The following is a 288358-nucleotide window of genomic DNA, read 5'->3' as shown; positions in this document are numbered from 1 at the left end:
TCAGTTACCTAATCTGTAAAATGAGGATTAACTGTGAGCCTCTCTTGGGACAACCTGATTACCCTGTATCTACCCCAGCGCTTAGAACAGTGCCCTGCACATAGTAAGCGCTTAACAAATACTAACATTATTACTCTCCCAAGTGCTCAGTACAGTGCTCTGCACATAGAAGGAGCTCAATCAATACGATTGATCGACTGCATGACAGAGGTGGCTGAGAGTTCTAGGAGTATTAGGATGGGGTACAGGCCATCAGATTTGGCAAAAAGAAGGTCACTGGTTACTCTACAGAGGGCTGTTTCTGTAGAGCGGAGGGGGCAGAAGCCAGATTTGAGGGGATCTGGCGGGGGGGACTGGGGGAGAGAAAGCGGAGACAGAGGGTGTAAACAACTCTCTCAAAAAGTTTGGAGAGAAATAGGAGGAGGGAGATGAGGCAATAACGGGAGGGAGTCCAGGGTCAAGAGAGGGTTTGTTTAGGATAAGCATGTTTGAAAGCAGTGGGGAAGAAGCTGTTGTAAAGTAAACAGTTTAAGAGAGCAATCGGGAAGGGAAGAAGGGAGGGGACAAGTGTTTTAAAAAGGCATGAAGGGATAGGATCAGAATTACAGGTGGAGTAAGTAGATTTAGAGAGAAGGTGAGAGATCTCAGCTTGAGTTATTGCAGGGAACATAGGGAGAGTCGAGAGGGAGGAGGAGGAGCTGGGGATTGGAGAGGAGCAGGGGAGATTTTAGGGTGATCACCTCTCACGGTTTCAATTTCGTTGATGAGGTACGCGTCCAGGTCATTAGGGGAAAGGGATAATAATAATGTTGGTATTTGTTAAGCACTTACTATGTGCAGAGCACTGTTCTAAGCACTGGGGTAGGTAGAGGGAAATCAGGTTGAGGCTCACAGTTAATCCCCATTTTACAGATGAGGTAACTGAGGCACAGAGAAGTTAAGTGACTTGAGTGGGGGTGGGAGGGGACAGGAGGTATGAAAAGGGAATTGTTTAGTGTTTGGAAGTTGTTGTTAAGTGCACGGGATGGGGCTAGGGATGGGGGGTGGGGGGGGGGGTCAGTGCAGCTGGAGGGGGAAGAGGGTAAGAGGTGATGCTGGGATGGAGACAGGGATGGGGGGGTTTGGATGGGAGTGAGCTCAAGAGGAGCAGCCTGTAGGGAGGGGGATAAGAGGGGTGTGGGGGACAGGGGAGGGGAAATCAGAGGGAGGGGACTGAAGCCACATGGTGGAAGCGAGGGCCTAGGACGGAAGAGAAAGAAATTCCTAAACTGCAGCAGCTGACCTGAAGACCTAGTGGGCTGGGGCAGGTTTCATTAGTAGGGGGCGACTCCGCAGGTCCCAGCTGAGGGGAATCCACAAATTCGGAGCAGCGATTAGAGAGTCATTAAAGCATCTGTCCGGAAGGAATGGGCAAACAGCACAAGCGAGATGTTGGTTGTTGTAGACACGTTATCTCTTTGGTGGTGTCCTGCTTCTTTGGCTGTCCCTTCCTCTGGATAGGGGTCACCCCTGGAAGTAGAGGGGTGGTGGAGACCCTCCCCTTGATTCAGTTTTCTGGCCCCTGGGTGGTTGTGACCCTTTTCCGTGGCCCTTTATTGCCATCAGGAAAGAGCAATCCAGATGCATCTTTAGGACACTGCGGTGGAGTTTCCCCTTTTTCATGGCATTTATTAAGCACTTATTACTTAGTCACTGTACTAAGCACCGGGGTAGATACCAGTTCATCGGGCTGGACGCAGTCCGTGCCCCCCCATGGGGCTCACCGCATTAGTCATCATTTTACAGATGAGCTAAGGCCCAGAGAAGTTAAGTGACTTGCCCAAGGTCACACAGCAGACAGCAGAGCTGAGATTAGAAGGTAGGTCCTTCCGACTCCCAGGTCTGTGTTCTATCTACTAGGCCACACTGCTTCTCCGTTTCCCTTCTCACCACACCCTAGGTCACACAACCTTCAAGCCCCAGGAAGTGGTCAGTGTATTTGGGGATAGTGTGGTCAATGAAAAGGACCCCATTTGGAAGGAAGGAGGCTTAAGGTCTACTCCCAACCCTACCATCTATGTGCTATGTGGGTTTGGGTGAGTCGTAAACATCTCCGTCGCTTCTATTTTCTCATCTGTACGAAGGGGATATTGGCATCCGTTTCACGGAGATGCTCTGAGGTGAAACAGATGTGATGCTAAAGCGCTGTGGAAAAATAGAAATAGTTACATTCAAGGGATAATAATAGTTATTACTGTCATTTAGTGATTATCTTCATGGAGTCGGCGCACATGGCATTGAATCACTCCTGGAAAAATGTCCAAATCTTTCTACTATAGCCTGAAACAAAGCCATTTCTTTTTCTCAAGGGATCTGAAACACAGGACTTTTTTTCTGTCATAAACCAAGAGAAACATCTCATTTTGCAGGGATATACAGTTTGTCAAGCTGCTTTCGAGAGATTGAATTTGTGGTGCCATATGATCCTTGTGGTAGTTTCCAGAAGGGCTTGGAGGCAGGGAAAAGCGAGATTGTATTGCATTTCCAGGGTGTTTGGTTTATGTGGCTTATTAGCCTGGATACTCCTAAAAGCAAGGCTCCATCAGCCTTGTGAAGTCTCCATCTCAGTGAATATGGTTTATGGAAATATAACTTTTTGCTTTAGCCGTGCAAAAAGTTGTTTTTCATCATCAGATAATGTGTTTTCGTGACTTCCCCTTCAGTGCAGTAATCCAGGCTTCTTCCCAGAGCCATTCCCCACCAACACACTGAAGCAGCATGGCGGAGTGGATAGAGCACAGGCCTGGAAGTCAGAATAATAATAATGGTATCTGTTATGCTGGGTGGAGACAAACGAATGGCGTTGGACACAGTCCCTGTCCCACATGGGGCTCACAGCCCCATTTTACAGATGAGATAACTGAGGCCCAGACGAGTGGCTTGCCCAAGGTCACCGAGCAGACATGTGGTGGAGCCAGGATTAGAACCCCTGCCCTGACGCCCAGCCCCATGCTTTATCCACTAGGCCATGCTGCTTCTCTAAGGTCATGGGTTCTAATCCCAGCTCTGCCACTTGTCTGCTGTGTGACCTTGGGCAAGTCACTTTACTTCTCTAGGCCTCAGTTACCTCATCTGTAAAACGGGGATTGAGACTGTGAGCCCCACGTGAGACAGTCTTCCGATGCGCTTGAATTCGCCCCAGGGCTTAGTACAGTGCCTGGCACATAGTAAGCTCTTAACAAATACTATAATTATTATCAATGATTGTTATTATTATGGAACGAGAGGAATCCCATCTTAAGATAGCCTCCAGGCAGACTTTATCCCAGAACGGCTCTCTTCTGGCTCCCCTTGCTGTCTCCTCACCCAGGCTTCGGAAATTACATATCACACTGCAGTCAGATATTTTAGTGTTTATCCTGGGGAGATGGGATCATTCACTTCTTTGGAAAACATTCTACATGAAGTTACAGGAACCACAGTGAAAAAACTTAAACACACAGTTTTATGGCAACAGATCACTTCTTGGTTAAAAAAGAAAAATCATGGGTTATTCTGGCTTTAGTGTGACTTTAAGCACACTTATCAATTCCCCCGCCTTCTCCCTACTTTCTCCTTTTCCGGTGTCCTTCACCGTGAATCTTCCACCGATGCGCTATTAGGCCGTGAACCCCATGTGAGACAGGGACTGCATTTGCCCCGATTAACTTGCCGCAGTACTTAGAACAGTGCTTGACATGTAGTAAACGCTTAGTACGTGAATAATAGAAATGATGATGCTAACAATAATAATAATAACGATCTCCTCTCCTCTCTCTCTCTCTCCTTGGAGATCACTCTGTAGTCAGCCAGCCTGCAACTCCAGGGCCCGTGAGGTGGCCAGGGAAGCAGCAGAGTAGAAGGGTGGCGAGGCAGGGAGGGTGAGGGAAGCCCAAAATACCACCCATGAATGGGGCAAGATTTACGGCATCAGATGAAACAGGTTTGGAAGATTGGCTCGTGGCTGCCCAAGTTAGGCCACCTCACCTACTTTACAGTGTTGTATGAATGTAAGTCAGCTCCAAGTATTTCTTACTGTCGCTTTCTTGTTCGAGCTCCTGTTTTTCTTCAAATACCATTCTAACTACTCCCAGCCTGTCTTTTAGGTTTCCTCCCTACAATCCGCTTGTCGTGGCACGATCCCGACTTGGCTCAAGGCTGGGCAGGAGATTCAGCGTGTCAGGCCAAAGAGCCCAAGACCTAGGAAAACTAGGGGAATCCCAGACACAGCAGCTCATCGAGCCAAGGAAATCCGAGCCCAAAGGCAGGCTGCAAGGCAGAGGCCAAGGGGTCCTTGACTAAGCTGGATACTTCGATCCTCTAGTGCTAACCTTCTCACTCTGTCCCCATCTCGCCTGTCTCGCTGCCAGCCCCTGGCCCTCCTCCTGCCTCTGTCCTGGAAGGCCCTCCCTCCTCAAATCCGACAGTTACTCTCCCCCACTTGAAAGCCTTATTGAAGGCGCGTCTCCTCCAAGAGGCCTTCCCAGACTGAGCCCCACTTTTCCTCATCTCCCACTCCCTCTGCGTCGCCCTGACTTGCTCCCTTTCATTCATTCAATAGTATTTATTGAGCGCTTACTATGTGCAGAGCACTGTACTAAGCGCTTGGGATGGACAAGTCGGCAACAGATAGAGACGGTCCCTACCGTTTGACGGGTTTACGGTCTAATCGGGGGAGACGGACAGACGAGAACGATGGCAATAAATAGAGTCGAGGAGAAGATCATCTCGTAAAAACAATGGCGACTAAATAGAATCGAGGCGATGTACAATCCATTAACAAAATAAATAGGGTAATGAAAATATATACAGTTGAGCGGACGAGTACAGTGCTGAGGGAATGGGAAGGGAGAGGAGGAGGAGCAGAGGGAAATGGGGGAAAAGAGGGTTAAGGGGCGGAGAGGTGAAGGGGGGTGGTAGAGGGAGTAGAGGGAGAAGGGGAGCTCAGTCTGGGAAGGCCTCTTGGAGGAGGTGAGTTTTAAGTAGGGTTTTGAAGAGGGGAAGAGAATCAGTTTGGCGGAGGTGAGGAGGGAGGGCGTTCCGGGACCGCGGGAGGACGCGGCCCGGGGGTCGACGGCGGGATGGGCGAGACCGAGGGACGGTGAGGAGGTGGGCGGCGGAGGAGCGAAGCGTGCGGGGTGGGCGGTGGAAAGAGAGAAGGGAGGAGAGGTAGGAAGGGGCAAGGTGACGTAGAGCCTCGAAGCCTAGAGTGAGGAGTTTTTGTTTGGAGCGGAGGTCGATAGGCAACCACTGGAGGTGTTTAAGAAGGGGAGTGACATGCCCAGATCGTTTCTGCAGGAAGATGACCCGGGCAGCGGAGTGAAGATGCCAAGCCCCACAGCACTGTGTATACATCTGTAATTTTATTTATTTGTATTGATGTCTGTCTCCCCGCCCCCTCTAGACTGTGAGCTCACTGTGGGCAGAGAATGTCACTATTTATTGTTGTATTGTACTTTCTCAAGCACTCGGTTCAGTGCTCTGCACACAGTAAGTGCTTAATAAATACGAATGAATGAATGAATGTTCGACGAGGGGAACAAAAGATTCCTGGAACACTACTCTTTCCCAGTGCTTAGTGCTTCTGCACACACTGAGCACTTAATAAATATTAGTCCTACTAGGAGGAAACCAGAGATGATTTCAGATCTCTTTGATGACCAAAGACGCTACTCAGAAACAGTAATAATTGCCGCTTCACACAGAACCGATGTAAGCAATCTTGTCGTCCATGTCAGCCCAGGAAGAGATCTTAGTTTATGGTAAACCAAAATTGCCAGTAGTTAGAGATGGCTTGTAGAAACAAATCCTGTCTTTTAATGGCCACCATATGATGAAAAGAGACACGTGTTCAGGTATGAGAATAGAGCATGGCTGCCTGGTCCTTCGGGAAAGAATCCCAAGGAATTTTGAGGGGGAAGGGGGAGAAATCTCCAACTGGGAAATAATAGTTGCTCCTCTTCACCTAAAACCAAGTGTGAGACCTAGATAAGTCCTCAGGGGGGTTCTGGCTAGGAATTTAAATTTAGAATCTATTTAGAATCTATTGCTTTACTTTGGGGTACAATTTAGGGGATACTGTAGCCAAAGGATGTGGATTGAATCTTGTCTTGTTGCCATCAAACAGGTTCTTCTTCTCACTGGAACAGTCCTCAGCTCCCTCAGAATATGACTGTCAGGGATGAGAGGCTGAAAGTGCCTCTATCACAAAAACCTCAAGCCTGAGAGAACCTCAGGGTAAGAATAGATTCTAATGCCACACCACTAGCACGATAACCTAATTCTTTCCTTTAGTTTCTCTCATTTCCAAATTTTTTGTGACAGGACCGCCGTTGCTCATTTTATAAAGGCAGATTCCATTCTAATAGTCTCTACAGTTTTCTTATTCTTCATTGTTATTTTCGCCCATCACAAATATAATTTGGAGTTACAAATATTTTATAAAAAGTGATTACTACATGAATCATTTTGGGGAATTTTTCTCAGGAATTATCCCAGGAACCCTGGCAAGAACAACAAGTGTGCTTTTTATTATTACCCCCATCCTAGAGGTATAGTCCGATGGTCTGGAATCTACTTATTCCTCCTAGATCCAACCCAAACTAGAACTTATGAATATACCTGTAATTTTTTTTAATGCCCGACTCCCACTCTAGACAGTAAACTTCTCGTGGGTAAGGAACTAGTCTACCAACTCTGTGATACTGAACTCTCCCAAATGCTTAGTCTGCACACATCATGTGTTCAATAAATATAATTGATTCATGGATTGAATCTTCACCAGCTCTTAGCTCAAAGTTAAATGCTTATAAATGACCATGATATTTTACATGGACGCGCCTGATAGTGAGCCCTGCCTTAACGATAATCAATCAGTGGAATTTATCGAGCACTTCATGTGTGCAGAATGCTTGGGAGAGTACAATACAACAGAGTCTGGTAGATATGTTCCCTGCCCACAGAAGTTTTTAGTATAGAGGTATCATGCAGCTAGGATGTGTTCTTCCAAAATGTGGATGTGTCATGGAAAGCTGTATCATAAGGTATATTTCCCCAAAGACTCTTCCATTTGATATGTTGTTTCATTATTATTAGTAATAATAATAACTGTGATATTTAAGAACTTACACTTAGGCAGTGTACTAAGTGCTGAGGTGGATACAGACAAATCGGGTTGAACACAGTCCCTGTCCCACATGGGGCTCACAGTCTCAATCCCCATTTTACAGATGAGGTCACTGAGTCACAGACAAGTGAAGTGACTTGCCCAAAGTCACACAGCTGACAGGTGGCAGAGCCAGGATTAGGACCCATGACCTTCTGATGCCCCGGCCCAGGCTTCATCCACAAGGCCATGATACTAGACTCAATAAGTCTAAATTACAACTGCTCCCCTCCCTGGTTTCTCTTCCATGTTCATATGGGATTTCCTGCTTCCCTGAACCCGGTACCCGTTCTTCACTTACCCTGTCTCCCTACCCTATACTCCGGGTGTTTTTTTTACTTTGGTTCCCGGTTCTAACCCCTGCCCCTGCCCAGAAAAGGTGGATGGCTGGCAGTGGAAGCTGGGGGAAGAGTCTGCCCCATCTAGTTTCGGATAATAATAATAATGTTGGTATTTGTTAAGCGCTTCCTATGTGCAGAGCACTGTTTTAAGCGCTGGGGTAGATACAGGGTAATCAGGTTGTCCCACGTGAGACTCACGGTTAATCCCCATTTTACAGATGAGGTAACTGAGGCCCAGAGAAGTTAAGTGACTTGCCCACAGTCACACAGCTAAGTGGCAGAGCCGGGAGTCGAACCCACGACCTCTGATTCCGAAGCCCAGGCTCTTTCCACTGAGCCACGCTGCTTCCCTTTCCAGGCAGCTTTCAGAGATACGCTTTTAATAACGTTTTGAAGGTGTGGAGAGTGATCGACTGGTGCATATGAAGGGGAAGGGTGTTCATTCAGTCGAATTTATTGAGCGCTTACTAAGAGCTTGGAAAGTACAGTTCGGTAACAGATAGAGACAATCCCATCCCAGCAACGGGCTCACAGTGTTCCAGGCCAGAGGCAGGGCGAGGGTGAGTGGTCAGCGGAGAGATAGATGAGATCAAGGTACTTTGAGTAGGTTGGCATTGGAGGAGTGAAGTGTGCAGGCTGGGTTAGAGTAGGAAAGCAGGGAGGTAAGATAAGAGGGGGCAAGATAAGTAAGTGCTTTAAAGCCTTTTGGTAAGGAGTCTGATGCAGAGATGGAGTTGCTTGAGGAGTGGGGAAACTTGTAGAGACATGATCCAGGCAGCAGAATAAAGTATGGACTGGAGTGGGCCAAGCAGGAGACAGGGAGGTCAGCAAGGAAGCTGATGCAGTAATGAAGGCGGGATAGGTCAAGTGCTCGGATTAACGTGATAGCTTTCTGGATGGAGAGGAAAGGGTGGATTTTAACGGTGTTGTGGAAGGTGGAGAGAAGCAGCATGGAGTAGTGGATAGAGCCCGGGCCTGGGTTCTGATCCCGGCTCTGCCACTTGCCTGCTGTGTGACCTTGGGCAAGTTATTTCACTTCTCTGTACCTCATCTGTAAAATGGGAATTGAAAATGTGAGTCCCACGTGGGACCAAGACTGAATCCGGACCCTACTTTCTTGTCTCTATCCCAGCACTTAATACAGTGCCTGGTACCTAGTAAGCATTTAACAAGTACCATAATTATCATTATTATTGAGCCGACAGGATTTGGTGACAGATTACGTGGGTGGAATGAGAGAGAGGATAATGCCCAGGTTATGGACTCGTGAGACGGGGAGAATGGTATTGTTGTCTACAGCCGGGGAGAATAGGGTTTGGGTAGAAAGATAAGGAGTTCTGTTTTGAACACGTTAAGCCTGATGTGCCCGGCAGGACATCCAAGCAGAGATGTCCTGAAGGCAGGAGGAAATACGAACCTGCGGAGAACGAGAGATGTAGATTTGGGAATCATCCACGTAGAGACGGTAGATGAAATCATAAGAGCGAATGAGTTCTTCTAGGGAGAGGATGGAGGTGGAGAATAGAAGGGGAACCGGAGCTGAGCCTTCAGGGTCTCCCTCAGTTAAGGGGGGGGGTCCTCTTCTGCATCCTATTCTATCCTTAACCTGTGCCCAGATCCGCACCACAGGAATCCAGAAATTCCTTTGGATAGCTCAAATTAATAATGTTGGTATTTGTTAAGCGCTTACTATGTGCCGAGCACTGTTCTAAGCGCTGGGGTAGATAAGGGGTAATCAGGTTGTCCCACGTTAATTCCCATTTTACAGATGAGGTAACTGAGGCACAGAGAAGTTAAGTGACTTGCCCACAGTAACACAGCTGACAAGTGGCAGAGCCGGGATTCTCTAATAATAATTATTATTTTATTATACTTTATACATATTATATTATACTATATAAATTATACTTGATAATAATTATTATTTGATATTAGATATTGTCACCCGCCTAGTTCCATTCTTTTCTCTCAAGATTGAAAAGGGAGGATGCAGTTCCGATTGAATTCTTACATCAGGCAAACAATGAAAATATTGGTATTAAGCGCTTACCGTGAGCCAAGCGCTGCCCAACATGGTGAGGTAATTATAAAATAACCAGATCGTACACTGTCCCCGTCCCACAAGAGGTTCACAGTCCAAGTAGGAGGGAGAACAGGCATTGAATCCCCACTTTACAGATGAGAAAACTGAGGAGCGGAGAAGTGAAGCGACTTACCCAGAGTCACACGGCCGACAAGTCTAAGTACTTAACGGGTACGGACTCAAAAATATAGATGTTACAGTAGGGAGGGAAAATAGGGTGCCTTCCATTTAAAAAGTGACTCTCATTTCCTTTAAATCAGATTATGCTTAGAACAGCATCCTTTCATATTGCTAATATTTTGCTACAGTCTTGGCCATGGGGCCCACGCCCTCTTTCCTGCGGCCTACATTTCTACCACAGCTGCACAACCGCACAACTACAGTATACAAACAAAACAGCTTCCAACTGGTAACATGCATTTAAACCTTAGGGTCCCCCAAAGCACAACAAGATGTCCCGGGACCGTGTCGGAGCGCCGAGCCGAACAATGCTCTCGTCTGGCCGGCTCCCCCCGCCCCGCATACCCAAATCTTGGCGGTTCTCCCCGGTCCCGGGCTGAGTCACTACTCGTGGGGTTCGGCAGATTTCCAGTCACCGTCCTCCCTGGGCGAGAAGACAAGGCAACTTGCCCACCGGTCCCCAGACGAAAACAATCCGCTGGAGTCAGAGAGTTGCTGGTGCCTGAGTTCACCCGCACGGAAGCACGGACGGGGAGGGCCTCCGGCTTTTCCAGGACATGTGCCGTTCGGGCAGAGCCACGCCGGAGGTGATAGAAACTAAACCCCGGTGTCAGTCGGCAAGGGAGAATGAAGCAAGCTTCCAGTAAGATCTGTGCAAGAAAAACGTGCACAAAATCCAAAGCCGAGGGTCTCCTCTTCCGTCCCCAATAATAATGGCTATGAAATTTGTTAAGCACTGAACAGGTGTCAGGCCCTGTACTAAGCGCTGGGGTAGACGACCAGATCATCAAGTCGAGATAATCTTTGCTCTTCCTCAGTGGCCATGGGAGATGGAGTCCTGAGTAGAGTGCTTCATCTCCCTCTCTCTCTTTCTCTCTTTTTCAGCCACCACTCCTCTGTGAACTGGGGAAGTCAGAGTTATTACTTTTCCACTGGAGTGGAGGGAATTATGACTGTTAGAATTAAAGCAAGTAGCTCAACCAGTTTCTCCATGCACTGTAGGGAAATGAAGTTGGATTCTAAGCATGCTGTGAACTTGTACATATGTTTATACACGTGACAGGAGAGTGACATAGAGAGAGAGAAAGTGATTATTCAGGCTAGTGACAGTGGAATTTTTATCAGTATAAGAAAAGGTACCCGACGGCGAACACATTACCGTCCACAGGACGGTATTTGCACTTTTTTATTTCCTTCCCAGAGTGTCATGGCGGGTGTGTAAAAGCTGTTCCCTGGCTCCACTCTCGCATTTGTTACCCACAGTGCTTGACGCAACTTTCTCCCTCCCTTTCATGATCTTCCAGAAATCTCTACTTCAAGGCATGGCTGATGTAGAGGAGCAGCATGGCCTAGTGGCAAGAACACGGGCTTGGGAGTCAGAGGTCATGGGTTCTAATCTGGATCTGTCACTCGTCTGCTGTATGACCTTGGGCAAGTCATTAACTTCTCGGTGGCTCGGTTTCCCCATCTGTAAAATGGGGATTGAAACTGTGAGCCCCACATACCTTGTATCTACCCCAGGGCTTAGAGCAATGCTTACTATATAGAAAGCATTTAAATACCATCATTATTATCATTATGATTCAGGGTAGACTGACCTATCTTCTCCAGCTGTCTCCCAATCGGGCACTGCTATATCCTGTCATTTGTTCTGTGGTGTCGCCATTTTCTAGTTGCCTCATTTCAGCACACTATAGGGTATCTGTTTGGATTTCTTTCTATCCATTATCCTCCCTTAGAACATTGCTGAGGGGTGATAGATCGCGCTTGGCTCTGATGTCAGTGGTCTGATTTGATCCCAGGACCTCCTTTCTTGGAGACCCATCTCGCCACTTTAGGTGACATTGGGCGACCTGATCCAAACTTTGGGTGCGGCATCTGTGACAGATCCAGGGCCCACAGACACATATCGTTCTAGAGACCTATCGTCTGGTTTGACTCTTGATGACATGTTGACGCCCAGATGCTCTCTACCTTCCGAAAGTCACACTAGCCGTCTTGATTTGGTTTCTAGCTCGTTTTCTGTCCTCGAACCATGGGATTATGATCCTTGGCTGCATGCCGGGTTTGCTAGTTCAAGGTTGATACCCTGAATTTGTTCTGGTCAACTGTCAGTCTGTACTGCCTTACTGAATCTGTGTAGTGCATGACTTCTACATTGTAATAATTAGAATTGTAATAAGAACTGTGGCATCTGTTAAGTGCTTATTATGTCCCAAGCACTGTAGAGAGAGGAAAATCAGGTTAGACACAGTCCCTGTCCCACATGAGGCTCACAGGTCTAATAATAATAATGTAGTATTTGTTAAGCGCTTACTATGTGCAAAGCACCGTTCTAAGCGCTGGGGGGATACAAGGTGATCAGGTTGTCCCACGTGGGGCTCGCAGTTTTTAATGCCCATTTTACAGATGAGGTAACTGAGGCCCAGAGAAGTTAAGTGACTTGCCCAAAGTCACCCAGCCGGCAAGCGGCGGAGCTGGGATTCGAACCCATAACGTCCGACTCCTAAGCCCGGGCTCTTTCCACTGAGCCGCGCTGCTTCTCTAAAGGGGAGAGAGAACAGGGATTGAAACCCCATTTTAAAGATGAGGAAACTGAGGTCCAGAGAAGCTAAATGAGTTGCTCAAGGACCAACAGTGAGCAAGTGGAGAATGCCGGATAAGAGCCCTGACTATAAGTGCTTCTAAAGTGCAATCATCAACACACTGGAGATCATGTATGAGTGAATCAAGCACTTTCCAGAGGATTCCGGGCCTGTTAAGATCAAGATTGTTCCCAAGTATCAGGCCCTTACTTAGACTTCACTTTCTAGATTTCATAATATATTTCCAGCAGCCCGGGATAAGCAGCTTGAACAAGAATTATTCATTCATTCATTCAATAGTATTTATTGAGCGCTTACAATTACAAGAATAGTATTTATTGAGCCCTTACAATGACAAGAATTGCAAGGACCTTGTCGAATCCCTTCCCTATCTACAGCACAAGGTGTGAGATCCAAATTTATTGGGCTTGGTAAGGAATTGCTACTGCAATTTGCTGAGGTAATTTGCAATTAGTATAGGGAACCAGTGTGACCTAGTAGAAAGAGTTCAGGCCTGGGAGTCAGAGGACCTGGGTTCTAAACCTGGCTCTGCCACTCGTCTGCTGTGTGACCTTGGGCAAGTAACTTAATTTCTGTGCCTCAGCTACCTCATCTGTAAAATGGGATTGAATCTTACTCCCTCCAATTTAGACTACGAGCCCCATGAGGATCAGGGAGTGAGTCCAACCTGTTTACCTTACCTTACCCCAGTGCTTAGTACCGTTTCTGAGACATACCAAGTGCTTAACAAGTACCATTAAAAAATTCGGTTTTCATAATAGAGGGGAAATTTAAAATACATAGGAGAGGTAAGATATCACCCTGAAATTGTTCTTATTTGTTGATTCAATTAGCATGAGGACTCTACATTTTCAAAGTTCCTAGCAAATACCTAATCTCTAAATGAGTGTATTTTGTGCTTTTTATTTCCCTTTTCCCTCCGACAGAGCTTTAAATGGCTGATTATGAGATAATTAACCACTCAAAATACAGTATCCTCAGGATTACTATAACTGCCAGGTGGCTAAAATTTGTAAAGCATCAAATTGCAAGAATTGTATGCATGGTAAACAAATGATAATGTCAGGTGACGATTCTGGATGCCGGGCAAATATTAATGTTTTAGGGGCAAACAAGAAATCATATTTAAACATTGTGGAGGATTTTTCTTTTGGTTCTTGAGGGGACTTGAAGTTTTAGCAATAAAAGGCTAGCACAAATAAGGTAAAGATACCTTTTTCAAGATGTCTCGATAATATTCTGGGATTTGGCTTGAATTCTCATTACCATTGTTGAAAAGGAAAAAATGCAACTAAATTATCCAAGTTTATCAAGAGGCAGATTACAACTCGGTTAATTATTTCACGATAAAAGTATACGGGGCGTACCATCAATGACATGAGATTTCATTCACTGACGTGAGCTAGTATTTGATGTGGTTATGTTTTAAAACTGTGATGAAGCCATTTTCAGTGACATGATTCATGTTGTTAACCTTTGGAAATGCTGAACATACATGAATAACCCCACATCCTAACCAGCTGCATGCTAAGTGCTGTAAATAAACATCCTCCTGAGCTTCTTGTCCTAATTTGAAGAAATTACGTGCAATGAAAATTTCCAATTGAATTTAGCTTGACTCCTTTGTATCTAAAGATGTACAACCAGCATTAATTCCGAGTTCACAACTGCCAGGGAGCTGAATCATGATGTTATTGGCCTCTGATAAGCAGAAATTGTTTCCTCTTAACTTCACATCACCATCACCTACCAGTTCCAGCACTCCCTTACCTTAATCTCCGCCAAGGTTTATCAGTATCGTAGAAGTTCATTTAATAGTATTTGAGTGCTTACTATGTGCACAGCACTAAACGCTTGGAATGTACAATTCGGCAACAGATAGAGACAATCCCTGCCCAATGGCGGACTCATAGTCCAAACGACGAGCTCGCAGTCTCAATGGAGTGGAGTAACAAGAAGAAATGTATAAGAATAACTTGATTTTCTTTTTGAACAAAACATGTACTCGTTTGTAGTTTGAAGATGGGTGTGTGGGGGCCCATATTTTCAAAAAGTGAAATAATAAGCTCAATCACAGTCAACAGATATTCCTCCTCTCAACTGTAAGCTCCCTGTGGACAGAGAACATGTCTACCAACTCTTATTATACTCACCCAAGCCTTAGTAGAGTGCTCTACACACTTTAAATGTTCAATAAATACCACTGATCCCTGTAGGAGATGGGAAACGTTATTTTTAGATAAATATTTGAGTTTTCATTTTCCAGCTGCTGTATTTTTTCCAGGAAGGCATTTATCAGTAGGTAATTCTCAACAAAATTCTGCTTATATACACAAATTTGGTACATATTAGAAATGAATGAAACTTCATCATGATTTTGAGAAAATTAAGCAGATACATCTTTCAGCTGAACATCAATTCAATATCAATTCGTTTTCTACCATCTATCCGTTATCATCATCATCATCAATAATGGTAATTGTGGTATTTAAGTGCTTACTATGTGCCAGGCACTGTTCTAAGCACTGGGGTGGAGACAAGCAAATCAGGTTGGACCCAGTCCCTGCCCCACGTGGGGCTCACAGTTTCAATTCCCCACTGTACAGGTGAGGTAACTGAGGCACAGAGAAGTAAAGTGACTTGCCCAATGTCACACAGCAGACGAGTGGCAGAGCGGGGATTAGAACCCATGACCTTCTAACTCCCAGGTCCGTGCTCTATCCACTAGGCCATGCTGCTTCTCTGAAGAAAAGACATCTGGCTTCTTAGAATGTCACGCCCAACAGTGCTCATTTTGGACAGGGAATGTATCTGTGGTTGTATAATACTCTCCCAAGCACTTAACACAGTGCTTTGCACACAGTAAGCACTCGATAAAACGATTGACTGAATGGATGGATGAATTTAAAGTGGAGGGGTCATTTTCTGTTTATCGGGAACTGCCTATTCATTTCCAAGGCTTCAATTACCCTCACTAAGTGAACGATTCCCGAATCTCTATCTCCAGCCCCGATCTCACTCCTTCTCTGCAGTCTCGTATTCCCTCCTGCTTTCAGGATATCTCTACGTGGATGTCCCACCAATACCTCAAACCTAACATGGCCAAAGCAGAAGTCATCATGTTCCCAACCCAAGTCCTGAACTCCCCCTGAGTTTCCCATCACCGTAGACAGTTTCCTCCCTGTCCCTCACGAGCCTCTAAACTGGGCTTTATCTTCGACTCATTTCTCTCATTCTACCCACATATTAAACGTCACCAAATGGAGGATTTTTCTTTTGGTACTTGAGGGGACTTGATGTTTTAGCAATAAAAGGCTAGCACAAATAAGGTAAAGATACCTTTTTCAAGATCTCTCGATAAAATTCTCGGATTTGGCTTGAATTCTCATTACCGTTATTGAAAAGGCAAAAATGCAACGAAATTATCCAAGTTTATCAAGAGGCAGATTACAACTCGGGTTAATTATTTCCGATAAAAGTATACGGGGCGCACCGTCAATGACATGAGATTTCATTCACTGACGTGAGCTAGTATTTGATGTGGTTATGTTGGTTCAACCTTCACAACATTGCTAAAATCCACCCTTCCCTCTCCCTTCAAACTACTACCATGCTGACCCAAGCACTTATCATATCCCATCTTTATTTTCACAGCAGCCTCCTCACTGACCTCCCTGTTCCTGCCTCTCCTCACTCCAGTCCATACTTCACTCTGCTGCTTGTATCGTTTTCCTTGAAAAAAATTCGGTTCACATCTCTCCACTCCTCAAGAACCTCCAGTGGTTGCCCATCTATGACCTCTGCATTAAACAGAAACTCCTCCCCATCAGCTTTAAAGCACTTAATCAGTTCCTCCCCTCCTTCTTTACCTCCCTGATTTCCTATCACAACCCAACCCATACAATCCTCTCCTCTAAAGCCAAATTCCTCACTGCACCATCATCTATCTCTCCGCCTACCCCTTGCCCACATCCTGTCCCTGGCCTGGATCTCCCTCCCTCTTTATATCCGACAATCCCTCTCCCCAGCTTCAAAGCCTTATTAAAATCACATCTCCTCCAAGGGGTTTTCCCCAAGTCCTCATTTCCTTTTCTCCCACTCCTTTCTGCATCTCCCTTGCACCCTTTATTCAGTCCTCCCTCAGCCCCTCAGTCCATATCCATAATTAATTCATTCATACTAACGTCCGTTTCCCCTGCCTAGTCTGAGCTCCTTGTGGGTAAGGAACGTGGCCACCTGCTCTGTTACGTTGTACTCTCCCAAGTGCTTAGACAGTGTTCTGCATGGGGTAAGCACTCAATAATTGCATTTGATTGATATTGCATTTTAGCCACAATGGGAGAAATTAAGCTAACAAGTCTGCTCTATGATGATTAATAATAAAATGGTATTTATATTATAATAGTGAAATTGGCACATAGCACGTATGCTATGTGCCAAGAACAGAGATATTTACAATCAGATTAGGTGCAGTTCCTGTCCCACGTGGACTAAGTAGGAGGGAAAACAGGTATTTCATCCCCATTTTACAGATGAAGAAACTGAGGCACGAAGTCAAGCGACTTGCCCGAGGTCGCGCAGCAGACCAGCGGCAGAGCAGGGCTAAGACTCCGGCCGTGCCGCTTCCGGCCACTTAGGGAGGAGTGAATTATTTGGCAGTTATTTAGCTGATTGTCAAGCACCTAAGAATAATTAGGATTATTATTAATTAAGGTCACAGGTGCTTGTGAGATGCAGGTGGAGACTGCTCAGTGAAAAGTAGCATTCAGTTGCCACGCTGCCAGTCAGCAGTAGCTCCAGGCCAGCTGCAGGGTAGCCCAGGGCCACAGTCCTTGGGGAGGTAATACACACATTTATTTGTTCAACTTGTGGGCAATGTGAACGAACTGCCACGAGTCCTTTCACAAGCCACTTATGCAATGGTCTCCTGCTTCCCGAAACCTGTACCACTCCTGCTTCCCAGAGAGATCTCTCGGGAAACTGCCTTCTTACTAACCAGTGAGTAATTCCTGTCAAGTCGTGAAGATACACACTTCCTTGGTTTTTTTAAAAAAAAAAAAGCAACGGTATTCATTAAGCCCTTACTATGTGCAAGTTGTTATATTAAGTGCTGAGGTAGCTGCAGGATTATCAACTGGGATGCAGTCCTTGTCCCACACTGGGCTCACAGTATTTCTTAATCCCCAGTTTACAGATGAGAAACCGAGGCACAGATAAATTAAGGGATTTACCCAAGGTAACACAGCAGACAAGCAGAGGAGTCGGGATTAAAATGCAGATCCTCTGCCTCCTGGGGTGGGATCTTTTTCTCTAGGCCACGCTGCTTCTCTTTCAGCTTCTGTTTCTTTTCCCTTGCTTCTCCCTCTTCTTTTGCCCCATTCATCTCAGAGTCGTCATTCATCCCTTAGACTCTGATTCTAGATGGCATAAAGGTGTCTGGAAAGACCTTCCCCAGGGTGTATCTATGTTATCTGATTTGTGTTCCCAGGTTTCTCCTCTGCCTTTGTCCCTGTCAAACTCTGTTGGAAACTCGCAGTTGCCCGGGGTCAAGGGAGAAACCTGCACCGGGAGGCCCCGAGGTGGACATGCAGGAGCTAAACTGGGGTTCAGGGATGACCCACCTCTGGTGTGGATGAGGGGGAGGGCAGCCCTGGCACCAATCAATCAATCGATCGTATTTACTGAGCGCTTACTAGGTGTAAAGCTGTACTAAGCTTTTGGGAGAGGTGGTAGACACATTCCCTGCTTAGAAGGAACCGACCGGGCCACGGAAACGCTGAGGACGCTTTGGGATCCGAGTTAAACTCATTTCTATCAGAATGACTTCTCTTAGAACACATTTAGGGTACAATGCCGTTAATATTAATGTTGATAATAGTGATATTTGTTCAGTGTCTACGGGCCAAGCATTGTGCTAAGCTCTGGGGTAGTTGAGGGATAATAAAATTGGTCGTGATCCCTGTCCCACATGGGGCTCGTTATTTAAGATGGAGGGAGAACATGTATTGAATTCCCATTTTACAGATGAGGAAACTGAGGCTCAATCACTCAATCAATTCTATTTATTGAGGGCTTACTAAGTGCTTGGGAAAGTACAATACATTACAACAGGCACATTCCCTACCCGCACCAAACTTCCAGTCTTGAGGCCCAGAGAAGTTAAGTGACCTGTCCAGGCAAGTGGAAGAATGGGATTTAAATTCAAGTCTCCTGCCTCTTTATCCCGTTCTCTTTCCGTTAGGCCACACTGTTAGCCACAGTGCTGTTGGGGAATTAGGGAACATCTGCCCAACAGCGTGGTCTATTTGGATAAGGAGCACGGCGACACTGGAAGAAAGAACCTATACCCACGGGGAGGACTACAACGCAAGTTTTCTTTAACATGGTGTTTTTTAAGACTGCAGTCAGATTGTGTGAGAACAGGTTCTCCAAAAGCGATAGCCAGTAAGAGAAAAAAACTCACAGCAAAGACCCTAAGCATCACCTCGTTCTTTTGTTACTGTACCCCCATTTCCCCCTTTAGTGTTTGACAAATCCAGAGATGTCTCTCTGTCATTGTTAAAATGAGGTAGTTAAAAGTCCAGAAGTTATAAACAAAACAGGACAAAGCTAAACTGGAAATGTTCACCACTGACCAAAGCTCATTCTGACAATTCCATACTTATCTCCTATTGTTAGAGGCTAGACATCAGAAAATATAGCCCCCAAGGCTAGAAAGATTAGAGTTCAACAAGATACTGGGGAGAAAAAATGATCAGGTACAGGACGTTAAACTGAACGGCAGCTAAAATATTTGCCGAATTTCTTGCAATTGATATTTCAGTCAGGTCTGAGGAGCTTGGCACATCTGGGGGAAGGAATAAATTGTCACTAAAACAAAAATTGTTGTGGCAGAATCCCACGGCTGTATTGCACAGACATAGGAAAAAAATAATAACCACAGGAAAGTGGCTTTAGCCAAAAGTACGAATGCCCTGTTCCTAGAATCAACATGGAAATTCCTCTTTCACTAGAATATGCTTGCTCACCCATTGTCCTAGCCAGTTGTTCCAGATGTTTAGCTCCCTCCTCAAACCTCCTATTCCCCTGCCTCCCCATCCCTTGACCCTAATTATTATTATTATTGTTATTTTGGTATTTGCTAAGCACTTACTATGGGACAGGCGGTGTTTTAAGCACCGTGGTGGACACAAGCAGATCGGGTTGGACACAGTCCCTGTCCCATATGGGACTCCCGGTCTCGAACCCCATTTTACGGATGAGGTAAACTAAGGCCCAGAGAAGTAAAGTGGCGTGCCCAAGGACACATAGTGGGAGAGCCAGAAAAACCCAACCCAAAAAAACTCTGCCTTGACCACACTGCTCCCTCCAGTTAACATCCCAGCTCCCTCCTACCGATCCTCTCCAAACTCCTCGAGCGAGTGGTCTACACCCGCCGTCTCAAGTTCCTCTCCTCTAATTCTCTTCTTGATCCCTCCAATCTCGCTTCCATACCCTCCACTCCCCAGAAACCCCCCTCTTAAAGGTCACCAGTGATCTCCCTCTTGCCAAATCCAACAACCTCTACTCCATCCTAATCTTCCTCGACCTCTCAGCTGCCTTCGACACTGTCGACCGTCCCCTTCTCTTGGAAACATTATCCAACCTCAGCTTCACGGAGACTTTCTTCTCCTGATTCTCCCTCTCTCTCTCTGGCTGCTCATTCCCAGTCTCTTTCGTGGGCCCCTCCTCTGCCTCCCACCCCCTAACTGTGGGGGGACCTCAAGATTCAGTTCTGGGTCCCCTTCTGTTGTCCTCTATCTACACCCACTCCCGTGGAGAACTGATTCGCTCCCACGGCTTCAGCTACCGCCTCTGTGCGAATGATTCCCAAATCTACATCTCCAGCCCTGATCGCTCTCCCTCTCTACAGTCTCACATTACCTCCTACCTTCAAGATATCTCTACCTGGATGTCCCATTGTCACCTCAAACTTAACAGATCAAAAACAAACTCCTTGTCTTTCCACCCAAATCCTGTCCTTCCCCTGACTTTCCCATTACTGTAGAAAGCACTACCATCCTTCCTGTCCCACAGGCCTGTAATCTGGGCATTACCCTTGATGTCTCTCTCTCATTCAATCTACATATTCAATCCATTACTAGATCCTCTCAGTTGGAGCTTTATAGTATCACTAAAATCTGCTCTTTCCTCTTCATTCAGACTATCACATTAATTTAAGCACTCATCCTATCTTTCCTTGATTACTCTATCAGCCTCCTTGCTGACCTCCTTGCCTCCTGACTCTCTCCCCACTCCAATCCATACTTCACTCTGCTGCCCAGACAATTTTTCTACAAAAATACACAGTCCATGTTTCCCCACTCCTCAAGAACTTCCAGTGTTTGCCCATCCACGTCCACACCAAAGAGAAACTCCTTACCATCGGCTTTAAGGCACTCAATCACCTTACCCTGTCCTTCCTCACTTTGCTACTCTCCTATTACAACTGAGCCTACTCACTTCACTCCTCTAACGTAAACCTTCTCGCTGAACCTTGATCTTGTCTGTTTCGCTGCTGGCCTCTCTCCCACATCCTCCTTCTGACCTGGAATGCCCTCACTCTTAATATCGACAGACAATTATTCTCCCCAACTTCAAAGCCTTATCGTAGACACATCTCATCCTAGAGGCCTTTCCCGACTATGCCACTCTGCACACGGTAAGCGCTCAATAAATACAATTGACTGACTGATAGTAACTTCCAGTACTTTAGAAATTTGGCTCCATGGGGAATCAAGAACAGCAGTAATTGTTTAGCTGTTCAAAATGAAGCACATGCCAATGTGAAGAAACAGGGTAAGAGAAAAGAATTGTCTGTTTTCTATGCTGTCTCTCTGCTCCGGGAGCTAAAGGGGTGGGGGGAAGAGTTGGGAGGCGCGTGAGTGATTCATTTCTCCAGTTCCGAAAAAGCAATAGACTACTGAAGGAAGCCTGGAGATATTTAATCCCCACTTTACAGGTGAAACAACTGAGGCACAGAGAAGTTAAGTGAACTGCCCAAGGTCTCCCAGCGAGTGGATGGCAGAGTTCAGATTAGAACCCAAGTCCTCTGACTTCCATGCCCTCGCTTTTTCCATTAGGTCACACAGCTTCTCTAAGGGACCCTATCTATTCTATTCAAATCCACTTTGACCTCTCTGCTGCCTTTGACGCTGGTCTCTCCGGACCAGGGTGAGAAGCTGTGGGCCTTGAGGTTCTTGCATTTCACCTTGATCTCCCGCTCCCCCCCGTGACTTAGGCTCACACCATTCCCGTCCTCCTTTCCCACCGCTTTCCTCTTTCTCACTCTCTCACTAAGCCTCATTCTCATCTCTCGCAATGCCAACCTCTCGCTCAAGCCCACTTCTCCTGGTAGCTCTTTCCCGTTTCACCTCCGGCAGACCTCTGCTCTCCCAGTCTTCAAAGCCCTTCTGAAATCAAGCATCACTCTAGAGGCTTTTCCTGATTAATCTCTCATTTCCCATCCATCAAATGTCACTTCAAAACTCCTGGGTCACCTAAGACTTGGATGCTTACCCCCTCCACTGTTCATAGATTTACATATTTATATACATATATTTACCTCCCTATAGCTTCCCCTATTTGTAATCTATTTTAGTGATTATTTCCTCCACTAGATTGTAACCTTCTTGCGGGCAAGTATCCTGCCTGCCCAATCTAGTGTACTCTCCCTGCACAGTCAGCACTCAATAAATAAGAATGACTGACTGCTTGAAAGAGGCGATGGGAAAATTGACTTCAGAAAGCAAGTAATGAATTCTCCTGTGCTTTTTTTCCCAGGTGACATTTATCAGTGAAGTAAAACAGTCAGGTACCATTCCCCTCAGTGGGCTTGCAGTCTGTTCACAGTTCACTGTGGCTCAGGGAGGATAATTTAAACCATATTTGGCCCGTGCTTACTGTCAAGATCCAGGCCCTTGAGACTTTCATACTTTGAGCCTAGAAAACCCCAAGTCTAACTAGATTCGTCTTCTCCTTCCTGTTTCTCCTCTAATAATAATTGTGGTGTTTGAAAGTGCTTAGTATGTGACAAATACCGTGTTAAGCGCTGGGTTAGTTTCAAAGCAATCACATCAGACACTGTCCTAGCCCCAGGTGGGACTCACAATGTAAGGAGGAAGCGGATTGGGATAAGAAGAAGAGAATTGTGGTATTTGTTAAGTGCTTAGTATGTGCCAGGTTGCGGTAGATACAAGGTAATCAACTTGGACACAGTCCCTGTCCCAGTTGGGCTCCCAGCCTTAATCTCCATTTTATAGATGAGGGAACTGAGGCCCAGAGAAGTTAAGTGATTTGTCCAAGGTCACACAGCAGACAAGTTGCAGAGTTGGAATTAGAACCCAGGTCCTTCGGACTGCGGGGCCCATGCTCTCTCCACTAAGCCTCGCTGCTTCTCTAAAATCCCCATTTCCCAACTGAGGAGACTGAGGCACAGAGAGATGAGATGATTTGCCAAAGATCACACAGCAGAGCCAGGATTAGAACCTGGGTCTCCTCACTCCCAGCCCTGGGTTCTTTCCACTTGGCCAAGCTGCTTCTTTTCTCCTACTCCGTAAAGCTTGTTGTAATTTTGACCCCCAAACGGCTCAAAAAAATGCCAGCTGGCTTATCAACATCCTATGACTGCTGACAATTCTGTCTCTGGGATGGAAGTCAGGCTGGCTTAGCACAGTACTGGTCAAACTTTCATTCATATTGTAATGTGGATTCATAAAGGCTTTTTTCCCCCCACAAGTTATTTTGGTCCTATTTTACATAAAAGTTTCAGTTCTCTAACCTCAAGCAGCTCTTGAAGGTTAAAAGGAAAAAAAAGCAACACGTATTGACTCACTTTGAAAGAGTCAACACTGAATAATGGATTCAAAATCAATCTAATAAAGAAAAGATGATAGTGAAAACGCACAAATGAGTTCGCACTTTCAGCATTTGCCCCCGCGAATGAGAAAGCAAGAAAACTCATATTTCTGAGTCATGGACTTGCTAGAAGATGCTATCAGTATCACCAACATCAGCTAGATTTCAAGCAAATCTCAACATCCACTCTCACAGAATAATGTCAACATGCTACTTTGGGCGATTATTTTTATCGATTATATTTCTGACATCTGTTAAATGTTTACAGTGTGTTGGGAACTCTACTTAGTGCTGAAGAGAGATAATAATTATAATAATAATAACGGTATTTGTTAAGCGCTTACTATGTGCCAGGCACTGTACGAAGCGCTGGGATGGATACAAGCAAATCAGAGTGGTTAGAGTCCATGTCCTACATGGGGCTCACAGTCTTAATCCCCATTTTACAGATGAGGTAACTGAGGCACAGGGAAGCTAAGTGACTTGCCAAGGCTCCACAGCAGATAAATGCAGAAGCGGAATTAGAACCCATGACCTCCTGACTCCCAGTCCCGTGTTCTATCCATTATGATGATGATGGCATTTGTTAAGCGCTTGCTATGTGCCGAGCACCGTTCTAAGCGCTGGAGCACGGGCCCGGGAGTCAGAGGGCTGGGCTCTCATTCTGGCTCCATCACTTGCCTCCTGTGTGACCTTGGGCACATCACTTCTCTGTGCCTCAATTTCCTCATCTATAAAATGGGGATTCAATCCTCCTCCCTCCTACTTAAACTGTGAGCCCCATGTGGTCCAGAGACTGTACCCAACCTGATTATCTGCTATCTACCCCAGTGCTCAGGACAATGCTCGGCACATAGTAAGAGCTTACTAAAGTACCATAATAATTATCATTATTATTATCATTACAGGGTCACAGAGATGGCAGAACTAGGGTTAGAACCCAGATCCTCTGACTCATAGGCCTGTGATGGGGTGCTGCTTTCCTCTCCAGCTCTGGTAGACAAGTAAGATTTTTTTGGGGGGGGGGAGGGGGGTGTATCTAGCTGAACCTTGTACTGTGAAAGATGGATACTTAACTGACAACTCATTTCCCATTATGAGCTCATATAGTTTTCTATGTATTAACAATACTAATATTAGTCTTATTTGTTAAGCTCTTTCTGTGCTAAGCATTGGAGTAATAATAATAATAATAATGTTGGTATTTGTTAAGTGCTTACTATGTGCAGAGCACTGTTCTAAGTGCTGGGGTAGATACAGGGGAATGAGGTTGTCCCACGTGAGGCTCACAGTCTTCACCCCCATTTTACAGATGAGGAAACTGAGGCACAGAGAAGTGAAGTGACTTACCCACAGTCACACAGCTGACAAAGGGCAGAGTCGGAATCCGAACCCATGACCTCTGACTCCCAAGCCCGGGCTCTTTCCACTGAGCTACGCAGATTCAGAGTCAACCTTTTCCTACGTGGGGTTCACAGTCAGAGGGAGAGAGGAAATAAGTCCTGAATGTCCATGGTAGGGGCTGAACTATGACACAATCTGGATCAGGCTCCCCTCTGATTGACATCTGTCAGGCACATGATGCAATCTGATGCTGGCTCAGTGTCCACCCACTGTGGACTTCCACGCAATAATAATAACGGTATTTGTTAAGCTCTTACTACGTGCCAAACACTCTTCTAAGCGCTGGGGTAGATACAAGGTAATCAGGTTGTCCCACGCTGGGCTCATAGTGAGGACCGCTGAAAACCTTTCATCGGATCGTCATGTCGAATTTGGCCTGATTAACGCGTCGTTGACTTAAAATACTCCTGTCTTGGAGCCCAGTCGGCCCAGCCGCAAGGGGACAACGGGTAGCCCCAGATGAGCTCCTGAAAACTGCCCAGTGGCAATACAGAGGACGCTACAAGCTTGGATGGGTCTTTCAGTTCTCTGATTCTGGCCTTGTGTGAAGGCTGCTTTGGATTGTCCTGGTTCTCCAATCAGAAGGTGACCATTCTAATAAAACAAAGGGGCTAGAAGACTCCCAGCCAGCATTAGTGACTGACTCTTCTGTGGATGACGACGTTTGTTTTTTGCCCTTGTTGGGTATTTAATGAATGAAAATAGCCCTAGCGAGTTTTGCTTTGCTCCCTCCTGGCTGCCAGGAAACTTTAATTAGCATATGCTTGTGGTTTCTGACCACTCTGTCACTAGAATCTGTATCCTCGCCAAGGTTTTTAAAGAGGCCCCTCACCCCGGGGAAAAGCTCCCCCAGTACCGTTGGCGAATAAAACCTGTTTACTGTGCCTGACCTTACTGCTAAAACATTAATGCCGTTATCATTTGTGTAGCACCATTGCCTAGGAGACTGACTGCATTTTCATCTTTCCCTTTATCTCTCCCTCCTCTCTCCTGAGGATGGAAGGAATAGGGAGGAGGAAGAAGGAGAAAGAAAGGTGGAGGAGGGCCAGGACGAAGGGAAGGAAGGGATGGGGGAAGACAGAAGGCCAGAATCAGGGGAAATGAGATCCTCCCCGCCGGAGTATCTGCATGAGGTCTGATTCTGAGTAGTGTTCAACTGTTGGGTGGGATATAGTTGTGGCAGAACCCCAGAGCCCCCTTAGAGAACGGGGAAGTTGGGGGAATCCCTCAGTCCCAAGCACTCCGTGACCCCTGAGATCCAGAGAGAATTATTCAATCCTTCCTGGCTGGAGAGAGCTCAGAGATCACACTGCAACTTCTCCGGGTTGTGGATCCAGGTGCCTCGGGGTCTATGAGGTAAATCCCAGGCGCAGATGTCACCTCACGGGATGTGGTCCTCCGCCCAAGGGCTCCTTGTAAGCTCGTTGTGGGCAGGGAATGTGTCTGCTGTTATACTTTACTCTCTCAAGTGCTTAGTACAGTGCTCTGCACATAGCCCTGGATAAATGTTTGGCTGACTGCAGTAGAAGTAAACCCCTCAGCACACTCAAATCTCTTGCTGGGGTTTCAGAAAAGAGTTGTCCCGGGCCTCAGCACCTGACCCAGGTCTCCTTAACCAGCTGACGGAAGGGCCTCGAGCCAGCCCCAAAGACTTTGGGACTGCAAACCTGTGGGAAGGAAATGGTTACAGTGCTGGTGGTTTGCTCATCGCCATTCACCGTCTCTTACCTCCACCAGACATGTTCCCGCCTGGGCAGTGGGTGAAGCAAACCAGTAGGCAGACATACCGGCAGTGGGTTGGGAGGACACACAAGAACTTTACGAATGATACCCATTTGAGGGCAGAATGATCCCAGGCTAAGGCCGATGCTGGGACGTAACACCAGGGACCCGCCGTAGTGGCCTCCGGAGCTTCCAAGGGTCCTCTAGGCCACATGAGCCAGAGTTTTTTCACGATTCCTGCCACGGTGGAGTCTCCCCGAGAGGTTCTTCGGTCAGAAACATAACCGACGACGTCACACCCCCAGCGGGCCTCGCTCACCCACCGCGGTGAGGTGCCGGGCAAGTGTGGAGGAGGAGGAACCGCTCAGGACAGTCACTGAATAAATGCCTTCATTACTTTCCTATTCGTATATGCAAAGACTAACCCACGGGAAAAATAAGACCAACAGGAAAGGCATCGGGAAGGGTTCTAATCACCGCTCTGCCACTTGCCTGCTGGGCAACTTAGGTCAAGTCACTAAACTGCTGAGGGCCTCAAGCGTCCTCACCTGCAAAATAGAAAAGTCAATACCTGTTCTCTCTCCTGTAAGTTTTTGGTGGGCTGGGAATGTCTCTGTGATATTGCACTCTCCTAAATGCTTAGTACAGTGCTCCTCACACAATAAGCGCTCAGTAAATACAATTGACTGCCTGACTCTCCTACTTAGACTGTGAGCCCCACGTGGGAGAAGGATCGTTCTATCCCAGCACGCACGTAACTAATGCCACAATTATTATTTCTGATACTCTAACCAACATTTGATTCCACAGTTTCTGGATTAAAGCCTTTATAGGATTACCCACTGTTCTACAACTCTAAATTGTGGAGAGGGTTGATTCGTTACCGCTTTTTATCTTGGTAGGATGTTTCCATTCTATAAGCTTGGGAGGGATTTAAACCTGCAGCCAAACAAATGAAAAGTAAGGCTAGTGTGCAAACAGTAACAGCACAGACTTCCCTATGTATTTCGTTATCATATTCACCCCTGCCACTGGATGCAGATTGTGAGGAAAACTTGAATCTATTAAGTGCTTAACAAATACCATTAAACATGAAATAGAGCAAGGAGACAGAAGAAGATGAAAAGCAGTGTTGCCTAATGGAAAGAGCCCGGGCCCGGGAGTCAGAGGACCTGGATTCTAATTCCCGCTCTGCCACTTGTCTAAGTCGTCTTGGGCAAATTACTTAACTTCTCTGTGCCTCAGTTATTTCATCCGTAAAACGGAGATTAAGACTGTGAGCTCCAAGTGGGACATGGACCGTTTCCAACCTGCTTAGCTTGTATCAACCCCAGGACTTAATGCGGTGCTTGATGTATAGTAAGCGGTTAACAAGTACCGCTTAAAAAAAAAAAAAGATGACAACAAAAGAGGAAGGTTTAGGCATTGCCCTGTGGCAGTTTTCGATCATTTTTCCTCTGTTAGCGCATAAATCGACTTGGAGAAAAGAATTCTCAACTTTTCACCCAAAGGCAGCTTAGGTTTTCTCGGGGTCCAGTGTCTGTCACCAGCCTTGCTTGTGGCCACCTTGAGAGCTTACAGTTTCAGATACCCGGCAATTATCCTAACCAAAGTGCTACTGAGTGCACTTTCCTCTTGCTCATCCGCAGAGCTCTTTCCCAACAATATTTTCCTTGTGCAAAGGCCCTCTGAGACAGTAAGGGGTCGTGCGTGGCTATGGAAACCTACAGGCAACACAATCGATCGGTGGTATTTGTTGAGTGCACTGTACCAAACGTTTGGGCTACAACAATATCACACAGTCGATAGGGGAAAGAGTAAAGAGTAGGGATAGGTACATAAGTGCTGGGGGGTGGGGTGAGTATCAAAAAGAGTTTAAAGCATAGAGGTCCAAGTACCCTTTAAACCAGAGGGAAAAACAGGTATGGGAAATAAGGGCTTAGGGAAGACCACTTGGAGGAGATGTGATTTTAGAAGGGCTTTGAAAATCGGGAGAGTGGTGGTCTGTCAGATATGAAGAAGAGAGGGGCTCCAGGCCAGTTGGAGGATGGGGGGGCGTAAGGGGTGGGTGAGAGGATGGATGAGATCGAGGAACAGAAAGAAGGTTGGTGTTAGTGGAGCAAAACGGGTGGATTGGGTTGTAATAGAAGATCAGGAAGGTGAGGTAGGAGGGAGAGAACTGATTGAGTGCCTTCAAGTCAGTGCTAGTTTCTGTTTGATGCAGAGGGGAGAGACAGGAGGCAGGGAGGCCAGTGCTGGTAGCAATTTGGATGGAGAGGAAAGGATGGATTCTAGAAATATTGTGAAAATCGAACTGATAAGATTTTGTGACAGTTTGTGTGGGTAAAATGAGAAAGATTACTCAAGGATTATGCCAAGGTTAAAGGTGAGACAGGAGGGTGCGGTGGACAGGGTTGGGGTGGGGAGATGAGTTCTGTTTTGGACGTGTTAAATTTGAGGTGTTAGCAGGACATCCCAAGTAGACGTGTTCTGAAGGCAATGGAAGATTGTCGGCTCTTTAAGGACAGGGATCTAGTCTATTGTTGAGCTCGCCCAAGCATTTAGTACAGTGCTCTGCAAACAGTAAGTGTTTGGTAAGTGTGATTGATTGACTGATGTTAGGATGGCAAGTAGGTGACACGGATGGAAATGCTCAAAAAAGCCTCAATTGCATGAAAGAGCTGTGAGAATTCAAACCATGCAATTAGACCGTGACAGCAGGCAATGGAACTGCCGAGAGGGAAAAGAAAAACTACATTTCCCGGGAAGTAAAGGGGCTGATTATCACCACGCAAAGGGGCTTTTCTTAGTGGAGCTGAGTCTCTGGATTTCTTTTGGCCTGGTGGAGACAGAATCTCTTTTTCTTTTCCTGGACTACCTATTAGGTGGCCTCTGACGGCATCGTGATAGTGGCCTTCCATGTGATGAGTTGCTTGTTACCACCCTATTGAGCTTTGTGTGTGAAGAAGAGCTTTGTGTGTGAAACAAGGGTTTGGACTTTTTGTCAGATAACTGTCTAGTTTTCTCTTTGAACTCTCCATTCTTTTCTGAATAATTTCTTATAACAATTGCATGGTGGGGGCCCACTTCAAATGTTTGTTGAAAGTGGTTTCCTGCTCACAGGGTCATTTTAATAGTAACGATAATAATAATTATGATGTTTGTCAAGCACTTTACAATGTGCAAAGCACTGTCATAGATACAAGATAGGTCAGACACACTGCCTGGCCCACCAGGGACTCAAAAGAGGAGGGGAAACAGGTATTTAATCCCCATTTTACAGCTGAAGAAACAGGTCCACAGCAGTTAAATGATTTGCCCAAGTCACAAAGGAGGCAGGTGGTAGAGTCAGAATTAAAATCCAGGTCCTCTGATTCCCAAGCCCAAGTTCTTTCCATTAGGCCACACCGCTTCTTGGTTTCCTGAGTCAGTGGAAGATTTATTAATATTCCAAACCCACAACTGGGATTCTGATACTGGCCCAAGATTATATTTACAAAATAGTCTGAATCTAACACTCCTCTGAATCTGGTTACGTGACAGTGTCTCTGAGAACCGCAACCTCTCCCTACTTAGCACCTTGTAATTTCCAGGGCGAACGGGGAAATCTTTGCAGAAAAAGCAGATTCTGCATCATCCTTTCCATATCGGAAAGCCAAGTGCCCACCGCCCACTTGTTCAAACTCTCCAGATTCTGCATCTTTATTTCAGAGCTGCAGCAAGCAAGTCCCTTTGCCGGGCCCACTTGGCTGCCTTACATTAGACAAGGAGTGACACTACTGACCCCATCAACACAGCAGCATCACAATGCTTGGCATATAGTAGGCGCTTAATAAATACAATTACCATAATCATCATCATCACTCCGAAGGGCAGAGACAGATGAGGAAGCTGCTCAGATCTGGATGCTAGTTCTACAAAAGTCCTAGTAGACCTGACTGAAATTATTTCCCAAACTGAATGAGGCCCAGAAATTAAGGTTTCATCAATATTACCACTGGAAAGAAATACAAAGAGATTCAAATATGTGCAAAGAAGATTTAAATACACACACAGACAAACACATACAAGGGGTAAATACGGCTGCTCGTGTCCAGGCCCCAAGCAGCAGTAATAACAATAATGATATTTGTTAAGCACTTACTATGTGCCAAGCACTGTTCTAAGCGCTGCCCGCAGAATAGCCCTGAGAAGGGAGAGGCAGCTACCAGAAAAAGTGAAAGTTGCAAATGGTTAGAGGTCTAGATAGCTAGATATAGCCAGAGAGAGAGAGAGAGAGAGAGAGAGAAAGAAAGAGCCATCCAAGGTATAAACAATCAATCAATGGTATTTATTAAGCGCTTGCTCTGTGCAGACCACTGTACTAAGTGCTAAAGGAGTTCACAGTCTAGAGATCCCCTGCCCACAATGAGTTTACAGCCTAGCGATCTTAATCCCGTAGCTAAATTCCACCCTTGGTCTATCCCAAGAGAGGGTGCCACTTTCCACGTTTGACAAAGCAGGTAAATTCCTCCCAGAATGTCCCAGTGGCCTCTGGAAAAGGTAGACAGTAGCCCCCTTGTTCCCTGAGTAACGGAGTTTCTTTTCCTAGCCAACTTTCTTTCGGGCTTTTATAGAGGGTTTGGAGGCACACCACTTTGGCTGTTAACCAGCCATCTTCAGATTGGAAACATCCTCATATAGATCAAAGTCGCCAAGGATTAGCGTAGGAGAGGAGAAGGAGAGTAGGAAAGTGGGGAAAGGTGTTAAAGATGTTCAGAAAAGTGGAGGAGGGAGCGGGGAGACGGAAGATGACCGCCACTAGAGTTTAGTAAAGGTGGATGATGTGGGCCGCAAAGGAGGAAAATAATTATGGTATTTGTTAAGCGCTCACTATGTGCCGAGCACTGTGGATGGGGGGGTGGGGGGAAAGCAGCAGGGTGGGGCAAATAGCCTGAATCCTTCTCCTTTCCCCCGGAGTTGGGGTCGAGGGGGAGAAGGTGAGCCATTTTGGAAGAGAGATTGATCAAGAGAAAGTTAAGACTTGGGGTTGTCAAGGAAGAAGGTAAGAGCGTAGGCCTGGGAGTCAAAATGACCTGAGTTCTAACCCTGGCTCTACCACGTGTCTGCTGTTTGACCTTGGCCAAGTCACTTAATTTCTCCATGCCTCAGTTACCTCATCTGTAAAATGGGGACTAATATTGTGAGCTCCATGTGGCAGAATGAAGATGAGAAGCAGTTCGACCTAGTGGAAAGAGCCCAGGCCTGGGAGTCAGGGGACCTGGGTTCTAATTCCCGCTCCGCCACTTGTCTAAGTCATCTTGGGCAAAATACTTACCTTCTCTGTGCCTCAGTTATCTCATCTGTAAAACAGAGATTAAGACCGTGAGCCCCAAGTGGGACAAGGCCTGTGTCCAACCTGATTAGCTTGTATCTACCCCAGGACTTAATACATTTCTTGACATATAGTAAGCGCTTAACAAATACCACTAAAAAAAAATGATAAAAAAAGGAAGGTTAAGGCATTGCACTGTGGCAGTTTTCAATCATTTTTCCTTTGTTAGTGCATAAATCAACTTGGAGAAAAGAATTCTCAATTTTTCACCCAAAGACAGCTTAGGTTTTCTCGGGGACCCCTCCCTCAGCCCCCAAGCACTTATGTACATATCTAGAATGTATTTGTATTAATGTCTGCCTCCCCCTCAAAACTGTAAGCTCTCCGTGGGCAGGGGATATACCTACCAACTCTGTTGTACTCTCTCAAGCGTACAAGGGTACGCTGGTCTGCACATAGAAAGCGTTAAATAAATACGATTGATTGATTGACTGGATGAAGGTGAATTTGCCCACTCTATTGGAGGAGTCTTCCACATTTAGGCCAGATTGTAGGGAGGGTGCAGGAAAGGGGAGGGTATATACCGAGGAGACAGGTTGTGAGGTGACAGGCTGCAATACTGGGGTCAGCTCGGGGGGAAAGGAAAGGGGAGGGTGTATGTGGGGGGAGACAGGCTGCAGTAGTCGGGGTGGGGAAGGAGAAGGGGTAAGGTGAGGAGACAGTTTATGAGATGATAGGGCCAAGGTAGGAGAGAACAGGGATGTGGTGAGCCATGGGTGGTGTGGGAGAGGGCATGGGGAGGGTCCTGGTCCCGAGTGACCGCAGCATCTAGGCCTGGCTCTGAATGACCACAGTTTCCAGTCCTGTGAGATGATAGGGCCAAGATAGGAGAGAAGAGGGATATGGCAAGCCATGGATGGTGTGGGAGAGGGCATGGGGAGGGTCCTGGGCCTGAGTGACCACAGCTTCTAGTCCTGGGCCTGAGTGACCACAGGTCCAGACTTGGTCTTGAGTGACCACAGCTTCCAATCCTGATCCTAAGTGACTAGAGCTTCCAACCCTGGTCCTGAGTGACCACAGCTTCCAATCCTGGCCCTGTGACCACAGCTTCCAGTCCTGGTCCTGACTGACAGCAGCTTCCAGGACTGGTCATTAGTGACGTCGGCTTCCAATCCTGGTCTTGAGTGACCGCAGCTTCCAACCCTGGTCTTGAGTGACCACGACTTCCAGCCCTGGTCCGGAGCGACCACAGCTTCCAGTCCTGGTCTTGAGTGACCACAGCTTCCAACCGAGGTCTTGAGTGACCACAGCTTCCAGTCCTGGTCATTAGCGATGTCAGCTTCCAGTCCCTGTCTCTGAGTAGCCATAGCTTCTAGTCCTGGTCCTGAGTAACTGCACCTTCCAGATCCTGGTCCTTGGCTGCTGCATATACAGTAATCTGGAATATCTCCGCATCCCCTATCCCACTCACAAATATCCCTACTTCTCAGAGGAAATTTCCTAGGACTCAATGGTTTCTGTGCCCCCAGACTCAATGTTCTGTCCCTCCATCTTTTCTAGGCTAAGCCTTGAGTATTAAGCTCCCTAGAAGCAAGATGGGCCACAATTGTCATGGGAAGCGTGGGAAGCCATAGCCAGCCAGGACAGGACCTGAGGCAGAGTCAAGGGTCTCCCCTCTTTCCCTTTCCTCCTCTCCTCCTCTCTTCCCTTTCACTTTTTCCCACTTTTCTTCCTCTTCATCCCTCTCTACCTTCCGCTCTTCCCCTCCTCTTCCTAGCCTCTGTTTTAACTTTCTCCTCCCTCTCCCCATTTTATCTCCCTCAACGTCCCTCCCCCAGTGCTCCACCTCAAAATCCTTTCCCTGACAACACTCTGCCTGAAGTCCCCAGGCTCAAAATCACACATTTCCCTCCGCCACCATGATCACCTCTTTCCCCAAAGCCACGATGCTGAACTGCTCAGCAAAAGCTTTTACAGGGGAGAAGGGCCATACGTCCTGAAGGGTAAATCCATGTCTTTTACCCCCTACAGTGAAACATGGAGTAAACAGATGCCAGGTCTACAAAATGTCTGTGCTGAGGTGGAAGGTCTGAACTTGCCAATCAAAACCATGGGGAGCAGGGTAGCCTAGTGGAAAGGGCATAAGCCTCGGACTCAGGAGCATGGGTTCTAATCCCAGCTTGGACACTTCCCTTCTATGTGACGTTGGGCAAGTCATTTGACTTTTCTGCACCTCAGTTTTCTCATCAGTAAAAGGAGAATTAAACATCGATTCTCCTCCCTCCCTTGGACTGTGGCCCCGTGTGGCACAGGGGCTGTGTCCAATCTAATCATCTCGCATCCACCATAGTGCTTAGCACATAGCAAGCACTTAAGCAACATGCCCAACCTGATTACCTTGTATCTACCCCAGCGCTTAGAACAGTGTTTGAGACATTGTAAGTGCTTAACAAATACCAGAGTTTTTATTTATTAATTACTGGCAAATGCCACAATTCCTCTAAAGCATTTTAATTTGGATTCAGAATAAATACTGCTGAAATAGAAGGAATTCAGAATTCTATTTTCTGGTACTCTTCTTGCATGTTCCATTTGCAAAATTATTTAAAAAACCATTTCAAGGTATTCTAAACCTTTTGGCCAGTCTGGTCTGCCAACAGCTCTTGGCGTGCCAGGCCAGCAAAAACCCAAGAAGCTGAAGGCCAATCCGGTCTCCTGCCCAAGGTGGAGACACAAAGCAACTTCCTCTGTTCGGTTGGTAGCTTCCCCTCAGGTAACCCCAAAAAGTCTGCTCTGTGGTAAAGCCTGGTACTAAATTGGAAGAGCAGCTGACTATAAACCACAAGGCCCCAGTCTGAGCTGAGAAGTGCCGAAGGAAGAACTCTGGATTTCTCTGCCCACAGGCAAGGCAACGCCAATCTACACCTGCCAGAGTTTGGATTCTTGGGCTAGCAGTTACCGCTTATACTCAGCGGGTCCTCGGAAGAGCCATCTGAGGAGAATACAGTAGAAATAGTCGATCCCGAGGCAGCCGGGTCTAATGTCGGCTGTACATCTCTCAGGAAGACAATCTTCACGTAGTAAGCCCTCAGTAAATACTATTGACCGATTCCCAAGCAATTAGTACTCTGCTCCGCACGGAGAAAATGCTGAATAAATATGACCGTTTGACTGACTGGCATCTCTGCAGCTACTTTCTACAGTCAGACACCATGGTTCCTGTGATTGTCTGGGGCATCCTGACCTCATTCTTGCCTCCACCCAGCACCTCTTTGGCCCCAGAACCCCTCAAGCGCACTATGTCAAGCACCTGGGGTTGAGCTGAGCCAGGAGGAAAGACTCGGGTCTCTCTGTGGCCGACTGAGCTGACGACGACCCTCATTAGATTTCCTTCGTTCCATTTCTCGTTTCTCACTTCTCCTATCTATTCACCCCAATGAACATTTTCTGTTTCCTATGCAAATACACTTCCCACCTCCCCTGCCATCCCTCCAGACCCAGGTTTTCATGGTCTCGTCATTGATGGCATTCAAGTGAGGGGCTCCTCTTTCCTGTTCTTTCCCTCCTTAATGATCTAGGGGGTCTTTAGTGCATGACTTGAGGGAAATCAAGTTAACGGGCCTTCTTTCCACACTGATTCAATCTTAGCTCCATTTCTTTCTTCGTGGGCACACACGCTTTCTTTGTGCTTAGCACACGGTTCAAGAAACAGCCTGATATTGCAATACCTCAGCAGGAGGCATGTTCTTACCGTGTGCAGGACACTGTGCTGAGCAGTTGGAAGAGTACGACAGAATTGGTAGGCATGATCTTTGTCCCCAAGGAGGTTGGATTCCAGGACAGAAGATAGACCCCAAAATAAATTAGATAGGAAGCAGCAGGGCATAGTGGATAGAGCATGGGCCTGGGAGTCAGAAGATCATGGGTTCTAATCCCGGTTCTACCACTTACCTGCTGTGTGACCTTAGGCAAGTCACTTCTCCTCTCTGTGCCTCAGTGACCTCATCTGAAAATGGAGAATAAGACTGGGAGCCCTACGTAGGACAGGGACTGTGTCCAACCCAATTTGCTTGTATCCATCCCAGTGCTTAGTACAGTGCCTGGCACCTAGTCAGCACTTAACAAGTACCATAATTATTATTATAAGAGGAAGGAAAAAGGTGGCAAGAATGTGAGCTAGTGCTTAGCTTCTTGACCTCTTTTCCTAACTCATACATACTGAGCAGAGAAACGTTTCATCTTAGGGTAATCAATGCCTACACTCTGCTATTTCCCCTGTGTGTAATTTATTTTAATGTCTGTCTCTCCTGCTCTAGACTGAAAGCTATCTGAGGGCAGGAATTGTGTCTACGAATCTATTGGCGAAGCAGCGTGGCTCAGTGGAAAGAGCACAGGCTTGGGAGTCGGAGGTCATGGGTTCGAATCCCAGCTCTGCCACTTGTCAGCTCTGTGACTATGGACAAATCACTTAACTTCTCTGTGACTCAGTTACCTCATCTGTAAAATGGGGATGAAGACCGTGAGCCTCACATGGGACGACCTGATTACCCCGTATCTACCCCAGGGCTTAGAACAGTGCTGTGCACACAGTAAGGGCTTAACAAATACCAACATTATTATTATTATTGTATTACACTGTCCCTAGAGCTTAGTACAGTCCACTGCTCACGGTAAGCGCTCAATAAATACCATTAATTGATGAGTTGATTGCTTGGCCGTTGGAAAGCTTTGACTGAAAGAGACGTGGACAAACATTCTCTTCCACACTGGTGCTACAGAGATTCATAGCCCATTGGCCCATCCTCTTTGCGGTCCTTGGGACCTGGCTCATTTCCAACGATTCTGTCTCCCACGCTGCCCTCTCGGCTCGTCTTCTCCTGCTCCTCTCTGACCCACGGGAAAGGGGAAGGAGTCGATCGGCTTCTTGTCCCCCACTCTGCAGCTCTCACAACACACCACATCCTCCTTCCCTCATCTCTTCCAACACTGACGCCCACATCATCTGTGTCTGTTGAGACCAGCGCCCCAGTAGTCGTTATTTATAGACATTGCCTAGTGGATAGAGCACGGGTCTGGGAGTCAGAAGGTCATGGGTTCTAACCCTGCCTCCGCCACTTGTCTGCAGTGTGGCCTCGGGCTAGGCCCTTAATTTCCTCTCTGCCTCAGTTCCCTCATCTGTAAAGTGGAGATCGAGACTGTGAGCCCCGCGTGGGACAGGGACTGCATCCAAACCGATTCGCTTGTATCCACCTCGGTGCTCAGTACAGTGCCTGGCACATAGTAAGCACTTAACAAATACCATAATTATTATTATCATTAGTGGACCCACTGACTGCAGGGCATATGGGAGAGTATTGCAGAAAAAAGAGACCCCTTCCCTGCCCACAAGCACAAAATCTAATGGAAAAGACCGATATAAAAAATACTCACACACGGTGGATTCAGATGAAATCATAGAATGTATAGTTCATTCAATTGGATTTGAACATATCCTTATGCAGAAGGGCTGAGAATGGTCACTAAAAAATTATGTGAGAACTAGAGATGATGTTTGAGGTTGAGATGACTTCAGGGTGTTGAGAATTAAGCAGGAAGGATTTTGGAAGAGGGGGGATTTTAGGAGAGCTTTGCACACGGGGGCAGCTGTGGTTTGTCAGATTTGGAAGCCACGGCCTCTGCAGAATCAGAAAGAGAAGGAAGCAAACACTGGCTTTGGAGGAAACTGCTCAACAACACGGGGCTGGCACTTTACTCCTTTGCTCTGTGATTTGAACTCCTTGTTTGGGCCACAAATCATGATTGTTATCGTTATTGTACTTGAGAAGCACTTTGCCGAGCACTAGGGTAGACACAAGATAATCAAATTGGACAGACACAATCCCTGCCCCACACAGGGCTCACAGTCTAAGTAGGAGTAGGATGTCACCTCCATCTTACAGTTAGAGTACCGAAGCACAGAGCAGTTAAGTGATTTACCCAAGGTCACACAGCAGATGGGTGGCGGAGCCAGGATTAGAACCCAGGTCCTCTGACTCCCAGGCGCCTGCTCTTTCTACTAGGCCATGGTGTCCAGAGGTTTCCAAACTGTTTATGGGAGCGGTGCCCATCATCAAGAGCCTGGTAGTTGGGGGTGGGGAAGGTTAAAATTACAGCTGGAAGGGGGAGGAAAAAGGCGGGAGGGAAATGGGTTTGTGTCTCCTTGGGATCTATCTTTGAGCCCCAAGAAGAGAAGGAGATTACTGGATCTCGAGCAGCAACAGCCTAGAAGACACCTTGACACAAATTTAGTAGCCACCGTGGCGGCTACTGAAACGCTGGGCTGTGACTGCCTATTCAAGAAGACTGTTTTCTAGGGTCCCTATCCCTTAAGAATAAGCAGTCCCCAAATATAAAAGATAATGCAGACTCTTTCCAGATGTCCAATTTGAGCATTTTCAGGAAACTGAGTTGAGCATCGGACGTCTCATCAGCTTCTGCGGCAGGAGGGCCGAGAGTGAAACCAACCTCTCTCCCTCAGATAAATGCAAAGGAAGCCCCGACTAGCTCAGATTTCGTTTCAAAAGGGCGGTTTTCATTTTCTCCACTTGGCTCCCTCATCTTATCCCAGATAACCTCTAATCGGACACCTTGTACTTCCAGAGACTCAGGATTCAGTCCAGCCAGGGTCAGTTTACAAACTGGAATATGAACTGGATGTAGCGGTTTAGGATTGGGGTTTCGGGCACCTTAGATGTGAAGCGCCGTGGCCTAATGGAAAGATCACAGGTCTGGGAGTCATTTGTAATTTATTTTCATGTCTGTCTTCCCCAGCTAGATTACTCACCATTCTTCTCCAGGGCCCAGCAGGAGAATAACTGGAAAGGGTGAGACAGCGCCAGTGACCCTGAGCAAACCACTATCACCTACAATAGTCAGCTTCTCCTCCCGAGTTCTTGGTCCTGAAATCTCATGACTGAGGCGTTTCTGTCACTTGCACTGGGAGACTCTGGGCATGTCTTCATCTCTAGCCTGAGCTTTCTTCCGTGGTAGAGCAGGATACCAACCCAAAAAACTTCCTTTATAATGTCCAACTGCAATTCAACCGAAGAAACCGAATGGTAATTTGTCCAAGATTATTTGGGAGGTGAGTTTTTAATAACTCCGACTTTGGGAGTGAACTGCCTCCAGTGCTCAGAGTCAGGCAGGAACAAACAGACAACTATAGAAACTCAGTGGTTTCTGCTGACTCGGAAGCGAAGGCCTCTATTGCCATTCTTTCACCCTTCGGTCCCTAATTAGTTTCAACCAAGCTTGAGTTATTTCTGATCTCCATCCTGATGGCAGTAAAATGGCCTGTTGGGAAAACATCTGTGGTTTCAGACCATTCCATGGGCCACTAACTACCCTGCTCACTGACAGTCTCGGTAGCGGAGCAGAAGGCTGAACCAGCTGTGTCCTCTGAGCTATGGCCTTGTTTCAAGCAGCCACCCTGGTAGGTGAGCTTGCGACCTATGGGAGATGGCGAGTTGTCTCCTGATGCCCCCACGTACCAGGCTGGACTTGGAGCTAAGATTTGGTTTCAAAATCTTCGTCGCTTTAATCTCCCCTAGATTGTAAACCCCTTGAGGGCGGATATCGCGAGCCACGAGGAGGTTGAAATTCTGCTCCTCTAGCCACAGGACCATCTTGGTTTATATCTTTATGTTATCTTAATGTCTTGTTGGATTTCTCTTTTTGTATCTGGATCCCTCTTTTCGCTTTTAGATTGGGAGCCCTCCAAAGGAGAGGGACCCTGTCTAATTTCCACCCGTGTATTCTTTCCCAGCATTTAGCACAGTGCTCTGCCCACTGTGATTGCTTAATAAATAATATTACTACAACCCCCGCCACTACCTACTCTAACAGGCTCTCCCAAGTGCCTAGTACGATGGTGATTGATTGGTTGGCCTCCTATAGACGGTGTTAGATTCAGCTAGAATTCTCACTTACCCTCTGCAGTTGGAAACTGTTACCTTCGGGGAAGGTTAAAGATCGTCAGCCCTCCCTAAGAACAATGCTTCACCCGGCCCAAGACTATTGGTTTCACTTGTATAGTAGTGACTGTGTTAGAATCACTTTCTGAGATAGTCGATGCAAAGTGAGCGTATTTCTGTCTCCAGACTGAACCAAACAAGGCGACACTTTCCATTTCTACTTTCTGAATTACTCACTCTGTGGTTTCTCCTCTCAGGTGGACCGAAGGTTTTAGTGAGGCTCAAAGCACTGTGCACTGTGATTGAACTCTTAGGGTTAGCTCGCAGCACCTGTTCTCTCAGGCCGTTAGGTACTGTCCCCCTCACCCCTGCAGTCTAAGAAAAGTGGTCCACACGGGCCAGTACTAAGACCACCCCCGCAAGACGAATGTGGTTTGCGGAGTTTTAGACCAAGTCCCAGAGCTTTCTGTCTCTTCTGCTAGTGGAGAAGATACCCACTCGGGCAGTTTCATTTTGGCCTCAGGGATCTGGGTTTCTAAACGCCGTGACAAGCTTGAGATCGAGAAAATCTTTGCGGGCACGATCCTGGACCGAGAGCTTCCAGCTTTTGCCCAGGCTCACTGATTCATTCTCACTCCTGCCTTCCGGCTAGATTGATCAGTGGCAGTTTCCTAACTTGATTTGTCTCCGGCACCTCCCCCCATCTCCGAAAATACCGTACTCTCTCCCAAAAGAGGCCTCCAATCTCTTGACCACCTCTGCTTACTTTCATAAAATAATTTTATGGCATTTGTAAAGCACTTACTATGTGTTAAAGCACTGTTCTGAGTGTTGAAGTTGATTCAGGTTAATCAGGACAGAGTCCCTGTCCCACATAGGACTCACAGTTTAAGTAGGTGGGAGAACCGGTACTGAATGTTAAATTATTTTTCCAAGGTCCACAGCAGGCAACTGTGGACTCCCAGGCCTGTGCTCTTTCCACTAGGGGACAATTTCCCATATATTTTTCATATCCAGATTTTACTACATCGGCCCCCTCAAAGACATCCTTGCCCCAGTCTCTTTCCTCTCCAGTCTGTATTTCACTCTGCTGCCCAGATCATTTTCCTGAAATTTATTCTCTGCACACCACCCCACTCCTCAAAAACAACAATCGTTGCCCGTTCTTCTTCACCTCAAATAAAAACAACCAGCTTTAAGACACTCAATCAGCTCTCTCCACCCTCCTTATCCTCACTTTTCTCTCACTACATTGTAGTTCCCGCATTTTCTTTCCCCCTAAAATGTAAGCTTCTTGAGGGTGGGAAATATGTCTGACAACTCTGTTGCATGCACTTTCCCCAGGTGCTAAGTACAGAGTTCTGCATACGGTAAGTACTCAATAAATAGCACTGATTGATAGATTGATTGATCAAGCCTCCCTTCTAATCTCATCAAGTGAAATGCATTCTGATCATGCCTTCCTTCTGACTGGAACTCCCTCCCCGTTCACAGCCAGCAGGCCACTGCTTAAAGAGCATTGCCCGCTGACACTGTCCTCTCTTGGTTTTCCTCCTATCTCTCTGGCCGCTCATTCCCAGCCCCTTTCAGAGGCTTCTACTTTCCCTCCCACCGCATAATGATAATTACTTGTTAAGCACTTACTACTTTCCAGGCACTGTAATAATGTTGGTATTTGTTAAGCGCTTACTATGTGCCGAGCACTGTTCTAAGCGCTGGGGTAGACACAGGGGAATCAGGTTGTGCCCCGTGGGGCTCACAGTCTTCATCCCCATTTTACAGATGAGGTAACTGAGGCACCGAGAAGTGAAGTGACTTGCCCAAAGTCACACAGCTGACAAGTGGCAGATCCGGGATTCGAACCCATGACCTCTGACTCCAAAGCCCGTGCTCTTTCCACTGAGCCATGCTGCTTCTCTGTATCCACTGTACTACTGGATACACCCACAACTACTGGGCTGCAAATTGGCCTTCAAACCACCAAGACAATTAAGTGTTAGACTTCTGGAGAACGGGGACACTGGCGAGGAACCCGGAAACAATACCACAGCAGCTCCATCGGCGCGGGAAACCCCGACCACAGTGTCCAACGCAACAACACTTGGGCATTTCTCCATGACACTGTCTCCCAGGCAACCATCAAGACCCGGGGCACGGCCGGGTGAAGCCCCCAAGGTTGATTGGATCCCAGTGGCTCGGGGACAAAATGCCTTTTGGAAGCCAAACACAGGTTCTGCACCAGAAATCCCTCTCGGCACTTCATGACTCTGACCTAGTAGAGGCTTCCAGATCTAACACTGCAGGGAAAGTGTCTACCAGCTTGGAGAAGCAGCTTGGCTCAGTGGAAAGAGCATGGGCTTTGGAGTCAGGGCTCATGAGTTCGAATCCCAGCTCTGCCACTTGTCAGCTGTGTGACTGTGGGCAAGTCACTTAACTTCTCTGTGCCTCAGTTCCCTCATCTGTAAAATGGGGATTAAGACTGTGAGCCCCACGTGGGACAACCTGATTCCCCTATGTCTACCCCAGCGCTTAGAACAGTGCTCGGCACGTAGTAAGCGCCTAACAAATACCAACATTATTACCAGCTATTTTGTATTATACAGGTGCTTAGTACAGTTCTCCGCTCACAGTAAGTGCTCAAAAAAGAAAATTGATTGATGGATTGATTGATCAACTGCCAGCAAGGTGATAAAGGAATGGAAAGTGGGTCCTTGAGGACAGGGTAGTAGAATTAATAATTAAAAATTGTGGCATTGGTTAAGTTCTTACTTTTATGGCCAGCACTTTGCTGAACACCGGGGTAGATACGATACAGTCAAATCAGACCCAGTCCCTGACCGGCATGAGGCTCACGATCTAAGGTGGCGGGAGAATAGGCATTTAATTCCCATTTTATAAATGATGATACTGAGGCCCAGAGAACTCACGTGACTTGCCCAAGATCACCCAGCAGACCACTGGTGGAGCTGGGATTGGAAGGCAGGTCTTCTGATTCCCAGTCCAGGGAGTTTTTCACTCTATCGCACTGTTTTAGCTTTCTAGGATCACGTGAGAAAGCTTCAGTCACCTCAAGGCTCTGATGGTCGGGATGTCGACTGAAGGCCAATAGAGAGGAAATGGGCTGAGATGAAAGCACAACAAATTGTGGTTGGGTACAAGAGTGCAGACACTGAGCACGATACCTCAAAGGACTTATTGAATCCCCATCTCTGCATCTCTAAGAAAAGAATTGACTAGTGTCTCTCCTGATGGGTGCCTTATTCTTGTCTACCGGTCGGTCGATCGTTTTTATTGAGCGCTTACTCTGTGCTCGGCACTGTACCAAGCACTTGGGCGAGTACAGCGCAGCATAGTTGGTAGACACTGTCCCTGCCCCCAGTGATCTTATGATCTAGAGGGGGAGACCGACATTACTGTAAATAAATGATAGATATGTACACAAGTGCTGTGGAGCTGGAAGCGGGGGATGAATAAACGGAGCAAGTCAGGGTGACACAGAAAGGAGTGGGAGAAGAGGAAAGGATCGGGGTCTGTGCTAAATGATTTCTCGAGGTCTCTCCCAGCTTTAAGACACTTTGATTTTGTGATTCATCTGCAGTAGTGAATCAAAAAGTCAGCTACACTTAAGGAAAAATGTCTTGATTAAGGAAAAATGTCATGATTTTTATCTGCTTAAAACAAAATCTACCGCATTTACACTCTCGGTTTCCTGACAACCCTCCACCTTTCTTTCATCACAGCTGCAAGTCTTTCATCTCGCAAGTCCCTTCCCAGAAACACCACAGTGTTAACCTACCACTGGAGGGAAGAAAGGAAACAACCCCATTTCACAGAAGAAAAAGCAGAGGAAAGAGCGGCAAATGGCAAAGTGGTGACAGTGAGGTGAGATTCATGTTGTAATTCTCTGGCCACAGCACCTACCTCCTTCTAATTCTGGGCCATATATAATAGCAACACTGGCATTTATTAATAGTAATAATGATAACAATGGCATTTATTAAGCACTTACTATGTGCCAAGCACTGTTCTAAGAGCTGGGGTAGATACAAGGTAATCAGGTTGTCCCAAGCGGGGCTCAGTCTTAATCCCCATTTTACAGATGAGGTAACTGAGGCACCGAGAAATGAAGTGACTTGTCCAGAGTCACACAGCTGATAAGTGGCAGAGCCGGGATTAGAACCCATGACTGCTGGTTCCCAAGCCCGGGCTCTTTCCACTAAGCCACGTTGCCTCGCACTGCTTAAGCTTCTACTATGTTCCAAGCACTGAGATAGACAAAAGCCTGGACAGAGACCTTATGCTACTTGGGGCTCACAGTCCAGGAGGGCAGGGGAACCAATATTTTCTTCCCATTTTATAGAGAAGTTGAGTGAAGTGTTCCCAAGGTCACTCAGTTATCTCATCTGTAAATTGGGAATTAAGACCGTGAGCCCTGTCTGGGACAAGAACTGTGTTCAACCAAATTACCTTGTAATTAATCCAGTGCTTAGAGCAGTGCCTTAACAAATGCCATTTTAAAAAAAAAAGCCTGCTCCACAGCAGGTAAGTAACAGAAATGGGACTAGGACCCAAGTCTTCTGATTCCCAAGATTCTCTCTCCAGTAGGCCATGCATTTCCCAGCTGAAAAACAGCCAAATAATTCTGATCAGGTAGGTGCCTCTCTGTCATATTGCTGAATCCAGTCCACGGAGATGCTAAATATTCCCTCAGAGGATCCTGACCTAGGTTGGACTTTCAGGTCTTTTTTGGTCACCCCTATCCTCCACCCGGTGACCAGCAGGCATTAATAAAAATGAAGAGTCTTCTTTTCCTCTTTAGGAGTTGTTACCAAAACCATAATGAGCCAACTTAAATAAGCCAAGCGGTGGAAAATAAACACTTACCCTCATATGATACATATTGGACCGGATGCCTTGCCAGAGAGTTTATGCCATTAATAACTCGTCTCCATTGTAAACATGAAATCAGGAAATCCACAGAGACCGAACTGACGTACTGATTCATTTCTGGCTAATAACTATTTCACCACACAAAAAAATAAACACACCATAATTTGGGGAGTTAAGTTACCGTGCACAGCTGCACATGGGCTATATGCAGAGAAACTGACCACGTCCGCTAATTTATAAAGTTACAGCAGTAAGCTTCGCTAATTTGTTCAATAAATCCCATTTGCAGTCAGTATCCTCTTCGCTTTGGCTCCATTAGTAGTCGCAGACTTCTCTTAGAGAGAGGGCTGCATCTGGGTATTTGGGGGTGAGTCTGCACACTCAAGACATCCCCGAGATAAAGGGGTTTATGCTCAAGAATCCAGATAGAGCCTGGTTTTTACAGATTGCTTCCGGTGGTATTCCTCGAGTGGCCAAAAGATCGGCTGGCAATCGAGTCAAACTACAGAAAGAGGATTATGATGCAGTTGCAGGGAGGGCAGCACATTATCCTGTCAGGAGAAGGAGTCCAGCCTGCAGCTCCATTCACAGAAAACTTTTTTTAAATGTATTCCTCTGTGTCCTCTGTGTCCTCTGTGTCCAACACGATTTTACTTCCGTGAGCCCTATGTGGGATAGGGACTGTGTCCAACCTGTTTATCTTGTATCTATCCCATCATTAGTACAGTGCCTGGCATATAGTAAGTGATTAACAAAGACCATCAAAAAAATAAAAGAGTAAAAATGCTTTCTTAAAATTATATGTGAATAGAGCAGACTTTTTTTTAAAATGGCATTTGTTAAGGCACTGTTCTAAGCACTGGAGTAATTACAAGGTAATTTGGTTGAACACAGTTCCTGTCCCAGATGGGGCACACGGTCTTAATCCCCATTTTACAGATGAGATAACTGAGGCCCGGAGAAGTGAAGTGACTTGCCCAAGGTCATACAGCAGACAAGTGGCAGAGGTGGGATTAGAACCCCTGATCTTCTGACTCTCGGCCCGTGCTCTATCCATGAGGCCCTGCTGCTTCTCTCAAGCTGCATCTACCCCAGCGCTTAATTCAGTGCCTGGCATTTAGTAAGCGCTTAAAAAATACATTTAAAAAAAGTTTTCTGTGAATGGGGCTGCAGGCTGGACTCCTTCTCCTGACAGGATAATGTGCTGCCCTCCCTGCAACTGCATCAGAGAGATCCGAGGGAAGGCTGGTGTGGATTACTTTGGTCGTCAGCATAGCTTGTGTGTGATTTCCACTCAGATCCGGTTTCTCGAGGTTCCCCAAGTAGCCGAGCGAGGCAGGGCCAGCCGCCGGGTGAGCCTATCCAAATGAGCTCTAGGCTGTCCAAAGCTGGAAACGACGACCTGGCTAATCTCTCCTTCAGTGTCCTGGGTGGCAAATTTTCTATTTGTGTGACTAATGAAATCCCCATTGTAATCTTGCGTGGGGGCAAAATGGGATGTGGGGAGGGGAGAAATGCGGAACAGTCATGGCTGCTGGAATCTATGCATTGGTTTCCAGGGCAAGTCCTCAGTTCCATTTTTATTCAAGGTGGTTTGAAATTTCAGCTCTAGTTCCACAGGACTCAACAAGGGGGAAGCATATTTCTGGAGCACAGGTGGATATTAATAATAATAATAATGATGGTATTTGTTGAGCACTTACTATGTGCAGAGCACTGTTCTAAGTGCTGGGGTAGATACAGGGTCATCGGTTTGTCCCACGTGAGCCCCACAGTCTTCATTCCCATTTTACAAATGAGGTAACTGAGCCACAGAGAAGTTAAGTGACTTGCCCACAGTCACACAGCTGACAAATGGCGATCCGGGATTCGAACCCATGATCTCTGACTCCCAAGCCCGGGCTCTTTCCAGTGAGCTACGCTGCTTCCCAATATTAGGGATGGGGGAGCAAGAAATGGGGACAGGAAAAGTTGGGAGGATCTGGTAAGAGGTTAGGGGGACTTGAGCGGATTCCTGACTCCAAACCCCTGATCATTCATGGATCATGGAAGCCCGAGAGGGGAGGATGAGAGGACAAACTCCACTGTTATTCAACCAATCGATGGTATTTATTGAGCGTTTAGTGTGTTCAGAGCACCGTACCTAAGAGCATGAGCGAATAAAGTGCAACAGAGTTGGTAGACATGTTCCTGCAGAACCCAGGACAGGGATGCTTGGTTTCAGGGATGGGGAAGGAGGTCTTTTATTTACTGAGCCTTGTATTCAAAGAGTATTCATTCCATCACCTGATTTTAGGCAATGAGCTGGCAGTCAGCGTTAAATGATAGGCTTAGTGCCTTCAGCCAACTGTTTTTCTTTATGGTATTTGTTTATTCATTCAGTCGTATTTATTGAACGCTTACTATGGGCAGAGCACTGTACTAAGTGCCTGAAATCCAGCAATAAAGAGAGATAATCCCTGCCCACACCGGGCTTACAGTTAAGCACTTACTATGTACCAGGCACGGTATGAAGCAACGGGTTTAGACGGAGTCCTTGTCTCACATCGGGCTGAATCTTAATCTCTGTTTTGTAGCTGAGGGAAGCGAGGCACGGAAAAGTGACTCACCCAAGGTCACTCAAGAGATAAGTGGCAGAGCCGGAATTAGAACTCAGGTCCTCTGACTCCAGGCCCGTGGTCTTTCCACAAAGCCACACTGCTTCCCGTGGATATTTTGAGGCTGCTGGACATCATACCATCCTTTTGGAATCGCTTTTCTCTGGGTCAGGCTACTGTACAACTGTTGGTTTGGTCCTTGGCCTTTTAACTCCGTGGCGACTGATGCCCTGGTCATTTCATGCCTATCGCATTGCTCAGTGAGGATGCTATTTATTTCCCCCAAAGTGGACTTTCCTCATAGTGTTCAGGTGGACAGTAAGTTCCACGCCATATCATTAGTCTTAACTTATGGACATTTTGGGAGCATCAGAAAAAACCCAGCTGTTTTTATTGTTTCCGTGTTTGACCGAACCCGTCGTAATGTCTGCATACAGGGACTAGAAATAAGATAATATGCCTTTTTGGTATTATAGTGGTTTTGTTAAGTAGTATGTGTCAAGCACTGGACTAACTTCTGAGGCAGATACAAGACGATCAAATCGGACACAGTCTCCGTCCCAGCTGGACTTCACAGTCTAAAGAAGAAGGGAGAAAGGTAAGCAGGAACCTCTGCTGTTCATCATTCGATATTCCCATCTGAAGCAGGAGCGACATTTGTGGAATGAAGATGCTCCGTGCTCTGTCATAGTATTTTGATTAGTGTCTCTCCTCTTGTTAAACAGAGCAAATGGTGACAGTCTCAGCCCACCCAACCATGGAGAAGGGATTCCAGCAATTCTCACTGGAGGCATCATTACTCTGAGAAGAGAACCGGGGGTCTGGAGGTGTTGGCTGTGAAAAAGTAGAAGGTGGAAAGAACCCATTTATAAGCTCCAGACCAAGTGGAGATTTCCAACCTCAAAGGATTATTTTGTTTTCTAGAAGGAAACTAAAGGAAAGGACAAGATAAAGGTCACTGCCCAGACCGCCCCACTACATGAATCATCCTGACCAAATAATCAGGAGATTTCCGTCCACAAGACCTCAAAACAGACTCGAATGGCATTGGAGTAAATTGGATTTCCCCATTTTTAATGGTAAGGAGTTCACTTGAGTTAAACAAATGACCTCATGGAGAAAAAATCTGCAGACTGTTCATCGCCCCTAACCACGGTGGGGGTTTGTTATTCTAGCACCGCTGGGGTGATTGCAGCAGACCCGCCATGGGGTGGCCACGGAGGCTCCACGGGGGCCCCAGACTCTCAGGCTGCGGGGAATCCCTCCCAACACTTGGAGACTCATAACTATCTACGCCCTACAACACTCGCCAAGGAGAAGCACAAGTATTCTCCCTCAGAGGGATGGAAATCCAGTGGGGCTAAATGATGTACAGCAGATCCCAGAAATAATAATAATAATAATGTTGGTACTTGTTAAGCGCTTACTATGTGCAGAGCACCGTTCTATGCGCTGGGGTAGATACAGGGTAATCAGGTTGTCCCACGTGGGGCTCACAGTCTTTACATATGAGGGAACTGAGGCACAGAGAAGTCAAGTCACTTGCCCACAGTCACACGGCTGACAAGTGGCAGAGCCGGGATTTGATCCCATGACCTCTGACTCCCAAGCCCGGGCTCTTTCCACTGAGCCACGCTGCTAAAAGCTGCCACTATGCCTCTTAGGATCCGCTTCACCTCCAGCGGAGCGAAACTGGTAATTGCCTCCGGGTACCCTCGCTTCCCTCCACCATGGCTGAGGAAATTTCTACCAGTCCCGGCATGTCCCCCTCCCCGGAAACTGACAGCAGCTCCTCTGTACACCATCAAGGAGACCCCGGGACGTCATGATTTCCACTTCCCCAGTGGGAAAGAGATAACACCTGCAGCGTGAGGCCTCCTTAAAACCTTGAGAAGGCTAGTGGTATCATCATCATCAGCTGCGGCTTCTAGTAAGTTCTGAATCACGAGGAGCTTGAAATTCTGCTCCTCCAGCCACCTACTGACTTTGGTTTTTATTTTGTGTACCATGGGTGAGACCTTGTATTTTTTTACTGTTTTAATATTTTATTGTTTCATTGCTTCCAATGTGTCTGTCTCCAGACCTCTTCCTAACCTATATTCATAATAATAATAATAATAATAATGGCACTTGTTAAGTGCTTACTATGGGCTAAGGACTGTTTTAAGCACTGGGGTAGATAATAATAATAATGAGGATGGCATTTAAGTGCTTACTATGTGCAAAGCACTGTTCTAAGCGCTGGGGAGGATACAAGGTTGGGCTCACAGTCTTAATCCCCATTTTACAGATGAGGGAACTGAGGCAAGGAGAAGTGAAGTGACTTGCCCCAAGTCACACAGCTGACAAGGGACAGATCGGGGATTTGAACCCATGACCTCTGACTCCCAACCCCGTGCTCTTTCCACTGAGCCACGCCGCTTCCCTCAAGTTACAAGTCAACCTCAAGATACGAGTTAACCAGGCCGGACACAGTCCCACTCCCACAGGGGCTCACACTCTTCAATCCCTCTTTACAGATGAGGTAAATAATAATAATGATGGTATGTGTAAAACACTTACTATGTGCATAGCACTATTCTAAGCGCTGGGGGGCTACAAGGTGATCAGGTTGTCCCGCGTGGGGCTCACAGTTTAATCCCCATTTTACAGATGAGGGAAATGAGGCCCAGAGAAGTGACTTGCTCAAAGTCACACAGCTGACGGGTGGCGGAGCGGGGATTCGAACCCATGACCTCTGCCTCTTAAGCCTGGGCTCTTTCCACTGAGCCACGCTGCTTCTCTCAATGAGGCCCAGAGAAGTCAAGTGACTTGCCCAAGGTCATACAGCAGGCCGGTGGTGGAGCCGTATCTTTCCCCTTGCCTGGAACACCCTCTCCCCTCTATGCCCCACCAAACCATAGCCCTCCAAGAACCCTTCCCTGATCAATCCCTTCCTTCTGCTCATGTCATCCCCAAGCCAGGACAAAACACCTCTATAAATCTCTCCAAACACCCTCCCTTTTGGATCCATCTCACCAATGGAAGTATTGGAAGTGAAGGACAGAATTGACTGATTCCACCACTTCTGGTCACTGATTGTTCTTTTTTCACGCTTGTAACTACTCTAGTGTAAATAAGCATTATTTAAACTTGTCCCATTTGGTCTCCCGACTCTGTTATGTTGTCCTGTCTGCTTAATACAGTGCTCTGCACACCGTAAGTGCTCAATAGTTACAATTGATTTGGGACTCACAGTCTAAAAATAATAATAAGGATGGTATTTGTTAAACGCTTACTACGTGCCAAATACCGTTCTAAGCGCTGGGGTAGATACAAGGTAATCAGGTTGTCCCACGTGGGGCTCACAGTCTTAGTTCCCATTTTACAGATGAGATAACTGAGGCACAGAAAAGTTAAATGGCTTGCCCAAGATCACGCAGCTGACAAGTGGCGGAGCGGGGATTAGAACCCACGTCCTCTGACTCCCAAGTCCGGGCTCTTTCCACTAAGCCTCGCTGCTTCTCTAAGGGAAGGAGGGAAAATGAGTACCGACTCCCCATTTTACCGTTGGGGAAATGGAGGTACTGAAGTTAAACGGCTTGCATTAGGTCACATAATAGTAATACGGATGGTATCGGTTAAGCGCTTACTATGTGCCAAGCACTGTTCTAAGCGGTGGAGTACCGTCACATGGAAGGCAAGTGGCTGAGCTGAGATTAGAGCCTGGTCTCCTACTCCCAGTCCTGTGCGCGTTCCATTGGACCACGCTAGTACTCAACTTCTATTTCTTCTGTACTTTCTCCAATTATCTGTTACCGTGTTCTGCTCCTGGAATTGTGCTTCAAACACAACAGGCATTGAGTTCTGTGTTTTACACACAAGAAGCAGCTTGGCCTAGAGGATAGAATAGAGGCCCGGAAGTCATTCATTCAATAGTATTTATTGAGCGCTTACTATGTGCAGAGCACTGTACTAAGCACGTGGAATGTACAATTTGATAATATATAGAGACGATCCCTGCCCGAAGCCCCGAGTTCTAATCCCAGCTGTACACTTGTCAGTCAATTGTATTTGAGTGCTTACTGTATGCAGAGCACTGAATTAAGCGCTTGGGAGGGTACAATGCAGCAATATAACAGACACACTTGTGTGCTGTGTGACCTTGGGGAAGTCACTTAACTTCTCGGTTACCTCATCTCTAAAGTGGGGATTGAGATGAGGAAAAGTGGGGTTTAGCCTAGGAAGGCCTCTTGGAGGAGGTGATTTATGGATTAATTATTAGGCATTCAGGACGGTGTTCTTCACACAATAGGTTGATACAGTGCTCTGCGCACGGTAAGCGCTCAGTAAATACGATTGAATGAATAGTTGCTCAGGGACAATACTGTCAATCTGGGATTGGCCATCTTTTGGCGCAGGAGAGTCAAACAAAATGAAGCCTTTGAGGAGGTAGGAAGGAATGAGCCAGATACGCAGTTGAAATTCACATTGATGTCGCTCACTTCATGGTGAATTTAATGGTTGGAAACGTCTGCCAGTCAGTCAATCTTATTTACTGAGTGCTTACCGTGTGCAGAGCCCTGCACTAAGCACTTGGGAGAGTACAGTGTAGCAATTTAACAGATACATTACCTATCTACAATGAATTTACAGTCTTCCACCCTACCTCTGTGCAAAGCCTACTTGGTGGTTACCCCGGAGCTCCAGGTGGGCCAGGGCTTCTAGGTTCTAGTGGGTACAGCTGTGACTTATCACCTCATTACACGGAGCACAATCTGCTGTCAGTTGATGGCAGCTGGAGAGGAGGGAGGGTTGCAAGGGAGGAAGGGAAGGGAGAAGAGGGAAAGGGGATGAAAAAAAGAGAGGAAAGGAGAGAGAAGGGAAGGGTAGGGAGGAGTAGTCGGAGGTGACTCTCTTTCCCCTGCTGTCTCCTGTGCTCATTTCATCCTGGAGCCAAGCAGCCAGGCCGCGCAGCCCCTCCTCACTGCCCGGACCCCCCTCCGCGATGAGATGGAGGCACAGCACGCTGGCTGGCACTGGAGGAAGGAGAGGGTGATCTGGCCCGCAGAAGGAAAGCAGCGACGTAAGGTAGGAGGCAAGGTGATGAAGTGCTTTAAAGTTGATGGTAAGCAGTTTCTGTTTGAGGCAGAGGTGGATGAACAACCGCTGGAGGTTTTTGAGAAGTGGGGGAAACATAGGATTGAATGGTTTTGTGGGAAAATGATCTGAGCAGCGGAGTGAAGGATGGATCAGGGTGGGGAGAGACAGGAGGCAGGGAGGTGAGCAAGGAGGCTGATACGGGAATCAAACCGGGCTAGGATTAATGTGTTGGCAGTTCGGATGGAGGGGAAGGGTGGATTTTAGCAAGGCTTTGAAGTTTGAGGTGATAGTATTGGGTGACACTGAACATGCGAGAAGCAGCGTGGCTCAGTGGAAAGAGCGGGGGCTTGGGAGTCAGAGGTCACGGCTTCTAATCCCCGCTCCACTGCCAGTCAGCTGTGTGACCTTGGACAAGTCCCTTAACTTCTCTGTGCCTCGGTTACCTCCTCTGCCAAATGGGGATTGAAACTGTGAGCCCCACGTGGGACGACCTGATCACCTTGTATCCTCCAGCGCTTAGAACAGTGAAAGCACATAGTGCTTAACAAATACTGCAATTTTAATGAGAGAGATGAGTTGAGGATAATGCCACAGTTATGGGCTTGGTGGTGCTGAAGGGGAAGGAAAGGGTTTGGGGGGGGGGGAGATAAGGAGCTCTGTTTTGGACATGTAAAGTTTGAGGTGTCGGCAGGACAGCCCCGTAGAGACGGCCAAAGGCTGAAGGAAATGTGAGCCGGCAGAGAGGGAGAGAGATCAGGACTGAAGAGGCAGAGAGAGCAGCTGTGGAGACAGCGTCATCTGGGGAGAGTTAGGTTTCAGCGATGATAATAATAATAATAACGGTATTTGCTAAGCTCTATGTGCTAGGCACTGTGCTAAGTGGATACAAGCAAATCGGGTTGGAAAGTCCCTGTTCTACATGGGGCTCACAAATGGGCTAAAATCCCCCCCTTTTAGAGTGAGGTAACTGAGACATAGAGAAGGGAGGTGACTTGCCCAAGACTACCCAGCAGACAAGTGGCAGAGCGGGGATTCGAACCCATGACCTTCTGACTCCCAGGGCCGTGCTCTATCCACTACACCGGGTGACAAGGAGAAGCAGCGACTGGGTCAGGAACAGATCGAAGATTAAGGGAAGCTTCCCCATGAGGGAGGGGGGTTGCAAAGACTGAAGGTGTGGGGGAAATCCGAGGGGGGGGGTTTGGCATGAGGGGTGAGGAGGGAGTGGATGGGAGTGAGCTGATGGGGCCCTTGTGGGGGAAGAGAAATGAGGGAAGGAGCTGAGATAAAACAAGGCGGTGGGTGGCACAAGGGGTGGTGAGGGGTTGGCTGGGGGGGCCGAAGGTGGGTGCCGAGTAGGGACAACAGGGGTGGGCAGAGTGGGAGGTGGTCTGAGGGGATACGGTGAGGTCAGAGAGGTTTAGGGGTTATAGTTGGGGTTGCCAAGCAGCAGTAACTGCTTAATCTGGTGGTTCTGTGATTTCATTTCTGAATCTAATGGGAGTCCTGGGGTTCTTGAGGCTAATGTGTGGGAGTAAACCAAGGGCGGTGAAGGCAGGCAGCTGTTGACTTGTAAAAAATCCGGGTCACTGTCACCAGGGTGTCAGATCCCAGCCCCTGTTGGCTTTTCTCCACCGGGGATTCAGGCCAGTTATGTGAGCATAAACTTTATGTGGGTTCTTTATATGAACACGTGAGGTTCATTCCACCTGTGCTTTGTTCTGCTTCCAAATCCTCTGACTGTGAATTGAACACCTGAATCTAATGTAATCAGTGATGGCAGTCTTGGCTCCCTGCTACACAAACAGATACAACACATATCTATGCAAACATAAATACGGGGTCCTTTGTCAGGCTCCTTTTTACTTTTTCTCTGTTCTTTGCCTCTGAATGGCAGTAACTGCCAGATGGCTTGATAGAGGTGAAACTGAGTTTCAAAAATGGAAAAAAGTGAAAAGGTTTAAAGAGTTGGGAAAACTGATTCAGAAACACAGAAAGAAAATTCCTCCAATTGTTCTTTCTATCATAACTTAGAAAATGAACCTGTATCTAAGCACTGAGTAGGACAAGGAAAAGAATATTCAAAACACACTTCAATTAAAGGAATAAGAAATGGGAGATGATAAATGGTTTTAATTTGCAATCTCAAATGTACTCAAAATGATTCTACCCACTGTTCAATAAGTACAACGTATTTGACTTGAGTTTTTTAATATTTTAACGGGGTGGACAGATATTTTAAAGCATATCTCGCCCTTCCACAATTCTCTCCTGTAAAAGAAAAATCTGCTTTCAATTTAATGGTTTAATGCATTTCTTGTAAATATATTTGAGTTTTTTTAAAAACTTCCTCTGGCTTTAAATCCAACTTTCATACTGACTTTTTTGAAGCTAGAGAATCAGCCTGGACTTCCTCAAGTTAGAAGTTAGAAGTTTCAGGCATCACAGACATGTATGTGGTCACGCAAGCCTACACCAAAATACAAACTGGTCCAGCGTATGTGTGCGCGAGCCCCGACCCACATTGTTCCCCATCTCCCCCTAACGCGGTTAGTTATATATAAAATAAGTATTTAACAAATTCCACTATTATTATTGTTCCTGCCCCGCATGACACCCAGTTGTACTTATTTTAGGATTTCTTTGAAATGAACTCTCCTGTCCTGTAATCCATTAGTCATATGACCCAAGGAGATGAGTCAATTTACAAAATAGAAGTGGAGATGGTCCTTGGTGCACCCAAACACACCAAAACAAGCTGTCTGACGTGCTACACTCGGCTCTATGTGCCTTCTGCCTTCCTCGCTCTCTCCTTCCCACTTCCTCTGCTTTCTCCACCCCCCGATCCTATAATGATTTATTTTTTAATCTTAGTGAAACTTTTCCATTATGGGTACAATCTGCTCACCATAGAGGAGTTTAGCATGTGCCTTTTAAATCATATCCTCATTCTTTTTACAGTACAACAACACATTCAATGATCACATGCTTATCCTATCTTATCAATTCTTGACTGACTGACTGAGGGCAGAGACTGTCTCTTATTCTTTTCAAAACTCTTCTGGGGGCCCAGGACAATGTTTACACCCAATAGATACTCAAATATCCTCTCTTAACCACCAGATCTATGCCCCTATCCTATCAAAACTTCCTTCTTGAGTCAAGAAAAGCACAAAGAAATCTAAAATCTAATACAGTTTACAGAAAGTTATGAGAAAATTAAAATGATGTGTGAAAAAGAAGCTGACCTACCTTCCAAAGTGAGGCTACTAAAAACTGTTGAATTCATTATCCCAACTAAAATACCAAGTCCAATTTGTTAGCCTTTTATCTCCTCCTACAAGGCTGTAAGTTGCTAGAGGGCAGAGATCATATTACCAACTCCAGAGAAGCAGCATGGCCTAATGGATAGAGCACCGGCCTGAGAGTCAGAAAGTCATGGGGTCTAATCCCAACTCTGCCACTTGCCTGCTGGGTGACCTTGGACAAATCACTTCACTTCTCTGAGCCTCATTACCTTCTCTCTGATCTCCCTTCCTCCTCTCTCGGCCCGCTCCAGTCTATTCTTCACTCCGCTGCCCGGCTCATCTTCCTGCAGAAACGCTCTGGGCCTGTCACTCCCCTTCTTAAACAACTCCAGTGGTTGCCTATCGACCTCCGCACAAAACAAAAACTTCTCACTCTAGGCTTCGAGGCTCTCCATCGCCTTGCCCCTTCCTACCTCTCCTCCCTTCTCTCTTTCCACCGCCCACCCCACACGCTCCGCTCCTCCGCCGTCCACCTCCTCACCGTCCCTCGGTCTCGCCTATCCCGCCGTCGACCCCTGGGCCACGTCCTCCCGCGGTCCCGGAACGCCCTCCCTCCTCACCTCTGCCAAACTCATTCTCTTCCCCTCTTCAAATCCCTACTTATAGCTCACCTCCTCCAAGAGGCCTTCCCAGACTGAGCTCCCCGCTTTTCCCCCTGCTCCCTCTACCCCCCCCTTCACCTCTCCGCAGCCAAACCCTCTTCTCCCCCCTTTCTCTCTGCTCCTGCCCCTCCCGTCCCACCCCTTCAGCACTGTACTCGTCTGCTCAACTGTATATATCTTCATCACTCTATTTATTTTGTTTAATGAGATGTACATCACCCTGATTCTATTTCTTTGGCATTGTTTTAATGAGATGTTCTTCCCCTCGACTCTATTTATTGCCATTGTTCTTGTCTGCCCGTCTCCCCCGATTAGACTGTAAGGCCGCCAAAGGACAGGGACTGTCTCTAACTGTCGCCGATTAGTCCATTCCAAGCGCATAGTACAGTGCTCTGCACATAGTAAGCGCTCGATAAATACTATTGAATGAAATGAAATTGTAAAATGGGGATGAAAACTCTTTGATTCAGAGGTGGATGGGAGTTTTTTGAGTAGCCCAGGACATACTGCATCTCCCTGTTGCTTTAAACTGGGTTTCTTCCCCTTACCTTTAATTTAATTTACTGTCGGGATTAAGACTGGGAGCCCCATGTGGGACAACCTGATTACCTTGTGTCTACTCCAATGCTTAGAAGAGTACTTGGCACATAGTAAGCGCTTAAATACCATCATCCTGATAGATTGTAAACTCCTCGAGGGGAGGGATCGTGTCTACCAATAATCATTATGGTACCAACACTACTGTTCTCTCCCAAGTGCTTAGTTCAGTGTTCTGCACACAGAAAGCATTCAATAAATCCCGCCGCTAATAGGTGTATGGCCTATTTCAGTTCAAAAATCCTTCAGCAACTATAGATTGTTAACTTGTAAACCTCTCCCTCCATATTCTGTGCTGTTTCTATTCATGTACTGAGTTAAATTTTGTCTGCCTGTGGGAGCAGCTCCATTTGGGACTAAACAGCTCGCCTCCTCACCGTCCCCCGTTCACGCCTAGCCCGCCGTCGACCCCTTGCCCACGTCCTCCCGCTGTCCTGGAATGCCCTCCCTCTTCACCTCCGCCAAACTAACTCTCTTCCCCTCTTCAAAGCCTTACTGAGAGCTCACTTCCTCCAAGAGGCCTTCCCAGACTGAGTTCCCCCCTTTCCCTCTGCTCCCCCTCTGCTCCTCTCCCTCCCCCTTCCCTCAGCACTGTGCTCATTGGTATATATATTTTTATTACCCAATTTATTTTGTTAATGAGGTGTACATCCCCTTGATTCTATTTATTGTGACAATGTTGTCCTGTTTTTGTTTCTTTCTATTTTGCTCTGCCGTCTGTCTCCCCCGCTTGGACTGTTAGCCCGTCATTGGGCAGGGATTGTCTCTATCTGTTGCTGAATTAGCGTTTAGTACAGTGTCTGCACATAGTAAGCGTTCAATAAATACTATTGAATGAATTTAGAGGTGGCTAGTGGGAAGATTTAACTCCTATCTGCCTTGGGCGGTGTCAGATTTGGAGGGGTTAATCCCCTTAGCCCTAGTTCGATGGGAGACCGCAGAACAGTCCCAAATTCAGGCTAGGGAGAAACTGTTTCCTTCTTTAGACCCTTACTAATTGGCCTTCACAAAGAGAGTTTGACATGGCTGCCATACTGAGGGTCGGGTGTTGTATCTAGAGATTTTTGACCAGGCACCTAATAGATTCCGTAATGAGTTCAGCAAAACATTTTCGATTTGGGAAATCCATGAGATTCAGGAGGATTAGATTAGAGGACAAAGGGTTTTAAGGCAGCAATGTTTCGGTCCTAGCTCAGACTGCAATCAATTGGAAACCCGGGGAGAGGTCCCGGGATCCGGGAGAAAAATTATTTCCCATTCAATTCCCAGGTGGATAACGAGGGAGACCCTAAAGGTGGGTTTACAAGGTGACAAGCTGCTAACATGAAATTTCTTCATGGTTTGCCTGGCTCACCTCAGCCGTGAGCTGGTGTGAATTTCTAACTGGCAACGTAGACTAGATCAGAGACTAGATAAACTGCCATTTGCTTTCGCAAAAGTCTTAACAGCTTGAAGATAGAACTGTTTTCTGAGAAAGGTAAAGGTCAGGCTGTTTAGCAAATCAGAGCCGCCATGTTCACCATGGTAAAAAGAAGAGTGAGACTATATGAAAAGCACTGTAGCCTTGTGGAAAGAGCACCAGCCTAAGAGAACTTGGGTTCAAATCCTGGCTCCACCCTTTGTGTGTTATATGACCTAGGACAAGTCATTTCACTTCTATGTGCCTCAGTTTCCTCACAAAAAAATGGGGATTCAATATCTGTTCTACCTCCTTAGACTGTGAGCCCAATGTGAGACATGGACTCTGGCTTAATTAACCTCTATCTACCCCAGTCAATCAATTTTATTGACTGCTTACTATGTGCAAAGCACAATACTGTTTGGGAGAGTACAGTAAAACAGAATTAGCAGAAATATTCCCTGCGAATAATAAGTTTACGGTCTAGAGGGACTATATCTCGGAGCTTAGAATAATGCTTGGCACTTGGCGCTTAACAAATACTATTATTGTGGTCATCATCATAAGCAACAGTTCAGATTCTGAACCCACCACTGATAGAAATAAGAAGTCCTCTACCTTCTTCCCAGGGTTTCATCAGGATAACCCCCATCCCAATTGAAAAGTGTCCAAGAGCAGGGATTCAGCAATTCACTACTGTTGTTGGGAAGATGGTTGAAAGAGAGCAGGGACAAGGAGAAGGGGAGGAAACACCATTAGGAAGGAAGTTGTCACCACGGCAATGCCCTTAAACTCTCAATAATTTGCATAAGCCTAACTAAGAAAGTGAGAACCGTCGTCTTGGAAAAGATGATCCGCTCAATCCCTCTATCATCCTAACTTTGGCACCTTTTGATTCACTCAGATGGACCAAACCTGCCTGCCTCTGGACCTCCTTTCAAGAGATCTCAGAAAGGAGGCAGTAGTCAAAGGAGAGAGACTGGTTTGGGGAAGTGAGCAGTTTTGAAAGGAAGTGGAGACGCCTTACGGTGGGAAAAATGAGACCCAAAGCCAGGTGAGTCTCCTCGAGCATTTGAGAATTTTCTGTGGATAAGCTGTTATTTATCTTGGACCTGCCCCAGTGTCCAGTGCTTAGTACACTGCCTGGCACATAGTAAGCACTTAACAAATAATAATGTTGGTATTTAAGCACTTACTGTGTGCAGAGCGCTGTTCTAAGCGCTGGGGTAGATACAGGGTAATCAGGTACATGGGAATTAAGACTGTGAGCCCCATGTGGGACAACCTGATTACCTTGTATCTACCCCAGTGCTTAGAACGGTGCTTGGCACATAGTAACCGCTTAGCAAATACCAGTATTATTATTATTCCTGGCCTGAATGGGGAAAATGAGCCCCTGCCCTTTCTAGAGCAATTGTTCTCGCCTATTCTAGACAAGTGCAGACCTCCCGTCATTCAACCCATCAGTGGCATATCTTGAGCGCTCACTATGTGCAGAGCACTAAATTAAGAGCTTGGGGGAATACAGTACGACAGAGTGGGCAGACACGTTCCCTGCCCACAGCAACCTTGGAGTCTAGAGTAAGCTGCCTAGCTGCGGTTGTCAGGGGGATAGTTGTTCCCAGCTAATAATAATTGTGGTATTTAAGCACTTACTATGTGCCAAGCGCTGGGGTGGATACAAGCAAATCGGGATGCTTAGTGGATCCTGAGGGTCCAAGTCTGTTTTTCCCAAGGAGCATTTGGAGAGAGCTCCCCATGGGGGGCGGAGATGAGAGGGAAATCCTGCAGGATGCAGATGGAGGGAAACTGCGGATGGAGGGAAACTGAGGCTGGGTCTCCCATCTCCAGTCCCTCTGAGCAGGCCGCTGGAGAGGTTAGCTCCGATTTTTTTTCCGGGTCTTCACCCAATCCTCAGCCCATTTCAAGTGCAGCCACATCGGAACCAGCCGGGGGTGACTGCGAATTTGGAGAACCTCCCGCTCGGGTGACAGTGGGACACGTTTGAATGTGGCCCGCGATAAACGATCTGTGCCGATGGAGGAATGCAGGACCCAAGCTTGGATGATTCAGGCTTAGGCCACGAAAGAGAAGTGGAAATCAGAGTACTCTGCCACAGATAATCAGGACCTCTTTACGTGGTCTAAGCATGACTGTGGAAGCAGGGACGTGATAGGGAGGAAGGTCCTAATCCTACACCTCGGAGACAATATCTTTACTCTCACAAGTCCATCCCGTCCTTCAGGCCACCATAAAGCCACTAGCAGCTCCTGGTGTAGACCGGGAGTTCCCTGTGGGAAGGGATAGTGTCTATTCCAACTCTATTGTGTTCTCTCTCCCAAGCCCTTACTACAGTGCTCTGCACTGAATAAGTACTAGATAAATGCCATTGATTAACTGATTGATAGGTTTATATATTGAGAAGCCGCCTAGCCTAGTGGAAAGAGCATGGACCTGGAGTCAAAGGACCTGGGTTTTAATCCCAGCACTGTGTGACCTTGGGCAAATCATTTAACTTCTCTGTGTCTGTTACCTCAACTGTAAAATGGGGGATTGACTACATATTATTCTATTTATTTTATTAATGATACGTAGGTCTAATTCTATTTATATTGATGCCTGCTTACTTGTTTGGATGTCTGTCTCCCCCCTTCTAGACTGCGAGCCCGTTGTCGGGTAGGGATTGTCTCTGTTGCTGAACTGTACTCTCCAAGCGCTTAGTACGGTGCTTTGCACACAGTAAGTGCTCAATAAATACTATTGAATGAATTCCCATGTGAGACATGGACTGTGTCCAACCTGATTAGCTCGAATCTATCCCGGCACTTATTACGGTTTCTGGAACACAGTAATCACTTAACAAATATCCTTAAAAAAAGTTGTTCTGTTAGCATAGGCATGTAACTTAAACTTGTACTCCCATAGTACCCTCTGGGGGGGGGGGGGGGGGGGGGGGGAACTTCACGGACTCAAATTAGGGTTCAGAAGGGTATGTCGGAGACAAGTTTATTTCCATTTATGTTTCTTCTTGCACAAGTAGGGAGTGGTGGTTGATGGGCAGGGTTTCCCGTGCTAATCAAGGCCAGCTCAACTTAAGCAATACAGAGTTTCTTTACACACAACTGGTAAAGCATCCACACATGGTCAGAAAAGCAGAATGGAGGATGCAGGCGACAATAATTCCCGCCCGGTGATTTCCCGTCCAGCTCCCGGGGCTTTCTTCTCCAAGTGATCATTTGCTGCTTCCCTGTTTTGAGTTTCCCCTGTTTATTTGTTTTGATGTATATAGATCTATCATTCTTTTTGTAGTGATGCCTGTTTACTTGTTTTGATGCCTCACTCGTTCTAGACTGTAAGGCCGGTGTGGGCAGGAATTGTCTCTTTATTGCTGAATCGTACTTTCCAAGCGCTTAGTACAGTGCTCTGCACACTAAGCGCTCAATATATACGATTGAATGAATTAGTTGATATGTGAATCTCCCTGATAAGACAGGTAAAATGGAACAAAGGGAAGAGGATACGTGACGTGCTTGTCTTGAGCAGGGAGGCTCAGCAGTACTTGGGCTCCTTGTTATGAGGTAACCGAGCAGGCCTAGAGTTAAAACAGGAAGGTCGGAGAGAGAGGAAAATACAAGGTCCTGACCATTGTGCTTCCACACCTCCCAAATGGAGGTATTGGCCAGCATAACCACTGGAGAGAGAGAATTTTCCCGCCTAGATATTATCAAGTGCTGTTATTTCCGATTCATGGATATTTTTTCTCCGGAAGGTCCTAATCCGTAACCTTTTTAATGGTTCCTCCGTTATCATTGTTATGGTCTCCATCCATCTAGATGCAGGTCTGCCTCTTCCACATTTTTCTTGGCTTTTCCTAGCATTAGTGTCTTCTCCAGAGGAGTGGTCAGCCTGATGCTGTGTACAAAATATGCTACTTTATCTAGTCAGCTGGCCCTCCAAAGACCACAGTGACTTAATTTGCTCCAAGACCCATTTGCTTTTCAGGCAGTCCACGACATTTGTATAAGCCTTCTCCAACACCACAATTCAAAAAAATTGATGCTTTTTCTATCCTGTTTTTTTCACTGTCCAGCTTCTGGATCTGGATCTTCCCCAAATGCAGCAGGCGAGATTTAGAAGCAGCGTGGCCTCGTGAGTAGAGCATGGCCCTGGGAGTCAGAAGTACCAGGGTTCTAGGCCTGCCTCTGCTACTTGGTTGCTGTGTGACCTTGGGCAAGTCACTTCACTTCTCTGGGCCTCAATTACCTCATCTGGAAAACGAGGTTTAGGACTGTGAGCCCCAAATGGGACATGTACTGTGTCCAACCTGATTATCTTTTATCAATACCAGAGCTTAGAACAGAGCCTGGCACATAGGTAAGCACTTAATACCATAAATCGTTTTTTTTTTTTTAAAAAAAAAAAGAGGGGCTAGCCCTCACCCCAGGAAGCCTCCGCAGGATCCTAACCCATTCCACTAAGGTGGTTTTTGGGGGTCATACCCCCTGCACCCCTATCGCTTCCACCAACCTGTGGCTGAAGCCCAAAAATCTCCCTAAAAATGAAGAGCTCACCAAGGACCAGCCTATCACACCCCTTCCAGGGTTGGCTACAGGAAGCTCACCGACCAACTGCTTCTCCCTGCACCGACTCTCCAGTCCCTGTGACTCCCCGGAACCGTGACCGCAGGCAGACACCGAGATCTGAGATCTCCACAATATTTATTTAACATGTTCTTAAAAAGGTAACAATCCAAGAAAATCCAACTCAAATGGTCTGTCCCTGGATCTAATACTATGCATGTGGATCACCTGGTCACTTAATAATAATAATGATATTTAAGTGCTTACTGTGTACCAAGAGCTAAGCACTGAGGTAAATGCAAGGTAGTCAGGCTGTCCCACACGGTGCTCACAGTCTTAATCTCCTTTTTACAGATAAGGTAACTGAGGCACAGAGCAGTTGTGACTTGCCCAAAGTCACACAGCTGACAAGTGGTGGAGTCCTGATTAGAACCCACAGCCTCTGACTCCCAGGCCCTGGCTCTTTCCGCTAAGCCACGTTGCTTCTCTGGAATTGCTTCACCTGCTTATGTCCACATCTGCAATTTATATTGATGTTTGTCTCCCTCTCAAGACTGTAAACTCCTTGGGGGCAGGGAAGATAATCTACCAACTCCGTTAAAGTGTTCTCTCCCGATCGCTTAGTACAGTGCTCTGCACACAGTAAGTGCTCAATAAATACCATTTATTATTTCCCCCCTCTCCCCAGGACCCTCTGACCTTCCCACTTGCTGCTCCAGGATGCATTTTCTTCTCTCCCCCAGGGTCAGGAGCTTTGCTAGCTCCTGGACTCTGAACCTCCAGGGATCTTCTCTGCAGTTCCTGTGTCCCTCAGGATCCACAGCACCAACTCTAATAGTAATATTGGTATTTGTTAAGCGCTTACTATGTGCAGAGCACTGTTTTAAGCGCTGGGGTAGATACAGGGTCATCAGGTTGTCCCTCGTGAGGCCCACAGTCTTCATCCTCACTTTACAGATGAGGTAACTGAGGCGCAGAGAAGTTAAAGTGACTTGCCCACAGTCACACTGCTGACAAGTGGCAGAGCTGGGATTCGAACCTGTGACCCCTGACTCCCAAGCCCGGGCTCTTTCCACTGAGCCACGGAACTCTGTTCGAGTCCTGCTCTCCCAGGCACTTAGCTAATAATAATTGTGGCATTTAAGTGCTTACTGTGTGCCAGGCACTGTCCTATGTGAGGGAGTGGATACAACAAATCGCACTGGACTCACGTGGGGCTCACAGTTTCAATCCCCCATTTTACAGATGAGGTTACCGAGGCACAGAGAAGTGAAACGCCTTGCCCAAGGTCATACAGCAGAAAAGTGGCAGAGCTGGGATTAGAACTCACAGCTTCTGACTCCCAGGCCAGTGCTCTATCCACCAGACCATACGGTTCTTATGTCCGAGTTGGCCAAGGGTCTCCTTCCCCTCTTCTCCCTGACACCAACCAAGCCCCTCTACCAGTCCTCTCTCTGGTTTGGCTAGGTCTCCTGGAGTGAGTTTCCTGGCTTCCTTCTCCCTCTCCTACATTCTGAAACATCCCAGATGTCTTCACCACAATAGGAATGACTTCATCTACCACCAGATTTGAAACAAGAGTCTTACGGTAACTAATGTCACCATCAACATTTGCCAGAAGGCAAGGAAAAATATATGTACTCCGATGGAAGTCAGTCTCAGCACCTCGGTCAACGGAATTTCTTCCCCTCCTGCTCCTAAGAAATATGCCATGGTATTTGATAACCTCACGAGAAAGGAACGTTTGTTATTTTCCATAAGAATGCAACTGAAGTTGGGCAGCTCTGCTCCAACTCCATTGAGTCAGCAAGAAAAAGCCCATCCAACCAGCAATCGAAGTCGATTTACAGTCTTTGTGAATTTCACGGCAAACTTCTCATTTACCTGGGAGGAAACTGCAGGTTAAAAAAAAAAAAAAAAGGTAAAATGGAAGAAGAGTTCACTATAAATTATTACAAGACCAAACTTTCTTTTAAATGTTTATTGAAACCACTGCTAAAACAAGGACAGGTTTAGTGCAACTTGAAATTCATAATTTGGTAACTGAACAGACCATTAAATTACCAAGATCACCTTATAGCAGTCACTCAGTACAGTTACATCAACTTTACGGTTATTTAAACTGCACTCGTATGCAACTGATTAAATGAGGATGTGAATCTTTTAACACTGCGTGAGTAAACAAAATTAGTAGCAGATACAGCTATATTAAAGTTTGATATTAAATACAATTCAAACATTACAATGGGTCAATGAACTCTAGAACTACAAGTCCACCTTTACAAGAGGAATGTATGTAGCCAGTAAAAATAAAGTGACCACAGTGGCTAACACTGTACCTGCTTCTTCAAAGCAGAAATACAGTAAATGCTTCACAGCGTTTTCTTGGTGAAAACATTTGTATGTCATTTAACAACAAAAAATTTAAAATTCTGTTTCTCCCCTTGGTATTGTAAATGCATTTTTAAAATATCCAAATACAAATTTCTGTGCTGGTGACAGGGCTCGGAACTCAAGTGCTATATCCACCTCAGGATAAACTGCTCCTTGCAGAAAAGGGAACTATCGGAGCTTAATTTTAGAAAAATGTCGAATGTACAAGTCTGCTAAATTTGCTAGGAGAGCATTTGGACATAGGACTGCGGGAGAGCGTGATCGGCTTCGAAATGGCACCAGAAACGGGGAGCTGTGACTGGCTGACCAAAGATGAGTGGATTGCTCACCCGGAGCTCGTTTCAAGGGGTAAGCAACTTCTTCTAGGACACAAATAAGCAATGCATTCCCTTCTCACGCTCAGAACCAGGCCCATTATTTAAGCTCGCTCTAAGAAACATGGATGGAGAATCTTGTGTTTGATATTTGAAAGAAAAGTTAGATATTTTTCAAAAACAAAATAATTTAATTTTACCTCAGAGATTCAACCAGGCTCTTCTCGAGTAACATTATAAAAGAGTATGCTTTTTCATGTCCTTAAATCTATTATAAAACCTTGCAATTTATACCATCACTTCTCTTTGTGATAGTTTTTCACTTCCAGCTCTAGAACTAGAAAACTAGAACTAGAAAATATTTAAAACTATCACAAATGATAATTTTTAAATATTAAAATGGGATTGAAATTTGGCTTGGGAAAGGCAACCCTCAGATCTGTATCCATCGGTCTGAAATTAAATCCCTTCCTTATTTTTCTGGAACTCTCGAGAGGGAGTTTATTGAAAAAGGATGCTGTTTGATAAGAACAATTTTTTTCTTAAAAAAAACTGAGCATATTAGGATTGAAATTTCCACGAAGTGGACACTTCATCCCAAGCTTTGAAAAGAAGCAGACACAAAGTGGAAATGTTGCTAAATTCCAGCACGTACAGTCATGAAATAGTCAATTATTCAAACCAGCCAGTTCGATTCAATAGCTCTTTAAAAAATGATTTACATAAAGAAAGTACCTCTAGAGAAAACCAATTTAAAACTGAATAAGAGGTGCTTGGCAGTTCTTCCAACTCCAGGGAGCTCAATGAATGGATATATTTATACATCTGTGTAACTGTCTTCTCTCTAATGATTTCTTAATTTGTTTGGAGTGTGGCGTTAAGTGTTGTCAATCACATCTAAATTTTTGAGCCTTTCTGAGATGACAGTTTTTCAGATAAATGTTTAACAGCAGCAGTCTACATGCTGGCTAGATGATGTTACTCTGAACTCAACACAGCTCTGCAGAGGTTTGGAAAAGGAGACACAAAACGAACTTTAAATCAAAACTGAGTTAAAATCTCTCAGCAAAACCAAGGCAAAACTGAAATTCAGAATTCTGTTCTGATGCTGATTAAACCTACAGACATCTATGATTTTGACCATAATTTTGTAGCTTTTAATATATTTCCACTAGAGTGCAACACAAATTTGATCACCAATACACTTACTTAACGATAATAAAGGAAGACTCTTCCTGACGCCTAGAGAGTCAGAGATGTTTCCATCCAAGCTTTGAAAAAGAGAGGCAATTCTGATAATACATTACATGCATTTCAGAGAAAACTGAATTTGAAAAAGATCATTCTACTACTTGCTTTCCAATAAAATACTCTCAAAGAGCTGAAATGAGACGGAGTTAAAAAAAAAAAAAAAACAAAACCAAATTAAATTAGGGTGAGTTCATTATAATACTGTCACTGTACAAACATTTTATTTACCTTAGGTTACCTGGGCAAGGGGTGTCTTAGTTATTCTATGCAACACCTAGAAGCCGAGTGCTCAGTAAAGGCAGAACCATAGGGGTCCTTATTTCTAATGAGTTGCCCAAGTCTTCTGTTGGTGGAGCACAGAAGAGGAAACGGTCACTCACGACTCAGTCCCCTACTTCAAAAAAATATCGACTAGCAACAGACAATAAAAAGCAGTAGAAAATGGGTAGTCTAAAAAGCTGGTGCCCGAGCACTCTTTTACACAGTCAGGTGTATTCACAAACTTCAAATGGTTCAAAAAACTTGCCAACTTTCACCTAGAAGAAGGATTTATAGAAAGCAATGGCGGTGATACAGAGGCTGGGCGAAGGAAAAGTGTCTCAAAACACGATCATCTGAGAATTTCACCAATACCTCTTTTCCTCCCAGATCTGGTCTCCCAAAATGAATGATTTAGAAAACAACTCTCAGCCACAGAACACGCAGCCACATGCGATCACGAGCATACATACATGCATACATACACAGACACACACTTTCACGTTCCTCCCTGCCAGCTCCATTCCCCAAATCTTCAGTCGAGATCCTGCTTTAGGCTTCCTTAGGTGCCAGAACCCTTGGGAGGGTTTGGGCAGGAAAGGAGAGGTCGAAAAGCCTCTCTACCAAACACACCCATACATCCCCACAAGCCTGTAGGTCCTCCACGACAAACATCAGAATGTAATCATTCTAGCAGATAAAATTCCACTTTAAAATACCTGTAATCTATGCGGTACACCTAAAATCCATAAACACTAGTGACCTTTGTGGAAGGAGCCAGGCTGTGGGGTAAATTTGGGAACTTAACATATTTGAACAGAAACCGTGCATAGAAATCTAAACTCCAATTCCAGAGATGTCTGGATTTGAAGAACTCCTTTAAAAGGGTCCTTAACCAGGAAGCAGCATTTGTAGAGCAAAATATTTACACATAAACACACACATCCTTCCATTCCAGAATGGGTTGGTTGTTCTTGCAAGTACTACTTGAAAAAAGACTTCTGTCAGGTATGTGGTTACTTTAAGGTTCTAACATTTCCATTTTGTAAAAATTATGCTTTTTGGATTCGAGCACTTAAAGAACGAAAAATCTTTATATATATAAACCATGAAAAAGGAAGAGGATGATAAAAACAGTGCTGGCTGATGAAGGGAAGATTTCCCTAAAGGAAAGAATGACCTTTCGTCCTTCGTAAAAGTAGTTGCCATCAGAAGATGAATTTAAGGGGCGATTTTAAAACGGAGTGTACATGACACCAGAAGTTGAAGCAGGCAAAAAGGTCAGCTGCTAGAATCTATGAACAGCTCCCTCCAGAACAGAACGGCTTATTCCAAACCGTAGAAACAGCCAGCAGCATTCCGGATACATTGGAAATCCTGTCAGATACCAGCACCTGCTCAGATTTCTCTCACCCAGTTTTCCTACAATCTGAATGCAACACGCATATAAACTGAGATTAAATAAACATATTATTCTGATACCGATTGCAAAGGGAAAAACTAAACATACTGCATACACACTCTGCATCACAAAGCATTTACAGCAAAGATAGATTGACTCCCCATCAGTCTCTCTGAATGCGAACGGGAACATTCACCATTTATGTTTTTTTTTCTTCAAAACCATGACCTATACTTTCCTCCTTCGATGAAAAAAAAAAAACCAAAGTAAAGAAGATTTTTCATCTTTGGATTTGTTTTAGGCGTTCTCCAAGAGCCAGCAAAATAATGGTTTACTCCTCTCCTCATCAGAAACCTTGTCCTGCATTTCACAGTATTTCAGCACAGCCTGCAGGACATCTCCGACTTTCCATTCTTTCTCCCGTAATCTTTTTGAAAACTAGAAAAGAGGAAAACATAGAAAGAATTAAACCCTATAGACTGTAAGCTCACTGGGGTTAGGGAATGTTTCTACCTTCTGGGATATAATGTACTCTTCCAAGCACTTTGGAGTGTGCTGTGCATCCAGTAAGCTCTCAATAAATACAATCGACTGAAAAAGAAAAAGCAACAACCTGGAGCACTTATAATTGTGTGGGCAGAGTGCCCCAAGGCTAGAGTAAAGTTCTCCAAAGGTCAAACCTTTTCCTTTAACCTGGTTTTATAAACAGTTCTCTTTCGCAGAATGACAGTTTCGGAGATCGGATGACAGAGATGCACAAACCTCACAGAGATTTTACTTGGTAAAGTGGTGTGCAAAGGCTGCAGAAGGCAGAAAATCCTCAACTTAAATAAACACAAGGGCCACACCCTCAATTAAGAACTTGCAATAATAAAGACGACGTCAAGCTTAATGAAAGGATGTGGATTTTTGCTTTTCACAATATAGAATGTGGTTTTCTTGGTGAATTCACACTAGCCTCAACGGAAATATGGGTTTTTCTGAGTTCGGAAATTTTAATGTTTCCAAAAGTATAGGTTTTAATTCATAATTTTAGTCACCCCCCCCCGCCGCCCCCACAAACAAAATAATCCTTACTATCATTTCTATTTAGTGAAGCTGAAGCTACAAGGCTTGGTGCCTTCTGTTATTTGAAATCAGAACCACTTGCTGTCCCTGCACTCGGGGCTCTGAGTTTCAGTTCCCTGAGATAAATAACAAATATCACCACATCAAGAGCTCTGAGGTGAATCTGTCAGAGAGGGCTGGAATGTAGGTCTTGGAGAGAGAGCCACCTCCCCTCCATCTCCCATTTTCTGCCCGGAGGAAGCTCTTCTCCTCTCTGCTTCTACCATCTTGCTCCCACATCTTCTCCCACACGTTCTCATTGCTCTGTCTCCCTGTCCTTCAACTTCCTCTAAAATTGAGTCCCCGTTTCTCCACAGAGCCCTTTCTCTTACCACCCGGTCTTCCCTCCGAATTAAACAGAATCGGAAAGATCCTCAAAAAAGGCTGGAGAAAATCAAAAAGAAAACGTTTTTGAATTTGAAAGGCCATGTCCCTTAATACCCTAGTCCTGTGCTTTCGCTTTCTACTATAAGGTCTCAGTAGTAGACAGGCATGCAGATTTAAATTTAAATTCATTTAAATTTGAGTTTAGCTCCTTGTGGGGCCGATGGCCCAGAGGGTACTCAAATACCTGATACCTTCCCATCCTTGGAGAAGCAGCGTGGCCTGGGAAGCAGCAGGACCTGGGTTCTAATGCCAGCTCCACCTCTTGTCTGCTGGGTGACCTCGGGCAAGTCACTTCACTTCTCTGGGTCTCAGATATCTCATGCATAAAATGGAGTAAACCCCACTGGGAAATGGACTGTGTTCAACCTGGTTAACTTGCATCTATCTCAGCCCCCCAAAATATGCACAACACAAGAGGAACTAGAAAAATGCATTTATCTTTCGATTTTGGAATTATGATTTATTACACTGTTCTACTTCCCACTATGACTCTGACCCAAATACCTAAAAATTAACGCGGGAACCCTTCCGATTCAAGAATGAGCCAAGATACCAACTGAGAGTCGTATTACTCGCCAATGGTAGAATGTCAGAATTTTTCCTATTGCTTAGGGGAAAAATGCTCTCCTACACTGGGTAATTTGTTAAACAGTAAAACTACATCTTCCTACTTTTGAAAATTACTTCATCTCAAATACTGATGAAATGAAATTTACAACTTCATACATCAATAAATCAATCAAATAACCCCTATTTCTTTCAAACTTAACACACAGATTACTAAATTGAAAGTTGTCAAACACTAGAGAGTTCTTCTTGCCACAGTAAAAAAAAAAAAATCAAAATACTAATTATCGGTTGACTGTTGACATTGGGGCTGGAACAGTATCAAGCCGAGAAAACACTATAAACCAAAGATCAAACATGCATGTTATGTGCCTGAGGATTGAAGAAATCAGGTGCAGACCCTAAAGCATTTAATTAGCTCTGCCTTCCCTTTCTATTTCTTTTGGGCTATGTCTCATGGGAACTTGTCTTTGTGAGTAAACTAAAATACACTTTAGAAATATTAAGTCGATGTAGACAATATTTTGTGTTTGCATAACCTTTACTTTTCCCCACACCCTTTTGCACGAAGATAGACACACAGTCCCTGTACCACATGGGGCTCACAGTCTAAGTGGGAGGGAGGAGAATTTAAATTCTCATTTTTACAGAGGTAACTGAGTAAAACAGAAGTTAAGTAACTTGATCAAGGTCACTATGTGTCACTGTTTTAATGCTGGGCAGATACAAGTTAATCAAGTTAGACACAATCACTGTCCCATTTGGGTTTCACAGTTCAAGTAGAAGGAACATATACAGAGCCACACATCCGGTACTCACATGTATGAAATCTTTCTTTGCCAGGTCACGAAAATGAAGCTGGGTCACCTCTGCTTCAGAGGCAACAAGCCACTGCAGAACTGTTCTCAGCTGGGCGTCCCCGGCACATGGGTCCAGATCAAAATTCGTGACTAACAACGTCTTCCCAGCGTGTCCCAGGCCTGCGTTTGGAAAACAAACAGAAGTGAAGTGAAGCACAATACAATCCAGAGCCCTCTAGGTGATGCATTAACATGTTGTTTCTATTTTTATTTCCTATGGTTCTAAATAAAAATTGAGCCACTCAGACTTTTTTTAAGCAAAACTATCGAAAAGAGAGGAACTACAAGCCTCATGAATAAGAATATTTCTAAACTGACAAGGCTACATAAACAAAGGAGTCTTTTATCATACATTTCTAGTTCAGGTAGCACATAAATTCTGACACATTGAATCAATCCATGTTTCCTGTTACGTTTCACTGTTTTGGAAGCTGGTAATAGATCTGGGATCAAGGGTTAAATGAGAGAAAATGTAATTAACACACCCAACTCCAAAGCAGAGAAAGAGCACTTCAAACCTGAACTGAAGGGATGTAACCGAACCCCTCAACCAAATCTCTTCATGAATATTAAAAGGGGAAGAATATGTTACCAAGGAACTGGTCCTAGATTGTTTGTATCCTAATTCAGAAAAATGTTTTATAGTTATCTGTTAAAACCCAATTTATTTTTTCCAATGTTCTGGACTAAGAAAACAACACCTTTTCACAAAGCGGATGGCACGTTACAGCTAACAGTCGAAGGAAAAAAAGTAAACACACACCACAACGTAAGGAAAGGCCGTTTAGAAACATCTCACCAATTTTTTTTAAAAAGGGCAGAAAAAATGAATTTCAGTTTGTTCGAATTGTTGGCTATCTTTAGTAATAGGTAAAAGGGGTCAGGTCTGCTGGTTCAGGCACTTCAATTTACTCCGTTGAATAAACCATTGTCAAGGAAGCCAGGTTGTACGATTCATTTTGCCACATCTTGCAAATCCCCAATTTTCTCATACAAATTCAAAGTATGCACTTTAAAAACCCAATGTGAACAGTTTGGCCTTGTGTAATTTCTTTGAGCTGGCTACCCCATGCAGCTTCTTTCTTTTCCACAACTCCCTTCACTAAGGCTTATCTTATCCCAGCTCTGTCACTTGTCAGCTATGTGACTGTGGGCAAGTCACTTCACTTCTCTGGGCCTCAGTGACCTCAACTGTAAAATGGGGATTAAGATTGTGAGCCTCACGTGGGACAACCTGATTACCCTGTATCTACTCCAGCGCTTAGAACAGTGCTCTGCACATAGTAAGCACTTAAATACCAACATTATTATTATTATTATGAACAGTGGATGCCCTCCATTGAAAGGGAGAGTTCGGGGGCCTGCCAGTAATTAATTGGGGAAGAAAACAATCATGACCAGTAAACAACCAAGGAGGGAGAAGAGGTTAATTCATGATGTAGCATTAAATGCAAGTGGAAATTCTGCTTTGGTCACAAAATGAAAGTCTGGATGATAACAGCTTCAGTTATATTATCAAGAGACGTAGTTTTCAACCCCTCCCTCCTTCCCTATTCCTCTGGAAGGCACTGTCTAATGATGGGTTCGTGACTAAAATGGAAAAGAACATATACATCAAGATACAAACCCTCCAAAGTTGATCAATTTGCAATAATTTCTGCAATGCATGGCTCACAACAGGAAAAAGATAAGCTTTCCTAAATAATCAATAGTAAACAAAGTGGATTTTCCACTTTCAACAAAAATGGAATGAATAAATCAATCAACTTCAGCATATACTGTGGTTGGAAAGTCAGAACGATAAAAGAGTCAGAAAAGGACAGAAAAAGAAAGAAGAGAAGGGAGTTAGAAAAAGAGGAATGGGGAAGAGTGGGATGGAGAGAGAAGGGGAGCTTCCACATAAAGGAGCAGCGAAGCCTAGTGGAAAAAGCCTAGGCCTGGGATCAGAGGACCTGGGCTCTAAACCCAGATCTAATAACAATAATAATAATAGCAGCATTTGTTAAGCACTTACTATGTGCCAAGCACTGTTCTAAGAGCTGGGGTAAACACAAAGTAATCTGGTTGTCCCACGTAGGGTTTACAGTCTTAATCCCCATTTTACAGAATAAGTAACTGAGGCACAGAGAAGTTAAGTGACTTGCCCAAAGTCACACAGCTGACAAGTGGCAGAGCAAGGATTAGAACCCAAGACCTCTGACTCCCTCTTTCCACTAAGCCATGCTGCTTCTCAAGATCTACAAGAATCGGCCACTTGCCTGCTGTGTGACCTTTGCCAAGTCACATAAACTCTCTGTGGTTAGTTTCCTCATCTGTAAAATGGGGATTTAGTACTTGTTTTCCTTCCTACTTAGACTGTGTGACTGACTGTGATCGGGGGGTCCTGCCAGTAATTAATTGGGGAAGAAAAAAATCATGACCAGTAAGTAAACCACCAAGGAGGGAGAAGAGGTAAATTCATAATGTAGCATTAAATGCAAGTGGAAATTCTGCTTTGGTCACCAAACAAGTCTGGATGATAGCTTCAGTTACATTATCAAAAGATGGAATCTTCAACCCCTCCCTCCTTCCCTATTCCTCTAGAAGGCACTATCTAATGATGGGCTCGTGACTAAAATGGAAAAGAACATATACATCAAGATACAAGCCCTCCCAAATTGATCAATTTGCAATGATTTCTGAGAAACATGGATCACAGCAGGAAAAAGATAAGCTTTCCTAAATAATCAGTAGTAAACAAAGTGGTTTTCCACTTTCAACAAAAATGGAATGAATAAATCAACTTCAGCATATACTGTGTGACTGATATATATATCTGTCATTTTATTTATTTGCATTGATGACTGTCTCTCTCCCGAGACTGTGAGCTCGCTGTGGACAGGGAATGTCACTGTTTATCTCTGGACTGTATTTTCCCATGAGCTTAGCACAGTGCTCTGCACACGGTAAGTGCTTAATAAATACGGTTGAATGAACGAACGAATGAATAGGAAGGGGTGGCAGTCGAGCCGGGGCACATTCCGGGCAAGGGGATAGGCCAGCCCAGAGAGTCGAATGCGAATCACTTACGGAACTCGGCTCAGTAGCCCCAACACCTGGGGGGATTCTCGGGGTAAACTTTTGGGTTTTATTTACTAACTGAGTTAGGTTTGATGTTGAAGACTCTACCTACAGTTATTTTCCATCCATTGTTCTCTTCTATTTTGGGCGGTCAACAAAAGGTAGGCCTTTTTGATGTTTGTCAGAATTCTTACATCATGATTCAAGCGCAGGGCACCTCATGCTTTCCACAGAATGACTGTAAACATCAAGAATTTGCACTTCAAACAACATCAAATAAACCTTTATTTACTGTGCAGGTCATTACTTTAGCAAATAAGTCATTTATAATGATTTCGACAGAGATCTTAGAATTGTATAAAGAGCATTAGATCCAGCGTCCTGTAACACCTGATCTGTTTAATACAAACTGTTTTAGTAGTATATGAGTAGTTTACTGTTTAATAGAAAATACAGAGGTGAAAATAGTGTCCATACTAAGGACAAAAGCCAATTTAAGAAATCTACAATAAAGCCATCATTACCTGGTCCTATGCCCTGCAGATCTTCATCTTTATCGTCTGCTCCATCACTACACAACAAAAGAGAATGTCAGAAGTGTTACTATAATCACTAGCAGACAATGGGCACAGGTTATCCTAAAATGTAGTAATGACTGTTAAAATAACAGGGTGCGATAGGATTTTTTTTAAATATCAAGAAATGATGATGAAAAGGAAGCTTTGCTTCTCACACTATTTCATGTTGGAATTTGAGTTGTAAATAGGCTCCTACGAATACATCATCAGCAACCAAGAAGTCCTACCTTTATAAAAATGAGTAAGGAAATTCAGAAAGGAAATTTCAATTTCAAAACAATTCCAGGTCTCTCAACAAGAAAATCGTATTTCTCTTTGGAACAAAATGTACAGAAAAGATCTGCAATCTGCTAGTCTTACAGTTCAGACAACAAATACAAAATATTTATGACTATAATAGAAAAAAATGAGAAATCCTGTAGGAAGCAAGCTTTTTTTTTTTTGGAAACACTGATAGATAGGGTAAGAACAGCAAGCAGTGCATGCAGAGGAATTTTTGTTTTGCATTGAAATGTTATCTATATCTTGTAGCGGAATTTTTCCATTTGCTCTAATTTGTTAGGGACAATTATGTCAAGATTAGAAGAAAAGCAGCTTGTTCCACTTCTACATTGGAGCCCCCATAATGAAATTCATGCATTAATGATGAGAAACTCATCTATTCTGGACTGGACCAACCTGTCTGATGGCGGAAAGGATAAATTCTCCTCATACATATCTCCTTCTAAACCAAGACTGCTCCAGCTACTGCTGATACCAATACTGCCAGAGGAAGAAGAGAACAGAGCTGAACTAGAAAACGAACAATCGCTCAAAACAAGAACTCTCAGCTCTTTCGGAGCTGTCTTTATCTGGTCAGCATCCACCGGACACTGCAGCTTTCAAAGAAGTCTTCCGTACCTGGGATGTAAGGGAACTGCTGGCAGGATTCAGAATCCCAAGCAATGAAGGAGTGCATGATTGGGGTTCTTTTTTTAAATAACAAATAGGGAAAACCATCCTGAGTTCATTTTCCAATACCAGTCATAGAATTAGTTTATACGAAAGGTTGTCTGCACTGTATATGGAAACTTGATGTCAAACGACCCGCTTTCTAGTGAAATGAACCTTCTAGTGAAGGGGAGAAACTTCATTAAAACGTTTAATTTTCTCTACCTTTTTTTTTAACAAGATATGAGTCACAACTCTCATGGTAACAACATGTGCGATACTTTTCAAGATTTTCCCAGCAATATCTTTCAAAAAATGATCTGAACCTATTAACTGTCACATCTGATAAAGATCCCCAGTTAAGGAACTCTAAATGTCTGCAGTCTTCAAAACAAGAAAATAAATTCCTCGCTGTTTTAGATGGCGAGGGCTGAGGGGAACAGATGAATATGGCCCAATTTTGTCAGAGCAGAAGGAAAAATGATTTTCTCTTCCTTAATTTTATAATTGAGATGCGGTCAATCACAAGAAGGCAAAGTGTAAACCCTCCTAGATTCAGTAGGTTGACCAAGATTGTAAATAAAAACCTTGGGAAACCTTGGGATGGCTGGCTAACGATGTAGCGGTTCCTGTGGCTAGGGGTGTGACTTGGACTGTGAGTCACAAGGAGCCTGAAACTCTGTCCCTCTCCCTACAGCCCCCTGTTGCTTTTTGCTTTTATTTTGTGTAATCATCCTTGTCTTTCGTTGCTTTAATCCTTTATTGTTTCACTGTTCCTCATGTGTTTGTCTCCAGTCTCCTCTCCTGGATTTATGTTCTTCGATTGCGAGCCCCACCAAAAAATAAATCAATAAAATTCCCACTTGTGAACTCTTTCCCAGGACTTAGTACAGTGCTCTGAACACAGTAAGCGCTTAATAAATACATTTGTTACTACTGTAAGGATACCTATGTGAGAGGAGCCGCTTAGTGGAAAGAGCACGGGCTTGGAAGTCAGAGGTCGTGGGTTCTAATCCCGGAACCGCCACTTGTCAGCTCTTTGACTCTGGGCAAGTCACTTGACATCTCTGTGCCTCAGTTCCCTAATCTGTACAATGGGGATTAAGACTGTGAACCCCATGAGGGACAACCTGATTACCTCGTATCTACCTCAGAGCTTAGAACAGTGCTTGGCACACAGTAAGCGCTTAACAAATACCAACATCATCATTATTATCTTTATTAATTATAATGGTAGTACTCTGGCTAGTCTTTAGAATAAAAAGTCTATTCACTAATCAAAATAATAAAATAAAGATAACAATACTTTTCCACAAAATATTCAGAGAAAAATTAAATTCTAAAATTCTAGCAACCATAAGCAAGCAAAATGTTAGCTGCCTTGAGAAACAATATATATGCTATTTTCCTAAAAAAAAAAATTCAGACAGGCAGTTTTAAAAGCTCAGGCCGTTAAAACAGACAGGGGCTACAAGAGTATGCAATACTTACCTTATTTACTTGCATAACTGCCCCACTTTCTTGCAGAATTTTTATAAGCCAAAGCAGGGGAGGATCTATGACCCGGGAATTATGTCTAACAATAAGGGGAAGAGGAGAAAAAAGAAGAAAAGGACGGGAGAAGGAAAAGGAAGGTAAGGGGGCACTTGAAACTCTGTCTCTTCTACTGCCCTCTCCCAAGTGCAGCATACAATAAGCGGTCAATGAATCAACTCCCCCCTCTGCTTTTCTCAAACTTCAGTTTCTCTCCCCCCACCTGCTTTCCCTCTTGTATCTTCCTCCTGCCAGCTGCTTATTTTTATGTGGAACAAAAAATGTCTTTTATTTCCATCTCAAAAATCGGGGTGAGGGGGCACTTGGGAATCAGTTTTTTCTGGTTGTTTTTTCCCTTTCCTGTTTTTGGTGTGAGCGGTGAAATACTGAAGCACGAACCAATCTGGCTCTTTTCCTCACTGTCCAAGCATTAACCAAGAGAAGCAGCATGGTATAGTGGATAGAGCATGGACCTGGGGGTCAGAAGGTCATAGGTTTTAATCCTGGCTACCCCACTTGTCTGCTGTGTGACCTTGGGCAAGACACTTAACCTCTCTGTGCCTGAGTTACCTCATCTGTAAAATGGGGATAAGAAAATGAACCCCATCTGTAAAATGGGGATAAGAATATGAACCACATGTGGGACGGGGACTGTGTCCGACCTAACTTGTTTCTACCCCAGCACTTAAAACAGTTTTTGGCACATAGAGCTTTACAAACACCATTATTATTATTACAATAATCATAATTTTATTATTATTACTACTAATGTTAAAAACACCACAGCTTATGACAATTGCTTTTCCTGAATTATTGGGTCAATAAGAAATAAGAGGTTTGATTCTGAATTTCTCAGGTCTTTTAAAGGATTTAAAAAAAAATACTTTGGGGCAAGTTTTATAACAGAACTTGAAATGTAGGTGAGAGAGGACAGCGTGGAAGCATTCCGGCTTCTCCTCCCCAGACTTTCCCTTACGCCCTTGTTCCCTTCTCCCTAAATACCACAAATGAAATTAGAGGAAGAACTAACCTAAATGGAGGCGGTTTCTTCACCAGAATGAGGAAAGGCTTTCTTTTTCATTATAAAGCAAAGACAATATCAAGCATGATAACTAAAATCAACCACGACTAGGACTTCACATTCTTAGGACAGGCTACTTTTAAACTGCAGTACACACTACAATTGAATCCGAAATTAAAGTTGAGCTACGGTCCCCTTTTTTTGCCAGATGGGCAGGAATGAATACAAGATAAATTGCAATGACTGTTCTCAACAATTTTATCTACATTCTTAATCCCCAAGCAATCAAGACCCTCTTTTGAGATTTCTGAGTTGGAAAAATACTCCATCCAATCCAGTACTCTGCCTCCCACAGAGGCCACAGGCTGCTTGATTGAACCGTGAAGGGATGTCAACCTCCTTGTTATCTCCTTTACTGAAACTCTGATATAACTGTGGCATTTATTAAGTGCTTACTTTATGCCAAACACTGCATTTAATCCTGAGGTAGAAACTAGATAATCAATCAGGTTCCACATGGGGCTCACAGTTTAGGTAGGAGGAAGAATAAGTATTTAATCTCCACTTTGCAGATGAGAGAACTGAGGCACAGAGAACAGAAGTGACTACCCCAAGGTCACACAGCAGATAAGTGGAGGAGCCATGATAGGAACCCAAAATATAAGAACTTTATTATTATTATAATTTCTAACTTCTCTTGGAGATTGCAAATAGATTTCCTCTATATACGGGTTTGTGTTTATGTTTCATCTCTTGAATAGGCCTATATCACTCAGATGAACTCTGATTAAATATTACACACACTTATTAAGGACCTACACATGAAATGGCAAATACTAGGCCTGTAAATGCTGAAAATTATAAAAATAGCATGTCATTGTTAGCAAGGACTGAACTGCATTTCATTGACATTGTGCTCATATTGGACAATGAAAACATTCTCTGACATTTACATATTCATTTATACTATTCTTCGGCTAGCACTTGGATATAAAATCAATCATCAATCGTGCAGTTTACTATTTATTCTAATTACTTGCAAATATTCCTATGTCTATCACCCTTCTTAGCATGTAAGCTCTCTGTGGATAGTGAACATGCCTTGGCTAAATACTTGCCCCAAGTACTTAGTGTACTGAATTGTCTCCAGTAGGTGCTCAATAAATTCTGCTACTACCTCTATTAAAAATTATACAATATCATAATTTTAAAACACAATTAAGAAACTGGCACAATGGGATTTAAATGAGACTCGTCCTGAAAATGACAAACCAATTCTAAAGTTGATTACATCCTGCAGTCACTCTAATAAAGCGGTATGACAACGTGGACAATTAAATCAGCAGAAAGGTACGAGGAGCTAAGAATTTATGAAATAAAAAGGGCAACAGGCAGAATATGCTTCACTCGAATTTGATATGAGAGCTGAAGGTGGAGGGGGAAGTGTTTCTAAGAGGGAGAAAAAAGAATGAAAGGGCATTTACTATCCCCCCCCCCTTTTTTTTTTTTTAAGAGAGTATGGTCATAGTTCAGAAAGCAAGGTCTAGGTGCTGAGCGGTAGATTAAATCAGGGAACGCACCTCAAATAAACTCAGGAGTAAGAGGAAAGGGAAAAAACAAAATCTTAAGATGCTTAGGACCATTTTTTAAGAACTTTGATGCCAGCACCCTCTGCTGCTCAAAACCACATTTTACAACAATTATAAAATGTCTGCAAATTTGTCAGTGCTTCACCGTAAAAAGTCAGAACACACTTTCTCGACTACAAGATAGTTTCACTTCTTAAAAGAGCCAATATTTTCAGGTGAACTCAAATAATACTACAGTGCTTTGTTCCCAAAACAAGTGAGAAACATACCAAAAAAAGGAAAAGTGGGTTTTCAATCTTATTAAAAGATTAGGAAAAATGGTTAAAGGAATTAAAAACAAATTTGGAAAATTTATTTTCCCACTCAATTCTGTTTCCAATCAAACTTACATTTGAAGTTAATTAATACATCAGTTTAAGAAATGAACTTACGATCGTCTCCTGGCTTCTCCAATGTATTTACTTTCCTTCCTTCCCAATGTATCCTTTTCTTTTACTAATACTAATTAAGATGTCAAAAGCTTAATCTGTTGCATGGTCGTATTTTAAAAACAATGACATACATATTACTAACCTTGATATCTACGTGATTCTGAGTTTTGATATTTCACTACTGAAGATTTTACATTTACTCCTCTTGTTTTAGAGAAAATGTAAAACTGTTTTTAACGTGTTAGTTGATGGAGCAGTATTTTTACACAATCACACGCGTTAGCAAATATCCAGCTTTAACACTTTTTTTTGCTAAAAGCATTAACTGCACTTGTTTAAATCACTATTGCTTATATGCATGGAATGAATTTTTATTAGCACACATTGTCTTTCAAGGTATACTTCCGGGGAAACCTAAATGCAGTATTGAGCCTACAATTCATTAGTCTTTGCGAGCGACTGTGATGGGAATTGACAGTTTTTCATTTGCTCACAAATGCACTGCCAAAGCCTATTGATTACTGCACAGTGCCCTTTCAAAAAAACCAAAAGAGGAATTATAACTGGCAATGCAAAGCATCACTGTGCAATTACTTCTAGTTGAAAAGGAAATGCTGAAAAGCAAATTGCTTCTCACTGAAAAATTACAGCTTACAGGAAGAGTAAGGCCTTAAAAACGGACTTCTCACTTTTAAGTAATACTGATTTAAACAAAGGTGCGCTGGGTGCCTTTGGCCAAATAGCGGGGCAACGGGGGGGAAAGGGAATGGAGTTCTGGCACAATATCTTTCAGGTTACCTATCGCTGAGATGAAGGAAACTGCTGCTCTCATCCTGATGTTCATCTTCGAAACTGAGATTGGACCAGCTGCCGGTGCTATCGTCCCCGATACTCAGACTCATCTGCTGATTCCCGACAGACTGAGCTGACTGAAGTAGTCCTTCTTTTCCTAGTGAACTAAGTAGAAATTGACATTAGTAGCATCAGTGATTCGATATCAGGCCACTATATAAGTTCTGTGAGAAGGTGACACTTTGGGACAGGTTACATTGAGAAGGCACTGAATAATAAATCAAGTGATCTGATTGCTTTAACCCACTTATGGAAGTGAAAAGATCAGCTGCATCATGACAGACATTTCATTTCAAAAAGACAGGCTTACCCTCCACACACAAAACGCCAAAGCCATCTCCCTGTCCCAGCGAACCCTCAAACCAGCTCCCTGTTTCCCTGCTCCTAGCCCTGGCCAAACTCCTGGAATGGGAGGCAAACTCCCACTGTCTCCACTTTTTCTACTCCGACTCTCTTCCCGATCCACTACGATCTAGTTTCCAGCCCCTCTGCCCTGCTGAGTTTGCCCTCTGCAGGGTCACCAGTGATTTCCTCCTCACCAAATCCCACGGTCATAACCACATCCAAATTTTACTTGGCCTCTCAGCTGCCTTGGGTTCGCTGGACCACTCCCTTCTTCTGGTCACACTAGCTAAATTTGGCTTCTTTCGTGGTTATTCTCCTTATCTCTCCTGCTCCTCTCTCAGTCTCTCTCACTACCTTCTCTTCTCACCTCTCACTGTTGGGGAGGGGGAGTGTCTCTCAAAGGTGCCCTTCTCTTCTCATTTTACACCCATTCTCTTGGAGAGCCATCTGCAACCATCTTTATTAATGATTAAAGTGAGGATAATAATAATGATAGTGGCATTTGTTAAGGGCTTACTTACTATGTGCCAAGCACTGTACTAAGTGCTGGGACAGATATAAGTTCATCGGGTTGGACACAGTCCCTGTTCCACATAAGGTTTACAGTCTAAGTGGGAGGGAGAATTGGTATTTAATTCCCATTTTACATCTGAGGTCACTGAGACCAGGAGAAGTGAAGAGACTTGCCCAAGGTCACACAGCCGACAAGCGGTGGAGCCGCTATTAGAACCCAGGTCCTTCTGACTCCAGGCCCGGACTCTATCCACTAGACCAGGCTGCTCCCCAACTGCAAGGGAATAATGGTCACCATCACCTCTGTGGAACTGGTGCTTTGGCCCATAAAGATGGAAACCCAGCTCCTCTGATTTGAAACACGGTATGGGATCTCTATATTATTATGATGACGATGATATAATTATTATTATAATATTCACTTGGTAAACCAATTACCATTACTAAAAATAATTAAGCAATCGATGCACTAAGAACCTTATATTACTTAGCATTACAGTGAAAAGAAAACTTAGCTTTATAATCATAACAATTATTATACCCGGTCACTATATACAATTATCACCCAAGTGATAAATATCTAATATAAGGAAAAAATATTGGTGGTGAAGAGATATATAAAACCTGAAAAGGTTTGCTTGAAGTCTTCCTAAACAATAATCTTTGAGATAACTTTCGAGAGGGAGCATAGCCTAGTGGAGAGACCAGGGGCTTGGGAGTTAGAAGGACCTGGGTTCTAAACCCAGCTCCGCCACTTGCCTGCTGCACGACAAGTCACTTAACTTCTCTGTGCCTCAGTTACCTCATCTGTAAAATGGGGATTAAGACTGTGTCTAACTTGTACCTACCTCAGGGCTTAGTACCGGCAACTAGTAAGCACTTAACGAATACCATTAAAAAAAAATCAACAATAGGAAAATGAAATGTTACTTACCAGTCATCAATGGGATACTTAATGCCAATATGGTTACCAGCATCTACCAGCAAGAAATATGAAGTCCACTGCTACTCTACATTTAGCTATAGCTTCCATTTTTGAAGCTGAAATGGCTTTAACTGGAGGAGGAAGTCAGTCTACGTTTCAGTGGAAATTTTCTCTCCCAATATGACTGGGACCTTTTCCATTTCTCTGGATGCCTCTTAGAATGCAAACTTCCCTAACTCTAAACAGGACTTTTCACTTTCAGTTTTTCTCTCCAGGAACGTGTGATCTATGAACTACTACAACAAAAATGAGTAAACAGAGAAAAACATGTGTATTTCTTGTTTTTAAATACTATAATCTATTTTGGTATATGAAATAACAGAATTCTATACGGTTTATCATTGTTCCTATTTCAACATTAAAATTATCTCCTGAAAAACTACCCCTTTTAACATCAACTGGCCAAGAATAAGATTTAATTCTACATTTAGATGCATAAACCTCAGAGCTTCTTGTTTATCGTGGGTTTCTAGAATGTACGTAAGCTGAAAATGGTGAAAGCACTTAAGAGCTCATGATCCTAACATCTTATCTGATGTATTACAATGTCCTAGTAAATCTTTAATCATTAATTAAATGAAACATTTTGGGCAAGCTCCCCCAAACACTTAGCAAACATTTGCTTATGCTGAAAATGAAGGGCCTAACTCACAGTCTAACTCTGAGGCCTGCTGCTTCCAAGACAGTTTATTGGAAAGCACTACATGGGTGAAAACGATATAAATATAAATTAAATGGAAAGGGTCACCATTCGGGTCACATTCTTTGACCACCGATCGACTGGGAGATAACGGCAGGTGTTGATCGGCTACGAGGACCGTTCCTGTCCCAATCCTGTCTCCTGGAAGTCTAGCCCTGTGGCTACAATCTTTGACAGGGGACCAATTCCTGGCTTTCTCTCTCACTCTCCTATTACTAACCTCAGCATCAGCCTCTAGAGAAGGGTGAAGAAGTCATGCGGGTTTCAGTCAGTATCAATGAGCCAGGAGTGGGAAGGAGCAACAGGAAAAGTTAAAGAGAAACTGAATCTGGAGTGTGCCATCACCACGGCTGTTGACTGGCCTGAAATCCTGGTGAGGAGTCTTAAGAGGGGAAAGATGGCACAGGGAAAACCGCCAGCAGCTAGGACGGGGGCTGGAGTCCAGCAGCTGAAAAGTCCAGTGATGCTGACTGTCCCCAAACCCAACTCCCCACTACTGCCTTGCCAATTTTTTGCACTGCATCAAACTCGCCATCAGCATCTCACCCCAGTCTACATATGCAGTGGAGAAAAGAACTCTATTTACTTTCTCTTGTTTCCTCTGCCCTGAGAATATCCCAACCAATCAAACCGATCGCCAGAATTTATTGAGCCCGTACTTCGTGCTGGGCACTTGGGGGAGCACAACACAATAGAATTGGTAGATGCAATCCCTGCCCTCGGGGAGCTTATGGTCTAGCAGTAAGCCTCCAGCACCCAATATGTCCAAGCTGTCTCCCCTTCAGGTACTAACCAGGTTTAGCTTCCGAGATCGGACGGGATCAGGTGCGTTCAGGGATGGTTGGGTAAATACACTGGTCTCTGGGTGTGTGAGTGGGCCTTTCTTCCCGTTAATCCTTTGTTCATATCCTTCCTCCTATCCCCGCCTCCCCCTACCCCAATATCCAACAGACCACCACTCTCCCCACTTCCAAAGCCCTATTGTAGAGATTTCTCCTCTAGGAAGCTGTCCCTACCAATCTCTCATCTCTCCTCTATAATATCCCTCCTTTTCACGTCATCATCATCACCTAAGCATTTGAGCTTGTACCCTCTTAAGTATTTTGGTACTCACCCCACTCCCATCACAACTATGTAAAATATCCTTATACTGTTTCCTTTACCTGTAATTTATTTTAATGACCGTCTCCCTCAAATAGATTGCAACCTTCTTAGAGGGTAGGGATATGCCTACCTACTTGATTGTATTGTACTCTCGTAAAGACTTGATACAGTGCTCTGCACACGGTAAGCACTCACTCAAATACCATTGATAACCCTCGGGCTCTACTGCTCTGCTCCAGACTGCTGGGTATTCCTCCGCTTCTCCGTTTCCACTTGCGATCACCTCCATCTCCTTACAAAAAATCATCTCTCTGCTTCCCACACACCTGTACTTTCCTGTTTTCTTAAAAATAGGCTCTTTCCTCCCTGAATGAATGTATAATGAATACACCACGTCTCCCGTCACTGATGACTGAACAGTTGCAAAGGAGAGTCAGACTTTCTTGACTGAACGAGTTAGAACTTTTTCCATTTAATTGTTAATACAAGTGAAAAGATAATGGGAAAGCATTTTCTACTCGGCTGCCTTACTGTAATTGTTGATGTCATTTTTTCATTGGCATAAGGCCAAAAGTTAAAATGCTTCCACCGCAGCCCTTTCATTTCTAGTGGATAGATCTCAAAAAGCCACTAAACAAAGGAAGCGGAGCTTTATTAAGTGACTTCATAAGAAAAAGGAAAATTTAATAGTTTACCTTATATTAACAGTGTGACCAATGTTTGTCATGGCTGAAGTCATTATTTCGGTAGTAAGGCTTTCAGCGAAACTAACACCATCCTGCCCAATTCCGCTATCAGCTGTCAGACTGGTATTACTCAGTTCTCGTTCTGCTTTCTCAATAGCGGCGGCAACTACCTTCTCGGCAAATTCTGTCTTCTGTTCAAGATTAATGTGGATCCTGGGAACGTCAAGATGAAGGATTCTCGATTTCTGACAGACTACGCCAAGTCTTGAATTAGACACCGCCTTGCTCCTAACAGTTGGCTCCGGTCCGGAAAGGGACTGCGATGACATTCCACTACAATACTGGTGTTCTTTTACACTACAGTATCTGCAGGCTGTTCCCGAAAGGGGCGACAACTTTGCCGCGTAAGTGAACCTATCTGTAGATTTTCTGTTTTCAGCGCTTTGGAGAACAGCAGATTCCAAACTCATTTCCATGGAGTCATCCACTACTTTCCTGGCATACCGTTCGATAGTTTGAAAGACACCGTCTCCCAATTCATATTCATCTAAACTGCCGGTGCTACGATAAAGTTTATGTCTCCCTGAAGAAGGCAGAAGAGGCTTAGAAAATGTTGTTCTGATGAGATCCGCAGGAACTTTATCACGTTTAGGTTTCTTGTAAAGGCAAGAATCAGTTAAGGATTTTGGCAGGCAAAAGGTGGCCATTTGCAGGCTCTTCTGGACATCGTGGGTTATGTTCTGAGCGAGACAATCTGAAAAATGTACCAGTTCTGCATTCTCAGTTCTCCGGGAGTCGTCGGTTACCTCCCGGGCTTGATGTGCGCAATTATGAACTACGTTTCTTTTGCTCTGCCTCTCTGCCTCTACACCTTGGTCCCGTTCCTTGCTTAAGAACTCCAACAGCTCATTTTTAGTGCTCACCTGTGAGCTCCGCCGAGACAGTATTCTTCTGTTACATTTCAGTTTCATTTTCTTCGAGGCTTGCTGCAGCCCTGACTTGACAGATCTGTAAGCAAGTCTACTGGCATACTGATCCATTAACAACTCCCGGCTGCCGCCTTCCCTTCGTAGAACTTGTATGATGTGGTCGGCGTATTCATCTGTCACACTCTCGCAACTGGGATACCTGGACGTCAGACCTGACATACAGGGATCTTGAGGCAAAGAAAGAACTGATGAATCGACTTCTCTCGGTCCCTGCTCGGAGAGTGCCTCCCTCTTCTGTTTTGACAGACATTCTTTCTCAGCTCTCTTTCCATAAAGGCCGCTCCAGGGGCAGTTCACTCTCTTCAGCCTGAGTTGTTTACAATGCCTCGATGTTACTGTCGTTTTAGCCTCGCTGATGACCTCCCGGGCCACATCCCCTGCATATTTCCACAGTGATCGTACAATTTCATCTGGGATACTTATAGAGGCAGTACTCCCACGTCTTTGGTTGCGAACATCGAAACGACAAGTTTTAGTAACGGGGGTTTGGATGGTTTTATCTTCTAAATGGGAAGCAGCCATTTCAGTTGCCAGAGAAATGATGTGTGTCGCTAAGTCATCTGCATACTGAACTGTTTTCCGTGAACGCTCTACCTCATCGAGAAACATTTTAGGATGCTCTTCATCTTCGCTGCTTTCTACTTCCTCTGAGAGCGATCTCATGAGTTTCAGCATGAATTCTTCTTTTTCGATGGTTCGGGGCTCAGCGTCGGACAAATTAGTAATGAACGGATTATGAGGTGTGGAGGGTGGGGTGGCGGGTGCAAATTCTTTTGCTAGCTCTCCCTTTAGTTTCTTGGTTAACTTCCGCAAATTCCATTCGGGATCAGTTTGGGGTGGTCCTAGAGGAGTTGGCGGGGGGGTGCCCGGTGTCACGACACTTTCATCTCTGCTCGGTTGCTTGTCTTCCTCAAACAGAACGTCCTCACCGGAAAGCAATTTCGGTAAGAAGGCTTGGGAGTGAGACACGCAACTTTCTTGCCCGGAAGGGAAAGCAGCTTGAGCTGTCTTACTCTGTTCCTGTCTTTTCAATAATTTACCGAAAGGTTTAAGCGAGCAGACTGCTGCGTCAGTAGTAATCTCACCTGAACTGCTCGTCTGGGGAGTCCCAGGTGGAAACGGTGGTGGGGTAGTTGATGAAAACCTGTGAGTTACTGACCCTTTACGTTCTTGACCACAGTCCCTTTCTGCTGAAAACAAGCACTGGGTTGAGTGAACTGGGGCAGTGAGAAACTTGGAGGGCTTCGTTTCTGGCAATTTATCTTCCCCAGGCACGACTGAGAACTGCTGTGTTTCGGGTTCGTGTTTCTTCATCCATCTTTTACTACACACATCCTTGTGAACACTGCTCGGGCTTGCTGGTACCCCTGTATCACACCCCGCATTCTTACTTGCATTTGATCCCAATGATTTGGTTTCGCCTACGGAATGTTGTACAGTATATCTGGATAAATGATCGGCAAAGAACACCTTGGAGCTCTTTTCACCCACGCGTCGTGGAGAACTTTTCTTCCCCCCTGGGATTTTTCTTGTTAAAAAATCTGAATATTCTTCCACTGTTTTTGCAACCTTAGGTGAAGTTATCGTTTCGTAAGTTTCATTTACTATCATATCCACCATTGTTCCAGAAAAATGGTCGATATCGATCGTCCCGTTTGCTAGCTCTGAATTGCTACTCATTCCACTATCGGTGGTTAGTTGCAGATCATGCGGATTACAGGGAGACTGAGGGTGATTTTCACTACTTCGATTATGTTCCGGCGTTAGATAAATATTTCTAAGGCAAGACAGCTCTTCTTTCTTTTCTAAACCTGTAAAGCGTGCTTTGGGGGAGTCTCTACACGTGTTGGCTGAAGTCAGATACTGGCAAAGAGTACTTCCTGCCGAGGGCACTGGTACAGAAGTAACTAACCCAGTAGTACAAAATAAAGCTTGTCGTACTGTAAATTCTTTTCCAGATTCCTGCACTGGCCTCGGCGGTACCATCATTCTGCTGGGAAAAGAAGGCAACGAAGCGGATGTCTGTGTGGACCGAAAGACATTTTCTGCACTTACATACTTTATATTGTTCACTGAAACACTAATTGCTGCTTGAGTTGTAAAGGTCACATCAACTTGCGAGAGTTCAATGAATGCTTCCTGAATGACAGAATCAGACAAATCTCTAGCATACGACATCACCGCCTTGTCATCGTTCCCAAAGGACCTGCGGTGTGTACCTGTGTGCGGTGGTGGATGAGAAAACTGGCAGACTTCCATAATTCCTTCAAAGACAAGTTCTTCAGCCAGGTCTGCGGCGAATCTCGCTACTGTGCTCGTGAATATCTGCTTTTTTACGTACTGCAAGTCTTTCAGAGCAGTTGTCAGAGCTTCGCTCACCAAAAAAATTAGCCAGGCTATTGACGGCACGTTCTTTGAGGGAAAACGCTCTCCGTCTTCCAAGCTCATAAAATGCCATTTGAAAGACCGAAGAAGTTAATTTGATAGCTAAATGACACAGTGCACTGGTACAAGATGAGACTCCTTTTCGTAAGTCTTTAAATGCACTACCGAAACTTTTCTCCACAAGGTCTGCTGCAAATTTCTGAAGGCTATCTTTGAGCGTTAAAGATCTGCTTTGGTATTTCACCTTCCAGTTAAGCTCCTCTCCCAAACTTTTGCGTTTGGGCTCCTCTGTTTGATTTTTTCCCTCCTCTGATGCAAAACGATCAACGAAAGACGCATTCTCTGGACGTTCGGGGGCTGTCGTAGACCGAGAATGAAAAGCTGAACTAAGTATGTCACGTGAAACGCTGTTCGCGTAATCCGAATAAGCACGATGAAGCGTATCGTGGTTTTCATTATCTCCGCTGTCTTCTATCTGACAGAAACATTCACTGGTGTTACAGCCTCCGGGAGGGCTGAAAGCGGAGGATCGAATGGGACTAAACAAACTGCCATCGTCTCCACACGTTTTCACCGGGCGAGGAGAGTCTGGAGCGTCGTACAGGCTACTGAAGGGGGATTCCGGTTTCCGAGGAGTTGGCTTTCTTACATTAGCTGGGAGAGTGGGGCGATCAAACTTGAATTTTGGAGGGTTCATAGTAGGTACGGAAGAAGCCTTCTCCTGCTTGTGTAGTCTCTTCTGGGATGGATCGCTCTGGACCTGGTCTCTCGCCCCTTGGACGGCACTCTCCAAAGCCTGCTCCAGTTCATCAAAGCGATCGAAGCTATCAAAAAATTCACTCACTTCTGAGTCCGAGTCCTCTACGCCATCTTTCAGTCCGGGGATTTGGGGCAGCTCCAGCTTTGCCTTCAGACTTTTTTGATAACCCTCTTCATCCAAGAAAAGAACGGGACTTGGGCTTGAGCAGGCTGAATCGGATGAGTCAGCGGGAGAGGAGGAGAGAAAAGTTTTCTGTAAAACAGTACCTTTATCTGCAGGATTACCTGACCTATACAAACTCCTTTGTATCCAAGGATCTGAAATAGATGTCGTGACTGAATTTTTCGAAGAAGGTAGTTCTTTCAGTCTCAGTACGTTCATCAGAGAAGCAGAAGAATTAGCAGATGATTTCCATCGCCCGGCACTCGTAAGACTCTTTGAATTACTAGCTTCCGAGCCCTGAGCAGGATGGGTCTGGGAAGCAGCATCTTGCTGGCTCCTTGGCATAGCACTGCTTATCCCTGGAGTGAAACATGTAAAATTGTCCTTTAATGGTGAGTGGGGATTGCTTTTCACAGTATAAATTATTAATACGCAATGGAAATGTTCTCTAAACTGTTGTTTCTAAGGCTTTCAACAGAGAGCGTACTGACCAGAAACAGACCACCCCAAAACAATGACATTTCCTTTCCTTTTAAAAAATTCTCTAGTCACTCTATATTTGAAATTCACTGTTCTCCCCATTGCGTCTTAACCAGTTTCCTATGTATTAGGATCCCCGCTAATATTCATTTCCTCAGATCCTCCACTTCCTAAAATTTGCAAAAAGGGTATGATCCTGATATCTGTGACATCAACAACGATCCCACTGCCTCAAAAAGGGTGGTTTGAACAAAAATTCAAAAGACTTCCCTGTCTGTCTGCAATTGCAGGAAAATGACCGTCCCCGGCAATCAGCAAAAACCATCCAAAGTAACTATAAACAAGCGACCAACCATTTGACGTACTTTCAAGAAGAAAATCTCCCTTCCGCAAATCTCCCAAAAGGCTACGTATTTCAACGTCTCAGTGCAAAGGAACAGAAAGCTCACCAGCCCTGGGCGGCTTTGACGGCTCCTCTTCATCTAAATGCTCAAAAGCTGTGACAAAATCATCCTCGATAGATGACACTGACTGATTGGTGTCATCATCTCCAGATGACTCCAGGTGGTGCTTTTCAGGTGAATAGGTCTCCAAGGTGTATCTTATGCCGGTAGCATATTTGCTCAGCAGATTAAACACAAAATCAACTCTTACTCCTGGGAATGTTACCGGCGATACTCTCATCACACAAAGCACTCCAGGAACATGATTCTTGGAAGAAGTAACAGCCAGAAATAAAAATAAGTTCAGTTTTCAAAAAACCAAGAAACCAGGAAATGATGAATTTAGAAAAAAGGGAGGTTTCTCTGAAGACCAAGCGTGCCTCTTATTTTCCCTTTCACTCCTTCTTCGTTCCTTCTTCTGTTCTATCTCCTGTTGCTCCATCTCCCCTTTTCCCTGTCACTTCTTCATCTTTCTCTAAACTATTTATTCCTCATTCTCCTACTCTTCTTCTTTTCCTCTGATCTCCATAATTTATATTTAACTTATTTCTGGCTGGCTGTTGTACAGTATTCTCCCAAATGCTTAGTACGGTAGTGCTCTGTCCATAGTAAGCACTCAATGAAGAACATTGATTGATAATTGCTTTACGTTGTGTCCTCACTGGAAATGGGAAACAACAGAATGCCACCATAAAAACCCATTAGTTCGATCCTACGGACTATAAATTCTACACCCAGATCAGGATTCCCTAGAGGCTACGAAGCCTACATGGTTAAGATTAGTATCTAACGTTCCCAAGCCTTGAAAGGGTAGAGGTGAAATCCAGATCTACTTTTCTATACCCCTGAAAGTCTCTTCCCTGTGCTTTCACTCCCAGTATTTCAGGGATTGTGATAAATCCAGTTTTCCCCAAACATATAGGAGAGCCCACTAGGAAACTGTGGGGATGAGGTTAAAGAGAAGGCAAAGGCTTCCATTTCTCATTTGTGGAATTCCTATGTAAACACAATGATTACTAAGCAAATCTTCTAGTGCAAAAGTTTTAGTTGCACATTCCCTTGGCTCCAATTCTTGGAATTTGTTCATTGCATCTTTAATATGCTTTGGTTAAAAAAGGCAGATGATCTGCTACAATGCAAAATCTTTCTCAAATATACATCATTACTAGCCACCACATTTACTAAACACAATATTACTCTCAGTCCTGTCAAGCATATCTACTGACACCACAAATTTGCAAATTATTTCAAAAAATATAAAAAGCCCTTTCAATTTTGGGTCCCCAGCTGAATGCTGTATAAAAAATATCCTTTTGCAATAAAATGTACTGGAGCTAAAACACTTAAATATGCAAAAATAATTAGTATAAAGATCAAAGTATAAAGAAGCCAGGAGCATAAATGTGGGGTTAAAATACAAGACATTAAAAAATACAATGAATTTTGAAAGTAAATGGTCTGTCTCTCCATATATATATGTGTATATCTATATATTATATATGTAAATATACATGGTTAAACAACCTCTATTCAGTTTCAGACAAAATATTAAACTAAAGCTTCTAAAATGACAGCACATCAAAAGTTAGTCAAATGCCTCTAGTCATCTCATCAGCATAAAATATTCCATATATATATATATGCACACGAAGTGTCAATTGATTCTTTGAAAAACATTTTAGAAATGGTCTAGAAGGATTTTTTTTACCTGTTTTAGAGAGCCATCATCTGCTTCCAAGGTCTTATTTATGTCCTTCAGAAAAATGATTTCATTTTCATTTAGACTGCAGAGGTGGAGAGATTTCAGAAGATCTGGGAGATCCAGAGACATGGCAGCTAATTCCTAATGGAAACATACACACTTTAGTATAATGTTTCTGTTACATGCAGAAGACAGGGCACGAATCACCTGAAAAGATGGCCAATCCTCATAGGTGACCTCAGAGTCGTCACAGTACACCTCCTTGCAATCCGCAATATCCAATTTTAGGGAACGGGGCACAAGAAGCTTTCCTAAGGAGTCCTCCTTGCCTCCGCAATGTCCTTCCACTCTGGATCCAAAAGAAAGCCAGCTTTTTTGGACCCTCCTAATTGTAAAACCCAGCTCACCTCTCTCATCTTCTTTGAATGCTAATAGGCATCTACTTGATATTTTCTTCATTTTGCCCCTTAATCAGAACTTTACTAGCTGTACCTTGACTGTACAAAGCCTTGTCACAATATTACCTCATGTGTCCTCCCAACACTGTGGTGAGGATGGGAAGAACTGGAAATGTTATCCCAAGTTTACAGGAGTACCGCGTTTAATTCTGAGCAAAGGGGCAAACTTGGGAGTGTGCCCTGAGGGTGGAAGCTTCCTCCCATTCGTGTGAGAGCTCAAAAAGCCCTTAGGCAACCCTGGTGTTGGTGGAGGTGAGAAAAGGCCTTTACCTAGCTCTGGGAGCGCGCCCCCCCCCCCCCCCCCCCAACCCAAAAACGCCCTGCCAGAGACAGAGGACAGAGAGGGGCAGGGAGACCAGGGGAACGACGTCATCTTATTGAGGGACAGCATCTGACAGAGGCCGTTTGCACCGCGTGTCCACGAAAACACAGTAGGTCTCTTCATCTGGCCCCTTGACGACACTCAGGTCAGCAGGGCTCAGGCACCCAAGGTTAAGAGGGGAAAGGTATCTTCTACTGCCAAAAGGGCACGTGCTTGAGAGGTTTTTGCCACAGGAGTTATAGTTGGCATGGCAACCTCCACACTCTCACCTGGTCCCCATGCCCAGCTGCATGAAACGCAGGGCAAGTGATCCAGTTTGTGGTCGTGGAACAGGATATCGCAAAAGCTTCGCCGACGGCACACAATACTGGGCCCTCGTCTATCTGATAAGCCATCCCGAGTCATGGTACTCAGGGTGGCTTTGTAAGGAAGGGTCAGGGGTCTTTCCCACTTCCATGAGAAAACCCGGGGGAGAGCAAAGCACAACAAACAAAAAAACACAACAAAGAACGACAGAAACAAGAAAATCCACACTTTTCTACACAAGACTGCAGGAGCACCAGAACAGCCAACAACAAAGGAGGCCAGCCAAAGACTCCTACCTTGGACTTTATCCCAGAAATTGTCTGTAGTAAACCACCCCTTTCCCCCTAGTGTCACTCACTAAGGAAAGTCGTGCCCGGCTCTGCCACGTTTCCGCTGTGTGACCTTGGACAAGTCACTTAACTTCTCCGGGCTTCAGTTCCCTCATCCGGAAAATGGGGATTGAGACTGTGAGCCCCATATAGGACAGGGACTATGTCCAACCCAATCTGCTTGTATCTACCCCAGTGCTTAGTAAAGTGCTTCGCACATAGCACTTAACAAATATCAGAATTATAAGTATTATTACTATTATTATTCCGACAGGTCTACTTATAACTGGGTGGAACAGACCGCCCCAAAACCAGTGGGAACAAAATAGTGGTTTTGCCCCGATCATTCAAGCTCTATGGAGAAAATGATTCCCAGGGCCCACCACCCGCCTCCCCACCTCACTAGAGTTGGCATTCCCGAAGGGTACTCGACATGTTACTAGGCCAGTTCTTCATGGAGTCCAGGCGCGTAACACTGACTTTACCTGCACTTGAGCTTCATCGGCCGCCTCGGAAAAACCTAAGAAGGTGACCTGCAACAAAAAGAAGAAAATTACTATACAGTTAAAGAAGACAGCTTAAGCGTTTTAGAGTTGTTTGCCTTACTCTCCTTTCAATTGGGCTGACAGTGAAATGAGAGGCAAGAGAGCAGCAACAAGGCGCAAGGGGAAGCAGTGTGGCCTACTGGAAGGGGTATGGGACTTGGTGTCTGAGGAACTGAGTTCGAATCCCAGCTTTGTCACTTGTCTGCTGGGTGACCTTGGTCAAGTCATTTTACTTCTGTGGGCCCTGTGTGGGATAAGAGACTGTGTCCAACCTGCTTATCTTGTATCTATCCCATCATTAGTACAGTGCCTGGCACATAGGAAGTGATTAACAAATACCATCAAAAAAATCAGAGAGAATAAAAATGTTTTCTTCAAATTATATAGGAATAAAGCAGACTTTCCTTTTTTTTTTTTAAATGGCATTTGTTAAGTGTTTACTATGTGTCAGGCACTGTTCTAAGCATTGGGGTAGTTACAAGGTAAAACGGTTGAACACAGTTCCTGTCCCTCACGGGGCTCACCGTCTCAATCCCCATTTCATGGATGAGGTAACTGAGGCACAGAGAAGTAAAGTGACTTTCCCAGGGTAACACAGTACACAAGAGGCAGAGGAGATTTGCAATGGACTGTAACCATGGCCATTTTATTTTGCATAAGGAGATGATTAAAGGGACAATTCACGTTTATTTAAAATCAGCAGAAGATTCTTTAGAATTATGAATTATCCTGCTTTATGGATTTATTAAGAGAAAGGTCATCCACTTTGGCTCTGAATACAGAGCAGTTTCCAAATGCAGTAGACTCCCCTAAAAAATGGAACTGTACCCCTGAAGAAGCCCCAGCATTAAGGATAATTGATAATTTTAGACTCATCTCATATTTGCTCACATCAAGTGTAGGAGGACAACCCTGTCTTCCAAACCAACTTGCATTTTATTCAGACAGGCATATTTTCAGAAGCCCGTTCCCTAATTCTGTCATTGTGATCTATCCAAAAAGCACAGTGAAAAATATGCATTTCCGCAGCACCGATTTCACAATTAAAGCTGAATGGATGTGAGATGAGTTACACATTCAAGCCCTATCAAAAATTGTTATTTTGAAAACTAGGCACTCTGCTCAAGTAAAGCAAGCTTTCTGTCTTTCCTCTGACCAGCAAAGACAAAAAAGCAAGATAGCCATGGCTCAGAATGCTTTAGGGTATTTGTTAAGCACTTCCTATGTGCCAGGCACTGTACTAAGCACTGGGATAGATACAAGGTAATCAGGTTGCCCACCTGGGGCTCACAATCTTAATCTCCATTTTTACAACTGTGGTTACTGAGGCCCAGAGAAGTTAAGTGGCTTGCCCAAGGTCACTCAGCAGGCAAGTGGTGGAGCCAGGATTAGAACTCATGACCTCTGACTCCCAAGCCTGGGCTCTTGCCACTACGCTATGCTGCTTCTCTTTGAAGAAGGTTATAATCTACAATGGAGTATTATTTCCTTTTTCTACCCCTCTGCTAAACTCCCCTTCCCTCTTTTCCTCCATTATCCCAGAAAATAGAGATGAGCAGGGTGCCTCAACTGACTATGAAAAGGTCAAAGGGGTTTCACATTCAGGGACGCCTCTGCTGAAGACCCTGAAAAACAGGACATAAGCGGCTTGGCATATTTATGACAGGGTTTTTACAAGGTCATATGAGAATGGAAGGTGGGTTAAAACTGGAAATGCGATGAACAGGTGAAGAAGGGATTATTGCAAAGATTGCATGACTGGAACAAAGTGTAGTGGAATGTGAGAAAGGAAAATTAATGGAGAAGCCCTGTGATAATATTTTACCTGCTTTAGATCAACAAAGATAAACAGGCCAAAATATTTTGCTGAAGGACCCAGTAACATTTGTCCATTTCTTCATGCACAGAGTTCAAATTCACAGCTCCTTTAGGATGCTATATCATTCCACAACGGTTCAAGGAAAGATGTAAAGTATATTGAAGAGGGCTAATTTACATTTTTTTATTTTTACGAAAACTTGCCCAATTACCTAAAGTGCCTCAGCTACTTTAAACTGATTTGCCTTCTGACAAGGATTCCTTCTTCGAGCAGATATCCTTTGGAATGCTATTTATGGGATATGCTCGGCAGGGAAAATACTTATTTTAAAAGACAGTTGTAATCATCCCCCAAATGATGAAAATCAGGTACAGAAAGGATCGATGACATGAGCATGACAAGTCCTCATCCATATGATCTTTAGGCAGTGGATTAATATGAGGACATATTTGTTCAAGACAATTGCATTACTACTTTCTACATTTCAGTACTGCTCAAAATAATCTAAACGAACAACGGATGTCAAAATTAATCAAAAGTAGTTTGGAGTAGGAAAATAAGTGGCTTTAGGATTAAAAAGAAAATAGCACATATTACCCTTGTAAATAACTAAGAAGAACTACTCCAAGATCCCTCCTAAGTAATAAGAGTATTTATTACGCGCTTATTATGCACTAAGCACACGGTGAGCCCCGGGGTAGCTACAAGACAATCAGCTCAGACACACGGAGCACACTCCTTATCCTATACAGGGCTCAAAGTCTAATAGGGAGGTAGAATAAATACTTCATCCCCACTCTGCATATGAGAAAACTGTGGTAAAGAGAAGTTAAGTGACTCGCCCATGGTCAGAAAGCAGGCAAGTGGGGATTCTGGAGTAGAACTCAGGTCTCCTGGCTCCCAGTTCCAGGCTCTTTTTTGTAAGTCTCGTTGCCCCTGATGGGGTCGATTCCTCTCATGGAACACGGTGAGACGAAAAGGTCGTGGAAGTTTTCTCCCTGGCCTTTCAGGTTAGATGTCAATTGTCCAGAAATTCCCAACACATTAGCAGGAGTCTATTGCTGTTCTGATATAGTACATTCAATGAATTGAAAAGGCAACTTGGCATATTTGCTCCTTCATTTTTATGGTACTTGTTAAGCGCTTACTATGTGCCAGGCACTGTACTAAACACTGGGGTAAGTACAGTTTGGATGCAGTCCCCCACACAGGGCTCACCCCTCAAGAAAGAGGGAGAACAGATACTGAACCCCCATTTTACAAAAGAGGTAACTGGGGCACAGGGAAGCGAAGTGACTTGCCCAAAGTCAAATAGTAGACAAGTGACAGAGCGGGATTAGAACCCAACTCTTCTGATTCCCAGGCCCGTGCTTCTGATACATATTTGGGATTATGTGAAGTCTTGAGAGTTTTTTGTTTTTTTATATTTACTAAGCTCTTACGCTGCTCTCTTAGTTTTTTTACTGTCCGGTTCTTAATAATCTTCTAATAAATCCAGTGTATTCTGGAAAATATTTATAAAATAGGTCATACCTCAATCAAATTGCTGGCTTCATCTTGTTTTAAGTATTCCCCCGCTGACACGCTGCATAATTCTTTTTGGCTCTGTAGCAAAGACTTCACAGACTGCTGCACGCCTTCACTGAAGCCCTGAAAGGAAACCAGATGCTAAATTTTCAAGCAAATTAAATGGCCCCTGAAAATGTACTTTATTTATTAAGGACCTGATTTATTTAGGTCCCCGGTTCTATCTTGTTTAAACTATAAATGCCCTACCCAGGGCCTGTGTCCACAACACTCGGTATTCTAACCACAGATACGCGTAAACCACATAAACAAATAGGACACGAACTGGGAAAATTACTTTCTGGTCAGAAAACCGGCATTGCCAGGGCAAATAAGCTTCCCTGTTGTCTGATTCTTCACTCATGAGTTACATCGGAATGCTCCAGGGGTTTCAATTTCTCCCGCCATCTCTCCACCGGTCGGCCGGGAACCTGCAGCCTTCTGCCCGCGACTTCTGGGACAAGTGTTCCCAGCACAACTAGCGCGTGCTGGGCGGTGGAGATTATACTGCTCCCCCAGCCCCGGCCTCTCCATCCGGGCAGGGCGAATCCACCGGGAACCCCGGCTCCTTCGGATCGCGACCCCCGTGAGGCTCACCTACCGCTCCCCTCCTCTGGGCTAGCTGGTCCGACTTGGGAAGAATCTGAAATCCGGCTGCTGCTGCTCTCATGTTTGTCGTCGGCTTTGCCTTCCGTGTCTTTGTTCTCCTTTACCGTTACCACCTCTCTACGTTCCCCTCCTCCTCACTCTCACACTGTGACCTGCTTGGTGGTCAGAGACCAACCGGGCCTAACCCACCTCCACGTCAACAGTGCTTTGCCGTAGTAAGCGCCTAGATAGTGTTACAGCTACTTTCAATTTGCATCCCTAATTTCACCCATACCTACATAACGGGAACAATCAGGTCGTCAGCTCTACGCTAGGACCTTTTTTTCCCCTGTCAAGCCCCAAACTAGAGCTAAGGTCATGGGGCAGAGCTCCCTGCTAAACGGCTGATGGCCCAAGGGCTGAACAAATGGAATTTAGCACCCTAGAAGGAGCAAGTGCTATAAAGGCCAGACAGGAAGAGAGGATCCCGTTCAGAAAAGTGGCTGTCAGGTGCAACTCAGCAAAGGATTGACTTAGGGCAGGAAGGAAAAAGAGGATTCAAATGTTGGCACAGGTGTGTGGGTATGAAAATAACACACACATCAATATAGTTCAGTCCAAACTGGCAAACGCTTAAGAACACAAGCAATTCCATTCGGGCAGATCAATGATACATTTAACTCAGTACTCGGTGTCCAAAAAAGGCCCCAAAGGAGGGTGATCGACGCCCCCGCCCCACCCCCCCAGCATCCAATCCTTCTAAATTAAAGAATGTGTCTTCTAAGACCCCTAAATTTTTCTTCTAAATAACCTATCCCCTACGACTCAGCTTATCACCACCCAGAACAGCTATCTGTGCACCTCCTTTTCTATATCATTAGTTAAAATTTTAATAAAATGAATTCTAACATCAGTTTCAGGGGGACCCAGCTTTATATCCACAGCCCAACTTTTCTGCAAGTGTCATTATCAATCAGGGCACATAAAAGCTTCGGTGTGGAACTTTTGTAGACTGCAAGTTCACTGTGGACAGAGAACATTTCTACTAACTCCATTACACTATACTCCCCCAAGGACTTAGTACAGAACAGTAAAGTGCTCAGTACATAGCCAAAATCCACCCTCTCCTCTCCATCCAAACTATCACGTTAATACAATCACTCACCCTATCCCGACCTCCCAGCCTCCTGTACCTCCCCACTCCTGTACACCCTTCGCTCTGCTGCCCGGATCCTTTTTGTACAAAAACGTTCAGGGCACCTCATCCCGCTCCTCAAAAAAACTCCAGTGGTCACCCATCCACCTCCGCATCAAACAAAAACTCCTCACCATTGGCTTTAAAGCCCCCTCCTACTTCACCTCACTTCTTCTACAACCCAGCCCGCGCACTTCGCTCCTCTAGTGCTAACCTTCTCACTTTGCCTCCATCTCGCCTGTTTCGCCGCCAACTCCTAGCCCATGCCCTGCCTCTGGCCTGGAACGCCCTCCCTCTTCAAATCCGACAATGACTCTCCCCACCCCTCAAAGCCTTGTTGAAGGTCCATCTCCTCCAAGAGGCCCTCCCGGACTAAGCCCCACTTTTCCTCATCTCCCACTCCCTTCTGCGTCGCCCTGACTTGCTCTTTTTGCTCTTCCCCTCTCCCAACCCCACAGCACTTATGTACAGATCTGGCATTTTATGTACTTGTATTGATGTCTGTCTTCCTCACTCTAGACTGTAAACCCATCGTGGGCAGGGAATGGGACTGTTTATTGCTGAATTGTACTTCCCCAAATGCTCTGTACACAGTAAGCATTCAATAAAAACAACTGGCCAAATGAATGAATACTCTGCATACAGTAAGCTCTCAATAAATACCATTGACTGGAACTCGTCCAACACTTCACCAGTTCTCTTTTATTCCCATTCTGTGGACCCTCTAGACTGTAAGCTCACGGTGGGCAGGGAATGATACTGTTTATTGTTGTATTGTACTTTCCCAAGCACTTAGTACAGTGTTCTGCACCCGGTAAGTGCTAAATAAATAAGACTGACTGAATGAATGAATGACCACTTCAAAGACCTCCAACAGGTAATTACGGCATGATTTTTTTTTTAAAGAAACTTTGTGGCCAATCATTTGTTGAGTTCCTATTGTGTGCAGCGTACTGTATTAAGCACTTGGGAGAGTACAATATAACAGAGTTGGTAGACATGTTCCCTGGTCATAAGGAGCTTACAGTCTAGAGAGACAGACATTAATATAAGTAAATATATTATGAATATGCACTTAATCAACCCAATCAATAGTATTTATGGAGTTTCTACTATGTGCAGCACGAGAGTGTACGACACAACAGAATTAATGGGCGCACTCCCTGCCCAGAACGAGCTTACATTCTAGCGGGGGGAAAACTGCTGTGGGGCTGAGGGTGGGGTGAATAAAGGGTAGAAATCCAAGTGTAAGGGAGATGTGGAAGGGAGTGCAAGTAGAGAAAATGAAGTGGAAGAAAAGGAATGGATGGCTTAGTTGGGGAAGGCCTGGAATGCCTTTCTCCTTTATGTCTGACAGACGGTCGCTCTCCCATCTCTTCCAAGGCACATCTCTTCCAACAGACCTTCCCCAACTAAGCCCTCATTCCCTCTTCTCCCACTCCCTTCTGTGTTGCCCTTGAATTTATTCACCCCTCCTTCAGCCCCAAAGCACTTATGTACCCATCCGTATACTCATTTCCATCTTCCCCTCTAGACTCTAAACTTGTTGTGGGCAGGGAACGTGTCTACCGACTGTGTTAAGTGGTTAATACAGCGCTCGGCACACAGTAAGCATCCAATAGATATGACTGATTGACTGATGGGAGATATGTTTTTAATAAGGTTTTGAAGTAAGTTTTGAAGGTGAGGAGAGTGATTTTCTGTTAGAAATGAAGGGGGGAGGGTGTTCCAGGTCAGAGGTAGGACATGGGCGAGAGGTCAAAGGCAAGCTAGACGAGATGAGGGCCAGTGGTGGCATTAATGGAGCGAAGTGGAGCAGTTGGGTGGTAGTACGAAGGCAGCAAAGATAAGAGGGGGCAAGGTGACAGAGAGCTCTAAAGCTGATGGTGAGGAGTTTCTGTTTGAAGCGGAGATAGATGGAGGTTTCTGAGCAGCGGGGAAACACAGACTGAACGTTTTGGTCGAGAAATGATCCGAGTCATCAATTGAAGTATGGAGCGACGGGGGAGAGACGAGAGGCAGGGAGGTTCAACAAGGAAGCTAATGCAGTAATCAAGGCAGGATAGGATAAGCGCTGGTCTTTTCCCAGCCAGCTGTGGTGGGTGTAAAAACTCACTGACCCTAACTTTAATTAGGGATTTCAGGTTTAGGAGTGAGATTTACCAAACTATAACTCCCAGAGTCACTTCAGTTCTAGCAGCATGGCCTGGTGGATAGAGCGTGGTCCGGGGAGTCAGAAGGAGCTGGGTTCTAATCTCGGCTCCACCACTCATCTACTGTATGACCTATTACTATGCACTTCAAGTCACTTTACTTCTCTGTGCCTCAGTTCCTTCATCTGTAAAATGGGGATTAGGACCGTGAGCCCCACGTGGGACAGGGACTGTGTCCGACCTGATTATCTTGTGCCTACCCCAGCGCTTAGAACAGTGCTTGACACATAGTAAGCGCTTAAATGCCATCATTATTATTATCAGTAGTAATAATAAAAGGGGTAAGAATATGAACAGTATGAGTGTCCACGGGGTATAATGCATCGTACTTAATGCTTGGGAAGTTCAAAACAGAAAAGCAACATGTTCCCTCATACAGAAAAACTATAAATATCCTAAGAAGATTTACAAGATACAATGGGAGTTTCACTGGCAATCTGTGAGTACTCCAGTATTCAGGCCAGTTGAATCAACAGAATGTATGCTCTCCTTAGCAGATTCCCACACTTTTCCTCCAAGCCCCTTTAGGACACTCTCATGACTCCCGACCTGCCCTGGGGAGTTACTGCCACTCACAACATAAATTTATCTAAAACATTCTGTGTGCTTCTCTCAACTTGAGCCACGAACTCTGACTGGTCTGTGGGAACCTCCCCGCCTCTTCCTCAGCAACGACCGAGCTAAAGAATCAATCGAATCCATTTACTCTTTTCTAGGCATCTCTGAATGCACCTGTTACACCACCACCATCAAATTGACACCACCCTATCCCGGGCCCTGACCTACTGAATGAGGAATTGCTTATTATTAGACTTGGCATCCATTCCAAGTAGCTCATCATTCTCTCATCTGGCCCGCCTGATTTCCTGTTTGCACCTGGCCTGTCGCTCTTTTCGGGTTTCTTGTTCTCGTCACTGGATACAAATATTTTAAAGGATACATTCTTTCCCCCTAATATATCCTTTCCAATTTCACCCCAAGAGCCTTACTAAAAGTCCACTTAATGATCGGTTTCTTAGTTATGAACGCGCCGTTTAAAAGGAGGGCTAGAAGCGTGTAGTGAGTACCCATTTGGTGTGGTGTACTAGATAAGTCTCCCAGAAAGAACAGAATAAAGAAGTGACATGTTCCCTCACACGAGTAACACTCTAATGGACAAGACAAACATGAAAACATTTTCAACTGGAGTTGTCAAAATGAATAATTAGAAACAGCATGGCCTAGTGGATAAAGCACAGGCCTAGGAGTCACAAGGACCCAGGTTCTAGTCCTGGCTCTGCCATTTGTGAATCCTCCGCCACTATGTGGCTTCGGGCAAGTCACTTCACTTCTCTGTGTCTCAATTCCCCTATTTGTAGAATAGGGATTAGGCCCGTGAGCACCTTGTGGGACTGGGACTGTGTCCAACCTGATTATCTTGTATCTACCCCAGTGCTTAGAAGAGTGTCTGAAACAGTAAGCACTGAACAAATATTATTTTCTATTATTATTATTGAGTGCACATATTCACATGAGTGCTGAGGACAGTATAAACAAGTTCATAACTGCTAGAGTTGGCTGAAAGCACGAGATGGAAGTTAATTGCGGGCAGGGAACTTGTCTACCACCTCTGTTATACTGTTAATTTTGTACTCTCATAAGCACTTAGTACAGTGCTCTGCACATAGTAAGCACCCAAAAAATATGACTGATTGGTGGCGCAGGGTGCTGGAAGAGATGGAGGAGGTGGGATTTTAAGATGGGTTCGAATGTGGGGCAGCTAAGGCGTGGTTTTATAACAGCCTCTAAACTTCTTAATCTATTTCTGACTCCTTTCAGGCAGTTCTCCAAGTGGCTCACATCTTACCATTGCCCTCTTTTTGAAGACGTAATATTGTTGCGTTGGAATCTGTTTTACCACCCTTGAAAGAGTATTCCAATTAACTGGGGTATAATCTCCATTACAATCACAGCTTTGAAGACAAATCCTGTCCACTTCCCAGAACTAAATGAAGTTTTCTCTAGACCCTAAGCTCGCTGCAGGCAGGGAATATGTCTATCAACTCAGTTGTACTGCCATCCCCAAAGTAATTCCCAGAGCACTTCGTAAAGTGCTCTGCAACAATAGGCACTCAATAACAATAATAATAGTCATAATGGTACTTAAGCGCATACTATGTGCCAAGCACTGTTCTAAGTGCTGACTGATTCTTTCCTATGGGTTCTAATATTAGCTGTACCAAGAGACAGTCGTTTCATCTTCTGGAGATCCACCTCCTCCAGGAAGTATTCCCCCAATGGGTCTGGGGGCATGTATTTTTCATTCTGAGTGTGTATGGGGAACTCGGGAGTAGTGTCAAAAGGGAGCAGGGAGAAGGAAAGGAGAGGGTCAGGGCAGAGAGGAAAAGCGGAAGGGAAGGAAAGAGAAAAGAAGAGAGAAAAAGCCAGAGACCCACACTTATACCATCACTTCTCTTCTTCCTTTCTAGCCTGACCAGGCACTGTGGGTGGTGCGGCTCCTGACCCGAAGGCCCGTGAGGAGTAGCAGTCCACCGGCGCCTCACCTCTGCCCGTGCTGGCCAGGGAATCTGGAGGAATCCAATGGGAATGGGATGGGGGTCACAGGCCTGGCGCCGTTCCAGTGGCACCCACCACCCTACCCAAGTGTCAAGACATTTAGGGTCCTGGCATGGCTGTCCTGCAGACAATCTGGGGCAGCTCTGACCCCTCCCAAACCTTGTCCTGTCTGCAGGGTGCTAACCCAGGTGGCCCGGTAATTGCGCACACCCAGTTCCAGGGAAGATAAGAAAGGTAACGGTGCCACCGTCATCATCCTCCTCCTCCTGGTGGCAAGGAGCAACCATCTCCACCCTCTCCATCTCTGCCCTCCTGCCCAACCTATTCCAGCAAACCAGGGAGGGAAAATAATGGCTTAATTGCCCCCTGTAGTGCCAATTCCGTGGGGGCAATCTTTCCCTCCCACCCAGCTGCAGAGTCAGGACCACGTCCAGATCTCATCCGTCCAAAATCCCACCTCAGGACCTATTTGCTAATAATCCCTTGCAACATTTGTGTCCATACTGATTTATGTATTCTCCTCTTCACTTTCATTCATTCATTCATATTTATTGAGCACTTACTGGGTGCAGAACACTGTTCTAAGCGCTTGGGAGAGTAGACCACAACAATAAACAGACACATTCCCTGCCCACAACAAGCTTACAGTCTGGACAGGGAGAGACAGACATCAATACAAATAAATAAAATTAAAGATACGTACATAAGTGCTGTGAGGGGGGACGAGCAAAGGGAGCAAGTCAGGGCGACACATAGGGAGTGGGAGATGAGGAAGGGGTGGGGGGCTTAGTTAGGGAAGGTCTCTTGGAGCAGATGTGCCTTCAGTAAGGCTTTGAAAGTGGGGGAGAGTCATTATCTGTCAGATTTGAACAAGGAGGGCGTTCCAGCCCAGAGGCAGGATGTGGGCTAGGGATGGGGGCGAGATCTAGGCACAGAGAGAAGATTAGCACTAGAGGAGCAAAGTGTGCAGGATGGGTTGGAGAAGGAGAGAAGTGAGGTGAGGAAGGAGGGGGCAAGGTGGACTTCTTTAAAGCCAAAGGTGAGGAGTTTTTGTTTGATGTGGGGGTGGATAGGCAACCACTGGAGTTTTTTTTGAGGAGGAGGGGTGACATGTCCTGAACATTTTTGTAGAAGAATGATCCGGGCAGCAGAGTGAAGTGTGTACTGGTGTGGGGAAGTAATCCAAGGGGGAGAGGAGGAGTGATTGTATTTACGTGGTAGCAATCTGGATGGAGAGGAAAGGGCAGATTTTAGCAATGTTGTCAAGGTGGGCCGACAGGATTTAGTGACGGATTGAATACGTGGGTTGAATGAGAGAGAGGAGTGGAGAATAACACCAATGTTAGGGGCTTGTGAGACAGGAAGGATGGTGGTGCCCTCTTCAGTGATTGGAAAGTCTCAGGGGAGGGCAGGGTCTGGGTGGGAAGATAAAGAGCTCTTTTTTTGACAGAACATACATCTTTATCATTCAATCCTATTTATTGAGCGCCTACTGTGTGCAAAGAAAGCTAATCAGTTACCCCGGGCAAGTCACTTAACTTCTCAATGCTTCGGTTGATTCATCTGCTAAATTCCTGGGCAAATTGCCCTATGCACAATCTCATTAGCTTGCATCTACCCCAGCGCTTAGTACAGTGTGTGGCTCAGAGGAGGTGTTTAGCAAACACCATAAAAAACAGTGAATTGCCCAAGGTCACCCAGCAGGCAAGTGGCAGAGCCGGAACTGGAAGCCACATCCTCTGATTCCCAGGTCCATGCTTTTTCTGCTAGGCCAAATATCTTCCCTTAATGAGAAACAGGGCTAGAAAATGAGCTCTACCTTATTTTGGGGATGTACGGATTGTCTTTTAGCATTTCTCACTGAAAGTGGCACTTTCTTCAAATATGAATGACATGTCAGTCTCCCTCTTGATCCCTCTCACCACACAGCTACCTGTTGTAGCAATATTTTTAGCTTTGGCTTTCTTTTGGGGCAATCCTCACAGCTGATAGGCAAGCTAATTTGGTTTCTTTTGAAATTCCACGGCCTATAAGATTCTTTACGGCCCTCTTTCCCAACCCAATCACCTTTCTCCCAAGTTGCACCAGTCCAGGTCTCTTGCTTTTCTCCCAGTTTTTAGTTTCTAAACTGCTCTCTAAACACTTTTGTCAATTTTTAGTGTCAGCAGCTCAATGGTATATTTTTATGGTATTTGTCAAGTGCTTATTATGTGCCAGACACTGTACTAGGTGCTGGGGTAGATACAAGCTAATCAGTTTGGACACAGTCCCTGTCCCACGGGGGCCTCACAATCTCAATCCCCATTTTAGAGACTAGTCACTGAGTCCCAGAGAAGTGAAGTGACTTACCTAAGGTCACACAGTAGACAGGGAGCCAGGATTAGAATCCAGGTCCTTCTGGCTCCCGGACTTGTGCTCTAGATATTCTCAGTTTTGGTTCAGGTTGAGCCAGTCCCATGTGAACAAGGTCTCCCAGCACCCAACAGTCCCCTCGTCCCTCTGGAAGTCCAGAGTTTTGCCTGTCTCCTATTCCCACATATGGGACATTTTGGAGAACTCTGACTGAAATCCTGGACTTCTAACCTGGATTTGATCTCGTGCACCTGCTTTTTACCTCTTCGTACATCACGGGTACCAGTTTACACATTTTCTCCATGAGTGGATCTATCGATCGCCCTTAAAAATCAGGAACCAGATGGTTGATGGTGAGTAGGATTACCAAGCAAAATGAGGTATTTTAACTACCTGAACTAACAGTTCAGCCTACAGAAAGACCTGAAATCTAGAAAACAAAGAGGGAAGGCTCTTTTGTCAACACAGACCATTTAAAATATTAAACATGCATTTCCTTTAAAAGGCCACTGCCAAAAAAAAAAATGAATAATTTAGCATGCTCTCTTATGGGAGAAACAAAGTTTTAAAGGTGAAAAGTTCGTGTAAAGAAAAATGTACATTGAAAAATGCCTTAGGTCATGTAAAAGACTTTTAATTTGAAAATTTGGCTGATTTTCTTATATAAATGTAATTCTATTAAGCCATACTTCTACATATTTGAGAATTTTTAAAAGCATGAAGCTATATGCAGATTCTTTCTGTCCTCTCCTTATACTATGTGATACTTTCTGTAACTACTGCAAAAAACTTGGTTTACTGATTTGATATTAAACCGTGATTAAAACGGATTCAAAATGTAATCCACTGTGCATCAAAACAAAAACCCCCTAAATAATGACTATATAATCACAGTTCCCAAAGTGTCCATTAAATCACCTTTTACTTACTCTTTTGACTGATATTCTAGACTTCACTTGACTTTTTCCAACTCTACTGTAGGAATCCATGGTTATGCAGCTGTTTGCATTCGAGGAGAGTTATTCCAAAAACCCCTAGAGGGAAAAAAAATGTTAAAAATCAACTGATCTACTGATGTTGATGAAATAACTATTTCACAGTCTGTAAAATGGAGATTTAATACCTGTTCTCCCTCCCCATGTGGGACAGGAACTATGTTCAGCCTGATTATCCTATATCGGCCCAGGGCTTGGCACTGAACAAATACAATTATCATCATCATCATCATCAATTTTTTAAAGGCAAAATCCACAGAATTCTTTAAATCATGGTGATGGTTTATAAAAGGAATTCTTTATGACACTAATCTGTTAGATGGCAATTTTTGCCAGTTAGTTTCTAACTATTAAACAATACTCTTTATAGTACAGTAGAACTACTAATTTAGAGAGAGAATTTGTGTATGCATTTGTATGTGTGTGTCGGGGGTAGGAGGAAAAGACTTTCAATTAGTGAAAAACCATAACTTTAGAAATGTATTTGTTTTAAATGCAATTTTATCAGAAAGCTGTGGGTGAGTTGGAGGGAGAGGAGGAGGGGAGTTTGAGGGCCTTGACTTCCTTTCTTTCGATTGATCTTTCTCAGATTTCTCTGCCTAGGGTAACCGGAGATCAAGTGCTCATGCCTTTCTCATTTACTCCCTTCCTGTTTCCACATATCAGCTGCTCCCTTACAGCTTATCTAACAGACTGTAAACCACAGTAAAGATCAAAACACCTCTTTAGCTCAAAGCTTTATCTTATATGGAAATAGAAAAAGGCAGAGGGTAAAGTTTTCATGAAGTCTACTAATGGGGTAATCAAATACAATGAAAATTTCTTGAACTGCACAACATTAGGAAAGGAAATACAGTCGCTGAACCACTTTACTAGTCTGAAAAAGGGAAATTTCACAATAAAATCCCAACGCTTATGTTCTAAGAGATTCCCCTTTAAGCCCTACTCCATATGGAATGGTAAGAATGGTAAGATGAGATCACCGGAAAGATCACAGTCAGTTGGCCAGCTCTGAAGCAATGTTAAGTTAGGCGGAGAGAGTTGAGAGGGTGAATGTGTGCATCAGGAGAGGTTTGGACAGGACAGAGTCCAAACGGGGGCATGACCACCTGGAGTTAGGGGAAAGGGTTGAAAGATTAGAAGTCTGGAAGGGGGTGGTGCAGGAATAATCACGATAATGATGATAATAACTATAATAACTTGGGCATTTAAGGGCTTACTATGTGCCAACCATTGCATTAAGCATTGGGGAAGATATAATTCTGCATCTACACTGTATTATGCACCTAGGAGATAGAATAGATTAAGTAGACACAACTCCTGACACAAGAGGCGGACTGACTTAGAAGCACCATGGCATAGTGGATAGAGCTTGGGGCTGGGAGTCAGAAGAATCTGGGTTCTATTCCTGGCTCCGCCACTTGTCTGCTGTTTTACCCTGTGCAAGTCATTTGATTTCTCTGTGCCTCAATTACCTCATCTGTAAAATGGAGATTAAGACTGTGAGTCCAAGCGGGACAGGGACTGTGTCCAACTCAATTACCTTGAATCTACCCCAGCGCTTGGAATAGTGCATGGCAAACAGTAAGTGCTGAACAAATACCATTAAAAAAAACCCCAAACTCAGAGGAATATACAAGATAATCAAGCCAGGCACATTCCTGTCCCACATGGGCTGACAGTCTAATGGAGAGGGAGGGCAGATATTTAATCCCCATTTTATAGTTGAGAAAACTGAGGCACAGAGATATTAAGTGCCTAAGGTCACCCAGCAGGCAAGAAATCCTATCCCGGCTTGACTATTGCACCTATCTCCTCGCTGACTTCCCGGCCTCCTGTCTCTCCCCACTTCGATTCATACTTTACTCTTTATCCACAAAAATGTTCAGTGCAAGTCTCCCCACTCCTCAAGAACCTCCAACGGTTACCCAACCAGCTCCATACCAAACAGAAACTCCTTACTATTGATTTTAAAGTACTCAACCAGCTCACCCCACCCTACCTCACCAATTTACTACGGACACTCCGCTCCTCTACCGCCAGCTCACTCACTGTGCCCGAATCTCATCTATCTTGCTGCCAACCCCTTGCCCACTTCCTTCCCCTAGCCTGCAACTCCTTCCCCCTCCATACCTACCAGATCACTCTCTCCACCTTCAAAGCATTATTAAGGTTACATTTTCTCCAAGAGGCCTTCCCCGACTAAGCTGTCTTTCCCCGACTCGCTCTCCCTTCCGCATCTTCTACTTGGGTGGGACCTTTGGACATTGGATAGTCACCCCATCCCCAACCCCACGGTACTTATGTACAAATCTTTAAATGATATATTACGAAGTACTAATGCTTGCCTCCCCCTCTTGATTGCTAATTCTGTTATACTGTACTCGCCCAAGTGCTTAGCACGGTGCTGTGCATATAGTAAGCACTCAACAAATACCATTGGTTGATTGATTGTAATCGCTTCACCAAATCAGTCAGGAGTTTTAGACTAATCTATCTTAAACAAAAACAACAACAAGGAAATCTATCTGCCGGCACCACGGAAGCTAAACACACAACCAAACATCCAAAGCAGCATGGCATAGTGGTTAGAGCACGGGCCTCGGGGTCAGAAGATCATGGGTTCTACTCCCAACTCCACCACTTGTCTGCTGTGTGACCTTAGGGAAGTCACTTCGCTTCTCTCTACCTCGGTGACCTCATCTGTAAAATGGGGAATAAGGAAATAAGGACTGCCCCTAAGTGGGACAGGAACAGGGACAACGCTTAGTCCTGTACTTTGAGCACAGTGAGTGCTCAATCAATACCAATGATTGACTGGTCGTGACTCACTGCAATCAAGAAAGAGGCGGCTCTTTTCGAGCAGGAGCTTCGAAAGATTCACGAGACAAGGAAACAAAAGTGAAAACAGCAGAGAGCAATCAGACGGGGTTCAGTGGGACAGAGGATGTGGGTCTCACACTTAGTCTTTCATTCCCGCACAAGCACCAAAAGGCAAATTTCTTCACAGAGTGGTGGCATCTTCTAGTGGAAAGGATATACTTGTGGGTGTGAACGCATGACGCATATACGTGGGGGAGAAAACTGTGGGAGCTCATGAAACCAATGAAGAGGCACGTTAGAGAGAAAACCGCCCTTTCCTCTCCATTCCCAACTCTACCATGTAAATAGAATCGCTCATCCTAACCCACTTGGATTATTCCATCGGCCTCCTTGCTGACCTCCCAACCTCCTGCCTCTTCCCTCTCCAGTCCAAACTTCACTCCGCTGTCCACTCATTTTACTACAGTACCATTCAGGGCGTCATCCTACTCCTCAAAAAACTCCAGTGGGTGCCCATCCACCTCTACATCAAACAAAAACTCCTCACCACTGGTTTTAAAGCACTCCATTACCTTACCCTCTACTACCTCACCTCCCTATTACAACCCAGCCCACACACTTCACTCTATCGCTAACCTCACTGTGCTTCCATCTTGCCTATCTCGCCGCCGACCCCTCGCCTACGTCCTGCCCCTGGCCTGGAAGACCCTCCCTTCTCAAATCCTACAATGACTTCCCCCCTTCAAAGCCTTATTGAAGGCCCATCTCCTCCAAGAGGCCCTCCCTGACTATGCCCGTTTCCCCTTCCTCCATTCCTTTCTGTGTCGCCATGATTCCTTTCTGTTCACCATGATTTGCTCCCTCTGACCAGCCCCCAGCACTTATGTACACATCTGTCTTTTTTTTTTGATACTAATCTCTGCCTCCCCCTCTCTAGACTGTAAATTCATTGTGGATGGGCAATGTGTCTGTTTATCATTGTATTGTACTCTCCCAAGCGCTTAGTACAGTGCTCGGCACACACTAAGTGTCCCATAAATACAACTGAATGAAGATGCCTCTAAGAGTTAAGTAGCTTCAAATTAGTTGTCATATTCTATTATCAGTCCATCAGAAATAGCAATATCATGATTGAATAAGTGCAAAGAACTTTAAAAATGAGGTGTACTTTTCCTATAGAAAACTCTTTTCCCTTGCAGAAGTTGTCCAATTTAAAGAAATAATCTTAAATTTCAGGTCTGGGTTCTTGTCTTAAGGTTTGCACGGCATTCAAGAGCTGGGGCCAATTAATACATTGCTCCAAAACTAGGCAACCCAGTACTTAATGTAATTTCTCTAAAATGGACAACTTCTGCAAGGGTAAACAATTTTCTGACAAAATATTCTAATTCAAAATCACTTTAAATTTCAGGTCAGCTCTTTAGGTTGCCATGGCATTCAAGAGCTGGGGCTTAAATGAGAGGTCAATTAATCTGCTCCTCCAGCATGTTGGCAACCTATCATTTCCTCTTAAGCTAGCTGTGGGCAGGAAATGCGTCTATCAACTCTGTTACTCTGTGTTTCCCCCAAACTCTTGCTTCAGTGCTCTGCACACAGTATGTGCTCGATAAATACAACTGACTGACTCTCCCATTCTTCAGAACTCTGGCTCTAACCCCATCATCTGTCATTAGATAGTCACAATCACTTGCATTCAATCGTATTTATTGAGCACTTACTGTGTGCAGAGCACTGTGCTGAGCGCTTGGGAAGGTACAATACAACAATCAACAGTCACATCCCTGCCCACAACAAGCTTACAGTCTGGGGAGGTAGACAGACATCAATATAGACAGACATCAATACAAATAAATACAATTACAGATTTGTACATAAGTGCTGAGAGGCTGGGAAGGGGGAAAGAGCAAAGGGAGGAAGTCAGGGCGATGCAGAAGGGAGTGGGAGATGAGGAAAAGTGGGGCTTAATCTGGGAAGGCCTCTTATATCCCTTGGCCTTTGGACATGCAGTATATAGTTTCTTCATCGGGAAATAGAAGTCACAGGGAGGGAAGGGCAAGACACACTTTACGCCATTAAAATAGCACTTGAAGAAGTCTTATTAGGTGCAAGGTACCCTACTATGTGATTGGGATTGGGCAATAAAAGGAAGCCCTCAAAGAGCTAACAATTTAATTGGAGGGTGGAAAAAACATTATTTACCAACAGTGTGATTTACCTACAGTACATCTGGTAAGAGAAGCATTCATTCAATTGTATCTACTTGAGCCCTAACTGTGTGCAAAGCACTGTTCTAAGCACTTGAAGCATGAGGAAAGATAAGTGAAAAAATAATTTTGTACCTTGATATACATTTATGTGCTAAAGATGGTTGTAAGCGTGGCTCTTGGGATGACACGGGGTGTTTAAAATCAATCCTGGAGGAGGTGGAACTCCTGAAGGGATTCAGGAATTTTTACTTGGATTTCCCACCACCTCCTCAAACTTTGCAAGTTCAAAACAGAACGCCTCATCTTCCCACCCAAACCCTGTCTTTCCATCTCTGTAGACACCACCACTACCAACCGGGCTCACAGGTCTCTCATTCTGGCATTATCCTCAACCCATCTCTCAATCGACCCACATATTCAATCTGTCACCAAATCCTGTCAACTCAACCTTCACCACATTGCTAAAATCCGCTCTTCCCCTTCCAGCTCAACTGCTGCTATGCTTCTGCAGGCACTTATCACATCCCGCCTTCATTATTTCATCGGCCTCCTTGCTGACTTCTCTGCCTCCCGTCTCTCCCTACTCCAGTCCATACATCACTCTACTGCCTAGATCGCTTTCTTTAATGGTATCTGTGAAGCGCTCACTATGTGCCAGGCACCGTACTAAGCACTGGGGAAGATACAAGTGCTAGACAACCGTCAAGACCGCTTCACCACTCCTCATGAGCCTCCGATGATTGTTCATCCACCTGGTGCATCAAACAGAAACAGCTTTAAAGCACTCAGTCAGCTCATCCCCTCCTACCTTACCTCACTGATTTCCCACTATAACCCTTCGCTCCTCCATCGCTAACCTACTCACGTACTTGGATCTTGTTTATTTCGCTGTCGCCCCTTGCCCACATCTTCCCTCTGGCCTGTAATTCCCTCCTCCATATACACCAGACGACCAGTCTCCTCACCTTCAGAGCATTATTCAAATCCCCTCTCCTCCAAGAGGTCTTTTCCTCATTTCCCCTTCTCCCTCTCCCTTTTGCATTGGCTTGGATCCACACTATCTCTTGGGGAAGCAGTGTGGCCTAATGGAAAGACCACAGGCCTGGGAAACAGAGGCCGGGTTCCAATTCCGATTCTGCCACTTCCCAGCTGTGTGACGTTCTCTCATCTGCAGAAGGGGGATACGTTACCTTTTCTCCCCACCTAGACTGTGAGCCCCGGCAATCTATCCCAGTGCTTGGCATATAGTAAGCACTTGACAAATACCACTAAATCATTAGAATCACTTGACATTAGCCCCATGGCATTTATGTACATAGGTGTAATCTATTTTAATGTCCCTCTCCCCTTCTAGATGGAAAGGTCCTGGTAGACAGGGAACATGACTACCAACTTGTTTATACACACTTTCCCAAGTGCTTAGTACAGTGTTCTGCACACAATGAACACTCAAAAAACACCACTGTTTAAGATGCAGGGCTGCCAGAAGACCATTCTACATAGAATGGGAAATACTCTCACTTTGTCTGAAGACCTCCCAAGCACTAAGCACAGTCTTAATCCATCTGCTCTTTATCTCCTCAGTTATTTCTAAGTACCGGGAGCAGGGAACTGGAGTAGGGCCATTTTAGCAAAGCTACAGCTCCATATTATCCCTCCCTTGTTATTCAGGCTAACTCGGACCAACCATCAAACCCGAATTGCTGCTACTTCAGAACAGCACCAAGCAATATTCTGTCATTGAGCCAGATTTTTAAAACTATAAGGCAAAGTTCTTGTCCCAATCTAGCTCTGTAAATGCATTTCTGAGTCCGTGCCTCCAACCATCTACAACTTGTGTATTGCCGTGACCGGATTTCTCTTTCTCCAAATAGCTACGTGTCTGTGCCACTTTGCAAATGAAGCGTGGCACAGCTCGCTTTTTTTCACTGAGCTGTTTTTGTGTATGTTTGTTTACTTTCATCTCTGTGAATTTTAGAAAGCTTTCGATTCTGTCTGAGTGGCTAGTCTCCCAGCCTAGATCTGCCTCTGTGGATGTTTTGGTTTCTGTGTTTGAGTTCCTGGCTAGGCTTGGATGTGAATGTGTCTCTGTCGAAACGACGGGTCTTGTCTTTGTTTCTCCGGGTGTAAACTCCTTGTTCTCACCATGGACTAAGTACAGGGCAGGGCCCAAATTAGGTGCTCAATAAATGCCATCACTCTTCCTCCTCCTCTCTTTGTGGCTATTTTAAGTCAATGCCCGTTAAAATGGTCATTGTTCTTTACTGTTTGCGTCACATAATTAAAGCATTTGGCTTCTGGGAAACAAAGGTGGTTTTTTTTCATTTTTCATTAGTGATTTATCAGAGGAAAGATCCTTTAATAAAATTTTAAGTTGTACATATAAAAATCCCATTAGTACAAAATGAGTCCAAGGTTTATTATTTGGTTTATGTGAATATCAGTTTGCTCTAGGCTGTAAGTGCCTTGTGGGCAGGGAATGTGTCTACCAACTGTTACAGTCTTTCTACTGTTACAGCTTGTGTCTCCTAACTGTTATATTGTGCTATACTGTATTATACTGACGGGTGGATGAATCTGAAAGCTGGACAGTGAAAAAACGGGATAGAAAGAACATCGATTATTTTGAAATGTGGCGTTGGAGAAGGCTTTTGTGAATATCGTCACAATAATATTTGTGAATATGCTCAAGAAATGACAAATGGATTTTGGAGCAAATTAAACCAAAGTGGTCTTTAGAAGACTAAATGACTCGACACAGATTAGCGTATTTTGGACACATAATCAGGAGGGCTGATTCTCTGGAAAAGACATTAAATGCTAGGAAGTCCAGGGAAAACGTGGAAGAGGCAGACCGGCAGCTAGATGGATCGAGACCAAAACAATAACAACGGAAGAACCGTTAGAAAGGTTGCAGATTAGGGCGGAGGTCAGGACGTTCTGGAGAAAGTATATTCCATCGAGTCACTATGAATCGGAAACGACTCGACGGCACTTAATTAAACTCCTAGACTCTAAGTTCCTTGTGGGCAGGAAATGTGTCTGTTTATTGTTGTATCGTACTCTCCCAAGCGCTCAGTACAATGCTCTGCACACGGTAAGCGCTCAATAAATACACGACTGTTATATTATACTTGACCATGGCATAGTGGATAGAGCATGGGCCTGGTAGTCAGAAGGTCATGGGTTCTACTCCCAGCTCTGCCATTTGTCTGCTGTGTGACCCTGGGCAAGTCTCTTCACTTCTCTGTGCCTCAATTACCTCATCTGTAAAATGGGGGAGTGAGACTGTGAGCCCTGCACGGGACAGGAACTGTGTCCAACTTGATTTGCTCATATACACCCTGGTACTTAGTATGGTGCCTGGCACATAGTAAACGCTTAACAAGTACCATAATCATTATTATTAAAGTGCCTGGCACAGTGAGCGCTTAACAAATACCATCATCATCCCCTCAGTTACTCCATCTGTAAAATGGGGGTTAAGACTGTGAACCCCACGTGGGACAACCTGATGACCTTCCCAGAGCTTAGAACAGTGCTTGGCCCATACCATCAGCATTATTATTACTATTTTATCATCAGCAGCACACAGTATGGGCCCAACAAATACGATCTGACAGATCTGCGACCCAGGTCTTACTATTATTAGGTCTCATTATTATTCCTCCCTTGCCTATTCAAGCTAATTTGGACCAAGCTCGGACCCCGAGTTGCTGCTGAGACTTCGGAACAGCATCAGGCCATAATTTGGCATTGAGCCAGATTTTTTAAAACTCTGAATTCACACAAAGTTCTTGTCCCAATCGAGGTCAGTAACCGCATTTCACTTCCAAATATCTGCTGTGACCTTGGGTGCGTCCCTTAATTTAATAATAATGATGATGATGGTATTTGTTAAGCACTTACTATTTGCGAAGCACTTTTCTAGGCGCTGGAGATACAAGATGATCAGGTTGTCCCACACAGGGTTCACAGAGAAGCAGTGTGGCTCAGTGGAAAGAGCAGGGGCTTAGGAGTCAGAGATCATGGGTTCTAATCCTGCCTCCACCACCTGTCTGCTGGGTGATTTTGGGCAAGTCACTTAACATCTCGGTGCCTCTGTTACCTCATCTGTAAAAATGGGGATTAAGACTGTGAGCCCCATGTGGGACAACATGATTACCCTGTATCTACCCCAGTGCTTAGAACAGTGCTTGGCACATAGTAAGCACTTAACAAATATCAACAGTATTATTATTACTACTACATCCCAGTCTTAATCCCCACTGTCTTAATCCCCATCTCCCATTATGTGCTTTGCACATAGTAGGTGCTTAACAAATGCCAACATTATTATTAATCCCCATTTTTCAGATGAGGGAACTGAGGCCCAGAGAAGTGACTTGCCCGAGGTCACCCAGCAGCCAAGTGCAGACTTAACAAATGCCATCATTATTATTATTATTATTATTATTAATCCCCATTTTCCAGATGAGGGAACTGAGGCCCAGAGAAGTGACTTGCCCGAAGTCACCCAGCAGCCAAGTGCAGACTTAACAAATGCCATCATCATTATTATTATTATTGATCCCCATTTTCCAGATGAGGGAACTGAGGCCCAGATAAATGAACTGCCCGAGGTCACACACTAGCCAACTGCAGACTTAACAAATGCCATCATTTTTATTATTAATCCCCATTTTCCCGATGAGGAAACTGAGGCCCAGAGAAGTGACCAGCTCGAGGTCACCCAGCAGCCAAGTGCAGATTTAACAAATGCCATCATCATTATTATTGAACCCCATTTTCCAGATGAGGGAACTGAGGCCCAGAGCACTGAAGTGACCTGCCCGAGGTCGCACGGGGCAGTGAAGTGCCGACTTAAATGCCATCATTATTATTTCTATTGATCCCCATTTTCCAGATGAGGGACCTGAGGCCCAGAGAAGTGAGGTGACTTGCCCGAGGTCCCCCAGCAGCCCAGTGCCGCCTTAACAAAGGCCACCATTACTCCGCGGGGGCGGCGGCGGGATTAGAACCCACGACGCGGGGCCTCGTCGTGGGTCCCCGTGTCCACACCTGCAAAAGGGGAGTTTGGGGTCTCTTTCCCCCCGCGCGCGCGGCCGGGCTGGGCCTGAGGCGACAGGACCGCCCCGCGCCGCCCCCCCCCACCCAACGACCATCCGGAGGCGCGCGACGCCGGCGCGAGCCCAGGCGCGAGCCCAGGCGCGAGCCCAGGCGCGAGCCCAGGCGCGAGCCCAGGCGCGAGCCCAGGCGCGAGCCCAGGCGCGAGCCCAGGCGCGAGCCCGGACGGCCTCCCCCCCCCGCCCCGCGCCCCGCCGCCCCTCCCTCCGGTCTCCCCCGGCCGCCCCTCGCCTGCGGGGCAGCGGCGGGACTCACCCGGCGTCCGCGTCCCCCTCGCCGCCCCGACATGTCCCCGCTGCGGCCGCCCGGCGCGGCGCGACCCGGCCCGCCCCTCGGCCGCGCTCCCGCCGCCGCCGCCGCCGCCGCCCGACCCCCACATCTCGCGAGAGGAAGGGCCGCTCTCGCGGGAAGCCCGAGGCGCGCGCCCGCTGGAGGGGGCGGGGCCTCCGTCGCCATGGTTTCTCCCCTCAGCGCCTCAGCCGGGGCCCTCCTCGGCCCGGCCGCTGCCCACCGGCAAAAACCCCTAGAAAGAGCCGCGATTCCACGGCCTGCCCCCCAAACACCCAATGAATAATAATAATGTGTGGTATTGGTTAAGCGCTTACTCTGTGCAGAGCACTATTCTAAGCGCTGGGGGCTCAGTGGGAAGAGCCCGGGCTTGGGGGGTCAGAGGTCATGGGTTCGAATCCCAGCTCCGCCACTTGTCAGCTGGGTGACGGTGGGCAAGCCCCTTCACTTCTCTGGGCCTCAGTTACCTCATCTGGAAAATGGGGATTAACTGGGAGCCTCACGTGGGACAACTTGATTACCCTGTATCTACCCCAGCGCTTAGAACAGTGCTCTGCACATAGTAAGCCCTTAACAAATACCAGTATTATTATCAGCTTGTCCCATGTGAGGCTCACAGTCTTCATCGCCATTTTACAGATGAGGTCACTGAGGCCCAGAGAAGTGAAGTGACTTAATAATAATAATAATAGTAATAATGTTGGTATTTGTTCAGCACTTACCATGTGCAGAGCACTGTTCTAAGCGCTGGGGTAGATACAGGGTGATCAGGTGGTCCCTCATGGGGCTCACAGTCTTCATCCCCATTTTACAGATGAGGTAACTGAGGCCCAGAGAAGTGAAGTGACTTGCCCACAGTCACACAGCTGACAAGTGGCAGAGCTGGCATTCGAACCCATGACCTCTGACTTCCAAGCCCAGGCTCTTTCCACTGGGCCACACTGCTTCTCTGAAGCCACTGTGGTCTCTGGGAGGCCAAGTGACCCGACCTAGATTAGTGTAATTTGTACCCATCATCAGGAGGATTCATTCCCTAGAAAAGGCACTAATAACAATAATGATGATGGTATTGGTAAAGCACCTATTATGTGCCAAGCACTGGTCTAAAATAATCAAGTTGGACACAGTCCCTGTCCCACATGGGGCTCACCCTCTCAATCCCCATTTTACAGATGAGGTCACAGAGAAATTAGAGGACTTGCCCAAGGTCAAACAGCAGACCAGCGCTGGAGTTGGGATTAGAACCCAGGTCCTCTGACTCCCAGGCCCGGGCTTTATCCGCTAGGCCGTGCTGCTTCTCTCTCTGGCCTGATTGATTATCTTGTATCTATCCCGATACCTACTAACATAGAGTATTAACCAACACTATTATTATATTATTATAAAACACTTGCCCCCTTCCTGCCCACCCTCTTCAACCATTCACCTTCCAAACCTTCCCCTCTGCCTGACCTGATTGATTAGCTTGTATCTATCCCAGTACTTACTAACATAGAGTATTAACAAACACTATTATTATATTATGATCAAAACACTTGCCCCCTTCCTGCCCACCCTCTTCAACCATTCACTTTTCATCTGGTCCATCGGGAGTTTGACATTCACCTCTCTGAGTGACTTGGGTGATGTGGAGGCAGCGTGGCTTAGTGGAAAGAGCCCGGGCTTGGGAGTCACGGGTCATGGGTTCTAATCCCGGCCCCGCCACCCGTCTGCTGTGTGACCTCGGGTAAGTCACTTAACTTCTCTGCGCCTCAGTTCCCTCATCTGGAAAAAGGAGATGAAGACTGTGAGCTCCATGTGGGACAACCTGATTACCTTGTATCTATCCCAGTGCTTAGAACAGTGCTTGGCACATAGTAAGCGCTTAACAAATGCCATTATTATTATTATTATTATCCATACTCTGGTTTCATTGTTAATGACAGCATCACATCATTAGACTGTAACCTGCTCCTTTAGCCTGGAAACTCGCTGTGGGCAGGGAATGTGTTATATTACCCTCTTCCAAGCGCTTACTTAGTATGGTGCTCTGCCCGCAGTAAGGGCTCAATAAATACGATTGACCGATTGGCCTACTGACGTGGATCAGTCCAGCACTCAGCACCACACGACCAAGGGAAAATGAACACCTTTCAGGACTCGCTGCCGAGAGATGAGGCACAGAGCCGTTCTTGGCATGCTGAGTTACTCTGCACTGTTGTCCTGCTTTGGCCCGAAGAAATGGGAGACTGTTTTGAAAATGGAAACAGGATGTGAAAACCAGATTGGTTCCTTTTCTCCCAATTTGCTTCCTGCCATAATTAAAATGTAATTTACCCATCTAAGGTAGTTGACTAGGTCTGGAAAAGACATATAGCAAACAGGAGTAAAGAATCTGAGCGTCTACTATCTGACCCCAGTACCGAGAAATCTACTCTGTGATGGTCTTTCTGGAAGGTTCTTATCCTTCGGGTTATTTCTCAAAACTTTGGAGATAGGGTTTGTTTATTTATTTGTTGGGGGTTTTGACATCTGTTAAGCTCTTTTGATATGTGAAGGACTGTGCTGAGCTCTGGGAGAAGGTCCAGAAAAATGAAGTCAGGCATAGATTCTGGCCCCCAGGGAACTCCCAGCTAAAAAGAGGGAACCGATGACATACCCGGGGGAAAGAGATGACAGGAGACGTCCAGCAAAAACAACAATCTCCAGGAGCAATAACAAGAAATGCTGCTGTGCGTGACAGTCAGGAGGAAACCATCCTCAGGCTCCACCCGGCCGACGGTGGGCACCTTAGCCTCCCTGGTTCCGACAGGGCAAAGGCCGGCTTCAGCCCGTCCTACCCAGTTCTCGGCTCCCTGGCTGGGCCAGAGCTGCTTCCGGTCTTGTCTTAGGCCGTCGAGTCGTTTCTGACCCACAGCGATACCACGGACACATCTCTCGCAGAACGACCCGCTCTCCATCTGCCGTCGTTCCGGAGTGGACCCGTACGGTTTTCTTGGTAAAAATCCAGAAGCGGTTTACCGTTGCCTCCTTCCGTGCAGTAAACTCGAGTCCGCACTTTACAGATGGGGTAACTGAGGCCCAGAGAAGTTAAGTGACTTGCCCAAAGTCACACAGCGGAGTAGCAGAGGTGGGATTAGAACTCACCTCCTCTGACTCCCAAGCTCGGCCCTTTCCACTAAGCCCCGCTGCTTCTTTACTGACCACTCACTCTGTGCAGAGCACAGCAGTAAGCACTTAAAAGGGTAGGTACAACAGAGTCGGTAGACGTTTCCTGCCCAATAGGAGCTTACCGTCTAGTTCCCCGGGGTCCAGGCTCTAGGAATTCCTCCAGGGTCTCAACCCCCGCCATGGCCCCGGTGGATTCCGGCCTCGGTCCCGATGTGGAAGCTCAGTGAAGAGGAGCTAGTGCAGTAGGGAGGTTGGAAACTTTTCCTTTCTCCTCCTTCCCCACTCCCACCGAGTTCTGTCTCCTACAACCCGGTCCCTCATTCGCCCAAATGCTCGACGTCAAAACCAGGCGTTCCTCCGATACTTCACTTCTGAGTCTGGCCTTCATTTTTAGCATTCACTTTTGGGGTTCTGTCACCGTGGATGGGGGCAAATGTCCCTTCGCCCCTAAATGTCCCCCTCAATCCATCAACGGTATTTACTGCCTGCTTACCGTGTGCCGAGCACTGTATTCTGCTCTTGGGGGAGGACAAAGTAATAGATTGGGTTGACATGATTCCCGTCCTTAAGAAGCCTATCTAGTGGAGGAGATAAAATAAATTCCAGAGAGGCGTTCGTGGCACAGTTTAAGGATGTGTGTGTAAGTGCAGTGGGGCTGAGGGAGGGATGAGTATCAACTCCTTAAGGGGTCCGGAACTGATTGCACAGCTGATACAGGGATGTGATTTTAGGAGCATTTTGAAGATGGGAAAAGTGGTATACTTTAGGAATTGATGGTGGAGAATTCCAGGCCAGAGGGAGGATGTGGGCGAGCGGTCAGCGGTGACACAGAAAAGATTGAGGCACAGCGAGTAGGTAGGCCTTGGACGACTCGAGCACGTGGGCTGAGTTATAGTAGGAGGGGGCAAGTTGACGTGAGCGCCTTAAGTGAGGAGTATCTGTTTGATGCAGAGTTGGATGGGCCACCACGGGAGGTTTTCGGGGAGCGGAGAAGTCATGGACAGAAGAGTTTTTAAGAAAAATGATCTGCGCAGCAGAGTGGAGTATGAAACCGAGTGCGGTGAGACAGGAGGCCGGGAGGTCAGCGAGGAGACCGGGGCAGTACTCAAGGCGGGACAGAAGATGTGCTTGGACCAGAGCGGATAGAGAGGAAGGGGAAGATTCCAGAGATGTTCTGGAGGTTTGATGATTGACTGGCTATGCGGGTTGAATTGGAGAGAAGTGTCGTAGTCGAGGTGGCACTGTCGATGGTGAAAGAAAAGTCTGGGACAGGACGGGGTTTGGGTGGGAAGATGAGGAGTTCCGTTTTGCTTAGGCTGATGGACTGGTTGCCCCAGAAGAAACTGTACTTCTCCCTCGTGGCTTTAAGGACCCTTAGCAACTTGAGAGAAAGCGATGCCTCAAATTCCAGGTCTACAATTTTGGCATTTGAGGGTCTCTGCCCAGCCGCCGCAGAAATAACGTACAGGCGTTGACTGCATTCTGTTTATTTGAGAAGGAAGATCTCAGGTGAGTGCCACCAGAAGAGGCATCTCTTATCATGTACAACAAAATCAACCCTTTCTTCCATCAGAATACAAAAATACACATCTCAGTGACTTCCATACAATAATAAATATAGAATCATGCATCCGACAAGAAAAGGCACGGAAACTGGTCACTTAGTAGTCATAAAAAGCTACATTAACAAAGCTACCCAAATCATCTGTACAAGGAAATGTAACAATATATTCCAAAGGTGAAAACACATAAAACATCTCTAAAATAGTAAGCAATAAATACCTCCATTCTTTGAATATATTAAAAATAAAACTGTGCCATTGTAAACAGTATGTAAACAAACAAAAACTCACTCGTCCTTACAATTATTAAAGGTAAATAAAGCCCAAAGTCCAACCGCTGTTCTGTTAGATACGTATTTCAATTAGCAGGTTTGCCAGGCAGCTTAAAGTGACACTCTTTTCTGCAGCAGAGCCCAACGTGTTATGGGTAGATGGATTTTTCTCTCAAAAATAAATATAAGCATTAAGCTTCACAATGAAGAAGCCCAAGGTCCTAAGTCTTCAAATATTTTCCAGTGATCAAGGCCGAAATAAACTAGTTTTGGCAGTGGAAGGCCAAAAGAAAACTCACTGCTTAGGTCAAGAGGGAAGCACGCTTAATTCCTGGTTACTTGCAGAGAGGACAGGCAGAGTATACAAGTCGCATCTGTATTGGGGAAAAAAAGAACTCCTAATGCAAGCTCACTCATTTTCATTTTTAAGGAAGGTAGACGTGGCCGACACTGTGACTTGCGGTGGTAATTTTCCAGCACTTAGAGGCAATAATGCTACATGTGGTGTGAGTTTTGGGTTTTTTTACATAAAGATAAATCCAGAATTTATCTTCTGGAGTTCATCTTTTAGAACCCAAAAGTGATCATCTGCTCTAGATGTCCGTAGGTCAGTTCCCTGTGGCATGTCGATCTGAAAGTACTATTTTTTTACTGTACGCCTCGATGAGGATTGTTAGAAGCCTTTATCGGGTACACTGCCTTACTACTTGTTTCATAAGTGTACGTGAGGTTGAAATATAAGCCCACAGTATGTACAGCTCGATAATTTGGCTTGCGAAGGGGTTCGGGAAGCATCTGTGTTTGCGGACTAATATTACATATGATATTTTTACATCTATTTTGCTTCGTAAGTGCCAAAGAAATAAAAGTCATCCTCTAGAAATGAACAGTCAATTCATGATAGCCTCAGGATTCCCCACTGCTATTACTCCAACTGCACTTGACAGCTTCCCTGTAATCACAGAACAAAAGAAAATACGCTCGGCTCTCCTGGGTCACGTAAGGCTATGTTTCTGACAGATCCTATGTTTAGGAAAACATGCATTACGGTGCATTCGCCTTGTCTGGTGCTTACCTACGTTGGGCAGGGCCGTTTCTTCCAAAACGGCACTGGATTCTATCCAAACAAATGGCAGTTGTCCAAAAAAATATTCCCTGACAGAATTCTATTCTAAACACATGGTGAAAATGTGTATTAGGTCGACGTCAATAGTATTTGTTAGGCACTGGGTGCCAAGCACTGGGGTAGATGCAAAAAACTCAGATTAGACACAGTCTCATGGGGCTCACAGTCTAAAGGGGAGGGACAACAGGTATTGAATCCCCTTTGTAAAAATGAGGAAACTGAGGCACAATGAAGTAAAGGGACTTCATGAGCTCAGAGAGCTGGTTAGTGGCAGAACCAGGAAGAATTTAGGGAACTTGCCTACCGTCAGATTAATGAAGATTTTAAATTCACCAAATACATTTGACAGTCAACTCAAAGCTATGAAGATACGCAATCTTAAAAATGGATGAGTTGCCTGAAATATGGAATTTTAAACTGACTGTTCCTCATGAAGTGCCCTAGCTATAGTTCAAAGTAAAATAAGTCTAAAATGTTGCCATACCCCCAAATGAATCTCCTTTCCTTATGTACTGTAAAATGAAAGAAAAGGGCGGCACAGCATATTTGAAAGCTTGCATAAACTCATAAATTCAATGGGACAATCTGCGGAAAAGAAATTATTCTTAGGATCTTCTGGTGTCAAACATGGGCAAGGGGGAAAAAAAAACTGTAGAATTCGCAGTGGAAAACGTGTCTACGACTATCAGATTCTTAGATGGCAATCACTATTCGGACCCGGGCACCTTGGCATAGTTTAAAGTGATCACACGCAACTGAAAAGGTACAACTCCATAGTCTGAACTTCTATTTTCAGTCATTTGGAAATATTCCACATCACACTAGACTGTAATGTTCTTGAGGGTAGGGGCTGTGTCATACTCACTCTATGGTACGCTCCCAAGTGCTTAGAGCACACAATAAACCTTGTGACTGAATGTGTTTAATGTTCTTTCTCACTTTGTGAGAATATGAAAAAGGGCATCAGTTTGAAATAGCTCTTCTTTTTTCCCCACTTCTTACATGTGTATATGCATATATATATATATATATATATATATATATGGTAAATATGTGCACACTACTAGGGAAATTTTGAGATCCTTCTATCCTAAAAGTTTTCTGGGGCAAGATAAAGGATGTCTAGAGTTTCCATTGCATTTTTACTTTACTGTCTTTAAATGACAATCAGTGTAAAATGCCCTTTAAGATGATCAGCCAATGAAAATACTTGGTGGAATGGTTTTAGCAAATTTCTCCTACCTAAAAATCTACACCTCAGGGACGCATGATCCAAAAACCAAAATTAGCACAATGCCTGGTCCACATTACAATCACTGTTTTTCTTGGCATGAGAGGGTAAAAGAAAGATTTTATTACTCAAAATTATAACAGAAATATTTCAATGGAAGCCCTGGGGTTTTACTAGCTTGAACACCCCTGGAAATCGCTGTCTTGGCTAAACTTGCTGCTTAGCAGAGCAAGAGAATGTTCATCTTTCCTATAATAGAGCTATTCTAATTTTTACATTTTCTTCCTTAAATTTGCTTTCATTTCCTTTTCTTATAATTGTGTTAATACACAGAAAGCCAGAGAAATGAACAACAATATATATCAAACTCTCACCAAGTTAACAATTTGTCATTGAATCTCAAAAGTGTTTTGCAGACGCACAAAGTCTGAGAATTATCATCCCCGTTAGAGGTTCACAGAGATACAGTGAAGGACAATTTTGCAATCTCCATTACTGAGAGGTACAACCAATTCATGATTCAAATCTGATTTGGGCCCTGGAAAGCCTGAGAAATGGGCCCAGTGAGAGTAAGATGCTTATGCCTTGAAATTCTTGGAGATATTTCCAAGGAGTTACCCCCAATTAGTGACTCACAACTGCTGGCTTTTCATAAGCGAAGATGAGGCTATGGATGGTGAGATCTTATCTTGAGATCTGGTCAGAGCCTACAGTCCCCTTCACATTCCTAATTAATTAGGATGGATTCCTAATCCTCACCTGCCCCTGAAGCTTCTTCACAAAACGGATGACGGATATTTAGAATCTGTTCCCTCGGGAAGTTGTGCAGGCTGAAAATTTCAACGGATTCAAAGCGGGAGAGGGCGGTGGTTGTCATTTAATATCAGGCCACCGATCAACTATGCTGAGGTTGTTAAGAGAATGTTAAGGATGGAGAGGGAAAAATGAGTGATATTGGGTAGTTCACCCCTAACCATAAGGGTGGATCCCCAGGAAGCCAGCATCACCCGATTCCTGGACTGTGGTTAGTCTGATTTTTTTTTTTTAATGGCATTTCTTAAGCACTTACTATGTTCCAGGCAATGGGCTGGGATAAATACAAGCTAATCAGGTTGGACCCAGTCCACGGCCCCCAATGGGGCTCAAAGTCCTAATCGCCATTTTACAGATGAGGTCACTGAGACACAGAGAGGTGAAGTGACTTGCCCCAGGTCACCCAGCAGACAAACTTTGGAGCCGGGATCAGAACCCAGGTCCTTCTGCCTCCCAGGCTCACGCTCTATCCCCGAGTAGGCCCCGCTGCTGCGGCCTAACGGTCAGTAACGGTCTTGCTTTGGCTCTGGCCTTACGGTCGTGAGAAACCCCGCTGGTCTTCCTAGCCCAGAGCTGGCTACCGCCCACCCTCCCCGTCTCACACGACCCCTGCTGCCTCGGCCAGTTCCCTTCCTCTCTGACGCCGCCGCCGGCATCTGTAGCTCGGGGCAAGCCACGGCAGAGGTAGGAGTAGAGCCTGAGAGGAAACAGGGGTTTGGGATGGCTTTGCCTGGTCCTCACTGAGTGGTGGTCAGTCGATCAGTAGCATTTACTGAGTGCACACTGTTTGCAGAGCACTGTACTAAACACTTGGGAGAGTTCCATACAACAGAGTTGGTAGAGGCGGGGGGACCTGGGGCGGTCGTCTCTTTCGGCCAGTGATAAAAGGATCCCTGAGTGTGCAAGCCTCCACTTGAAAAAACCCCACTCTGTTTACATCACAATCTTGGGAACTGCTTTTCAGAGGTTTCCTGGTAAATCACTACTCTTCTAGGGGATTCCTTGTAAGATATGTGTCTCTGCCCTTGGCACTGGAGGACTGTGCCACTGATGGCAAGATCCTATTCATGCCTAGGTATTAATAATAATTATTATAGTAATAGTGTTATTCTAATAATATATAATAATAATATGGTACTTGTTAAGTACTTACTCTGGCCAAGCACTGTTCTAAGTGCTGGAGTAGTTACACGTTAATCAGGTTGGACACAGTCCCCGTCCCACACGGGGTTCACTCTCTCAATGCCCATTTTACAGATGAGGTAACTGAAGGCCCAGAGAAGTTTAGTGACTTGCCCAAGGTCACACAGCAGACATGGGGCAGAGTCGGGATTAGAACCCAGGTCCTTCTGACTCGCAGGGCTGTGCTCTATCCACAAGGCCACGCTTAGTGGGTATTAGAGAAGCAGCGTGGCTCACTGGAAAGAGCACGGGCTTTGGAGTCAGAGGTCATGGGTTCGAACCCCGGCTCTACCACTTGTCAGCTGTGTGACTTTGGGCAAGTCACTTAACTTCTCGGTGCCTCAGTTACCTCATCTGTAAAATGGGGATTAAGACTGTGAGCCCCACGTGGGACAACCTGATTCCCCTGTGTCTACCCCAGCGCTTAGAACAGTGCTCGGCACATAGTAAGCGCTTAACAAATACCACCATTAATTATTAGAAGCAGCGTGGCTCAGTGGAAAGAGCCCGGGCTTGGGAGTCAGAGGTCATGGGTTCGAATACCGGCTCTGCCACCTGTCAGCTGTGTGACTGTGGGCAAGTCACTTCACTTCTCTGTGCCTCAGTTACCTCATCTGTAAAATGGGGATGAAGACTGTGAGCCTCACGTGGGACAACCTCATTACCCTGCATCATCCCCTAGTGCTTAGAACAGTGCTCGGCACATAGTAAGCGCTTAACAAATACCAATATCATTATTATTATTATTATTATTATTATTATTGCTGAGAAGCTCCCTTTCCGGTGGACACTGTCATCTTGTGACATTCCTCCTCCTTCCTCCCCCCTTCATTCATTCATTCATTCAATAGTATTTATTGAGCGCTTACTATGTGCAGAGCACTGTACTAAGCGCTTGGGATGAACAAGTCGGCAACAGATAGAGACAGTCCCCGCCGTTTGACGGGCTTACAGTCTAATCGGGGGAGGCTTCAGAAAAGCCTATGTCAGAATGTGAAAGGGGTTTCCTAATTATACTGAAATTAACTATACTCTAAAAAGCAAGAGTAATTGGAATTAAGAAACTTTGCTTAGAGTTAGAGAATTCTTTAAAGCAAAAATAACTATTGTATGTGGTAGGCACTTACTATGTGCCAAACACTACACTAAGCAGTGGGGTAGGTACAAGATAGTCAGGTTGGACAGAGTCCCTTTCCCTCGTGGGGCTCACAGTCTAATGGGAACATATTAAATCCCCATTTTACAGATGAAGAAATGGAGGCACAGAGCAGTTAAGCAGTTAAGCCTAAGGTCACAGCAGGCAGGTGACAGAGCTGGGATTAGAACCCACATCCTCTGACTCACAGGCCCAAGGTCTTCTCATTAAGACCGTGCTGCTTCTCAATAACCCAGACTATAAGGCAACTTTGAGAAAAGAGACTGTTCCGTTTAAAGTTAAAAATGGTTCCGATGCTGGCCGACATGAAATTCTGTTCAATCTCAAGAAGGGAAAATGCAATTACCATTCGATTTAAATTGTAACGTTAAGCTTTCCAATCTATTTATTTATATTGACGCTACTGATGCCTGGCTACTTATTTTGCTTTGATTTCTTGTCTGTCTCCCCCCTTCTAGACTGTAAGCCCGTTGCTGGGTAGGGATCGTCTCCGCTGCCGAATTGTACTTCCCAAGCGCTTAGGAAGGTGCTCTGCACACGGTAAGCGCTCAATAAATAAGTCTGAATGAATTTCCAAAGGTCATGTTGGAATGTTAGGTCTTGGCTAAATTTCTTTATGCCTGATTTATAAGTGGGCAAGCAATTCAACAGATTTTAGAATGTTTGGCCTTTCTCATTTATCAAATAAGGAGATTAACTAATGGAGGGTAGGACTACAGTTTCCTACTGTGAGGGTGATTTGGGAAGGCCTGCTTGAAGACAAGGAGAATGTATAGTGGCGTCCCCTCGGGCTCTCCACGTAAAGGGCGAATAGCTGCGTGTCCACAGGGAGTTGTGACACGGACTGTTGGCGGAGAGGTGGGGAAATGCAGTCCCTCGCTGCATCCATTTTCCACATTTTAAAATATTTGCAGTGAATCCTTTTTGCCATCAGAAATCACCGAAGTCCAGAAAATTTCGTTCCGCTTGAAGTATCTCAGGTAGGGTAGTAAAAAGAACCAAAGGAGGGCACTTCAGAAATAAAGCGAGCTTCTGTCTGACAGAAAGGAGTGCTTCAAGTACATAAGCAAATAAATCATTAACGGCTAGTAAACTGCAAGCGAGATCGCAGTAGAAAAGAACTAGAAAATGCATTTTTTCATATAAAAAGGTCAAGTTCTGCAATATATTCTCTATATAAATATGACGATTTATATAATTGCTCAAGACCCCTTATTGACGCTTATCAAGTAACACTGTCCGAGATCAACTCTGTTGATATCAACCTTCTCTATCTCAGAGACAGAAGGCAATAGGAATTTTTAATTCCTGCCCTGGGGAACCAAATATACAAAGCTGGTTTACTACTCAAAGAATTAAAATTCCTGCAATTGGAATAAGTCTTTGCAGTCTGAGAGCAGCATGATATTCTTTAGATATAAAAATGACGGCAAAGTATTTATTATGAAAAATAGAAAAAAATCAGTTGGAGGAGTCTGTTGTATAACAGATAGGATAATGTAACATTGACGTGCGTATCCCCTTTGTGAGAAAGGAAGAATATCCAACACAATTGAGTCGTAAGTTTGTTACTCACGTATTACCGGGCATTTTTTTTTTCCAGCCGTACTGATAGATATATTTATCCAACTTAATTATAGTCAACATACAATCTATATCTCACATAATTGCAACTGTTACAAATATCAAAACCCTTTACATCACTAATTGCCAGTTACCAGAACCGTTAAAAAACCAACATCAGCTTAATACTAGAGGTATAGATATGAATAAACAGTGGTAAACATTAGTGCAATCAAATCTTAAAGATCATAAACAAAATAGATTCTCAATCTTCATAGCTTGTAGGTGTAATGTGGCATTATCAGAGGGTCAAACCCAGTGATTTTAATGCGTATTTTAAAAGGAATACTATTTTCCTTTACATTTTAATTAACTTATTCTGCAAAAGGTTTTTTTCCTAAACAGTCTGACCAAAAACCTGCCTTAGACACTCTCCGCAAAAAAACTGGAATATTTTGTCCTTACACAAACTATATATAAAAGGAGACTTTTATAGTTCTTGAGACATTGAATTAACTTTCATTTCTTTGCAATTGAAATGTGTAGGGATATAAAAATCTGAGTGAATATAAATCCATATAAACCGACGATCGACTCGTGGAAGGAGTGATCCGCTTTAAACGAGACACAGTTTAAACAGTTGCAGTTGATATGGAGCATCATCGTAGTGGATTCTTAGTTTCTGTGTTGGAATTCCTTTCAAAGAATAGAATGGTTCTCAAATAGGTACAGTCCAGCTGTCTTTAACGTGTATCTCTTACCCCTTAAATGGAAAGCTTAATATCAGGGCTCCCGTTTACTTCAATTTTCTCCATTTTAGTGGCACAAAACGGTTTACGGGACATTCGTTGCATTCACGGATACTCAAGTATTCTGTTTTGTGCTCCTAAAATGTGCAAAACGGAAGAAAATCCAGTAGTTTTCACAATCAGATCCGTGGCAGATGGGCCTCATCAGATCCTCATCAGATCCTCATCAGCTGGGCCTTCTCCTTCCTGGCTCTGGCCATCTCCAAGTAGCGGAGGGGTGTTCTAGGCCTGGGCCAAAAACACTTCTCTCCTTATTATATGAGGGTGGAGGGGATTGCCCGTCTCCTTTAAAGCCAATCTGCCAGTTTATGACCTGCCTCTTGCGGTATCCGGGTAGGTGCGCAGTGTTTGGGGTGGAGGTGGCTTTGTAGCTAGAGTACAACTTGTTGCTGTGCTTTTTTTTTTTTTTAAGAGTTTATCAAAGACCAAAGCTTGGATGAAAAGGGGTTTCCTCCAAGCTTTGGTCTTTGATAAAGAAAGGCATGCACGCAAGTGCACACACTCCTTCCCCAAACACACCCCTCCCCATCCCTGGCTTCCATCTTTACATTCTACAAAAAAAACCAAAACAAAACCCAAACTGCTTGAAAGAGGCAAAAGAGGAAACAAGCAGAAATGTAGTATCAAGTTGATTTTACACAATTAAAAATGGGGAATCTTCACATTTCTTTACCACCACACTGTCTCTTGAAAAAGAATTCCAGATTGCAAAGGCAGCATATGTACCATCTGATACCTAGAATTTCAAATCCGGTTTCACATACAAGTTTGCTCTCCTGGGTCCCTAGGGAAAATATCCTTTACAAAATTGACAGTGCGCTTCTATTCAGACTTTCAAAGTGCTCAGGTATTTGAAACAGAGCTTCTGGCAGTTAGGTTACGATTAATCTGACTGTAATGGCAGTTTCCCAAAACAAATTTAGCAAAGGTTCCAGTGAATTTGTTTGCTGAAATAATGATCGGGGAGGTTCCTGCCCGACACGTGACAAAATATTCTCTCAGTGGACGGGGGACGGGAGGGGGAGAGTGAGGAGAGGGGCATACACTAACTTCCAGACCATCACCAACATTCAATGCACTAGATCAATAATTTACAGATGGCCTGAATAGTGCACCCCCCTACTATTTATCCAATCCTTTCACCAGGAAGAATCTGACAATCTCTTTCTGACTGAATGCGCGATGTACAACTAAGTCACGATGCTATCACACGCCGGTGTGCAAAGCATTGGGAAAACAAAACAAAACAAAAAGAACAACACACGGTTGAGAATTAGACCGGGTCCTTGGCCCCGAAAAGGCTCACGATTTTGAAATCTTGAAAACAAGGCAAGGGTGACGATTCACCCAAGAGCAGTACGACATTATGGGTGGAGAAACGGTTTTAGGCTCCTCCCTGCTCAGTCCAAGTGTTCAAACAGTGTCAGCCACGGACAGAGCTATGGCTACAGCTTTCCCAATGATTCATTCAATCATATTTACTGAGCGCAGAACACTGTATTAAGCGCTTGGGAGAGGACAATACAAATGATGTGAAAACCGAAAAAGCTTCACGCTGCAGGAACGCCCGCTCCCTTCCGTACAAGTATATCAACCCTCAGAATGGTGAAAGCAAATATAATCCCTCCGCGGAGCTGCTTCGGGATCCTCAGATGAAGATTAATTCTACTTGGAGGCCAGCCATTTACCAATGAGGTCGCTTTCTTTATGAAGCTGCAAATTTTGAAGATGGATAAGAGGGCAAAAATCCCTAAAATTTCCAGTACAACAGAGGTCACCTGAAGGAAGTTAAAGGGATCGACGTTGAGTAGTTTTTCAATAGTTTTGTTTGTTAATTCTGCTCTACACATTTCCAATGGCTTAAAAATAAAATAACTTTTTCAATGCGGCATAAAGTTTCACTTAGACACGGCTGGTAAATGCCAAATGTCTCGTTTTTAAACATTTTCTATTTGAGATTTTAGAAATGAGTTTTCCCTGCTTTTCTAAGCTCCCGGAAACAAGATCACAGCCCCGAGGGAGTGCGGGTTGGGGGGAAATTGTAAACGATAGAATGGTGGCCATTTAGGGATAAGGGGAAAATAGTAGTTATGGAAACAAGCTCCTTTTAACATTGAGTAATTTCGGTGACCCTTATTTTAAACTATTTGGCCCCTGTTCTCTGGCAGTAACATGACAAACATGCTTTGAGATAAATTAGCATCTGCTCACAGATCTGACTCGTTACGAAATAAACTCGTAACACCATTTATCCATCTGCCACCTGGGAACCAGCAGCTTCATTTCTGGCTCCGCGCCCATCCAAACAGATTTGAAAAGTACCGGCTTTAGGCAAATCATGTAAAATTAAGTGTCACAAATTTAAATTTCACTTCTGTCTATATTTTATGGTAATTTTAATTTCCCTTTCTATAAATGCTTTGATTTGAACACAATTGACAAATAATTATCTGGGAAATCAATGGTTACTCAATGTCAAACTTGCCTCCTGTCCAAATTGTTCTTCGGTGTTAACTGAGCATCCTCAGTGAACTAGAAGCCGTACGGAAATGTTCATTCTTGGGTCAGAACTCTACTTATTTTTATCACAGTGGTCAGCTGTACACACACAACTAAATGTGTGGAGCACACAATGTTTGTGATAGCATTATGCTTTACAAAAAACTGTATGAACTGTTCAGTGTGCTGTATGTAGAGCAAATATCTACATGGAATAGGATAATGGTTCCCATGTTGGCAAGAACCATGACGAAACTCATGGAATTTTTGGCTTAGGAAAGCAGAGTAAAGGGTTTTGTGAAGGAACGGGGCTTATCAAAATCCACAAAGAAGTTCCTTAACCGACCTATGTAACGTCATGGATGGAAAAACAGCAAGCTTAAGTAAAATGCACATCATTTTCTGAATATGGCACAAACACAACATGTTCACATCTAAGTTCTTCGCCAAAGAATGTTGATGCAAAGTACAGCCTTAAGAATAGAAAAATGCCTCTCACCGCGACACTCGGCTAATAATAAATTAAAACTGAATTCTTCAAGTTTTAAAGTATCTGATATGTCATGCAACCAAAAAAAAAAAAAAAAGACAATTCAGGCAGGAACACCATGCATTAGAGCTTGCGTTCAGAGTACACAAGGTTTCTTAACCATATTCCTTGACCAGTGAACGTTAGGTACCTGAGGCGACGACAGTCTCACATGCAAAACCGCACTGGCGGAATCTCAATCTTCTGATGTGATATCCTTAGGAAGAAGCTGTGCCTCAGAATAGGCCACCCTGAAAACCCTTTCCCGTAGAGTGATATGTTGTTGCACTGAAAGAGGTTGATATCAGACCAGGTGGAGGGGAAATTCATCATTTCGTAGTTGCCTTCTCCAGCGAATGCAGGCTGCCATCCTCCTAATATTTTACCAATACAATATAAGCATATTTGAACGTATCGGGCTAGCACAACAAGAAACGGCTTCACGGAATGTACTTTGTTTGGCACAAAACCTATTCCTGTATCTCAAATCAAGCGTTTTACCCTGCTGACTTTATCCACATAGTAAACTTCAAGGCCTGCCGGGGCCTGAGCGTTTTGCATAAACTTGCAGATCTCCCTCGATAGCACCAGAATGATCACACCTCAGCCAATGGAGTGCCCTTTCCAAGCTCTTTAATTCCCTGGAGAATTCGCTTCATATGACCCACTTTCGTTATCCCCAGGTCCTGCGAACAACAACAACAGAAAAAGACAAGGAAGTTGATTGACTGGAAGAAATTGGTTGGTTCGATCTTTTCCCGGGGAGTAAAATAAGCAGCGCTCAATGACTTTGTCTCTGTTTCATTAGGAATTTCGGTTGTGGAATTAGCAAGATTTAAGTGAGGAAAAGGTATGAGACGGATGTCTGATCTGATGGCCTGTGTGGTCTGTCAGCATTCCTTGCCATTCCCCAAGTTTATCCATCCTCCTAAACCCGGGCCCCGGGAGAGGAGAGAAATAGCCCATATGGATGACTTCCAACCGTTAGCTTTGAGGCACCCGAAGTTACCGAGAGCCTACACTCAAACGACAGAAGCCAAACCACCTGAAAATAAGCATCAGAATCTTTCACTCCACTCAGACTAGCTAGCTTAAGCATGGTGGTTTAAGATCCCCTCAGTGGGTTCTTCGCTTCCACACAGAAACCATTTCCACTGGAAGCTGACGGGCGTATGGTCAACCGGGTGCCAAATCACTGGACGCGGGCACCCAGATCCCTCAGCTTTTTGGACCTTTGAGAGCCAGGTGATGCCAGTGCCCATTTTCCATCCAGGAGAGGAGGGCCACCAGAAACAAGCCTAGGGCCCGAATCTGGGATCCCCTATTTGCCACAGCCTGAACTCCAAACAAGGTTGGGCTAACACAGAACGGGTTAAAAATCCGCTCAGGAGCTGGGGCGGCAGCTGAGACGGGAAATCCCCGGGCCCCGGCAGTTTCCGAGTCCAAGCACCAACCCCCTTCTTTCTTCTGGCTTTACATTCTGGCAGGAGGTGGCTGAGATCAGCCCGTCTCTACAGGGAGCCCTGGGTTGTGAGAAAAGGAGGGGACAGAGAAGACCTTTGCAAAACTAAAAGCATCCCGGAGAGCTGAAAAATCTTCTACTGGGCATTCAGAGATGCAAAAACTTACTGTACGAGTATCCCTCGCCTTCGGAGTTTTCTAACCACAGGTTTGAATACACATGCACACTGTTCTGGAGGCCGGTGGCACTAACTCAGTAACACTTTCGAGTAGCCAAGGTTTTCTGTTGCCATTTCATCTCTCTAACCTGTCATTTCCCCCCATCTCCACCCTCCGTCACGACTCTAGCCACTCTCGTCACGATTTGCTTCCAACCCCGTGGGATTTCCTGTTCACCTGTAACACTGAAGAGATGCTTCACGGCCAACTTTCAGCAGTTATCTTAGCATACAACAGCGAAGTCATGGTGCTTTTTTCTTATAAATTGCTTACGTTATTTTAGCAAACTTCCAGTTCAGTAGAGGAAGTGAAGGTGATCCTCACACGACACGTTCCTTTTTTTGTAGCCGACCAGTTCCCGCATAGCAGCAGGCGGTCGTAGGCCTATCAAGCCAGTTCCCAGTGGGAGAAGAGGGCGTGATAACGGAAATGAGGTGAAACTTACGGCAGGCATTTTGCTAATTGTCAGAATTTCTAGTACCTGATTAGTGGGAAAGATAACTGATGCTACTCTATGAACTAAAAGAGGTTTCTGGTTCTAATCCCAGCCCTGCCAATTGCCTGCTGAGTGACCTTGGGCAAATCACTTAAATTCTCTGGGCCTCATCTTCCTCATGCATAAAATCATCATCAACAGTATTTATTAGGCACTTAACTTATATGTACAGAGTACTCTATGCTTGGGAGAGTACCATAAAACAGAGTTGGCAAACCCATTCCCTGCTCCCAACAAGTTTACAAGTCTAGAGGGATTAAAGGTCACATCTCCTCCAAGAGGCCTTCCCCGATTAAGCCCTCTTCTCCCCGGCTCACTCTCCCTTCTGCATCGTCCATGCGCTAGGATCTGTGACCTTTGGGCATCCTATAGGCAGCATGGCCGGGGGCAAGATTCCGGGCTTGGGAGAAAGAGGTCATGGGTTCAAGTCCCGGCTCCACGTGTCTGCTGTGTGACTTTGGGCAAGTGACGTAACTTCTCTGGGCCTCAGTTACCTCACCTGTAAAATGGATATTAAGACTGTGAGCCCACGTGGGACAACCTGATTACTTTGTATCTACCCCAGCGCTTAGAACAGTGCTTGGCACATAGTAAGCACTTAATAAATGGCATAATTATTATTATTGATTCACGAACCTCCCACTGTGAGGGTCCGGATGGGTCCTCGTGGGCTGGGACTGTGATCCCCCTGCAGCCGGGGCCCGTGTCCGAATCATCCCGGTCCTTATGTGGGCCCTGCATGGAATCAGTACCATGGAAAATACTACCAAAGGAAGGACCCCTGGAAATGTAAGCTAACTATTCCTGCGATTTAGGCTTCGAACACCTCAAACGTCCCCACGTCCCAGTCATTTGATTGCTGTGGACCAATTTATATTCCTTGTTTAATCAGAAAACTAAAATTAATTTCCATTCCATCTTCAAAATGTACACTTTCAAATAAGTCATAGTTTAAAGATGTTAATATATGGTAAATTATATACATGTGAAAGACAAGCAAACATAATTAAGCATTTTTAAACTAGCAGTGGAGAAAGTAGGAGCCCTTTTATCTAGTATTTACCATGAATACTCATAGAGAGAAGATGTTAAATGCCAGCTTTAAAAAGTGAAAGCGACTGCTGCTATTTGCTCCTTGCCTCTCTAGTGGCCAAGTGGATAGTAAAAAGGACCTGGCCTCTAATCCTGGCTCTGCCACTTGCCTGCTGTGTGACCTTGAGCAAGTCACTTTACTTCTCTGGGCTTTAGTTCCCTCATCTGTAAAATGGGGATTAAGACTGTGAGCTCCTTGTGGGACAGGGACTGTGTCCAACCTGATTATCCTATATCTGGCCCAGAGTTTAAAACAGCGCTAAATCATTATTCCACCCTGGGCAATCCCCACTCTTCTTTTAGTTTCCCTCACTGTGTCTTCCCCCAGCACCTTCCTCAGAGGCTAAGCCAGAAGGAGCATTCATTGGTTCAATGGTATTTACTGAGCGCTTACTGTGTGCAAAGCACTGTACTAAGCACTTGTGAGAGCACAAAATAACAACAAACGGACCCCATTCCTGCCCTCAGTGAGCTCAGAGGAGGAAACGGCAGAAAGAGAAAGTCCGTAGCGGCATTAGGGCTACAATTCAGGGCCTCTGGCTTTCTCTCTCTTCCCACCTGTGGGCAAATCCCAGCTGCAACCAGTTCCTGCTACCAGCTCTTGGTCTCTGCCTCTGTGGTTTTGGGGCACACACCCTTTCTGGGATCTCCTGGGCCAGGGAATCATAAACCACAAAGTAAGCACCCAATAAATAGCATTAAGTGAAACAAAAACCCCATTAAACTCACGTTGGTTTGTTTTTTTTAAATTGGTATTTGTTAAGCACTTACTGGGTGTCAACCGCTGTTCTAAGGGCTGGGGGCAGATATGAGTTTGTTTGGACATAGTCCCTGTCCTACATAGGCCTCGCCGTCTAAACTGGAGGGAGAAGGATTTAATCCTCATTTTACATCTGAGATAAATGTGGCACAGAGACATTAAATTACTCGCTGAAGACCGCACGGCCAGCAACTGGCCTCTGCCACAAAAGTATCGGTGTTTAGACGATGAGTTCTAATATAAAGCGATAGCGGCATCGGAACCGATCCTTGAACTTTGGAAGCAGTAAACACACTGTGAAACAAAAATCTTAGGCTAATAATGGTGATATTTGTTATGCGCTCAGGACAGTGCTCGGGACTGTAGTTAACACTGGGGTAGAAACGGTATTACTAATATGATTATGGTATCTCTTAAGTGCTCATAATTCTATTATAATGGACGACGGCCAGCGGGAGGACACAGGAAAATGCGAGCGGATCCCCGCCGGTATCCTGAAGCCAAGTTACCCGGGTCCTGGTCCCAAACAGCCCAGAGCTGGATGGTAGGACCGCCTACCTCCTCCTCTTGCCCTTAGCACCAAGATCCTCCCTGCAGGTCCCTCTGTCCCTACCCTGGCCGGCTACCTGTTTATGTTGCCACGGAGGTCAGGTGTCCAGCGGCAGAGGCGAGCCAGGAGCTGAGCCCGGAGCGGAGAGGGGGCTGTAGGAGGAAGGGTCGGCGAACCCCTCCCAATCTACCCGCTCCGAAGGCAACATGGAGTCTGGGGGGCACAAGGGATAGCCTGGCTAGGGTAAGTAAACGAGAAGCAGGCTTCAGGGGAGAGGGTGGAGGGTAGCACAGGAAAGAAGGGGTGGCCCAAGTCAGTCAGTGGCATTTATTGAACGCTTAGGTGTGCAGAGCACCGTACTAAGCGCTTGGGAGACTACAATATAACAGAGTTGGTAGGCGCGTTGAAGATCTCCGCTCCTTCGATTCCCGCCCCCTCGGTGCCGTCTCCCACCCGAGTCCCCTCCGAAGCAGGAGATCCCGTCTGCAAGTCGTTGACGGGAGCAGCAGAGCGGAGGCTGGGAGAGGGGAGGTGGGATGGGGAGGAATCGACCTCCCGACCGGACGTACCGCTGGGAGGGGTTTACACATCCTGGGCTGCGGGAGCAAACGAGTGTCGTATCGTACTCTCCCAAACGCTTAGTACAGTGCTCCGAGTACAGTAAGTGCTCGATAAATACGATTAAATGAAGGAACGGATGAATGAGGCAGCGCCTTGCGCGGCTCCAGATTCTACTTATTTTGGTCGTCTGGGACCAGGAGTATTCCTGAAGCTAGAAATAGTGGAGGAGCTGGCCGTGGAGCAAAAGGAATTTTTAAGAGAAATCAATATCAGGTAAAAGTAGCAAAGATATGTACTAAGCACCCACTCGGCGCCGTACGCTGCACCGAGCCAAGAAGACGTGACCTGTACCGTCCCGACAAGCTACCGTTCTTATGGGGGAGATGATATAAAGTCCTTTTTAACAGAGCCGTCAACATAAACAATCGAACGTACAACTGAATAAATACCACGCCTGCATGTGCTGATGTTGGGGAAAAAAAATACATAATTTATACGTAATCTGTACACCTCCAATAATAAAGGTGGCCAACGGGTAGGGGAAGGGATTACTTACCCTAGAACGATGTCTACCGCAGGAAACCCTTTAGGCTACCCAGGTATTTCATCCGGCCTACCCGTTCTGATGATCTTTATTACTTGCCTATTTTCCAAGCATGGGATCGAAACAGCTCTTCTTGTGATGAGGAAGTACCAACCTGTACTTTGCCCAGACTGTACATTCCCTTCGAGCCCCAGTACGCTGATCGTACGCTGCCGGGGCGCACACCCAGGTCAGAGGGGGATCCCGGAAACGGTAAGGTCAGTATGGGCCTTCATTGTGTCTCATATCCCAGTACTGACTTTCTCACTGCAAACTACAGGCACGGATTTTATCTGGTCGAAAAAGGACAAAACAGTGAACCAACCCGGAACTGATCGATATCGAACTAATCTGTAAGGAGAGTTTTTTCGAAAGATCAATCTGGAGACTACAGAAAATCTCGAGGCTATTAATGGCCATAGCTACAAGTCTTCCCCACAGTTCTTCTTAAGTGTGTCTTAACAGGATTTGACCTTGCCTTGGGAAAAATTGCCGTGCCCTTTTCACCAGTGAAATTACGATCCTTCCACGCCGATCCTGTTACATCAGATGGGGCGAAATGGAGAATTTTCTTTTTCCAAGATGACACAATAAAAAGCACCCCTTGCAGAAAAGACAAAGAAATGCCTTCCTAAGCCGGCTGAGGCGTACTGACTATCGCTCAAGGGAAGCGGAGGAGAAGGAAATGCTGTTGACATCTTTGGCTTGCAAGGATCGTAGGGCATTGGAAAAGCTCGGGCCGTGGGACGGTGCATCTTACTCTCCATCTGCCCGATAGTAGCCAAGCTAGAAGCACAAAACGGAAAGGAAACAGGAGAAAAGGACTCTTTGGTGAAAGGACAGCGGTCCCCAGAGCAGAAAAGAAGCACAAAGGAAATACCTTAAGATCACGCCTTTCCAGGTGCAAAAGCTCAGCCCCTCGGATGTCATGGCGGATGAAGGTTTCTTTGTACTCTCCCAAACTGAGCAGATCCAGCCAAGCAGCAACTTCATCTGTGCCCCACTTTTGAACTACCAAAGTTAAGAGCAAAACCCCCTTAATTTCTACATGCTCAATGCATTACAAGCAAAGACTGGCCAAAGAGAGTGGAAAACAAAGTAGGATTGCAGGGCTAGCCAAGGGACACGTCCCTGTGTCTTTCCCCCCATGCAGTTAAGATCTACAAGGAAGCAGGGTTCACTGCTTTATAGCCATGCTTCCAGCTTTAGCCCGATTTCCCCACGAAAGCTACCCGAGCTCCATATTTTCAACCGAAAAAAATTTCCTTTGAGCTGTTAAGGATCAGCGGCGCAAGGTGGGAGCTCCGATTATTTCCTAACGTCCATTTAGAAGCTCCAATGTAGATGGAAAATTAGACGCTAATTACCAAGTAACTGGCTTTCGAGGTTCACGAACTCCGCTCTGATTATCGGCTTGTTAAAAGGCAAGTCCAGCCTGTACTGATTTCTCTAGTACCCTTAATTGAAGCTGCAAGAGCTATGTTAAATCAATTCAATGGGCCATTAAAAGGCTTTGTTAGCAATGTTCTCCAAGGCTAATTTGAGTGATATTATTGTTTAATACCGTAGGATCATTTTCTTGTCCATTTTATCCAACAATGATTAACTTCAAATTAAGTTGGGTTGGAAAATTAATTTTTAGATGGCAGCTTTATGAACTTGATTCAAATAAGCGGTTAATTTGTTTATTCTCCGAAGGCAGCAGAGTTAGTTGTTTTCCCAGCCAACACAGCCAGCTGCAGGATATACTTCAGCCCTGCTGAGTCAGTAGGTTCAATCCTCAAGCACGGACAGAAAGTGAATGGCAAAGAAACAGCAGACAGGACCGTTAACTGAGAGTGGGCAATAAAAAGAACTTTGTGGGCCTGAGTTTTTTGAGAGAGGAAAGGGAAACCTAGGCCTCGGAAGGCAAATATAGGTTAAAGAAGCAGGTGAGAGCTTTTACAGTCCATTTAAGAGCAAACTAGCAAACTGAGTCCTCACCTGGACTATACAAGACACTCAACAATCAGTCATCTGTTACCTTGGTCGGCTGTTGAAGAGGATAAAGTAGCATCCAAGCACAGAAACTTTGCTCTACCATCACACTGAAGGATTCTGGATATAACATTAATGAGGCTTTTCTCAAGACACCGTGGATTTTTCTCGACAGTGTGAAACACCTACCAGGTTGAGGGCTGGACTTATGCTTCTGAACTTTTTCCTTTTTAAACTTTGGCACTATGCGAAACACTGTACTTCGGTTGTTTCTTTTAACATATTCCAGAGGAGGATCCTGTTTGAAACAAAGTTTAAGAAGAGCTAACTTGAAATTCTAGAGAGAACAAAGGAAAGGTCAGCTCTGTGGTAAATGAGAGCATGAGCACATTTCAACGGCATATTTATTGAGCACTTACTGTGTGCGGAGCACTGTATTAAGGTCTTGGGTGTGTACGGTGCGACGGAGTTGGCAGACGGGTTCCCTGCCCACGAGGAACCTACAGTGTGGAGTCCCTTAAGTTTCAATTTATGCCCTGAAACTAAACTCTCCCAAATGTCCACTTGGTAGTAAAGGCCTTCTCTAGGACATACATGTGACACGTTCCTGAAAAGTCATTCATTCATTCAGTCATATTTATTGAGCGCTTACTGTGTGCAGAGCGCCGTCCTGAGCGCTTGGAAAGTACAATTTGGCAGCAGATAGAGGCAATCCCTACCCAACAAGGGGCTCACAGTCTAGAAGGGGGAGAATGGCAACAAAACAAAACAAGTAGCCAGGCATCAATGTGGGTGGGTGTGAAAATGTGGGTGTGAAGTGAGCTGTCGTAAGGTGGAGAATGTTCTCCTTGACTTGGATGTAATTTCTTAGTTTCCGGTTCCACAGCCAGGTCTGAACCGTGACGGAATCCTTAAAGTTACAATGGTGGATTACTCCGTCTGTCCCCTTTCCTCCCCCTAGATACTTTCTTAAGGAAGCAGCATGGCCTAGTGGGTAGAGCGCGGGCCTGCGAGTCAGAAGGTCATGGGTTCTAATCCTGGCTCCGCCACTTGTCTGCTGTGTGACCTTGGGCAAGTCACTTTACTTCCTCTGTGCCTCTGTTCCCTCATTTGTAAAATGGGTATTGAGACTGGGAGCCCTATGCGGAAGAGGGACTGTGTCCATCCCAATTATCTTGTATCTTCTCCAGCGCTTAGAACAGTGCCTGGCACACAGTAAGCAGTTAACAAATACCATAATTATTATTACCCCAGGTATCCTAAATTAAACCCCATCCACCCAATTCCCCAGCCCTGCCCCTGCCCAGTATTTTCATTTAAATCAGGGACTCTCATGGCTCCTGCTCACATGGCTACCATGGCTTCCAGCAAGGGGGGAGGGCGGAAAACGTTAGGGGGGCCCAACTGGGTCCCCACTGGCCAGTTCCATGAGCACTTCCGTCCCCACATGGGAGCTGTCAGCTCTCAATCCCATGGAGACTAGGCTTCCCTTTAGCGCAGAGGCATTTCCGGCTGACACAGAGAGAGTAATTCCCTACCACTCTATAAGTCCGCCAGTCAATCACATTTATTGAGCGCTTACTGCGTGCAGAATACTGTACGAAGTGCTTGGGAAAGTACAATGTGATAACAGGCACATTCCCTGCCCACAACGAGCTTACAGTCGAGAGTCTACAGTTCACAGTCTAGAGCCTTCCCATCTCTTCTGCTCCCATCAGATACAGCCAAGAAGTGGGGTGGGAAAAAACAGGTAGCCCGGCTGCGGTTAGTGAATGGGAAGCAAGAGATGGGGAGAGTGGCTGGAGAGATTTCTCCAAGGCTCAGGGTGGTATAGAAAAGATCTCCATCCCATCCCTTCCCATCGGGGCTGCCTCCCTCGTGAGCTCCTGGCAAAGGGAAGAACTCAGCCTGAACAAGTCACCGATTTAACCCTCTCCCTCCTCGTATTAGACAGATAATTGCTCTCCCCCACTTCAAAGTCTTATTGAAGGCGCATCTCCTCCAGGAAGCCTTCCCTGAGTGAGCCCTCCTCTCCTCTGCGCCGCTCACACTTACTCCTTCATTCATCTTCCCTCCCTTCCCTCAGCTCATATGTCTAGATCTGCAATTTATGTATTTATCGATTTATATTAACGTGGGTCTCCCCCTCTAGACTGTGAGCTCACTGTGGACAGGGAATGTGTCTGATGTTATACTGTACTCTCCCAAGCACTTAGTCGAGTGCTTTGCACACAGTAAGTGCTCAGAAATATGACTGAATTTACCTGGGGAGTGGCAGAGGCAGGGAGAGGTGAGGAGGAGGCCATGAATGGCCCCTGGGTTACGTTTGCAATCAGTGCAAGACAAATCTACAGATTTGACGTATTGTGGCCGGTCTTTCTGAAGGGGGGGGGATGCAGCTGTACTTTCCCAAGCGACTAGCACAAAGCGTTGCAACGGGTAACCAATAAATACCATTATCACTATTACTATAGAGGATGCCGACGACCAGGAAGTGCTGTTCTCACTCAACCGCTCTTTCACTACCATTTAAACGCAGGGCAGCGGGAAGTAGAATAATCTAGAAGTTTGCCAAGGAGAAGACTGTGAAGAAATCTGGAAGGCCCACTTTCCTGAAGGGGGATTTTATTGGTCTTCAACTCACAGAACAAAGTTCACATTTTAAAAAAAAAAGTTCAATTAGAAATACCTCATCGTCATTTGGCTGAAGAACATAATAAAGCCACGGAATCTCCGTTAGTTTCTGCAGTTCCACCTCCACGCTGTGTAAGGCAGTAGATACCAGCTCTTCATGGGGAGATTCCAACTGCTGTTTAGCAAAAAAATTCTGTTATCAACAATATTTCGACAAAGAAATGAGTGCAATCACAGTTGAAAATTCTTTGCTCCACCTTCCTTTGCCTGGTTAGCGGTGAAGAAGAGAATAGTTTTTAAAAAGCCTGATCTTTTAGGGATTTCCTAGAAATATGCAGAGTGTTTTTTTTAACTACAAACCACTTTCCTTTCATTCCTGCCTCTCGATGATGTTGACATTAGTTTCCTCAATTGGAAAATGGGGATTAAATATTCGTTCTCCCTCCTACTTAAAATATGAGCTCCTTGTGGGGCTGAGATTAACTTGCACCTACCTACCTCAGCTCTTAAGGCAGTGATTGACACATAGTAAGTGCCTAAGAAATGCAATAACAATGATAATAATAATTAATATCAGACCTCTGGTATTACCTCTGGTACAGCTGTTTAGGCCATTTTAGCTAGCTCATGCCTTCAGGCAGATAAAGACCTGTAATTGATTTATTTATATTAATGTCCGTCTCCCCCTCTAGACTGTAAGCTCGTCGTAGGCAGGGAATGTGTCTGTTGTTATACTGTACTCTCCCAAGCCCTTAGTACAGTGTTCTGCACACAGTAAGCGCTCAATAAATACGACTGACTAAAGAAATTCAGAAGAACCTGGGAAAAGAAGTCATCCACTGTCTGGAGGGACAATTTTAAGCCCTGACATATAATAATAATTGTAATGATAATTGTGGTATTTGTTAAGCGCTTCAGCCAGGCACTGAACTGAGCACTGGGGTAGATACAAGCAAATCGGGCTGGACACAGTCCCTGTCCCACGTGGGGCTCACAGTCTCAATCCCCATTTTACAGAGGAGGTCACTGAGGCCCAGAGAAGTGAAGTGACTTGCCCAAGGTCACACAGCACACAAGTGGAGAAGCAGCGTGGCTCAGTGGAAGGAGCACGGGCTTTGGAGTCAGAGGTCATGGGTTTGAATCCCAGCTCTGCCACTTAGCTGTGTGACTGTGGGCAAGTCACTTAACTTCTCTGTGCCTCAGTTACCTCATCTGTAAAATGGGGATTAAGACTGTGAGCCCCACGTGGGACAACCTGATTCCCGTGTCTACCCCAGCGCTTAGAACAGTGCTCTGCACATAGTAAGCGCTTAACAAATACCAACATTATTAAGTGGTGGATCCGGATTAGAACCCATGACCTTCTGACTCCCAAGCGCATGCTCTAGCCACTACGCCACGCTGCTTCTCCAAATACAGTAGGCACCAATCGTACAGGAGAAGCAGCGTGGCTCAGTGGAAAAAGCCCGGGCTTTGGAGTCAGAGGTCATGGGTTCGAATCCCGACTCTGCCACTTGTCAGCTGTGTGACTGTGGGCAAGTCACTTAACTTCTCTGTGCCTCAGTTACCTCATCTGTAAAATGGGGATTAAGACTGTGAGCCCCACGTGGGACAACCTGATTCCCCGGTGTCTACCCCAGCGCTTAGAACAGCGCTCGGCACATAGTAAGCACTTAACAAATACCAACATTATCATTATTATTATTATTATAATTGGGATGACAATCTTAGGTCAACTCCAACAGCAAATAAAGAGTCTGGGAGTTTGCAAAATTAAGTATATATCTGTTTGCCTCTCTCTCCCAAAGGAAAACTCATCAACACAGAAACCCAGATACTATCTCTGGGGATTAGCTGGAGGAAACCTATCCGCACGAAGCGTCCATCACGACCCACCTGGCCCCTCCTGGACCAGGGACAATTAGCAGGGGGATCAAGGAAAAGGGAATGACAAGAAGAAGGAGTTCTGTGACTAATAACTCTTCTTGAAACAAGGATGGGTTGCCTGGAACCTGAATGATCTCCTTGAAGTTTGTGGTACTTATTTAAAGAGCCATGTGGAAATACTTTCGACATTAATTCTCTCACCCCCCCAACCAATACGAAAAATGACTTTCCCTCTACTTACCAAAGGAACCCTTCCGACTAGTAAAGACTCTGTTTCATTGTGGAGTGCCTTCACATTGACAGCTATTTCAATGGCAGTGTTTCTGGTAAGACTCTGGAAAAAAAGTGTAAACGCTGAGGTAATATATTAAACCACGATTTACTTTGGGATGACCACCCAGAATTTTAGTGTCTGGAATGGAACCAGTCTCGAGAATGGTCTGTTTCACCCGCAAGAATTCCATTTTCATCATTCACATATAACGGGCTCATCTTTCCGCACCTTGAGTACATCCCTTTCTTATTTCCCCATGCCAGCTGCAAAACCCAGTGCTCCCTTATAGAGCAACTGGCCAAAAAAATAAAATGGAGAGGGAAAAGTGGGTCAGATTGCAATTAGACAATATCTGAGCCATTCCAAACTCTGGGAATGTGGTCTGGTCTTTAGTTGCACGGTGATTGAAAATCCCTTCTTGGTGCATACCTTTTTAGGCCCCCAACCGGCATATGTACAGAGTATTGGAGACCAAAGGGGAGTGGATATGGAACTGCCTGTTATGGAAAAGAAGAGAAGAGCTGCACATTCTACTCCAAATAAGCCAGGAGACTAAGGAAGGAGCCCCTCTTTCCTAGCCAAGCTAATGAAGGGACATCGACACTGGAGCAAAAACACAAACAAAGAGACGTGTAGTAATAGAGAAGCAGCGTAGTCTAGTGGAAAGAGCTCAGGCTTGGGAGTCAGAGGACCTGGATTCTAATCCCAGCTCTGCCACTTATCTACTGTGACCTTGGTCAAGTCACTTAACCTCTCTGGGCCCCAAGGTACCCCATCTGCAAAATGGGGGGAAAGCTGCCTGGCACAGAGTAAGTGCTTCACAAATACCACAGTTATTCGTAGCTCCCCTTACTTCCCGCCCTCCTGCTTCTACCTGTGTCTGGAGTGCCTGACACCGAGTGAACGCTTAACAAACACCACAGTGATTATTAGAAACCACACCTGGTTTCCCACTGGAGACCTCAAACAATTAGTCCAGCAGATGTGCGTGTCACACTCAACAGTGGTGTACAAACTTGATGAGGGCAAGGTTGGGTTTGCTACTGAGCCGCCGCCACAGATATAAGCCTGCACCCGATTCCCAACTAACTCGCAACAACTGTGTTGTTGGCCAAAGGAGACTGGGCAAGACAGTGGAGGTGGCTCGGTGTAAACAATCACCACTACTGGAAAAAAAAAGTCAGTCGATCGAATTTATTGAGGGTTTACTCTGCACAGAGCACCGTATTAAGCGCTTGGGCGAGTATGATATAACAATACAACAGACACTTCCTTTGCCCACAGCGAGCTCACTGTCTAGCCAGGGGGAGACAGACATTAATAGAAATAAATGAATGACAGATATATACACAAGTGCTGTGGGGCTGGGAGGGGGGATGAATGAAGGGAGCAAGTCGGGGAGAGAAAGAGGAGGAAAGGAAGGCTTAGTCAGGAATCAAGCGCTCAGTACAGAGCTCTGCACCCAGTAAGCGCTCAAAATCTGCAACTGAATGAATGAAAGGTCTCTTGGAAGATGTGCCTTCAATAAGGCTTTGAAGGTGGCATTGGGGATATGGGGATGACTGTCAGATTTGAGGTGAGAGGGTGTTCCAGGTCAGAGGCGGGATGCGGGCGAGAGGTCGGAGGCGAGATAGACGAGACGGAGGGACAGTGAGAAGGTTAGCGTTAGAAGGGCGAAGTGTGCGGGCCAGGTTATAGGGGAGTAGCGAGGTAAGGTAGAAGGGGGCAAGGGGATTGAGTACTTTAAAGCTAATGGTGAGGAGTTTCTGTCTGCACAAATCAAATGCCCGTTTTACGTTGGAGGGACGCCTCAAGTCTTTTCTCTCAAGCGTCCTAAGTAGGCAGTTCAGGATGGGTTATCACAGGGCAGCAGGGGGAACCCAAGGAGTACAGGGCTTTGCGCACAATAAGCGCTCCATAAATACGACGAACGGATGAATGAACGAACGATGTATACTAAGATTAAGACTGTGAGCCTACGTGGGACAGAAACTCCGTCCAACCCGATTACCTTGTACAATCAGCCTGGCACAAGTACAAATATCATAAAGGGAAAACAAAGAAAAAGCACTGCCTAGTGGAAAGAGCCTGCGCCTGGCAGTCAGAGCATCTGTGTTCTAATGCCAGGTCTGCCAGTTGCCTGCTGTGGGACCTTGGGCAAATCACTTCACTTCTCTGTGCCGGGCGTGGGGGTCAGAGGTCATGGGTTCGAACCCCGGCCCTGCCACTTGTCAGCTGTTTGACTGTGGGCAAGTCACTTCACTTCTCGGTGCCTCAGTGACCTCATCTGTAAAATATCTGTATATAAAATATAAAATATCTGTAAAATAGGGATTAACTGTGAGCCTCACGTGGGACAACCTGATTACCCTGTATCTACCCCAGCGCTTAGAACAGTGCTCTGCACATAGTAAGCGCTTAACAAATACCAACATTATTATTATTATTATTGTTATTAAAAAAAATGGCCAGGCAAAATCACCAAATTGGTTCAATTAACTCGTAGATGGCACAGTCAACTCCCTGAGTGATTCTATCAATGTCACTTACGGATTAATAACCACCTCATCAAAGGGCAGGACAAGAACCCAAACCACAAAGTCTTCGGATGAAGCCGGTCTTCCGGCGCTGACGCTCTGCTCACCTCAACTTCCCTGCTCTGCGTGGAATGTGGGAGGGCACCCGTCAAACGGCAGGGACTGTCTCTATCTGTTGCCGACTTGTTCATCCCAAGCGCTTAGTACAGTGCTCTGCACATAGTAAGCGCTCAATAAATACTATTGAATGAATGAATGAAAGGGCAATAGACCACGGCAGAATACCCAAGCCGCTGCTGCATGGCTGAACTGAAACCGGGGAACCAAAAGCAAGGTGGGTAGAGGACACGATTTAAGGTTACAGTAAAACCAAGCCTTAGTGGATTCTGCCTCTTTGCTGGAAGTTGGAGCGAAACGCCAGAGACAGATTGGCACGGCATGCTGCATTCCAGAAAGGAGAGACCCTTATGGAGCAGAAGCTCTGCAAGGATCATGAGATGAGGAAGCAGGAGTGAAACAGGATCTGGGCAGCAAACATGACAAGACAATCTTGCTGTTCTCATAATATGGGTGGGTCTGGGTTCTGCATTGTCTTTCTCAGCTGAACACACACACACACACCCCCAGTAAGTAAATTTCAGTCAGTGATATTCTTAAAACACAAAGGACGCTTTCTCTGACTCTCTTCCTCTCTCTCCCATTGATTCTGGGCAGAAAATAAATTCCTAAAAATTCACTCTTCCTCAGTTTCCCCCTTTATGAAACACAGCATCACTCTTCTGAAGACATACCTAGATGACCAGTCATACTGATTATCAATTCCATATCCTGGAAAAATACTCTAAGTGAAAAGTAATCTCAATTTCATATTCCAATTATAATAATAAGCTAATTTAAAACTACACATCTGAATAGTATTCTGAGCTTCATATTGAAATGCTCAATCGATTAAGCCTAAGGTTTTATAAAGGAAGGGATAAAAAAGTAAAGAGAAAGGAAAGGAATACTGTTCTAAGCTTCATATTGAAACGCTCAGTTGCTCGAGCCTAGGGTTTTATAAAAGAAGGGATAAAAAAGTGAGAAAGGAAATAATAATAATTGTGGTACTTGTTAAGCACTTACTTTGTGCCAGGCACTGTACTAAGTGCTGGGGTGGATACAACCAAATCAGGTTGGACACAGTCCCTGCCCCACGTAGGGCTCAACAGTCTCAATCTCCATTTTACAGATGAGGTAACTGAGGCACAGAGAAGTGAAATGACTTGCTCAAGGTCACACAGCAGACACGTGGCGGATCCGGGATTGGAACCCACGACCTTCTGCCTCCCAGGCCCGTGCTCTGACCGTTACTCACGGGAGGAGAGAAGGAAGTAGGAGCGAGAAGAGGAAGGGAGAGACGAGGAGGAGAGGCGAAACGAGGCAGGAAGAGTGGAAGAACCGTGGAGGACGTGGAGTTGGGCAGGGGAAGGCCACGTAGGAAGGCAGAAGAAATGAAAGACCCAAGAACACAGAACGGAAACCTGACCTGAGAAAATGGAGGTGGTGGAGGTGGGAAAGGATGGAAACGGTCTGCATTTAATAAGAAAACCCGTCTCCATTATCTGTTGCGTATTCCTCCTTCGGGCCACACCGAAACGGCATTTCGTTTCACACTACTGAAGTCAGACACTCAGGTACGCCTCTAATGAACCGAAATGATATATTAATTTTTTTTTTAACATGAAGATCAGTTGTGACTTACTTCGGGAAATCTTGGATTGGCCTTGTTCATTGCATGAGAACAGGCATTGACAGCATGAGCGAGCTCCTGTTCCAACAAGCTGTGGATCTTTGCCGCTTCACAGATCCTGAAAAATAAAAAAATGTGTGGTTTGGGTTGAGTTAGAAAGAAAAGAAGTATTAACTTATTTTGAAAGTCAGAATTTCCCAATAGTACTGGCAGCCTGCAAAGAGCTATTCCCTGACAAGCATTTTAGTATCTCTCGGCTTTCCACACCGTCACTCGTCTAGATCGCCAAAGCAGTTAATCAAATACTTAGAAGTCCAAATGATGGCCGGGATTCAAAATGCCTAATCAAGCACACTTGTAGCCGTCCTCTTTCTGTCGGCAGGGCTGTTGGATTTATGACATTCATTACATTCTATTTTCATTTTAATACATTCTGATACCCGGTTTGGATTTATTCACTGCATATCAAACGGTTGATGGTGGAGGATGTGATTGATCAGATGGCCACCATCCTCCCCAAAATGACCGTTCCGACTCTTCATCCAAAACGCACAACCACGTGTGACTCTGGGGAGACGGCGCAAGCCCGGCGAGTCTACTCTACCTGGTGATGAGTTCTTCTGCCGCCTGTGAACACAGCTGCATCTGTGACACCTCTTCTTCCGTTGCCAAATCAACGGCCTGTTGTGGGTACAGATGAGGTCGGAGGGCAGGCTTGCAAGTATCGTACTTCTGTTTATCTTCCCAAGACTTCAGGGTGTTCTCAAACGCCTGTAAGAAATTAATATAGAGTGAGTGGTTACCTGTAGTTCTCTCCCCAAAGATCCAATCAATCCATCAGTCTTTCAATGGCATTTATTTAGGATTTACTTTTTGCGGAGGAATGCACGAAGCATTTGAGAAAGTACAATCTGATAAGAGTTGGTAGACCTGATCCCTGTCCCGAGGTGTTTACGGTCTACAGGAGGAGACAGACGTTAAACGAAATTACAGGGGAAATAATAGAATATAAAGATATGTACAAAGGTGTTGTGGGGCTGGGGTGAATATACAAGTGGCTAAGGGCTACATGAAATCCAGATTTTAATATCATTCATTAATCCTACAGTAGGTGGAGAGATGATTTTCTTCCCCAAAATAATTGTGTGAGAGTCGACGGATATCCAGGAAATGAATATAATGATTATTTTCCCCCATTCTACTGAAGAATCAAATATGATTTAATGTCTCTGGGATCACTCTTGAAGCACTAAACGTAGAATACGAAAATTTTAAAAATCAGCCAAAGGTTAAATTCCTTAATGTCACACATAACATGAGCTGTGATAAAGTACCAAACCGAACAGTTGGTTCTAACAGAGACGCAACATGCCCTAGTGGATGGAGCCCGGGCCTGGGAGTCACAAGGACCTGGGTTCTAATCCCAACTCTGCCACTTGACTGCTATGTGACCTGGGGCAAGTCACTTCCCTTCTCGGGGCCTCAGTTCTTCATCTGCAAAATGGGGATTAAGACGGTGAGTACTCCTAACCTTCTGGCTCAATTTTTCCCCTAACTGAAGTTTTTTTGTTTTATCAGACAAAACTGCTGCATTTCAAACCAAACATAGATGGCAAGTGGTGCCTGCTACATACATACCCTGTCTCTCGTTAGCATCTGGGCTCGGTTTTTGTGTACGATTTTAATGATCCCCGGGGGCTGGATCCAGGCCTCTCCGTCAACTTGTACCGGAACCCCTTCGTCTCCAAGAATGGTGATCTTTACTGACCGACACTGAAATACAACAAACGATGTCTTTCCCAGCACGCCAGATCTATGAAATTGACAGTCCACCTGCACCGTGCTGCCTCACGGAGACAATGACTTTTAGCCAGAGGGGTCTGGAAGAAAACGCTGTTGCGGTTCGGTCAGCATTGACCATGCCTTGCTAGAAGCTGACAATTCAAAGTCAATATTTCATTAATTAATCTATTACAAAGTCCAGAGGTCGGGAATTATTTTTTAAGCAGGAGCCAAACTAAATGAAAGCTTTGAGCAGTTGGTGGAAAAAAAAAAGAGAGAGATATACTATTTATGCTCTTCACCCCTCCACGCTCTATGTGACACAGGATGTCAGTACTTCAGGAAAGGGGGAAGGGGGGGAAGAAGAAGGAGAGAAGAGGGAAGGGGAAGAGAGAGAAGGGGAAGGAAGAAAGGGGAAGGAACAAAGGGAAAGAAGAAAGAGAAGAGGACAGAGAAGGGGAAAGAATAGATAATAGGAGAAGAGGTGTATGGGGGCTCTCAATATGCATTCTTGGTGACTGGCAAGGTTACTGAATCGTATTTATTGAACACTCACTTTGTGCAGAGCACTATAGTAAATAGCTTGGGAGAGTACAATATAACACTAAACAGACTCATTCCCTGCCCACAAGGAGCTTACAGTGTAGAGGGAGAGACAGACATTCATATCAGTAAATAAATTACAGATACGTGCAGAAGTGTTGTGGGGCTGGGATGGGGATGAGCTCAGCCAAACCCTGGTGCTTAGCCTGCCCAGAGCTGTCAGTGCAGGTAGGACCCAATACAGGAGCAGTATTGCCTAGTGGGTAGAGCACGGGCCTGGGAGTCAGAAGAATCTATGTTCTAATCCCCAGCTCTGGCGCTTTTTTAACGGTATTTGGTATTTACTATGTGCCGAGCACTGTATTAAGATCTGGGGTAGATATAGGCTAATCAAAGTGTACCCAGTCCCTGTCCCACATAGGGGTCTTGAACCCCATTTTCCAGATGAGGTCACTGAGCCCCAGAGAAGTGATGTGACTTGCCCAAGTCACACAGCGGACAAGTGGCGGGTCGGAATTAGAACCCAGATCCTTCTGACTCCCAGGCCTGTGCTCTTTTCACTAGGCTGCGCTGCCGCTTGTCAGATGCGGGACCTTGGGCGAGTTGCGTCACTTCTCTGAGCCTCAGTTAGCTCGTGTGCGAAATGGGGAATAAGACTGTGAGCCCCATGTGGGACGTGGACTGTGTTTAACGTGATTAGCCTGCATCTACCCCAGATCTTAATATAGTGCCCGGCACATAGTATATGCTTAACAAATACCATTTTTAAAAAAGATTGGGGGGAGCATGTGTCTGTGTCCACCCCTGCGGTATTTGTCTGGCCCACCTCAGAGCTTGCTGCGAGCGGGGAGGGAGGGGGGAAAATGAGAACAGCTTGAGCTCGGCATACCATGAGGCAAGGCTGAGCAGCCCTACTAACAAGATGGCCATCGTGGTGATCCGTCCATAGGTGGACGCCCGTGCTCCAAGCAGCTCAATCAGTCAATCAATGACTCAATTGTATTTGATGAGCGTCTACTGTGTGCAGTGCACATAACTGGCTTGACAGGTTCCCTGCCCACAGTGAGCTAACAGTCTAGAGGGGGAGACAGACATTACTATACTTAAATAAGTTATGGATATGTATCTAACCGCTGTGGGGCTAAGGGTGGGTGTGATGAATACAGGTAGCAAGTCGGGGTGACGCAGAAGGGAGTGGGAGAAGGGGAAAAGGAGACTTAAATAAGGGAGGTCTCTTGGAGGAGATGGGCCTTCAATAAAGCTTTAAATGCGGGGAGGGAGTACTTTTCTGTCGGAGAGAAGGAGGGAGGGTGTTCCAGGCCAGAGGCAGGACGTTGGCGGGAGGTCGGCGGTGAGGCAAAGTACAGTGACTAGGCTGGTTTTAGAGGAGCGAAGTGTGAGGGCTGGGTTGAAGCAGGAGAGAAGCGAGGTATGGTAGAAGAGGGCAAGGTGATAGATTTCCCCATCCCTGCCTGACAACTGACTTTTCTCCAGAGCTGAACAGGAAGGAGTGCAGATTGTAGGACGACCCCGCCGAGGGGGACATACTTGAGCTATTCGGTGATGCTGTAGTTTAATGACTCTTGAAACTGCCATCTGCATGCTCCCAAAAACCGCCACGACCTCCAAAATCTTGTCATCAAATGATGGGGCACCAAATATCTGAAGAGAAAAGACACGTACGAGATTCAGACGAAGCATCAGACTTCAAACCTCCCACACAATTCACTTTCGTTGGAGCAGAATGCTTGTAACGGAACATTCTGCTAATTACAGGATAAGGGAAAAAGAGGATGAACATGAGAAAAAGTAAAATAGCAGGAACCAAAGCCCTTGTTAATCATAAAATAATTGTAGAATTTAGAAAAAACCCCAGTCACCTAATGAAAAAAAAAACAAGTTTGAAATTCAAATACGGTCTAGGGAAAATGATCCAAACTCAAGTGAAACTTACACCTGCCCCCAAAAAACCTGCTTACAAATTATTTGGCAGATATCCAGTTTATTTTAAAATGTTTCACTCTGGTATAAAATAGCCCTCAAAACATTTCTTATTTTCATTAAGGTTGTACTGGAACGACAAAATGACATCCTGGGGCATTCCGAAAATCCCACAAGCACATAAATGTTTCATTAATTAAAGGCCAATAAAGTTGGCCATAATTTCTGCGTTCATTTCAAGTATTCCAAAAGGCTGGGTTCTTTCAGTAACAATTCATGTAGTGAGGAAAAATGTGTAACTGTATTTGACTGAGTGCAGCAGTACTTAGAGAAGACAGAAAATAATTACATACTGACAAATAATATGATTTTTACCAAGCAGTGGTATTTTATTGAGTTCAGAGCACTGTATTAAACGCTTGGGAAAATACAATAGAGTTGGTGGACATGATCCCTGCCCATAGGGAGCTTATGTCACTTAGAGATTAAATGAATGTTAATAAAAAATACTCATCATCCACTTCAGACTTCAAATTTAGGGGGGCATACATTTTCACCTCCTTTCTAAATTACACGTCTAATACTCATATGGTAGACAAATCACATATATTCAATCCTCCTTTTGGCCTGAAATTATCTCTCCATTCATATACGACGGATCAGCATTCTCCCCACGGTTAAAGTCCTAAGAAAATCACATCTCCAAGAAGCCTCCCCGACTGAGCCCTCATTTCCCCTGCTCCCTTCTCTCTTCTATGTCACCTGTATGCTTGAGAAGCACTTGATATTCACCACAGCCTCAGCCCCACTGCACTTCCGAACATATCCATAATTGATTTCACCGACCGTCTCTCCCGATCTAGACTATAAGCTCCTCGTACGCAGGAAATATGTCTACCAACTTGGTTGAATTGTACTTTCTCAAGTGCTTAGGGCAGTGCTCTGTACACTGAAAGTGCTCAGTAAATACCACTGACCGTGTATACAAACCCAGACAAATTTCCAGCACTTACGCACTTATCTATACCCATATTTTAATGCCTGTCTCCTTCCCATTAAGCAGTGTGGTCCAGTGGATAGCGAATGGGCCTGGAAGTCTCGTGACCCATTCGTTCATTCAATCGTATCTATTGAGCGCTGACTGTGTGCGAAGCACTGAACTAAGCACTTAACCCGGGTTCAAGTCCCGTTTCTGCCAGTGGATTGCTGTGTGACCCTGGGTAAGTCGATTCATCCCTCTGGATCTCAATTTCTTCATCTGTAAAATGGGGATAATACAGATTGCGAGCCCTGGGTGGGACTATATCTGCTTTCTTCACCTTGTATCTACCTTGTGCTTAGCACAGAGCAAGTGCTTAATACCTGCCATGATAATAATAATAATAAGATCCCTACGGGCAAGTATCAGGCCACTTCTGTTTTGTACTTTCCAATAGCTTAACGCAATTAGTGTGGATGCAGTAAAAATGACCATGAATGCTGCTGCTGGTACGATGACCATTCATTCAATCATTTAATGTATTTACTGAGCGCTTACACAGCACTGTACTAAGCGCTTGGGGAGTACAATTCAGCAACAGAGAGAGACAATCCCTGCCCACCATAGGCTCACAGTCTAGAAGGGGGGAGACGAACATCGAAACAAGTAAACGGGCATCGGTGGCCTAATAATAAATAGAATTATTGATCGATACACATCATTAATAAAAAGATTTAGAATTATAAATCTGTACATATATACACAAGTGCTGTGGGGCGGGGGGGTGGGTAGAGGAAAGGGAGCGGGTTGGGGTGATGGGGCAGAGGAAAAGGGGGGCTTAATCTGGGAAGGCCTCCTGGAGGAGTTGAGCCTTCAGGACAGCCACTACTGCTATTATTACTACGCCTCTTGAGTACAGGCTATTCCAAAATCAGAATGCCAAGAGGCAGGTTCAAACAGAGGGACTGGTCCTTTATGGGTCAAAACCAAGGACCCATCCTTTTTGATTTTTTAAATGGCATTTGTTAAGCGCTTATTATGTGCCAGCCACTGCTCTAAGCGATGGGGCAGACAGAAGGCGGTCAGGTTGGATACAGTTCGTACCAGAGTCCCATTGTACAGATGAGGGAATGGAGGCACAGAGAAGTGAAGCGACTTGCCCCAGGTCACAGAGCAGACAAGTGGCGGGGCCGGGATTAGAGCCCAGGTCCTTCTGACTCCTAGGCCCGTGCTTTAACCACTGGGCAACACTGCTTCTCAAGCTGACGCAGCGCACCTGGGCATAGTAGCCAGGCAACGATCGGGAGGAGCGTTCAGTCTAGAGGGGAGGTGAAAGAGAAGCGGAAAAGAAGGCCTTCAAACAAGGTAGTCTTAGCAAGTTGTCTAGACGGAGACAGCATTCTAAGTGACTTCTGGCGTCAAAATTCAACGGCACGAACGTGAAAGAACGTTAAAAATAGAATGTCTCAGTGAAGGGCGGGGTTGTATTCAAATTCACCGAACAGCACCACGATGAGAGCGTGTCAAATGTTCACGAACGCTACTTACATCGTCTTCTTTAGTTCCACCCCAGAAATTAGTTCCGCCAGCGTAACTTGGGATGTTTAGTACAGCTATGCCTTGTAGGCTTGGGAGGGGAATATACTGTCCATCACACTGAAATATAAAAAAGTCAGAGATAATGGGTAAGACTGTTTCTAAGATAATTCCAAATATGGACGAGGACTGAGAATGCTGCACCACTACTGCCAGCCATCTTGTGAGGCTTTTCTTAAAGAGTCATCCCTGTTAAAATGTTCCAAGTTAAAAAAAAAACACAAACAAATGGCAAATAAATAGGGGTTTGAGCAGGGAGTTAAATGTCAACCTCTTGCTTGGAATTGCCTCCCCATTCCTAGTCAGCAAACCATGACTAGAGAAGCAGCGTGGCTCAGTGGAAAGAGCACGGGCTTGGGAGTCAGAGGTCATGAGTTCGAATCCCGGCTCTGCCACTTGGCAGCTGTGTGACTGTGGGCGAGTCACTTAACTTCTCTGGGCCTCGGTTCCCTCATCTGAAAAATGGGGATTAACTGTGAGCCTCACGTGGGGCAACCTGATTACTCTGTATCTACCCCAGCGCTTAGAACAGTGCGTGGCACATAGTAAGCGCTTAACAAATACCAACATTATCATTATTATTATTATGACTATCCCCATCTTCAAAGCCCTCCTAAAAATCACATCTTCTCCAGAATGCCTTCCCTGGCTAATCTCTCATCTCCCCACCCTATTACTTCCCCTACCGCCAATTTTTGCATTTGAGGCCTAAGCAACCAGGCCCTCAACCCACCCATTTATTTGCATATTGTTAAACTCTGTTGTCTATCTTGGTGTCTATCTCCCCTTTTAGACTGTAAGCAAGAATTGTTTCTTCAAATGGCTGTGCACTCTCTGATAGTCTCTATCAACTCTGAGGCAAGGAATGTGTTGGTACTAAATGAAATGTTTTTACCCATTCTAAAAGCCCAGTACATTGTGGAGAGAATGGAGACAAAAGGACTGATTTCTATAATGAAATTAATTAGAAAGGACCAGCCTTTTCGATCCTCTGGCTGGCTCCACTAAGCTCTTGGGCTGGGTCCAGCCTGGTATGGGGGTCAGGCGATGACTGGATGTCATCTCCTCCAAGCTGCCCTAAGCCCTCCTCTCCTCTTCCCCCACTCCCTTCTGCATCGCCCTGACTTGCTCCCTTCATTCATCCTCCCTCCCATCTCCACAGTACCTATGTATATATCTGTAATTTATTTATGTATATTAATGTCTGTCTCCCCCTCTAGACTGTGAGCTCGTAATGGGTAGGGAATGTGACTGCTTTTGTATTGAACTCTCCCAAGCACTTAGTACAGAAGTAGAGAAGAGTAGAGAAGCAGTGTGGCTCAGTGGAAAGAGCATGGGCTTTGGAGTCAGAGATCATGAGTTCAAATCCCGGCTCTGCCACTTGTCAGCTGTGTGACTGTGGGCAAGTCACTTAACTTCTCTGTGCCTCAGTTACCTCATCTGTAAAATGGGGATTAAGACTGTGAGCCCCACGTGGGATAACCTGATTCCCTTGTGTCTACCCCAGCGCTTAGAACAGTGCTCTGCACATAGTAAGCGCTTAACAAATACCAACATTATAAGTGCTGTGCACCTAGTAAGCGCTCAATAAATACGATTGAATGAACAAATGACAATGGATTGAACATTTTTTAAAAAAATAATCCACGCAGCAGAGTGAAGTACGCAATGGAGTGAGGACAGACAGGAGTTCGGGGGGTCAGCGAGGAGGCGGACACAGTAACGATAATAATAATGATTGCATTTGTTAAGCGCTTACTATGGGCCACAGGTCTAAGTGCTGGGGTAGAGACGAGGTAATCAGGTTGTCTCACGTGGGGCTCACAGTCCCCATTTTACAGATGAGGCAACTGAGGCACAGAGAAGTTAAGTGGCTTGTCCAAGGTCACGCAGCAGACAAGCGGTGGAGCCGGGATTAGAACCCGCGTCCTCTCACTCCCAAGCCCGGGCTCTTGCCACTAAGCCATGCTGCAGAAATCAAGGTGGCATAGCATAAGTGCTTGGATCAGCATGGCAGCAGTTTGGACGGAGGGGAACGGGTGGATTTTAGCAATGTTGTGAAGATAGAACTGACCAGACTTGGTGACAGACTGAAATGCGCATTGAATGAGAGCTCAGTTGAGGCCATCTCCATGGTTATGGGCTTGCGAGAAGGGAGGATAGTGCTATCCTCTGGGTTAGAGGATAAGGAGTTCTGTTTCGGGCATGTTAAGTTTGAGGTGTCGATGAGACATCCAAGTAGAAATGTCCCGAGAGCAGGAGGAAATAAGAAACACCAGAAAAAGAGAGGGGTCAGGGCTGGAGATTTAGATTTAGGAATCAATCGATCAATCAATCATGATGATAATCATGATTGAGGGTTCCACTATCCAGACACTTTCTAAGGAATTCAGAAACAGGTTGAAATCTTCAAAATTGTTACGTTTTTCTTATATCTGGAACCGTGAATATTCTTTAATGAATTAATGCACATATGGTTCTCAGATTCTCAGATTCCAAATCTCAGAATCTCAGATTCCTTATGCTGAAAGCTGAACCAACCCAGGAACCAACCCAACGCTGGATGCCAGGGAATCCCTCTCTGATGCATAACTCAACCTTACGCACAAAAAATTCCCTAGGTGTGGGGGCATTTCCAGGCTGCTGAAAAGCAGTAACTCACTCATTCATTCATTCAATTGTATTTATTGAGAGCTTACTGTGTGCAAAGCACTGTTCTAAGCACTAGGGAGAGTACAATATAACAACACACAGATACTTTCCCTGCCCACAGTTAACCGATGGCAATGATTTACTGTTGTTTCACCAAGGAGAGAATATTAATGATGGTGATAGAAGAAGGCAAGCAGACAAAGAGGGCAACGTGGTCTTGTGGATAGAGCTCGGGCCTGGGAGTCAGAAGGACCTGGGTTCTAATCCCAGTTCTGCCACCTGTCTGCTGTGTGACCTTAGGCAAGTCACCTCTCTGTGCCTTAGTTCCCTCATCTGTAAAATGGGGTCCCACTGAGTTCCAAGTGGGACAGGGACTGTGTCCAACTAGAATTTGCTGGTATCCACCCCAGCACTTAGTACAGTCCCTGGGACATAGTAACTGCTTAACAAATACCACTATTATTATTATTACTGTTAGAAGAGAAGTATGTAATGACTATGAAAAGAGGAACAGAGTGAGGATAGTTTTTAGGGAGGAGGTTGAGGAGGTGGTTGTTGACTGTTGGGGCTGCTGGTAAACAGCTGGGAACTGCCCAAATCTAATCTCAACAGCACTTTTCCTAAATGAGCTCCATAAAAACCCAAAAAGCAAAACTCGTTGAAATAAACGATTCTACCTCGAGCTGAACTTTTTGTTCCAAATTCTTATAAGTCCTCTGCAATAACTCCTTGGTTCCAAGCACGCCATACCACATCATGTTTTTAGTCCGACTTCTGAAAATGAATAAAATGAATTAATGAAGTAAAACGCGCAGCTCTTCTTCCTTAGAAGAAAAGAATTAAAAGTAAAAACAATATTACAACAAAGAGTAATGAAAAGGAAGAAAAAATACATCTTAGATAAGAACATTATTAGAGTTGGAAATACCTGCATTTCTCTGGATGCTCCTCTCGCTTATTGTTAAATTCTAATGAAATTTTGGCATCTAATCCAATTCCAAAGTAATTGTTCATGACACATTTTTCTGAATATCCTTCTCTACATTAAAAAAATAAAGGTAAAATATTTATTTATACTTAGGAAAAAATGGGCCTGGGAGTCAGAGGATCTGGGTTCTAATTCCGGCTCCACCAACTGCCAGCTGTGTGACCTCGGGCAAGCCATTCAACTTCTCAGCGCCTCAGTTTCCTCATCTGTAAAATGAGGATTGTCTGTTCTCCCTCCTACTTGGACTGTAAGCCCCATATGGGACAGAGACTGTGTCCCACCTGATTGATTTGTATCTACCCCGGCACTTGGAACAGCTCGACACATAGTAAGTGCTTAACAAATACCATAATCAACCGCCCCAATCATGTCGATAAATACAATTATCGCAAACAAATCAGCATTTTAAACTTGGGGATTCTCTTATATTGTTTCAGTGTTCATCGTCAAAAGCTACCAAGTACTAGGAGAAAACAGTTTTAAAAGTACCATTCAAAGAAAGATTTGCACTGAGGGAAAGTTCAAATTCCAATACATTTCTAAAAACCAAAAGCGTATTTTCTTACAGTGAATCTGGGTCTGGGTCAATAAATGGCGTAGCCCCAAATGGATCGATGTTTGCGAGTAACATCTTGCTGATAATTGAACTCCCGGCAATTGAGGCAGCTAATCCCGCTCTTAAACCTGCTCGGAAGGAAAAAAGAAAACACAATCAATCAATCACACATTACAGAATTCCAAATATGGAAGAAATGACGTGCCATTCTGGATCAGAACTGTACTTGCCTAGGGCCACACAGCAGGCAAGTTAACAGGGCTGGGTCTAGGTCTTCTGAACCCCAATCTGTGTTCTTTCCACTAGACTATACTGCTTCTAAGGGAGGAATGGCTTCAAAACAGGGGAACCAGGTTGGATGGGGAGAGGAAGAGGGGAATATAAGACTGTAAGCTCATTGTGGACAGGGAATGTGACTGTTTCTGATTATACTGTACTCGCCCAAGTGATTAATACAGTACTTTGCATACAGTAATCGCTCAATAATGAATAAGGAGGTAACCAGAGGGGAGGAGACCATAAAGGGAAAAGTGGGAATGAGGAGACAAGGGGGTCTGATGCCTGTCTCTCCAAATCCATTGTCCCCTGGTGCTCCTCCTTAGAGTTATCAAGGTGGCCACGAGGGCCTAAAACAGAATCTCGGAGGGCTGACGGTGACGGCAGCGTCTTCGGGTCCTCCTCCTCCTCCTCCAAAAGCCACTGCCTGACGAGTGGTGGAGGGACGACCCCAAACCCCAGCTCGCCTCGACATTATCGACCTGAGAGTCAATTGGTGATATTTATTGAAGGCTTACTGTGGGCAGAACAGTGTGCTAAATTCTTGGGAACAGCCTGTGCCTCAAGTTTCCTTACCTGTAAAATGGGGATCAAATATCTGTTGTCCCTCCCCATAAGCCCATAAGCCTTGTGTTGGGGCGGGGCTGTAACCAATCTGCATATCTTATGTCTACCCCACACTTAGTACAGTGTTTGCCTTATAATAAGCACATACCAAATATCATTATTATTATTATCATTATTATTACTACCTGGGCAGATTATCCTGGTGTTAAGCACAGGGAGATTTTCTTTGTTGGCTGCCGTGACTGGGCCAGAGACAGAACTAGGCTGGGAAAACACTCCACTTGTACGCCTATCAGGTGATCGAGGTGCAGTTTTAGCTGTAGGAGAAAAAAACCTCTAAATTACAAGAAAGTGATAGTTAGTGAATAGGAATCACCGCAAGGAGGAGGGGGTGGTTGGAGGGTGAGGAGGTACCATCAGTGGGTATCTGCAGAATCGAAGCATGTTTTGCAGGTTGAAGAAAATTTTTGAGGCTTCGGTTCTTTCAGAACTATCTAATAATGTCAGATTGTAGGTTGTTGTTGACTGTCTATTTGGACGAAACGGACGGATTCTCAAAGGAACATTTTCATATGAAACTAAAGTGGTACACTAATTCCTAGGTATTACCATCATCATTAAATATTTACTGAGCACCGCACAGTTCACAGCAGGGTATTACTTCTGAGAAGCAGCGTTGTAGTAGTTAGAGTCAGTCAGTCTATCAATTCTATTTACTGAGCGCTTACTGTGTGCAGGGCACGGCCCTAAGAGCTTGGGAGAAAACAATATAACAATATCACAGACACATTCCCTGCCCGCAACAACCTTACAGCCTAGAGGGAGAGACTGATATTAATGTAAATAAATAAAATTTCATATATATTCGTAAGTGTCGTGGGGCTGGGAGGAGGGATGAATAAAGGGAGCAAGTCACGATGACAGGGAGTGAGAGAAGAGGAAAGGAGGGTTTAGAGAGGGAAGGCGTCTTGGAGGAGATGTGCCTTCATAAGGCTTTGAAGGAGGGGAGAATAACTGTCTGTCACATATGAAGAAGGAGGGCGTTCCAGGTTAGAGGCAGGATGTTGGGGGAAGGTCGGTGGTGAGGTGGACGAGATTGAGGTTGATGAAGAGCTCAGGCCTGGGAGTCAGAAGGACCTGGGATCTAATCTTGGCTCTGCCACTTGTCTGCTATGTGATCTTGGGCAAGTCACTTCACTTCTTTGTGCCTCAGTTACCTCAACTGTAAAATGGGGATTTAGACTGTGAGTCCCACAGTAGGACTGGGTCCAGCTTGATTAGCTTGTATCTATCCCAGCACTTAGTACAATGCCTAGAACATAGTAGGCACTTAAATACATTTAAAAAAATACCAAAAAAAGACCACTTCAAAGACCAGACAAGTCTGCAGGTATCACAATGCCTCCAATCTCATGGATAAACAAGGAGACAAGGTAATCAACATAAAACCATCCTACATTCAGATTCACAGAGCCTCTCGTGTGGTAATTACAGAAATGGGTAGAGAAGGCAGCGTGGATCTTCAGAATGACTTAGCCCACGCCATTAGCCATGACCCTCTTCAGACCTCTTTGCTTGGGTATCCAGGTGGCACGGAGGGTAGGACAGTTTCGGTAAAGGCTCCGAGAGGCCCTCCGGTTCTGGGCATCACCCAGAGCGGAGGAAGGAGGGAAGGAAGGAACACTCAGGTCTCCGGCTCCTCCCGGATCCCCCCACCTCCTGCTGCCCCACAGAATGGCTGTTCTCTGGGGCTCCCCTCTAGACTGAAAACTCACTGTAGGCAGGGAATGTGTCTGCTTATTGTTGCGTGCTACTCTCCCAAGTGCTTAGAACAGTGCTCCACACACAGTAAGCGCTCAATAAATACGATTGACTGGAATGGCGTCCCCTAGGGCAGGGTGCTGCTGGGAGGGACAAAGAGGCATCAGGGAGTCACCCCAGAGTGAGGAGGAGGAGAGTCAAGGACAGACTTCTACTCTTTTAACTCACCCCGAACCAAGACGACCCTCGGCACTGCCCTTCCCTCAATTCAATTCAATTGTATTTATTGAGCGCTTACCGTGTGCTAAACACTTGGTGAAATACAGTACAACAATAAGCAGATACATTCCCTGCCTACCATGAGCTTGCAGTCAGAGGAGGGGAGACAGACATCAGTACAAATAAAAATTACTGATAAAATAACAACTTGGCTCCCAGCGGCACTGGGTGCTACCCTCTAACAATAATAATAATAATAATAATAATAATGAGAGCATTTGTTAAGTGCTTCCAATGTACCAGGGACTGTACTAAGGGCTAGGGTGGATACTTACAAGCCACAAATAACATTAAATGATTCAACTCTTAAAAAAAAAAATCCCAAACTATCATCTCACTCTCCTCAATGTCACGGAGAAACACTCAATGCTATTTTCACAATCTCTGGAAAAATGCCATCTATGTAATCTGGGTTCAAGAACGGGCTAGTTCCACTGAACGGAAGATTCAGAATGGTTGCTTTTTATTGTGATAGGTGGGACTCCGGGGGATAAACTGTAATAAAAGTAACGTGCTGAAAGTAACGTGTTGTTGCTCATTCTCTGAACAAAATCAGCCTAGTTCTGAAGCCTAAAAACTGATGTCTCTCTGCAGGCAACTGAATTCGTGTTTCACGGTTTCTTATTCAACAGAGCTTCCCGCTGACAGCACGGGAACGAACTCTAATTCACACGTATCAGATTTACGAATCGTATAGTTTAGCAACAACAAAAGACAGGGATTAATCTAAGAATCAGTGATTGCCTGCAAGTCAAACCCACCCGGATCACGGATGCTTCTCCTTGGTTCTGAATGTTTCCTGCCTAGGAACTGAGCAAATCTAAACGAGGAGACAATGTGTTTAAGATTTTCCCTCTATTCTATTTATACACTAAAATTTGAAGTAATCAATCAAAATCTCCCTGCGATGGTTCAGAATGTCCATCAAAGATTTATGTCCTCAACATCTTCTAGGAGGTTTACATATTGCCAGGCAACACTCTAAAAATAGCTTCATTTAATGACTCCTCTTGGAAATTCATAACTACTTAGATTGAAAACAAACAGCACTTTTTCTGATTAATTGTGCTAGACTTGTCCCCTCAGTTTCTTGATTGCCTTACTTTTTTCTCCTCCCAGGATAAGCCTATGCCACTTTTTCTGGTACATCTATTAAATTAATAACCCAGGACCAAACACAACTTAGAAATATTTGCCAACTGTAAAAGCAGCGAATAATTAGATCAGATGAGTATTTTCAAACTGAAAGCTGACTTCTCTGGTGGGAAGAATTTCTTGGCTTTCGTTACTGTCTCTCAATTCCAGGTCATTCTATAGGTTCCATTTGGACCTAAAAGGCCATTCAAGCGACTTTTTTGTTTCTATTCAGGAGGGTTCAGATGGAGAGTCTCCCCAAAGTCTATTTTTATAAACTTTTACATTTGCTCCTCAAGATTCCACAATACAATTTTTACTGCCTTGTTTTACAATAAGTCTACATAAAGTTCTTGCCAGGAACTCTGTTAGCACAGTCATGGAATTAGCCTTTTTCATAATCATCAGTTCTTTTGGCTCAGAAAAAGAGCTGTTTTTGGGAAAATAAATTCCAAGTCACAGTTTACCATAGTCTACCAGAGAATTAAAGGCATCTCACCAGATAGACACTCTTTTGCATCATCATCTTTATCATCTTCTTTAAATTCATCTGCTTCTTTACTATCATCTATGGGAGGAGATTGGATCCCTTGATCTTCCGTGTGACTGTTCTGCTCATCCACAACTAAAAAAGAGGAGAAAGGTAAGTCCAGAATTCCCAGTGGTATTTAAGCACTAACCATGTGCAGAGCACTCTACTAAGCGCTTGATTTCCCTCAGTGAGATTCCCATGTTCAGACCTTGTTAGAATAATAACGTTAATAATAATAATAATGTTGGTATTTGTTAAGCGCTTACTATGTGCCAAGCACTGTTCTAAGCGCTGGGGTAGACACAGGGGAATCAGGTTGTTCCACATGGGGCTCACAGTTTTAATTCCCATTTTACAGATGAGGTAACCGAGGCACCGAGAAGTTAAGTGACTTGCTCAAAGTCACACAGCTGACAAGCGGCCGAGCCGGCATTCGAACCCATGACCTCTGACTCCAAAGCCCGTGCTCTTTCCACTGAGCCACGAGTAAATATTCTCCATGATGGCAATGAATCACAATCGAAACCTCACTAAAAATTAGAACTAAAAAATAATTCTTGACCCTCATGGAGTTCACAGTCAAAGGTGAACTAATCTTATCGCCATTTTTACAGATGAGAAAACTAAGGCACACAAAAGTTAAGCGACTTGCCCAATGTCTCACAGCAGGCAAGTAGCAGAGTCAGAAGTAGAACCTATGTCTCAAGACTCCCAGATCCACACTTTTCCCAACAGGCTATGCTGTTCGTAAATTTGGCAAAGCATGACCTATTTTTTTTTTGAACTTTAAAAATCAATTGACTAATTAGCTAATCAATTTGAATTAACACTAATGTTTGACGCATTTGTTGCTTTCATTCCTTAGAGCTAGACAATGTTTGGGCTTTTTCTTTCAAATTTTACAACATTATTTAATGTTTGATAGTACTGAAGTGCACCAATAAATTATGAAAATATATAAAATGCTCAAATTTAAGAGAGAGACAGTAGTAGAATAAAGCTGTCAGATTTCACAAGCAAACCATTATTGTGAATAAAAAAGCCAGCTCTCACCATGTGAGCAAACTAGATCACCGTCTCAGAGATACAATGTAAATATCACTTCGAAAGTGCATGTCTCAACACTAAAATATTGCAGTTTTTCAAATATTACAGCTTCCAAAAATAGTGTGGAGAAGAAATTCACTTTTAGGACCCTATCTTCCACTTTCTGCATCTGAAAGAATACCCTGCACCATTCCCAAATGATGTCATTTTCGTTTTTAAGAGGGAAACTGTTATACTCTTTACCCAAACACTGCACCTTTTTCAGCTTGTTCAATGATCTGCCTCACTGCTTTCTTTAAACTGTTTGCTCGCAACATCAACTCCCTTGGTTTGAAGATTTTCTGCGTGGAAGATTTTGTGATGCCCTCCAAAGGCTGTTCTTTACTGTCTGTCAGGGAGGAGTCTTCACTTGAAAAGTCCCCGGGTTCTTCCTCTACAATGGGGGGGCTGATGGTCGGGGGAGCTGGTGAGGCTTGGGCTTCGGCATGGAGCGCCTGGAGCAGCTGGTCAAGTTTCTCATTCAGTACTGAGCACTACAAATGCAGAAGCAAGTGGGGGTGGGAGAGAGATGGGGGAGGGAGAAGGGATGGAAGGGAGAAAAGGAGAGGGTAGGATTGAAAACAGGAAAGCAGGAAAGGAGAAGAGGGAAGACAGAGAGAAGAGAGAGATAAAAACATGAAAATAATTCAAAATTCAGCCAAAGAGGTTTGCCCTCCCCATCTTCAAAGTCCTACTAAAATTACATCTCCTCCAGGAAGCCTTCTCCAACTAAGCTCCTTTCTCCCCACTCTATTTTCCCTCCCTATCGCACCATCTATGCACTTACTCATCCTGCCCTCGCAGCATTTAAGGTGCAAATCCTTATAGTCCATTGCTTTTTCCACCTGAAATTTATTTGAATGTCTGTTTCTCCACTGATTGGTAAGATCCGCTCTCCCAAGCACTAATACAGTGCAATTCACCCAGTAGGTGCTCAATAAATACCACTGATTGATAAACTGGTTATTTGGGAAATTAACCACAGAGAAGGAGTGTGAAAGAGCATTTGTCTACAAGATGCAGGGCAATATCAATTTGTGTAAGGAGCCATTCACTCATTCATTTAATTGTATTTATTGAGTGCTTACTCTGTGCAGAGTACTGTATTAAGCATTTGGAAAGTACACTATAGCAAAAAAAAGACACAATCCCTGCCCACTACGGGCTCACAGTCTAGAATAGGGGAGAGAGACATAACAATAATAATAATAATAATGTTGGTATTTGTTAAGTGCTTACTATGTGCCAAGCACTGTTTTAAGCACTGGGGTAGATATAAGGTAATCAGGTTGTCCTATGTAGGGCTCACGGTCTTCTTCCCCAATTTACAGATGAGGTAACTGAGGCACAGAGAAGTTAAGTGACTTGCTCAAGGTCACACAGCTGACAACGGCGGAGCCGGGATTAGAACCCATGACCTCTGACTCCCAAGCCTGGGCTCTTTCCACTAAGCCACGCTGCTACCTGAAGCACTTTTGTAAACATTATATACTCTATCACTTGGGCATTAATTCATGTTTTTCATTCTCTTCAACTTACTTTAGTGTCTGTCTCCCCCTCTAGAATATAAACTCTTTGAGGGCAGGGAACGTATCTACTGATTCTATTGTATTGTCCTAGTTGTTTAGTAGAACACAATAAATACTCAATAAATACTGATTGATTGAGAAATGGGTGGGGGAAGAAGCATCAGAGAAAGACTGGATTGTGAAGACAATTTAAGCAGGAATGGGAACTAACAGGAACTGGAAGGAAGGGGAAAAGATGCAGTTAATAAGAATAATAATGTTGGTATTTGTTAAGCGCTTACTATGTGCCGAGCACCATTCTAAGTGCTGGGGTAGATACAGGGTAATCAGGTTGTCCCACGTGAGGCTCACAGCTAATCCCAATTTTACAGATGAGGTAACTGAGGCACAGAGAAGTTAAGTGACTTGCCCACAGTCACACAGCTGACAAGTGGCAGAGCCCGGGATTCGAACTCATGACCTCTGACTCCCAGGCCCGGGCTCTTTCCACTGAGCCACGCTAGCAGGACAGAGCATATTTCATTTCAAAGTATTATCACTCACGACATCATAGGCACTTGGAAGGAAAATATTTTATCACGGAACTTTTAGACGTGATTTGATTTGAAGGTAGCTGCCGTGTTGGGTAAAGTCGTCTCTTACTTTAACGGACATGGCGTCTGCTTCGTCTGTGTTCTCCACTGGTTTTTCATATGTCTTCCCGATTTTGGCTACAAAGTCCTTTACGGTTTCGCATAATACCCTTTGATGAAAGAAAAAAAGGATAAAGAACAGTACAATGAACTTACAGTGCAATTATTTTCAGTGGGCTTTTCCATTCATATTTAAAATAGAGAGAGAGAGAGAGAGAGAGAGAGAGAGAGAGAGAGAGAGAGAGAGAGAGAGAGAGAGAGAGAGAAATGATGTTGTGACAGTTTATCTGTTTGGAGTTGGATATTTTAAGAAACTGCATTTCTGAAAAGTATAAAATCTGGGAAGGAAATAATATTTCTATCCCTGGGGAATATTACCAAGTCATTTTCTCTCCGTCCTCAAGGGAACGATGGAATGAACAGACAAAAAACATTTAAAGTATTAACTTCTTAAATTCAAACAAAGCCTACACGGAATGTGGCTACCTAGAAGAATTAAAACTAAGTGAGCCTATCTATCTTCATTTTCCAGAGTTTATACAACTTGTGAAGTCACTACTGCACACAGTAAGCACTCAATAAATACCACTGGTAGATTGATTTATTGATTTATGGATCAAAGAACTGAACCCAAAGCCGAGCAGGCCTCCGCTAATGTGCAATATTAAATAGCAAGATTTAATGGCCGACTTCAAAAGTTATGCTAACAGCCATTTGGACTTTCCCACTTCCCACCTCTGACGTATATCTAAATCAAAGATGCCACTGAGAGTTAGAAAATCTGCTCTTTTTCCAAAAGGATACACAGCCCAGTCACAGTCATCCACTGCTAAGGTGAGGGATAACAGCACTATGTATGCTGAACGGATATCCAAAAAACTTAAGTTCAGTCTCCCTCCTCAAATCTTTGTCAACATTCTAGCTAACAGAAAAATGGATGGAAATAAAGATGCACATACACAAATTTAAATAAGCATTTTGGAGTTATATCGGCTTTAAGATGCTAGATGATAAATTCTCCCATTATACTGTAAACTCCACCACTAAATTGCTAGCTCCATCATGTATTTTTACTATGACTCATCATCATTTTCATAATTATCATCACCAATATTTGAGTGCTTACTAGGTGAGGAGCACTGTTCTAAGCACTTGGAGAGCACAATACAATAGAGTTGGAAGATATTTCCCTGCCCACAATGAACTTACAGTCTAGAAGGGGAGACAGACATTAATATAAATACATAATCTATAATATGGAGGAGATGTGACCTTATCGTACTCTCCCAAACGCTTAATTCAGTGCTCTGCACACAGTAACCACTTACAACCACAGACTGACTGATCGACTCATCTTTAAAATGGGGATTAACTGTGAGCCTCACGTGGGACAACCTGATGACCCTGTATCTATCCCAGCGCTTACAACAGAGCTCTGCACATAGTAAGCACTTAACAAATACCAACATTATTATAGAGAAGCAGCGTGGCTCAACGGAAAGAGCCCAGGCTTGGGAGTCAGCGGTCATGGGTTCGATTGCCAGCTCTGCCACTTATCAGCTGTGTGACTGAGGGCAAGTCACTTCACTTCTCTGTGCCTCAGTTACCTCATCTGTAAAATGGGGATCAAAACTGTGAGCTCCACGTGGGACAACCTGATCACCCTATATCTACCCCAGCACTTAGAACAGTGCTCTGTACATAGTAAGCGCTTAACAAATACCAACATTATTAATGATAAAACCTCATTACAACCCAACGATTACAACCCAGAGGGTTTACTTTTAAGTGGGCATTGGATGATACAATTACAGAGACCTTTACTTCATTCAAAAGAACCAGAGAAAATGAGGAAAACTATTTCTCACTGCCAATATTGAAGCTTTTCAGGCATTTTATAGACATTTAATTTTCTAAAGCACATCATGACATACTCATCAAAACAAGCATACTGATTAAAAATATTGCAATCGACTCACTTGGCAGATGATATGACTACTGAATGCTGATCAGAATTTAGTATTTTTGCAAGATGGGCAGCAACTGAGTCCTCATAAGATGACATCTGGAAAACGGACAAAAAAAATAACACTGTTTAACTTGAAGGCATTCAGAGTGACACAGAGATTATATCTACAAAGGGAATCAATCATTAACACCTGATAGGCCAAGTATTTAAATACCATAGGACAGCTATTGCTCACATCTAGCTTCAGCTTTTTGGTGAGAATTAATTCGAAATTACAGTTCATTTATTGCATACTTATAGAATGGTATCAATGAAAAATGACCAAAAATATGTTTGCTTTTTTTAAAAAAAACTTGATATAAACCCAGTTTCTTCTGAAATTGTGGAAATAAAAATTGGAAGAGATAAACCCAGAAGATTTCTACTTCAACTAGTCCCAAATTTTGGCATTTTTTTGGGAAAACAAATACCTATTCCCAGAAGATACATGATTTGCTATAGAAGAAGGAGCCAAGAATCTGTTCTGTTGTTTCTCTAGATTGCCTTTAAATTCAGAAAACTTCAAAACACAGCTTCAGGAACTTTAAAAAAGTTCATCCTCTCAAACGTTCATCCTGTTTAAAACTTAAAGGAATTGCTTTGTGTTGGCTTTATGATTCCATGCTACCAGTTTCCATATTAACACGGCGGAAGTTCAATTCTTGGTTTGCCACTGAACAAACAAACATTTAAGAGTCTTGTAAAAATGTATGAGAATGATAGCTATGACCAAAGGTTCTAGAGAACTGAAGACTTCTAATTCCAGAAGGGAAGCAACTAACATCAGAAGCTGACCAACAGTTACAAAGCAAAGTAACAAGAAAATTGATAGACAAGGAGCTTACCTTGCCCATAGGGAGATTACAGTCTAGATGGGGAGACAGACTTTTTATGGTATCTGTTTAGTGCTTCCTATGTGTCAAATACTGTTCTAAGCGCTGGGGTGGGTATAAGTTAATTAGGTCAGATACAGTCCCTGTCCCATATAGACCTCACAATCTAAGTAGGAGGGAGAACAGATATTTAATCCCCAATTTACAGTTGAGGAAACTGAGGCACAGAGAATGTAAGTGACTTGCTCAGGGTCACACAGCAAGCAATTGGCAGAGCTGTGATTAGAACCCAGGTCCTTCTGATTCCCAGGCCCATGCTCTTTCTAGTAGGCTACGCTGCACATAAGTTACAGATCTGTACATAATTCTGTTGTACTCTCCCAAGTTCTTAAGACAGTAGTTTGCCACAGTAAGCATTCAATAAATACAGTTGAATGAATGAATGGGGAGGACAGGGTAGATTTTAGCAGTGTGGTGAAGGTCAGGCTGACGGGGTTTGGTGAGAGAAATGAATATTTGGATTGAATGAGAGAGCTGAGTCCAGGATAACGTTAAAGTTATGAGGTTATCAGGTTGGACACAGTCCCTGTCCCACATGGGGCTCACAGTCTTAAACCCCATATTCCAGATGAGGTAACTGAGGCCCAGAGAGGTGAAGTGATTGCCTAACGTCACACAGCAGACAAGTGGCAGAGCTGGGATTAGAATCCAGGTCCTTCTGACTCCCAGTCCCCTGTTCTACCCACTATGCCCCACTGCGTTACCAAGTTTCAGCCGTGACGCTGACGGCCAACTACCTGATTCCCGGCCCCAAATGGCAAAGAGCTGGTTCGGTTTGAGTTTCTCACATCTCCTCCTCCAAGTTTCTTCCTACAATCACCTCTGTCCCCGCTCTAGCTGCCTATCAGTTTTCATCGCCAGGGAGACCAGACATCGCTTCAGCCCACAGGCATTTCCAGCTCTGGAGAAAAGCCAGGGAGTTATCAGAGGAAGGGACAGTGAGATCTCCTGCCTGGCTGCAGTTAATGAATGGGAAGTCGGGGAGTGGGAAGCAGCTGAACCGGAATTTTGGTGCTTCCTGCACACACTCGAAGCCCAAGTTTGTCCGCGTTGCCTGGGGATCAGGAGAAAGGAAGCACTGAATCAGGGTGACGTAGAAGACGCAGCCTTAGGTCTGAGACTATGCCGAGAAATTGTGCCCTTACGGAGGAAGAGTCTGGAATATCAAACTTCCAATGATGTCCATTGCTCTGAGGGGGATTCTTAATTTAGGAAAACTGGTGACCTCCCCCAGGAGCTTGTGACTGAATGGGCATGGAAGATACCAGAGATCTGCAGCTGAGGAGAGAGGGTGGGGCTAGGAATCACACAACCATGTAAAAGGAGCATCGTTGAGTATAGGGGAGCGGATGAGTTCTCCCAGGGAGGGAGTGATAAAGGCAGGGCACCCAGAACAGAGGGAAAAATGAAACAGATGAATAATTAAGTGGAAAAACAGCACTGCGTGTAGATTTTTTTTTACATAAATGCTGAGGAAGGATATGACTACATAAGGCCTGAGCTGGACCAATTTGGGCTTTGGAAATTAATCAGGGGGAGGTTTTTGGAACAGGTAAAGTTTTAGGAGGGCTCAGGAAATAGGGAGAACTACAGTCTGGCAGATTGAAATGGGAGGGAGTTCTGGGCTGGGGAAGAGGACGAGCAGAAGAGAAAGCAGGTGGGAGAGTTGACAGCCTGTCTCCCCAGCCTGTAACCTTGGCATTATCTTTGACAACGCATATTCAATCTGTCACCAAATCACGTCAGTTCTACCTTCGCAACATTGCTAAGAACTGTCCTTTTCTCTCTAACCAAACTGTTACTACATTGATCAATCGATCAATTATATTTATTAAGCACTTACTGTGTGAGGGGAACTGTACTAAGTGCTAGGGAGAGCACCACACAACAATATAACAGACATATTCCCTGCCTGCAACGAGTGTATAGCCTGGGGGGAGGCACAGACATCAATATAAATAAGTATGGATATGTACATAAATGCTGTGGGACTGGGGGTGGGTGTGATGAATAAAGGTAACAAGTCAGGGTGACGCAGAAGGGGAGTGGGAAGGGGAAACGGAGGCTTAGTCAGGGAAGGCCTCTTGGAAGGGATGTGTCTTCAATAAGGCTTTGAAGGTGGGGAGAGTAATGGTCTGTCGGATATGAAAGGGGAAGGCATTCAAGCATTTATTTCCCTCTTCGACTATTGCATCATCCTCATCGGTGAGCCCTCCTACCTCTCCCTAGTCCAATCCACATTTTCCTCTGCTTCCCAGATTTTTCTATAAAACCATTCAGCCCACGTTTCCCTCCTCCTCAAGAACCTCCAGTGGTTGCCCATCCACTTCTGCATCAAACAGAAACTCCTTACCTTAGCGTTTAAGGCACTCAATCACCTTGCCCCTCCGATTTCCTACTGCAACCCAGACCACACATTTCGCTTCTCTAATGCCAACCTATTCACTGCACCTCGACCTCACATCTCACTGTCGACCGTGTCTCCTAATTCGGTCTCCCAAGTGTTTAGTACAGTGTTCTGCACCTAGTAAGCACTCAATAAATATGATCGATTGACTGACCTCTCGCCCAAGTCCTGCTCCTGGCCTGAAATTTGCTCCCCCTTCAAATCCGACAGACCATCACCCGTCCCATCTTCAAGGTCTAATTAAAAGCACATCTTTGCCAATAGGCCTTCCCCAGCTAAGCCCTCATTTCCTCTTCTCCCACTCCCTTCTGCTTCATCCTGTTACTTAGATTTGACCCTTTTTTCAGGAGTTGCTGAGGGAGGTAAAGTACTGTTGCTAATCTAGTGAAGGCCAGAGTTTAGCAAGCGGGATTTAGAGCAGGTAAAATTACTTTCCTAACATCAAATATCCCAACCATCACAATGGCTATGAAGACAGAAAGAACAATTCTATTTACATCTTGGTTAAACTCATTATAGCGGCTCCAAAATCCAACCAGTTAATCATCACGGAGATTTCAATGCAGAAATGAGAGTTATACTGAAACATGGAAACGTGGTAAACACATTCCCTGTCTACAATGAGTTTACAGTCTAGAGGGTGAGACAGACGTTGATATAAACTGCAGATATGTGCATGAGTGGTGTGGGGCTGAGGAAGGGGTGAATAAAAGGTGCAAATTCAACTGCGAGGGTGAGGCAGAAGGGAATTGGAGGACAGGAAATGAGGACTTAGGGAAGGCCTCTTGGAGGAGATGTGGTTTTAATAAGGTTTTGAAGGTAGGGAGAGGGATCGCCTGTCGGATATGAAGAGAGAAAGGGGTTCCAAGCCAGAGGCAGGAGAAAAGCCACGTGAGAAGCCAAGTGCTGGATGGACACTGGCTCACACTCTCCCAACTGGAACTCTCCATTAGATCAATGCTGTGAAAGGCAGCATTGAAGTAGTGACAACCTCTCGACTCTAAGCTCCTTGTGGTCAGGGAATGTGACTATCAACTCCGTTGTATCCTCACAAACACTTAGTACAGTGCTCTGCACACGGTAAGCACTCGATAAATACCACTGATTGATGAAAAAGGCTAAATGCCAAGCTGCAAAGTACTCTGATAAAATGCCAGAAGAAGAAAGCCAATGAAATGTGGGGCTACCAGGTTATAATCTCTATGCACAGATTGAAGTGTGGCATGAGACAACATATCAATCCATCAGTGGCATTTACTGAGCACTTACCATGGACAGACCACTGTACTAAGCACTTACAAAAGGATGATGTGATACAAGAAGCTTACAAACTAGGCGGGGAAGCAGCGTGGCTCAGTGGAAAGAGCATGGGCTTTGGAGTCAGGGCTCATGAGTTCAAATCCCAGCTCTGCTACTTGTCGGCTGGGTGACTGTGGGCAAGTCACTTAACTTCTCTGTGCCTCAGTTCCCTCATCTGTAAAATGGGGATTAAGACTGTGAGCCCCATGTGGGACAACCTGATTCCCCTACGTCTATCCCAGCGCTTAGAACAGTGCTCGGCACATAGTAAGCGCTTAACAAATACCAACATTAAAGACATAAAAATAAATTACAGATTGGGGAAGCACCGGAGTAGGGAAGGGGAGCCCCATGTAAGTGTTGTGGAACTGGAGGTGGGGTGACTATCAAAATGCCTAAAGGGTACAGACCCAAGTACATAGGCGATATAGAAGGGAGGGCAAATAAGATGGGGAGATGAAAGGAGAGTCAAGGAAATCTTGGAGATGTGATTTTAGTATTGTAAATACTAATGAATATGGGAAGAGCAAGGGAAGAATGAGGGTCTGTAGGATATTAAGGAGGCAGGATTCCAGGTAGGAAGGAAGATGTGAGCAAGGGGTTGATGGTGAGAGGGATGGGATCGAGGAAAAGTAAGTAGAATGGTGTTAAAGGAGTGAAGTGTACAGGCTGGGGCCTAGTGGGAAATAAGTGACGCTAAGTAGGAGGGGGAGAGCTGACTGAGTGCCTTAAACCCAAAGGTACAAAGTTTCTGTTTAACGCTAAAGTTTGATGCTGAAGCTTAATAACGTACAAAGCCTACTGGCTAGGAAAAAAGCACAGCACCTCTTTGCTTAGAAATTTAAATTAAGAGAAATATTGGTGAAGTATCAGGACGAGGAGAGTGAGCAGGAAATGTTAGTTGAGACTAGAGAAGGTGTAAAATTAGGGTGGGTAGTAATTGTGAGAGAATTCAATTATTCTCTTGACAAACTGACTAACTCGTCAGGATGAGAAATAGAGGTGTGGTTTTTGAGAGGATAAATGCCTGTTCTCTGGAACAGCTAGTCCTAGATAGAACCCAGGAGGAAAAATAATATACTGAATTGAATTCTGAGTAGCGGATAGGACTTTTAGCAGGGAAAATGTACGTGGGAGAGCCACTTGTCGGTAGTGATCACGTTACAAATAAATCTGGCGTTTTTGCTGGGGAGAGAAAGCCAAAAAAAAAAAACAAGAGTACTAAAATGATGGAAAAGAGAATCATGACAGAATGCAGAACTTCATGGGAAAAAGCTGAAAAGGGGACCTTTAAAAAACCTCCAAGAAACTCACGGGCTATTGCAAAACACCATATAGGAGGGCTAGGTTATGTGCCAAGGAACTCAAAACCCTGGAAAAAAGTCTGAACTTCAGCCTGGATACTTGGCAAAGTAGAAGGTTGCCAGAAGGACCGCCACCCTTTCAGAGAAGAAGAATCACTACACTAAGGAAAACTGGAAACTCCATAAAGCGTGGCAGGGCGGCACAAATGGGAAATTACTTGTGATAATAAGGAGCTCCAATAATAATTACTTGCAAGAGGAACCAAATTTAATAATAAAAGATTCTTTTAAAGCGGCACTTTCAAAATGAGAATTTGGTGTCTAGGACACGGGGCGCAATAATCAATGAATCCATCAATCCACGGTATTTACTGAGCACTTACTTTGGGCAGAGCACTGGGTGTGCTTGGGAGGGTCCAATACAACCAAGTTGGTAGACATGTTCCCTGCCCACCTCGAGCAGTAATTTAAAAAGAATTCTATACTGTACAGAAGTATCTGTAAATGGGAATTCCATATTTGTTAACCCTCCTACTTAGCCCCAAATGGGAACTGATTATCTCGTAGCTAACCCAGCGTTTAGTATAGTGCTTGGCACATAGAAAGGACTTAAAAATACCACAAGTATTATTATTATCATTATTTGGCTGTGAGAGGAGGTTCCAGGCTTTGGGAAGCAGCATCGACAGGGGTTGGAGGCAGGAGAGAGTTAAGATTGTGGTACAATTCGAAGGTGAGCTCAGGAGAAACAACTGGGTGAGGATGGGGAATCGAGGGGTGAAGAGAGCCAATATATAAGTTCAAAAAAGCTGGTAAAGAGACGAAGTCAATAACAAGGTTTCTCTGTTCCATACAGAAAGAGAGAGGGCTAGCTATTTTCTGGACCATTTTTGCAATTTATTCTGATATATAACAATTTGACTTATGCCTGTAAAATGTCAGATAATTCTCTAGCCGTTAAAATCATGATGGGTAAAAACTTACTTGACATTCCTCAGATTCCTCTTCTGGAGTGGCCGGAAGAATAGAGGCCTTCGTTGGCAATTTGAGCTCATAAGACATAATACTCCACCTGAAGGGGGAAAAGTTTGTAGTCAAAGGTTATTAAAGAGTTGCAAAAACTATTTTCTTCTTAAAGAATTATGAATCTGTCAATTCAAAGATAATTGATAGGGCTGCCTTAAAATGGACATTCTTGGAGGGGGGAGAGAAAATTCATAAAGCTCATGGATATATTGAGGCTTGCCATACTATCAGACATGAAACCTAAATTAGTCTCTTTGTAACTGGTTCTCTAATCAAAGGGTCTGGAAAATAGAAGGCAAAGTAGATAAACAAGAAATAAAGTAATCGATCAATCATATTTACTGAGTGCTTACTGTGAGCATGGCACCGTACTATATACTATACTATATAACAGACTTGGCAGTCATGTTTGTTCCCTGCCCACGAGGGGCTTGCAGTCTAGACTATTCAGATTTTTGAGCAGAAATAATACTTGGGACAGAATTATCTGTACTGTCTTCTTAAACAGGAATATGCTTTGATATTGCTTGTAAGGAGAGTAAAAGCAAATTGTAAAAGAGAGAGATCAGGTTCTTTAAAAACAGTTTATGTGCAGAATAATTTTAATTTTAACCTATCTCTCATCAAGGGAAAAATACACGCTGTCGATTATGCGGTCTATGTAACGAGAGGCCCCTCTGATTTTAACAAGCCACAAAAAGCAGTGGAACACATTCACACTTCACCTACCAACAAGGAAAGGCACAAACACAGGAGCTGAAGTGGAGGAAACATGATACCACAGTTCATCTTAAAACAGATTAGTTGGTCCTGCAATGCCAAATAATTAACTTCAAGTCTAAAAGTCCCCGGTGTACAATCAACTCAGGTTGGGTTAATGAGAGAACTGGACGGCCTAGATGGTTGAAATCTCCAAGTCAGCCTAAATCTGTCGTTTACATTTTCTTCAACTTCAAACTTTTTTTTTTAATCTCCGCTGCTAACACCCAGCAAATCTGTCTGATGTGAGTTTCATCTCTTTTCCCTTATATTTTCTCTGAAAGTGATGCTGAAGAGAAATCTGTTGCCCAAAAGGCAGGAAGCATCAAGGAAAAGGGGATTCAAGTCCAAGGAAGAGGGATGAATCTCAAATGGGAAAATTAGCCACGGTGTAAACACGTTAACTGTAATGGGATCGGGGTACCCAGAAGAAGTCACTTCTCTCCCCATCTCTACCTTAATCACTCCATATCATTTGGGGCATCATAGTTACAGATATACTCACCTCATTCCCCTCGGAATTGTATAAGGACGCTTTTTAGGAGTTCAAACTTTTCAAACAGATTATGTATCCTCACAACTTCCACTAGGCTAGGATTATTCTCCTATTATATAACTAGGAAAATTGAGAAATAGGGAAATTAAATGGTTGATTCAAAGACACCCTGAGAAACAGTGGCGGAGGTACTAATTTCTAGAATGAGGTTCAAGGAATTTTATACATGGGTAATTTCCAACAACGTCTTTCTTAAAATCTGACTGAACAGCAAAAATCACTATCCCTTTATTGCTGAAGGGGATCTTACCCGAGATCCCAGATCAACTCCTCGGAACAAAATGAATTGAGGTCTCCTGGCTGTGAAGGGGAAGTGGAGAGGTTTGGCACCCTAAGGTTATATCAGTGAGATCAGGGGGTTAGTTTCCTCAGCACTTTTCTTTTTGGGCTCTTGCTTGGGGACGAAGAAGTTGGAGACTGGAGGATTAAAAGTACCAAAGAAATGTGATATTTCTAAGTGGCTTTTTCAGCCTGATGAAGGTAAAACCTTCCCTTTTACCTGTCTAGCATTTTTGTACTGGCCCGTTCCAACTTCTCCAAGATCTGTGGAAGCTGGGTGTCGTCGTCACAAGACCCACCCCAGCCGAGAACTCGGGCCAGGTCATTTCCGGTACCAAGAGGCAAGACTCCCAGCTGACACTGAAATACAGCGGAGGAATGACAAGTTTATAATGAACAGTGCTTGGGAATGGAACAGAAAATGATCACTCTAAGATGGTGGTAAATTGCAATTGAGAAACTCATTAACTAAGGAACATATCAACGGTTAAATAAAGAACTTGCAAAGGATAGGCGCACACACTTGCCTGTTTGTGCAAGCTGAGTTTATCGATTTCAGACAAAACCCAACCAACGCTTCCATCTCCTCCACACACAAGAATCCGGAAATTGTCAAACTTCTGAAATAAACGTAAGCTGAAGGGGTAAAGTGGGTTTTTATTTTTAGTATTTGGACCAACTGATGATAGTGAATAGTTATACATTTCCAAAAATGCCCTACGTCTTGACTGGTATTGACAGGTAAATCACACCAAAGTTCATATACATTGTATTGTATATTCTGGGTAATGACATGCAGAATTGTAATGAATATTGTCCAGAAGAAACTATGTTTTTTTATGTTTTAAATTTTTTTTTAAAAATATCACTCATACAGATGCAGTGTGGGCAGTTTTCCCGTTTGTGATCCAGCGTTCTCAGTATTTGGGGCTTCAGAAAGTGGAAGGATTATATATTGTCCATGGAAAAATGGGGGTGTATGAAAAGGTAAAATTCTCTTCATGCCAGATAGTACGTACCAGTTTTTCCACCCCAAACGGTTCTATCCATTTATCCATGTTCTTATCAGGGTAAAGGTACCTTACACTGTCCTTAGACTGATATGGTGGAAAATGGGGAAAAATAGGAATAAAATTGGACATGAAACTAAGAGCAAAAACTGAAAACTGAAGAAAATGAAGTAAAAAGAAAAAGAAAACTAGAACAAAGAAGTGAGAAAAAAGATGTAAGACCATTTTTATATCTAGGCAACAAAAATAATGTTCACTGCTGTGAATATTAAAGTCTTGAAAATATTGTATCATTTTGCACTACTGAAAGAAAAGGGACAAACCCATTCAGAAATCTGCATTGCCCTATTTTAAATAGCTTTAATATTTTTCAAATTAAAATTTTATATCTTTGCAATGCAGTTTTGAATTGAAGCACTGAGATTTTTGGGGTATTTGACAAGCAAATCTTTGTCATCCAAAATGTAATAATTCTACATTTGGACTGTGTGGATATATTAAACCAGATATACTTATTGTTAATACCAAGAAGGCATTTTAAAAAAAACTGGAGGCATTCCAAAAGCAAGTCCACTTTTGTTCAACCAACGAATGATAAAAATGATGACAGCATTCACGATTCTCAAAAGTTACAAAATATAATGGCTTGGTTCCTAAAAATCTGAATTGTGTTATAGTTTCCTTGCAATGAGAGTTTATAAATATTATTAAGTTCTTAATTACTAGGGGTTCAATAGGTGTTCAAAAATGTCCCTTCCAATATCTTGTAACTTCATTTGTGAAAGAAATGTCTTGAACCGTATTAATACATTTCCCTCGATGGAAAACTAACTACTCTGTAATTAGGTATTTCAAAAAGTGACTTATATTGTACCCAAAGAAAGTCCATTCTGGAAAGAGGTGTTATAACTACTTTTATAATTACACACAACCACTTGCTGTACCTGCAGCACTGTTTTGTTATATATTTGTGCTTGTGCAGAATAAGATGTTTTCCCTGAATATGAGATAATGTGAAAACGAATGAAGGGATGAAAACGAGAGTTGGAAGGCAGTATAATTTCTGTTTTCTTCACAAGACTTTAAAGAGTCGTCTAACAAAGAATACACCTTTTAAAGTGCTTGGAGCAAAAACAAGGCTATTTGTGCATAAATACGATGTTATTTAAACTGACTGAAAATAGGCTTCTAATAGCAAAGAGAATGATGAAACAGTATACACTTCTTAGAAGTTAGTGGTTAAGTGAACTTCTTAAAAACACATATCTGTTCAGCAAGTACACTGGTCCTTTCTTTTAGAAAATCAGAGTAAACTTATTTCCTTAAAACACTTTTATAGTTCATATTTTTCAAAAGACAACTGCTTAAATTCCAAAGATTACTGGGAATTCATTAAAAGCTATTTGGGGACATGGTTAAGGAATTTTATTACTACAATATAACTGTATTTGAGCTCATGAGAAGCAAAGGACACAAATATTTGTGAATTAAGTCACTGCTCAAGAAAGTGAAGCAAAAAGCAGTTATTTAAAGAAACTATTGAACAGTTCCAAGAGGCACTATGCCAATTTCCCTAGAGAGTTTTGTCAATACAACTCAATGTTCGCTAAATTATTTTTCCAACCCAGTGGTCGCTAGGGTACAGAGGGCCAATAACGCCAGAGAAAATGTGGTTCTCATTGAGAAGGGGTTATATTTAGAAATGATGAGTTCATCCTATCTGTGGATCCTTTAAAAATAAATCATTCCTCTCATTTAGGACTCTGGAAGTAAAAGACTAACACATTAATCAACCACACCATGCTCTCCAGCTCTTAACAGTCCTAATTGATAGCGGTTGCTAAAGTTTGTGATACTCACAGAACTATCTCCATAACTTGCGGGCTGCTTTACCAAGTTCTCCAGTCCCGCTAAAAATGATGTAGAGCAAGGGACTGGGCAGCGGTTCCAGGGCGGAGCAGTGAGATGGCAAAGTTGCTGCTATTATCAGGTTCAAAACAACCTGCCTCTGTTTCATAGTGCATCCAACAACCATGTCTATGGGCCATAAATAAATACATAAATATGTATATATGTGTGTGTGTGTGTGTGTGTGTGTGTGTATATATAAATATATATACACCCAACAATACTAAACATGACTAGCCTCTGATGCAGATTACATTCAAATAGTTAAAGATTCTCCCCTAGAGTTCAATCACAGCGATAGACTGTTACAGGAGAAATTTTACAGTCGATCTTTTATGAAGAAAAGTCAAACAATCTAGAGTAGAAGTCTCAAGACATACCACAACTCTGTAAAATACTAGGAGCTGGGGAGCCTAATTCAACTAAACATTTGATGTCAGACACTGTTTAAGTAGGATGTAGGAATAATGTAGAACGTATTACCCTAAATGAGGTCCTCCATTCATTAAATCAAACACCTGAGCTGGATTTAGCAATTGTTTGAATCGCCGAAGAAACTTTACTCCCTGATTGTCTCCACTCTTAGAATTGACGAAAACTAACAGAGGGCTTGCACAAGATGGTGGGCACGTTGCTTTCCAAAACCCTGAAAAAGAAGCAAGGCACAAATAAACAGGACTTTCTTTTCCTAGTCATCAAAACAGGAATCTGAAGAAAGTTTAGATATAAAAATGCATTAAAGGAGAAACGCATTCCTTAGGAACCAACTGAATATTTGAAGTAATTTGGCTTCATCAAAACTGGCGCTCATCCACTTCGACCACATGATTTTTTTCTCGTCCTCTGTTTACTATCGATTTTCCTGTAAGTGGCTCCCACAAGCCTATTAACACACTCCCCAAAACTGTCCAGAATACCAAGGCCTTCCTCACTGATTCTCTGATGGCAGCAAGCAGCCAGGAGTGCTCTGTGCTCTCCGGGCCCTGAAGCAAAGTAGCAGACCCCGGACTCGTGCAGGGGAAGGAAGCTTCCAGGGAGACGGGGTCCTGAGGCAACTTAGGGTTCCCTGGGTTGGCTAGGGGTTTGAAGTCATCTTTTGGGGTGATCTGACCCACGCCAGGAAGGTTTCCGGGTCAGAGACTCCCAAGAGGCATAAAAATGATTGTCTGGATCCACCCCATCATGGAATCACATAGGCGTCCCTGAATCGAGGGGTCCCCTAAATTAGGATCCTCAGAGCTCAGATCCTCCCGTGGGCACCAGGATCTGTGGGGAGGCCCAAAGCTCCTGGAAAAACCCAGCTCCCCTTAGAGTGTCTGAATCCTCACGAGAATCATGAATCCGAGTCAATGCCCTTCAATATGGCCGAATTTATTTTGAATGGCCACAGCCGGCCTGCCCCAGCAGCCCCCTCATTGCTCTGGCCTAATATAGCTGTGAGTGCCACTGAAAATGGGGTGCAATTCACACTGTGTAGGGTCTGAACACCTGGTACAAATGAGAACAGATGATTTACCTCGCCCTCCCCAACCCCACCACCACGCTCAAGATATCCGTGACCGAGATCTTCCAGATCAACACTGAATTGATCTCTCACTTTACAGAACAAAGCTAGTAATAGCCAAAGATTGGGTGGAATGGAGATCGTAATAGCCACTATAAAACTAGGTCACTCCCCAAATTGATGCTACAGGGAACAGAGCTTATCCAACACATTTTCTCCACCGACAGACTTAGTTGTGACGGTTCTTAAATAAAAGAATTCACAATCTGCAGTTCAAATTCAGTCCTGAATTAAAGAACGCGCATTTCTGTTGAAATGTTTTTTAAACTGCTCCCAGATGAGGTCTGTCTGCCCATTTTTAGCCCCAAATAGACTTTATACTGCCACTTTATAACCTCTGAAAATAGTGTAATAATAATAATAATAATGATGATGATGATGGTATTTGTTAAGCGCTTCCTATGTGCCAAGCACTGTTCTAAGTGCTGGGGTAGATACAAGGTAACTTGTAATAATAATAATAATGATGATGATGATGGTATTTGTTAAGCGCTTACTATGTGCCAAGCACTGTTCTAGGCGCTGGGGTAGATACAAGGTAATCAGGTTGTCCCACGTGGGGCTCACAGTCTTAATCCCCATTTCACAGATGAGGTAAGTGAGGCCCAGAGAAGTGAAGTAACTTGCCCAAAGTCACACAGCTGACAAGTGGCGGAGCCGGGATTAGAACCCAAGTCCTCTGACTCCTAAGCCCGTGCTCTTTCCACTAAGCCACACTGCTTCTCTAAAGCCACACTCCTCTGTTAATGTATTAATGGGCAGGGTAGAGTAATGGGCTTCAGGAATAACATGAGAAATACAAAAGCCAAAAAAAATAGTCAAAGGAAGAGCAAATTTCTTGACAAGAAAATGATCTCACTTGAATTGTATGAAATAACGCAACACTTAATAGGCCCATATATCATTTCTCTTTTGGACAACGTACTTTTCATCAATGTGACATCTGCAGAATATTTTCTGCCATGCCAGTTACAAACACAAAGAAGCTGATCTTGTTCTGATTAGTGTTTTAAAGTAAACAAATCTCAATCGATCTATCGATGGTATTTACTGAGGACTTACTGCGTGCCAAGAACTTTACCAAGAGACAAGAGTTGGTAGACGTGTTCCCAGCCCACATGAACAGTAAATGCCCAGAGCATCAATCGTCATTTACACTAATTATACTCATTTGACATACCATCAGAGTCTATGCTGTTAAGTGCAGTTGGAGGTATGATTGATACCTTACACTGGCCAAGCGGACACTTGCGAGGATACAGATCTTTGCAGGCAGTGTGCACCTAATAAAACAAGAACAGGTCCTTATCGACAACATCGGATCATAATCGAGGAATCATGAATTTTGAAAAATCTAGAGCAGAAAGGCTGAGCGGCCTAATGCTGGGAATTTCTTCTCTTGGCACTGTATCTGCCGTTTGATAATTCAGTCTTTTGGGTCAAACTCGTTGCTTCAGCAAAGGAAATCCATGCTGAGGGAAAGGTAGCTTTAAACACCACAAAACAAGCAGAGGTGGCCTTTCTCATACTTGATCTATGTCGTTGGCGATATGATTTATGGCTCAACCCCTACGTGCATCTTGTCAGGCACCAAAAGGGACGGGCTGAGGCTCAGTTGCCATTTTTGACAGGAGGCTCCCTCAAAGTGCTCAATACAGAGGCAACATAAATAGCAGTGAACCAGTAACCAGGGTGTGAAAATCCTAATTCACGATCTGTCAGCTCATTCATTCATTCATTCATTCATGAGGGAAGTCATTAGAGACCTCGTGATCTATAAACTAGGTATACACACACCCAACATCCTGTGAGGGATGGTAGTAAAATCTGGGAACCTACTTCTAACCAATGGTTCACTTTTGTGAATAAATCAATCAGTGGTATTTATTGATGGCTTACTGTGTGCTGAGCACTTACACTAAGTGATCGGGGGAGTACAATCCACTAGACTTGGTAGACAAGATCTTTCCTCAAACAGATCTTACAGACCAGAGCAGAACACAGATTTGTCTAACCCAACTTTAAGATACCACCAGTACCATTAAGAACACCTTTCTTAATACAGTTCTTTATAATATCGATATACACAAACACATGAACTTTTATGAAAACAGTAACATATTTCTACTTAAATACAATTTTGGATGGAAATCACTAACAAATATTTCGTCCGCGGTCGATTCAGGCTAGTTTAATAAATGATCAAATCTAGTGGGGAAAGACCAAAAGGGATTTAGAAGATGCTAATAACAGGGAGTATGGGAAACCTATACACCTAGAAGCCAGAACTGGGGAGATTTTAAAGATCCAAACCCAAAGTGCGAATGATGAAAACTGAGTGGATTTCCAAAACATCATTCTTGTATATCTTGATCTTAATTTATTTTGAGAAGTTTTGAGGGAGTAGGTGGGAAAAGAAAAAAGAAGAAATGTGACAAACAGTACTGTCAGTAGCTAGGGTCAGGACACTCGTTCAACTAGATTAGAAAACAGTCTCTGAAAAAGAAACTAAAGGAAATGAAATGGAATAATTATAAAAGGAAAATGACAACAAAACTGCTATAAAATTAAAGAAAAAATTAGGTTCAAATTTAGAAGTCAGAAAGGTATTAAAGGCAGCAATTTGCTTCTCCACTTGACTTTTTAAGAAAAAAGGTGCTAAGTCAAGACTAGATATAAAGACAACAGAGGCAACCGACAATGATTATCAGAGGATAACACATCTAGAGAACATAATATGAGAGGACTTAGCGATATGCTGTCAGGAGTCTTATTTTCCAAAACAAAGGGGAGCTGTGCTTGAACACTATGAAGTTTAGAGAAAAGAATGGGACAAAAAAACACCAAGTGGGAAGGAAAAGACTAAAATGAGTAGGTACCATTAGCTGGACCTTAAATCACTTGCTCCGACTCTAAACCTTAGGCGGTTACCACATGGTTTTCCCTTTTCATTCAGAAATACGCGTTCCCATTTCCCATTCGCAAACTCCCCTGGGAGGCTCCTTACCATAGCTTTACACCAAAGGCACTTCCAATCTTGCAAGCGCAGAACGCTTCCGCAGGTCTTGTCACAGACTGCACATTTAGCACTGACGGGCAAGTTGCCCTCTAGCCACTGGTGGGGCATAGCTATCTGCGGAGAGAGGCATTCAAAGGTGAAATTACAGACTGGAAAAGCAAAGAATTCCAGTGAGCAGAATATGAAATTGCAGCCTCTTTTGATTTTTTTTTTCCCCTCACCCTTTTGTATCATTGTCAGAAGTAATTGATGTGAATTTGAAGAGCAAGGGTCCCGGCAGTTTGAGGGGAGAGGAATCGAAGCTACAAACCTCAAGCTCCGCAAACAGTGACCTTGGCTGAAAACCTAAGGACAGTCGCATGTGTTCAGTGAGGAAAGAAGCCTAACCGTAACCCACATTTGAAAATGAATACCGTCACTGTCATTGCTAATGCGAACCTGAAGCCTGAATTTTTCTGAAATTCTTATCATCCTTCAATAAAAAAAACAAACCTTCACTTCAATGCCTAAACTGCTGTAAAATTAACACCTTTATCGTCCCAATTCAAGGGAAGCTAGCAAAGCCTAGTGGAAAGAGCACTGGCCTGCAAGTGAGAGGACCTGGATTCCAGCCCCACTCCGCCACTCGTCTGCTGTGTGACCTCAGACAAGTTACTTAACTTCTCTGTGCCTCAGTTATCTCATCTGTAAAATGGAATTAATGCTGTGAGTCCTGTGTGGCACATGGACCGTGTCCAACCTGAACAATTTGTATCTCTCCCAGCACTTAGTAAAGGACGTGGCACATAAGTGCTTAACAAAAAATTTACAAATATTAGAATTATTAAAGGTACTGAAGAGCTTCAGGGTATTCAGTTTTACTGGAGTTTTCCTTTAAGTGACCCAGATCATCAAAAATGACACATTTGCCTAGAATACTTTCGTTTCTTCCCAAGTCATTTCTTCCCAAGTCGGAGATGGGACAAAATCTACATTGTCATTCCAGTGCACCATCCAAGCATAGCTACAGCAACAATCCTCAATGCCAAGATCCCAATTTGCTCCTGAGGGCTGCTAATACAATCACTGTCATCACCATCATTATCAATAGCATTTATTGAGCACCCACTTTGTGCAGGGCACTGTTCTAAGCAATCGGGAGAGTGCAAAACACTTAGAAGTAATGATCCCTGCTCTCAAAGAACTTACAGTATAATTGGGGAGGCATTATTACTTAAATTAGAAATAGGGGGAGCAATGAGGTATATAAGGAATGTGTATATATGTGCGCCTTCTCCCAGGGCTGTGGTAATTTAAGTGCTCAGCTGATGTGGAAGGACCAAGGTGGCAGTTGGGAATACATGGTAGAAGATCAGCGATTGCTCGCAGGTGAAGCCTCTTGGAGAAAATATGATCTCCAAAGGGCTTTGAAAATGGGGCAAGTTGTGGTCGGTCAGCTTCAAGCACGGAAGGTACAGTGCTCTGCGTCACGTAGATGCTGGGGTCTCATCAAGTAAGAAAGAGTAGGGGATTCAAAAAATCCATCGGTCAATCAATCAATTTTATGTAGTTAGTGCTTACTGTGTACAGAGTAAGCACCTGCAGAGCACTGTACTAAGCAGTTGGAAGAGTGCAATATAACAGAGTTAGTAGACACGCTCACAGTCTGGAGGGGAAGACAAACATTAAAATAAATTATGGAAGTGTCCATAAGCGCTGGAGGGCTGAAGGTGGAAGCTCCAATTAAATATTTCTTATGGGAATTCTGACCTGCCTATACAAACCCTTATTGTTTTTACTCTTTCCTCTCCACTTTTCTCCACTGTGACCGCTTCTTTCTCCCTTAAGGAGTGTGTGTTGGATTGTAGAGAATCTAGCTAAATTTCCAGGACCCTTCATTTGTTAAGAATACAAGTAACCTTGAGGGACTCGTAGAACGGAGCAAAGTGCAACACTATAGGAAAGCAAGGGACCGGAGCTCACTGAGCGTGGACCCTTACCAAGAGACAGAATCCCCACAAATCAGTTCTCATTCATCATTTCCTGAATTTACCCCTCCCCACTATGGTTTCCCAGGGATGATAAAAACTTACACCATCTTCATCTTCAATGATATCCTTCCCAATGGAAGCTAAGGTGGTCCATTTGCAATTATTTGTTGCTCTGACAGCACATCTTTTGTGTGCTTTGAATTTACACACTGAAAAGAAAAAGAAAAAAAACATTTCTGTACATCAGTCATTCCTTAACAAAATCACAGAGACTGGCCAATTCCTGATTATACAAATTAAAAAATCCCTTTTGCGGGCCCAAAAAATCCTAATGAAAGGAGCACGGGTCTGGGAATATGAGGACCTGGGTTCTCTTCCCGGCTCCACCACTTTCCTGCTGGGTGACCTTGGACAAGTCACCTAACTTCTCTGTGCCTCAGTTCCCTCATCTGCAAAATGGGGATTCAATACCTGTTCTCCCTCCTATTTAGACTGTGAGCCTCATGTGGGACCTGATTACCTTGTATCTACCCACGTGTTTAGTACAGTACGTGGCCCATATGAAGTGCTTAACAAATACCACAATCATTATTATTGTTGTAATTATGAATTTAAAACTCCACAGCAAGGCATTTATATGGCAGCTAATGACATGGAAAACACTAGGATGTTATTCATATCAAGAAACACAGTAGAGCTGATCGATGAATTCCTGGTAGCAAAAGAAGGGATGGCAATGCATATTTCCCAAAGCAGAAAGACAAAGCAAGTAGAGAAGAGAACATAGGAGCAGTGGGGAAAGACTGTAAGCCCGTCAAAGGGCAGGGACTGTCTCTGTTACCGATTTGTACATTCCAAGCGCTTAGAGCAGTGCTCTGCACATAGTAAGCGCTCAATAAATACTATTGAATGAATGAATGAAAAAAGTATAAATGTAAGATCCATCAGTGGGAGGCTGTTAGATGGCACTAATCTGATTTCATCAGAAAACACCTTCTGGATGAGATGATTTTTCACTGGGCTTTGAATCAATCAATCAGACCTCAATCAGTATTTATAGAGCACCAAATGAGTGCTTTAAAAGCACTGGTCAAGAGTTTCTGCTCGTTGTGGAAAGGAATGGGTAAACATGAAAGGTTTTTCAAGAAGAGAAATACGTACAGGATTGTGCTTTTGAAAATGAATCCATCAACAAGAGTGACATATGGGGAAGTGAGGGTCTGGAGATCGGGAGATCAGTGAGTACAGTTGTCAGATGGGGCCATAACAAACAGCTTGGACCAGTGGGGTGACTTTTTGATTGTGAAAGACTGAGGATGGTGGTTGAAAGAGAGGGAAGAGACAAAGATAACAACAAGGTTGTGGGCTAGGGATGGAGAAGATGATGATGGTGTCAACTGTAGGGAAAAAAGGTAGGTGGAAGAGAGGATTTGGGAGAGAAAATGAGGAACTCGGTTTTAGAGCTGAGCTGGAGGTGCCGATGGGATATTCATGTTGAGATGCCCTGGAGGCAAGAGGAAATGAGGCTTTGCAGAGGAGGTTGAGAGGTCGTGGCAAGCGAAGTGGATTTGGGAGTTGAAAGCAATCAGAGCAAATGAGCCCCCTAAAATGGTAAGTGTAAAATGAGATGAGAAAAGGGGCCAGGCAGAGCCTTGAGGAACAAACACAGGTAGAGGCTGAGAGGCGGAAGAAGAGGCAACAAGAGATTGAGAAAAGCAGCCGGAAAGGTGAGAGGAGGATCAAGCAAGGTTTCCAGGAGGAGGGAGTAGTTTTCAGTAACAAAAGCAGTCAAGAGGTTGGAGAGCATCTTTGAAAATGAGGAGAACTGGGATCTGGCAGTTTTGAAGAGGAAGGGACTTTCAGACAGACCCTTTGGAGAAGGTCCAGTGCAGTGTCCAATTGAAATAAGGAACTGGAAAGAAAAACCTAGGAGGGAAGCTTAAAAGGAACTAGGATTATTCAGCTTAATCACCCAATCGATCGAGTAATTTGTTGAGCATCTATTGAATGCAGAGAGTATTGACTTGGGAGAATACAGCAGTCCTAAAAGTCACACCCCCTGTCTTCAGGGAGTTGACAGTCACATGATTTGCTTGAAGAGAAGGTTGAAGGGGAATTTAGTTGGCCAGCCTCCAACTATTCTAGCTTTCTTCTCTTTGACTGGCTCTTTCCGATTCCACATTTTTCAAGAAGCTTTATAGTCAGGTGGGAAAATTTTCTCAAACTCAGGGTTGTTCCCACGAGGAGAAGGGGGGAAGGTAATTAGGGGGAACCCTAAGATGAGAGCTATGGAGCTCCAGACAGCTGTGTGGAGGTGGTAGTGGTGATCGGGGTCGCCTAACCCTCACCCCCCGAACACACTCACTGCCTTCCTGTCTCCCCAGTCCCACTCTCAGCTCCCTCTCCTATACCTTCCTCCGGCCACTCTGTTTCTCCATCTCCTAAATTTCATTTTATTATTATCACACATCCCCCGCGAAAAGACCCTCCCATCACAATAGAGCAGGCTGTTTACCCCTTAGAGAGTCCATAAATAATCTCGAGCTTCTAAGGTCCCTTTGGCTCAATAATTTCTTCAGGCGATTGCACTGATAATTTGACTTATTTTTGAACAACAAATGAAAAAGGAGTATACTGCACCAAAATTAAATTTTGCGAAAAGGGGAAAAAGCAATGATGCCCAGTAAATCACTATCAAATAATCTACAAAACAGCGTATTTTGCCCATACAAACCCAAGACAAGTAATTCATCATCAGCCTGGTCTAAATCCAACGAGAAAAGGAAATGGAAAGGACAGCAGGTAGGGGCACTTCAGAGAAAAATGGACAATGGAATCATGGAATTTCTCCACTTATCTCCCCCTCCGCCCCCCCCCCCCCAGGCTTTTGACCCCTTGAAAGTTCCCTTGTTATTTTAGGGGGTGGGGAGGGGAGTCTCACACACACTCTTTATTTTCACCAACCACTCTTTCCGTGTTCTCCAACACGTCCAAAATGATCTCATTTTTCTCTCGAAAGGAACTGACTCAGACAAGCACCTACCTCCGAAAAATACACGTCGATAGAGAATACGATTTTACACTCACTTTAGCCGTTGATGGGATTGCCATAAAAGATCGCTTTTTCCACCTTCTCTTCGAGCCATGAAAATATTTTCCTCTGATCAATTAACCTCCGCTCTTTTCGAGAGGTACAGAAAAAGACTTCGTGGAAGGATGAGGAGAACAGCATTGGCTGCGTACATTACCTTCGCAAGACAGGCCATGGGAGGTGACTCCAGAGAGGCTCTCTCTGCACACGTTGCAAAAAGTAGGTCGGGCATGGGAGCACGCATACCAGTTATGCATCCCTGAGAAATGTTCCACATTAAACTGTGCCGTCTAGTAAAGGAGAAGTTAACACAAATTTGCAAGTACAGAATATGGCTACGACAGCTCAATTACTTAGGGGGGTTAGAGGCCGGAACATCGGAAACGAAAGAACAGCACATTCAAACGCCAAAACCATTATTAGAATAGCTACATTTAAATATGATTTTCAAAATAATGCTGAAACAAAGAATGTAAGGCGCTTACACACAACGTAAGCTGTTTCTGTGCCATTGGAGGATGTTATGGCCAATATATATTCTGGAAGAAGCAGCAGCAGCCAGGAAGGGGCTATTATCTTACTTCATAATGTTCTCTGGATTGTACAGACTTAAGTGAGCTGATCCAATCCTCCATCTCCTTTCGGTTCTCGGCACACAATATCAGTCTTCTGAATGGGGTTATTATCTGAAAGGGATTTCTCAATTTAGTGATTCAAGAAGATAACCGACAGGAGCAACTGATAATAAAACCCAGCATCTGACAAGGCGAATTGGCTTTTTCTCTTCCCATCTACCTCTGGTAAGATAAATGTAACGCATCTTGCAAATATAGATACTCCTTAAAATTCTGAGTATCATACGATCTTTAAAATAAAAAGTTGCTGCTGAAGGAAAAAAACCCACTTCAATCACTAATGATCCAAATTGGCTATCGACTCATGCTTACTTATCTGTCTTTTCATTGGTCTTTACTAATGACGGTAACAAACTTGAAAAACACAAACCTTAATTCGTCAAGTATTTTTGAAAAAAGGAAGCCATATCTATTTCAAAACACTATCTTGGCAACTGCCTACCATGATAATGAAAATATTCAAGAAAAATTTTCAAAAACTGAAAGCAAGAAGGGATATGAAAACTGTAAAGTAGATGTAGGTTATACTATTTACTTGAGTACCAAGTTATGAGATTAAAAAAAGACATCTTTCAAAGAATTTCCACTATTCTAAGATTTAAAAGAATGGTTTACATTGGATGAGGACTCAGATTCTTCTACTGCATTTTGGGGCCCAGGAAGGAGGGGCTCAACCCTCCAAAGAAGTTCTATCATCTGGTTTGGGGGAAGAGGATCTTGGATTCCTTTTTTTTTTTTTAGGAAAAAAAGGAAATTCAAGTTTTCATAAGAACAAATAGGCCAAATTTAAATTCTCAGAAGAACTAAAGAATGAAAGGAAACAACTCAAAATCTACAGTTGCGTCACTATCGAATTTCAAGTGCAGCGTCGTACTGGGTATTCACCCAGATGTAAATATAAACATTGCATTCTTCTTAGAATCTCAAAATCCCCAGACCTCATGCATTCTATTCAAAGACTGATAATCCCCTCAGGGAACCAGAGCAATGAAAACAAAACAGAGTACCACGCCATTTATAAAAAAAATTTCGACTTCCTCACAACACAGACTGTCAGAGCCAGGTGGAAAGAGATTCAAAATTGCATAACAAATTAAATGCACAATGCTTTCTTCCTCAGGCTAAAAACTTTTAGGTCAGGCTAGAAATGTATCCCATATTTCATATTGCATTCATTAACAGATTTCCTTAGTGGAGGAAAAATAGTGCGCATTGAAAAATGCTCTCAAGAAATAAACTTGAAATGTTAAGCTAGCATTACTTATCATAAAAACAAACTTTTTGTTTAAAAATTAAAAATGAAGATCGGGTCAACCTTTCGCTGAATGACTCACCTTGCCTCTGCAGGATTTTTTCCAGCCTGGGTTTGGGGTTTTCAGGACCTCATTAAACCTAGAGGCCCTTCGCTCTGACAGGCAGCGCGCGCTACAAGTCACAGGGAGGAGTAGCGCAATCCTGTCTGCTTTGGGCTGGTTGATGACTGCGTTTTGGGGAGGGGAGGAGAGTGGAGGGCGGGGGAGTATTACCATGTGAAATTGAAGAACCTCTCACTTGGGCCTTTCCTCCAGTTTTCCACTGCCCTTTTTGAATAAAGCTTATTAACAGCTGGACACTTCTCTTCCTGAATAAATAGTTAATGCAAAGAGCAAAGTCTCTCTCATTACTTAGGAGCCAAATGGATGCTTTATTACTTCAAAATGTTTTCTCTAGGACAGCTCATCAAATGAAGCAGAGAGAAGCCATTAAATCATAATATAATCCTGGCTCCACAAACCTCTTCAGTGCTCCAGAAAACTCCAGGCTTCACTAAACTTACTCATATTATCTGAGCAATAATTGCCCCCCAGCATTTATTTCCTCAGTAAGTCAGTGTGACATCACTGTAAGGATTTCCTCCGTTGAATCATGGGCCTATAGTAAAGTCAGGCGTCAGCCACGCAAAGCAAGTAGGGTAGATCGGTTGATGTCACATTCTAGCCTTTGCTCCATATCTGCTGCTTTCAGGTTTGGACGAATGTACTTCAAAAGGTTTTGCCTCCAGTGGAATCTCTAAGAAGAATACCCTCTGCAAGCCCCCCTGAGGTCAGCTAGTTTAAAACAAGAAAAATGAATGGGGACTAAAACAATCCGTCACTATCGGTCACCTTTGTGAGTAATCAGTCAGTGTGGCCTAGTGGAAAGAGCTTGGAAGTCAGAGGATCTGGGTTCTAATCCGAGCTCTGCCACTTGGCTGCTGTGTGACCTTGGGCAAGTCAGTTAACTTCTCTGGGCCTCAGTATCCTCAACTGCAAATGTAGATTCAAAATCTATTATTCCTCTTAGACTGTTAGCTCCGTGTGGGACCTGATAATCTTATATCTCTCCCAGTTCTAAGTACAGTATGTGGCAAAAACTAAGCACTTATTAAATACCACTATTATTATTATTATTATTAATACCTCTGAACTGAAAGACTTATTGACAATGCCTTTGAATCCTGACTGTTCTTTCTTTAGAAGATGAAGCTGTGGAGCATGGGGTCCTAAGCAGTTTTACAACTTTGGCAAAACAGATTGGTACAGGATTTATTTACAGTTTTCCTAATAGGTTTGTCCAACAATGGGACTGTCTATTTCAACTCAACCTCCTTATATAATAATGTTGGTATTTGTTAAGCGCTTACTATGTGCAGAGCACCATTCTAAGCACTGGGGTAGATACAGGGTAATCAGGTTGTCCCACGTGAGGCTCGCAGTTAATCCCCATTTTACAGATGAGGTAACTGAGGCACAGAGAAGTTAGGTGACTTGCCCACAGTCACACAGCTGACAAGAGACAGAGCCGGGATTCAAACCCATGACCTCTGACTCCCAAGCCCGGGCTCTTTCCACTGAGACACGCTGCTTCTCTAATCCCGATTGCCACCAGGCCTTTGCCCTAGAAATCTGGCATTATCCATGACTCACATTCAACTCACATATTCAATCTGTCCCCAAATACTTTTGGTTCAATCTTCACGATGTTGCTAAAATTATTATTATTCGAGTACCTGTTAAGCACTTACTGTGTGCCAGGCACTGTACTAAGCGCTGAGATGGATACAAGCAAATCGGGTTGGATACAGTCCACCTTCTCCTCTCCACCCAAACTACTACAAAGTAAATCCAAGCACTTATCCTATCAATCCATCGTATTTACTGAACCCTGTCTACACTAAGCCTTTGGGAGAGTACAACAGAATTAGCAGATACGTTCCCTGCCCATAAAGAGCTGACGTTCTAGAGGACTATCCCGCCTTGATCAGGCTCCTTGCTGACCTCCCTGCCTCCTGTCTCCGCCCAATCCATCCAAACCCCACTCTGCCTCCTGGATCATTTTTCTATAAAAACGTTCAGTCCTTGTTTCCCCACTCCTCACGAAACTCCCAGGTTGCCCATCCACTGCCACATCAAATGGAAACTCCTTACCGTCGGCTGTAAAGCACTCAGTCACCTTGCTTCCTGTCTGATTTCCTACAACCCAGCCCACACGCTTTGCTCCTCAAATCTCAATCTCATCTATCTCACTGTGACTTCTCACCCGCAACCTGCTTCTGGCCTGGAATGCCCTCCCTCTTCGTATCTGACAGACGATCAACCTCCCCACCTTCTAAACCTTATTTTAAACCACATCTCCTCCAGGAGGTCGTCCCTAAATAAGCCCTCATTGCCTCTTGTCCCACTCCCTTCTGTGTCGCTCTTGTTCTTTGATTTGCACCTTTTATTCACCCCTCCCTCAGCCCCACAGCACTTTTGCACATATCTGTCATTTATTTTCTTATATTGATGTCTGTGTCCCCCTGTAGACTGCAAGCTCTTTGAGGGCAGAGAACACGTCTACCAATTCTGTCATATGGTATTCTCTCTCAACATAGTAAGCCCTTATTAAATACAATTGATTGATTAGTCCTACACTTTGTAGCTTTGCTTGAAAATGCTTCATCGTGCCTTGAAATCACTTTTGCTTTACTCTGGGCTTGTGACTGCCTCCTTTCACTTTTTTTAAAAACGTTTTGTGTTAAGCGCTTACTATGTGCCAGGCACTGTACTAAGTGTTGGAGTAGGTACAAGTTACTCAGGTTAGACACAGTCCCTGTCCCACTGGGGCTCACAGCCTTAAACCATTTTACAGATGAGGGAACTGAGGCACAGAGAAGTGAGGTGGCTCACCCAAGGTCACATAGCATATAAGTGGAAGAGTCAGGATTAGAACCCAGGTCCTTCTGCCTTCCACACCCACACTTTATCCAACAGGCTACGTCTCTATTTTACTTTCCCTCTGATATCCTGCTGACATCCTACCTCCTCCCAAATACTGTGAGCCCAAAAGAGCTGTGATGCTGTGATCACTGATTCAAATCTGGGGAGTCAGAGGACCTGAGTTCTAATCCCAACTCTGCCACCTCCCTGTTATGTGACCGTGGGCAAGTCACTTAACTTGTAAATCTATGAGAACCTGGCTGACGATATGCTGTAGTAGTCGATTCAGTAGTACTCTGGCAAGGATCGGTTGGCAATGGAAAGTAACGAGACGTTCAATAATTGTGACAATCTGATATTTCTTCTTTCTCCTTCAAGATGGTGGGAGGATGGCCGCATCTCCTCAGTGTTTCATATCTTTGTTAGTTCTTTAAATGGGATCTGTGAAGGGCTATGTGCCAGGCAATGTACTAAGCGCTGGGATAGGTACAGGAAGATCAGGTTGGATACAGTTCATGTTACACATGGGACTAACGGTCTTAATTTCCATTTTACAGATGAGATAACGGGGACAGAGAAGCTTAGTGATTTGCCCGAGGTCACACCGTAGACAAGTGGCAGAGCCAGGATTGGAACTCGGGGCCTTCTGACTCTCAGGCTCTTTCATAAGCCTCTCCCTCCCACCCCCTAATGATGGAGTCCCCCTTGGAGAACTCATTCGCTCCCCCGGCTTCAAATAACATCTCTGAGTGAATGATTCCCAAATTTACCTCTCCAGCCTTGGCTTCTCTCCATCTCTATAGTACAGCATTTCTTCCTGCCTTGGACATGGCTACTTGAATGCCCAGCCGACACCTCAAACTAGACATGTCCACAGCAGAACTCCTCATATTCCTACCCATGCCCTGTCTTCCCCTGAGCGGGTTTTGTTTTTTTAATTTTTATTATGGTATCTGTTTAGTACTTACTATATGCCAGGCACTTTACTAAGTTCTGAGGTAGATACAAACTAATCAGATTGGACATAGTCTATGTTCCACAAGGAGCTCGCAGTTTTAATCCCCATTTTACAGATGAGGTAACATCTCGGCACCAACCTCTCGCCCACTCTGGCCTGGGTCGCCCTCCCTCTACATATCTGACAGACAATTACTCTCCCCATCTTCAAAGCCTTATTGAAGGCGCATCTCCTCCAAGAGGCTTTCCCTGACTAAACCCTCGTTTCCTCTTGGAGAAGCAACATGGCTTAGGGGAAAGAGCCCGGGCTTGGGAGTCAGAGGTCCTGGGTTCTAATCCCGGCTCCGCCACGTGGCAGCTGTGTGACTTTGGGCAAGTCGCTTAGCTTCTCTGTGCCTCAGTTACTGCATTGGTAAAATGGGGATTAAGACTGTGAGCCCCACTGGGACAACCTGACTACCTTTTATCTACCCCAGTGCTTAGAACAGTGCTCGGCACACAGTTAGCGCTTAACAAATACCATCATCATCATCACTCCCTTCTGCACTGACATTGCACTCGGATTTGCTCCCTTTTATCAGCCCTCCCTCAGCACTTATGTAAATATGCATATGTACTTATGTACATATCCTTTCGTGGGCTCCTCCTCTACCTCCATAACCCTAGTTGTGGGGGTCCCTCAAGGTTCGGTTCTGGGTCCCCTTCTATTTGCCATCTACACCCACCCCCTGGGAAACTTATTCGCTCCCATGGCTTCAACTACCACCTCTCCGCCACTTGTCTGCTGTGAGACCTTGGCCGAGTAGCTTCACTTCTCTGTGCCTCAGTTACCTCATCTGTAAAATGGGGATTGAGACTGTGAGCCCCACATGGGACAGAGAATGTGCACAACCCGATTTGCTTGTATCTGCACCAGTGCTTAATACAGTGCCTGGCACACAGGAAGCACTTAATAAATACCATCATCATTATTATTATGATACCCAAAACTACATCTCTAGCCCTGATCTCTCTCCTTCTCTCCAAGCTCACATCTCCTCTTGCCTTCAAGACATCTCTACTTGGATGTCCTCCTGTCACCTCAAACTTAATTTGTCCAAAACAGAACTCCTTATCTTTCCACCTGAACACCGTCCTTCCCCTGACTTTCCCATCAATGCAGAAGGCACCATCAGCCTTCCTGTCTCACCAGCCCATAACCTTGAAGTTATCCTTAACTCCTTTCTCTTATTCAACTCACATATTCAATCCATCGCTAAAATCCCGTCGGTCCCACCTTCACAACATTGCTAACATCTGCTCTTTCCTCTCCGTTCACACTAGTATTATTATTATTATTATTAAATGCCGTCAAATCATTTCCGATTCATAGCAACTCCTTGGCTATACTTTCCCTAGAACTTCCTGTCCTCTGCCGTACTCTGGAACCTAACGGTTCTTCCATTATCGTTATGGTCTCCATCCATCTAGCTGCCGGTCTGCCTCTTCCTCTTTTTCCCTGGATTTTTCCACCATTAGTGTCTTCTCCAGAGAATTAGTCCCCATCTAAATTGCTACCACAATAATAAAATCACTTATCCAATCCCCCTTGGATTACTGCATCAGCCTCCTTGCTGACCACCCAGCCTCCTGTCTCTCCCCACTCCAGTCCATACTTCATTCAGCTGCCGGGATCATTTTTCTATAAAATCATTCAGGATATATCACCCTGCTTCTAAAAAAATTCTAGTTGTTGCCCACTCATCTCCACCTCCAACAAGAACTCCTCACCACTGGGTTTAGAGCACTCCACTTTACTTCTCTCTTTCACGGCTTCACACTTGGCTCCTCTGGTGCTAATCTTCTCACTGTGCCTCAACCCCTCGCCCACGCCCTGCCTCTGGCCTGGAACGCCCTCCCTCCTCAAATCCGACAATTCCTCTCCCCCCATTCCAAGGCTTATTGAAGGCCCATCTCCTCCAAGAGGCCTTCCCAGACTAAGCCCCACTTTTCCTCATCTCCCACTCCCTTCTCCATCGCACTGACTTGCTCCCTTTGTTCTTCCCCTCACCCAGCCCCACTGCACTTATGTACATATTTGTCATTTTATTTATATTGAAGTCAGTCTCCCCCAGCAACAGACTGTAAGCTCGTGTGGGCAGGGAAAATGTGACTGTTTATTTTTGTGATGAGATCTCCCAAGCACTTAGTACTGTGTGTCCTGCACACAGTAAGCATTCGATAAATACAAATGAATTAATTAATGAATGAATATCTGTAATTTATTGATTTCAATTAATGACCATCTTGCCAGTTAGACAGTAAACTCATCTTGGACAGGGAACATGTCTTCAAACTCTGTTATATTGTGCTCTCCCAAGTGTTTAGTACAGTGCTCTGCACACAGTAAGCACTCAATAAATACAATTGACTGACTGATAACTGAGGCACAAAGAAGTTAAGTGACTTATCCAAGGTCACACAGCAGGCAAGTGGCAGAGCCAGGATTAGAACCCAGGTCTGTCTGACACCCAGGCCCGTGCCCTACCCACTGGTCATGTTGATTCTCTCAGTCTTTAAGTCTTTCCATATCACCACTATCTCCCCATCTTACAAGCCTGTAACCTGGACATTATCCTCGACTCATCTCTCTCATTCAACCCAGATATTTAATCTGTCACCAAATCCCGTTGGTTCTACTTTAGCAGTATCTCTAAATTCTGCCCTTTCCTCTCCATCCAAACAGCTACTATATTGACCCAAGCACTTATCCTTTCCCACCTTAATTAGCGCATCTGCCTCTTCGCTGACTTCCCTGCCTTCTGGTTCTTCCCATCCCAGTCCGTACCTCATTCTGCTGACCAGATCATTTTTCTAAAAAAAGATCAGTCCATGTTTCTCCACTCCTCAAGAACTTCTGGTGGTTGCTCATCCACCATCATATCCAACGGAAACTCCTTTCCATTGGCCTCAAAGATCTTTCTTTTAGAGAAAAGATCAAAATGTACATGAGAGAGACCAGACCTAGAGAGACAAAGAAGCCGATAAAATAATCTGGTCACGATATGGAGAGTGTCTGGGCTAGGCTTTTCTCTTTTGTGTGGAGAGGAAGCAGTATGGCCTAGTGGAAAGAGCACGGGTTTGAGAGTCAGAGGACCCGGAGGAGAAGCAGCGTGGCTCAGTGGAAAGAGCACGGGCTTTGGAGTCAGGGCTCATGAGTTCGAATCCCAGCTCTGCCACTTGTCGGCTGTGTGACTGTGGGCAAGTCACTTAACTTCTCTGTGCCTCAGTTCCCTCATCTGTAAAATGGGGATTAAGACTGTGAGCCCCACGTGGGACAACCTGATTCCCCTATGTCTACCCCAGCGCTTAGAACAGTGCTCGGCACATAGTAAGCGCTTAACAAATACCAACATTATTAATTAATTAATAATAATAATAATGTTGGTATTTGTTAAGCGCTTACCACGTGCAGAGCACTGTTCTAAGTGCTGGGGTATACACAGGGTAATCAGGTTGTCTCACGTGAGGCTCACCATCTTAATCCCCATTTTCCAGATGAGGTAACTGAGGCACCGAGAAGTTAAGTGACTTACCCACAGTCACACAGCTGACGAGTGGCAGAGCCTGCATTCGAACCCATGACCTCTGACTCCCAAGCCCGGGCTCTTTCCACTGAGCCATGAAAGGAGAGTGGGTATTTTCTCACTATTTTCCAGAAGAGGAAACTGAAGTCCAGAGAAGTTAGATGGCAAACCCAATGTCACCCAGCAAGCCAATGGTAGAGATGAGATTAGATCCAAAGTCTCCTGAAGCCCAGTAAGCCACATACCCCCCCGCCACCGTGTTCCGTCTAGGGAAATATGGGCAAAAATAAATAGAGGGGCAGGAGAGCAGCGTATTGCAAAGAGCAAGCACACCGTGACCACGGCATAGTGCCGACGCAGTAACGACCAGGCAGGAGTTGCCAGGGTATCCAACTCAGGAGTTACTGTGACCTTCACTGCCCACTTCAGCCAGTGATTTCCAGGACTCCTACTGATCCTCGCCACCATTACCAGAAGCCATAGTTGAGTCTTCACTCAGAGACCTTCCTCCCCGACCCTCCGATCTCCTAGCCCCAGTGGACAATCCCCTAGCTCTGGCTGTTTCATCCCCGACGGTGGTGAGCCGTGTGGGTCGGATTTGGGTAGGGCTTTAAGCAGAGGTTCTGGGGAGAAAGAGCAAGTGAGTTTCTCTCTCTCTGACAACCTGTGTTCCTCCCTCTGTCCAAATGTCCCCCACCCCCTCTCTCCTTTGCAGCTCCAGCTCTCCGCCTCGGATTCTCCTCTCTCCCCTTTCCATGTCTCTCTTTTACAGACAGATCTGGGGCTGCGTGGCTCCGAGGTTGTCTCTGACATGGGCCTCTGAGTCTGGGCGCATCTCTGGATGTGAGAACCTGCAGATTCCTGATCACTAAATCTGGGTGGGTCTCTGAGTCCCTGGCAACATCTAATAATAATGATTGTGTTATCGGTTAAGCGCTTACTATGTGCCGGGCACCGAACGAAGCGCTGGGGTGGATATAAGCAAATCGGGTTGGACACAGTCCCTGTGCCACGTGGGGCTCAGTCTCAATCCCCATTTTACAGATGAGGTAACTGAGGCCCAGAGAAGTGAAGTGACTTACTCAAGGTCACACAGCAGACAAGGAGATTAGAATTCATGATCCGCTGACTTCCAGGCCCGTACCCTATCCACTATGCCCTGCTGCTTCCCCAAATCTCTGGGGGAATCTCGCTGGGTCCCTCTCTTCCCTGCCTTTTTTTTTCCACCCCATCTCCTGGAAGATAGAGCTTTCCACTTACACCCAACCTGCTATGCACTAAGAGGTTGGACTCCATATTCACAGGCCAAGACCAGGCCAAGGCCAAGACTTTCTCACTGGGTAAGAAAGTCGGTGAGTAGAAAACTCAGTTTCACTAGCTTTAGGAGAAAAACCACCCAAATCGCAAGAATCCAACACTTGCAAGATATACTGTTCGATATTCTCATCAAGCTTATACGAACACCATTTTACATAGGAAATCCTGACTGCTTTTAATATTAATTCCAATAACAGGGATCACAATGAGCTCATTTATTATTTAAGAGGGCTGTCACATTCACTTCCATTGCAATTTAGCAATAGCCAACCAGTAGTTAATGGACACTTTTAAAACTATTACCATTACATTGAATATTTTCAGTTTCTACCAGAGAGATCGAAAAAATGCATTAGCATCATTCCCTTGGCACACGCCCGCTAGATTTGCAACAGTAAATCACAGTGTACAGTACATGTATGCAACTGGAGATTTCAAAACAAAACAATTATTCTGTTTGTGTTGATCCCCACAAATCAGAAACACACTTCCATCATCTGAATATTCCATTACACTGGAGTAATGCCGGGAAAAGAGGATTCAGAATATAGTGAAAATCAAAACTCAGCTATGAAAGTGGTATCACCTATGCCTTTAATTTTCCCCCTCAAGTATGTTTTGGGGCTCCCAAAAGACTGTGCGGGAAGTAAAACAATAGAGGGAAGCTTGTAATCCCGATAAAGATAACAAAGTCAGCTGTGTCAATCCAAAGCTCGAAGAATAGATCGGAAAGAAAAACACAGAAGGGAGAAGGCAGAAAATCAAAAAAGAAATAATTAAATTTGCAAAGCAAGAAAGTTAACTATGCTTTTAATGTCAATGCTCAACAAAAAATCTATCCCAATATTCCCAAATGGACCAGGGAGGCATTTTTCAAGGTTGTAACCTATTGTTTTACAGCCACATCGATGTTTTCCTACCATCTTTTGGGTACCAGTGTAGAATACTTCAGATACGGGCTTGTGCAAAAATATATACTATCACAAACCCTGAAATTCTGACACACTTTTCACCTTAATCAGATGATCACAGAGCCAAGTGAGAGTCTTTACTAATGCTGTGGGGAATTTTTACGAAGGAGTTTTTTTTAATATATATTAAGACACAAGCATTTAGAGAGGTTTGTCGTCTTTTTCTGAGATAATGTGAACGCCCACTGTATAATTTCCATTTAGTATATAGGACCCTAGAATCCAAAATGTTAGTATCATTCTGACTTTAAAATGAGTAATAATAATAAATAATAATAATGACGGTATTTATTAAGCACTTACTATGTTACACTGTTCTAAGCACTGGGGTGGATACAGGGTTATCGGATTGTCCCACATGGGGCTCACAGTCTTGATACCAATTCATTCATTCAATCGTATTTATTGAGCGCTTACCGTGTGCAAAGCACTGTACTAAGCGCTTGGAACGTACAATTCGGCAACAGATAGAGACAATCCCTGCCCAACAATGGTCTCACAGTCTAAAAGGGGAAGATGAGCTAGCTCATTTTACAGATGAGGTAACTGAGGCACAGAGAAGTTAAGTGATTTGCCCAGAGTCGCCCAGCTGACAAATGGCGGAGACGGAATTCGAACTCACAACTTCATACTCCCAAGCTCGTGCTCTTTCCACTAAGTCACCAACTGCCTTTTTCTCCAACTCCTGTCTTGTTCCTGGCTCTTAAGTGTGACAGCTGGGAGAAATCAGTATGGTGCCCTCCTGGGGATTGTTAATGTGTTATTCACCCCAACCTGCTCTAGATCTATATGTAATTCATTCTTTCATTCAACCGTAATTACTGAGTGCTTACTATGTGCAAAGTTCTGTACTAAGCACTTGAGAGAGTACAATATAACGATAAACAGACACATTCCCTGCCCACCGTGAGCTAACAGTCTAGAGGGGGAGGCAGATATTAATATAAATTAATCACACATATGTACAAAAGGCTGGTGGGGCTGACAATATATAATAATAATAAATATTCAAGGTACTATTTGTTAAGTGCTTCTTATGGAGAAGCAGCGTGGCCTAGTGGAAAGGGCAGGGCCTGGGAGTCAGAGGACCAGAGAGTCAGAATCCTGGCTCTGCCACTTGCCTGCTGGGTCACTTCACTTCTCTGGCCTCAGTTACTTCATCTGTCAAAAGGAGATTCATTACCCAGACTGCGAGCCCCACATGGGAGGGGGACTGCATTTGACCTCATGATCTTGTATCTACCCCAGGACTTAGTACAGTGCTTGGCACTTAGCATGTGCTTAACAAACATCCTTATTAATATGTGCGCCAAGCACTCTACTAAATGCCGGGATAGATACAAGATAATCCGGTCAGACACAGACCCCGCCTTGCACAGGACTCAGTCTATGGGGGAAGGAGTACGGGAATTTAAACCCCAGGATGAGGAAACTGAGGCACGGGGAAGATAAGTGACGTGCTCAAGGTCCCCCAGAAGGCAGGTGACAGAGCCAGAATTGGAAGCCAAGTCCCCTGACTCACAAAGCCCGGGCTATTTCCAACTGACCACCTTGGCACATAATAAATACAATAAAAAGGGGAAAAAAGAGCCTCTCCCTGCTTACAAAACCCTACGCTGTAACAAGGAAAATAGACATTAAAAAAAAATTTACAAATGGGGTAATTGGACTAAATGGGCTCTTCCTATTGGTCTTCTCCAAAGATATTATCAAGTCATCTCTCCCAACTTTGGGTTTAGCACCGATGCACATATGCTCAAATGAGGAGACACCCATTATCATGGCTAGTTTGGAGAGATTTTGAAAATTTAGTCAACTTTGCCTTATTGAATTTGTCATTTTCATAATGGTCCTATCCTACCATTATAGAACATCGCTGTAATTCATTACGTGATTACGATACCGAATTTCCTTATTTCATAAATAATATGCTGTGCTTAGATATAGCTTTGTCTTCAGTTCTTCCCTGATGAAGACACATGCAGCTATTCTGACTTTTCCTTGTCCCTCTCCTTGGCAAATGCTGGTCATCCGTGATAGGGAATCTAGGCGGCGTACGGTGTCAGTGAAAGGGAAAGCCCCGATCTGACCTGTGGGAATGTTGGCTCGGAGCTCGGACCTCCCAACAGACAGGAGGAAACACTGCATTGCGGGAGTTAGTTCCTGGCCCCCGTCCTGGAGGGTGGAATGCCCGACACTAGCTGTTGATTATGTGTTGATGCCCATTTCGAATCGTTCCTGGATGTTATATTCAAGGAAGATGTCTGCTAATGCTAATATGAGCCCAGATCCTATTATCGGTTTGTCAGGCTTTTTGGCTCAAATGTCTTTTTTCTTTCTCCTAATTTCACCAAAAAACAAAAAAGAGAATGTAGTAAATGCTTAAGAAATACCACAATTATTAATATTAAAGGCAGTGGCAGGCAGTGCTGTTTAGTGGAAAGAGCACAGGCTTGGGCGTCAGAGGTTCTAATCCCAGCTCTACCACTTATCAGCTGTGTGACTTTGGGCAAATTACTTAACTTCTCTGTGCCTCAGTTACCTCATCTGTAAAATGAGGATGAAGACTGTGAGCCCCACATGGGACAACCTGATTACTTTGTATCTACCCCAGCGCTTAAAACAGTGTTTGGCAAATAGTAAGTGCTTAAAGACCATCATCATCATCTTTACAGTGAATGACAGACAATAAGTGAGGGCATATCGGTATCTTTTACTGAAGAGGCCTTCCACAGACAGTATGTTCCAAGACCACAGACAAATCAATCGTTGAAGATTCGGTAGTCAACAGTTACGACCCGTAAGCCTAACTCTGTCTCTGACTCTACCTGCTAATCCTATCCATAGATACAACTCTGGACCTAATCTTAGCTCCTTGTGAGGTTTGTTGACATTTGATTGTCAGTGTATTTTAGGGGAGGTTGGAAATGACGATGATGAAACGTCTCAAACTTCAGGTTAAGCCTTTTTTTCTTCCCTCTCTGTTCCTCTTTTTTCTCTGTGCCCCATTCACCCGCTCACCTTAAGCCTGATCCCAAATCACCTTCATCTCGTTTCAACCTCAGCCACTAGGAGAGTAAAGCAAACATAATGTTTTAGATTTGAGAGGAGACCTGAACATGAGTCTACATTTAAAAAAAAAAAGAAGAGAAAGTGAACTTTTTCCCATTCAGCCAGTGAGGGGAAGCTAAGGATGAAATAAAATGAAAGAGGGTGAACTGCAATCGTTTTATTATTCTTTCTCAAATAGTAGGCAGCGTGGGTATCGCCGATGTCGATGAAGACAACAGAGAATACGTGCAAATATTTTTTAGCTTTTAAAAGAAGAGGTTCCCCAAAACATGCCGAGTGTCATAGGTATTTGGAGGGTTTTGTTTGCTTAAAAGAAAATTTCACTCACAATTAAATAGCTCCACGACAGAGTTCATACTCCAAAGGTAATCGTCTCTGAGTCGCCTGTTAGGCAGGTATTATCTGAACTAAAATAACTCTTTGTTCCAAACATCATTTAATACTAAAAATAGACGCTACCATGTGGCTTCTGTGCATTTCATATGACCCACTAAGCCATGATGGATTTTGTAGTTACCATGGTGTTTCACACACGCACACACAACTGTGGACCAATCATTAAAAATGTAATTGGTGTGGTTAAATTAAGCCAAATAAACAGAATCTATATCTACTCAATATTTTTTGACTGGTACAATGAAAAAAAGTTAATTTTTGCATATGGAGTCAGACACATGCCTAGAGTCATTACCACTGGTATCTTGAATGTGATGATGTATTGAGTTTTATTAATTTTGGCCTCTTGCCTTTAGGACCTGGATGCCCGGCCAGCTCCTTAAACTCAATATGCTGAAACCTGACCTCCTCTTCCCTCTCTAATCCTCTCCTCCAACTAATTTTCCCATCACAGTTGACAACACTACCAGCCTCCCTGTCTCTGAAAATCTCAACTTTGGCATTATCCGTGTCTCCTCCCTCTTCCAATTCTCATACCCAGTCTGTTGCTAAATCCGCTCCGTATTTCCTTTACATCATTTCCCAGATCTGCCCCTGCCCCTAAAGCTAAATGGACACTACTTTTGTTCAGGCACCACTAGTCTTTTCCCGGCTAGACTATTCTATCAGTCTTCTCACCGGTCTTACCTTCTTCCAGCTTCTCCCCTCTTGACTCCATATTTCACTCTACAGCCCAGATTATTTCCCTAAAACTTGGCACATAGATTCCCCACTTCTCAAAACCTTTCAACGGTTACTCACGTCTCGCCGCCTCAAACAAAAACTCCTGGCCAATGTCTTCAAGGTATTTCGTCAACTTCCTACCTTTTACCTTTCCGCTCTTTTCTTCTTCCACTATTCTGCGGTCTCACTCTCATCTCTCCTGTGTCTGACCCCTCCTCTTTCATAACCGCTCCTCCCATCTGGAACTCTGGATCCAAATCTGCCAGAAACAGCTCAACCCATCTTCAGCACATTTCCTCTAGGAGGCCTTTCCCAAGTTTTCTCTTCTCTAGGTCACTCACACCCATTACTATTAAATACTAAAATGACGGTATTCATTAAGCGCTGACTAGGTGTTGAGCACTGTGCTAAGCAATGGGGTAAATATAAGGTTATCAGGCCCTGTCCCACGTGGGGCTCACAGTCTTAATCCCCATTTTACAGATGAGGGAACCGAGACACGGAAAAGTGAAGTGACTTGCCTAAGGTCACCCAGCAGACAAGTGGTGGAGCCGGGATTACAACCCAGGCCCTTCTGGCTCCAGGCCCGTGTTTCTACTATGCCACGCTACTTACTACTGAGTGGTAGTAACCACCCCTGCCTCTACTATATACTTAGTCACTCACACCCACCTGTGGGGCTTCAGGACAAACCAACTACAGTATCAATAAATCAATGCTACTTGTTGAGAGCTTACTCAGTGCAGAGCACTCTAATCAGGGCTTGGGAGAGTATAAGACAGTTGGTAGACATGATCCCTGCTTCAAGGAGCTATATCCTACTATTTGAGCTCTTTCTCATCTACCTATCTTCCTTTTCTCTTCCTCTCTCTGAAAATTTGGTGCGTTCTCCCCAACTAGAATGAAGGCAACTTGAGAGCAGGGATTATGTCTTCTAACTCTATTGTATTCTCCCAAACACTCAATACAGTATACCCCACATAGTAAGCGCTCAATAAATCGCATCGTTACATAATTACGACACAGCTTACTTTTTTCCCTTTACTTAATTCCAAAATTATTCAGAGCACCATTAAATTAGATCTAAATCAATAGAAACAGTGAACCTGAAAGTTTTGATAACTTGTGAACACAGTGACCATGTTCAAGACTCATCATTTTCCACTGCGTATGATCACGTCATTAAAAGGCCCCACCTAAACCCATCCCCGAAGGCACATATACAGGATACCGCTTCAATTCTGCTTTTAGCATCGATAATCTTTTTCACTTTTTCAGAAAAATTAGACCAAGACCTGAAGTCAAACTTTAACGGCTGTGTGCTTTTAAGTGATTTCAATGGAAAGCATATTCTACTCCATTTATAGTTATCCTAGGCATGCAACTGATCATTATCGTTATTACCTCCAATATTAGTGTTACGGGCATAGGAATAATTTTCACTCTCTTGAGAGCTGTTTTTGAATAAAAGCAGCAGAGATTTTTCGGCCCTCCAGGACTCTTTCCATTCTTCCTGGAGCTCCAACAGCCAGCCCTCATACAATCAGAGACTCATTTACTGCAGCCGCTATTATGGCAGTAGACAGAAAAGAGAGAGGCAAGTTGAAATGCTGATCGGAAAAGAAAGTGCCAAGAGGTGAAAAGACTGCTTTAGAAAATAGAGCCGGTGAATGGGAAGGATCAAGTTAATTGTAGTGTCTTCATTTTCCCTAAAGCTATGTGGCCTAAATGTAATTTCTAACCTCATGAGGCATTCCTTCATATACAGATTTACCAATCTGCAATTTTAGTTTAATCACAGATAAAGCGGTTGGTTAGACGGGGAGTGAACTTTAAGACAGAGGAGATCCTTAAAACAGCAAGCCCTATTCTCAGACTCTGAAAGAGAGCATTAAGAACATATGATATTGATTTACCACAGCTCTGAAAGTATCCGGCTAGTTCTGCTATGTATAGAGAGACTCCTGAGGAGAATATCTGCAATTTCTTAAATTGCAATCATCACATACAACCCTCAGTCAGATTCCCTCCCGCTTCACTTCCCCCTCATAGCTCCTCACACCTTTTGCCCCTGATTCTTGTCTTCCCCTCTCCCAGTCTCCTTTTTCACCTTTCTTTGCACTTTCCCAGAAGCAGCGTGGCTTAGTGGAAACAGCACGGACTTAGGAGTCAGAGGTCGTGGGTTCTAAACCCAACTCCACCACTTGTCAGATGTGTGACTTTGGGAAAGTCACTTAACTTTTCGGTGCCTCAGTTCCTTCATCTGTAAAAGGGGGATTAAGACTGGGGGAAGTTTGGGGGAACGGGGGGGGAGAGTGACTTGCCCAAAGCTGATAAGTGGCAGAGCCGGAATTAGAATCCACAGCCTCTGACTCCCAAGCCCGGGCTCTTTCCACTAAGCCACGCTGCTTCTGGATACGGACCAGTGTCCAACCTGATTAGCTTATGTCTACCCCAGCGCTTAGAATAGTGCTTGACACATAGTAAACGCTTAACAAACACCAAAATAATTTCTGAGGTAACAGGCACATGGGTGGAAGGATATAATTTTGGCCACACTACAAGTAAAAAAACAAAACAAAAAAACTTCTCTGTAATAGTCCAGACAGTAAGCACTGTTACCTTCCCACTTATGGCCTGGGGAAGCAAAGAGATCTGAGGAGGGCCATCCAGAGGAAATTGTGGCATTTATTAGTGCTTATTATGTAGCAAGCACTGTGCTAAGTATTGGAATGATGACAGGGGGATAATATCTCCAGGCACCCCCCTTCATCTCAGAAAGAGCCATGTAGGTACAATGCAGAAAAACCCTGGAAGAAGTGGACTGAGGAGGGGGGTGGTTTAAAAAGCCAAACAATTACACCAATAAATATTTCCATTCCTTCCACATCCCGATCCCTCCCTCCTTAAGCAAGCGTGGAAGAATCAGCCTGGAATGGCCACCTCGTCCCTGGCCAAGAAGTCTCTGGCCCCTTGTTTTCTCTCCTTTTCGCCTTTATGTACATCTCTCAGTAGGATTTCCAACATGAATCAATCTTCTCTAATAAAGGTTCACCAACTCTGCCAAATATGCAAGAAAATGCCCAGGCAACACTACTGTCATTTCCAGGTCTTCCATTCCATTACAGGAAAACAATTCCCCAAAGCCAGCTTTAGCTCCTGCTTAATGAGTTCTCTGAACCTCCTTCACACTAAGGTAGTATTTCTTGCCCAATCTAAAGACATCCTCCAGGCCCCAAGCTCTCAGAAAATAAGCATGGAAGTTATTTTAGGCATAAGCTAGCCATTTTATCTTTTATTCCTCTTCTTAGAAAAGTTTGAGAGGAAAGAAATGTTCAGAAAGAAAAAACTACACTGAAAATATCATCCAAAAGACATTACGTGGATTGTAGAGCTAGCATCTGTGAACTTCCTGTGAGACGTAGTGTGGCTTAGTGGAAAGAGCACGGGCTTGGGAGTCAGAGGTCATGGGTTCTAATCCCGGCTCCGCCACTTGTCAGCTGAGTGGCTTTGGGCAAATTACTTAACATCTCTGTACCTCAGTTACCTCATCTGTAAAATGGGGATGAAGACTGTGAGCCACACGTGGGACCACCTGATTACCTTGCATCTACCTCAGCACTTAGCACATAGTAAGTGCTTAACAAATACCATCATTATTATTATTACTATTCCTAACACTTGCTGAAACACAGTACTTTCCTCTATTTCACTCGCCCAGACCTCTCCCTGACCTAGTTGTGAAAACATCTAAATGAAATTCAAATTATGAGATCAAACTCTGAACATATTTGGTTGTTATCCTGTTGTTATTATGGATCATAATCTAAATAAAGTGATACATAATGATGAATAATTAACTATATATCCAATAGATGAATCAAGCTAGACATAATCCACGGCTGGAAATTGAGAATTTTATCTTCTCCATGGTAGAATAGTGCCCCACCTATTATTCACATTCAATAAATGTAAGTTATTGATACTGATGAAAATTTTCATGTTCCAAAATCAAACAGAGTAGGCTTGAAATCAAGACAGATATGACATTAGTGACAGGTCAGATATTTGATTTTCTTCTACAGAGCTGATCAAGGGGCTCAAAGATCACATTTCTAGGTCAGCTGCGGCAATCTCATGGAATACATGGAGGTAATCGCTTAACTTCTCTTTTCTGCCCCAATTTCTCCCTCTACACACTAGAGCACTGCTGATCTTCTCAGAAACACACTTCATTTAAAAAAAAAAAGCTGGCATTACACTGTGCATTCTGTTTCCTAAAAAACATAAGTAATGAAATTTCTCAATGTTGAGGCAATGTCTGGGATGAGCTTTCATCTTGTCACAAATACTGCAATTTTTAAAGAGGATTGAGAACAAGTTTGGGAAAACTGCCTATATGGAGATCTAGTGGAATAATTTAAAACAGTGATTTTCTTCTTGAGGACACCTTTAAAGAAATTAGAGTTCAAAATCAAGTTGCCAAAAGAAGGCAAAATCGCAAAAACTTGTTGGCTTCCTTAAAATTAAATGCAAAGTTCACATAAAATATGTCAAACCATGCCAGGTTGTAATTAATAATGCTCCGAATAGGGAAAAATGCAAAGTGAATCCAATGAAAGCATTCCTGATTGTCTTAAAAAACAGTCTTTCCAGTTTTTTAAAGCTGAAGTTATCATAATGGCACCATACCGTGAAGCTGTTGTTAACGTTCTTTGTGCTTGACTCAGCTACGCTGGCATCTGACAGGTCAACTTCATCAAATATTAGAGACTGTCAATGGAAAAGAACACAAAAACAGTAAGCATAGCTCAAGTTCATCTATCATTAAATATAACTTTACCCTATAATACGACTTCACTTTTTTGGGGTTGGTGGGGTGTTTAGGAATGGAAATATATTAAAAAATAGGTAGATGATACTTCAGTCATATTCATTGAGTGCTTACTGTGTGCCAGACCCTGTACTAAGCCCTTGGGAGAGAACAGCACAACAATATAACAGACATATTTGCTGCCCACAACGAGCTTACAGCATAATTATTCTTTTAGAGAGAATTCACAAATACACACTGATTTTTTTCCACTTTGAGAGTCAAAGAGAAAGTTTGAACTCGAATTCTGAACAAGATTGAACTCAAAAAAATTCTACATTTTCAGTAGCATGGAATTCCAAAATCACTGTCCACTACTTGAAAGCTTTTATACACACAATTTCTTATTTTTATTACTGCAGTTATTGCCTTTTGGCCTTACAAAGCACCATCAGCGAAAACTACTAGAGCTCCATTGCTTTTGCTGGGGTTTCCCCAAAATGCTAGTTCTGAGGATTGCCTTGGAATAGGAATAGAAAATCTAATGAAACCCAGGAGAGGGCCTCTAAGCAGCAGTTGTACATGAAATCAGTTTAGTGTAACTGAAATCTTAATCTAAACTCACCTGCTCATTGTTTAAACCACAAAATTATGAAAATAAGAGCAAAAGAGTTACAAGAAATTGGTCCCCTCGATTAAATCACTAATGAATTCACTTTAAAAATACAATCAGCAATACTTTTTTTAAAAGATCGGGACCAACTAAAGACATGGGATCTGACTATCGGCAATGTGAGTCCTTTTACCTTTGAATCCTTAGCGTAGTAGAGCGTTCGGCCTCGGAGTTTGAAGTAACGTTTTTTCCACCTCTGGAAAGAACTGGTTTGCTTTAATAGTATTCCTTCTTTAACGCTTGTCTGAAAAACGACGGAAAAAGGAGGTCATTAATGTTTAATTGAAAAATGATCAAATCAGTATCCATATCAAGTAAAACATTTCAGCATTAATACTGTCAACATTTTCTCCTACAAAAGAAGGCATCATTGGCTGTTAACTCTTTTTATAGTCATTTATTCCCCCAACTGTAAGTGGCTACGGAAGAAATCTTGCTAATAGCACTGGAGGAAGGAATTTTAGCAGACCCGCTGAGGATGGACTTGGGTATATAAAATTCCCAGAGGCAAACGGGGAGAGGAACAGGATACCACCATTATTTGTATGGCCATTCTCATGGCACGCTCTATTCCACATCTGGGCCTGATCCCTTCCTTTCTAAAAATCACACCAAATCCCAGTGTGTTTACCTATTCCTCAACTCTCTCTTTGCCAGGTTAGTCTTGTAATTAGAGTATCTCAAGGTACATATTTAGATTAATTGTCCCCCTGTCTTGTCTCCCCTCCAAGGAGGTAATTTTGAGGGCAATTACCACCTGTATTCCTTATCGTATCCACAAGACCCAGTAGAGAAAGCATCTGTGGATACTCAATGAACACTGAACAACGAAGCAACTACTGATTGAAAATACCATCATCATCATCATCATCATCAGTGGTTTACAGTTATGAACAGAGAGACAACTGCATTATGGCAAGAGAATGAAAAGGTGAATAAGTGTATACAGAAGTGTATAAAAAGTTCAGGATGTAAATCATTATGTACATATGGGCTCAAGGTAATAATAATAATGATGGTATTTGTTACACGCTTATTATGCTCCAGGCACTGTAATAAAAGCCGGGATGGATACAAGCAAATCGGATAGGTCACAGCCCCTGTCACATATTTTACATTTTACAGATGAGGGAACTGAGACACAGAGAAGTGATTTGTCCAAGGTCACAGAGCAAACAAGTGGTGGAGCCAGCATTAGAACCCATGAACTTCTGACTTCCAGGCCTGTGGTCTATCTTCCTGGCCATGCTGCTTCAGCTGTAAGTACAGAAATGCTGGGATGGTATTTGGGAGGATATGACATAGGGAGAAGACACGTAATCACAGAATGCCTCCTGGAAGGGGTGGGCTTACCAAGAGGACTTTCAAGGTAGGGAAGTGTAGGGATCTAGTAAGCTTGAATGGGGAAGGAGTTCCAGGCAGTGGGAAGGGCATGTTTGTCAAGGGCCCAGAGGCGGAAGAAATGAGAGTATTCAATCATTCATTTATATTTACTGAGCACTTACTGTCTGCAGAGCACTGTACTAAGTCTTGAAAAGTACAACACAGAAATAAAGAGAATCAATCCCCGCTCATAACAGCTTACAGTCCTGGGGGAGGGGAGGGAGAGACATCAAAGCAAGTAAACAGGCATCAATATAAGTAAATAAATTACGAGTACAGGGCAGTCAGAGGAAGGTTTATTTAGGAGAAGAGTAATCAATTCACCAATCAAGAATTCTTCCTCCTACATAGACTGTGAATCCCATGTGAGATAAGGATGTGTCCAACCTACTCACTTGTAACTACCCCAGCATTTAGAACAGTGCCTGACATATAGTAAGAACTTAACAAATACTATAATCACTTTTTTATTGTGTTCAGAAGCACTGTATTAAGTGCTTTGGAGAGTACAAGAGATGGAATACACTATCTCAGCCTTCAAGGAGTTTATCGTCTAGCAGAAGAGAGGAGTATAAAGCAGTTATTGAGAGAAAAAGAGAAAAGAAACCTGGGTATGTAGGTGAATGAGTGCTTAAGCAGTAGTGTATGTAAACGGAGATGTACTGAACTGTTACGAGTAAGTACAGGGACACAGGGCAAAGTTGATCCCTGGGGGGGTCGGTTGGGGGATATAACCTATGCTAAAAAAAACAACCAAAAACAGTTAATTGGAGAAGTCTTCCTGGAGAAGATGAGATTTTAGAAGTGCCCTGAATCGATCAATCAGTGATATTTATTGAGTGCCTGGGAGAGTACACTACAACAGAGCCAGTAGACACAGTCTCTGTCTGTGATTCTGGATTCTGGATTAGCTTTCTTTCACTTTTCCTTGTCCTTTCTAAAATCACTTTTTGATCTCTTGGCTAAACCTGGTCCATATTGCCAACGGCCTCTTTGAACTGTGCCACCTATAACTGGACATAGGATTTTCGGGTAAATTCTGAACAGAATTTGCCCATATAGGCAAATTAGGTCAATTTCCAGGGTGCTCTTCACCCAGGGCCAACTCTTCTTCCCTTCTTTTTCCACTTCTTGCCTCCTAGGTCACCTGCCTCTGAATCTGATCATTGCCCAGTATAAATATGAATGTGGCCTAAAAATCAACAAGATCCCTTGAAATTAGCAGGTACCTGTGGGCAATAATAACTAAGGCAAATTAAAGTGGAAAAGAAGCAGCAAAAGAAGATGACCACAGATTGTTCAGATTTCAATGTATGGTTGTGCTACTTAGTGATATGTGCCCAAGCTCCCAATTTCTGGCATTACCATAAATTAAATAACGAATTAACCCCCTTCCCTCAAGCAGAGTCTTTAGGATATCCATGGATCTAGCATAGGGTGAGTGGCTTTTACCAAGCTTTACATTCACAGCTTTAACCCCTATTGACTTTAGATATCATTCTGCAAACCTCGGTCTTTATATCCCTCATTTGGTATTCTCTCCAATAATGATTAAGACTGGACTTGCCACATTATTTTCTTTGGCAGTCTGGTTCTGCCATGATTACTGGAGTCTTGGCAGAGTTAACACATGGATCTTGGCAATTTTCTCTGTATTCTCTCTATTTGGATTACAGGAAATACAAGACAGTCCCACAGTCTCTATTTTTGCTATTTTTGTTCTTTTTTTTGTCCTAGTTTATTTTTATACGACTAAATGGTCCCAATCTCAATCTCCCAGAGTAAAAGTTTGTGTTTAATGCTGAGTCACTCCTGAGAACCGTGACATTAGCACAGTCACTGGGTTGACAACAACATCCCATCTCCCTGTCGGCCCAAACCCTCTGCTAGGCCTTGCGGTCTCGGGGCAGACTGAATAGTCCATGAGGGGGGAAGAAGAGAGAACCACCAATTCCCCTAGGCAAGAAATGGCAATCAGATAGTCTCCTAGACTGAGTAGAAAGCAAATTTCAGGGTGTGATCCCTCAGCCAAACACAAAACACACACACGTACACCCCGCCAATGGAAGCACAACATGCCACTCTTCAGTCCTCCTGTAGAAGTGTTAAAAACTACTAGACTGTAAGCTTGTTGTAGGCAGAGATTGTCACTCTTTATTGCTGTATTGAACGTTCCCAAGTGCTTAGTACAGTCCTCTGCACAAAGTAAGCGCTTAATAAATATAATTGAATGAATGAATGAATACTTGTAGCAGATCCTGTCAATGCCATTGAGACATACGGAATCTCAAACTTTTCCTTCGTGCCACTAGGTATGTCCTGGGCAGAAAGGATCTGAAATGAATGTTGGATTCCCTCGGATGTGTCTCCATTCTAATTCAATTACTACTATAAGAAATGTAGTCAGAACTAGAACCTATAACAAAAGTTATCATTTGAATAAGGTACTATCTTTATTTTCAGTCCTAGAGGAGTCATCAGTAAGGTCCCTTACAGGGGGCAAGGACCTCCAGGCTCAGCTCGTTATTCAGAGAAGGGGCTGGCCTCTCGGAAAGGGTGATGCCTTCCCGAGACACTGGCATCAGCGGTCTCATGGCCGAGGGGTTGGGTGGTTCCTTCTACACCTTCTCCCTGTCCTGCTCACGCAAGAGAGTTCACTGTGCATTTGTGTTGTGCTGGTTCAACACAAACGTGTTAAATCTGCAACCAGATCCCTGTGGAAGCAACGTGGCCTAGTGGAAAGAACACGGGCCTGCGAGGCAGAGGATGTGGATTCTAATCCCGACTCTGCCGCATGTCTGCTGGGTGACCTTGAGCAAGTCATTTCTCTGGGCCTCAGTTACCTTATCTGTATGATGGGGACTAATAATAATAATGATGGCATTTGTTAGTGCTTCCTATGTGCCAAGCACTGTTCTAAACGTTGGGGTAGATAAAAGGTCATCAGACTGTCTCACGTGGGGTTCACAGTCTTAATCTCCATTTTACAGACGAGGTAACAGAGGCCCAGGGAAGGTGAGTGACTTGCCCAAAGTCACACAGCTGACAAGCGGGGAAGCCGGGATTCGAGCCCACGTCCTCTGCCTCCCAAGCCTGGGCTCTTTCTATTGAGCCACGCTGCTTCTATTAAGACAGGGAGTCCCATGAGGGGCAGGGTCTGTGTCCAACTTGATTATCCGTATCTACCCCAGTTCTCAGAACAGTGTTTTGCATATAATAAGCACTTAAGTACCATTATTATTATTATTATTATTCACAGCCATTATAAACTGTTGTCAACTTAAGCTACGTGAGAAGATCATGTGACTGTCTAATGCAAGACAAACTGTAGGAAGATTTTAAATATTTACAGATACACAAATTCGGTTTCAATGATACTTATAGTACAGGCAACTGTTTTATCGAGCTGTGTAGGTAAATGCTGTTATTCTACCAAGAAAGACGATGTAAAAACTGCAATTAAATCCTAAAGACAAGTGTCTTACCAGTAATATTCAAAAACCCCTTATTTCTCCACAAGGAAGAGAAAAATGTCTCTGTGGTAAAAGCCTAATGGTTGGATGCATTTAAAATGCAGAAAGCATTTGATCATCCATTACTGGAGGATGTGATAAAAAGTACAATAGGCCGGAGGCATGCACTGTGGCAAATTTTCACTGGAAATCATTGCTTGAATGAAATATAAGCACAAATTATGATTAAATTAGGTTTTGAAAAGTTAAAGCCACCATTTAGATACTCCAGCTTTTGGTTGTAGGGCGGGTACATTGTTTCCCTCTCCTGCTTTTAGATAATAGTAAGTACTTGGGTCCAAAACAGTTGCAGGCAAAAGGATTGCTAGAAAAGCTTCACACATTACATAACATAAAACTTGCAATAACATCCTTTCTAGTATCAGTGAAGTGGGAATTGGAGTCCTTTTCTGTGAGCTAAGCAATGAGATAGCAATGTAAGCAAGCAGAAGTGAGTCTGCAAATGAAAGAAACCATCTTTTCTTCGCGAGGCCATCAATTAATTGCAACAAGATGCAGACACGGGTTTTAAACCAACTGGGTTATCTTTTGTTCTTTTTCTGCAGTGCTTTTCCAAAAGATATCAGTTGAACCCTGAGTACTGAACTTTTCTGACTCATTAAATGACTATACTGCTCTAATTGTCTATGAAATTTCCAGGCTAAAATTATTTTGAATCCTCTATCTTCTCTAACATTCGATAAAGATAAAGAAATGCTCACACTGGCAAGAAATCTATTTTGCTGTGCCAGGAGCATGATATGCCTACCCAGATTTCACTCTTTCTAAACTTTTCCTCCCTCCAAACTGTTCTCGCCAGGGTGGAGGTCTCTCCCCCTTCATAAACGCCGGCCCCTCACTCTCCCCATCTTTGAAACCTTATTAAAATCGCATGTCATCATCAGTTATATTGATGGACTGCTTACTGCGTAAGATACTAAGCACTTGAGAGAGTGTATTGCAACAGCAATAGAAGACACCTTCCCAACCCAGATCCTCTGAAGGCTTTCAAGCAGTGCATTGAAGTTCAAATCAATTACCACGAGGTGGTGGTGGTGTTATGACAATGGATCTTTCGGTGCTGCGCTTCCCACACAACCATCTTTCAAGGTCCACAACCATCTTTCAAGGTCCCCATCCATCTGCCGCCTACCTAGTGCATCGATGTGAAAATAATTCTATCCGTGATATCGATCCCAGAATTGATTCATCTCAGCGAGACGTGGGCACACGTGTTTGGTGGGTGCATTCCTTTCAAGACACACACAAGCCGATTTACTTGTTTTGTTGTCCGTCTCTCCCCTCCCCTGGACTATGAGCCCATTGTGGACAGGGATTGTCGCTCTTTATTGCTGCACTGTACTTCCCAAGTGCTCAGTACAAAGTTCTGCACCCAGTGAGCGGCTCAGTAAATATGACTGAGTGAATGATTATCCGATATAGTTTCAGCCTTTAGCAATCAACTTGAAAAGGCTGAATTACCAAAGGAGTAATTTACCAAAGGAATAGAGCAATTCATCTTCCTACAGACAATTTACGGAAAATAGGGATGCATCATTATAAGTCCAGAAATGAGCTAGTTCACAGGTCTCAATGTAAGGAGTCGAGGGGGGGGAGAGGTGGGAGGAGAACGGCAGGGGAGAGAAAGACACATACACAGAGAAAGACAGAAAGTTGCTCAACTTCCACTAAAGAAACAGCTGGAGACGATATACAGGTCCAGCACTTCACTCATTCTTCAGACCAATTGAGAGGAGAACGGAAATACACAAGGGATGGGGTGCTGTGTCTGTGTTTAATTTAGATGTTTTGCATAGTTTCTTTCTCATTGTTTCTGTTTATAGACTTATTTTGAATACTACAATTGTGTCACAGTATTAATAGAACCAGAGAGGAATCCTATCAAAAGAATCTAGGAGAATGGGTGCTTAAACTGGAGTCTTGTTTTATCCCTCATGCTTAAGTATTATTTTGCATACTCTAGTTGGACTCTTTGCAGTCAAGGGGGATATTATGCTCCAGTATTTCATATTGTCTCTTTAAAACAATGCAGAAGACTTAGCCCACGGTCCAGCATTGTGACAATTCATTTGATTTCAGCCCACATTCCATTTTTCCTTATGTCTTGAGAATTTCACCATTATCTATTCAATCTTTACTTAAGGTAAGTAAATCATTTACCATAAAATAAGGATGAATAAAAAAGACACAAGTAAGGACAGAGCAGAAAGAAGTAAAGAGGAAAGTTTTTACCCCAAAAAGAAAGAAAAATTTACCAATAGATGGCAAAATTCTGGGTGGTTGAGTGGTTATCAAACAGCAAGGAGTATCAGGGTGAGAAAATCTTGTGCCTCCTGACTGCACTGTAACAATTCCAATGATATCTGACTCACTAAGCAGCTCACATAAGAGGTTTGGATACTGGTTTTGATAGAGATTTTTGTCAACCAAGTAAGAACTGGAAAAACACTATGTTGGTGTTAGGAAAGTGGAATTTGGTAACATCTATCCTTATTATGTTCCTTCTGATTGGTTCAGAAGCCATTTGGGACAATCAATCGATCAGTGGTATTTACTGAGCACTTACTGTATGCAAAGCACTGTACTGAGCACTTGGGAGAGTAGTACAATTCAGTCGAGCTGGTAGACACAATCCCTACCCACGAGGAGTTTATAGTAGGGGAACAGATAGGAAGCTATTTCCCAGTAGGGCCAGTTCAACTGAGACTTTTAAAGTTCCTTTTCTCTCCTCTCCGTTCCGCTGATCATCCTGAGCCCTGAGGTCAATCAGGGTGTGGTAAGAGTACAATTTAAAAAGTGTGATCAGAGTGGTCCATGAGGGTAAAATTCTGAAAATGTATTGGAATAATCCAGCCAGGCATACTTATAACACCTGGGTTCCTTTGAGTGGGCTTAGAGGGGGAATACACAGTTCTCTCAAGATACAGATCCAGCCTGCATGGAACAACCCCAAAGATGTGAGTCAAACTGTGTTAACTTCCTTTGAGGGGAAGCAGGAATAGTCAGATCATATTGTTTTCCTCCAAATGGGGTGTCATCTAATGTCAAAAAGTCTCCTCCTGGCCCAAAAGATTAATTCTTCAACTAGAAAAACCTCTGAGGTATAAGCTGAAACACGAAACCACTCTCTAGCCTTTAGGAAGTCAGTCATCTCGAGTTTGAAGAGTCAGAACTCTGTGTGTGTTCCCTGCTAAAAATGAAAATCAATTTAAAAAAAAAAACTGGAGGAAATGGAAAGGCTAGTCTGAGGAAATCTCTCTACTCCAAATATAAATACAAGTAGACGCACTCTGTGTCAGAAATAGCTAAACCCAGAAGTTGTTAGATTAGTAATTCCTCATAACATACTCATAAAATAAATGTTTCCCTGCCATGGATGAAATATGCCCTTGGGGATCATTTTAACTGCAGAATAATTGATCTCACCTGTAGTCTTTATTCACTTAGTACAGTTTTAAAAAGTAGAGCTATCGATTTAGTGAAATTGCTTTTAAACCCCTTTTCACTGGTTTCATAGCTCGCCACCAGCTTTTTTTTCCCCAGTGGTATTTGTTAAGCACTTACTTTGTGTCAAGCACTGTTCTAAGTGCCGGGGTTAGATACAAGCTAATCAGGTTGGACTCAGTCAACGTCCCATGTGGGACTCACGGTCTTCATCCCCATTTTACAGATGAGGTAACTGAGGCACTGACAAGTCACAGAGCAGACAAGTGGCAGAGCCAGGATTAGAACCCTGGTCTTTTGGCTCCCAGGCCTGTGCTCTTTCTCTCTTTAATATACTGGCTCTTGTTACTGTACTCCCCGGCTCAAACTCTTCTCTCTTCCTAAACTCACTCACTAAATACAACCTGCTTTTCCCCTGGCCACCTTGGACTGTTTGCTTGCCCTGTTTCCCCAGCCTGTAACTCCCTCCCCACCAAATTCCACCAGACTTCAGCACTCCCCACCTTCAAAGTCCTCCTAAAATCCCATCTCTTCCTACAAGAGCAGTAGGAAAAACAGCTGAAAAAAAAAATTAAAGTATATCTCAAGGGAGAAAAGACAGGGGAGTGAAGGAGCCAAAGAGAGGAAACAGGCCCAGACATAAGGAGCAAAAAAATGTCAGTGAGCATTAAAACAGTGTGAATGATCAATGAAAGACTTATTGTGTTCTAGTGCTTCATGACTAGTGATGCGTTTGGCAGTGGCAGAGAGAGCTTCTCCAAAAGTCAAGAAGGTGCTATCTTTGACAGCCAAATCTACAGCCTTAGAGAAAGCTTTGAAGCACTATTATGAAGAGTTTTAGTTTGGTTTGAAGCTGTATATTAGGGCCTCCAATGGAAAATGTTATCTTTCTTTATTACGCAGTACATGTTTTCATTGCTTTGCCTGTCTATACACTAATGGATAAGATGGTCACTAGGGAGCAGAATTTGAGGCAACATTTACTCCAGTAAACCTCTTTAGCCTAGAGATTACTATATGTATTTGATTACCCTGCATACATATATTTAATTTTTTTAATAAATTAAAACACCCATTCCCACTTTTTAGAATTCCCTAGCTTTTTCATTCATTCATTCATTCAATCACAGTTATTGAACATACTGTGTGCAGAGCACTGTACTAAGCATTTGGGAGAGTACAATAATTAAGACTATAGTGAGGTCTTGATTTGCCGGTGTAAAAACCTCATTTAACAACAGCAAAGTTCTGTTTTCAACTATGTGAAATAGAAGCATCAGCGGATATATTATTAAATCACATTCAAAAGGGCCAAAACGATTTAAGCACTGGCAGAAATAAAGTGGAGAGGATGGGAGCCTTCCTAGTGGAGAATATTGTTCCAGGACATTCCACTATCAGCCCTATGTCACTGAGCAGTAATTATTTAACAGAAATCCAGTCATGTTTTCCAGAGGAAAATTCCACCCCCATAAATAGTCCACTTTACTATTTATGGTAGCCCATAAATGTAAAAAAAAACCAATGTCAGGGGAAAATTATTGATAAGCAAAAAGGAACTAACTAATAAACTGAAATCAGTATTTCATAAAGTTAAATTATAATCCCAATTTTGTTTTTTAATTCAAATCCTAGAGGAGAGACAGAGTTCTAGGAAAAAGGAACTCCTATTTTACCAGCTGAAAAAGTAAGACAACGTAATAGCTTTTTAATTAACAACAAATTCTAAACCAGAGATGGATTACTTGCAAACCATCCGAGGCTAAATTAAATCTGGAGTGGTATTAGAATGGTATTATCGCATTTTGTCTTAACTCGCCTCACAGTCCGGTGAATTAAAACAAAATTATGCAAAATCAAAGTTTCTAAGACAGAGAGATTTCTTTGCCTGATCTGGGTAAAGGTCTCATTTCCAAATCACCTTGGTAGCCTATACAGAATAGTGGAGTGGAGAGAGTAGAGGCCTGGAACACGGATGACTTGGCTCTAATCCTGACTCCACCGCTTCTCTGCTGTGTGGCCTTAGGCAAGTTATGGAACTTCTCTGGGCCTCAGTTTCCTCAGCTGTAAAATCGGGATTCATACCTGTTCTCCCTCCCTCTTAGGCTGTGAGCCCCAGCTGGATCAAGCTGGATCCATCCTAATTAACTTCTATCTACTCTAGTGTTTAGAACAGTGCTTGACACATGTAAGAGCTTAACAAATAGAAGTATTATTATCACCTAGCTCAAAGGATATATAGAGCCTTAAAGGTTCAAGAAAAATGAAAGATATTCATTATATTTCAACCTCCGGTTTCCAAAAATTGCAGCACTTCAGAAGAAGCAGGACTCATTTATTAAGCAGCCTTTTATATAATGATGAAAATAATGATGAGGAGGAGGAAATGCACAGGGAGAAAACAAGACTTTGAACAAGGGAAGGAAAAAATGTACATTTTGCAATTTCATTTAGATCCCAGCACTGCTAGCAAAACATTTCATTTTGAAAAGCTCAAGATTTAAAAGCTTAAAAAAAATCCTTGAAATCCTCAGTGGCTGAGACATGGCTAAATTCATTCCGAGTTGCAATTTGTCCTAGACTCCCATTTTGAGTTTGAATGTGGGGCCAAAAGGACCTATCATTAAATTGATCTCATCATCCTGGATTCTTTTAGAATGAGGCAGCGAGTGTTGATTCTGCCACATTCCAGGCATGATCTTTGAGTGCAAAGAAACCCCAAGAAGAGACGTGACGTTCTTGCCCTCGCTGGCGTACGTGCCAGGGAGCAGATTTAGCCCTGAGCCGGTGCCAGCCCTGGCCAAGGCAGCAAGTCAAGGCCCAGGGGTGCCTATAACTGGTAGGCTGTTGACCCGTTGTGGGCAGGGAATGTGTCTATTTATTGTTGTACTGTCCTCTCCCAAGAGCTTTAGAACGGTGCTCTGCACACAGTAAGCGCTCAATAAATACAAGCGACTGGACTGATTGATTGGCCCGTCAACTGTGCTGTTGACCCCTTGGTGACATGGCAGGGCTTGGGGCCAGTCCGGGGTGGACTGGGGTAAAATTGGCCTGTGCCCCTATTGCCCCTGCTCTTTTGGAGGGCAGAAAGCGACCGCTAGTCCCACCCAGGTTCTAGGTGTGTTCCCCTCTCCCTCACGCCAGAGTCTCGCTTTCTCCGCAACTTGAAATGTCTTGTTTTGTTGTCATGGTCGTCCTTCTCCGCTCCTTCCCTCCACCCTCCTCATCCCACTGCATGTATACCTGTCTGATTGGAATTGCCAGCTTGGATCCACTCCAGGTGGAGCAGAAGCCACTTTTGTCTTTCACCCCGGAGAGGAGAGAAAGACGAGTAAAGAGATGGGGCAGAAGGTTAAAGGGCCCTCACCGAACCAGTCATGTTATCTTCCCTTAATCAGTGGCATTTACTGAGAGCTTACTGGGTGCTTAGCACTGTACTAAGAACTTGGAAAGCAGAATACAACAGATACTCGTACAGTCTTGTATCTACTCCAGCGCTTAACAAGTGCCATTGAAAAAACAAAACAGTAGGTAGGCTTGATCCCTGCCCACAATAATCTTACAGTTTTGTCTTGACTTATGCGGTCGAGTCGTCTCCGACCCATAGCGACGCCTTGGACGCGTCTCTCCCAGAACACCCCACCTCCATATGCCATCGTTCTGGTAGCGTATCCATAGAATTTTCTTGGTAAAAATCTGGAAGTGGTTTCCCAATGCCTTCTTCTGCGCAGTAAACTTGAGTCTCCACCCTTGACTCTCTCCGGTGCCGCTGCTGCCCAGCACAGGTGAGTTTGGGCTTGTAGCAGATTTCCTTCCACTTACTAGCCCCTGCCCAAGCTAGGAATGGAATGGAAATGTTGTTGCTTGACTTTCCTTCCCATAGTCTAGACTGGTAGAGTACTGAAAACTCTCCAGGTATGACTCTGAAAGGGGGGTCTTACAGTCCATAGACATTAAAATAGATTAGGGTGTTGCTGCAGGGATTTCTCTCATCTTTACTTGATTCTGGGGCCAGGCCAAAGGATCTCTTAATCCCCATTTTACAGATGACGGAACTGAGGCCCAGAGAAGTGAAGTCACACAGCAGACAAGTGGCGGAAGCAGGATTAGAACCCTCAACCTCTGACTCCCAAACCCTTGCTCTGGCCACTAGGCCATGCTGCTTCAGTATCACCTCTCTCTGCACCCTTGAATTATTATGAGGTGTTAGAAAAACCATCTGTGCAGCAAAGGGAAGTATGGACTGGAGAAGGGAGAGGTTGGAGGCAGGGAGGTCAACAAGGTGGCTCATGCAGTAGTCAAGGCGGGATATGACAAATGATTGGACCAACATGTTGGTAATTTGGAGGGAGGAAAGAGGGGATTTTGAAACTTGCAAGGAAAACAACAACAGGATTTGGTGATTGAATATGTGGGTGGAAAGAGAGAAAGGAGTCTAGGATAATGCAAAAGTTGCAGGTTGTGAGACACGAAGGATGGAAGCGTTAACGGTACTGGGAAGGACGGGGGAGGAGAGGGTCTGGGAGGAAAATGAGGAGTTCAGTTTTGGTGGGTTTGAGGTATCGGCAGGACACTCAAACAGAGATGTCCCAAAGGCAAGAGGAAATGCAAAATCGGAGAAGAGAGAAAGATTTAAGAGTCATCAGATGGTAGTTGAGACTGAGGGAGCTGATGAGTTCTGCAAGGGAATGAGTGTGGATGGATAATAGAATGGGCAAGAGGTGGAAGAAGAACCGGCAAAAGAGACCTAGAAGTAGTGGCCAGAGAGGTAGGAGGACTTAAACCGTGAGCCCCCTGTGGGCCAAGGACTGTGTCCAACCTGATTAACTTCTAGCTTCCCCAGCACTTAGAATAGTGCTTGAAATAAAGTACGTGTTTAATGAATACCATTAAAATAAAAACCAGGAGAGGACAGTGTCAGAAACAAAGGTTAGACAGGGTTCCAGGAGAAGGGGGTGGTGAAATACAGTGTCAAAGGCCTCAGAGAGGTTATGAGGCACAGTCCATTGGCAAAGAGATCACTGGTGACCACAGAGAGAGCCGTTTCAGTGGGGAGAAAGAGGTGAAACCAGATTGTAGAGGGCTGAAGAGAGGAAGTATAGGCAGCACGCTCCAACCTGTGGAACCAACCTGTTCAAGCACTTCATACAGTGCTCTGCAGATAGTAAGCGCTCAAAAATTACTATTGAATGAATGAAAGAACTTCAGAGAAGAAGGGAGGGAGAGAAGGTGAAAGAGAGGGAGAAGCAGCGTGACCTAGTGGAAACAGCCCAGGCCTGGAAGTCAGAGGACTTGAGTTCTAATCCCGGCTCCGCCACTTGTCTGCTGTGAGACCTTGGGCCAGTCACTTCACTTCTCTGGGCCTCAGTTCCCTCATCTGTAAAATGGGGGTTAAGACTGTGAGTCCTATGTGGGACAGAGACAGTGTCCAAACTAATTATCTTGTATCTATCCCGGCACTTAATACTGTGCCTGGCACATAGTAAGCGCTTAATAAAACACCATCAAAAAAGATGTGGTGATAGTGCCACCGCTTTAGTCTTGCCCCTGGCTTGACCAAGTATCCTGGCAAGCGCTCCAAAGGCACCAGGAGAAGACACATAAATTTTTTTAAGCCTACACTGGGAATGGGTGGCTTCCCAACCGGGAGAGGGCTTCGGCCTGTAGAAGCCACACCTCTGTCCTCAAAAATATAAATTGGCACTTCTGGGACCAAGGCGGCTTTTGTAGAGAAGCAGTGTGGCTTAGTGGAAAGAGCCCGGGCTTGGGAGTCAGAAGTCATGGGTCATCTCTGCTCTGCCAATTTCAGTTGTGTGACCTTGGGCAAGTCACTTAACTTCTCTGTGTCTCAGTTACCTCATCTGTACAATGAGGATTAAGACTGTGAGCCCCACATGGGACAACCTGATTAGCTCGTATCTTCCCCATTGCTTAGAACAGTGCTTGGCACATAGTAAGTGCTTAACAAACACCTTCATCATCTTCATCACTTTCAGACCATGTAATGTCTGTGCTAGGGGTCTCTGTCTTATGCTGTCGAGTCGTCTCCGACCCATAGCAAGGTCATGGATGCATGCATGGATGCATGGATGCAGAGAAGCAGCGTGGCTCAGTGGAAAGAGCACGGGCTTTGGAGTCAGGGCTCATGAGTTCGAATCCCGACTCTGCCACTTGTCGGCTGTATGACTGTGGGCAAGTCACTTAACTTCTCTGTGCCTCAGTTCCCTCATCTGTAAAATGGGGATTAAGACTGTGAGCCCCACGTGGGACAACCTGATTCCCCTATGTCTACCCCAGCGCTTAGAACAGTGCTCGGCACATAGTGAGCGCTTAACAAATACCAACATTATTATTATTATCTCTCCCAGAATCCCCCCTCTCTATCTGCAATTGTTCTGGTACTGCATCCGTAGAGTTTTCTTGGTAAAAAATACCTGGCCCTAATGCACTAAACGGTTCTTTACAGATCTGAAAGCCTCAACGGTTCAACCGAAGGACCTAATCCGCCAGAGAATAAATTTGGACCTGGGAAAATTCAGCTCATTAATTCTTACAGCGACCCCAAGATATAGTACCGTTTCCATTTACATATGGAAAAACATAAGTACAGATGAATGGTTCAGAGTTTTGCCTCATGTCAATAAGAAAGCAGGGCGTAGGCAGAACTGAAAGAGTTCCAGGCTCCAGGTTTTCGATCTAGAACCGCCAAGAAGGATGGAAGGGACTTCGCCTTTAAGAGAGAAAGTCCTGTTTAGTTTCTAGTTTATGCTCAGAGTCCAGAACTAAATGATAATGTTGAACCAATATCGTCTTATCTAAACCTCTAGTATTTTCACATACAGTTTCTCCCTTGACAGATGTTATCGGTGTCAGTATCGAAAGGACTGACTGAGCATCTTCTGCACTCAGAGCGCGATACTAGGAAGTTGGGGAACATTCATTCAATCGTATTTATTGAGCGCTTACTGTGTGCAGAGCACTGTATGAAGTGCTTGGAAAGTACAACTCAACAATAAAGACAATCCCCGCCCACACCGGGGAACAGAATCAATGTACACTTCCTCTCTTTGGGCCCAACTCCCACAAGGCAACTCTAGACTGTGAGCTCGCTGTGGGCAGGGAATGTGTCTATTGTTATACTGTACTCTCCCAAGCTCTTAGAACAGTGCTCTGCACACGGTGCACGCTCAATAAATTCAACTGACAGAATGGCAGAAGCTCTGACAAGAAGCCAAATGAAACATCTTGAGGAGACCCAGCCCAAGACACTGAACTTTTATCTGACCAACTCTCTCTTACAAGGTAACCGAGAGACCTCACACCAGCCATGAAAAAATGATTAAAGAATAACCATGTAGCAATACAAAATACTACAGTCCTTTTTTAAAAGGCTACTTCCAGTTTAAGCTGGTATCATTCTTCAAATAACAATGAGCTTAGGAACTTAATAATGATTTGAGAAATAGACTGCAAGCTTTCTTGGCTTAGTTAGTTAAAATATAAAAATTAATTAAAAGGTGATTCATAAAGTAGGCATTGTTTAATACTGTATTTTAAAACCATCTTAAATGTCTTCTTGAAAATCTTCCCAGCTATAAAAATTATTCAGACATGGAGTAGCAAGCCTCGAGGGTTTATCTCTAAGGAAAATGGAAATGCTAAGGCTTAGCGAAAAGGAATACCGACTATAAAATGAAAGAGATCATGAACCATGCAACAAATACTGCCAGAATCCCACTTACATAACATAGTTACGAGTTCCTCTACGCCTCAATTTTTAAACACAAAATTTTCAAAACTCTATACTCCATTCCATTTAGGCTGTTTGCTCCACAGTCACTAATGACCAACTCCTCAAATCAAGCAGCTTTTATTCTGTCCCAATCCACCTCAGTCTCTCAGCTGTCTTTAACATGGCAGATTCATTCATTCATTCAATAGTATTTATTGAGCGCTTACTATGTGCAGAGCACTGTACTAAGCGCTTGGAATGAACAAGTCGGTAACAGATAGAGACAGTCCCTGCCGTTTGACGGGCTTACAGTCTAATCAATAATGCTGGTATTTGTTAAGCGCTTTCTATATGCAGAGCACTGTTCTAAGCGCTGGGGTAGATACAGGGTAATCAGGTTGTCCCACGTGAGGCTCACAGTTAATCCCCATTTTACAGATGAGGTAACTGAGGCACAGAGAAGTTGTGACTTGCCCACAGTCACACAGCTGACAAGTGGCAGAGCCGGGAGTCGAACTCATGACCTCTAACTCCGAAGCCCAGGCTCTTTCCACTGAGCCACGCTGCTTCCTGGAAGTGCACATAAGTGCTGTGGGGCTGAAGGTGAATAAAGGGAGCAAATCAGGGTGAGGCAGAAGGGAATGGGAGAAGAGGAAGCGAGGACTTAGTCATGGAAGGCCTCTGTCGGGAGATGTGCCTTCATTAAGGCTTTGAGAGTGATCGCCTGTGGGATATGAAGGCGGGGGGGGGGCATTCCAGGCCCAAGACAGGATGTGAATGAGAGGTCAGGAGCAAGATAGACGAAATCAAGGTACAGAGAATAGGTTAGCATTACAGGAGTGTGGGCTGAGTTGTAGTAGGAGAGCAATGAGGGGAAGTAGGGGGCAAGGAGACAGTGACTGACATGTCTCCTGTAATCTCCCCAAAGGCCACTGCTCTGCCACACTGTTTCAGACTGGGCATCACTGGGTCTTTAGAGCATGGGTTGTACCCCCTCTTTGCCATTTTGATTCCCGCCCAGCTTCTGGGTGGGAATCCTGTTGCCACTCACCTTTTTCGCAATTCTTGCAAGTCCCGTGTGTGAAGCAGTGCTGAGGTGAGCAACGTCTCAATGCTGGGAAGCATGACTGAGTTCCAGGGCCTCTCTCGTCTTTTGAGTTCCCCTCGGGCCATAGGTGAGGCGGAGGCCAAAAAGAGCAGAGAAGCTCGTAGAGAAGGATGGGAAGAGACGAGGAGGCAGGAGGCAGAAGGGATGGAGGCGGCTCTATGCGGAGCCAAATAATTGCTGGCTAAATCTAACTTGTACTGACACAAATGGAAAGTCCACTAGGGAGCCCCGCTCTCAAAGGGGCATTTTGGCACATGAACCTGAAGGTGGTTTTTTTTTCCCACCAAGAAACAAAACGGAGGCACCTCTCTTCAACACTCTCCCAGCCATACCACTGACCAGAAAACAAGGCGGCGGCGGCTGTTGCTGATGATAATGAATAATTGTGGTATTTGTGAAGTGCTTACTATGCGCCAGGCGCTGCACCGACAGCTGGTGAAGATACAAGGCAATTGGGGTGGAGGCAGTCTCTGTCTCACATAGGGCTCACAGTCTTAATCCCCATTTTACAGATGGGGTCACTGAGGGAGTCTCACCTGAGCTTATTCTACAGACTCTTGTTCAATACCCACTTCCGAACACCGAAAGGGAAAGGCCTAATGTATCCTGCAGATTGGAGCAGATGGCCTTCGTCTCCCAGAAAATCATTAGAAGCACCAAACCACTTGGTTTTTCTAAGCTTCTTGGGGTCATGGAATATTTCTACCAACTCTGTTACACTGCTCTGTCCCGAGAGGTTACCACAGTGCTTGGCCCACAGGAAACTTTCAATAAATACGACTGATTGAATGATCAATTGACACATTTTTCTCTTGGTTCTCCAGATGTTCCTTCTCAGCCTCTTCCAGTTCTTCCTCTGCCTCACATAACTGAAACTGGAGGCAAGCAAAGTGGGCAAAAGGCTGGGGCATTGAGGTTAGGGGTGGAGAAATAACTTCTAGGTGCTTTGGGTGTATTCTCCCTTCTCCTTGGCTCTGGCAAGTCCTCAGTAACGCTGTTCTGAGGTAGGAGAAGAAATTGGATGGTCTCTGGAATACACAGGGCTTAAAAAGCATGCTGCATATTACATTTCCTTTGCCCCACATGACCTCACAATGCCATGCTAGACTGGTATTTCGGTTGTGGGGGAGAGTAGAGGAGTAAGAAAAAGCATAAAAACTCCAAACCGTTTTGCTATGTGGCCTCTACTGTGGCCTGGGGTCAATTATTTTCCCACCCTTGTTTCAGCACTCTCAACTCCTTTCCCTTCACCCAAGAGAGTGCCTGTTCCACATGGAGTTCACAAGGTAAGAGTTAGGGAGAGTGGTTATCATTCCTCTTTTGTAGTTGAGCAGACTAGGGAAAAGTTAGGTGAAGTGACTTGCCCAAGCAGCCAGGCCTAGTGGATAGAGCACGGACTTGGGCGTCAGAAGGACCCGGGCTCTAATCGCGGCTCCACCACTTGTCTGCTTTGTGTTGGACGGGCTTGACCGGACCAACTCCATCGTGTAGGCCGAGTTGGCGTTAGCCCGAAGTGAGCACATCACAAACACTGATGCGATCAGTAGATCGGTGGAGCAACTCTCGACTGGTATTGCCGAGAGTTGAGCAGAGGTCCCCAGAAAGTTGGGGGAAGTGGTGTATTCCTGATAACCAAGGCAAGGTGCCCAGAAAATGAAGTTTCGCCACAGGCGCTGTCAGCAGAGCTAGGACGTAACCTCCGGCTGGTAATGCTGATAACGAGTAAAGGGGTGTCCAGAAGGTTGGTACTAGATCACGTCTCAGGCCGGATATTATTACTAAGTGCCGTCTAGTCATTTCTGATTCACAGCGACTCCATGGATAAACTTTCTCCTGTCCTCTGCCATAATCCGCAATCTAACGGTTTTTCCGTTATCATCGTTATGGTCTCTATCCATCTAGCTGCCGGTCTGCCCACTTCCACATATTCCCTAGCATTACTGTCTTCTCCAGAGAATCAGTCCTCCTGATTGTGTGTCCAAAATATGCTAATTAAGTCGACTCATTTGGCTCTCCAAAGACCACCTTGGTTTAATTTGCTCCCAAAATCCAGCAGGCCAGAAACCCTCTAAAAATCGGTGCCCCAAGAGACAGGGAGATGGCTCTTTGAAATGGGTCAAGTGGGCTGACGCTATCCCCTAGCTAGAGTGTGGGACACCCAAATGACAATGTTTATTGTTATAATGTTATACTGTACTCTCTTATGTGCTTAGTAAAGTGCTCTGCACATAGTAAGCACTCAATAAATACAACAGTGAATGAATCAACAACACCATGAGGAACCCACGAGGAACGTGAGTGACTAGAATAGAACTAGTGTCCTCTTCGGGCTGGAGCTCACATAACTGACCTATCGGTGTGGCCCTTAAGGATCTGGTGCTCGATGTTTAACTTGCTTCCACAATTAGCATAGTCGGACCTAGGTGAGCCTGGGTGGCTTGAATCTGATGGCCATGACTTCTACTCTGAATACTAGAATACCAGATAATGATAATAATGATAAACCGTAGCATTTGTTAAGCACTTACTCTGTGCTGGGGTGGATACAATCAAGTCGGGTTGGACTCAGTCCCTGTCCCATCTTGGGTTTGCAGTCTCAATCACCATTTTACAGATGAGGGGAACGGCACAGAGAAGTGAAGTGACTTGCCCAAGGTCACTCAGCAGACACGTGGCCGAGCTGGGATTAGAACTTTCTGACTCCCAGCCCCACGCTCTATCCATTATGCCGTGATAACTAGGTAGGCCCAGCCGCAGGGCGTGCTTTAATGAGTGTCTTCCAATAAACCAAGAGACTACAAGCAGCTTTAATGAGCCAGTGTGTTGAGTATTAGCAATCCTGTGAAGGCAGGTGGCCGAATAAAGAAACCCGTGTTCTTGAGAAATGGCTAGGCGTGGCTGGTCTGTTTAACCCCAGCTCAGAGGGATGGTGAAAGTCGGATCCCTGAACCTGGATCTTAACAACCGGTGACTTGTGTGTGACCTTAGGCAAGTCACTTACTTTCTCTGTGCCTCGGTTACCTCATCAGTAAAACGGTGATTAAGACTGTGAGCCCCATGTGGAATATGGACTGTGTCCAACTTGAATTTTTGTATCTACCCTGGCAGTTAGAACAGTGCCTGACACAGAGTAAGTACTTAACGAATACCAATTTTTTTTAAAAAAAGACCACACAGTAGGGTAGTGGCAGAGCTCAAACGAAAATCTAAAATCTGAATCTCCTGTCTTCAAATGCCAAACTCTTTCTGCCAGGCTACCCTGACTCCTTCAGCAACCCTGATCAGCCTCATAGAAGACACCACCTCCATGTTCCCCTCCAAGCACCATCTATCACTGAGAATGAGGCCCTTTAGAACATAGGAGCAGCCTGGTGTAGTGGACAGAGCACGGGCCCAGGAGTCAGAAGGTCATGGGTTCTAATCCCGGCTTGGTCACGTGTCTGCTGTATAACCTGAGGCAAGTCACTTCACCCGTGCCTCAGGCCTCATCTGTAAAATGGAGATTGAGAGGGGAAGGGACTGTATCCAACTCGATTTGCCTGTATCCACCCCAGTGCTTAGTACAGTGCCTGGTACAGAGTAAGCCCTTAACAAATACCCCCATTACTATTATTATTATTAGAAAATCAGCCAATCTGCACAGATATGGCACTTCACCCAACTACTGGAGAAGTCATCTCAGGAATCAAAGCTCGGAAAACTAGCAAAGCATGTGAACTCGACCACAGACAGTCTCCCTGTCTCTACGCCCCCTGCTCGAACTACATCTACTGCCCGGATGACTTTTATTCCAAAAAAAAAAATCCTGCACACATCTCCCCCGACTCCAATGCTGCCAATGGATACCCATCCATCACCACATCAAGAAGGGACTCCTCACCACTGAATACAAGACATTCGATCAGCTCTCTCTCCCTTATTTATCCTCACTCCTATCCCACCAAAATCCAGCCCGCACACTTTGCTCTTCTAATATCAACCTACTCCCTGTCCTTCATTCTGGCCTTACCTTTCATTCATTCAATCGTATTTATTGAGTGCTTACTGCATGCGGAGCACTGTGTTGTGTGCTTGGGAGAGTACAATACAACAATAAACAGACACATTCCCTGCTGTCATCACAAGAGCTCTGGATGAAGGGGTCAGTCAGAGTGGGCTTCCATGCAATAGGCTACAAACACCAGATCCAAATTCCTGGGGATGCAGAAAACTGTGACCTAGGGGTACAATCGACAGTCAAATCCTGCCAGTTCTTCCTACGTAACACCTCCCAGCTCCGTTCCTTTCTCACCACCCTAGTACAAGCTCTGGCCATTCCACGATTAGACTATCCTATCAGCCTCTTTGCGAATCTTCCCATTTTTACGCTCTCCCCACTCCAATCTATACTATTCTCTGCTGCACCAATCATCTTCTTAAAGCCTCACTAGGCTCACTTTTCTTCTCTCCACTCCTCAGAACCCTCCGCTGGCTCCCTGTATCCCGCCACACCAAAGAAAACGCCTCACAGGTTTCAAGTCTCTCCACCAACTCATCACGCCTTTCTGTTTTCCTCGATAGCGATTCCCCGACTCGCTTTCTTCGTTCCTCCAAATTTAACCGAATTCTACCTCGCCCTTGATTCTCCTGCGTCTGTCTCCTGGCTCATATTGCTCCTCCCTCGTACTGCTCTCTGCCCAAATCCCACAGATGGCAGTTCTCTCCACATTCCAGGCCTTCCTAAGAGCCCACCTCCTCCAACCAGCCTTACCCAATTCATTCCCAGCACTCTTAATATATACCCCACAGACAGCTCCAGAACTTTTAAATTGATTTATACCCACCCTCAGCACTTTTTCATTTACGTTTATTCAGTTGTACATTTGATTATCTAGATTGGGTACTCTCTTTGTAAACAGCTCTGTTAGAGTGTAAGCTCCTTGGCTCTAGGGAATTAAATTCAATTGTATTTATTGAGCACTTACAGTGTGAACAGCACTGTACTAAGCAATTGGGAGAGTACAATATAACAATAAACAGATACAATCCCTGCCCACAACCAGCTCACACAACGTCTATTTTGAACTTATTATTATTATGTTGGTATTTGTTAAGTGCTTACTATGTGCCGAGCACTGTTCTAAGCGCTGGGGTAGACATAGGGGAATCAGGTTGTCCCACGTGGGGCTCACAGTCTTAATCCCCATTTTACAGATGAGGGAACTGAGGCACAGAGAAGTTAAGTGACTTGCCCACAGTCACACAGCTGACAAGTGGCAGAGCTGGGATTCGAACTCATGAGCCCTGACTCCAAAGCCCGTGCTCTTTCCACCGAGCCACACTGCTTCCCAACTTCCCAGGTGCTTAGTCGAGCGCTCTGCTCAATAAATGTCATTGATTGATTAGTATAGTGAGTACATCAAGTGAGTGCTCAATCATCATCATCATCATAATAATGATGGTATTTGTTAAGCGCTTACTATGAACCAAGCACTGTTCTAAGCGCTGGGGTAGATACAAGGTAATCAGGTTGTCCCACGTGGGACTCACAGATAGCACTTTATTAAGTATTTCCTATAGGCCTGGCATAAGTTAACCAGGGGGTCAGATCAAATTATTCATTCATTCATTCATTCATTCATTCAATAGAATTTATTGAATGCTTACTATGTGCAGAGCACTGTACTAAGCGCTTGGAATGAACAAGTCGGCAACAGATAGAGACGGTCCCTGCCGTTTGACGGGCTTACGGTCTAATCAGGGGAGACGGACAGACAAGAACAATGGCAACAAATAGAGTCAAGGGGAAGAACATCTCGTAAAAACAATGGCAACTAAATAGAAATCCCTGTCCCACAGGGAGTTAATTAAAATTTATCTTGTCTCTGCTTTACAGAGGAGGAAACTGAGGCCCTGAGAGGTTAAATCCTACACCCAAGGTCTCACAGCGGGCCAGTGGCAGAGCTGGGACTAACCCAGGTCTTCTGACTTCCAGTCCCATACTCTTTCCATTAGGCCACCCTGCCTCCCCTATAAATTCTACTACCACCAACCACCTCTCAAGAAGCCATGCAAACGATGGTAAACTGCTTTTCCGGATTACCCAGGTGCTGTCGACTGACTTAAATATTAGTAAAAGGTTGAAGTAGCCCACACCTGAAAAATTCCAACTCTATTTCCAAAGCAAATCCTAGTATTGAAAATAAAAGGCTATTCCTTAAATGTTTCCCTCAAAATGTCTGAAAGGAAAATACAAGGAGTCTGATAGGAAGGTAGGTTATTGTGAATATATAGACAATGGAAAGCCATCTGATAGATGATCCTATTTAGGATGTTAGAGGGCTGGGGAATGTGATATAATTGAAAAGCACCAAATGATGCTCAATAGGGATTCTGTTTAGATTTGGGGTTGCGACTGTAGTTATTTTAACAAACTTGAATATCAGTCTTGGGATTATAAAGAAGCCGATGATAAATTTGAAAATACAAAGGGAGAGCACCCTAATGGCTTCAAACATTTTTTTAACTACTCCAATTTGGGCTGATATGAATTCAGGATATTTAGTAAACTATTACATTTGGCCTGAACTGAGTTCCATTGTCACATCTCTGTGGAAAAAATTCAAGAACTTGGCTATTTTTAGGCAAAAATCTGTTTCTTAACATTCCTGGTAAATAGCCAGCAGAGCAGAGATATATCAAAATGATAAAGTAGCTTAACCTCACATCTTGGAGGACTAGGATCCAGGAAACAGGGCCCATAAGTTAAAATGTGACCAGCTGGGTGGAAGGAGATGGTTAATCTCATGCTTGATTTGGAACAACTCTTTCTGGAAAATGGGCAGTGAAAACAGGGGTCGAGCTGTTTCTCCAAAAGACGTCATTGAGCAACTGCTCTTGAGTCTTTCCCTTTCCACCTTCCAGCCTTTTGTCCGGGGTCAGCTCTCACTTTTTAACAGTCACTAGGAGAGAGATCGACTGGTAAACATTCTGGACACACATGATAGAGACAATATTAAAGCCTCGGAAAGAACTTCCAAGATGGAATGCTCACCCACCTTTTCACCTGAACCCTAAAAGAGCTTCAGAGGCTTCCTGCTGAAACACTGAGAATTTGCCCTTTAAACCACATTAGATTTTAGCTAAATCCCCCTTCTCACAGCAGCCTTATCGACTGGTGATGACTAACGATTGTTACTGGGTAAGTAATGGAAAGCGGTACGATTTCATTTCTTTTGTTTCTCCCTGATCTATGCTGGGAGAAAAAGGTGAGTTAAAAAACATGTCGGCTGATCATTCTTGTGAGATCTTAAGGGCACATCATCCTTACTAAAACAATGCCTTTTCAAGAGTATGGCGTAAATACAGCTCTTGAAAACACGAGCACCGCGAACACTGACCTAAAAGGGAAAATAGCCCGATTTAGAATACTTCTCGTGGGAAGTGAACCTCGGCTGAAATAAGGAGCATAATTCATGAACTCTACTGTATAGGGAGAGCTTGACTTACGTCAAACTGTACCTGCATATGATAATGTTGGCTTCAGACAGAGCTAATGTCTACTCTCCTATTTTCAGAATACACACACCACCAGATAGTTTTTTTTGGATCCTTCGTAACTCAAGTGAAGGATGCAGTACTTTAAACAGGCTATTAATAGATGAGAATGAGCACTGAACCTCTGTGTGACCTTTTCTTTCCATGGGGAAGCAGCATGGCCTAGTGGAAAGAACAGGGGCCTGGGAGTCAGAGATCCGGGGCTCTAAATCTCTTGCCTGCTGGGTGTGTGTGAGACCTTGGGTAAGTCATTTCACTTCCTCCAGGCATCAATTACCTCATCTGTAAAATAGACTAAACCCCCCTTTACCCCTGCTCCTCCTCCCCTCTCCATCACTCCGACTCGCTCCCTTTGCTCTGCTCCCCTTCCCCCTCCACAGTACTTGTGTATCTTTGTACTTATTTATAATTCTATTTATATTAATGATGTGTAAATATCTATAATTCTATTTATTTACATTGATGCTATTGATGTCTGTTTACTGCTTTAATGCCTGTCTCCCCACTCCTAGACCGTGAGCCTGCTGTGGGCTGGGATTGTCTCTACTGGTTGCCGAACTGTACTTTCCAAGCACTTAGGACAGTGCTCTGCGCCCAGTAAGCGCTCAATAAATACGACTGAATGAACCTGATGATCTCATATCTACCCCAGTTCTCAGTATAGTGCTTGACACTTAATAAATACCACAGTTATGATCATTATTTTTATTATTAGGATGGCCCGACAGCTCTTGCCGACTGGGTAGGATTTGTGCTCCGCAGGTATGATTCAAGGAGTACCCCTGGGGTGTGTGAGTGTGGCGGGGGTCGGAGTAATGGGGTGGAGAGAATGATAAGCAGCCTCCTGAACAGCCTTCGACCACATCCATGCCCGCTTTGAGGACTGAGACAGTGCAGGAAAACTCAACTCCTTTACTCCATGCTTAGCTGTGCGCTCAGAGACGTAGGATAATTATTTTTCTTGTGACTCAAGAGGTGGAAGAGGGGCATTCTCTTTACTTTTAAGTATAACACTGGATCGCAATGGCATCACACTGAAAAAATAAGGAAGGAGTTTAATATCTGAGACACGTTGGCTCCCTTATCCCTCCTACACCAAAGAATGATCAATCAGTTCTGAGGCAGTTGGTACTAATGACTGGTATTTGTTACACATTTACCTTGTGCTAATCAATTAATCCATGGTATTTATCGAGTGCTTACATTGTGCGGAACACTGAGCTACATGCTGGAGCTAGCTACGAGGTAATCCAAACAGGCATAGCCCTGTACCAAATGGGACTCACGGACTAAGAGGGAAGGAAGAACAGGGATTTTATCCCCAGATTATGGATGAGGAAATTGAGGCACTGAGAAATCGAGTGACTTGTCCAAGGTCACTCAGTCAAAAGAGGAGCTGGGATCAATCAATCCATCTTATTTACTGAGTGCTTACTATGCGCAGAGCACTGTTCTAAGCATTTAGGAGAATATAATAAACCAACCTACTCACTCTACTTCGATCTCATTTTCTTGGCCACCGACCCCAGTGCGCTGCACAAAGTAAGCGCTCAATAAATATGACTGTATGAACGTCTTCCCCCTGGCCTCTAACATCCTCCCCATTCATATCTGACAGTCCACCACTCTCCCCATCTAAAGCCCTACTAAAATCACATCTCCTCCAAGAAGTCTTCCCTGATTCACCATTTCCCTACCCTATTGGCCCTCCTCTCTCTGTTTCTATGTACTCTGGCTCCTATATCCCTAACCACTCTGATACCCATCCCACTGAACGGTTAAGTTTCTTGCGGGCAGCGATCCTGTCTACAGTCTCAAATGCATTGTCCTCTTCCAACCACTCAGTACGGTGCTTTGCCCATAATAAGCACTCAGTAAATACAATCGATTGATTGACTGATCGAAGAAGTGACCATATAAAAAAAAGCTCCATAATTCCACACAACTGAACTCATGCCAAAGTCAGAATTCTCAAAACCGGAGGTAGGGAGAAGCGAGAAAAACAGAAGTACATTGTAAACTGGAAACACACGCATCAAGCTTGGGCACCTGGGAGTCTCATCATCATCAACTGAGAGTCAGCGTGCCTAGACTAGCCCTGGCAACTGTGGGACGGTAGCCACAGGGACGCCACTGTTCATCGGGCCACCCGATCCTTGCAGGAGACACCCGCCGCCGTGGCCAAGTGCCATGGGACAGAAGCCCCACCCCCCACCTCTAGATTATTTACGCCCGCCTGGAAGGCTCAAGCAGCTTGTAACAAGGGAAGCGTCACAGGGACCAATGAGGAGACTAAGTATTCCCGCCGCTTGAAGTGCTGGTGGGGGGATTTTTTAATTCACCGCTCTTTCTCATTTCGCTCTTACTGTCCTATGGAATGGTCTTCGACTGCTTAGATTGAAGGCCCTTTAGACCTGGGTTGAGTTACTTAGATGGAGTGTGGCTTAGTGGAAAGAGCAAGGACTTGGGGGTCAGAGGTCGTGGGTTCGAATTCCCGGCTCCGTCACTTGTCAGCCGTGTGACTTTGGGCAAGTCACTTAAACTTCTCTGTGCCTCAGTTACCTCATCTGTAAAATGGGGACTAAGGCTGTGAGCCCCTCGTGGGACCAACCCTGATAATCTTGTATCTACCCCAGCGCTTAGAACAAGGCTGGGCACCTAGCAAACAGCTTAACAAATACCATCATTATTATTATCGTGTATTTACCCCAGTTTTTTAGCACTGTAGAAAAATTTTCATCCTGACAAACTCTCTACCCTAAACATCACCCTCCTGCCCTACCGAACTCAAGTATTTATCCCCAATTCAAGGAATTAGCCTCCAACCTGGGACAGCTTTCTGAACTAATTCTCTCCCACCCATAATAAACCTCCTCGATTAGGTTTATCGATAGGCATTTTATACTCAGTCTGAGTCCAAGGGAAGAAGAAACAGATTTATTAAACGTGACATGGAGAGAAAGTGGGATTTTTCCACCAGAACCGACAGTTAGCCAACAGTCCACAAATTCACACGGCAGGGCCTGCCAGAGTTACCACAGTTGCCAGTGGCTGGTATGTTCGCCAACGGGCCGGATCAATGCCGACTCAGTGGCCCAACATGGAAAAGAGAGCCACGTGGCACCCTTCAAGACAGCTTTGCCCAAGGTCAGTCCCAGACGCACCCTACCTCTTGGGAATCGAGATCCACACGGACATCTCCTGCTTCTGTAAAACTGGGCGGCAGTAGCCAGGCAGCAGCGACAGTAGAAAGAGCTCGAAGCTGCTAAGTCTTTTCCTATTGTCTCTAGATCAGCAGCATCTAAGGCATTTCTGGTCTCTAGCTGCAACTTGGGGCCCAGCCAATGAGTCTTTATTTAACTACACATATTCAGGGTACCGTGGCTAACTTTTGAACTTCCTGGTTGAAGTATTTTTAAACCTCTAACAAAATGCCCGGCATTATGAAATCTGGAGACTAACAATTCAACGCGTATCTGCTCCATGTCCACCTCCTCAGGTCTTCCCAGTCTGACCTGCCCACAGCCATTCCATGAACCTCGCAGAGCCGGCTTCCCCTCCTCCTGCAGGAACAAGAACGGAGGGCAACGGCAGGGATCGGGCTCTCCCGGGACCCCCTTTCCATTTCTATTCCTGCAGGGAGGAGGGGCTTATATGGGATGGGGGTGGGAGGAGAGGCCCAGGGAGGGAAACTGAAAACGGAAAACAGGAAACAAAGAAAAAGGACTGGGAGCGAGTCAGAGGGCATTGGGAAGAGACTGCGAGGCAATAAAAGTAAAAGAGGAGGAGAGACTCAGAGAGAGGCCGGAGGGACTATGGGAAAGGGGAAAGCCAGAAAATGGGAATATGGTGGAGGAAGAAGAGAATGGAAAGGAGAAATGGGACAGATGCCAGGAGGAGACCAAAAGAAGACCGGAGAGACATGGGGAGAGAGTAATGAGGGGTGGGGAGAGTGGGGGAGAGAACTGCAGTGAAGAAGGAAAAGAAAAGGTGAGGGAAGGAGGAGGGGTGAAAGGGTGTTGATCTACTGCGGGAGAAGGCTGGGTATTTTTCACACGCATTACTGCAATATATTTTTCCCAACCAGTTTGTGAATTTAAAAAATCTTAATACATTCCCTTTCCTAAATAGTAAGGGTTTTTTTTTAGGATTTTGAATCATTTTAACTGAAAAACCTTGAACGAATACCACGTTAACTCACATTATTGCCTCCAGTGCACAATTTTATTCCACCTGACTTTTGAAGAGAAAATAGATGACTGTTTTTGTAAGCTGTGGTGGCATTGCGCACTGGGGTAGAAAGAGGGTCACAAGCAATCTATCAATCATATTTATTGAGTGCTCACTAGGTGCAGAGCATTGTATTAAGTGCCTGGGAGAGTACCACATGACAATATAATAGACACATTCCCTGCCCATAATGAGTTTACAGTCTACAGGAGGAGACAAATACACAGAAATTGATTATGAATAGGTACATAAGTGCTGAGGCGCTGGGAGGGGTCAGTAAAAGGAGCAAGTTGAGGAGATGCAGAAGGGAATGGGTAAAGAAGAAATGAGCACTTACTCAGGGAAGACCCCTTGGAGGAGAGGTGCCTTCAATAAGACCTTAAGGTGGGGAGAGTAATCATTTGTCGGCTATGACAGGGGAGGACGTTCAAGATCGGAGGCAGGACACGGGCGAGGGGTCGTCAGTGAGATGGATGAGATCGAGGTACAGTGAGTAGGTTGGCATTAGAGGAGCGAAGTGTGCGGGCTGGGTTGTGATAGGAGAGTAGCAAAGTGAGATAGGAGGGGGCAAGGTCTTTGAGTGCTTTAAAGCCATCGGTGAGGAGTTTTGTTTGATTGGAGGTGGACGGGCAACCATTGGAGGTTCTTGAGGAGTGGGGAAACATGGACAAATTTTTTTTGTAGAAACATGACCTAGGCAGCAGAGTGAAGTATGGACTGCAGTGGGGAGAGACATGGAGGCAGGGAGGACAGCAAGGAGGTTGATAAATAATAAAGGCGGGATAGGACAATTTGCTTGGATTAACATGGTAACCAATGGAGTTCTTCACTGATATGTGGGAACTCCAAATTAGGAAGGGAGAGTACCATAATTTACCATATGCAGCATTTGGAAGGGTGCAAAATGCTCCCTTTTCCATCTCCTTTCTCTCCTTCTCCCCTTAATGCTAGATTTAATTCTTATATGACCCCATGTAATAGTCTCTGCCCTGGCTTAGGTTGCAAAAATTGTGCAGAAAATTGAGGCATTCATGCAAGTAAATATGGGATCATTACTTCAGGATCTCAGATGATAGTACTGAGATTGAGAATTACTTAGTGGGTGCAGGTGTGGCTGATAAAGGCAATGTGTGGCTAATGATCTCCTCTGCTTCATGTGCATATAAAGTTTGCCCCCGACTGAGCTGTGACATCTGTTACCTTCAAGTGTGGGTGCTGTTTTCACGTCTCCCTCTTGGTGTTACGCTCTTCCCGAAATCCCTAAGAGTTTTCCCATTTCTGAGCGCTGCGCACGAAACTGACTCGTCTTCTACGACTACCACCCAACTGTCTACGGTTATGTAATATTGTTTGAGGTTTTCACCGTCTTAAAATTGTTTGTAAAGATACCTTGCTCCACTCTGCCGGTCTGAAATGATCTCGCCCTCTCCATCCCTCACTTTCTCTTCCTTGGAACCCCTCATCACCAGCTTCCCCTGCACACTACAATTATTGCTCACCTCCCATCTCTCAGGTCCCTTCCCTTGACTTTCCTGAAAGATTCTGATGGTCTTCTTATCTTCCTTCTCTCCTTCTCCTCTCTTCCGCTGAAGCTCTGGGACCTCAACGTCACATTGACGTCAAGATGAACCGTCAGCCACCCACTTCCTCTCACTCCTCAATTCCAAGGAACTCCTGCTCCACTGCAACTCACCCACTCACTGTCTGAGACGTAGGATGGATCTCATCATTTCAAGTCATCCTACCTAATCTAACCTCACCAACTCCCAGAACGCACTCTCTCACTACAACTCCTAATCTTCCTTCCCTCCCACACCCCGCCTCCCCATAGAACTGTTCCCTCTTCCCACACAAACCTCTGCTCTCCGGTCCCCTCTACCTTAAAAAAAAATTCTCTGGATACTATTGCCCCGTATCCCTCCTCCAATTCCTGTACAAAATCTTCAGTGAGTTTTATAGACCCCGCAGCTCCACTTCCTCTCTGTCAACTCACTTCTTGACCCTCTTCAATCTGGTCCTGTCCTCTTCACTCCACTGAGACCGTTTCACTCCAAAATCACCGACCACTTCCTGCTTGCTGAATTTAACAATTTTACTCCATCCTAATCCTCTTCAACATCCTGGTTGCTTTTGAAACCATAGACCTGCCCCTGAAAAAAGGCCCTATCTGTCTTGACCTCACCTCTTTTTCTCAGTCTCCTTGGCCAGCTCTTCTCCTGCCTCTAACCCCCTAACTGTTGGTGCCCCACAGTTCTGGCTCTCCTTCTCTAATCAGTTTACATTCATTTCCATAGGGAGCTCATCCAGTCCCATGGCTTCAACTACCACCTCAATGCAGATGATTCCCAAATTCACTTTGCCAGCCCTGACGGCTCCTCTGTGATCTCGTAGTTCCTCTTAGCCTCAGGACATCTCTACATGGTTGTCTGGCCGGCCCCTCAAACTTGACCTATCCAACAATGAACTACTCATCTGCACTCCCAAATCATCTCCTCCACTTGTCTTTTTCGTCACAGTTGACAACTGCTTAGTATGGTGCTCAATAAATACTACTGAATGAATAAATGAACACCTCCACAGTTCTCCCCAACTCTGAACCTGCACTCAGCCTTCACTCTGCCCTCTCTTTCACAGTTCATATCCAATCTGTCACCATGTCTTATCAATTTTTCCTCCACTGCATTTCCAGGAATTCCCCTTCCTCTCCCTCCAAAAGGCCAGCATGTTGTCCACGCCCTTTTCACAGCCCAGCCTTCTCACCATTCTCCCTACCTTCAGTCTCCTCTTTTTTCAATCCATATGTCACTCTGCTGCCCAGATCATTTTTCTAAAACTTCATTCTGCACCCAACTCCCAACTCCTCAGAACCATCAAATGGTCACTCATTTCTCCCCACATCATGAAAAAACTCCTGATCATTGGAATTAAACACCTCAATCTATCTCCCTCCTACTAATCCATTCTCTTCTTTCATTACACCCTAGCTCGCACTCTTCATTCCACCAAAGCTAACCAACTCGCTGTGCCACATCTCCATCACTCCCACCACATACCAATTGCTCATGCCTCACCCACTGCCTGGACCGTTCCTCCACCAAATCAAATCTGTCTCCCCACAGCTCTGGGCACCTTCAAAACCCTTCTGAAATCATTTCTTCTACAGGAGGCCTTACTCAATTAATTTCTTCTCTCCCCAGTTACCATTTCAGAATTATGCAAGACCTGAGAACTTAATAATAATAGTATTAAGTGCTTACTATGTGCCAAGCACTGTTCTAAGCCTGGGGTAAATACAAGGTAATCAGGTTGGACACAGTCCCCCATCCCACATGGTGCTCACAGTCACAAGTACATGGTAAGGGTTTAACAAATGCCACAATTTACTTTCAGTTACGGAGCTTACAGTCTAGACAGTTCACTTAACTTCTCCATGCCTCAATTACCTCATCCGTAAAATGGGAATAAGACTGTGAGCCCCACGTGGGGCATAGACTGTGTCCAACCTGATTAGCTTCTAACTACCCCAGCATTTAGTCCAGAGCCGGTCATCCAGTAAGCACTTAAATGCCAGTTAAAAAAGAACCTCCGTGCTAAAGTAGTCAAAATAAGGTGCAAAAATAGAAGATGGCCACCATTTCAGGCATACCAAAGGAGATGTGAAACCTGGCCAGGCTCCGAATGGGAATTCTGAAGAAATCCTTTGAAACACTGTAAGACACTGTGTGAACATTTCTGAGAGAGAATTTCCAAACCCAGCAATTGCCAGCAAATAATATTCTACTCCGATGACTTACTTGAACAGAAATGTGAAGTGAAAAGTTAAAATTTAAAACCACCCTAGAATGTGAAATGAAGTGAAAAGTTAAGATTTAAAACCATAACCAGAAAAGGTTATTAAAAAAGGAATGATTCATGTGACATGCAGGCCCAAGCTTAGAGGAGAACGCACAGGAGTAGCTGCTCTCAGCAGAGTCAGAGGGACAAGGCTGAGAAGCAGCGTGGCTAAGTGGGTACAGCGCGGGCCAGGGAGTCAGAAGGACCTGGGTTCTAATCCCGGCTCCACCACATATCTGCTGTGCGACCTTGGACAAGTCACTTCACTCCCCTGGGCCTCAGTTGCCTCATCTATAAAATGGTGATTAAGACTGTGAGCCCCAGGTGGGACTGTGTCCAACCTGATTACCTTGTATCTACCCCAGTGCTTAGAACAGTGTTTGGCACATAGTAAGTGCTTAACAAATAACATTACTATTATCATTATTATAAGGGGGAGAGTTTTTGCCAGAGTCCCTCCAGAGAGATTCCAAGAACTGGGCTCTCTGCAACCTCTTTACTTCGCTGCAACACAGTGAATCTGCCTCTTCGCTTATTGGGAAATGTGGTTCTATTTTCCATCCCAGCCATTCCCTTGCCCACCTCTAGCAGGAGGTCTGATTGGAAGTTTTTGAAATCACACAGCTCCCACTAGAGATTGGCAGTACGGCAAAACAGCCTGTTATGCACATAAGGTGGCACTGGAGATCCTTCTCTAGAATTCAAATGTGGAGTCTCTGATAAATTAAGGTTTCACGGCCATAAGGGGTTCAGATACTACGACTGCCTTGTAAACCTTCAATTTGGCTATCTGTACAGAAAACAGATCATCACTTGTTTGGAAATCCTAGACATCCCCTCTTTTGGTGCCATTTCAGTGCATCTCCTGACAATGCCTAACATTTTACCAGGAAACAACTAATAAGAATAAGTGGTCTTTGTTAAGCGCTTACTATGTGACAGGTACTGCATTAAATGCTGGGGTACAAAGAAGATAATCAGACTGCATACAGTCCCTGTCCCACATGGGGTTCATAGTCTTAATCCCTGTTTCACAGACGAAGAAGCTGAGGCAAAGGAAAGTTAAGTGACTTGTCCAAGGTCAACAGCAGACAAGTGTCAGAGCCAGAAATAGAACCCAGGTCCTCTGATTCCCAAGCCCAGGCTCTTTCCACTAGGCCACGCTGCAAACTAACTTCCAGTGCTTAGAACAGTGCTTGGCACATAGTATGTGCTTAACAAATACCATTATTATTATTATTACTTGGCACCATATTCTACTCAAAAACTGTCACCAAAAAGAGCTAGCTAGAGCCTATACAAGATTTGTTTTATTACTCAACCCACATTCTCCTAGCTTTTATTCATTTTAAGGGATTAAAAAAATCACACAAAGTTATATTTTTCTTTGCGCTTTATGAATAGAATTACAAGATGATAAGACACTTTCAAATGTTTCTTCAATACTTTCAGATAGATCAAAGGGATGTTGGTAGCAGAATGTTATTTGCCAGTAAGCACGGAAGCTGTTCTGTTTATCAAACAATGAAAATGAGATTATTTAAAGTGTTTCTAAGATTATTTCAAGAATGGAAAGTGCTAGGAGAATGGGTATTTTTTGTGATAGATCATTCTTACCAATTAGATCAAAGTCCTGTTTAGTACAATTTTACTACCTTATCAAAAATACCCCAAAGGTTGGTCATAAACTCTGAATTCACAGTGTGACAAACGAAATCATTTCAAGTCAAAACTTGGTCTGCAAACACAGAGTAGATCATAAACAATTACATGTAATCAGCCCCGGCAGTGACTCTAACATCCAGTAATTCTGGCACTCAGCGCTCTGCCAAGGAGGCGGCCAGCTCACCGGGACTATCGGACATTACGACACGGCTCCGATGGGCGGACGGGCTATGTGAAGAGCAGAGAGCGGGGCTCCCAGGGGGCTGAAATGGGATCATCACAGTTTCAGCTAGTGGCTAAAGCCCTGGGAGTCAGAAGGAGCTGGGTTCTAATCCCCGCTCTGCCGCTTGTCTGCTGTGTGACCTTGGGTAAGTCACTTCACTGGGCCTCACTTACCTCATCTGGAGAACGGGGACTAAGACTGTGAACCCCAGGTGAGACATGGACTGGGTCCAACCCGATTCGCTTGTATCGAACCCACTGTCTAGCACCAAGGTAAGCGCTTAACATATACTATTGAAAAAAGACCACCCAACCCAGTAATTATGGTTTTCATTTGTTTTTTCTAGTGACATGGGTTTTCATTCTGAGCAGAAGGATTTAGGAACTGAAGATAACCACAAGATCATTAAAATGCTATTTTTTGCAACATGACATTTATTTCAAAAACCATTTGAGAAACAGCAAATATCATTATGCCCAGCTTTCTTCTTTCAATAAGCGCTATTACTAGAGGTACGATCTGCAGAAGAATTTTCCTCTGCTTGTGAACTTACCCTGACACTGGCAGGAAGTAACAGGGAAGATCAGCAGGGCTGTACACAATGCAGCCTCTACGAGCCACAGTTGGCAAAAGCATTAAAGACAGGAGCTGAAATAAGACCTTCCGCTGTAAGGCTGGAGAGTGTTTCTGCCCAGTGGGACTTGGGCAGTTCCAAAAGATTGGGAACCTGTTCTTTGGAGACAGGAATGTGCTCACTGCCTCCAGAGAAAGTTGGGGAACGTGGCTTCTTCCTCTAAAAGACAACAACACAAAGTTTCCAGTCGGGGATCATTTGAACTTGGCAGTTTTTACCTCCAGGAGTTCAAGTATCACAGGCAGCTATCGCCACCCTTTTAATACTGCGATTAAGAAAGGAGTGGTTCTATTTGAACAGAAAGTACCTAAAGCTTGGGAGACCAGGCGGTCTCATGACAGGACACAGCGCCAGGTCTCACAAACAGGAAACGCTGTAACAACGCAAGTTGTTGCGAAGGTGAAGTGTGGGTGGTCAACCATTGTCCTTTTCGGCTCCTCGGGAGTATCTGGGCAAAACTCGCCATCAGGGGTATCATCTTCCAATAGACTGTGTACAGATAATTAAACCTTCTCTATTCTTACTTTCGACTATAAGCCTTCTCCTAATCCATAAGCACGCAATGCAATAGCAATCGAAAAAGAATTCCCTTTTTCATTCATACTTTTAAAGGGTAGAGTACAATGGGCACATAGGTTACTCAGGATAATGAAAAAAGCACCTCTCCAAATCCCAGCAGATTCACACATTCCAAAGCTGGGGGGTCTTACTAGGAGGAAGCAGACTCAATATTTCTGCTCATCAGGAATTAAAAAAAATTCACCAACAATATGAGAAATATAAATGAATTTTTCCTATTCCACTGAACTTTTGTGACCTCAGGAAATAGGGATTGTTTATTGCCAAAAGGAGCAAGTTAGATTTTATTTGTTCAGACCAAAAGAACTCTTCAAGATCATAAAAAATGAAATGGAAGACAAATATGAAACAAGACCTCGGGGTGTCTGGGTTGGCAAAAACAGCAACCTCAAAGCAGAAAGAAATACATAATGAGGCGAGAGGAAAGAACTGACCGAGTAATTGGAAGGAACTGTGTTCTGAACAGAGTATGGGTGTGAAAATTTTAAGTTAGGTTTTAAACTGTCGGCATCCAAATTTCACACTTGAGCCTGTTTTTCCAGAATGGAAAGCACTTTCAGGGAAAGTACTTCTCTATAAATAACAATAAATTATTATCTTACTTGTTAAGCGCTTACTATGTTCCAAGCACTGTTCTAGTACTGGGGTAGGTATAGGTTAATCAGGTTGGACACAGTCCCTGGCCCCCATGGGATTCACGCTCTTAATCCCCACTTTACAGATGAGGTAACTGAGACACAGAGAAGTAAATGCTAAAATGCTTCAGTGGAGCCCAAAGTCATGTTAATGCAGAACAGGAAAGTTATGGGTAATCATAATGCAGAGAAAATCCCCCACACCTATTTTAACTGTCAAGTTTCAATATTGAGCAATAAGAATTTGAGGTGCTGTTGCTGGCAGACCGACAGGTGCCATTCTGTATGCAGCGAGACCACAAAAGCATCACCACCAGCAAAAATCTGCTGAAGAATTCCCTGACAAATTACAGAGAAAACAGAAGGATGCTAGAATGCTGAAGAATAATGGGAATATCATATTTATGGCATAGTGAATAGAGCTTGGGCCTGGGAGTCTGAAGGTCATTGGTTCTAACCCCAGCTCCCTCTCATGTCTGCTCTTGTCCTTGAGCAAGTCACTTAAATTCTCTGTGCCTCAGTTACCTAATCTGTAAAATGGGGATTGAGAACGTGAGCCCTATGTGGGGCAGGGATGTGTTCAACCTGATTTGCTTGTATCTACCCCAGCATTTAGTACAGTGCCTGACACATAGTAAGCGCTTAAATACTATGATGACTATTATTATTAACTGCCTATGCTGTGTAATCTCCCCCGCCCCTATTTTTGAAGAAGAAATAAAAGGTTTGTTTTGGGAAAGAGGGATAGCCCACCAAGGTAGAAAGAGGAGGTGGGTCAGAATGCTCTCCCTCTGGAGTTTCTTCACTGAGAAATGCAAACTCCAGGGTAGAAAGAGGAGAAGGGAGGGGAGATTACTGTAATTCACTAAGTGCCTGTTCTATACAACACTTCAAACACCTATTTGCTTACCGAACCTCTATCATATCTCTCTCCAATGTCAAACCCTTGATCCCTTCTCCCTCCAACCTGGATATTCCCTTTCTTTTCATCTCTGACAGACCACTACTCTCCCCATCTTCAAAGCCCTACTAAAATCACATCTCCTCCAACAAGCCTTCCCTGACTAACCTCTCGTTTTCCCATTCCATTCATCTTCCCTTATGCACCACTTATACTCTTGGGTGTTTTAAATACATACCCCTTTACCCTGTTCATTGCCCTGTCTGTATTTTATTTTAATGTTTGGCTCCCCGACTAGACGGTAAGCTTAACGGCAGGAATCATGTCTATTAATCAGTCCATCGTATTTACTGAGCACTTACTATGTTCAGAGCACTGTACTAAGACCTAGGGAAAGGACAATGTCTACCAACTTTATTTTACTGTACTCTCCCAAGTGCTTAGTACAATGTTCTGCACACGCTAAGTACTCAATAAATACTACTGATTAATTAATTGAGCAACTGGAAGAGTACAATTCAAGTAAAAGACGCAGTCTCCAATACCTTACCTTCCTCTTCCGTCTCCCCTCCTTTCTTCTTTTTTTTCCTCCTGCTCTCCTTATTACTAGACTTAATTCCCCTGCCTCCACATTTCGGGGTGGCAAAAATTAAGCCAAAAAATGGGGTGATCGTGTGAGTAAAGACCGTAGATTCAAACACTTGTAGACCGCCTAATTGGCTCAGCCAGCCATTACAGGGTGATGATAAATCTAAAGGAAACCGAGGCGAGGTGACAGTCTGCACCAGCAAAGCCACACTCACAGGCAAGAATATCGGCATCTCAGAACTAAGTACTGTCACAGGATTTGGTTAGCCAAGCAGCACACCGATCGACGATGCAACGACAGATAAGGAAGGCCGGCACATCCGGAGTGGTGGGACAGCGTGTTATTGGGCTCCAGGCCAAACTAAAGATTTACAGAGCTTCTCTGTGGTTGAGGTGCCTGGGCCCCACGTGAACGCCACGTTCTAAACCTTGCATCCGTGTCATCTACGGGCTCCACTCAACGTGAAATGGCCAGGCGCGATCACAGACAGTGAAGTTCTGGAACAAATCTGGCCTCCTAGAACTGAAGTTCAGATGACCTCCACACAGCTCCACTGGGGAAGACGCGGGAGGCGAATGAAAGACAGCGGGATACCAAAGCAGCTGCTGCTGCACGGGAACCTGAAACTGGGAAAACCGGCAGTGAGACGGGGGAAATGTTTTAAGGAAATGGCGAAATAAAGCCTCAGACCCAGCTACATCCCAGCTGAAAAGTGGACGTCGTTTGGCACAGAGAGACCAGCACGAGCGCCGCGATCAAGAAAGGACCAGCTCTTTTCGAGCAGACGTCTCACTGGGCTCGGGAGACAAGGAGACAAAACAAAAAACAGCATCGGGCCTTTAAAGCATTGAACAGCACAGCGTCGGTCATTTCATGTGCACAACGGAGCCGGACCGAGGGTTCCGTGTTGGCTGTTCTGAGCACACGTGCGCTCGGGTGAACCGCATCACCAATGGCATCTTTGAGATCAGGGGACAACTTTATACACATCCAAAGCCATTACGATGGATTCCTCGATGTTGCTGTCTCTCTGGTTGGTCATTGATCCGATCCACCATGGCACTGTTTACACTGCTGGCTCCTTACTGTGAGTCACTATGGCAACGGTGACCAAAATAGGTTCCCGAAAACCCTGGATCTTTGGAGGATCTCAGGTCGCTCCCTGTGTGGGGAGGGGAAATCTAGAGCTGGCAAAATCCCAGCTGGGGAACTTATCTGGAGCTCAGATACTTCCAGATTGCCCTGAAGCTCCGACTGGTTGGCTGAGGCTCCAGGAAGGGGAAGCCTCGATCAATTCTAAAAACTAGCCTGTGATCTCCTTGTTGTCTCTTACTGCTTCCTACTTCTCTTCCTACTCCCTTTACCATTCCCCCTCCCAGCCCGACAGCACTATTTACATAACCATAATTTATTTATATTAACATCTGTCTCCCCCGCCGTTCAATCGTATTAAGCACTTACTGTGTGAAGAGCCCTCTAGACTATATATTTGTTGTGGGCAGGGAATGTGTCCGCTTCTTGTTATACTGTACTCTCCCAAGCGCTTACTACACTGCTCTCCATATGGTAAGCCCTCAAGAAATACGACTGAACTAAATGAATGAATGATTGAATGCCACCTCAATGGCCACAGAGGCAGGAAAAGAAGCCAGGATTGACGGAGCAGTGGCCGAGGCAATGAGCTCCATCAGCAAGATCCAGCTCCCAAACTACTTTCAGTCAGTCAGTCAGTAACATTTATTGAGTGCTTACTGCAGAGCTCTGTACTCAGCGCTTGGGAGAGTAAAATATACCAATAACAGACACATTTCCTGCCCACAACGAGCCTACATTTAGAGGGGGAGATGGGCATTAACGTAAATAAATAAATTACAGCTGTGAACATTAGTGCTGTGGGGCTGAGATAGGGGGGATGACTAAAGTGGGCAAGTCACTTAACTTCTCTGTGCCTCTGACCTCATCTGTAAAATAGGGATCAAGACTCTAAGTCCCAAGTGGGATAACCTAATAACCTTGTATCTGTCCCATTGCTTTGAACGGTCCTTGGCACAGTAAGCGCTTAACAGATACCAACATTATTATTATTATTATTATTATTAAAGGGAGCAAGTCACAGCGATGCAGGAGGGAGTGGAAGAGAAGGAAAAGAGGGCTTAGTCAGACTTATCCTTTTCTCTTTAGTCACTTGAAAGGACTCAAAAGGGTAGTTCAGCAGCTCCCAGAAATACTGGTCTTTGAGATGGTTTAAAGAATCGAACGAACTACAGCTTCTCAACCATCACCTTCTCAGATTGAACCTTCGATTCTGAGACCCTAAACTGTGCACGCTCAGTCAAGGAAGGTAGTGGAATTAAAGGAGCAGAGGTTACCCTTAAATCGCACACACCAGGGCCGTGAAACTTCCCTGGGACCCGAGGAAGGAGCAAGGCAGAGAGCTGTAAGGCATTCAGGGACGAGAGGAGAAGGGAGGGACACAAAAAGAACAGCCTCAAAAATTGGCAGCATCCGTACCAAATGCTCTAATCGTTCCAGTAAAGCGAAGGCTCAAAATAAGTTATTGCTTCCCACATATTTTGCCTATTTAGTACGCTGAGTGGGAGAATTAGAGAAAAGGGATCTGACTTCTAACTTCTAAGGAATGATTGACTGGGATCCCATTCACCCTTTGTCTCTTCAAAAGTCCTTTATGGAAGGGAACTGTGGCTTTTCTCAGAGACTTTCCGTTTCTGAGGCTCTGAGAATATTTCCTCTTAACTCACTTATGGCATGGGGCTGGGAGTCTGGAGATTCAGCTTCTGGTTCCGGCAACACCACTTTTTTATGGCATGTGTTAAGCGCTTACTATATGCCATGTGCTGTTCTGAGCACTGGGGTGAAGACAAGATAATCAGGTTGGACCCAATCCTTATCCCATGTGGGGCTCACAGTCTAAACAGGAGGGAGTAGGTTTTAATCCCCATTTCACAGATGAGGAAATGAAGGCATAAAGAAGTTAAGCAACTTGCCCATGTTCACACGGAAGACAGGTGGTGGAGCTGGTATTAGAACCCAGGTCCTCTGACTCCCAGGCCCGTGCGCTTTCCACTGGGCCACTTGCCTGCCGAATGATCGCGGGTAAGTCACTAAGACTCTCAGGGTCTCTGTTACATCGTCTTTAAATGGGCATCTGATCCCTGCACTTCTTCCCTCCCTCCCAGACTGTGAGTCCTCTCTGGGTCAGGGAATTTGTTCAATCTGACCACCTAGTACCTACTCCAGCGTTTAGCAGAGGGCTTGGCCCAAAGTAAGCACTTAATGTATACCTTCTTTCTTTTATGATTGTTGTTGTCCTTCCTATCCTTTGCCATTTGGTGGACCAGCCCTCTAGGTCACCTGTTTCGTCCTGTCTCTTGCCTCAGAAAAGGATCTTGGTGGGCTAAGGGAAAATAGTGGAAGGTTCTCAAAAATGTCCATTTCTGCTGGAGTGGCCTCCTATATCTCCCCTCCCTCTCTCTTTCACCTTCCTTTTTCACCTCTGCTCTATACACCCAATTTCCTTGAGATCCTTTCAAGTAGCACAAGGCTGAAATGATTCTCCCCTCACAAAAATCTGAGTCCCAAAAAACACTCAAGGGGTGAGCAAAGGAAGAAATGTTTTTTCACCTTCGTATACGTTTGAGCCCGAGGGATACGAAAAAGGGAATGGAGCTAAGGCAGCGATCGAGGTTCTGTTCTTCTAAGGGACCTCTGGCAATAGAGTCTACCAACTCGGTTATACTGTAATAAGAATAATTGTGGTATTTGCTCAGCACTTACTATAAGCCAAACACTGTACACTAAGCACTGGGATTGTTGTCTTTTGCTGCCGAGTCGTGTCCGACCCACAGCGACGCCATCGACATCTCTCCCGGAACGCCCCACTTCCATCTGCTATCGTGTCCGACCCACAGCGATGCCATCGACATCTCTCCCGGAACGCCCCACTTCCATCTGCAGTCGTTCTGGTAGCGTACCCATAGTTTTCTTGGTAAAGATATGGAAGTGGTTTACCATCGTCTCCTTCCGCGCAGTAAACAGCTCTCCGTCCTCGACTCTCTCAGGCATGGGGATAGATACAAGACGATCAGATCCCACATGGGGCTCTCGGTCTAAGAAGGAGGGAGGAGAGGTGTTGAATCCCCATTTTGCAGATGTCAAAACTGAGGCACAGTCAAGCCATCTGCCCAAGGTCACAAAGAAGTAAGTGGCAGAGCCAGGATTAGACCTCAGGTCCTCTAACTCCCAGGCCCATGCTCTTTCCACTAGACCACACTGCTTCTCCACTCTCCAAAGTGTTTAGCCCAGCGCTCTGCACACAGCAAGTGCTCAATGAATACACTTGATTTATTTCTTATGCAGAATACTCATATTTTAACAATTTCCTCACAATCCACTTTCCCCACACGATGCCAGGTGTTTCATATTAAAAGCATCTATCAAATCTGTTGGAAGGAAAACTGACACTGTGGTTGTTTTGTGCCAATATCTTTTTGGACTACCCCTAGATGCTGTGCTGAAGACTGTGGCTTTCACACAATATCTTTCAAAGGCTGGATGCATTTTGTTCTTTCTACAAAAATTTTCTAAAGTGAAAAGGTTTTTTTGGCATCCGACAGCTCGATAGAGAATTGAAGCAGCTGAAAAAATACGAGTAGGTCAGGAGAAATCCAGCGGGAGCAGAGAAGAGACAGAAATAGGAAAAACAGAAAGAGAAAAATAGCTCTTTCATGTTTAACGAAGAGCAGCTATATATTTTTTAAATGATCACTAAAAAAGAATGTTCCTTTGATTTTTTTAAAGTTTTAAATATTCACAATGAGCAAACAATCCAGTCTTCAGAAACAAGGGCATGCTCGCTACTCAGAAACCTTCAAAAGATTTAAAAATCTATTCATCACACTGCTATTAACTTTATAACTTCACACTGTATTAAATGACAGAGGTGAGATATTAAATGTCCATTCTAGATGGAAGTCTAATAAATACAGGATATGAGGTGATATACATCTTTATGATGCAGAGCGATTTGTTCTTTTTTCTAAATGGTCATTGAATGATTCCGACTAAGCGTGCTTCTCATAACAAACGACGTAAGTTTATTAGTAAAAATAAATATTTTATGGCCAAAATTCTCTTAGCTAGTCTATCACAAATCCTTTATGGTTTTTACTGTTTATGCTCTTCCTGAAGGAAGTAGCCTGTTCTCAAAAATAATAAAAATTACATGACTGTTTAAACTATTTAAACATTTGCCATATGGTGCATAATTGATTAAACAGCCTGAATCCAAAAATATGGTTGGTAAACAGATGTGTGTTTAGGATCAAAACAAAAAATTCTCCCAAGAGGACAGAGAGAAGCGGACTTACAACAAGTTTCTCCTGCCAAGTCCGCTGCCTAGATTTATTGGTAAATATTAGTTTAACTGGAAAAGGCCAGGATTCTTCCACTTTGAGATGTGACCCGGTACATTCTCTCTTCCTCCAATGAAGTGTCAGCTCCTTTTGGACGAGGAATGTGCCTGGTGCATCCGTTGAACTTCTCCAGTGCCGTACGCCGCCTGGTACTCGATGAGCGATAGATAAACTCCGCTGCTTGATTCCACCCAGTTCTCACCACCAAAACGGCTACCCCCTTGATGCGAGCTCTCATCAGATCACTGCTAGGCTTTTGTATCAGCCTTCTCGCTAGTCTCCCTGCCTCCCGCCTCTCCCCGTGCCAGCCCACAGTCCACAATACTGCATGAATCATGCACATACATCTCCACTCCTCAAACCCCTCCAAAGTTTCCTGTAGCTTCTCAGCATCAAGCTGACGCTCCACCAACTCACCCCAGCTTACCAGTTGGCTTCCTTCACACATTACTACCCTGCCCTCCTCGTTCCTCGGGAAGTAACACCTTAATCGTACCTCATTCTTGGCTCTCCCTTGTTCACGTTGTCCCCCCAGCTTGGAAGTTTCATCACGCCCAGATCTAACAGACCTCCATCTACATGCCCCAACCCCTCCTGAAATCCCACCATCTTTTTTTATGGTATTTGTTAGATGGTTACTATGTGCTGGGCACTGTTCTAAGTGCCGAACGAGCCTTCCCCTCTCAATTCCCCGTAAACTAAGTTACAGGAACACGACAGCATCTCTAGCACAAATATCCTTATTTTAACTTGTCAATCCTTTTGCATGTGCTTATTTTAACTGTACAGTCAATCATTTCCTTTGATTACTTTTCTTTGGAAATACTTTTATGCCTGTCTCCCCCATTAGAATGCCAAGTCTCTGTGCAGAAGTCGCATGAAGCTCTGTTTTTATAGAATATGTAACTCTCCTGAATATACAATTATAGGGTGAAAAATAAACCTATGAAGCAGTAGACAGAGAACGGGACTGGAGTCAGAAGAACCAGGGTTTTAATCCCGGCTCTGCCACATGCCAGCTGTGTGACCTTGGGCAAATCACTTTAACTTCTCTGTGCCTCCGTTATCTCATCTGTAAAATGGGGATTAAAAGTGTGAGCCCCATGTGGGACATGGACTATGTCTAACCTGATTAGCTTGTATCTACCCTACTGTTTAGTACAGTGCCTATCACTCAATCAATCGCATTTATTGAGCACTTACTAGGTGCAGAGTACTATACTATGTGCTTGCCTTGGGAGAGTTCAATATAACAGAGTTCATTTATTCAATCATATTTATTGAGCGCTTACTATGTGCAGAGCCCTGTACTAAGCACTTGGAAAGTACAGTTCGGCAATAAATAGAGACAATCCCTATGCAACGGGCTCACACTGTAGAGTTGGTAGATCCATTCCCTACCCACAGTGAGCTTATGGTCTAGAGGGGGATACAGATATTAATATAAATAAAGTATGGATTTGTATGGAACTGCTGTGGGGTTAAGGGAGAGATGAATCAGGGCGCAAATCCTAGTGCAAGGTTGACACAGATGGAGTGGGTGAAGAGGAAATGAGGGCTTAGTCTGGGAAGGCTTCTTGAAGGAGATGTACCTGGCACATGGTAAGCGCTTAACAATTACCATAAAAAGACCCTAAATTTTAAAGACCACCTCTGCCACTTATGAAACCATTTTTCGCAATTTACCAGAAGTGAAAAAATCATTATGGTTGAACATTTTCATGTTTTCTCTTCCCAATATCTTCTTGTGGTTTTTTTTTTGGTAGTGCAACTTTTAGCACAGAAAATTAAAATGCGTTCCACACAACACTGCCAAAAAAATCAAATGCCAGCCACATATTTCAATTTACTTCCCCGGGTGTGAAAATCTAATAGGCGGTACTGTGGATTTCATCTCCCTGTTCAAAGGTGATGCGAACCAAGGCAGGATCGTGTCCAGTGCACAAAATGCGGATGCGAAGACTAATCTATGACTTGCCTATGCTCACTTCTGCATTGTCTGCACTCAGGAGAGCTTGGCAACTTTGGGTTTTCTTCATCCCTCTGGACATGAGTGTCCTGCCTGCACCTCACACTCAACATGTCCAAAATTAAACTCCTCACCCTCCCTCCCAAATCCTTGCCTCCTCCTAATTTTATTTATTCATTAATTTATTTTATGGTATTTGTTAATGGCTAACTACATTTTGCTCCTCTCAAGCCGACCCACTCACTGTGCCTTATTCGTGTTTTGTCCTCACTCAATCCCTCTCTTCTACCTGCAATTCCTACCCCTTTTTTTCATTTTATACTCTATTACTTTCCCCTATTTCATTTTAATGTCTGTCTCCCTTGCTAAAGTGGATGCTCTTTGGGGGCAGGATTGTGTCCCTCCCATGTTTCGGTGTAGTGTTAAACACTACGCACTCGATAAAATTGATTGATCGACTGACGGATGGATGGACTGAGCACCATCCAAAGCCTTTGAGAAAAGAGTTGGGGAGCTGCTCTATGTAGACGACTGCGTTCTTGAAGCACAGAAGAAGGTTTATGAATCGCTTCGCCGATGCAGCCCAGTGCTAGTAATGTCCAACGACAAGCTTGAAGAAAATGGAGGTCGTGTAACCAGCCTACACCCGGGAAACTCCATACCCGCTCTCCCTAGCGCTCAGACTGTGAAGGAACGGTGACCGTATCTGGTCCGAGAATCCTACATTGCATCTGCCACATAGGAGGTACTTAACGGTTGGTCGGTGAGCTAACTGACAAATTGTTGGGCATTGGGAACTTCCATTTTTTTCTATCCCTCTACCCAGAATGTGAAATTAGCCTTTCCAAAATGGATTTTTTTTCTTCAGAAAGAAAAAAAAAAAAATCAATCAAATCAGATACTTCCATTATTTCATTATAAGGGCTCCAAGCCTGCACTCACATACTTTTTCTCTCCTTTAATTTCTCAGTCCCGGCAGCAGCATTCTATTTATGAATTTTATAATCAAAATGTATTTATACTTTTCAGAAAGCAGAGCCGTGCATTACTTGCCAATAACTTAATTTACTAAATTGAATGATTGTTATGACATTTTCTAAGCTAATAAGCAGAACTTTATTATCTGCTGTATCATACTTGGAGCAAGACAAAGGTATATGCATATATAGGCTATTGATATATTAAATTGGATCAGGAGTGATTGGATTGCTTATACCGTAATCATATTTGGCTAATGATTTTATCTTGGGTTTCTCAAGATATAGGAATGCTCGGTTGGAATCTACGAAATCGTTTATGACCAATGATCACTCTGGTCTCCAAAATATAATCGGTGTAATTACCTTGTCTTGTCTTATGCTGCCGAGTCATCTATGACCCACAGAGACTCCACAGACACATCTCTCCCAGAACGCCCCATCGCCATCCGTCATCGTTCTGGTAGTGGATCCGTAGTTTTCTTGGTCAAAATACACAAGTGGTTTACCGTTGCCGCCTTCTGAGTAGTAAACTTACCTGGATCGTATGAAAGATACTCCCCTGACAATACACTACCGCTACAGAGAAGCAGTGTGGCTTAGTGGAAAGAGCACGGGTTTGGGAGTCAGAGGTTGTGGGTTCTAATCCTGGCTCCGCCACTAATCAGCTTTGTGACTGTGGGCAAATTACTTACCTTCTCTGTGCCTCAGTTTCCTCAGCTGTAAAATGGGGATTAAGACTGTGAGCCTCACGTGGGACAACCTGATTACCTTGTATGTACCTCAGTGCTTAGAACAGTGATTGGCACATAGAAAGCGGTTATAAAATACCATCATTATTATTATTATTATTATTAAATGGGATCCACTTTAAATATCCTTCACGCCCAATTCAGGCTCAATTACGCTTTCTTCAGAAGTATTTTTTTTTAATGGTACTTATTAAGCGCTTACTTTGTGCCAGGCATTGTAATAAGCGCTGGGGTAGATACAAGACAATCAGGTTGGACAGAGTCCTTGTCCCACAGGGGGCTGTCTGAATCCCCATTTTACAAGAGCTTGGAATCATTCCTCTCAGATCACATATATCACATTAATCTGTTACTTACGATACCACTGTTTTGGCATTTACTACTGAAAGACAGCAGGTCTGAATCCTATTAGGATAGAAAGCCCCAGTGACCTCCAAGGCACTGCTTGTCAGATCCAGTGCTTAAAAAAGATCCCAGCGCACTTCAATCTTCATTTAAATTGCTACTGTTTGTCTTTTGGGGGTAACGAATGAACCCCTAAAGGTGAGAAATCAGCTTGTTTTGTGGAAATGACACTGCATTTCACCGTGTTGTGAGGAGCACAGATTTTACCTCATACAGACAATAATCTACTGAGAAACCTAATGAAAAATGGAACTGAACAAAAGAAATGGGATTCTGTCAAATGCGGGAGATACATCTTGAAAAGGAAAGAGGGGAAGGGAAGAGTACTCTATTATTACTACAGAAATCATGGAGAAACATTGGAAACAAAACTAAAAGAACAAAAAACTCCATACATTTAGTAATAGATTACCAGAGTGTTTAAAATGATATACAGAAAATGTTAGAGAAAGTAATAATAATAATGTTGGTATTTGTTAAGCGCTTACTATGTGCCGAGCACTGTTCTAAGCGCTGGGGTAGACACAGGGGAATCAGGTTGTCCCACGTGGGGCTCACAGTCTTAATTCCCATTTTACAGATGAGGGAACTGAGGCACCGAGAAGTTAGCAGGGATTGAGAAAGAGAATTAAAACATCCAATAAATGAAAAAGAGTAATTAATAAGAAAATGCTAAGTTAAAGAAGATAAGAGAAAAGGATTAAGAGAATTTAGGACAAGTATGAAAAATATTTGAACTGAAGTCTTAAAAGCCGATGCTGCTTTTAACAAGACGTTAAGGAAAACTGAGTCACTGCAGTAATCATTTGACTAACCCTTTCATGATAAAACACACAAGAACAACAACAAAGTCTTTGCGAGACACATCTAAACTTTAAAACTCCAGTTCCTAGATGAAAGACTCAATATTTATGACCTCAACTACTTTAGGCAAATTACGTAAAACCTATTCATTTAGCTCCACAGTACTGTCCTCCTGAATGGCACGAATACTATAGGAAGAGAACATAACCAACTAAAAATTAAAGCTAAAAGAAAAATCACAGAAATAAGTCATGGCAACTTCAAAAAGCACATACCTTTTTATCTAGCAAAAAAACTTCATGACTTAATACTGGAGATCCATCAAAAACCTTGGATTTTGTAGTGCTTTGAACACTCAAAGGATCAAGAGGACTTATATTGGAAGAGAGGTTGCCATAGCCATTCTTTTGATGACATCAGCATAATCTAATTAAATCACTTATCTATCTAGCAGTATACATAAAGCAGTCAGTTGAGCTTCTGTTACGCCAATACTCTCTATCGGCAAAATTATTACCAAATTACTTGCAAACTTTATCACAACGGTTACCAGAAAAAAGTTCCAGGTTGTATCTTTCTGATTACCTAATTCCGATTCTGATTACAATCTGATTACCCTGTATCTACCCCAGTGCTTAGAACAGTGCTCTGCACATAGTAAGCGCTTAAAAAATACCATAATTATTATCTTTAAAATTTAAGAACCTACAAACCCTATAATCGCCAGCCTCATTAAATCACCTGGAGTTTGAGACAAGGCTAGAATAAGTTTCAGAGACGACAGAATTCCAGGGGAAAAAGTATTTCTCATGTCCTTATTTCTTCAAGTGTCCTTAAGACTCTTTTGAAAATCATTAGATATTTACTATTTAATAGTAATGATGGCATCTGTTAAGTGCTTACTATGTGCCAAGCACTGTTCTAAGCGCTGGGTGGATACAGCAAAGCAGGTTCGACACAGTCCCACGTGGGGCTCACAGTCTCAATCCCCATTTGACAGATGAGGGAACTGAGGCACAGAAGTGAAGAGACTTCTTACAGGCAAATAGCGAAGCAAGGATTAGAAGTCACAACCCTCTGACTCTCAAGCCCGTGCTCTACCCACTACACCACACTGCTTCTCACGCATCTGGAAATCAGGAAACCCTGGTTCCGGGACTGTGCCACTGGCCTACTGGGTGGGTGACTTTGGGCAAGCCACTTAACCTCTCTGGGCCAGTTTCCTCAACTATAAAATGGGGATTAGAGACCTACTCGCCCTTGCACTTCAGACTGAGAGTCCCAAGTGGGACAGGGGCTGTACCTAATCTTATTATATTTTATCCATTGTCTGGCCTCTCATAAGCACTTCATAAATTCCCGTTCTCATTATATCCTTCCTGCTTTGGGCTCCAGACTGTCTCAACTACTGCCGCTCCAAGAGAGTCAACGTTGACCGGGCTGCTATCCACGGCATTGGCTTCGGTCCGGATCTGATTTGAGCCTGCGCTTTGTGTATTCCCTACCCGCAACGAGCTTAGAGTCCAGAGTGGGAATTGGGTAGTGGGAATCCCCTAGAACTACACGGGATAAAGAGCATTTCCTCCAGAATATGTCAGGTAAAAGTCCAGACTGTTAATACTGAAAAAAACAAAATTATTCATCACTAAAGAACACATTTTAGATTTCTCTTTCCCGTCAAAATTGTAATCATGTAACTGAATGTCTGAAAAGGGCGTAAAAGAAGTTTCGTGTGTTTTGGATGGAATGTGGCTGTATTAACAATGGTAGCATTTGTTAAGCGCTTACTATGAGCCAAGCACTGTTCTAAGCGTTGGGGAAGATACCAGGTAATCAGGTTGTCCCACCTGGGGTTCACAGTCTTAATCCCCATTTTACAGATGAGATAACTGAGGCACAGAGAAGTTAAATGGCTTGCCCAAAGTCATACAGCTGTCAAGTGTGTGACTTTAAATGACATTAAGTGGCGGAGCCAGGATTGGAACCCATGATCTCTGACTCCCTAGCCCGAGTTCTTTCCATTAAGCCATGTTACTTCTAGGGACCACTCTCCTGACAATGTGTGCCTGCAACACAGTGACAGTGTTAAAAGAAACATTTTTGTTAATGCACAAAGTGTTAAACCCTGGGTGAGTACTACAAAGTGTGTCTTCCTTACTGTGGAGCTCTGCAAGTTTGCAACCCTCATGGTATAGGAGAACTCACTTTATTTCATCCTGTACCTCATTTTTATTCTTCACCTTTCCCAACTCTAAGTCTGCCAGGATCATAAAATTCCAGACTTGGCTCACCCACTATTTTGGAACTGCCTGTGGCAGGGATCATGCCTACCAACTCTATGGAATTGTACTGTCCCAAGTGCTTAACACTGTGTTCTACACAGGGTACGCGCTCAATATGATTGATTGATTAACCGATTCTGAGAATGAATTTTCCCTCCTCCACCTGCAGAGAGAGGGGTATCGGTACAGAAAGGAGAGTAAATTATTCTGTTTAGAAAGCAAATCCAACTTTACATATTCTGTTTTAAGGACCTGAGATACAACAATCTAGGAGAAAAAAAGAAAAATCAGGGAAATTTTTCTTTTCCTTCAATAGTCTTCCCTTTTCTTTTTGGCAAAGGAAAAACTGTGGGGTTTTTTTCCCAATAGAAAAAAATATATCAATGAACAGTTTCCTTCGGAATGACGAAAAAAATGTTCTTTAAGACATTTGAGGTCTTGAAATATTGTTAGTTGCCGTTTACTCCCTTAAACTTTTTCTACTTGATTATGGAATAAGAAGGCATTTATACAAGACAATCTACAGAATTAGAACCTGAAATTATAGGTGTGGCTGAGGAGCAGGACAAACTTCAGGCTGGGAAGAGGGGAGACAAAATGCAGAGAGGATCAGGGAAAAGTAGAAAAAAGAAGAAGGCTGCAAAGAAGCCAAGTGCCACATGAAGTCATGCAAAAGAGATATTAAAACAAGCCGCTTTAATCATGATTCTTACAAATTTTGTAGTTTTATAGTTTTACTTTACTCATACAGTAAGCATTATCATTTGAACTTTCTAATACTACTTGAGAAAATATAATTGTTCAAAATACTTTAACTTTGATTCTGCTAATTTGAAAGACTAAAGTAAGAGCAGAGCTTTCAAGGGTCAAAATGGCACCTCATATCAAACATGCTTTTTCACTGTAAATTCCACAAAGGTGTTAAGGAATACATCATTAACTAGCATGGGGCAGAGATCAAAAACAATGATACACAAAGTCAGACTACTGGTTCCGCAGTTTCTGACTTCTGTCTCCACCGTTCCAGACACCAAAGAATGCTTGGAAGAACACTGTGATGGCTATCTTCTTTGATATCTACACTCTACCGGCAACCAGAATTTTGCTTTCATTGAACGGTTATGAAACCCTTACCTTCATCCATCTTCTCCTCAAGCCTCGTAGAAACAAAAGTCATTTCTTGAGGTAACAAATTATTCTTATCTATCACCCAGTGAGCAAATAAATATTTTATATATTTTGACTCCAAATATTTTGAATCTAACGCCTTCAATCTTCAGCAGGTGGCTAGAGGTATGGGATTTAGTATGCAATTGTGGATTCATCTACCCTTCTAATAATGATATTTGTTAAGCGCTTACGATGTGCCAAGCACTGCTCTAAGCACTGGGATAGATACAAGGTTATCAGGTTATCAGCTTTAATCCCCATTTTACAGATGAGGTAACTAAGGCACAGAAAAGTTAAGTGACTTGTCCAAGGTCACACAACAGACAACTGGAGGAGCCAGGATTAGAACTCACAACCTCTGACTCCCAACCCCACTTAGCCAAGCTGCTTCTCTATATAATTTTGTAATTATAATTATATATAGCTACATATATATAATTATAACTAATTGTAATTATTAAAATTTCTCTTTATAATTTTGTGGGCTTGAATTACGTACCCTCTTAACTTTTATGTTTCCAGTTTGCACGATTCTCACTTTGTCAACTAATCTTTGCTCAGAAGTCGATCAATTTGGTTCTCCTTTTCCACAACTTTTCCAGCTCTATTTTATCCTTCCTAAAATGTGGCACCTAAAATCGCATTCGTTATTCCGGGTGCAGATAAAACCGTGATTTTATATAGTGATGAAACAACGTTCTTTTCTATCCTCTTCTGGTGACATCCAGCATTCTCTGTTGGGTTGTTTAGGGGGTCTTTTTGGCCTCTGGCACAATGGATTGATAATTTGAAGGAACACACTGGACTTAACCTCTGTCCTGAATTTTGACCGATATGTTAGAGTAACGGCTTAAAGTTTGCCGTTATTTACCCACTATCCATACGCATACATGATTATTACTCTGGTAATCATCAGATTGTGTTTCTTGCTACAGTCAGTAGTTCATCCGCATTTACCCAGGAGTCTTGTGATGAGTGCTGTAACATCTTAAAGTTCACTATTACCACAAGACCCCTGGGTAAATGCGGATGAGCCACTGAGAATGTAGCAAGAAACGCAATTCGATTATTATCAGACAGCAAATGAGAAGGTCAACAAGTTTGAACTGACAGATACCAGGATGCAGAGCCCCTAACTCAAAACTTCACACCATGGCAGTAGATCCGCAAAACAGCATTTGGAAACTGACTGGCAGGGAAATTCTCTCTTTTCACGTACGCATGAGTCAGGTGAAATAAACTAGCAAATGCCAGATGAGTGAGTAGAATATAGTGGGTATTAATTATTCATTATACCGATCCTGCCCAGAGATTTTTAAAACATAACAATGTGTTGACCTATGATAGAGTAGTACAAGTAAAACCCTAAAAGGAGAACAGTGCTTGGCACATAGTAAGCACTCAACAAATGCCATTATAATTATTATAAAGAATACAGAAAGATTTAGCAATCAAAAATGAGAAAGTTTCCGTTTGGTAAACAGCTGCAGGGGGTTTGTTTCCTTCCAGGAGAAACAGGTAAAGATCCAATCCGTTACCAGAAAAATTCAGCTACCCATTATGCCTGTTTTAGTTCAGTTCTGAGGTGTATTAGCAGTGGGCTTTTATTGCGCAGACCGTCATGTCAATGTAAACGGCAGTGTTTGTTACCAGTTAGCAACTTGTAAAGAAACATACGGTTTAACTCAATGTTACACAACACAGAACACAACTAGAAAAGTAGTTTGAGCCAATAAAGTATTTAAATTTCATTAGACAGCTTCCAGAGTCACTCACAGGCAGAAGGCAGGCTGACAGAATCAGCAGCAGACTTAATTATCTTCTTTTAATTGTTCCTGGCCACACAGGTAAATTCAGCCCTCAGGAATAAATCACATGAGGTTGCCTAAATGGGAAATGATCTCTCTGGATTTGGAGTCTACTTCTCCTGTGAAAAGCACTTATTATCATATTATTCACTGATGTGTCCTCTCGGGGCTTTATCACGTCTTGCAGTACGTGTCGCACACCCCCACGCGTTCAGGAAAATGAATTTGGAAATGGGAGTGCTAATTTGATATTGTGGCAGAATATGAAAAATGGCAGCCCACTTTCATCATCAATGAAGTAAATACAAGCGAAATTAGGCTACACTGTGCTGGCTGTGCTTTCCGTTCACAAACCTCAAAGCAAATAAATATACAGGGAATTAATTCTTCTGCCGGTGGTTGGTTGGGTTCCTGAAGAACTTTCTGTTATGGAAAAATGGCACTCTTTAATTGCCACTGATTCAGTGGGAATACACTGGTCAAGAGGTATACAGTTTAAATACACCATAACGACTGACATAATTCACAACAAATGTCTATATTCCTGTTTGTCCACCACTGACAAAATTCTAGCTTTATTGGGGAGAAATGAGAGTGTGTCTGCCGGGGCTCCTTTTCTGTAGTCCTACATTTTCTCCTGCCTTGAGGGCATCCCTTCCTGTCCTGCCGACACCTCAACCTTAACATGTCTACAACAGAACTCATATTCCCACCCAAACACTGTCCTCCCCCTGACACTGAATATGTACTCCAAAAAATATTGAAACAAATGAAATCAGGAGATTGCTGATATTTCACAGAATCAAAATCTACAAAACCTGTAAGCTGCCCATAAAATATAATGTCTTTAATAATACTGGCTGTGTCTGCATTGGGCAAACCTAAAACAACTGATTTACATTATTTCCGGCAATGCCATAGTTGCATTTTTTTTAAATCCTGCCATTTACAACAAAATCAGTGTGTCAACCATCGTTTCTACGGTAAATAAAGGAATTGAAGGAAGATAATGCAACACAATTGATAGAGTACATGGGAGGGGTTTATGACCACTGGGTTTCTGGCTTTAGTGTTGGTTTCAGGCAATTTGCATATATTTCTGTAACAGAAACAGTTTCAGTTCATTAGCTTTGCACAGGGAATTATTTTGCAACTGTTTAAAGTTTACTGTTTCCAGTAAACATATGGTAAGAGTGAACTTTAAACACAAGTAGTTCACAATTAGTTCTCTGTACAATTGTAATGAAACAATGTGAGTCTGCTTAAAGGCATTCCTGAGTTGAGTTGCGTTATTCATTCATTTGATTTTATTTATTGAGCGCTTAATGTGTGCACAGCACTGTACTGAGCGCTTGGGAAATTACAATGCAACAATAAAGAGTGGCATTCCCTGTCCAGACAGAGCTCACAATCTAGACTGGGGGAGATGGACATCAATATAAATAAAATTACAGATCTGTACATAAGTGATTTGGGGCTGGGAAGAGGGAAGAGAAAAGGGAGCAAGTCAGGGCGACCCAGAAGGGAGTGAGAGATGAAAAATGGAGCTTAGTCTGGGAAGGCCTCTTGGAAGAGATGTGCCTTCAGTAAGGCTTTGGAGCGGGGTTGGGCGTCGGGGAGAGTAATTGTCTAGTGGATTTGAGGAGGGAGGGCGTTCCAGGCCAGAGGCAGGATGTGGGCAAAGGGTCCGGGGCGAGACAGGAGAGATCAAGGCACAATGAGAAGGTTAACAATAGAAGAGCCAAGAGTGCGGGCTGTAGAAGGAGAGAAGCGAGGTGAGTTAGGAGGGAAAAAGTTGATGGAGTACTTTAAAGGCAATGGAGAGGAGCTTTTCTTTGATACAGAGGTGGATGGGAAACCACTGGAGTTTTCTGAGGAGCGGGGTGACATGTCCACAACGTTTTGGACTCTCAGAAAAATGATCCGGGCAGCAAGAGTGACGGATGGACTGGAGTGGGGAGAGGCAAGAGGAATTATGTCACGGCCGATTCACGCCCAAGATATGCACTTAACTCTCCTGGTTTTCCACTGCTTTCAACCCGAACTGTGCACTGAAGTGTCACATTATGGCACGTTAGGGCAGGCTCTTGACTGCCCCAAGATTCACCAACTGATAATGGATTCAGTTCAATTCTCAAAATTCTGACCCTGACTGAGTGAGCTCCTTTTATCATTAACTATATTAACATTGCCCCACACAGATTGGACCGAAAATTTAATTTTATTCCAAAAATTTACTTTACAATATACCTGCCCCAAGCCGAATAATCACTGAAAAAATTACAGATTCAGAGCACTACATGATACCCAGTGGTTTAAAGAATTAATGCACCTTCCAAAAATGCTGTATTGAGATTTTTCTCAGGGAGCAAATTATCCCTAAGTGAATCGGGCACAGTTTGTCACACCGTTCAGACTTTCAGAAGTCTTGTTATTTTCAGCATCTTTACACTGCATCAATTTTTTTACAGAGGTTTCTTTCTTCTGATAATTTAGTCCTGACTACCTATCTAAAGCTCAGAATGTCACTACTATGGGTTGCGAAAGGAAATTAAATTCCAATTATTTCAGCTAAATATGTTTTTTCCCAGTTCCCCATTTCCTGCATGTGTCAATTCTTCTCTGATAACAGCCGAGATAAACCTTCAGGCTCCCTTTCCAGAAGAGCAATTTCTACAGGAGGGCGCGTGAGAAGACAAGTTTAGCCATAAGGAACTACGGGGATCCCAGTGCCCTTCTGTCCCATGTTGGGCTCACAGTTTTAATCCCCATTTTACGGATGGGTGAGAAATGACTTGGCCCAAGTCATTCTCCCAAGGGCTTAGTACACTGTTCTGCACACGGTAAGCGCTCAAATACGACTGACTGATTCACCATCTTCTTAACGCTTCACTCCTCTAGTGCCAGCTTGCTCACTGTGCCCTGTTCTATTTCATCACCGACCCCATGCCCATATCCTCCTTTGAGCCAGAAACTCCCTCCCACCCAATATAAACGCTTAGAACAGTGCTTGGCACGTAGAAAGTGCCTAACAAATGCCATCATTATTATTATTACACCAGACCACCACTCTCCTCACCTTCAAAGTCTTATTAAAGTCACATCTTCTCCGAGAGGCCGTCCCCAGTTAAGCCCTCTTTCCCCTGACTCCTTCTCCTTTAGTCACCTACATAGTTGGATCTGTACCCCGTTTTAGCATTTGGTATTCACCCCACTCTCAGCCCAACAGCATTTATGTATATATCCATAGTTAATTTATTTACACTAATGCCTGTCTTCCCAACTCGACTAAAAACTCACTGTGAGCACGGTAAACATCTACCACCTCTGTTGTAATGTTCTCTCCTAGGCACTTAGTACAGTGCTGTGCACACAGTAAGCGCTCAATATATACCACTGATCCAGCTCACCCCTTCCTATCTTATGTATTTATATTAATGTCTGTCTCCCCCCATCTAGAGTGTTCTTCTCCAGAGTAACCACGCTTATTAATAAAATTTTACTGTCAGTTGCATCATCTTTAAACCAGAATGGGTGTATGTGTGTCTGTGTACATCCACATATCCAAATTCTCTAATGGTTTTCTCTTTAAATTAATAAATCATGTTATTTCCCTTTAAATTAAACAATAAAAATCAACTGTGTTTTTGTGGGAATAAGTGGTCTCAAACATTATTTTCTATCAACTTTAGTACTGAAAATCTTTAAGAGGATAAAAACCACATATGGTTCTGTAAACCAAAGGGAAAAAATTAGGTAGGATGTTTTGTTAAAACCCCACAAAAACATAAATATTTCCCATAATGCATAAACATTTGGAAAAAAAGGTAAAAGCGATTCCAGCCTATGGTACACTATTTCAAAACATTAAAACTAATAGCCCACACATTAAAATTAAAAAGTTAAGCTATTGAGTCTAAATGAAAATTCAAAAAAGTTTCAAGTAGCTACGTAAGCATCCACCACAAAAAAAAAAGTTCAGCACTATCTAATTATAGATTTATTAGAAGTGTTATATATTATTCATGTTATTTTTTTCAAGGGTCTATTCTTAGTTATAAAACAAACCCAATCCATTTAATTAAACCTCTGGCTGTAAATACCCTCAAGTAAAGGAGCCTAACAAATTGAACTGGAAAGAAAAGGTCAAGTTGGGGCAGCAGAAAATTCTTGGCTAAGGTGGTTTTATGTTATCTCTCCATAATGTAAACATGCAAAGGCTTAAATTCAGCAGGCATTGTTTGCCCAAATAGATACAAATTTAACTGATGAATTGTTTCATAAAAGAGAGGGCTAAAGAACTGTGGTTTTTATCTTAAAGGATATTTACTTAGATCCAAAGTGGAAGTGGAAGAGATCTTGATTATTGAACAAACTTTCAGTATAAATTTAGTTCACATGAAAATACAATGGCATCAATCAAGTTAAATGTAAATATGTTTTTAAAAAATCAATTTTTTAATCAATCGCATTTATCTGTGAAATGGGGAATAGGACCGTGAGCCCCACATGGGGTAGAGACTGTGACCGACCCGATCAGATGATATCTACCGCAAAGTTTAGAACAGTGCTTGGCAGGTAGTAAGCAGTTAAATACCATCATTATTATTGAGCACTTCTTGTGAGTTGGGAAAGTAGAAAAACAATATAACAGACAAATTCCTTGCCCACGATGCGGTTACAGCCTAAGGCAGCTGAGAGGTTGAGGGGGATTAGAATGTAGTAGAACCCGTTGGAATTGGCAAGGAAGAAATCATTGGTGACCTTTGAGAGGGCGGTTTCTGTGGAGTAAAGAGGATGGAAGCCAGATTGGAGAGGTCAAGGAGGGAATTGGAAGAGACGAACTAGAGGAAGCGGGTGTAGACGGCTCACTCAAGGATTTGGGAAGAGAATGGTGGGACGGAGATGGGGCGATAACTGGAGGGAGCCGTGGGGTCAAGGAAGGATGTTTTGTTTTCGGTTTTTTTTAGGCTAGGGGAGAAATGGGCATGTTTAAAAGCAGTGGGGAAGAAGCAGCCATTGGAGAGCGAACAGTTGAAGATGGCAGTCAGGGAGGGAAGATTGGAGGGGGCAAGTGCTTTGACACGGTGCAGAGAGGGGGTCGGATGCTCGGGAGACAGGGTGGACTTTGAGAGAAGGCAGGAGATTTCCTCTTGAGATATTCTGGGAAGGATGGGGGAATTGAAGAAGGGGCAGGGAGGGACTTGGAGTTTAAGTCTTGGAATGCCTTTCATTCAGTTCCTTGCAGGGTTAGAGCCTTCGGTAAGGGCTTAGTACAGTGCTCAGCATGAAGTAAGCGCTTAATAAATACGATTGATTGAATGAATCGAATAAATGCAAGGGCTGGGCATTTTAGGTGCTCTTTTATGCTGCTTGGCACTAACTACCAAGTAGCCACAGCAGTAGCTGTAATAGCAGCATTTACTAAGTGCTCACTGTGTGCTTAGTGTATTAAGTGCTGGGAAGGAATACACATGTGGTAATCAGACAGCGATCCCGCCTCTCGAGGGACTCAATTTTAAAGCATAAAAGGGTCAAAGGGGACTGGCTTCAGACCCAGAAGGACAGCTGAAACAAAATTCTAGGACAACATTGGGTACAGTGGCACAAGGAGCAGAATTTCAGGCTCCTTGAGGTCCACTCCAAACAACTACTAGGATGCACTAGAGGGAAGATATCCATCTCCCCCTCTAGTCTATAGGCTCCTTGGGGGCTGGGAACATATCTACCAACTCGGCTTTATTGTCCTCTCCCAAGCACTTACTACAGTGCTCTGCACACAGTAAGCGCTCAGTAAACACCATTGATTGACTACTAAAATGTGTCAGCCAGAATCAGCAAGGAATATTTCAAGAGTGGACTTGCCGGAGTTTTACACAGGGGGAAAGCAATGTTTTCCATAGATTTCTACGCCTTTCCTGCTGCTGCCTTCCATCCTATTGGCCTCTGTGGCTACTTCTGCACCTGGACTGATGATTTGAGGCAATAGTCAACAAGGTTTCCATGATCTCTCTCCTGTCTTGTGACTAATACATTGGAGCCCATGATCCTGTAGGCATCATTTTGATTTTTTTTCTCCATTTAATCCATTTTTTGGGCACTTACTGTGTGCAGAGCACTGTACCGAGCGCTCGAAAAGTACAATTCAGCAATAAATCTTTTCTTTCCCCTAAATACCACTGATTGATACATTGCCTTGCATTTGCTCACCAGGCAACTTAGCCTTTTAGCCATAACCCAACATTATAATAATCATTTTTTTTTTTGTTAAAGGATTTATTGTGAGCAAAGCACTGTACTACACACTGGGGTAGATACAGGATAATCAGGCTGGACAGAATTTAAGTAGGACAGAGAACAGGAATTTAATCCCCATTTTACAGATTAAGGCACTGAGGCACAGAGAAGTTAGGGGACTTGCCCAAGATCACACAGCAAGCAAGTGGCAGAGCTGGGATTAGGATGCAGGTTCTCTGACTCCCAAGCACACACTCTTTCCAGTAGTCAAGCTGCTTCTCACGCTTCTTATGAAGTCTTCCAGTACTTCATCCTTATCAGCATGCCATTTTAACCACCTGGAATCGCTTAGTGGCATCCGAAACCCTGGAGATTTTACGGGGCACTCTCTTCCAAATCATTTATTAAAACCCACTCTAACAGTGCACAATCTTGTCTATCTCGCCGCCGACTTCTCAACCTTTCCTGCCTCTGCCCTGGATGCCCTCCCTCCTATCTGACGGACAATTATTCTCTCTCTCTACCTTCAAAGCCTTATTGAAGGCACACCTCCTCCAAGAGGCCTTTCCTGATTAAGTCTTCTTTTCCTTTTCTTCTACGCCCTTCTTCGTCACCCTGACTTGCTGCTCCCTTTATTCATCCCCCCATCCCAGCCTCACAATACTTATGTACATATCTGTAATTTATTTATTTATAATAATGTCTGCCTCCCCGTCTAGATCGAAAACTCACTGTGGGCAGAAAATATGTCTGTTATATTGTTATACTGTACTCTCTCAAGTGCTTAGTACAGTGCCCTGCACACAGTAAGTTCAATACGATTGACTGACTAGTTAGCCCTGTCTGTTTCCTCTCTTACCCGCCCTTCAATACAGTTATGTTTCATTTTTGTTGCAGCTTTTGTGGTACAAAACCTCACGAAAGACCTTTTGAAAATCTAAAAACAGTAAATGCACTAATCCCCTGTAATCACACAGTTACTGACTCCTTCGAAAAACTCCAGCAGATCAGTGAGACACGATTTCTCCTTAAAGAAACTATAATATTCTTTCCCGGAGCAAACTTAGTATTTGTCTAAGTGCTAAACAAGGTTAAGATTAAATTAGTGTCAATACTCTACCATTTCCCCTTTCCAGTAATCTATTTTAACGTCTGCCATCCCCAGAAGATCGTAAACTCCCCGTGGGGAGGGAGCCTGTCCTGCAACTCTGTCTTACTGAACTTTCCCAAGTGCTTAGTTCAGCGTTCTGCAATACTTCCGATCGATCAATTTGCCAGGTATAGAATTCTCTGGAATCGCCACATACAAGAATTAGATCGGCAGAACACCAATCTTCCAGAAAAGTACCCATTATACCCTTTGCCAGTATAGCTCTATAACTTTCACATCAAGACACTCCACGACTCGGATGGATATAATCCTGTTTTATTCACTTTATCTAGTTTAGCATTGAACAGAAAACATCTTGTGTCTTTTCCACAACTTGCTCCTGTTCTTCTGACCTATCTAGTGTAAACAAAAAATTAGGATATCAGCATCTAAATAATAATAATAATAATATTTATTAAGCGCTTACTATGTGTGGAGCACTATTCTAAGTTCTGGGGGAGATACAGGGTAATCAGGTTGTTCCACATGAGGCTCATAGTCTTAATCCCCATTTTACGGATGAGGTCACTGAGGCCCAGAGAAGTGACTTGCCCAAAGTCACACAGCTGACAGGTGGCGGAGCCGGGATTAGAACCCATGACCTCTGACTCCCAAGCCCGGGCTCTTTCCACCGAGCCACGCTGCTTCTCTAAACATTCAAGAAACAATTAACTTACCTTTTGGCCCTCGCTTTTTCATTTCAGTGTGTTTCTTTTACAACCGCGATCATCATGCTGTCCTGCTGATTTTCCAGGAGGGTTTTGATATATATAAAATCCCTTTTATTCTTGGTAGTGGTGCTCTTTACAAAGTCCTGGTCAATCTTCCTTTCTTTCCAAATAATTTCCTGTTTTCAGCAGATGTGGCACTCTTTGTAGGCTCCCCTTTCTCATTCGAGAAAGCTTTCCAGTTTTTAAAAGAACTTTTCCCCTTCGGGTCACACAGGGTTTATTTGGTGCCTGATGTGTTTTGTTTGGAGATTCACATTCTACCCGGCCCTAATATCCTTAACCAGCTCCGGGATTCAGTGAGTGTCTTTTTTAAACCTATTCCTTTCAGGTTTTTCCTAACTAAATTAGCATTCTGACACAGATTTACTTTCTAAAAAAGAAATCCCTGAATTATTTTTAAGATACATATATATTTCTATATTCATTATATCTATATACACTATTTCTGTATATATTTCGATATACACACCCACTTGCAGTTAGCTCTGTAAGTCATACTTGTCTCATGTTTATATATGACCCATTTTCCCAACCGGATACTCCTTGAGGCCAGAGATCAGGTTTTCTGTTTCGCCTCAGACGCTAGCAAAATGGTCTGCCCATCGAAGATAGGCAGGAACTACAGAAGCTGAGAAGGTGGAGAAATGGCAAAAACCGAGAGGAAAGGTGTAAGTTGCTGGAGCGTACCCCAAACTTAGAGATCGCCCAGGAAGTAGTCTACTGAGTATGTGCGCAAATTCTACCAACCAAAATGAGATGAGAAAGTCTTGATTGAGTACAAAAGACTACCTATACTCAAAGCCAAGAGCTAAATAAGGTTCTAACAAATGGATATGGGCTCCCAGGGGGTGAGGCAGAACTCCTACAAGCCAAAATATTCCCCTCTGGGGGAATTAAACAAATGATGCACTCTCTCAAATATGGTTCCGATCAACCAACTCTTCCAAAAAATGCACAGAGATAGATATACAAAATTAATTTATATTTTATTCACACTCCCGTGCCCACACGCACACACACACAATGTATTTATATAAGAGTTGAATGTGATTTAGGATATGCCACTATATCTCCCCGGGGCTTCAACCAGTGACCTGCTGCTCAGCTCTTCATTCAAGGAGAGAGACATGGCATAGTACAGTGCTCTGCACATAGTAAGCGCTCAATAAATACTATTGAATGAATTGATTTAATTTAAAAGGGGGATGGGTGAAAGTTTTTAAGGTTAACACCACTGGATCTTTTGTTGGTCCATTAAATTTGCACAGTTAGGTTCTGACCACAGGGAAAACAGAATGAAACAAACCTCTTAAAGTCACTGTTAAAGACGAGTTGTAAACATGACATTTCTCTGACTGGTGTTCGGTCACAGAGTTTGCTTTTAAGCCTTCCTAGCTAGGATTCGGGGCAGTCAGGTAATCCAAACTTTTCTATTTAAAAAAAACCTGGACTTTATAATTAAGAAGAGCCCCCTTTCTTCAAGCTCACGCGAGGCAGACAGACTGCCCTCTTCTACCTGCAACGGTGTGCGTGTCGGCTTGTCTCCGAGGAGGGCCTGGCCCGAGCCAGCGGGCGAGCTGGAGAGGAGAAGTGGGAGAGGGAGAAAGGGAGAAAAGAGAGCGGGAGGAGGGAAGGAAGGAAGGAGGGAGAGCTGCTCCCTGCAACATCCCCAATCCCGGGACCTTGGGACTGTCATAGGAAAGCGAAATAGGGGTGACCACTGTTCCATCGAGCCCCAGCTCGGGCTCTGCTGCTTGCACCTGCCTGCTCTCATTCATCCACTCATTCAGTTGTATTTATTGAGTGCTTACTGTGTGCAGAGCACTGTATTAAGTGCTTGGGAAAGTACAATACAGTAATCGAGACAACCCCCGCCCACAACGAGCTCGCAGTCTAGAGGAGGCGGGGAAAGACATTAATATAGGTAAGCAGATATCAATCTAAATAAATAAAATGACAGACAAGCATGGCTTAATGGCAAGAAACCGGGCTTGGGAGTCAGAAGTCGTGGGTTCTAATCCCCTTTCTGCCACTCGTCTGCCGTGTGACCGTGGGCGAGTCGCTTCACTTCTCTGTGCCTCAGTTCCCTCATCTGTCAAATGGGGATTGAGACTGCGAGCCCCATGTGGGCCAACCTGAAGACCTTGTATCTACCCCAGCGCTTAGAAGGGTGCTTGGCACATAATAAGCGCTTAACAAATACCATCACTATTATTATTATACGTGCTGCGGGGCAGGGAGTCAAGGGAGCGAGTCAGGGTGACGGGGAAGGGAGTGGGAGCTGAGGAAGAGTGGGGCTTCATCTGGCAAAGCCTCTTGGAGGAGCTGGGCCTTCAGCAAGGCTTTACGGGGGGCGGCGGGAGAGTCATTGTCTGAGGGATTTGAAGAGGGTGGGCGCTCTACACTGGGTGGGGAAAGAGGACTTCTTGAGCCAAGACAGGCAGGTTGGCGAGTGTTCCGTCGTCAGCGGGCCCCACCGCTGGGCCGCTCCCCTCCCCTCACGGGGTCCCCGGCCCCTCACCTTGCTCCGGATCTGTCCGGAGGTGGACACTTTGCGGATCAGCTTCTGGGGCCCCTCGTGTTCCGCTTCGCTGTCGGACGACTCGTCCCCGGCCGAGGCGCTGGCTGAGGCGATGCTGGCTGAGGCGACGGTGGCTGAGGCGACGGTGGCTGAGGCGACGGTGGCTGAGGCGGGGGTGGCTGAGGCGGCGGGTCCTGGTCCGGCGGCCCCGGCCATCCTCTCCGATTCCTGCGAGGAGACAGGACCCGGCCGGCTCATCAGAGAGGGCGGCGCCGCCATGTCCCACTAGGTGCTCCCCGCGGGGCCAGGCCCGGGACCCCGCCGGCCGACCCTTCTGCGGGGACCTGTTCCTCCTCCTTCTCCCCAGGGCTGGACTGGACGGGCTGAAGGGCGGCCGACCGGCCTGAGGGGAGGTCGGCGGGAGGGAGGGGCAGTCAGCAAGGGGAGCCACAGCGGGCCGCACATGGCAGAGTGGGAGCCAAGCAGTTCGGCCCACAAGTCCAAAGGCGGGACCCCCTCCCTCAGCTGCTCCTTAACTTCAGCTCCAAAGACTGGGGCCTTTCTCTAGAAAATCTAAACTTCCCGCCACTTTTTCCGGGACAATGCTCCTTTCTGGATCTAGGTCTATATTTTTGTCCCTGTTTCCCTTTCTCACTGGCCTCCTTGACTTGGCTCACCCCCTTCTAGCTCTTCCCTCCCGAAGTCATTCATTCCATCGTATCTACTGAGAGCTTACTGTGTGCAATCCTGGTTGGACCTAAGAGAACGGTACCTAAAAGGCAAAGAAATTGCAAAACGATGGAGGGGAGGACTTCCGCCTGCAAAGGTTAGAAACGTGGGACCGTGTGGTATCGTTTTACACGGGGCTAAAAATAGGTCGCAGAAAAACCCTTGGCAGAAGAGTGACCCCCAAAATGAAGAAGGATCATCTACAAACTAAAGCTTCTATGCCAGGTCCTTGATGATTTAAACAAATACAGAACGCACTCCCTCTTAAATGACCGGGAGAAAGAAAAAAATCCAATCTAAGCTAATGCTTTTGGGGCTTGCTCCAAAAATTAAGAGAAAAAACCCTGTGAATAAAAAAGTACATAATGCAAAGTGCTACACCAGCACTGAAAAAATCCCTGGGATTGCAAAACCCCTGGTATTCTGTGACATTTAAAAAATAATCCAGTGTATCTGAATAAAGGGCACTGTAGTGTCCGGAATTTTTGTTTGTCGTTTCAAACTATGCTCTCTATTTCACCAGCACAGCAGCAGCCTAAAGTATAGCTTTCAACCTAGGAATCCCTTTGCAATTCAATTTCCACAAAAACAAATTTGTGGCATACTTTCCAAGTAGTAAAATTCATTTCCCGCATCTTAGAGAAGCAGCGTGGCTCAGTGGAAAGAGCCTGGGCTTGGGAGTTGGAGGTCATGAGTTCCAATCCTGGCTCTGCCACTTGTCAGCTGTGTGACTGTGGGCAAGTCACTTCTCGGTGCCTCAGTAACTTCATCTGTAAAATGGGGATTAAGACTGTGAGCCTCACGTGGGACAACCTGATTACCCTATATCTGCCCCAGCGCTTAGAAAAGTGCTCTGCACATAGTAAGAGCTTAACAAATACCAACATTATTATTATTATTAATCTAAGTGCCTCCCATAGACACCCTCAGAAATTAATGTCACTGGTCTTTGAGTTCACTGTCAGAGATCAGGTTGAGGCTCAACGCCCAGTTTCAAGTAAAAGACGGAAGACTTGGTCAGAGGAGAGAATTTGCACATCATCTGAAAAAATTATTGACCTTTTGCCATCTCTAGGAGCTTGTGGAAACTTCTTCTTGGCTCAGCGGGTTTAAGTAAGAAATGAAATCATCACATACATTTCAGCCTTTATTCCTCAAAGTGATCCTGTTACCTCTACTTTTTAAAAACTTTTTGTATTATAGCAGCTGAGCAACAAGTTCCTCAGACTCACTGTATGGCCGCCGGGATTTCAATTAGCGAGTCTGGAACAAATCGGGCTCCACTTAGTCTTCTCAAGTAACTGTAACTCCTCTCGGGGCACCGACATTTAAATTGAAAGAGAAAGGATGCTCAGTTCCCTGTAAATCAGTTATTGACCATCCAAATAAAATCTTTCATTTGGAGGTTTTATTAAAGTCTCTAATTGAGGTCAACTAGCCCTCTTTTTCTCAGGAACATCCATCTGCAAGGCAAGGACAGTAAATTTGAACGTTACCCTAATTTGAAAATTGAGATTCCGGAGTTCACATGCAGACTTCACTCAATACCGCATATTTATTTTAAAAAAAGTTTATCCCTTTGAATTCCATTAATTATATGATCCTAACTCATCCACGATTAATCCTTAAATCTCAAGCATATGATGTACGCTTCCCTAAATACTACTAATTCAGGGCCATTGTTTTTTCCACTTTTTGCATCTGAAGTTTTGGCAGTTACATCATGTATCAATCAACTATTTACTGAATTTTGTTCAGTTTTTTCTTTTACAAAATTTTATTTTAAAATATTAGGTTTCCAAATTCATGAATTCAAAAATAATCCCTTGAAAAACATACACCTAGAAGGAAGATGGATATAATTAAACAGCCCATAACCGGATCCCACTGGTAGCCTTTAATTTTGGTTGACTTATATGCCATTTAAACTTGAAAATGCCGAGGAAATACTGGATCATAAACAAATTTGAGAGGCCTCTTTTGGGAAAATTTGATTAATATCCGCTATTTTAATAATGGCCTCGATATACATCCTTCCAGTTCATTTTCACATGTTAAAGGAAGCTTCATTTCTTATTGGAATGTTCATTTTGTAACTTTAGAAGATGGCTTTTGTTGGGTTTTTTTTGGAAAACTGAGATTAGAGTGTGTCTATCTCCATTTTCAAACTCAGTTTTTCCAAAAGTAATTGTCCTTTGGATTTGGGGAAGAAATGACTGTCGGTGAAATTCACTTAACGTGCGCAGGTGCAGCTAAAAAGACCAGAGTGGGACCCATAGCCCTGGCCACACTGTGCACACACTGTGCACTCTCCCTAACTGTGCAGTTTGGTTTATTCTTTGCAAGTTCCTGGTACTCTGCTCTCTTTTTTGACTCCTTGTCTTCATTGTACAAGTTCTGTGGCTTTATATTAGCCATTTGATTATCACCATGGGGAGCTTTTTGATAAGTACGACTATCAAATACACCATTATTTTAGCACACTATACAAATTTATTATCCTTGGTGTTTAGGTAAATTTGATTTTTATATTTGTATTGGCCCATTTTCCTTTGAATTCTATATTTTATAACTTTCTATTAGCTCTAAACAGTCTAGGCAGAATTCAACTGTTTGGGGCAAAAACTGCTAAAGTCTGGGGGTTAGGTCAAAGCACTACCCAAACTACTTTCCAAATTCCCCCGAAGTTTCTAATTGTTGATAATGTTTCCAACCAATTATCTGTGAAACTGGGATAGAGGGTATTAGGAGAGGAACATTATAAGGCTAAAAATACCCAACACTTCTTTGGTCCTTATCAAATTAAGTAACGGTAATACATTTGCCTTAACTTGGTTACAAAAAATAGTCCCTCATCGGCCTGATTATTGTATTCAAGGCCGACTCCTCGTTGAATGGGGAAACTTCCTCCTCTTTCTCTCCTGAATAAAGTAAATCCTAAGAAGGATGGCCCTAGAAGGGGGTCACATTTCAGAAAGAATGAGGTTTATATATTACTTTATCAACATGACTCAGAAGTATTAAATGAAACAAAAATATGGGGCTTAACTGTTCCATTGTATTCTGCTTAATTTCCAATAGAAAGAACCCAGAAATAAAACCTGTGAATAGACCAACAAGGCGAGGTGGAGAAGGGATGTGGAGTTGAGCCACAGCCTTTCAGTCACCTGCGTACACAGATCAAATGCTTAGGGGGGCATTCTTAATATGCACATAAATAAAAACGTATATGAACATCACAGGTAAATGCACTCATAGGCACCGGTGGCACTGCTGTCCATATTATTTTTAGATACTTTACTATTTCGAGCACTGGATTTAGTCACGCATCCACCTCTCCAATCTCTTTCCTTCTACCTGAAAATTATTTTGTGGATGTTATCCCTCGTGAGATTGTAAATTCTTTGTGGGCAGGGATCTTATCTTTTACCTCCCTTATACTCTCTCAAGTATACAATCTGGGGTCCTTGTATTCTGAGCATTTCTAAAGAAAATCGATAGCTCTTGGAAATTAAAATATAAAAGTCACCTATCAATCATTAGAATGGATTTTAAATGCAAGTGCAATAATGAGCGGGGTATTTGCTAAGCGCGTCTTATGGGCCCGCTCACTGTACCTCGATCTCATCTATCTCACCGCCAACCTCTCACCCACGTCCTGCCTCTGGTCTGGAAAGCCCTCCCTTTTTCTATCTGACAGACAATTACTCTCCCCCATCTTCAAATCCTTATTGAAGGCACATCTCCTCCGAAAAGGCCATCCCGAACTAAGCCCTCATTTCCTCTTTTCCCACTCTCTTCTGCGTCACCCAGCCACTCAGCACTTACGTACATATCCATAAGATATTTAACATTAATATATGGCTTCCCCTCTGGACTGTAAGCTCGTTGTGAGCAGGGAATTGGTCTCACCGTTACACTGTATTCTCCCAAGCGTTCAGTACAGTGCCCTGGACACAGTAAGCGCTCAATAAATGATCCACTGATTGCCAAACATTGTAATAAGTGCTGGGGTAGGCCTTGGCACATCACTTTCTCTGTACCTCAGTTTCCTCAACTATAAAAACGGAGATCAGATTAATTCACCTTAGGCTATGAACGGCACGTGGGACAGGGACTGCGTCTGACCTGTTATCGTGTTCTACCACAGGAAGACTTGGCATCTTAGTAGTACTTTGATATTCACCCCTCCCATAGCCACACAGTACTTATCTACAGCTCCGTCTTTAATTAATTTTAATTTATCTTCCCCTCTAGGCTGTAAACTCTTTGAGAGCAAGGATGGAGGTTACCTTCCCTTTGTATTGTACAGTGCTCTGCACACAGTAAACACTCAATAAACACCATCGATTAACAAAAGCCACAGTTATTATTATGATGGTTTCTCCCTCTGGCTGCCAAGAGCTGGAGGATCCTGGACAAAATCGAGAAACTTCATCAGAAGGGACGACTCCCGTTCCTCCCGCCCCTTAATTTTGGCCCTTTTCTTTGATGAATATGATCATTAAAAATAACCCCTCGTTTGGAACCCAAGGGAGTTTCTAATACACAAGAAGAGATGCACAGCTGAAAAGAGCAGGGTAATCAATTAGGGGAAGAACACTGGGTTGGGGCATTATGACCAATCGATGGTATATACTGAGCACTTCATTTTGTGCAGAATACCTGGGAGAGTCCAATACAACAGAGTTCCCTTCCCACAGGGAGCTTAGAGTTTACAGGTGTCTGCAATTTAAAGTCATTTTAAAAAGCTATTTAGAAAGGAAGGATTAAAACTAGTGAGCATCCTTTATTTGTTAGACTTGGGAAAGCATTTCTGACTTTCAAATCTGTAATGTCAGGCACACCTTACACTGCCCAGAAGAAAGTTTCATCTTTCTCTGAAACATCTCCGTGGGCCTTAGGCGGTGCTCTAGCCTGAGAGACCATTATTCGTGTTAAGCCAAATAGGTGACCATTTTCCCTGTTACACGATTGGTATGGATCTTTGCCTCTCTATAGGAGAGAACAAGCGCCTTTCCATCTTTTCATTCTCTTCATTTACCTTGGGGCTACCCCCTGAACCCTTCCTTCCGTAAGACGCCGCTTTCTAATCCCTTAAAACTGACCTTGACAGTCTCGGTACCGGTCCCCAAGACTCAGACGAGACAAGACTCAGTCCCCCAAACTTTTGAAATTGAAATGAGGACCGAGAGTCGATTCTTGAGCTGAGACCGAGTCCCTCAGTCAGAGGAGAGTGAAGTGCGAACGTCAAGATGAAAAATTCAATCTCTAGCATTTCCTTCCGGCAGCCGTCCCCCTTGGAAACGACGGGAGAAAGGACAGCACATTTAGACTTGGAAAAAACGGGTCAGTTGAAGTTACGGACGAAGAGGAGTCGAGGGAAGCTAGAAAAATTATTCAGAGTGAAAAAGGGAAGGGGAAGGACTGATAAGTTCTGTTGTAATGGGGGAGAGGGGCAGAGACCACGGCACTGCCCAGCTTCGAGGCTCTTTACCCAACCCAGCACACATACATCCGCCAGTAGAGACTGGGGGAAAACAGACGGAACGTACAAACGGCCGTTTTCCGTTCCAACCAAGGGTTTTCGGCAACAGATGGAGCAGCAAACTGCCAACTTGATGTGAGGGAGGCAAAATGATTGAGAATGGGGATGGGATTTGGGAGGATGGGGCGGGGGGGGGAAGAGAGGGAAGGAAGAAAAGGAGAAGAGGGCAAGGAAGATGGAACTTGTTCACTCAAGAGCTTGAGAAGGAGACTGGCGTTCAGGCCCCGAGCAGATCCGAGGCAGTTAGTTCCCTCCGTTTGGGCTGGAGGAAGGAGGGAAGTCGGGAGCTGTTTAAACAAAACGATAACCCTCTCCCCCTTTCCTCTTTACTCACACTTCCAGAGCTGCGCTCAGACACTAAATTTATCCAACATCCGTGTTTCACGGGCAGCCTAATTCCAAGCAACGTTACAGTTAACTTCCCCCCCCCCCCCCCCCCCCCCCCCCCCCCCCCCCCCCCCGCTCCTTTGCCTCCTGCCAACATGTTCCAGCCTGGAAAGTCCAGAGCTTTATGAATGAGAGATAGGAACGGGAATAGAAAAGAGGAGAGGAAGGATAAGGAAGAAAAAGAGAGAAAGGAGAATAGAAAAAGAGACGAGGAAGGATAGGAAGAAAGAGAGGAAGGAGACTAGAAAAGAGGAGAGGAAGGATAGGAAGAAAGAATGGAAGGAGACTAGAAAAGAGGAGAGGAAGGAGAATAGAAAAAGAGGAGAGGAAGGATAGGAAGAGAGAGAGGAAGGGGACTAGAAAAGAGGAGAGGAAGGAGACTGGCAAAGAGAGGAAGGATAGAAAGAAAGAGAGGAAGGAGAATGGAAAAGAGGAGAGGAAAGATGAGGAAGGAGAAGAGAAAGAGGGGAGAGGAAGGCTAGGAAGAAAGAGAGGAAGGAGACTAGAAAAGAGAGGAAGGATAAGGAAAAGAGAGGAAGGGGAGTTGGTTGAAGGAAGAGCCGGAGAAGGAAGAGGAAAAGATAAAAAGAGGAGGAGATAAAAGGAGGAAGATAAATATTTACATTAATTAAACGGTCCTGCCCAGACACAAAAGTAGTGGTTCCTCTTTGAAAATCAGATTGATTTAGAAAAGCAGTCTCCCCCGGGGGCAGAAACCAGCTCCTGCCCTTGGCAAAACATATATAGATAGATATAGATATATTTCAACCTCAACCTCTTCCCTCTTCTTAAAAACGAAATCACAGACGGGCTGCGGTCAGCGCCCCGCTCGCCCATCGGTCACCAGCCGGCTGAGCAACGGTCAGAGGGCCCGGGACGGGGACAAAAGCGCCGGGAAGGCGAGGGGTGGAGGGGACACACCAAGGGAGGAAGGGGGCATTTTGGCAAGGCGGCAGGGGCCGGGAAGGAGGAGGAGGAGAAGGAAGAACTGGCCCGGGTGGGGGGCAGAGGAGGGCCGGGGGGTCCGGTCTTTCCGTGGTCCGGGCCACAGCGGGGGTGGACGGGGAGAGGGAGAGAGAGGGAGAGAGGAAAGCGGTGGGAGGAGGAGGAGGATTGGAAGAGGGACGGGAAAGAGGGGAGGAAAAGAGGGCAGAGGGGAGGAGCAGGGGAAGGAAGGGAAGAGGAGGAGGAGGAAAAGAAAGAGGAACAAGAAAGAATGGGGAGGAAAAGAGGACAGACGGAAGGAGGGGAGAGGAAGGGAAGAAGAGGGGGAGGAGGAAAAGGAAGAGGAACAAGAAAGAATGGGAAGGAAAAGAGGACGGGGGAGGAGGAGGGGGAGGAAGGGAAGAGGAGGAAAAGGAAGAGGAACAAGAAAGAATGGGGAGGAAAAGAGGACAGAGGGAAGGAGGACAGGGAGGAAGGGAAGAGGAGGATGGAGAGGAAGGGAAGAGGAGGAGGAAGAACAAGAAAGAAGGGGGAGGAAAAGAGGACAGAGGGGAGGAAGGGAAGAAGAGGAGGAGGAAAAGGAAGAGGGACGGGAAAGAATGGGGAGGAAAAGAGGACGATGGGGGGGACGGACGGGAAGAGGAGGAAGGGGGACGGGGCGGAGGGTGGGGGTGAGGAGGGCAGGGGTCGGGGGGTGGGTGTCATTGTTACGCACCAGCTGTTCCCAGGCGGGGCTGCGGGGGCCGTAGGACGGGGCGTCCACGTGCCGGGCCTCCATCCCGCCCCCGGCCCCGGCCCCGGCCCTGCCGCTCCCCGCCCCGCCCCGCACCGACCCGCCCGCAGGACGGGCGGAGGGGCGGACGGACGGACGGAGGGGCGGAGGGGCGGACGGAGGGGCGGAGGGGCGGAGGGGCGGACGGCGCGGATCCTCCGCTCGGCTCTGCCGGGGCGCGGGCGCCGCTCTCCTCTCCGCTCGCTCCTTCTCCCAAGCCGGCGCCGCCCGGGGCAGCGAGCGCTGGGCTCCCCCTGCTCGGCGCCGCGCTGCGCTGCGCTGCGCTCCGCTCCTCTCCCGCTGGCGCTCCGCCTCCTCCGCCGCTCCCGCCTCCTCCGCCGGCTTGGCGCTCCGCCCCGGGCCCGCCCCGCAACGCCCCGCAACGCCCCGCGCCCGTCAATCATCCCCCGGCCCTCCGCCCGCCGGGGACACCGACCCGGCAGCGGCCCCAGCGCGACCCCCACCGTCATCCTCATCCTCCTCATGCTGCTGCTGCTGCTCGCCGTTCATCTCCCGAGCGCCGCGGACGATGCCAGCAGAGCGGGCGGGACGCCCGCCCACCCTCCTCCTCCCCCGTGGGGTTCTCGGGCCCCCTCCCCCTTTCGCAGACGAGGGCACGGAGAAGAATTATTAATCTTATCGGGGTATTCGGTAAACGCTTACTATGTGCCGGACACTGTTGTAAGCGCTGGGGAGGATACGCGGTCGTCGGGCGGTCCCACGCGGGGCTCACGGTCTCCCTCCCCCTTCGCAGACGAGGGCACTGGGGCCCGGAGAAGAATTATTAATATTATGAAGGTATTTGCTAAGCGCTTACTCTGTGCCGGACGCTGTTCTAAGCGCTGGGGAGGATGCGAGGTCATCGGTGGTTCCCCCGTGGGAGTCACGGTCTCCCTTCCCTTTCGCAGACGAGGGCACTGGGGCACGGAGAAGAATTATTAATATTGTCGGGGTATTTGGTAAACGCTTACTATGTGCCGGGCACTGTTCTAAGCGCTGGGGAGGATACATGGACGTCAAGTGGACCCCCGTGGGGCTCCCGGTCTTCATCCCCATTTTCCAGACAAGGGCGCTGAGGCCCAGAGAGGGGAAGCGACCGGCCCAAAGCCACACAGCCGACAGGTGGTGGAGCCCGGATCTGAACCCACGACCTCTGACTCCCAAGCCTGGGCTTCTTCCACTGAGCCACGCTGTTTCCCTACCCCTTCGATGCCCTCTGCCCCCCACCAAGCTCTCGCCCCCGGAGGGCCTCGAACTAAAGACTCGGAACTGCTCTGACTTTGCCGGCTCCCCTCCTTCCCCTGCCTATTTCTCTGCCTCACAAGTCCGCTCCGAAACCTGGAAGCGCCGTAATGACCCTTCGGAGTAAATGCCTCTTTACGGTCTATTGCCCTCTTTCAGAAGCGGTGCTCCGCGCAGGGGAGCGTCCGCTAAAGAAAATGAACCCATCAACTTATTCTGATGGGCGTCCACTACCGCTCAAGGATGCTACCTGATCTCACGTCAGGCTATAGAGAAGCAGCGTGGCGCAGTGGAAAGAGCACGGGCTTTGGAGTCAGGGCTCATGAGTTCGAATCCCAGC

General features: G+C 44.4%; 2 protein-coding genes and 1 long non-coding RNA gene across 10 annotated transcripts; 1 reads left to right on the top strand and 2 right to left on the bottom strand.

Moving 5' to 3' along the window:
* Positions 1-52055: 52055 nt before the first annotated feature.
* LOC114805821 lies at positions 52056-64938 on the top strand. Its single transcript, XR_003753849.2, has 3 exons — positions 52056-52238; positions 59061-59210; positions 64204-64938. It is a non-coding gene; the product is annotated as an uncharacterized LOC114805821 (long non-coding RNA).
* On the bottom strand, positions 64703-118231 carry AKAP11 (A-kinase anchoring protein 11). The gene is given in 13 exon segments (XM_029047844.2): positions 64703-68793; positions 71236-71396; positions 74861-74907; positions 75593-75676; positions 81217-81375; positions 85613-88977; positions 88979-90258; positions 90829-91090; positions 92531-92665; positions 94425-94472; positions 97837-97953; positions 107703-107807; positions 118181-118231. Coding segments are annotated over 12 exon segments (5859 nt in total). The 5' UTR covers positions 107763-107807; positions 118181-118231; the 3' UTR covers positions 64703-68652.
* A 4603-nt stretch (positions 118232-122834) lies between these two features.
* On the bottom strand, positions 122835-286782 carry DGKH (diacylglycerol kinase eta). Of its 8 annotated transcripts, none has more exons than XM_029047847.2 (34): positions 285829-286181; positions 284680-284934; positions 284233-284423; positions 280357-280587; positions 278396-278623; positions 214265-214375; positions 213338-213418; positions 193373-193477; positions 192949-193081; positions 189803-189909; positions 187719-187844; positions 185892-185994; positions 183631-183793; positions 180757-180865; positions 180450-180589; positions 178594-178681; positions 171678-171763; positions 169709-169808; positions 167755-168031; positions 166419-166544; positions 162931-163062; positions 161913-162030; positions 161287-161397; positions 161036-161132; positions 157659-157766; positions 154739-154852; positions 152504-152638; positions 151470-151636; positions 150878-150983; positions 146567-146659; positions 144494-144613; positions 141994-142102; positions 140708-140838; positions 131473-134791 (listed from the first exon to the last, which is right to left on the bottom strand). In XM_029047847.2, the coding sequence occupies exons 5-34, from the start codon at positions 278609-278611 to the stop codon at positions 134702-134704; spliced, it is 3702 nt and encodes a 1233-aa protein (XP_028903680.1). In that variant the 5' UTR covers positions 278612-278623; positions 280357-280587; positions 284233-284423; positions 284680-284934; positions 285829-286181; the 3' UTR covers positions 131473-134701. The 8 variants fall into 8 exon arrangements, with proteins under 8 accessions (XP_039770815.1, XP_028903680.1, XP_028903685.1 ...); XM_029047852.2 differs by having other exon boundaries at positions 284680-284741; XM_029047858.2 differs by lacking the exon at positions 280357-280587.
* Positions 286783-288358: the final 1576 nt, after the last annotated feature.

Source organism: Ornithorhynchus anatinus, chromosome 20 (assembly GCF_004115215.2).
Source record: "Ornithorhynchus anatinus isolate Pmale09 chromosome 20, mOrnAna1.pri.v4, whole genome shotgun sequence".
Taxonomy (NCBI): domain Eukaryota; kingdom Metazoa; phylum Chordata; class Mammalia; order Monotremata; family Ornithorhynchidae; genus Ornithorhynchus; species Ornithorhynchus anatinus.
Note: the sequence above shows the minus strand (reverse complement) of the source record. Positions and strands in the feature narration are given on the sequence as shown.

Bases quoted from the DNA above. Each gene is read 5' to 3' on its own strand.
- DGKH (XM_029047846.2), bottom strand. From the start codon at position 286,782: ATGGAGGCCCGGCACGTGGACGCCCCGTCCTACGGCCCCCGCAGCCCC. The intron at 187,845-189,802 runs GTAAGTTTTTAT...CTCTCTCCGCAG, and splicing joins TCATTGAAGATGAAGATGGT to ATAGCTATGCCCCACCAGTG. The intron at 150,984-151,469 runs GTAGAGTAGACT...TTTATTTTTCAG, and splicing joins GCAGAAGAACTCATCACCAG to GATCTGTGAAGCGGCAAAGA.